Below are 288358 nucleotides of genomic sequence, written 5' to 3'. Positions count from 1 at the left end.
GTTATTTATTGTTCCATTACCTGCTGTTTTCTGCTGAATATGTTATAGACTAATTTAAAAGGACAGAATCCTTGCCTGAGGGGTTAATGATCTAAGACAAATTTATTGATTTGGTTATAAAAAGGACAAATAAATAGGCAAATAAATATTTGAACTATGCCCAAGGACAGAAAAGTAAAAGTGGGATTTGACATGGTAGTCTTTTAAAGCCTCCCAATGGAAAAAATAATCTAAGGCATATGATTAGTGCAAGATTCTTGTTGGATCATAGTAAGGAAGAGTTCAGCTGTGGAAAAAGAGGGATTGAGCTTAAATTCTTGAAGACTTTTCTAACTCACTAATTTTATAAAAATAAATACTTCAAAGTAATGATGCCACTAAATGGTCATAATCATACTGGTTATATTTTATAATGACATTGAAATAATGTAGAAATTGAGTCAGATATAAAACAGTTTTTATGTTATGTTTTATATGCAAATATCAAACCATACATTCATTAGGTTAAACATCCAAAGAACATGGAATCTTTACAAAAGTGTTAGAATTTTACATTAATCATTTCACCCAATATCCTCTATAATTTAATGGTATATATTTACCAGGTGGTAAGCCCAACACATAAAAGTTTGCAGAAATTGAACAGAGTGAAAGTAACAACCACATGAAGGATTAAAACTAATGTTGACTTTGTTAATGAACGATTATCTATGCAACAAACATAACTTACCAATAATACAGCTTAGATGCTAACTAGTTGATGAAAGAAATTACCCCTTACAACAGCAATAACAACGACTTGAATTACAAGCATAAAAATATTTTTTCTCTCATTCAATTGTTTTTAAAGAGAACAAATAGAAAACCTGCTGGTTTTATCTAAGTAAATGCCAAGGTCTAAATACCAAGTTGCCAACTACTTGCCAGATTGAATTCAAGGTAAATATATAGCTAAGGGTATTCTTTTGTTTTTAAAAGAGTGACTAATTTCCACAGACACACAAAGTTTTTAATGCTGCTGGCTTGGTAGATAAATAGCACTTATGTAAACAGGATAATAATTCTGTAGCTGTTCATACTAATTACACGATCTAAGAAGATTTATTCTAACAAAAAAGGTGTATCATCAGCTGTTGAGTTTGAATTAAAGAAAAATGAGGGAAATGGTTACAAGTTACTAAGCTCCAGAAGAAAAAACATCTGGATATAGCTATTGGGAAGGAAGACAGAATTTCAAAGAATATAAATAAGCACATTCAAAGAGGTGTGAATGTGAATGTGTGGGTAAGTTAAATAGTTAGACATGAACCAATCCATCTGTACCATCTTATGTTTGGGGCTTTTTCATTCCTTCTTCTAAAGGCCATAACTCTAATGTCTGAATGAAGAAAACTTTACTTTCATTACCATCAACATGCACATTGATCTTTCAATTAGTCACTAGAGAATGAGCCATTGTACATATCAGCAATGATTCCTGAGAGGTATTGTATTTAGTCTGATCTATACTGTATACTCCCCCCGCCATCCTCAGCACACAGGCACACACAGACATACACACAGACGTACACACACAGACGCACACAGACACAGACACACAGACACACACACACACCACAAAGGTTTTGGCACACTCTTGTCAGACTGAAGTTCAAGGAAAATGAGAAGGTAAGGAATTAGGCAGATCATAGTCTGATTTTTTCAAAAAGTTTATTAAGAACTAAAAGTAAGATTAATCATAAAACACAGTTTGGTGCATGTCAGTGATTATGTTTTCCACTTTAGCAAAATACAATCAAAGTTCAAAATGAGAAAACTTGAAGTCATAATTATCAGTTATATGACATTTATATAGCTCAATTTTTAGGGTTGAAAATTGTTTTGAATACATTATCTTTTCAATCCTTACAGTAACTCTGGGAGGTAATTTCTACAGCAATTATCTCTATTTGACAGATGGGGAAACTGAGGTTGTGAGAGGTTAAGTCTCTTGTCCAGAATCAGACAGCTATGAAATGTCAGGCAATGGGGGCTACATGGGGTTGTCATAACTCATGATTTGTTTAATACAATAACTGATAAGTCTTAAAAATCTTCAGCTTATTGATGGAATTAGAGTAATAGAAATAGATAGTATCAATATAATTAACAGTAATAAGTGAGCTAAAGTGGAAATATTACTGTATTTAGAGGCAGAAGGCTTGATCTAGTTCTGAAACTTATTATTTCTATGATTTTCAACAAATGGCTTGCCTTCTTAGAGTCTCAGTTTGCTTATCTATAAAATGAGCACTGGGCCCAATGAACTCTAAGGTCCTTCCAGTTCTAAATCTATGACCTAAATTGAACATGAAGCATATTGAAAGAAAGAAAGAGAAAAGAAAATGATGAAAGGATTTATTTCTAACTCCTGGTCTCAAAGAATTTTATTTTCTCTTATGCATAAAGCAATATTTCTCAGTTCTTTTATTTTAGCCTGTACCTAACTGGCTCATAACATATATTAGTTAGTGAATGATTAATTTTGAGTTGGGAGTTGCTGTATATTATGTATACTACCTCCTTTGCTATAAGACCAATGGAAGCTGAGTACTAATTTATACTAATTTTTAGGCTCCCCAGGTTTCCTTTTCCAATACTCAAATCCCTTCTTACTAACTAACATATAATTGTAATTTTCAGTCAAAACTATTCATCATTAATTTTTGATCCTAGCCTTAATCAAATTTTCAACAGTTTACTTTATTTAAAACACTAAAGAAAAGGTTAACTAGGAGTGAGTTTGCCTGTGCATACCTTCTGTGAATCTTCATAGTCTACCCAATAGAATTCTAATACTTTAGCTTACTCTTCAAGGACTTTTCTCTTGTATTCCCAACCAACCTTTTGAGTATATGTAAGTCCATATCTCCGATCCTCTATGACTCTGACAAAATGACTTTAGTTGTAGGTATTGAAAATGTTAAGGCAGTTCTGAAACTAGCTACTGGTTAGCTTTTTATTCAGCTTAGATCATACATTCTGGCAAAACTTTTCTTTTACATTAATATTAGTGAGAAAGGCAATGGCATACAGTAGGAGCAAGAGGTGAGAAGTTAGAGGAGCTGGATTCACTGAATTACAAATTCTGATGCTTAACTACCTGGGACATTTTGGCCAAGTCATATAATCTCTCTAGTCCTCAGTCTCTTCTTATGTAGAATTAGGAGGTTGGATCTCAATGGTTCCTTTTAGCTTTCAATACATGATCCCTTGATCATTGAGGAGAGAGCAGTCAGGATGATGAAGGGCTTAAAAATTATGTCAATGTCTACTTAATTGAAAGAACTGAAGATATTAACTTGAATGGGAGAAAATTTAGTAGGACTATTTTAAATATCTGCCAGGGCTGCCTTGTAGAAGAGGGATTAGGTTTGTGCTACTTGACCTTTAAATTCAGAACTAGACAGAGGAGGGGAACTTGCAAAGAGATCCATTTAGGTTTAATATGAAGAACAACTTTCTGGTAATCAGGACTGTATACAACTGGAATGTGCTGTCACCAAGGGGAGAAGTTTTCCCTCTTGCCCTACCTTTTCACACCAGGCCTTGGTTGGTTGGCCATAGTTGGTTGGTTGTAGAAGGATTTCTCATTCGAGTAGGATTAGGTAGTTTTATCGATTCCTTCCACTTTGGATGTTCTGTGCTTCCTAATCAGACTTTCTGCTTCTACTCTCTCCCTTCTCCAATGTATTGTCCATATTTTCCAAAAATAATTTTTCTAAGGCATAGTTCTGTCCATGTCACTTGCCTGCCTCCCAAAACAACCACAAGGATGACACCAACAATAACAGCAACAAAAACAACTTTAGGAATTCCACATTCCCTGGAGGGAAAACACACACACACACACACACACACACACACACACACACACACACACACACCCCTTTGTCTGGCATTTCAGATCCTCTACAAATGAGCTGGAGAAGGAAATGACAAACCACTCCAGTATTTTTGTCAAGAAAACCCCAAATGGGGCTACAAGGTGGACATGACTGAAAAAACAACTGAACAACAAGAACAGAGTCTGTCTTCACCCTCTCTTTCCATACTTATTGCATTTTGTTGTCCTTATTCAATATATGTTACAGACCATGGATTACCTCTTGTTTGACAGATTTAACATTCTATATCCTTCCCATTTGCATTCCTATAAACAGACCCCATGCTGGGAATACAGTCTCTTCACAGCTCTTCCTTTCAAAACTACTATCTGGCTTCTCAACTCAGCATGGAGGACAACACCTTCCCAGAGCTATTTTTGGCTACCACCATATTCATTGTTGAGGATATTTTGTACTTACTTATTTTTGTACGTTATACCTTCATAGTATAATTTAAGCTTCTTGATATAACAAGTACAGATTCATTTTTGTCTTTATATGCCTCAATGTTTAGGACAGTGACTTTCATGCAGAAGATTCTTAGTAAATATTTATTATTGAATTAGTTGAATTATGCCCCCAATCTTTTACCTTATATCTAATTGACTCAATTTTATGCATTTGCCTGCACATCTATATAGATATAATAAATCTTGCTTAAATGACACTTAAAGATTTTTAAAAGTGTTACATAAATTTACATCATTTGATCCTTGTAACAACCTATAATTGATGTCATTATTCCCATTTTACAGATGAAGAAACTGAGGCTAAAAGTAGTTAAGTGACTGGCCCGAGGTGACAGAGCCAGTAAGGGCCTGAGACAAAAATCAAAATCATGTCTTTCTGAGTCTGAATTCAGCACTCTACCATTGCTTGATAGATGCTTGGACCATCTAGGCATTTTGTCTCCCTTAGAGAAGACAAGCTCCTTAGTCACTGATTCATTTTTGTCACTATTTTCAGTGCCAAGTAAACTGCCTGCAACATAATAATGTACTGAAAAAATGCTTCTTGATTGTTGACTGGGTGTTTAATTGATTAATACCTCACCATGTGATCCCACGAGATCCCATGGGTTTATCATCTCTATGCTCCCCAACCATCTCTATGCTCCTCTCAACTGCAATCCTGCATCACCAGCTGCCTTGTGAACCTCTTGAAATGGATATTGTAGTCATTTCAAACTCAGTATGTCTGGAACAGATCTCATTTTCTTTTCTCCAAAACCCATTCCTCTTCCAAATTTCTCTGTAATGGTCAAGTACACCAACATCCCTCCAGTCACCTAGACACTTTGGTGTCATTTCTTAATTCCTCATTCTCACACCACATATCTAACTGGTTGCTAAGTCAAGTCATTTAACTTACCACAACATCTTTTCTATATCTCCCCTTCTCTTCACTTACACAGTCACCACATTTTTTAAACCTTCTCATCTGAGCTCTGTTGGCTTCTAAATTGGTCTTGCCTCAAGTCCCACTCCACTTCAAGCAAGCCTCTATCCAGCCTCTACAAAATGTTTCCTATAGCCTATGTCTGGTCATTTTCCCCTGTTTACTTATTACTTCTAATATATGAATCTAAAGATAAGTCTAAATATAAACAGACATTTCAAGCTCTTCATAACTTGGTCCCTGTCTACCTTTCAAATCTTCTGACACTTACCTTTTTCTACATGGTTCTATCATATTGGCACATTTGCTGCTCTTTTACGCATGCCACCCCATCCCTCATCTCCGTGTCCTTACACTAGATGACATTCATGTTTAGAATTCTGGGCCTCTTCACCTATGCCTAATAGAATCTCTGGCTTCTTTCAAGACCAAACTCAATTTGCTGCCTTCCATTGGAGGCCTTTACAGTAACCCAGCTTCAAATAGTTTTGCCTCTAAAGTCACCTTGTATCTACTCTCTATGTATCGTGTGTGTGCATATTTTTTTGTACATTTTTTCTTTACTTCAGTAGAATATAAGTTGAGGGTAGGGAATTTTTTGTTTATTTTTTATATCCCTAAAACTTAGTGCAGTGCCCAGCAAATAGTAAATGCTGAATAAATTCTTGTTCATTGGTTAATTAAAAACCACACGAGTACTACCATACACTATAATCTCTTCAAATTAAAGAGCAAGCCATTGGTTGAAGAAATGACTAAACAAATTACATCACATAAATGAAATAAAATCTTACAGAGTAATAAGAAAGATATGAACAATTCAGTGAAGCACAAGAGTAGCAACATGAATTATAAAGTCCTTGTAAAGTAAAGGTCTTTGTAAAGTAAACAGGACCAGAAAAACAATATACAAAATTAGTTCAACAGGTAAATAAAAAAGGAAGAAAGGAAGAAAACTAAATATCATGTAATGGTAATGACCAAATAGCTTGACCCTGGAGAAGAGCTGAGAAAATGTACTTCCATCCCCTACTTTTGTTTGTTTTTAAACCAATATGGAAGTGGGGAGTAAGGGTGGAACCTACTGACAAAACCAAACTGATGAGTTCATTTCTTGGTTTTACTGAGATGCTTTATTTTTTTTTTTAATTCTGTCTCCACTGGCTTCAGGTTCAGGTGCCTAGAAGCACTCTTCAAACCATCTTTTGTGGGTGTGGAATACTATGGTATCCATGAAACTTCACTTCAATCATGAAGTATGATGTTGACATCTGTAAGGATTTGTATGGCAATACTGTATTGTCTGGTGATACTATCATCACATACCCATGGATAACTTATAGGATGTAGGAGATGACAGCCCTAGCGCCCAGCACAAAAAAGTCAAGATAATTGCCCTAGCTAAAAGTATAGACAGTTTTCACTTTGTTTAAGTGGACCATTCTATAGACTTCTATTTAAAGTGATTTTATGTAATGCAAATTTGCCTCTACTACCCACTTGACTTAGCCTACACAACAAAAGCATACACAAAATAATACCTTTGAATAAATCATAAAATGCACTACAATGCTGACATTTTAAATACTATACACACAATAATAAACAGAATTATGAAATGAAAGCCAAAGTTAATGATAAAGCATACGCAGTACTATACAGTAAAGTTAACATAAATGCGCAGTATGTTGATCTTTCCCCACCCATTGCACCTAGCCTTTATCATTGGTGGTTGGCTCTGCAACTTTTTTATGAAACTATCAAGAGATGTTTGGACGTTGGCTCTTTTTTTCCCTTGCATATCTGATGATAGCAGGTAATATCAAATTCAACTATTCTCCAAAATTTTAAATGTCCTGAAGTATTTGGATCCATCTTTTCAACATAAGAAAAAAAATTAAATGATGAAATGCTTCTGCCAGCTGCTTTGTTGTGCACTTTTTTGGTTTGAACTAGGCTTCAGAAACTTCCCTTTCCTTGTCTGCAGTTTTTGCCTCTAGAAGTTCAATCAAATCCTCATTCAATAGTTCTCCATGTTAATCAACTTTTCTACACCATTCTTATCCATTTCTAGCTACAATTCTAGCACTAATTTTACAATCCTGTCACTCACTTCTTTATCTTTGTCAAATTCATGAAAACTTGAACTAACTGGGGCCACACTTTTTTCCCAACTCTCCTCATAAATACTTCTGTTACATCTTCCCATGCCGTTCACAATTCTTGAAATAAAGTTGAATTTTCATAATACAAATTTACCCGAAGTGAGATCTATCTATACTCTGGATTGGAGGCTCTGTCCTGGCCTCCTTGGTCTCTTTCAAGCAGATGTGGACTGGCAAAAGAACAACAACATGATGAGTTTAAGGCCTTTGTTGTTCTCCACAAATGCTTTTAAGTGACATATTTTTTGGTCAAAGGATGTGACATGATAGTTGTACCCCCAAAAGATATGAGATTGGCATGGATTTATTTTATTTTATTATTTTTGTACTTTATGATTTTAAAATAAGAATAATGATGATAATGAGAAGACTAAATGTGTAGGGAGGAGTCATATACCCCAAAGTTCCATGGTGCATCTTTAGGACTTTGTACATTTTTTAAAGAATATAGCCATTCCAAATAGAGTAGAGTACATTGCTACAGGGAGTCCCTTCTGTCTATAAAGGATGCCCTGTTCTACATAAAAGAGCTCCTTATATAAATCTAGACAAGAGGTTTGGGAGAAGCAGTAGTATTGTTTGCATGTGAATTATATAATTCTACTTACTTTTTGAATCTTCTCCCTCAATTTGTGCTCCTTTAAAAAAATATCAGAACTAAAATGGTTCTCTCCTTTCTCTCTCTGTCCCTACACTCCGAAAACAGATGTGGATGAAGACATTTGGTGCCAGTATGAGGGGGAGAAGAAAAACTTTACCTGTACATTGACTAAAAACTAGTTCAAATAAAAATGCATATGTTAAAAAACAAACAAAACAAATGTCTCTGGTGGTTCTATACAGACTATAGAATAAATATAAACACATTGAACTGGAATTTATGGCTTTCCATAGGCTATATCTAATCTACCTTTTTAGCCTGTTTTCATAATACTGCCCTTCATGTACTCCATTCTCTAGCCACACAGAACTAATAAGTTTTCTGATCTCATTTTCTCTCTCCTTCCTCCATGTGTTAACATAGGCTTCTTGTCTGACTGATGAAATTCTTCTCTTCCATTAAGAGCATATTCAGATGATGTGGTTTCTATCATATTCGGAGTTCCCAAACTCTAGGTGATCTATCTCTTTTCAAATTTTCATAAAGTACTTTTTTCAGGATCTCTTCTTCACTTCAATCATATGGTACCTTGTATCTTACTTATTTACATATATGTATCAGTATCTTTATTAGATATTAAATACCTTGGGAGCAGGGACTGTGTCATTGTCCACCTTTGAATCCCTAGGGACCAAAATGGTGCCTTCTTACTTCCTTGACTCTTGGATGATTCTTGAATTGAAACAAATTGAATTGAGCTGAACTCAACTGAATTGCACAGTCTCCTTTCAACCTCAGTTCTGCTTTGCCACTTTGCATTACCCATCAAATCATTCAATATCCTATGTATATAAAATTGCATTGGAAAATCATCTTCCAAGTCTGCTGATCCCTTAATGTAGAAATTGCTAAATATTGTGTTATCCTGACTGGAGCTTCACAACATTTAATTTGTTTCTTTCTGGCTCCATGCAATATTTTCTCCTTGACCTGGAAGTTCTGGAATTTGTCTGTAATATTCCTGTGACATTTCATTTTGGGATATCATTCATGAGGTGATTTGGTGGATTCTTTCAATTTCTTTTTAACTCTTCTGGATATAGACTATCAGGGCAATTTTCCTTAGTAATTTCTTGGAAGATGATGTCCAGGCTTTTTTGTTGATCATGATTTTCAGGTAGTCCAATAATTCTTAAATTATCTCTTCTGGATATATTTTCTAGGTCATTTGTTTCTCCAATGAGATATTCCGCATTTATATCTATGTTTCTTCATTCTTTTGATTTTGTTTTATTGTTTCTTGATATTTCATGAAGTCATTAGCGTCCACTAGCCCAATTCTAATTTTCAAACAATTATTTTCTTCAATGAGCTTTTCTACCTCCCTTTCTATTTGGCCAATTCTATTTTCTAAGGAATTTTTCTGTTCGGTGAATTTTTATATATCTTTTTCCATTTTGCCAATTCTGCTTTTTAAGGCTTTCTCCTATTGATTGGATTTTTGTGCCTATTATACAATTTGACTTATTTTGTTGTTTAAGTTGGTATTTTACTTTAGTAATTTTTTCCCTCCTTTACCAAGTTGTAGACTTTTTTCATGATTTTCTTTCATCACTGCCATTTCTTTTCCCAATTTTTATTCTGTGTCTCTCATTTTATTTTTAAAATTCATGTTAAGTTCTTGCAAGAATTATTGTTGTTATTGTTATTAATGTTGTTGTTGTTTATGATGATTCTTGTCATCATCATCATCACCTGTTTTTGTCTTAAGACCAATTCACATTTTTCTTTGAGCCTTTGGATATAACAGTTTTGACTTTGTTGTCTTCTTATTAGTTTGTGTTTTGATATTCCTTTTCACCATATTCATTCTCTATGGTCAAGATCTTTTTTGTTGTTGTTTGCTCATTTTCTAGCTAATTTCTTGACTTTTAACTTTATATTAAATTTGGACACTGGTCCTGGGGTGGAGCGGGAACTGCCTGGAACTTCAGGATTTTTTGTGTGGCTGTTTTCAGACCTATTTCTGGGGGTCTGTCATCTTCCAGTTCTTCCAAAGTTGTATGATCTAAGGAGAGGTGTGTTTATTACTTTCCTGGCCTGTGCTCAGGTGTATGAATGGCCATAAGTACTCTTCTCTGACCTGGAATTGTGACCAGGGTCCCTGCTTCTATGCAGCTACAAGATCCGATATGCTAGTACTTTTTTCTCTCCCTGTGACTGTGACCAAGTACGGATAATGCTATAGAGTTGTGCACTAAATGGCAGCAAAGGGAACCCCCTGTAATCTCCTTCTTATGAGTTTTCTAAACCCTTTATCATCTATATCATCTAGAATATTTTTTCACCCTATCCTTTTGTGAGTCCTGCCACTCCAGAATTTGTTTGGAGGCATTATATAATGAGTCTCTGACTTTTCTGTCATCTTCTATAAATAAATTTATTTTTTAAAATCTGTTTAAGAGAAAATTTGTTCTATTTATTTTTGAAGCAGTGTTACCAAATTCCACTTGATTATATACTTGTCATTTTTATTTATCTTGGAGAGAAAAAGGAGGAATATGAAGACAATACTAAAGATTCTCAGGAGCAAAAAAGTAACAGCCTCTAATTTGGCTGCTGACAATATAATATAGAAAGCGCTAACACCATGAGAAAAAGTATATGTAATAATTCAATGTTAACACTCTTCAAATTTGGTAGCTTTTATAAATGAGTTTGTATTCTAACCAGTCTTACCTTTGGCGTCTCTCTCCAGCTGGCAATTACGTCAGAGGCTTGCTGACTAAGGGCATTTTCTAGGTTATTTAGTTTCACTTCTTATAGTCATTTGCTTAGATTCTGTATAAAATTATTATAATTTGTGTCAATGGCATTTTTGTTGTCCGCCTCCCGTTTTTTTTACTGTTAATTACTTGTTGAAATAATCTTCAGGATTAAACTGTATAATTGGCACCACAACTTTTTCTTCTTATTATTTTTGCTTGCATTTTACTGGTCTTGAACTTACATCTAAGTCAGTGGTCTGCTTCTAAACAGGCAGTTGATGCATAAACAACTCTGACGTCAGTAACAAGTGTTATCTGTCAAAAATACAGTATCTTTCTTACTTTCTTTTTTTGGTGTGGAAAGGGATGTTTTGGTCTACTATATAGGTGGGAAGATATATCATATCACATCAAGGAAGATGACCATTATATTCATATTAGATTGTACCTCTAATAGAGATACCATATTTATATCTTGCATTATATAGAGACCAAAGAAAGTTGGAAAAAATTCCCCTCATGCAATTATAATTTGAGAAGTTATATCTTGAAAAAAGTGATGTCTTATCTCTATTTGATGATTAGAGTATTGAATAAAACTTAACATTTTAGAATACTGGTCAACATTATTAAGGATATTTACTGATTTTTTACTGATGTTTCCTGATTTATCCTAAGAAAATATAACATACATGTCATTTTATGAAAGGATACATCATTTGATATCTTATAACTCATGATTCAAAAACACTGCCTTGTTTGTTATCAAAGTATCACATGCCGGCAACACTACCCTCTCTCTTATTTTAGATTTACCTCAATAATATTTGCATTATTTTTTACTAACAATTATTTTACATGTGCTATTTTACCTGTTACAACCTACTCATGGTTATTCCAGTTTCATCAAGAGGCTTCTGATACCTATATTCTTGTATCTTATTCGCTCAACAAATATTTACTGAGTAACTACTGTGTACAAGATGTTGTGCTAAGTGATATGAAACAAAGAAGAATAAAATGTCATTTCTTTCCTTCTGTATTGTCCCATGTTACAAAAAGATAAGATTTATACAAAAAGCTATGATACAAGTTATACTACAAAAGCATAATAGAAGAAGTGCAAAATGCTATGCTAGTAGAGAAGGAAAGGTTAGTTTTATCTAAAGGGATTGGTGAAAGTAGAGAAGGCATTTGACCTAAGATTTGAAAGTTGAATGGCATTTCTATATAACAAAACACTATCACAGAAGCCAATCCATTCCTCCATTTAATCAATCAAACAACAATGATTTACTTAGATTTTTGTGTTATCTATATGTTAGGTGATGAGGATTAACTTTTTAAAGGCTCCTGCCTTCAAGGAACATTTTTTTTAATCAAGGGAAACAACATATGAATATATAAATACATACAAATAGGAAGGCACCGTTAGCTGAAACATGCTGAAATGTCCAAAGAAGGTAGAGTAATGTTGAGAAGGAAAGAGAGTAAACACTACTTGACATAATGAAATAGAAGTTAAAAAAGTGTTTATGAAGAAATTCCCATTATATTGGTGATTGAGAAATCTATCTATCTACCCACCTATCTACCTATCACCTGTCTCCCTATCTATCATCTATCACTTATGTATCTAGTTATTTATCTAGTTAAAAATTGAGTCTCCCTACCTTACCCAGGTATTTTGAATTGTGGTGCTGGAGAAGTTTATTGAGAATCCCTTGTACAAAAAGCAATCAAGTCAGTCAATACTTAAAGAAATTAATTTAGACTATTCATTGGAAGGACAAATACTCAAGCTGAAGCTTAGATACTTTGTCCACATAATGGGAACATAGGACTTATTGGAAAAGACCCTAATATTTGGAAATATTGAAGGCAAAAAGAGAAGGGGACAGAGAAGGATGAAATAGATAGTGCCATATGAGCAACAAACATGATCTTAGGCAGATTTCAGGAGGGTCCTTGAGTGCTATGGTTCAGGAGATCATGAAGAGGTGGGCAACCTCACCCAGACTCAGTGTGGCTACTCACAGGACCAATCCTACTGCATCTCAGAACTCATGAACTCAGATATTCTACCAGACTATCCAGAAATCGCAGACCTTTATCAAAACACCAAGCATTTAAAAAAATATAATAGAAGTGCTCTCTTTCCTCTTTGTCATTTCCTTTTCTTTTCCTGTTTTATTCTCTTTCCTTTGTCTCTTGCTTTGTCCCTCTATTCTTCTCTTTTCCTCTTTTTTCTCCCCTCTTTTCTCCATCTATTTCCTGCCTTTCTGTGATTCCTTTAAAATTAATATAATGATGGTGATAATAGAAACTAATCTACTGAATTGGTAGGAATAAATATTTTAAGATTTCTGTCCCCTAGATTTTTAAAAAAATTTATTTTGTTCTCCCTTAATAGTTTAGTTTAAGAGAAGTTTTAAATATAATTATCAGTAATGAAATTAGACTCAATTAATTTGAACACATGTATAAGGAGTTAACCAGACTTGATATTTGATTTCATGTGTGTGTGTGTGTGTGCGTGTGTGTGTATGTGTGTGTGTGTGATCCATCAACTACTATTTATAATTTGTCTCTCCTCATGTGTTTGCTGCTAAGAATATGGGCAAAGCATTCTGAGTTGCAGCTTTTCACATGTTGGGGAAAAAAACACCAACAATTTCTAATGTGTAGTTCCAAGAAAAATTCCAAGTGATACTTATTTTTTTTTTAAAAAGTTCTCATGTGTTGTCACAATTTAATGGATCCCAGCTCAAATCATATTCTTTTTCTCATCACCAGGAAATCATCTATGCATGAACTTTCTAAAATTACTGGAAGTTCCCTTCAATTCCAAAATAACTTTTTAATGAGGGTTTATTCAGTGGAGAGCACTGAACTCTAAAAAAATCATGAGTTTCATGCAAGATACAATGTAAATCTGGGCACATTTGGCTTTATCTCTAAAATAACAGGTATAACAGATGTTTCTAAGGCAAAGGACACAAATCGCATAGATAATTTTCTTTTTCATTCAGTTATAGTATGCTCACAGAAATATTTCATACATGTGTCACCTAGTCTCCAAGTTGCTTAGTTCCTTGTTATGAAAATCCAAGTTTCCCATTGTAGAGTTTGCCATACCAGGGAAAATCCAGGTCCAGTCTTTCAGATTTCAAAGGCAACTCTCTAACTATTCTACCATGCTGTCTCTCATGAAGTATTTAATTTAAAATGATCCTTACTCCAACATTTTCTTTGATAAATTTCAATGCTTCTTTTTCTCAATTGTAATAACTCTTAGCACCAGTATGTTATTAACCTATAATTGAGCATAAAACCAAGTGCTTTCTTTTACTTTGTGTTGAGTAGTTACTAAAATAATAATTTAAAATATATTTTTTCAAAAAGAGAAGTAATTATTTTCCCAAGTTAAAATTTTACTTAAAGTCTGATTTCTGAATTTTAGTCTGAGTCCTAATCTCCCAGGGAATTGCCCCACAACTTTTTAATCACGTGTCCATTTGCAAAAGTCTATGTTTCTTTCCACACTTTGAGTCCATCAGTTCTTTATTGGGTTATGGATAATATGATTGATGGGGCATCTGGAGACACTGTTGTTCATTGCTTTGATCAGAGTCCTTAACATTTTTTTTTCTTCACAATGTCATCCTTATATAAATTCTACTGGCTATACTTACTTCCACTAGGTATCAGGTAACACTATTGAAGTATTCACCAAAATGTTTATTTTATAATTTACTTTAAAGTGATAATATTCCATTGCATTCATATAACACATTATATAGCCATTCAAATACTGATGGGAACCTCCTAAATTTTCAGAACTCTTATTTTTTCTACATACTGACACACACACATACACACATGTACATATCTCTATAGACATATGTAAATATGTCTATATAGATATAGATATATATTACTTAAACCTAATGCATATGTGTACACACACAGACACACATATATATATATATACACATACACACAAACACATGCTATATATACATACACACATATATGTGTACATATATGTATATATAGGATGATTTTATATATATATATATATATATATATATGCATACAATTTGGATAATAGTACTTGTAAGACTCAGAGAGCTATTAAATGACCTGCCCTAGACCAAAAAGTGAATATTATCTCTTTGATTTAGTCTTCTTGACCACAAAATGAACCACAGTATATGACTTTTCAGTTCCCTTTTAGTGTATAAAAGTATCCATATGCATCATAACAGTAAAAATGTTGGGGTTGTTTTTCCATGTGGTTTTGGTTTAAAATCAAATAGAAATGCAGAAAGGGACTTTTTTGCTTCATTATCTGAGATATAAATTCAAGAATGAACTTTTATTATGAATTACAGACTTTGAGAAGCTTATGAAAGCAAAATGTAATTTAATATTAAAGATACATTTAGGTGATATACATTATTTAATTTCCCTTCCACTTTGATATGATTTATCCAAGTGAATGGTACCAAAACAAGAAACTTAAAAAAATTGGCTCATTGTGTTTTGTCATATCTGAATTTAAAAAAATTAATATTAACAACTATGATATTAATTTTAGAGATGTATTTTCCCTGCTACAGGGTATCATAATTGTGAAATTCAAATGTTTGAAAAAAGAATATTATATGTCTGTCAGACTATTGAATGGATACTCAAAAGTAAAAGGTGAACTAAATTGAGGTCATAGCAACAGTGCCTTAGCAAAAATCAAGATATAATCCTAACAACTACTAACATGTTTGCTGACAAATTACTGTGCAGCTTTCCTGGGAGGAGGAGGAAGTAGAATCATAAACTTACAAGTGTAATTACTGCAACTAAGTAGGTCACCAGTATGCTGAATAGTAGGTTTCTGTTTTCTGCTCTATGAGCCAGCTTCACTGTCCATTTGGAAAGTCTGCCTGGTGATTCTTTCTGATTGGGCAGATGAAAATGACTTCAGTACCGAAGTGAAATAACCAACATCATTTTCTTTCTATGCCTTTTGTGGAAACCACTTTGGATGACTGTACCATATTTTTTTTTATTAATTTGGGGTACAAACATCAGGCAGTCTTCTACACTCAGAATAGAGGGGTTGATTGGCTTTCATCAAAAATTATATCAGGGACAGGAATAAATATATTCCCATGCACAGTAATAATTAGAATCATTATCATTAACTCAAAAAGTATATTCCTTTTGTAAGCTTGCTCATAGCTCTGAACAACATGTGAAACAAGCTGTATATGTAGAAACATACAGTAAATTATCTTTTTTGATAAAGACATCAAATCAACATTTGGAAAGCTGATTCTAATTCATGTTTGGAGTGAAGAGGTAGTATTTAACTCCCCCCGCCCCCAACCCCATTCCTTTTAAGCTCTTCCTCCCTCCACTCAGAACCAGTATCATTGACCTGTTTATTCCATACAAGGAAGGAAGGAAAGAATTAGATAAGCTCTAAAGAGCTAGGAGAAAAGTAAGGGAGTAGATGAAAGCTTCCTCATTATTTAAAACTGCCTATTTATAATTATTTTACTTGCTTTACCTTCTAAAATTAGCATATATTATAAAGAACTCATGAGGAAGAAGTTGTAGTATCCTTTCAATTAATATTATTCCACATCTCTGCATGTTATATCAACAATAACAACATTTCCTATTTAAGATTTTATGACTAGATTTCAAAAGCTATAACTTTTTTAAAGAACCAATCATTTTTTTCAGGCTAAAAGGATGCATCCAGCTGGATCCATTCTTGTCTATATACTTAGATTTTGTGTTTTCTATGATTTTTTTTTTAATTTTTGAGTTTTTAAGTTCATTTTTAAAAATTTGTTTATTTAATTTATGTAATATTTTTTGTTTTCAGCACTGATTTTCACAAGAGTTTGAATTACAAATTTTCTCCCCATTTCTACCCTCCCCCCACTCCAAGATGGCATATATTCTGGTTGCCCCACTCTCCAGTCAGCCCTCCCTTCTGTCACCCCATTCCTCCACGCCATCTCCTTTTCACTTACTTTCTTGTAGGGCAAGATAAATTTCTATGCCCCATTGCCTGTATATCTTGTTTCCTAGTTGCATGCAAAAACTATTTTTTGAGCATCTGTTTTAAAAACTTTGAGTTCCAAATTCTCTCCCCTCTTCCCTTCCCACCCACCCTCCCTAAGAAGACAAGCAATTCAACATAGGCCACGTGCGTATCATTATGTAAAACCCTGCCACAATACTCATGTTGTGAAAGACTAACTATATTTTGCTCCTTCCTAACCTATCCCCCTTTATTGAATTTTCTCCCTTGATCCTGTCCCTTTTTGAATATGTTTGTTTTTGATTACCTCCTCCCCCTATCTGCCCTCCTTTCTATTGTCCCCACTTTTTATCTTCTTTCTCCTTCTTTCCTGTGGGGTATGTTATTTCCTCCTCAGGTCAAATCCAATGAGAGCAAAATTCACTCATTCCCCCTCACCTGTCCCCTCTTCCTTTCCTACAGAACTGCTTTTTCTTGCCACTTTTATGCGAGGTAATTTACCCCATTCTATCTCTCCCTTTCTCCCTCTCTCAATATATACCTCTCTCATCTCTTAAATTGATTTTATTTATTTAGATATCATCCCTTCATATTCAACTCACCCTGTGCTGTCTGTCTCTCTATATATGTATATTCCCTTCAGCTACCTTAATACTGAGGTATCATGAATTGCACACATCATCTTTCCATGAAGGAATGTAAATAAAACAGTTCAACTTTAGTAAGTCCCTTATGATTTCTCTTTCTTGTTTACCTTTTCATGCTTCTCATGATTCTTGTGTTTGAAAGTCAAATTTTCTATTCAGCTCTGTTCTTTTCACTGAGAAAGCTTGAAAGTCCTCTATTTTATCAAAAATCCATGTTTTGCCTTGGAGCATGATACTCATTTTTGCTGGGTAGGTGATTGTTGGTTTTAATACTAGCTCCATTGACCTCCAGAATATTGTATTCCAAGCCCTTCGATCCCTTAATGTGGAAGCTGCTAGATCTTGTATTATCCTGATTGTGTTTCCACAGTACTCAAATTGTTTCTTTCTAGTTGCTTGCGGTATTTTCTCCTTGATCTGGGAGCTCTGGAATTTGGTGACAATATTTCTAGGAGTTTTATTTTTGGGATCTTTTTCAGGAGGCGATCGGTGGATTCTTTCAATTTCTATTTTACCTTTTGGCTCTAGAATATCAGGGCAGTTGTCCTTGATAATTTCTTGAAAGATGATGTCTAGGCTCTATTTTTGATCATGGCTTTCAAATAGTCTAATAATTTTTAAATTACCTCTCCTGGATCTATTTTCCAGGTCAGCGGTTTTTCTGATGAGGTATTTCACATTGTCTTCCTCTTTTTCAGTCCTTTGGTTCTGTTTTAGAATATCTTGATTTCTCATAAAGTCACTAGCTTGCACTTGCTCCAGTCTAATTTTTAAGGTATGATTTTCTTTTTTTTCCTTTTTTTATTTTTATTTTTTAAATTTATTTAATATATTTAGTTTTCAGCATTGATTTTCACAAAAGTTTGAATTACAAATTTTTTCCCCATTTCTACCCTCTCCCCACTCCAAGATGGTGTATATTCTGGTTGCCCCATTCCCCACTCAGCCCTCCCATCTATCATCCACTCCCCTCCCATCCCCCTTCCCCTTCTTCTCTTGTAGGGCAAGATAAATTTCTCTGCCCCATTGCCTGTGTATCTTATTTCCTAGTTGCATGCAAAAACTTTTTTTTGTTGTTGTTTTTGAATGTCTGTTTTTAAAACTTTGAGTTCCAAATTCTCTCCCCTCTTCCCTCCCCACCCACACTCCCTAAGAAGGCAAGCAATTCAACATAGGCCACATGCGTATCATTATGTAAAACCCTTCCACAATACTCATGTTGTAAAAGATTAACTATGTTTTTCTCCTTCCTAACCTATCCCACTTTATTGAATTTTCTCCCTTGACCCTGTCCCTTTATTGAAAGTGTTTGTTTTTGATTACCTCCTCCCCTCGTCTGCCCTCCTTTCTATCATCCCCCCTTTTTTATCTTCTTCCTCCCTCTTTCCTATGGGGTAAGATGCCCAATTGAGTGTGTATGATATTCCCTCCTCAGGTCAAATCCGATGAGAGCAAGATTTACTCATTCCCCCTCACCTTCCCGCTCTTCCCTTCCTACAGAACCACTTTTTCTTACCACTTTTATGCAAGATAATTTGCCCCATTCTATCTCTCCCTCTCTCCCTCTCTCAATATATTCCACTCTTATCCCTTAAATTGATTTTATTTTTTTAGATATCATCCCTTCATATTCAAGTCACCCTGTGCCCTTTGTGTGTGTGTGTGTGTGTGTGTGTATACATATATACCTACATATACACATGCATAGACACACACATATGTATATATATATATATATATATATATATATATATATATATATATATACACACACACACACACACACACACACACACACATATATATGCGTATTCCTTTCAGCTACTATGATATTGAGGTCTCATGAATCATACACATCATCTTTCTATGTAGGAATGGAAACAAAACAGTTCAACTTTAGTAAGTCCCTTATGATTTCTCTTTCTTGTTTACCTTTTCATGCTTCTCTTGATTCTTGTGTTTGGAAGTCAAATTTTCTATTCAGCACTGTTCTTTTCACTGAGAAAGCTTGAACATCCTCTATTTTATTGAAAGTCTATATTTTGCCTTGGAGCATGATACTCAGTTTTGCTGGGTAGGTGATTCTTGATTTTAATCCTAGTTCCATCGTCCTCCGGAATATCGTATTCCAAGTCCTTCGGTCCCTTAATGTGGAAGATGCCAGATCCTGTGTTATCCTGATTGTTTTTCCACAATATTCAAATTGTTTCTTTCTGGCTGCTTCCAGTATTTTCTCTTGACCTGGGAGCTCTGGAATTTGGTGACAATGTTCCTAGGAGTTTTCTTTTTGGGATCTTTTTGAGGAGGTGATCTGTGGATTCTTTCAATTTCTATTTTACCCTCTGTCTCTAGAATATCAGGGCAGTTATCCTTGATAATTTCTTGAAAGATGCTATCTAGGCTTTTTTTTTTGATCATGGTTTTCAGGTAGTCCAATAATTTTTAAATTATCTCTCCTGGATCTATTTTCTAGGTCAGTGGTTTTTCCAATGAGATATTTGACACTGTATTCCATTTTTTCATTCCTTTGGTTCTGTTTTATCATATCTTGATTTCTCATAAAGTCACTAGCTTCCACTTGCTCCAGTCTAATTTTTAAGGTAGTATTTTCTTCAGTGGTCTTTTGGACCTCCTTTTCCATTTGGCTAATTCTTCTTTTCAAGGCATTCTTCTCCTCATTGGCTTTTTGGAGCTCTTTTGCCATTTGAGGTAGTCTATTTTTTAAAGTGTTGTTTTCTTCAATATTTTTTTCAGTATTTTTTGGGTCTCCCTTAGCAAGTCATTGACTTGTTTTTCATGGTTTTCTCACATCCTTCTCATTTCTCTTCCCAATTTTTCCTCTACTTCTCTAACTTGCTTTCCCAAATCCTTTTTGAGCTCTTCCATGCCTGAGACCAGTTCATGTTTTTCTTGAAGGCTTTTGTTGTAGGCTCTTGGACTTTGTTGAATTCTTCAGGCTGTATGTTTTGGTCTTCTTTGTCACCAAAGAAAGATTACAAAGTCTGAGACTGAATCTGGGTGCGTTTTTGCTGCCTGGCCATGTTCCCAGCCAACTTACTTGACCCTTGAATTTTTTTGTAGGGGTATGACTGCTTGTAGAGCAATGAGTACTTTGTTCCAAGCTTGAGGGGATTCACCATTGATTTCAGAGCTATTTCTATGCAGCCAGCTCTGCCACCCCAGCACCCCTCCTTCCTCAAGAACCACCAACCTGGACCTGACACAAATCTTCAGCAGGCTGTGCACTCCTGCTTTGATCCGCCACTTAATTCCTCCCAGCAGGTGGGCCTGGGGCTGGAAGTATCTGCAGCTGTAGTTCTGTAGCTGAACCTCCCCCGCTGGCCCTGGGGCAGTGGCCGAACCACGAACTCTGTCCCCTGCAGCTTTTCCCACTAACCTACTCTGTTGTCTTTGGTGTTTGTGGGCTGAGAAGTCTGGTAACTGCCACAGCTCACTGATTCAGGGTACTACGGCCTGTTCTGCCTGGCTCCTGGTCTGGCTGGTCTTGCTGCCTCCCACGCTGAGCTCTCCTCCCCTCCACGCTGTGTGTAATAGACCTTCTCCAGTGACCATCCAGGCTGTCCTGGGCTGGATCCCTGCTTCCCGCTGTTATTTTGTGGGTTCTGTAGTTCTAGAATTTGTTGAGAGCCATTTTTATAGGTTTTTGGAGGGATGTGGTGGGGAGCTCATGCAAGTCCCTGCTTTCCAGCCACCTTCTCTGGTAGGATTTTCTTCAGTGGTCTTTTGGACCTCCTTTTTCCCTTTGGCTAATTCTGCCTTTCAAGGCATTCTTCTCATTGGCTTTTTGGAGCTCTTTTGCCATTTGAGTTAGTCTATTTTTTAAGGTGTTATTTTCTTCATTATGGTTTTGGGTCTCCTTTAGCCAGTCATCGACTTGTTTTTCATGGTTTTCTTGCATCACTCTCATTTCTCTTGCCCATTTTTCCTCTACTTCTCTAACTTGCTTTGCCAAATCCTTTTTGAGCTCTTCCATGGCCTGAGACCAGTTCATGTTTTTCTTGGAGGCTTTTTATGTAGGCTCTTTGATTTTGTTGACTTCTTCTGGTTTTATGTTTTGGTCTTCTTTGTCACTAAAGAAAGATTCCAAAGTCTGAGTTTGAACCTGAGTCCATTTTCGCTGCCTGGCCATGTTCCCAGCCAACTTACTTGACCCTTGAGTTTTTTGTCGGGATATGACTGCTTGTAGAGTATAGAGTACTTTGTCCCAAGCTTGAGGGGCTGTGCTGTTGTTTTCAGAGCTATTTCTACACAGCAAGGTCTGCCACACCATGCTACTCCTCCCCCAAGAACCTCCAACCCTGGCTGAACTCAGATCTTGGTGTTTTCAGTTTGGGATCTCTTTCAGGGGGTGATCGGTGAATTCTTTCAATGACTATTTCGCCCTCTGGTTCTAGGACCTCTGGGAAGTTATCTTTGATAATTTCTTTGAAGATTTTGTCAATGCTCTTTGTTTCATCATGGATTTCCAGGAGACCAATAATTCTTAAATTGTCTCTCCTGGATCTATTTTCCACATCAGTTGTTTTTCCAATCAGATATTCCCCATTTTTTTTCTATTTTTTTCATTCTTTACATTTTGTTTTACTACTTCTTGATGCCTCATAGAGTCATTAGCTTCCACTTGCTCAATTCCAATTTTTAATGAGTTGCTCTCTTCATTTTGCTTTTGAGTCTCCTTTTCCAATTGGTTGATTTTACTTCTCAGGGTGTCATTTTCTCTCTTTAGATTCTGAATCTCTGTAGCCATTTTGCCAATCTTATTCTTTAGGGAGTTGAGTTCATCTTCTTTTAGCTCCCTAATTTGGTTTTTAAAATCCTCCTTTAGCTCTTCCAGCAATGCTTTTTGGGCTGGAGACCAGTTCACATTACCTTTTGAGGTATCAGATGTATGTATAGTGTCATTGCTGTCCACTTCCAGATTGTTATGTTGATCATGCCTGTCTCCATAAAAAGAATCAATGGTCCTTGGTTTTTTTTGTGTTCTTCTTCATATTGGTTAGCCTTTTCCTGGCTTTACGACTAATTTCTGCCTTTGGGGCTCAGGGCTCTCTGTCCCAGCTTTCTTATTCTGGGGATTGTGAGTCTAGTTGTTGTGTTTGTGAATTATAGCCTTCAGTTTCCTGAGGTGTGGGGGAGGGGTCTAACTCCCTGATGTCTCTTTCTCTAGGGGTGCTCTCCAGCACTGTTGCTCTTCAGCAATGGTCTCAGTTCTTCGTTGTTTGAGCTGGGTGTCTGGCACTTCCCCCAGGTGAGCAAGATTATGTCTGGGCTCTTGGTGTTGACCCCTGCTAGTTCTGCCCCTCTGGGACTAATGAACTTCTACTATTTGGCTAGTGAATCCCTCTTCTATCTCCCCTGTTCCAGCATTCTTTTTTTTCCTGAGGAATTCTCTGGGTGAGGGGTTGAGGGATTAGAGCCGTTTACCAGACCATTATGTCTCCCAGAAGTTCCATAATCCCCGTTTCATACCTTTGGGCTGCAAGCCACAGGAGTTGATGTTTCATGGCTGGTGGCATTGCGCTACCTCTCATCGCTTCCACAGACTGCCGTCTGTGTTGGGAGGCCTGGGGATCTCTGCTGGTTTTGGGCGCCCAGCTTTCTCCCAGCCTGTCTCCCATGTGGGTTTCCCCACAGGCCGCTTCCGCTTTGGTCTGGAGCAGCTCCGCATGCTGAACACTCTCCAAACCTACAGATTCGTGCCTTTGGCCTTTCAGACTCTCCCAGCTTGGAAATTTGCCTCACTCAGACTGTTCGCAGTTTCTAACTCTCTCAAATCTGCTCAAATTCACTTTTTTATAGGAATCTGAGAGACCTTGTGAGAGAGCTCCGGTAAGAAGATGTTTTCATGAGGCCATCTTGGCTCTGCCCCCCCCTGTCGACCCCAAATTGGTATTTTGATCATGCCTGTCTCCATAAAAAGAATCAATGGTCCTCAGTTTTTTTATGTTCTTCTTTATGTTGGTTAGCCTTTTCCTGGTGTTACAATGAATTTCCGCTTTTGAGACTCAGGGCTCTCTGTCCCAGGTTTCTTATTCTGGGGATTGTGAGTCTAGTTATTGGCATTGTGTAATATAGCCTTCAGTTTCCTGAGGTATGGGGGAGGGGTCTGGCTGCCTGAGGTCTCCTCTTCCCCTGGGTCTGCTCTCCAGTACTGTTGCTCTTCAGCAATGGTCTCAGCTTTTTGTTGTTTGTGCTGGTGTCGCCTCTTCCCCTGGGTGTCTAGGCTCCTGGTGTTGGCCTCTGCTGGCTCTGCCCCTCTGGGACTCAGGAACTCCCATTGCTTGGCCACTGAAGCCCTACTTCCGCCTCCTCTATTCCAGTGTTTTTTCCTGAGGAATTCTCTGGGTTGGGGGGTGGGGTGGGCACGGAGTGGAGGGATTAGAGCTGTTTACCTTGCCATTATGTCTCCCGGAAGTTCAAGAAGACTGCTTTTTATACCTTCGGGCTGCAAGCCTCAGGAGTTGATGTCTCACAGCCAGAGGCATTGAGCTGCTGTCTATCATTGCTTCCACAGACTGCTGTCCTGTGTTGGGAGGCCTGGGGATCTCCACTGGTTTTGGGTGCCCAGCTTTCTCCCAGCCTGTCTTTCACATTGATTTCCGCAGCTGCTTCTGCTTTCGTGCTGTCTGGAGCAGCTCTGCATGCCAAGCACTCTCCCAGCCTACAGATTCGTCCTGTTGGCATTTTGGACACTCCTGGCTTGGAAATTTGCCTCACTTAGACTGCTAGTGATCTTTGATCCCAAGAATATAAATTCTAACACTGCTTCCATTTCTTCTCCCTCTATTTGCCAGGAAGTAATGAGACCAAATAACAAAATCTTAGTTTTTTTTTCCTCCTTTTTCAATGTTAAGCTGCAAGACAGCTTTTATACTCTCCTATTTTACCCTCATCAAAAAGTTTCTTAATTTTTCTTCACTTTCTCTCATTAGGTGGGTATTATCTGCTGTAAAAGCAAGAACTCTAGCATACTCAGGATAGCCTGCAAGCAGAGGTACTTTGTTCTGCTTTTAAAGGAAAAAATGCTTTTAAAGGAGTCAGCAATCTTACTTTAATTAAACATATGTATCATTCACATAGTTTAGGGGAGAGGTCAGCACCATGAATGTAGAGAAAATACAAGCAGAGAAATTACAAGCAGAAATTAGCACAGATCAACAGACAGGCCTTCCAACTGTCTGAGAAATTAATACATACATAGTTACCACATAGTGAAGCACCAACATCTTAGTTTTCAAAGCGAGGGGGCTCCTTAACAGCTACCCAGAGTCTCATTTGGCCGAATCACATGGACATTATTCCATATACATACATACATACATACATGCATACATACGTGTGTGTGTATGTGTGTATATATATATGTGTATACATATATATGTATGGGGTGGTGGGTGGATGTGGGTATGTGTATGCTCTGTGTGTGTGTGTATCCAAAAGGCATCACAACCCTCATGCTTAAGTGCCTAATTACCAAAAGGTGTGAAAGCTTTCCTAAAAGCAAGCCTCCCCCTAAACAAGCCCCTCCCTAAGCAAGTTCCTCCCACAACAGGCTGCATGTGAGTCAGGATGTATCACAGCTGTGAGCTGAATACATTTGGTCACGTTAGCCTATTAATGGACACTGAAGGTCTTCCTATTCCATTAACATTACATCTACATACCTGCAATCATTGATGTTTCTCCCGACAACCTTAAGTTAAATAATGTCACAATATAGAGCCCTGTTGTAATCCCCTTCCAATCTTGAACCAATCATTTATTACATATTTGGTTCAAACTCTTGCTTCTTGACAAGTTCCTCAGGAGACAAACAAGATGATTTTTCCTCCCATCTAGTGAGGACTTCCATCAATTTGTTGTGGTCCATGCCATCAAAGGCTTTAGTGTAGTTGATGAAATAAAAGTAGATTTTTTTAAAAGAAACTCTCTTGCTTTCTCCATAATTAACAAATGTTAATGATTTAGTCTGTACCTCTTCAAAAACAATCCTTCACTTCTGGTAAAACTTGGTTCATATATTGTTAAATCCTTGCTTGCACAATCTTGAGCATAACCTTTCTGGTGTGTGAAATGAGTGCAAGTATTTGGTAACTTGAACATTCTTCAGCATTGTCATTCCCTAGGACTGGGATGTAAACTGACCTTTTCTAATCCAGTGGCCGGTGTTGAATTTTCCCCATTTGCTGGCATATTGAGTGCAACACTTTAACAACATCAGCTTTTAGAAATTTAAATAGCTCAACTGGAATTCTGTCACCTCCACTAGCCTTACAGTTAGCAATGCTTCCTAAGGCTCACTTGACTTCATTCTACAGAATATATGGCTCTAGGTCTGTATCCATCATGGTTATCAGTGATGTTAAGATCATTCCTGTATAGTCTTCTATATATGCTTGCCACTGCTTCTTAATTTCTTCTACTTCTTCTAAGCCCCTAGAATTTTTTTTGTCCTTTCTAGGACTAGAATTAAATTGTATTTATTTATTTTTATATAAAATTATTTTCAGTTTTCAAAATTCACTGCCACGAGATTCTGAATTCCAAATATTCTCCCTATCTCTCCCCTACCCCACCCCATGACAGCACGCATTTTGATTACTCCTTCCTCTAATCTGCCCTCCATTCTATTACTGCTCACCCACTTCTCTTATCCCTTCCCTTCTATTTTCCTGTAGTGAAAGATAGATTTCTATACCCCATTGCCCGTATATCTTAATTCCTAGTAGTATGTAAAAACAATTTTTAACATTCATTTTTAAAGTCTTGAGTTCCACATTCTCTCCCTTCCTCCTTCCACACGCACCCTCATTGAGAAAGCAAGCCATTCGATATAGGTTATACATGTGTAGTCATGCAAAACACTTCCATAACAGTTATGTTGTGAAAGACTAACTCTATTACCCTCTATCCTGTCCCACCCTCCATTTATTCTGTTCTCTCCTTTGACCTATCTCTCCACAAAGGCTTTTCCTTCTGATTGCCCCTTCCCCCAATCAGCCATCCCTTTTATTATCTCCCCTCTCTAATCCTTTCCACCTTGTTTTCCAGTAGGGTAAGATAAATTTCCATACCCAATTGTGTAGGTTATTGCCTCCTTAGGCCAAATCTGATAAGAGTAAGGCTCACTTATTCCCTCTCATCCCCCCTCCCCTCCATTGTAAAAGCTCTTTTATGTGAGATGATTTACTACATTCTACCTCTCCCTTTCTCTTTCTCCCAGTATATTCCTCTCAACATTTAATTTTATTTTTTAGGTATCATGCCTTCATACTCAGCTCAGCCTGTACCCTCTATCTACACACACACACACACACACAACTACATACTATATATGTGCGCATATTTACATATATGTACATACACACACATGGTAAACACACATGTATAGATATGTATGCATACACACATATATACACACATATATATACATATACATCACATGCATACACATGCATACACATACATTCATATACATACATACACATATACATCTCCATCCACATTCATGTGTATATATATACATACATACATACATATACATATACATATAAGGGAATATATATATATATTCCCTTACTACTCTAATACTGAGAAAGGTCTCTTGAGTTGTAAATATCATCTTTCCATGTAGAAATGTACACAGTTCAACTTTAATAAGTCCCTTATGGCTTCTCTTTCCTGTGTACATTTTCATTTTTCTCTTGATTCTTGCATTTGAAAGTCATATTCTATTCATCTCTGGTCATTTCAATAAGAATGCTTAAAAGTCCTGTATTTCGCTGAAATTTCATTTTCCCCTGAAATATTATACACAGTTTTTCTGGGTAGGTGATACTTGGTTTTAATCCTAGCTACTTTGATCTCTGGAATATCATATTCAATATCTTGTGTTATCCTGATTGTTTTTCCACAATACTTGAATTGTTTCTTTATGGACACTCGTAATATTTTCTCCATGACCTGGGATCTCTGGAATTTGGCTACGATATTCCATGGAGTTTTCCTTTTAGGATCTCTTTCAGAAGGTAATAGGTGTGAAGTCTTTCCATTTCTATTTTGCCCTCTGGTTCAAGAATATCAGGGCAGTTTTCCTTGATAATTTCTTGAAAGATGATGTCTAGACTTCTTTTATCATGGTTTTCAGGTAATCAATCATTTTAAAAGTATTTCTCCTGGATCTATTTTCCAGTTCAGTTGTTTTTCCAATGATATATTTCACATTGCCTTCTATTTTTTCATTCTTTTGGTTTGTTTTATAATTTCTTCATTTCTCACAAAGTCATTAGCTTCCATTTGCTCCATTCTAATTTTTAAGGAATTATTTTCTTCAGTGAACTTTTGGACCTCCTTTTCCATTTGGCCAGTTCTGCTTTTCAAGGTATTCTTCTCCTCATCGGCTTTTTGGACCTTTTTTGCCGTTTGGGTTACTCCGTTTTTAAAGGTGTTATTTTCTAAAGCACTTTCTGGGTCTCCTTTAGCAAGCTGTTTACTTGTATTTCATGAGTTTCTTGCATCACTCTCATTTCTCTTCCCAATTTTTCCTCCACTTCTGTTACTTGATTTTCAAAATCCTTTTTGAGCTCTTCCATAGCCTGAGACCATTTCATATTTTTCTTGGAGGCTTTGAATGTAGGGGCCTTGACCTTGTTGTCTTCCTCTGGCTGTATGCCTTGATCTTCCCCATCACTAGGTGTGTTAAAAATGTCTTTTCACCAAGAAAGTGATGTTCTATAGTCTTATTCTTTTTCCTCTGTTTGCTCATTTTCCCAGCCAAATATTTGACTTTTGAACTCTTTATTAAATGGGAGGTGTACTGCCCCAAGTTTCAGGGGTTTTGTGCAGCTGTTTTCAGAATTATCTCTAGGGACCTGTAAAGAGAATCATTTACTCCTCTCCTGGCCTGTACTCTGGTCCATGAGCAACCGCAAGCACTCTTTTCTGCCCTGGAACTATGAAGAGTATTCCCTTTCTACAGCCGCTGCAAGCTCTACCACTCCAGTGCTCCTCCTCAACCCAGAATTGCCACCCAGGACTGCTACCCAGATCAGACTCTTGTTTCTCCCATCATCTGTAGGCCATGAGCTCCAGAAGCAGTGGCTGCCACTGCCATGGGATTGTCACTGGGGCTGGGGGTAGGACTGGGGCTGGGGCTAGAGCTAGATCAAGCTCCCATCTCACCCAGGTGAGAGAGCTTTTCCACTGATCTTTGAAGCTGTCTTTGGTATTTGTGGGTTGAAAAATTCAGGTGAGTATATCTTTCATTTTCTCCTTTATCTTTCACTTTCCATCTTTCAGCTATTTATAAAGCCTCATCAGATATCCATTTTGATTTCTTGCTATTCTTTTTTTAGATGTTTCTTGTGGCTGCTTCCTGTATAATATTTTATATTGCATATACATACACATAGAAATAGTAGTTAAATTCATAAGAGCTACTGAGTGTGTAGAGAAAGTGCAGAGTTTAGAGTGTAGAGGAAAAGAGACTAGAATGCAAGACAATAGCTTAAGAGAAACACATAGAATAAAGGAATCATGAACTGGAACAAGAGACTGAGAAAGGGGGGTACTCAAAGAGGTAGATTGAATACTTGGAGAGAACAGTGTCACAGAATCCACAGAAGAGAGGCTCATCAACAGTTCAATAAAGCAGAGAGGTCAAGTAGGATAAGTATTGAAGTAAGACCAATAGGTCTAGTAATTATGTGATTGTTGGGTTGGAAAACAGATTGTCATTGTACAGAGGAAAGTAAGCTGATGCAGTGAGTGTAGACAATTTCTTTTAAGAGTCTGAGAAATGTAAGAGTGATATAGGATGGCAATTAGATGGGATGGAAAGGTCTAGTGATTTTTTTTAAGTTGGGAGAGGCTTAGGCATTTTTTTTCAAAAGAGTAAGGAAGGGACTATTAGGTGAGGAAAGTTTGAAGGTCAGAGAGAGTGAGGTGAAGATAGAGGGTAGAAATATGCTGGAGAAGACATGAAGGGACAAAATCAAAGGTATCTGTATAGGGTTTGGCCTGGCTATTGAGAAAGGCCACTTCATTATCAGAGACTGTGGACTAAAGAGGGGAGAGTGGAAGACCATTTTTAGATTTGTAGCATATAAAGTGGACTTTGGTGAATTTATGGGAATACATGGGAAAAAGTACACAGGGCAAGCCACAATGAATGGATTATGTGCTATATCATTGAACGGAGTACTCATATTGAAGAGCTCACAGACTCATCAAAGTATTTTTTGAAATATATCTAATCATTTGGACAACATTTAAAAATTTTTCTTTTAAAATATGTTTCATATTTTTGTCTCATGTTATTATCATGAGTCTTGTGAGTTAAGTAGGAAATGAATTAATCATTCATTCATTCTCCAGAAACTGCTGTTGTGATAATCAGGCAAGACCAGATACTAGATATTTGCCCTAAAAATGATGGTAAGCTTTTCTCCACCATTTTTTTTTCAGTTTTTAAATTTGATAACCCAATTAACATTGTCTTTGCTCTTGTAAAAGATTTGACAACCTACTACCTACGGATTCACTAAAAATCACTGTAATTCTGAGTGGTAAGCTGCCTAAGCTTTAGCTCCCTTCCCTGACCATAAATTTTTGGGGTAGCTCTCTGCCACTCTTCCCTATGCATCTAATATGCTTTCTGAAATTGCTTTTTTGCTGTTAAAATTCTCCTTCATATTAAAGGCATACCTTCTCTTAGAAATTATTCAGCACGTGTTTTGCATTTACTCATATGTGCCCATATTGTTTCTTCCCATTATAATGTATATTTCTTTTTGGCCAGGGATTATTTTGCACTGCCAATGTAATTCAAGTACCTAGCACACTTTCTGGCACATAACAGCTACTGAATAAATCCTTTTTTGAATTGAGTTAAATTTATTAAACAATAATTTGTTATAACTCCCCATTTTTAAATGTAAGGCAATAGCAGTCCATGGATTAATATATCTGTCCAGAACTACAGAGTAAATTAGTAGCCACATGAGGATAACTCATGATAGCCGACAGCTTTCCAGTATGCTTGGTAACTTGTCTCCTGCTTTTTCTATTACCTCATGCAGAAAGATCATTTGAGAGGCTGAAAGACTTGTTAAGAGGTAATTTTATTTTTCTTTTGCTCTTTTATCATTTTAAAAATTCCTGTCAATCTAGCCAATAGAAAATATAATAGTAATCCAAACAATCAGCCTCTCCCAGCCTCAATTTCCTCTTCTGTAAAATGAAGGAATTGGATTAGTTGGCCTCATGGGTCCCTTCTAATTCTAAGTCTATGAGCCTGTCATTTATAAGAATATACTTAAACTTCAAAGTTTTTGCAGTAACTTTATATATGAAAAATGCTGAGTTAATACAATAGATCAAGTCCTCAGTCAATCTCCTTTCATTAGCAGATAATTTATCAAAGTAAAACTTTTGGGGGATGGCGCCCAGAGTGTGGAGTAAAAGCAGGGACTTGCTTGAGCTGTCCCTCAAACCTCTCCAAATACCTGTTAAAATGACTCTAAACAAATTCTAGAGCAGGAGAATCTACAAAATAACCAAGTGAAACAAATTTCTAGCCCTAGACAATCTGGAAAGTTAATAGGAAAGGTCTGAGAGAAGAGCACAGTGCAGCATGGGCCCTGCCTGTGCATATGGGCAGAACAGCCCTCAGGGGACTGAATCATTGGCAGCTGTGGTGGTTTCCAGACTTCTCAACCCACAAACACCAAAGAAATTTACAAGGTCAGCAGGAAAGGTCTGTCAGACTTGAGTGAGTAAGGGGCATGGTTGGGCCCCAGCCTCTGGGTGGTGGCAGTGATGGCAGCAGCTGCAGTGGCTGCTTCTAGAGCTCTTGACCCACAGATGGTGGGGGGATTGAGCAGGTAATCAGAGGGAGATTGCAGGGATTTCTTTGCTGGCACTGAGGCAGGATTCTCTTGCTTTTCCCATGCTTGGATCTGGGTTGCAGTCCTGAATGGTGGTCCTAGGGCAAGGAGGAATGCAGGCATGCTGGAACTTGTGGAGGTGGTGGAGAGGGAATCCTTCTCACAGTTCCAGGGCAGAAAAGAGTACTTGTAGTCACTCGCAGACCAGAGCAGAGGCCAGGAGAGGAGTAAACACCTCTCCTTTGATCATATAACCCTGGAAGCAATGAAAATTTACAGGTCCCTAGAAATATCTCTTAAAACACCTGCACAAAATCCCTAAAGCTTGAGACAGTACACCCTCCACACTAGAAGCAGATTCCTACCTTAACAAAGAGCTAAAAAGTCAAGTAAGTGGCTGGGAAAACAAGCAAACAGTGAGGAAAAAAATCAGACTATAGAGTTTTCCTTTTGTGACAAAGAAGATCAAAACATACGACCAGAAGACAAGAAAGTGAAAGCTTCTACATCCAAAGCCTCCAAAAACTATGAATTAGTCTCAGGCCATGGAAGAGCTCAAAAAAGATTTTGAAAATTGAGTAAGAGAAGTAGGGTGAAAATTGAGAAGAGGAATGAGAGTGATGCAAGAAAATCATGAAAAATGAGTCAACAGCTTGCTAAAGGAGACCCCCAAAATGCTGAAGAAAATAACACCTTAAAAATAGACCAGGCTAAATGGTAAAAGAGGTCTAAAAGCCAATGAGTAGGAGAATTCCTTTAAAAATTAGTATGGAGCAAATGGAGGCTAAGGACTTTGTCAGATATCAAGAAATTATAAAACAAAACCAAAAGAATAAAAAATAATTAGAAGACTATGTGAGATATCTCATTGGAAAAACACCTGACCTGGAAAGTACATATAGGAGAGACAATTTAAAAATGATTCGACTTCCTGAAACCCATGATCAGAAAAAGATCCTGAACATCATCTTTCAATATAAATTATCATGGAAAACTGCCCTGATATTATAGAACCAGAGGGGGAAATATAAATAGAAAAGAAATATACTGACCACCTCCCGAAAGAGATACCAAAGGGAAAACTCACAGAAATATTGTAAGTGATTGCTAAAGTCCCCAGGTCAAGGAGAAAATATTGAAAGCAACCAGAAAGAAACAATTCAAGTATTTCAGGATAACACAAGATTTAGCAGCTTCTACATTAAGGGATCAGAGTGCTTGGAAACTGAGTATAACAGCACAGTGGAAAAAATTGACATTCAATGAAATAGAGGACTTTCGAGTATTCTTCATGAAAAGACAAGAGCTGAAGAGAAAATTTGACTGTCAAATACAAGACTCAAGAGAAGTACAAAAAGGTAAACAGGAAAGAAAATCATAAGGGACTTATTAAAGTTGAAGTGTTTGCAGTCCTACATGGAAAGATGATATTTGTAACTCATGAGATTTTTCTCAGTCTTAGGGTACTTGGAGGAAATATCTATCTATCTATCTATCTATCTATCTATCTATCTATCTATCTATCTGTCTATTGCTATAGATATATCTATATATAATGTATATAGGTAAATAAATAGATATAGCTATTTTATATAAATAGATAGATGGATAGATAGACAGACAGACAGACAGACAGATAGATAGATAGATAGATAGATAGATAGATAGATATAGACAGAGGGCACAGGGTGAGTTGGATATGAAGGGATGATACATAAAAATAAAACTTAGGAGTGAGAGAGGAATGTACTGGGAGAAGGAGAAAGATAGAGATGGAATTTGGGTAAATTATCTCACAAAAAAGAGGCAAGAAAAAGCTTTTACAACGGAGAGGAAGAGGGAAGAGGTGAGAGGGAATGAGTGAAACTTACTCTCATCAGATTTGGCTTTAGGGAATAACATACACACTCAATTGGGTACAAAAATCTATCTTGCCTTACAAGAATGTAGGGGGAATGGGGAAAAGAGAGGGCAGGATGATTGAAGGAAGGGCCAGTTGGAGGAGGGGGTAATCAGAAACAAATGTATTTGAAGAGGGACAGGGTCAAATGACAGAATAGAATAAATGGGGGTGGTATAGGATGGAGGTAAATATATTTAGCCCTTCATAACGTGACTGTTATGGAAATGTTCTGCATGACTACACATGCATAACCTTTATAAAATTGCTTGCCTTCTCATTGAGGGTAGGGAGGGAGGAAGGGAGAGAATGTGGAATTCAAAGTTTTAAAAATCAATGTTAAAATTGTTTTTACAGGCAACTGGGAAATAAGATACACAGGCAATGGGGTACAGAAATCTATCTTGCCCTGCAGGAAAACAGAAGGGAAGAGGATAAGAGAAAGAGGGGCGATAGAAGGGAGGGCATATTGGGGGAAGGAGTAATCAGAATGCATGCTGTCTTGGGGTGGGGTGAGGGGAGAGATGGGGAGAAAATTTGGAACTCAAAATCTTATGGAAGTGAATGATAAAAATGAAAAATTAATAATAATAATAATAATAATAATAAAAGTAATACTATCAACCTAATGCAGAACACAAAATCATTGCATTGCCCAGATTTTGGGAGACATAAGAAAATTTCAAATGATAGTTTCCACTATAAACACCTGAGTAGAGCCAGGAAAATAGATTGAGCCATTTGGCCAGTCAGATAGTTTATGGTGATCTTATTGGTGGGAAAAGTAATACAGGATCTCAATGAAAGCAAAGACATCAATCAACAGATTTGAAATGAGAGCAATATAGGAAGCCAGTCTTTATTTCCTAAACTCCTGAAGGACAGTGTAGCAAGAACATACCTAATTATCACTCTGAAATCAAAATGTCCCCTTGTTTTTCCTTGTAATGACTTTTTAAGAAAATAACTCAGCTTCTTTATTAGATGGAAGCTTAACTGTTATAAATTAAAGACTCTGTGGTAGACCAGAAATTACTGATATTCATCAATAACAGCCTTCTTCCAAAGGGCTCATTTGCACATTCAACAGTGAATGTTTGGGGACTGGGAAAGTATTGATGCACACCTGCTGTTGGAAATGCCAACCCAGCCATAGCACTGAGAAGACTTATGCCAAGTGTGAACAGAACACAAAGGAATTTTATTATTTATATGCCTAATCTCTTCAATCATGCAAACAGGATGTGGAAGCTAGTTCAAAAGCAATATGTTTCTCACTTTGTTGAATTTCTGACAATTTGGCTGAATTTATTTTATGAATTTATACCACTCAGTAGTGGATTACTCAGATGCTTTCCTCTGTTGAGTAACTTAGAAGGTGGCAATTTTAATAATATCCCATAACTGTTAAGAGTAGTGTCATCTACTTATTTGTTTTATTAGTAGTAAGAACAAATTTAAAATTAAACCAAAACCTATTTTTAACTTAAATCTATTTTGTCTCCTTCACAAAATATATAGGTAAAAAGGGATAAAACAATATTTTCATTTTGGTATACGAGGAAATATATGAACATTTTTTAAAAGAAATTTTAAAGAAGTGACAAAAATTTTAGCAATCATGCAAATAAAAAAAGTTATTGAATTAATTAACCTGCCATAAAGTGGAAAACTAAATTAATCAGAACAGAATCCCATTTTTTTTCAGAGTTGGAATGGTATACAGGGACCATACAATGCAACCTGATACCGAAATCCACATGCTTATCTTTTCTTTGTCAAATTCCATGTCTTAAACATCATAATATATTTAGGCGTATTTGACAAGCAAAGACATTTTAATTAAATATGCTTATCTTGTACTTTTAAATTAAATAATTATTTTATTTCCCTTCTAACCCCTCCTTAAGAAAAAAAAGGAGAATAAATATATACAAAATAAATTCCTCTACTTATCACATCCTAAAATCTAGGTATCATTTTACATGATGAGTTTGTCAACTCCCTGTCATGATGTGGATCATGCTTCATCATCATGGGACCTCTGAAATTTTCTACTCCGATATTAGATAGTAATGATAAATGTGAATATCTTTACTTCACTCCTGATTTTAATGGAAATGTTTCTAACTTGTCTCCTTTATAGATGTTATCATCCCTCAGTTTTAGATAGGCATTATTATTTTAAAGAAATCTACACTAAATCCTATGCTTTTTACAGTTTCAAGTTTTTAAGCAGGAATGGCTGTTGTATTTTGTCAAAGTTTTTGTACATATATTGAAGTAATTATATTACTATTGTGGTCAATTTTTCTTATACTTTTCCTAATAATAAAGTAGTCTTAGATTCCTGGTATAACTCCACTTGGTCATAATGTATACTTCTTTTGATATATTGCTGAAATCTCCCTTCTAGTAGTTTATTTTTTTGGCATCAATATTCATTAAAGAAATTAGTCTGTTTTATTTTCCTCTCTGTTTTGCTCCTTTCTCGTCTAGGTATCACAAATGTATTTGTGTTATAGAAGGAATTTGGTAGGTTTTCCTCTTTACCTGTCTCTGCCCCTCCCCCTGGTTTATGTATATTAGAATTGATTTTTCTTTTAATGTTTCGTAGAATTGTAAATCCATTTCACCCTTGCTTTTACTTTTTCCTTTGGGAATTCATTTGAACCATGTGCAATTTATTTTTCTAAGTGAATGCTATTTAAGTATTCCATTTCCTAGTCTGTTAATCTGAACAATTTATATATTTGTAAATATTAATCCATTTCATTTAGATGGTCAGTTTTATTGGCACATCATTATGTTGATATCTCTCAATTGCTTTCCCAAAACTTGCTCCTTTCTCCTGATGCAGCTGGAATCCACACTTGCTTATGAGTAGCCTTCTCTGCCCTAGATCAATGACCTATAACTGGTAGTGGTTTACAGAGATGAAAGATTGCACCCACTCCTGGACTCAGTACTAGTCCAGCGAATCTTCTGAGATCTCTTTCTACCCCAGTACTGCCATGGCTCCCTACCTCAGCCCTCTTTCCATATGTGGGTGTTAGAATGCTGCCTGCTACTGCAGCCTGAGCTGGAAAAATGACCCACCGAATTTTTCTTGGGTTTACAAATTCAGATTTGGTCTGGTGCAAATTTTAGGTCAATGGGGAGGAGTAATGCTAGGAGGACTAAGCAAAATATTCCCTCTAACTATACCATCATGACTCTACTTCCCATACGGACTTTCTTTATTGTCAGACTTATGGAAACAGCCAATTTACAAGCAGGGAAATTTATAAACTCTGAAAAAGTGACAAAATTCTATTAGCCCTTATGGATGATTCTCAGAAAGTGTGTGTGTGTGTGTGTGTGTGTGTGTGTGTGCGCGCGCGCGCGCGTGTGTGTGTGTGTGTCTGTTTATTTGGGCCATTTGCATGGATATATCAACTCATTTGTATGCAATGGTATCATTAAGTAACCTCTTTGTAAATGCTATTATGGCTTGGAAAAGGAATTCCCTCTTTGCCAAATTCCCATCTTTCCTAGTGTATGTCTCTGATGGCAACCAGTGTATATAACTCCCATTTACTTAATGGTGCTTGTCACTTGGAATAGCTCTCTGAAAATGAAGTAGAGCTCTCTGCAGCTGCAGAGGAACATGTGAATTTGGCTTTTATTCCAAAAACAGAAGTCGATCTATTTATTCAATTTAGTTTTTGTTTTGTGTACATTTTCTCCATTACTTCCCTTTGTCTTATATCACCTATTCTCCCCAGGTAGGTAAATAATTACTAAGTATATTTTAAATACCAATATATAAACATATGTAAAATATACATATGCTTATTGTGTATATATGTACATATATACTCTTTTGTATACATGCATATTAAGTATGTATATGTGTGAGTACACACACACACATATATATATGTAAGTGTGTGTGTGTGTACATGTGTGTATACACACATTTAGCACCATCCCTTATTCCTGCTAAACATAGTAACCAAAGACATAGGTAATTCTGATGAGTGAGTTGAGTCCTGGACTAAACTGAAATAATAATATTGATGATGATGATGATGATGATGATGATGATGATGATGATGATGAAAAACTAATGAAGGGAATAAGCAATTTTCATCACCTACCATGTCCTAGCCACTGTGTGTGTTTTTTAAAAAGTAAATATTATCTTGATCCTCACAATAACCCTATTGAGGTAAATGCTATAATTTCCCTCATTTTATGGTTCTGTAATGAAATTAAATGACTTAGCTAGGTTTGCACAACTACTAAGTATCTGAGGCTAGGTTTGAATTCAGGCCTGGGCTTTCATCCACTATGTTGCTAACTGCCTAAGAATGGTATAATAATTAATGATAATAAGTGATATTTATATTAGCAATTTAAGTTTCAGAAAGCATTCTATATAGATTATTTCATTTGATTCTTTTTCTATAACTGTGGTATCTGCCATCTGGTGAGAAATTTGAAAGCTAGAGCTCTTCTTTGGGTCATACCCAGGTGTGTGCTGCTAAATGTTTAATGACTGGGCTGAGGGAGAGGGGAGGTATTCACATACACACTTTTTAAGTTTAATATGCATTATTAGCACTATTAATTCTATGCAATTAACAACACAATAATTCAAGCCCTGATTTGTATAGTGTTCCTGGATTTCTGATATTTCAGCACACTGTAAATTTAACATTTTTCTTTCTCAAGTCTAGAATTAGTTCCAGAACATCCATGAACAGTGTTCTTGACTATAGTTAGTACCTTGCTGTCATCAATGCTTATCATTAATGCTTGGAGAATTTTTGTTTCTAGAATTTCTAACAAAATGCATCACAAATTATTAAGTGCTCAATAAAAATTCATTCATTAAATGACTGACTGAAACTGGTGATAGATGCTTCAGACAGCTTAGCAAGGGTGATGTTGATCCATGGTCATCTGCTGTCTCAAATGGAATGGTGCTACCTTAGTGGATAAGTCTTAAGAACTCACAGGACTACATACGATCAGTGCCGGAAAATATGTGGGAAATTATCTAGACCAACTTACTCAGATAATAAATGCAGAAACTGAATCTTTTCCCATGATTACATGCATATAGAACCTACATTTAAATACAGGTCCTCTGACCCCAAATTCAGTGTTTTCCTGTTGGTGGGCTCCATTCAGAGTGAGTTTTTCAGGGCTGACAGGGTCAAATTTATCCTTGACTTTATATACCACAGTCATAGCTGCAAATGATAGCCTTGCTTATGTGTGTCCAATGAAAACCATTCCTAACCAGCATCGTGAAGGTGAGGGGAATAACTTAGTTCTGAGGGTAATCATGACCTTAATTCAGAGGAGGTAGTGTTCAAGTTGAGAGCATAGTAGAAATAATTCAAAAATGAAGCCTGGCCCATTACCAAATGTCTATGGAGCACTGAGACCTAAGGGACTAAAAACAGTGAGTGAATTATTTGCTGATCAGAGAATCAATACCAGAGGAAATCAGCAGTAAATAAGGGATTGAAAGTGCAGGAATGTCAGGGAATTGATTGTTCAACTCAAACCAAGTCTCTTTATTAGGGCATTTTATGTTTTTTCTTAGGCTTGGTAATTTCTCCTTTCATTTGTGTGGGGGCAAAGGAGCAAGAAATTTTCTACCCTTAGTTTCACCCTTACCTTACTCAATTCCCTAAAACATTCTCTAGGCACATTGGACTATTCACCATTTCCTATATGTATATCCACCAATCAAGTAATTATGATTTCATTGGCATGGAAACTTCTCCCTTTTATGCAGATTCCAATATATCTATAACTTAGTAGGTGTGTCTCAGATTGCTTTTGGTTGCTTAGAAAGGTTAATTGATTTGCACATTTCCACATTTGTTAAGTGTCTGAAGTAAGATTTTAAGTCCTTTTTTTCTGATTCTAAGTGCAATGCTCTGTCCACTTAAATATATTGTCTTTTTCTCCCAATACATACACTTCATATATATACAAACACATACAATGTACATTTGTGTATGTAAACACATATTTATGTGTGTAACGTGTACATGCACAGAGTACATCACAGGCTGTGTACACAAATACACAGGTATGTGGTATCTACAGCATGTTCAAAAAGTTTCAGTGAAGTTTTAAGCTATTGAAACATCAAATAGCACTAACATTTTTGGTATACTCTGTATGTATATACACATATGTATATGCACACATATCTTCATACACATATATGTGTACTTGTGTGTATATGTATGTATATATGTATATGCATGTATACCTTTCTCTTCCTCTTTGCTCACACTCTCAACTACATCCAGAATGATTTTCTTCCCACTTCACTCAAACAACATATTTATTAAGCACCTTCTATATATCTTGTATTTCAATAGGCATTGGAGATGCAAGTACCAAAAAAAAAAAAAACAAACAATCCCTATAGGTAATCAATACATATTGTAATGGGGGAGATAACAAGTTCGTTTAGGTAGATAGATAGATTTATCTATATATTGTGCATGCCACTTGCCACTTGTAAAATTTGTACTTATTCTTTAAAGCCCAACTCAAATGCCCCTTCCTCCAGGAAATATTCCATGACATCACTTTCTCCCCAGCCCCCATGCACTGACTTGGAGATGGAAAAGATGTTCCTGCATTTTCATTCATTATTCTGCATTATAGTTATTTGTACATGCTATTTGTAATAATGTGTCTGAACAATTCCATAACCTCCCTGGGTACAGAAACTGGTTCTTAGTTAAGCTTTTTATTTCATATAGCATGAAAGGGCATATAGTATCCTCTGTTCTTCAAAACTTCCAAAGATCCATGATTCCATCAATGGTGGGCATATGCACAATTAAATTAATAACAAAAGCATAGTTTATTGTACTGGTTAAAATATTGGCCTCAGAGTCAAGAAGACCTGGGTTCAAATCTCACCTCTTACATATATAAGCTATAAGACTTCGGGCAAATCACTTAGCTTCTCTGCAATTTTCTAAGATTCTTTGTCAAAATATATATTTTCTAAGATAATATGTATGGTTTTCATTGCTAAAAGGAGTTCCCTCCCTGATAGTGCTTTATACAAATGAAATCACGGATAAAGACAAAGAACACGCCGTATTAATCTTAAAGCAGCTTGCATATTCCCTACAGAAAAGTTCCTCCTACTCACCCCCTGGCAAATGAATCTGTTGCAGTTTGCTTTGGTAGTTGCTAAGAAAACATGGCTATGAAAGTCGGGTACATGAGAAAAATGATAAAATGGAGCTTTTCCAAACATGCTCATAACTTAAAAGACCTTGTTAATCTAACTGATATCTGAATAGGAGATCCTTCCAGAGGACATTGGATCACAGAATTACCACAGTAGCAAATCACCTTAAAAACTATAGCACATGTTGGAACTGGTCCGGATGAGCATCTTAATTGTGCTAAATAAAGAACAAGGCTTTCATGGAGCTTGATTTTTTCATTCTTTATTATTGTAAGTATATCCATGCTAAGGAAGCAAGAAATCCACAGATATTTGTTTTACTCACATACTTTAATAAAATGCATAAGTGATACTTTGGCTCCAAGTCTTCACTGTGGCATGGCTTACCTTACTTTTCCAATTAATTGGATATATGGCATAAGGAAATAGGAGGACATGGGTATGACTCTGAAGTTGTGAACTTAAGTGATAATTTTCTTTCTGTGTTGTTTCTGTAGTACTCCCTCTGGTTTATCTCCCCCATTCAGAACATGCAGGTTTTCTTATGGAATTCTTATGTTATACTTCATTCCTTTGGGCACAGCATGGTGTCATGATGGTTTTTCACCTAGGCTACCATTTTTTAACTGTTATGAGTCTCAGTTGTGCCTCAAACTCTCTGAAATGATAAATTCATAGATAGTTTTATTGGCCTTTAAAGTTATTTTCAATCTTATTTTCAGTTTCATATATATATATATATATATATATATATATATATATATATATATATACACACATATATATGTTGGTTTGCACTATGAGTCAATTAGTTTTTATCTGGAAGTGGATAGTAGTTTTTCATCAAGTCCTTTGGAATTGTGTTGAGCCATTATGGATTTTATTGTCCTTTAAGGAACATCCAGGTTAAGGCCAATCTTTTGCCTAGGCCATGTCTAGGCTATACTTGTCATAAAATCATGGGACTTTTTCATACTTTGTAAAGAGATACTGATATATATGTATATATGTGTATATATATATTGCATTTTATATATATAGAAAATTTATATATATATATATATATAGAAAATTTATATATATATATATATATATAAATTTTCTTGCTTAGGTAACACCTTATTTTCTGCCTCTTAATTTTGGTTATTAAATCTTGGGCTGGGGGATTCACCTAGTACCAACTCCTTTATTCTCTTCTATATTTCTAATAGTTTCCAGAGTAGGATGATTCTTTCAAATTTTGTTCATTTCAAAATAATTGGCTGGAGTCTGCTAGGAGCTATCCATTTTTCTTTCTTCTGATGCCAAATCATCCCCCTCCAAATAATTTACCTAAGGATAATGAAGAAAATAATTTACGGGAATCTGAGGGGTATTCTTCGTATTCCTTCTGCACAGAATTGTAGCTCTCTCCTCTGAAGATGGCCACTTCATTTGTGGCACTCATTTTTTTCCTCTCAATGACTTTCCCATGAGACCCTGGACTATATTACAAGAGTCATCCAAACTTTTTTCTTAATAAATTTTTTCCATAGTAGTCAGCAGTTTTGTAAAGTTTCCTTTTCATAATGATCTCAAGTGAGGGACCTATCTGCTTTTGGAAAAAGTGGTAGACTGCCTAAATATTTTAAAGTTCTGCAAATCATAGGTGTATTGCTCATTTATCCAGGACCAGCTAAAGAGTCACTATCAGGACATGTCAAATGCAAATGATGAAGAGGAAGAGCCGCATGCAATTATAGTAAATTTTTAGCTTCCCGTTGTGGAGGAGTGGGTGGGGAAAGATTGTGCATGCTTGTATGTCAGGGGGAAATAATCTCATTACAGCTCTATTCAACATCACATTCCCCAAACATACGTGCTTTTTTGTTATCAAAGTGTGCTGGGAAGGCAGAATCTTTTCTCATTCAGAAGAACAGGAACTTTGATGAATGCTACAGTTTCATTTTTTGCACACTTACTTTATTCTCAGAAGCTTAATACTAAACAAAATGCGTTTGGAATTTTTCTTTTGCCTCAGGGCAGAAGCCTCCTCTTTAGACTTTTAACAGCTCAACCTTTATTTCTCTTTTTTTGGAAGGAGCACATTTTATTATGGGATGTCAGGAAGACTTTTTATCACCATTCAATTTTCCTCAAATATGAAAGTTCCTGTACCTGTGCTGTCTATAATATTTGTGCAAATATTACTTACCTAAGAAAGTAAAAATAGAATCATTCACTGTTAGACTGGAAAGGGACCTTAGGGACCATTGAGTCTAACCCTCTCATTTGACAAAGGAGTAGACTGAAGAAAGAAAAAAAATTGCTTCATGTGAGAAAATACATTATGTCTATGTTGGATTTATACAAGATTTATAATATATATGACAAAACACAGATCATGTTTGTAAATATATACACATATAACATTTCCTCTGGACTGTTCCTCAAAACTTATACTCCAACTTGTAGAGTCCACGAAGGTAGGTGCCACCCTTCAGTTTTAGGTGTAATCCAGTGAGTGGAAATTCCAGTGTAATTCATAAGTCCTATCCCACCAGCATATTGTTGTTTAGCCATTTCAGTATTGTGTAACTGTTTGTGACTCCATTTGGGTTTTTCTTGGCAAAGATGCTGGAGTGGCTCGTGATCTTCTTCTCCAGTTCATAAACAAGGCACACAATGTTAAGTGACTTCCCCAGGGTCACACAGCTAGTAAGTGTCTGAGGTCTGATTTGAACTCAGGTCTTCCTGGTTTCAGGCCTGGTGCTCTATCCACTGTGCCACCTGAGCCTCTCTCCACCAGTATGCTTCCCAATAACAATCAGCCAGAGGACAATTTTATCAAAAGCATTTAATATGGTGGTATTATAAAAACAGTTGGTATCAAATAATTCTACCCACAAAAATGACTGGGGTTTACTCTTCCCCAAATATAAATACATATGCAAACACACATATGCATGCTTACACATAGACAGACAGATAGATAGATAGATAGATAGATAGAAGACAGGTGGACAGATAGAAAGATAGATTGATATCCATGAGTGGAGTGTTCTCACACTAAGAATACAATTGTATCGAGAGAGAGATGTATGATAAAAAAGCCACTCATACCTTGATACTGTGAAGTTTGAAGGCTGGAACTCCTTTCTCTCCTTGTGGAGTCCTCACACAGTTTTCCTTGGGTTAAGAATCTCCTAGGCAGAATTTTCAGCTGGCTCCCAGGGTTTTCTCCTTTCTTGAGTCAATGGCCTGATTATCTCTTTTTCAAAAGGTAACAATCCTTGAAAATGTTGCCTCCCTCTTTGTCTTCAAATATCATATCTGTCTTCAATTGATTTTCTCTATCCTTGTTTCTCTGGAGTGTGTGATGGCACTCCATTAGTTTCAGTATATAATATTTTCCAATGGTTCAGGCACTCTGATGACATGAAAGAGGGGTGTGAGGAAAGTAGTTAAATTCCTCACTGTACTTCTGCTCCCTCCTTTCCCTCTAGTACAGGCTCTGGAGTCTTCTACCACAACTGGCTTGAACTCTCAAATTTTGCTCCTCAATTGTTCAAATGCTTGGTTTTTTTTTTTTAATAAGAAGCCCAAGTTACGTGCCTAAGAGGTGGAACCAATTAAACTCTACCAAGATGTTGCCCGTGTACTATGAGTTGCTTTTGTTCAATGAATTCCTGTATAATCCTCTCAAAGCAAATAAATAACTGCTTTTCACATCGTAGTGAAATTACAGGAAACTCAATACTACACCACGTTTACAATTTATGATTACATTCTAGGCTCTCTGACATTATAATTGAGGTTTTTGTGCATAGCCTGAGGGAATCTTTCCCTTTCACAAAAAATCAGAGAATTACAGATGGACCCAAGGGGGTCCATCTAGTCCAAACCATTTTTATTTTACATTTTAGAAAACTGAGACCTAGAAAGGTTAAGAGACTTGCCCAAGGTCACATAGGTAGTGAGTGGCAGGGGCTGTATTTGAACCTAGGTCCTCTGCCTCCAATTTCAGTACTTTTCCACTAACCCAACACTACTTCCTTATGTGCTACAGCATTTTATCAGAAATATGCCTAAAGCTATTTTCCTAGGCCTGTGCAAACACTCACTAGTATAAAATACCTATTAGCATACTTAGTGTGTACATTTTCCTCTTTTTAAAAATTTCTCTCACTCTACCTCTTCTCTTGGCTATAAAGAGTTCTGTTCTTTTAGTTAAACATATGCTTTAATAATGTACCAATAAAATTAAATAAATTCCCAGCAATGTTTATTTGCCGTTGTGGTTAAATGAACATTTTTTGAGGGTAGGGATGAAGTGAAAGTCCAGACCTGTGTTTTTAACTCAATTATTTAATCAGTCTGCAAGTATTTTAAGCACCTACTCTGTGCTATATAGTTACCTGCATTCTAAACACTAATGATACAAAGGAAAGGAAAAAAATAAAGAAAATAAAATAATCCCTATCCACAAGGACTCTAATGGAAGAGACAACATGTCAGCAACCACAAAAGAAGATATATGAAAGAGAGATTGGGAATATTCTCGGGGGAAAGCAGTAAGATAAAGGAGGACATCTTGTAGAAGGTGAGACTTTAGTTGAGACTTGAAAGAAGTCAGGAAAGCTGGGAAGTGGAGTTGAGGAGGGAGAGGATTTAAGGCCTATGAGACAGTCATTAAAAATGCTCCAAGTTTAATAAAAATAAGTAATTATTAAATTAATAAAATGCCATCTAAATTGATGCTGTAATTATTTAATATTTGTATGGCAGGAAATTATATATATATATATGTGTATTACATATATATATTTATACACGTATATACATATGTATATGTTAATGACTTCAGTCTCTTTTCTGATTCTCATTTTCTTTCATTCTCCCTCACTCTATATCCCTGAATTTTTTTTTAAATTTTTTGAGCATCTGCTTTTAAAACTTGGAGTTCCAACTTCACTCTCCTCTTCCCTTCCCACCCATCCTCCCTAGGAAGGCAAACAATTCAACAAAGATCACATATGTATCATTATGTAAAACACTTCCACGGTGCTCATGTTGTGAAAGGCTAACTATATTTCTTTCCATCCTTTCCTGTCCCCCTTTATTCAGTTTTCTCCCTTGACCCTGTCCCTTTTCAAAGGTGTTTGCTTTTGCTTACCTCCTCCCCCTATCTGCCCTCCCTTCTATCATCCCCCCCTTTTTTATCCCCTTCCCCTTACTTTCTGTGGAGTAAAATACCCGATTGAGTGTGTATGTTATTGCCTCCTCAAGTTGGATCTGATAAGAGTATGATTCACTCATTCTCCCTCCCCCTCTCACTCTTCCCTTCCAACGGAACTGGTTTTTTTGTCCCTTTTATGTGAGATAATTTACCCCATTCTATCTCTCCCTTTCTCCCTCTCTCAATATATTCCTCTCTCACCCCTTGAATTTATTTCATATTATTATTCATATTATTTCATATTCAACTCATCCTGTGCCCTCTGTCTATATTCCCTTCAACTCCCCTAATACTGAGAAAGGTCTCCTGAATTACACATATCATCTTTCCATTTCATTAACAAAGCTAGAAAATCCTCTGTTTTATTGAAAATCCATATTTTGCCTTGGAGCATTATACTCAGTTTTGCTGGGTAGGTGATTCTTGGTTTTAATCCTAGCTCCTTTGACCTCTGGAATATCATATTCAAAGCCCTTTGATCCCTTAATGTAGGAACTGCTAGATCTTGTGTTATCCTGATTTTGTTTCCACAATATTCAAGAGAACTCTGGAATTTGGTGACAATATTTCTAGGAGTTTTCTTTTTGGGATCTTTTTAAAGAGGAAATTGGTGGATTCTTTCAATTTCTATTTTACCCTCTAGCTCTAGAATATCAGGGCAATTCTCCTTGATAATTTCTTGAAAGATGATATCTAGGCTCTTTTTTTGATCATGGCTTTCAGGTAGTCCAATAATTTTTAAATTATCTCTCCTGTATCTATTTTCCAGGTCAGTGGTTTTTCCAATGAGGTATTTCACATTGTCTTCCATTTTTTCATTCCTTTGGTTCTGTTTTATAATATCTTTATTTCTCATAAAGTCACTAGCTTCCACTTGCTCCAGTCTCATTTTTAAGGTAGTATTTTCTTCAGTGGTCTTTTAGACCTCCTTTTCCATTTGGCTAATTCTTCCTTTCAAGGCATTCTTCTCCTCATTGGCTTTTTGGAGCTCTTCTGCCATTTGGGTTAGTCTATTCTTTACATTGTTATTTTCTTCAGTGTTTTTTTTTTTGGGTCTCCTTTAGCAAGTCATTGACTTTTCATGGTTTTCTTGCATCACTCTCATTTCTCATACCAATTTTTCCTTTACTTCTCTTTCTTGTTTTTCCAAATGCTTTTTGAGCTGTTCCATGGCCTGAGCCCAATTCATATCTTTCCTGGAGGCTTTTGATGTAGGCTCTTTGACTTTGTTGATTTCTTCTGGCTATATGTTTTGATCTTTGTCACCAAAAAAAAGGAATCTAGAGTTTGAGTTAAGTCTGAATTCGTTTTCACTGCCTGTTCACCCTTGATCTTTTTGTCAGGATATGACTGCTTGTAGAGTAGAGAGTACTTTGTCCCAAGCTTTAGGGTCCATGCACTGCTGTCTTCAGAGATAATTCTACTGCACCGTCACGGCAGGCTCTGTCCCAGCAGCACTCCTTCTCCCCCAAAAACTGCCAAGCAGGACTGCAATACAGATCCAAGCAGGGCACAGCAAGGGAATCTGCCTTTGTTCCCACAAAGCACTCCTTGCACTCCTGCTCTGATCTGCTGCTAGATTCCTGCCACAGTGTGATCCAGGTACTTGGTAAGCAGCTGATGCTGGAGTTCTGGAAGCAGCCTCAGGAGCTTCCTGCTACTGCTACCTCCAGTGCTGCACTACCTCCTCCATCCCCAGAGCTGGCAGCTGGACTCCTCAGAACTCGATCCCACAGTTTCCTTCTAACCTGCTCTTTGGCTTTTGTGGGTTGAGAAGTCACATAACTGCCCCAGCTCACTGTTTCGTGGCCCTAAGGCCTTTTTTGACTGGCTGATTCTCGGTCTGTCTGTCCTGGTCCAGCCCACACTCCACTGCTCTCAGCTCCCACACTGTGTGATAGACTCTTCGCAACCATCCAGGCTCTCTGGGGATGGAGACCTGTTTCCCTTTGCTATTTCGTGGGTACTGCAATTCTAGAATTAGTTCAGAGCCATTTTTACAGGTGTTTGGAGGGACTTAGGGGAGAGCTGAAGCAAGTCCCTGCTTTCTAGCCCCCATCTTGGCTCTGCTCCCTCCCTGAATTTTCATATATCTATATTATTGGATTAAAGCTTAGATTTATTTTTTTTATCCTCCTTCCATCCCCTCCTCTTCTGTTCTTATTTCACATGTTTCTTTGTTCTTTCAATGTACTTTTTCTTTGTTTTTTTTTCTCTTTCCCTGTTATAGGCCAGTTGCGATATCATACATTTTAAGGAGGCAGAAAAAAACTTATTAAGTGAATTTGGCAATGTAGAAAATACAATAAATATCCAAACATTATATAAAGTATTTATGAAAAAAGATTATGTAATTGCTTTTTAACTAATAAATCAAGCTTTATGATTAAATAATTTATTTATAATCTCACATATTACTAATCATTTTCAATTTGAATTACAAAATTAGCATCCATAATTCATTTAATGATTTTATAAAAAAATTCTGAGCTATTTTAAAGCTTTATACTACATACTTTGGATAAGTGTTATCATTGTGCAGAATTTATAATCAACATAATCCCAATATCTTTAATATTTTGTAAATTTTTAAAAGGCTCATACTTCTATTTAAGGATGTTTGCATATAAGGATTCAGTCAAACTTTGCTGGAATTAATTTGTAGAGATAGAAAAAAAGATCAAGTTTCAAAGCTAAAAATGTTATTGTTGCTGGCTGATTAGATCAATCATATTTTTTTTCACAGAGGAGGAGGAGTCACAAGGATTGAGACAGCTAAGGTTACTGACAGGTATCCATGACCACAACCCCTGACTATAAAGGAATTCTACCATCTTTTGGGCTTAGGTTGAAGAAATATTCATTAGGATATTCAAAAGTGGCTGGGGTTTGCTTCCCCATTTCTGAAGCACCTAACTCGTTTTGTGTAGCTTAGTTAGGATTTATCCAACATTTCAGCTCCCTACCACATATGAACATGTGAAACCAGTTGTCTGCTTTAAATTCATGGATATAGCCATTTAGTTTCTATTTCATAGGTCACGCCATGGTAGAGAAGTCATATGATAATAAGGTAAGACTGCCTCCTTCTGCCACTCTTGTATGAGTCAATAAGTCCATTAAATTTATTTTAAACTTATCAATAATAGTGTAATTAGATCAACTCAGTGTGATGTTTGCATATGTCTCTTGAAATTTACAAACCAGACTAGCATAGTAACACAGTTTATTCTTAATTTTTTCTTTACAGTGAGATACATAAATAAATGAAAACCTTTAATAATATGCTTAGGGCAAAGTCATTGGAAGAATTGCTAGCAAGAAGCAAGATTGAATGATTCCGAGCATCAAGTGCTTCAAGTATTGCATGGCTACTACTGAAAAGTGAATGACAATAGGCAGACATTGACAGGGTGAACAAAGGGATAGAATAAACCTTGACAAGTATAACCATCCCCCAAATCACCAAAACGTAATGATAAAATGATGGGAATAGTAAAAAAAGTGACTGTCTTTACAATCAAACTTGAGCTATAGTACATCTGATATTATCTAAAAATATTCTAAAATCAAATAAAAATATACCTAGTGACTTCCTTAATTAAAAGCTGAAGGAATAAGATACTTTTCCAAATTGACATTTTGAAAAAAAAAGTGGAGAATAATCTAAATGTTATTCCATCTACCCTTTCAGGTAAAAACATTCAGAGACTTGAAGAAGAAGAAGAAGAAGAAGAAGAGTAGTTAGTTAGAAAAGTGAAGTATTATTTTATACATAGAATGCAAACTCCATGAGAGCAAGCACTATTTTATTTTTCTTCTTGATAATCTCATTGCTAAAATAGTGACACAACTAATTCATAGAAGTAGCATACATAGATTAATGAAAATAATAACTACAAAATAAATATATGATGCTGGATATACAGTGGGCATTTTATGAGTGTTGAATAAATTGATGAATGAATGATACAGATGAAATGACATGAAATTCATTTTACATCCTGTGTTAGATAATCTTTCCTTGGACAAACCAAGAACACAGGTTATCATCAAGCACCTTTATTAGTATTCCTGGAAAAATGCAGATCCATTTTTAATGGTATTTTTCTGCTGTTTACATGAAATTCTAAAAGTTTTACATGTTTAAGGCATTTTTACATTTAAATGATAATTATTTCATGAATAATTATTATTAAACAAAACAGATATAAAAGACTAGCCAAATGGGCAGAAAATTAATTACTTATCCCAAAGAATTTTTAAAAATCAGTAAATTGTAGAAAGTAAATACATGGAACATTAAAAATAATTTAACTATGACCCATAGACATTTAATGTTTATTCTTTTCCATTGGAAAAAACATATTTTCCAACAACAAGAAATAAAGCCAATGAAAATATAAGATTATGTAACTTTACTTAGGATATAATGTCTCATCAAGGGTAACGCATTAGCCGAAATGACTAACAAGGGATTTGATTTTTTTGCATACTTACTTATAGAAATAACTATGAAAATGCTGGTCTTGATTGACCCTGCAAAGAACAGAACTATTCACAATATTTTGAAAGGGTAAAAACAATTTCTCATAGCAGGGCAGGTACATGTTTTGAATTTTAACCCTAACTGCACAGGATTTCAGTTGTAACAAAAATAATAGGTTTTGAGACAACTGAGCATGAAGGAATAAAAAGATAAGGCAGTGAACTACATTGTGGGAACAGCCACTAGTTTTGTGACATTTAAGGGTAGAAAATTACAATGTATTCAGTTTCTGGTAGCTTAGAAACAGCCAGCAGTAAAAGCACCTCAGGAAGAGAACATTTGAAAGAAAATTACAACTGGCTAGGGTCAGCACGCTGTGTAGGCGATGACTCAGGAAATGCCAGTATGCAAAAGAAATTCAATCCTGTCTCACTTGAAGAATGACAATATTATTCTAATGTGACCTTCATTTTGAATTATTGCTATAAATTCGAGAATTTTTTTGGCCTGTTTATGAATTCAGGTAAGCATTTGCTTTTCTGTGATTTAACCTCTGCCCTTTCCCACAAAGTTTTGCCGGTTAGTATTGAAAGAGAAGCAATAGAATATTTAAGCCAAATTAATCTGAATTTAATGAAAAGAGATGAATAAAATCAATCACTTACAGAACTTTGTGGAGCTCTTCCATGTATTGTTATTTATCCTTCATATTTATAGTTATCTCAAGCCCCTCAATTTTAACCTTTTGTCCAAATCTCGCCCAGTTTTCACTTGATTCTCTGTCTAACCTTGATTTAAGGATGTATTGGCAACCAAAAATGGGCTCCTTAGCACTTAGTCAACAAGTGCCCTTGACTAGTTTGGCCTTTTCCCCTGAACTGAATGCTGTTTGTATGTTGGACTGGAGTAAGCTTGTCGGCCCCTTCACCTTGCTTCCCTTGCTTAAGCTGATGGAAAGAACCTGTGCTTTCCCGGTCAACCCCTTCACCTTGCTTAAGCAGATTGAAAGAACCTGTGCTTTCCCCAGCGTACCTTACACCCCCGCAGAAGCCGGATGGTTAAAAGCAGCTCCCGTTGGAGCCAGAGGCTGCTATAGCCACAGCCACAGCCGCAGCCGAAGCAGGAGCTGCCAGTGGCAGAGCTGACCTACGGGAGGAAGCTGAACAAAGACTTCAGGCCAGTGGGTAATCTTTTTACCATAGAGGGGGAAGCATGATTTTGCTTTATGCAATCATGCTTCTCTGTAGCCTCCTGGTTACTCTTTCAAGGCGTACTTGTTGGGCCTGGAAACTTTTCATTAATATGTCAAAATGGGGATGCTGGTTCATGGGTTGGTTACTGTGGAGCCTAAATATATGTTTTGATTCTTCTGCCTTCTACTTTGAGAGTTTCTTATATCCGGAGGTTCTGAACCTTTCAGACATGTTTATGATCCTCTTTGAGATTATAAATTCTGCCCTCCTAGTACAAAGGATCAGCTGGTCTCAATGAAGCTCTCTTCTTGTCCCATGTTTTATATGTTCCTTTCCTAACTACTCCATTTTCTGTAATTCCCATGAAAAGTTTACTCTGATCACCTTCTGAAGCCTCTGAACACTAGTGGGATAATGACACACTCATACTAACCATCCATTACAAATTTGTGCTTTGTAATTCAAACTAGGTTTTCACACATGATTGATACCTCATGCTACACCTCTCTGAGATCATTCTAAGCCTTCTCTACTATCCTCAAATCCCCAATTTCATTCATTCTTAGAGGATTATTTCACCCTTTACACTACTGAGGAAAAAAAAAAAACAAAACAAGAATATCTCATGTAAACCACAGTCAACTCTTTGCCATACCTCTACATCTTTCTGTGCTTTACTCAGCTTTCTTCTTCCCTACTATCTAAAGGGATGAATTGGCCATTAGTTTTGCCCTTATCTTTTCCTCACTTGTCTTTTTACTGTTTAACTAATGTGGATCTCCAATGATTTTATGGCCAAACCCAATAGCCTTTATTTTGGGGGGGGTCTTCTCCATCCTTTACCTTTTTGAAGCATTTTGCATTACTACCTTTTCCTTTTTGACACTCTTCTCTTAACTTCAGTAACACTATACCTGCATAATATTAGTTATATATGTCTATTCTTTATCTGTTGCTGAGTTTTCTTTCTCTTTCATCTTCCTCAATACACATGCCCTTTAATACCTTCTTTGGCTCACTTTTCTCTTTTTAAAATCCCTTCTTGTTAATTTCATCCAATTCAATGCCATCATTCACCCCTATGGAATCTATTTTCAAGTCTATCTCAAGCATTTGCTCCTTATCAGAGATTCAGTCTCTCATCATCACATTCTGGCTGAACATCTCTAGCTGGTTATCCTGCCTACAGTAACTCCAACTCAAAGTATGCAAGACAAATCTTATCATTTCTCCAAAGCTTATCATTTTGCCAACTTCACTGATAGCTTTTTTCCACTAATAATTATTAAATATGTGCATATATGTATATGATACATATACACATAAATGCATAAATGTGCTTGTGTATACATACACATATGTATGTGTACAAATATATGTATGCATATACACATATAGTGTGTGTGTATGTGTATATATATACATACATACATACATACATACATATATATATATATATATATATATATATATTAAGGCTTGCAAAGTGCTGTACATATATAAAGGATGACTTATTCCGCCACCAAAGAATCAGCACTCACATCAAACAGGTTTAATCTCCAGGAGGGCCGGCTGATCACAAGGCGGCCATTATCTCCATTTTATCATTTTTCCCTGTAGAGTAATCTCCAGGAAAATCTTCAAATGTTGCTTTCACATAGTCCATGTCCATATTTCCTCAAATGTATGTAACAGGATCCTCAATTCCTATGTAAATATTCAATGTAATGAATGCACAATGGATAAAATAACCTTCATCTCATTTGCATTTCACCATACAAAGGACTCACAGAGACCATAAACCATCAGAGGCAACGATGCAATCATGGTGTTTACAATATTCTAGTGAGAGTCCCCTTTTAATCTCAAAGACATCCTATGAGGGATTAGACTTCGTTAAAAGAGAAACAAAAGTACTATTTCCCATACCAATTAGGTCTGTACTGTCTAAGTAACTCAGTTTCATAGCAGGGTGGGGGGTGGATTGAGACCTGATCTCTTGCTATCCCAGAACATAATTTCAGTCCTTCAGTTTATGTGTCCATTTAAGTAGTATTCTTCATTTGCCAAGAAGGATGCAGCTCATAAACTATGTAGGTTGTCATTTTCTTTCTCAAGGAAAGGGGTTCTTAACATTTTTATTTTAATCATGGAAATCCTTTGTCTTCTCACAAATTCTATATACACTTTCTCAGAACAATGTTTTTAAATGCACAAAATAAAATATATAGTATTATAATAAAGGAAACCTATTGTATTGAAATACAATTACTGATTTATTTTTTAAATAAATTTAGTGATAACAGGTTAAGAATGCCTACTGAGGAAGGCCTGGTGCTGAAACTCTCCTATTTGGGAAACCAAATTAGAGATTATTCTTGAGGCAACCTCCCAAGCTGGTACTGCGCCAAAAGTCTCCTTTCCCTGACTAGTAAGTTAGATTGCGACGTCATGACTCCTAGGTAAATGAAATCAATCTTTATAATCATCATGATGACCTTCATAGGAAGTAACGTTCATGACAATTTTTTTTAGTCCCTTCTCAATCCACATGGGTAGGCGCTTATCTACTACATACATCTAAAGGAAAAGTACAGTGCTTGACTTCTATCATATTTAAGGCTGAGAAACTTTTTTTGAGAACTAAAGTCTCTGGTTTGTGCTTAGAAAGCCATAAGAGGGAGGAGGTGGATCCAAGTTGGTGGAGTAAAAGCAGGGACTTGCTGGAGCTCAACCCCCAAGCCCTCCAAATACTTCTAAAAATGACTCTAAACAAATTCTGGAGCAGCAGAAGGCACAAAATGACAGTGATCTTTGACCCTGTCCTTCCTCAAAAGTGTTTGCTTCTGATTTCCCCCTCCTCCCATTTTCCTTCTCTTCTATCATCCCCCCTCTCTCATGCCCTCCCCCCTTCTTTCCTGTGGGGTAAGATAGATTTTCATATCCAGTTGAGTGTGTATGTTATTCCCTCCTTAAACCAAATCTGATTAGAGTAAGATTCACTCATTCCCTCTCACCTTCCCCCTCTTTCCCTCCATTGTAAAAGCTTTTTCTTTACTCTTTTATGTGAGATAATTTATTCCATTCTACCTCTCCCTTTCTCCTTCTCCCAGTACATTCCTCTCTCACCCCTTAGTTTTACTTTTTAGATATCATCCGTTCATATTCAACTCACCCTGTGCCCTCTGTGTCTCTCTTTCTCTGTCTCTCTCTGGCTGCCTCTCTCTCTCTCTCTCTCTCTCTCTCTCTCTCTCTCTCTCTCTCTCTCTCTCTCTCCCTCCCTCCCTCTCTCTCTCTCTCTCTCTCTCTCTCTCTCTCTGTCTCTTTCTCTCTCCTCCCCCTCCCCCCCTCTCTCTTCTCCCCTTGGCTCCCACAACAAAATTCCTTCCCCTTGAATCCCAGTCAGGCAACCCAAGCATCTCAAATCAATAGAAACTCATAAGGACTCCAGTTAAAGGATACCAAACAGGAGTCATCAATTCTAAGATCATGTTCATACTATGAGGGGAGCAGGGTAATACAACATTGATCAGGAAGAACCCCCTCTCACATCCATTGTTTTATTTAATCCTCACAACAACCCTATAAAGTAACTATTACAAGTGTTTTTGTTCTCATTTTACAGATAAGAAATGTATCAAAAAAATTAGGTGTCTTATCCATGGTCACACAACTAGTTTAAGAATAAGGATTCAGATACACTTAGTCACTTCCCCAGGCACTTAAGCTTAACTGAGATTTATCTGACTCTTTTCTGCTCTTCATCAAATACTACTGATTTTACTCTCATACTATGCCTCAAACATGGCTCTACTTTGCATCAATAATACTGCCACCCTATTTCAAATCCTTATACCTCTTCATTGAAGAAAGGGTGAATGCAAAGAAGATGACAAAGAAAAGTGTTTGAAGGCATGGTCTGAGGTACAGGGTTGGCTAGGTACAGTGGCCCATTTACATTTTCATTGGGTGACCGACCATTCAGCACAACACAAAGTGTTGTTGGTGGTTGTGGAGGTAAGTAAATTAAATTATCTAGGAGGTTTGCAGGAGGTCCAGAGGGACTAGTTGCAGGATTCTCCATTCTTAACAAGTCTACATAATACTACAGTTATTTCCATGCAGCAAGGGCTTGATGAGAAAACGACTGAAAAACTGAGCCACCCAATGAGTTATTTGTTAGCAAATGTTTAAAAATCAACTCTCTGGACAGAGAAAAATTTATGCACAATGAATTTTCAGTTTAATCTGCATTATTAATATTTTATTTATCACTTCATTTAATCTAGACAATTTATAAAACAATAAATCAAGCCCTGATTCATAGCATTTGCCAATTTTGAGGTACAGATGCTCACACTGAAAATTTAACAATCAGACATCATCAGCAGGTGCAAGCTGGTTCTTGCACGTTCCTGGCACTGAACTACTTGATGAAATTATAGGATTTCAAGGAGAAGTAATATAGTCAATGGTGTATAAGAATGTGCTTTGTTCAGACTTTGAAATGCTCGATTTACCTAGTAAGGAACTTGTCTCTTTTATTGGTAAGTATAAAGGAAATGAAAAGAAGTGTTATGATATTTTTTCTTTCTTACTTACACTTCTACTAACTTTGAAGTCCCTTAATCAACCTGAGAAGATTATAGGGCCTTAGCTGTTGGATATCTGATGTCTCACAACATATCCAGTGATTGACTAAGCAAATGTAATGGTCACTTCCTGGCCAATCTCAGTGCTGATTGGTTCTAAAGAATTAAATTACTCCATTTTTCTTACCTGAGCAGTTTCACTTTTCTTTGGGAAATTTAGCATCCTACCACTGCCATATTATTGCCAGACTTACTGAGGATGCCCAATATGCTCCAACCATTGCAGCTTTTTCTCGTTTTGTTTGGTTTTTCTTCCTGCCCAACTCTTTTTGACCCCATGGACCACAGTAGGCCCTGCTATTGTCCACTATCTCTTAGTTTGTCCAAGCTCATGTTCATTGTTTCCATGACAGCATCTATCCAACTCATTTTCTGTTGTCTCCTTTTCCTTTTGGGTCTTTTCCAATGAATATCATCTCCCTATGTGGCCAAAGTATTTAAGTTTCAGCTTCAGTATTTGAATTTCCAGTGAAAAATCTGAATTAATTTCCTAAAGTATTGACTGATTTCCTTGCTATCCAAGGGACTCTAAAAATCTTCTCTACCACCATAATTTGAAAGTGTCAATTCTGTGGTACTCTGCTTTCCTTATAGTCCAATTCTCACAGAAATACTTTGCTGCTGGAGGAGAAAAAAAGCACAGTTTTGATGATATGGACCTTTTTTTCAAGGTAATGCTTCCCCCAATTCAAGTGACCGCCCAGTCTCAGCTGCCCTCAGTAGCAGGAATAACAGGCTTGAGTCACAATACCTAGCCATCCTACCCATCTTTAGGTATTTTAAGGGTGATAATATGGGAGATTATGCTCACTTTGTTTAACTTACTAGGTTAGTACTAGAAGTAATTGATAGGAATTGCAAGGAAAAAAAATTATATTTTACAGAAGAGAAAACTTCCTCACAACACTATGCAAAAGTGCCATGGGCTTCTCTAAGAGTGAATGAATTTCACTGGAGTTTTTCAAGCAAAGTGGAGATGATAAGAGTTATCAGGTATGTTTTAGAGGGGATTCTTGTTTAGCTACAGGTGACAACAGATAGCCTTTAAGCTCCCTTATAGTTCCTGCCATTCTGTGATTCTTCTGTACCACATAGACTCTGAATTGGGATTATAATTCAAGTTTTCTTCCTCAGGGACCTAGAAACCATTCTCTTCACAGTGACTTTGTTACTGTTAAATCAATCAGTGAATACTCACTATTTGCAAACATATTGGTCTTAGTTTTGAAACTATGTTTATAGTTTCCATGCATCTATTCAGTTAACACTCTAGTTCAACATAAAGGTTTGCTTTGATTCCTTATGTCAGTGATCAACTCTTTTTTTTTATTAAATCAGGGTTTTTTATTTTAGTTTACAAAACTCATTTCCGCATGATTTTGAGTTCCAAATTTTCTTCCTCTCCCTCCCCCGCTCCTCTCCCAGACGGCATGGATTCTGATATATCTTCTCATTAAACTTTTTTACACAGTAGTCAAGTTGTAAAGAAGAATTTTGACCAACTGAATGAATCATGAGAAAGGAGAAACAAAACCAAAAAAAAAAGAAAACCAAAAAAAAAAAAACTAAAACAAAAGAAAAAAAAGAAAAGAGAAAAAAAAGGAGACCAAATAGTTTGCCTCAATCTGCATTCGGACTCCATAGTTCTTTCTCTGCATGTAGATAGCTCTCTCCATCATGAGTCCTTTGGAGTTTTCTTTGACCCATGTGTTGCTGAGACAAGACAAATCTATCGAGGTTAGTCATCACAGAATCAATATATCTGTAGTTGTATATAATGTTTTCCTAGTTCTGCTCCTCTCACTCAGCATTATATAAAGTAGATTTTTCCAGGTTGGCTAGGTACAGTGCTATAAATATTTTTGTACATGTGGTCCTTTTCCCATTTTTATGATCTCTTTGAGATACAGCCCTAGCAGTGGTAGTGATTGTTGATAGTTTTAGGTAGATGCTATTTATAATTTTCAGGAAAACTCTGTTTATTCCTATGTTTTCCAGTGTTTTTAATAGGAATGGGTGTTGTATTTTGTTAAAGGCTGTTTCTGCATCTATTGAGATGATCATATGGTCTCTACTAGTTTTCTTGTTTGTATGATTAATTATGCTGATAGTGTTCCTAATACTGAACCAGCCTTGCATTCCTGGAATAAATCCTACCTGGTCATAGTATATTATTTTCATGACAAGTTGCTGCAATCTTTTTGCCAATACTTTATTTAAAATTTTAGCATCAATATTCATTAGGGAAATTGGTCTATAATTTCCTTTCTCTGTTTTGACTCTTCCTGGTTTGGGTATTAGTACCATATTTGTGTCATAAAAAAATTGGTAGGACTCCTTCTTCACCTATTTTCCTCAATAGTCTATAAAGTATGGGAATCAATTATTCTTTAAGTGTTTAATAGAATTCACATGTAAAACCATCTGGCCCTGGAGATTTTTTCCTAGGGGGTTCATTGATGACTTGCTCAATCTCTTTTTCAGAGATGGGGTGATTTAGGTATTTTATTTCCTCTTCTGGTAACCTGGGCAATTTATATTTTTGTAGATATTCATCCATATCCCTAAGGTAGTCAAATTTGTGGGCATACAATTGGGCAAAATAATTCCTATTTATTGTTTTAATTTCCTCTTCATTGGAGGTGAATTCAACCTTTTTGTTTTTGATAGTGGTTATTTGATTTTCTTCTTTTTTTTTAATCAAATTGACCAAAGGTTTATCAATTTTATTGGTTTTTTCATAAAACCAGGTCTTGGTTTTAATTATTAATTTAATTATTTTCTTGATTTAAATTTTATTAATCTCTCCTTTGATTTTCAGTATTTCTAATTTGGTATATAATTGGGGATTTTCAATTTGTTTTTTTTTCTAGCTTTTTCAGTTGCATGCCCAATTAATTGATCTCCTTTTTGTCTATTTTAATCATGTAAACATTTAGAGATATAAAACTTCCCCTAAGAACTGCTTTTGCTGCATCTCATAAGTTTTGATATGTTATCTCATTATTGTCATTCTTTTGAATGAAGTTATTAATTTTTTCTCTGATTTTTTTGGCCCACTCATTCTTTAGAGTTAGATTATTTAGTTTCCAATTAAAATTTAGCTTATTTTTCCATGTTTCTTTATTACAAATAATTTTTATTGCGTTGTGATCTGAAAAGGATGCTTTGACTACTTCTGCCTTTCTACTCTGGATTGTGAGGTTTTTATGCCCTAGTACATGGTAAGTTTTTGAGTATGTGCCATATTCCACTAAGAAAAAAAGTATATTCCTTTTTATCCCCATTCAGTTTTCTCCAGAGGTCTATCATATCTGCCTTTTCTAAAATGTTATTCACCTCTTTAACTTCTTTCTCATTTATTTTGAGGTTAGATTTATCAAGTTCAGAGAGGGGGAGTTTGAGATCCCCCATTGTTATAGTTTTGCTGTCTATTTCTTCCCGTAACTCCCTTAACCTCTCATCTAAGAATTTGCATGCTATACCACTTGGTGCATATATGTTAAACAATGATATTATTTCATTGTTTATGGTGCTTTTTAGCAGGATATACTATCCTTCCTTATCTCTTCTAATTAGCTCTATCTTTGCTTTTGCTTTATTTGAGATTAGAGTTGCTCCCCCTGCCTTTTTTACTTTAGCTGAAGCACAATATATTCTACTCCAGCCTTTTTTTACCTTTACCCTGTGTGTATCCCCCTGTTTCAAATGTGTTTCTTGTAAACAGCATATTGTAGGATTATGGTTTTTAATCCATTCTGCTATCTGCTTCTGTTTTATGGGAGAGTTCATCCCATTCACATTCATGGTTATGATTGGTATCTGTGTCTTTTTCTCCATCCTACTTCCCCCTGTTTATGCTTTTATTTTGCCCTTTTCCCTTCCACTTCTCAACAGACTTTTGCTTTTGACTGCCACCTTCCTCAGTTTCCCTTCCTCTTCATTCTCCTCCCTTATCTTACCTTTCTCCCTTTGCTGCTTCTTCACTCCCTTCTAACCATCTCCTTGCCTTTTCTTTACCCTTTCCCCTCCTACTGCCTGTAGGACCAGTTCGATTTCTATACTTATCAGGTATATTATTCTCTTCTTGAATCAAATCTGATAAGAGTAAATCTCAAATACTGCTCTTCTCCCTCCTTTCTTTCCCTCTACTATAATATGTTTTTGTGGCTCTTCATGTGATGTAATTCACCCTTTTATACTATCTCCTTACCTCTTCTCCCAGAACCATCCCTTTATATCTCTTAATTTTATTTTTCATCATATCGGTTATTTTATACTGACACCCACTGTCTATGAATATCCCTTTCAATTTTCATAATAACTATACTATTCTCCAAATTGACATATATATATATACATATATATATATATATATATGTATATAAACATATAGAAAACAAAATAATCCTACATAAGGATGTAACTAATTAGCCTTATTGATTAACTAGGGTTTGTTTTCCCCCCATTTTCCTTTTTGTATGTCTCTTGAGTTTTATATTTGGAGATCAAATTTTCCATTGAGCTCTGGCCTTTTCATCAGGAAGGTCTTGAATTCCATTATTTCATTAAATGTCCATTTCCTTGCCTGGAAAATTATGCTCAGTTTTGCTGGGTAGTTGATCCTTGGATGTAGTTCAACCTCTTTTGCCTTTCAGAATATTTTATTCCAATTTCTCCTGTCATTTAATGTAGTAGCTGAAATATCCTGTGTGGTCCTGCCTGTAGTTCCATGATATTTGAATTGTTTCTGTCTAGCTCCTTGCAGTACTTTCTCCTTGACCTGGTAGTTCTGGAATTTGGCTATAATATTTCTTGGAGTTTTCTATTTTGAATCTCTTTCAGGGGGTGATTGGTGGATTCTTTTGATGTCAATTTTACCTTCTGGTTCTATTACCTCTGGGAAATTTTCCTTAAGGATTTCATGGAAGATACTGTCCAGGCTCTTTTTTTCATCATAGCTTTCAGGTAGAATAATAATTCTTAGGTTGTCCCTCCTGGATCTATTTTCTATGTCAGTTGTTTTTCCCATCAGATATTTCACGTTTTCTTCTATTTTTTCACTCTCTAGATTTTTTTTTTGACTGATTCTTCATGTCTCATAGAGCCATTAGCTTCTACTTGCCCCATTCTAATTTTAATGTTTTGTTTTCTTCCTTTATCTTCTCTATCTCCTTTTCCATTTAGTTGATTTTACTTTTCAATAAGTCATTTTCTCCATTTATATTCTGATTCTCCTACCATTTCACCAATTTTACTTTTTAAAGATTTGTTTTCCTCAGTGAATTTTTTTCCATTTTTTTCCATTTTTTTATTTTACCTCCCTAATTTGGTTTTTAAAGTCCTCCTTGAGCTTTTCCAAGAATGCCTTTTGGTCTGGAGACCAGTTCATGTTCCCTTTTGAAGTCTCAGATGTGGGTATAGTGTCCCTGCTGTTCTCTTCTGATTTGGTGTTTTGATCTTCCCTGACTCCATAATACAAATCAATGGTCTTTGGCTTTTTAGAGTATTTTTTTTTTCATGGTGCTTTTTTTCTTTCCTCCTGGCTTCTAAAATGAATCTCTGTTTCTGAGGCTCAGGGTCCTCTTTCCTAAGTTTCTTGTATTGGAATCTGTGGGCCTGATCACCGGCTTTATGTTCTATGGCCTCTGGTTTCATGAGGTGTGGGGGAGAGGTGGTCTGGCTGCTGGGAGTCTCCTCTTCCCCAAGTCTGCTCTGCAGCCTGGTTGGTCTCAGGTATTCTCTGTGCTGGTGTCTGCCACTACCCCTAGCTGTGCAAAGCCAAGGGTGGGGTCCTGGCCTTGATGTTTGTTAGCTCCACCTCCTGGGGCTCAGTTACTCTCATTATTCTGCTGAGGTGAGGGCTGCTGGGACACCTCTCTTTCCGCACTAGTCTCCTTTTGCCACCGCAGGAAAGGCCCTCTCCCCAACTTCTCTCACTACTGAAGCCCCCACTTCTAGCTCCTCTTACTCCTGTGGTAATATTATCTGGGTTTATTCAAGGGAGGGATGAGAGACATTTTACCTGAACATCATGGCTCCTGGACGTTCAAGAAGGTGAGTTTCAAACCTTTAGAGTGTGGGTTGGAGGCCTCCAGGCTAGCTGCTCCCATAGCCACAGGCTCTGCATTGGTGCCTCCCATGGTTCCGACAGACCCCTGTCCTGGGCTGAGAAACCCGGGGATTGATCGTGGCCATAGCCAGTACTTCTGCTCTAGGGCTTTTCCTGCTCCGGCATTTTGCTTACCCGGTGACCTCTGAGACCAGCGTGCTGGCTGGATTCCTCTGCTCTTCCCAGTTGGTTTGGTCTAGTGCCCTTGCATGTGCCCAGCGCTCCTTCCTGTCTCAATCTACTAGTGGTTTCTAACACTCTCAAATCTGCTCAGATTCACTTTTTTAGACATATGTGAAAGAATTTGTGATAGAGCTCCAGTAGGTCTTTCCTTTCACAGTGCCATCTTCAATGATCAACTCTTGATCATTGCATTTATTATAAATTAATTAAAAAGCCCCAAATAAGTCATAAATTTATGTAATCATATTTTTAGGGCTTCCAATGAAAGTTCATGTTATCTTATTAGTGAAATTTCATTTCTTTTTCCATTTTGTTTTGTACGTGATTTTCCACCACTCCTTCCCCTAGGAATACTAAAACTCTTTGTATATTTTGTTCAGGACAGATATCATCTGCCAAATTCATGCAAAATATTTAATGCATATTATATATGACTTACTTTCTCTGCTAATACCTTCTTACTGTTTTGATCAGTGTTTCCACTAAGAGGTGGAATTTCTGATTCTTGTAGGGACGATCTAGATAACAGAGTAATCTAAAATGTTTAACATTTTATTGAGATAATTAAGAAAGGGTTTTTAAAATGCTACATCTTTTCACTACAAATAATTCATTTTTATCAAGCACTTAAAACTGTAAGGCACAGGGTAAGGTACTTCAGGGATAGGGAAAAAATCCAGTCTCTTCTCAGGGAACTTAAGAAAGATCTACTTGGAGAACTTGTGTGTGTGTGTGTGTGTGTGTGTGTGTGTGTGTGTGTGTGTATGTGTGTATGTGTGATTAGATGAGTGCATGAACTTGAGTAAATCACTGGGCCTCTGTTTCCTCACCTATAAAATGAGGTTGCTGAACTAGATGTCTCTGAGGTTCCATTTAGCTCTCTTATCTATGATTCTTTGATACTGTAATATATCAAAAGTACATGTATAGTGAAGAGATGCCCCAAGACATTATGTGAAAATTTGCCAAAAGAACGATATAGATAATAATAACTTGGTAGGGCCAGAGGGAGAAATTCTCTGTTGTCACAAAATGTTTTTTTTTTTTCAGAGAAAGTAGGATTTAAGCAGGATCAAATGATGAGTAGAACTTAGAACAATGGGGGAAAGGAAATACCAGAAAGAGTGGTATGTATTCCATGAGGAAAAAAAAAAAAACGGGGGGTGGAGCCAAGATAGTGGCTGGTAAGCAGGGACTAGAGTGAGCTCCGTACAGGAGTCCCTCCAAAAACCTATAAAAAATGGCTCTGAACCAATTCTAGAATGGCAGAACCCACAGAACAGCAGAAGGAAGCAGGGCTCCAGCCCAGGACAGCCTGGATGGTCTCTGGGTGAGGTCTATTCCACACGGAGCTGGGAGCTGGGAACGGAGTGGAGCAGAGTCCAGCGTGGGCGGTGTGGACCATCCAGACCAGAAGCCGGGCGGAGGGGCCTCTAGCGCCCTGAATATGTGAGCTGCGGCAGTTACCAGACCCCTCGACCCACAACCACCAAAGACTGCGGAGAAGGTTAGTGGGAAAAGCTGCGGGAGTGGAAGGAGTTTGCAGTTCGGCTTCCAGCCCCAGGGGCAGCGGAGGTGGGGCAGCTACAGCTGTTGTTACTTCTGGCTCCAGGCCCACCTGGTGGGAGGAATTAAGTGGCAGATCAGAGCAGGAGTGCAACAGCCTGCTGAAGATCTAAGCCCAGTCTGGACTGGGGGTTCTTGGGGAAGGAGTAGTATGGGTCTGACAGAGCTGGCACCTCCCCCCCCACACGTGGAACATAGAACTCATTAGTCTACAAGCAGTCATACCCCACTGAAAAACTCAAGGGTCAAGTTAGTTGGTTGGGAATATGGCCAGGCAGCGAAAATGCGCCCAGATTCAGTCTCAGACTTTGGATTCTTTCTTTGGTGACAAAGAAGACCAAAACATACAGCCTAAAGAAGACAACAAAGTCATAGAGCCTACAACCAAAGCCTCTAAGAAAAACATGAACTGGCCCCAGGCCATAGAAGAACTCAAAAAGGATTTGGAAAAGCAAGTTAGAGAAGTAGAGGAAAAATTGGGAAGAGAAATGAGAAGGATGCGAGAAAACCATGAAAAACAAGTCAATGACTTGCTAAAGGAGACCCAAAAAAATACTGAAAAATACACTGAAGAAAACAACACCTTAAAAAATAGACTAACTCAAATGGCAAAAGAGCTCCAAAAAGCCAATGAGGAGAAGAATGCCTTGAAAGGCAGAATTAGCCAAATGGAAAAGGAGGTCCAAAAGACCACTGAGGAAAATACCACCTTAACAATTAGATTGGAGCAAGTGGAAGCTAGTGACTTTATGAGAAATCAGGATATTATAAAACAGAACCAAAGGAATGAAAAAATGGAAGACAATGTGAAATATCTCCTTGGAAAAACCACTGACCTGGAAAATAGATCCAGGAGAGATAATTTAAAAACTATTGGACTACCTGAAAGCCATGATCAAAAAAAGAGCCTAGATACCATCTTTCAAAAAATTATCAAGCAGAACTGCCCTGATATTCTAGAGCCACAGGGCAAAATAGAAATTGAAAGAATCCATCGATCGCCTCCTGAAATAGATCCCAAAAAGAAATCTCCTAGGAATATTGTCACCAAATTCCAGAGCTCCCAGATCAAGGAGAAAATACTGCAAGCAGGCAGAAAGAAACAATTTGAGTATTGTGGAAACCCAATCAGAATAACCCAAGATCTGGCAGCTTCTACATTAAGAGATCGAAGGGCTTGGAATGCGATATTCCGGAGCTCGATGGAGCTAGGATTAAAACCTAGAATCACCTACCCAGCAAAACTGAGTATCATGTTCCAAGGCAAAATATGGATTTTCAATAAAATAGAGGACTTTCAAGCTTTCTCAGTGAAAAGACCAGAACTGAATAGAAAATTTGACTTTCAAACACAAGAATTAAGAGAAGCATGAAAAGGTAATCAAGAAACAGAAATTGCAAGGGACTTACTAAAGTTGAACTGTTTTGTTTACATTCCTACATGGAAAGATGATGTGTATGATTCATGAGACCTCAGTATTAGGGTAGTTAAAGGGAATATGCATATATATATATATGCATATATATATATATGACTCAGCTATATAATATATATGTATGTTTATGTATATATATATGTGAATGTGTATGTATGTATATACCTATGTGTATATGTATGTATGTGTATGTATGTGTGTGTGTGTGTGTGTGTGTATATATATATATGTTGGGTATCTTACCCCACAGGAAAGAAGAGGGAGGAAGATAAAAAAAAATAAAAGGGGGGGGATGATGGAGGGGAGGGCAGATGGGGGTGGAGGTAATCAAAACAAACACTTTGGAAAGGGGACAGGGTCAAGGGAGAAAATTCAATAAAGCGGGATGGGTTGAAAAGGAGCAAAATGTAGTTAGCCTTTCACAACATGAGTATTGTGGAAGGGTTATACATAATGATACATGTGTGGCCTAGGTTGAATTGCTCGATTTCTTGGGGAGGGAAGGGAAGAGGGGAGAGAATTTGGAGCTCAAAGTTTTAAAATCAGATGTTCAAAAACAAAAAAGTTTTTGCACGCAACTAAAAAATAAGATACACAGGCAATGGGGCGTAGAAATTTATCTTGCCCTACAAGAAAGGAAGGGAAAAGGGGATGAGAGGGGAGGGGAGGTGATAGAGGGGAGGGCTGACTGGGGAACAGGGCAACCAGAATATAAGCCATCTTGGAGTTGGGGGGAGGGTAGAAATGAGGAGAAAATTTGTAATTCAAACTGTTGTGAAAATCAATGCTGAAAACCAAATATGTTAAATAAATAAATTAATTTAAAAAAAAACCCTTCACTGTGTGAGCAAAAATACATAGGTGAGAAAGTACAAAGCATGTTCTAGATACAGTGAATGTTAATAGTTTGGGTTGGATGCAGAGGCTGGTGAAGGTCAGTAGTGTAAATGAAACATTAGAGCTAGATAAAAGACAGGCTGTACTTGTGGATGGGATTGTATATTTCCTTCTCTGTCACTCTCCACTTTTATTTTACTTTCTTCCCCACCCACCATTTTCCTTAGTAGTTCTGACATCCTGGGACCTCATCAGAAGTTTCTTATTCCCAAGGATAACCAATTCTGTGACTCTTCCAACACTTGTCTAATACACTGCTATCTCAATCTAGCATTAAAAGGAATATTGCTAACAGTAATAATAATTTAAAAATATTTGTTGAAAGTTACCTACTATTATCATCATACAAAGATGTGTGAAACAGGGGCCTTTCCTTCAGAAAACTCATTTTTTTTAGTTATATTATAAGAAGGGAGAGAGTGCCCTAAGTTCAAAAGAAGAATCTTCACAGAAGTGAGACTGTCTTATTTTTGAAGGTTAACAAGTTTTCACTATCATAGATAATGGTAATAATTTACTAGAGAAATATTAACAGAACTATTTTCTTTTTCCCCTCTTCAAATGGTTTTTCTTTCTTAATTTTATATATAGATGCTCATGGGATGATGTGTCTTGCTGACATTTAGTAGTAAGTTTTTATTGCTTCTGCCATTCATTTACAGGTCCTATAGCTCTTACCTATAATATTATAGCAGGTTGCCAATTTGTCTCCCTGCTTCAAGACTTCTTGCTTCAATCCACGCTCCACATTGATGCCAAAGTGATTTTCCTAAAGCATGTCTGACCATGTTGCCCCACTCTCACTTACTCAATAATCTCCAGTGGTCCTTTCTTATTTTAGGAACAAATATAAAACCCTCTCTGGCATTTAAAACATTTCACACCCTAACCCCTTTTTCCTACCTTCCCAGTTTTCTAACACTCATTCTCCTTCACCATCTCTATGATTCATCTAGGCTAATTATTCTTTTTCACACATGGACACCATTTCCTGACTCTGTACACTTGCTCTTCTTACCAGGAATACTCTTGTTTTCTATTTTTTTTTCTTTCCTCACCTCCACCTCCTAGCTTCCCTGATTTCCTTCATGACTCAGCTTAAATTGTACCTTCTATAGAAGGCTTTTTCTAGTCCCCTTCCTACCCTGAAGCTGCTAATCCCCATTCTGTGATATTCCCTTTCTATTTTCTATATCTTGTGTGCATATAGATATTCTCTCCAAAAAAAAGAGAAAAAAGAGAAATACATTTTTGTTAGGGCAGTTAGAAGGGATATACATAGAGAGAGGTATGGATATAAGTTGACTTTGATGTGATAACGTATAAAAAATACTCAATGGGAGATTAAAAAAGAGATTATACTGGGAGAAGAGGGGAAAGGGAGGCAGATTATGATAAATTACATCACATGAAGAGGCACAAAAGACCTATTACAGTAGATGGACAGAAAGGAGGGGTGGAAATCCTTTGAACCTTACTCTCATTGGATTTGGCTCAGAGAAGGAATAACATACACATTCAGTTGGGTATAGAAATCTGTTTTGCCTATAGGAACATAGAAGGAGAAAGGGGAATCAAAAGGGAGAGGGTGGATAGATGGGAGCAAAGACTAAGGAAGAGGGTGGTCAGAAACAAAAAACACTGGTGAGAAGGGAAAGGGGGAAAGGAGAGAAAAAAGTATGAATGGTGGGGTAGAATGGAGAAAAAGACATAATTAGTAATCACAACTGTGAATATGAATGGGATGAATGAAAGTGGATAACAGAGTGGATTAAAACCATAATCCTACATTATGTTGTTTAAAAGAAACACATTTGAAGCAGAGTTGCATAAAGAGTAAAGGGGAAAGGCTGGAACAGAATATGTTATGCTTCAGCTGAAGCAAGCAAACAAACAAAACATGGGTAGCAATTCTGATCTCAGACAAAGCAAAAGCAAAAAATATATCTAAACTTCAACTTGCTAAAAGGTACCACAGATATAGACAATGAAATAATATCAATACTGAACATATATGCACCAAGTGGTATAGCATCCAAATTCTTAGAGAAGTTAAATAAGTTACAGGAAGAATGAGACAGCAAAATTGTATTAGTATGGGAATTCAACCTCTCCCTTTCTGAACTAGATAAATCTAACCATAAAATAAAGAAGAAAGAACTTCAGAAGATGAATAGAATTTTAGAAAGGTTAGATATGACAAACCTCTAGAGAAGACTGAATGAGGATAGAAAGGACAGCAATTTGGAACTATGCCCAAATGGCTATAGAACCCTGCATACCCTTTGACCCCGCAATACTACTACTAGGTCTGTATCCCAAAGAGATCACAAAAATGGAAAAAGGACCCACATGTATGATATTTATAGCAGCTCTTTTTGTGGTGGAAAAGAATTGGAATTTGTGGAGATGTCCATCGTCTGGGGAATGGCTGAACATGTGTTGGCATATGAATGTAATGGAACAGTATTGTGCTGAAAGAAATGGTGAGCAGGTGGATTTCAGAAGAAAAAAAAAACCTGGACTTACATGAACTGATGCTGAGTAAAGTGAATAGAACTAGAATAGCATTCTATACAGTAATAGCAACATTGTGCAATGATCGACTTTGATAGACTTAGCTCTTTTCAGCAATACAATTATCTAACTCTTAGATTCTAAGACAATTCCAAAAGACTCATGATGGAAAATGCTGTCCACATCCAGAGGAAAAACAAAAGAGTCAGAATGCAGATTGAAGCATACTATTTTCTCGTCATTTTTTGTTTGTTTTTTTCTTTCTTGTTCTGATTTTTCTTTTACAACATGACTAATGTGGAAATATGCTTAACATGATTGTATACATATAGCCTATATCAGATTGCTTGCCATCTTGGGGAGAAAGGGAGGGAGAAAAAACATGGAACTCAAAATCTTATGAAAGTGAATGTTGAAAACTTTTCATGTAATTGGAAAAAATGCTATTAAGTGGGGGGAAAAAGTTTACTTTGTGCCAAGCACTGTGCTAAATGCTAGAAAAACAAATAGAAAAAATGTGTACACTTCAATTCTTCAAAATAAAAATAAGTTAAACTCTACTAAGCACTCTCCATTACACAACAAACAGAAAACATATAGAATAACATTTAAATTCAGGAACTGAAATTAACATTTCCAAAGAGATGTCTTAAACTTTTCTAAAGACAAGCTGCCTGCAGATTCATACCTTCTGCTCAGCTAAGCAATTCCCAGACCATGCAGATTCTTAAACATTTTGTTTGCATTCATTTTCAATTATGTTTCCTAGCCCTTCCCTACATCTGTGCTCATCTCAGGGCCCAGCTGTTGACAGTAGAATTGATTTCCACGTACCAGACTAACTAGAAACATGGTGTTTCATCTCTTATGTACTCACTAGCTTAACACATGACTATTTTTGCTATTAAAAAACCTTAATGGAAGGTAATATTAAATGGACTGAAATTACTTCAGTGCACTGACTATGTTTTTTAACTTAGCCTGTGATCACCAGCACAGTGGCATGTTAATAGAAGCAATTTGATTTTTTTTTGTCCAGACCAGTGATTTACCTAATGGAAGTTTCTCTAGAAAGCAAACTCATCACACAAATGCAAATTGACAACATGGTCTTAGAGCATTGCCAGGGAAAGTGAGAGGTTGAAAGTTGTCCACTTGTCTCACAGTCAATGTGTGTCAGAAATGAAACTTGAATCCAGGTTTCCCTGACTCTGAGGTCAGCTCTCTATGCACTACTTAATACTTCCTTTAGGTTATTAGACATAATAGCTATTAGATACTTTTATTGTGTTCATTGTAACAAAGAAAGAAATGAGCAAGGATGTTCCTACATGCTGGTGATGCTTCTTTTTTCTTGAAACATAGTAGGTAAGCCCTTTATAAATAATTGCTAAATGATTGAATGAATGAATGAGCAAATGGATGAATAGGGTGTTTGTCTTTATTTCCATATTCACATCAGTACTTTACCATTTCTTCCATATATATGACATGATGGCTGACATTTGTACATTTTGGGGCTAAAATAGGGTTATATCTTTACATTTTTTAATTAAAAAATGTATTTAATTCCTCCAATGTACATACATAGATTTATGCAACTATCTTTTTATTCATACCCTTTTTCTTCTTATTTTAGTGTTTTGCCTGTTCTAAAAATAAAGTAATATATTAATATTACTTATTAATAATACTAATTAATAATAATAATTAATATATTAATATATATAATAAAGTAATATATAATATATATAAGTAATATAATAAATATAAAGAAAATATATTTGAGAGTATTGGCCTTCATTTCTATTTGGAGGACTAATATTTTTCACCAGGAAGTCATATACCTTGACTATGGTTTTGATTTTTTTTTTCTTGCCACCAATGAGATCCTAGAAACACCCATTTGAAGGCTACTGTTTCTACTTGTCTAACTAAATTAAAGTGATGCTCACTGACTATGGATAACCTTTGGTTTTGTTTGTTTGCTTCTACCTTCCCTTGTATATCCCAGAGTCCTTTGGAAAAACTATGGCTTTATGTTAGGTGTCATAATTAGGAAAATTACACTACACTTTTTTTAATCACTTATTTGAGTCAGTGAAAAAGCTTGAATTAATTTGAATGATGAGAATGGATGTGAAAAACTGAATTCTTTTATTACTACTATAGATGTTGTGAATCAGGAATTATAAGAGAAGTGGTTTGGTATAATGCATTGCATAAGGGAGCAGAAATTAAGAAGACCAGCATTTGTAGCACTCCTCTGACTAATTGTAGGATAGTGGATAAGTAACTTCACCCCTCTCAGGTTCAGTTTCTTCATTTATCAAACCAGGATTATGATATCTTTAGTAACCATCACAGATTTGTCATGTATGTAAATACTATATAAAACCATCTATTAGTATTTTAAGCTAAATTCCAAATAGCTACAATCTATAACTCTCACATCTGTTGTCCACCTTATCTTATATCAATGACAAAGAGGAAAAGGATGTAGATAATTTGAGAACATATTGTAAGGTTGTCTGCCATATTGATATTTCTTGGTTTTCATAATATTGCACTATTTTATTCTCTTATTTGAGATAGTATTTTGATTAGTGGAAACTTTTTACAATATACTTTCTGCCAAGCAAATATTTTAACATATGTACAATGTGTTCAATGAATACCTTCTCTTAATTCTTTACCTACTATGTGCTGGACACATAGGAAATATGTTCTGCTCTCCCATAAAGCATAATTAGAAAATATTGCAATATTTTAAAAAAGCAACACTATTATTCCTGAAGTTCCTAGAAGTGTTTCACAAGTACCTATGCTCTTTCTTCTTTTGCATTTAGAAGTAAAAATAAGTTAGAAACAGCGTCAGGTATGACTTTTAGATCCTTATTCATTTTCTTGTCTTGTCTTTTTTTCTTTAAAATATTTGAATTGTCCTTAAATCACTATACAGTTAAAACTCCTTCCCTCCCTAAATGTTGGTACTAATTTCATGGAACTCCAAAGGAGCCTATAAAAAGCCTTAATTCACCTTTAGGTTGGAGATGGGGCAGGGGAAGGAGAGCCATTACAGCCCTGATTCATAAGGCAAAACATATTAAAATGGAAGACTCATACAAGTTATAACAAAGAACACAAAATTTCTGTGTAAGCAACACTACTACCTCCCCTCCACCCTTAGTTCAGATTTATATAGGCAGCTCCTTTGTGTAGAGCAGGGTAGCCTTCATAGTGGCAAGTAACTCTTTCTTAACAATGCATGATGCAATATTTGGAATGATTAATAAAAACAAACAAAAAACCATACAGGATACTGAAGAAATACTGTAGAACTTTGGATGTTTGCTTTTAGCACTTAGACTGCTCATTACTCTCATCATTCAAGTATTAAAATCCTGAATCAAGAGAAAAAAGGCCGTGCTTATCTCATCTCTCCTTTTGGGGATAATTACTATACCACACCCTTTCACCAAAAAAAAATAAAAAATGCAACAGTCTATTTAGAGGCATTTGTTGAGGGCAAATTTAAGTCTACTTGCCTGTCCTCTGGAAGACATGCTATTCACAGGGAGACCAGAATGGAGACTCCAATCCAGATAGAATCCTTGTGCTCAGATGGGGCAATCGTACTGATTTCCTCTATCAGCTAGAGTTATAATCTCCTTCTTCATCCTGTGAACAATTATTAAGTAGATGGTGAGACAACCAAACAAAATTGTATTGGCATACATATCAATATGGATGTCAATATCACCCTTTATGAGGAAGATGAAAGTAGTGTTGTGGATATACTACAGGATTCCATTCCTAAGAAAAATGGTTGGAAGAAAAATTGGCATCTGAGTCTCTCATTGCCAATAGTGTTAACCTGAAGAGCAGGGAGATGACAGTTCCTTTCCAGAGAAGAGCTGAATGCAGCAATGGCTATTTCCTTCTGGAAGTTGAGGGCAACATAAAACAGCATATCTTGATATTACGTACCTTTCTTCTAACCTATGATAGTGAAAATTCATGAGACAGGTCATTGCCAGCCAATATCCATTTGGAGAATAGAATAGGCAGGAGCATGACCTTTGTAGATGGGAATAGTGTGAGATGAACCATCATTGGAGTCAATCATAATATCTAGTATGACCAGAGGCATATAGAAACAACAGTTTCTGGATGGTTATACACATGACTAAGGTTCAGAAGATCTCAAATATACTCTGTATTATCTTTTATTTGTTGACTTTGTGATTCAGAGTCCCTTTTATGAACAGAAGAGGGTGCCCTTCCTTGGTCATGTGGAGATCATTCTAGAAAGTATGGTATCAGATATTCTTCAGGTTGTCCCAATTGGTAACAAGAACTTATTTTATGGGGTACTTCAGGGTTAGAATGCTTTGCTTGCTCTAAGCATCATCCTCCACCTGCCCCTCTCTCTCTCTCTGGCACATATCTACCATCACACCCTGATGTTTACAGTGCCCAACAATAAAGGGGAAGAGAGCCAGAGAAGTATTATTTACTGCAAAGCCAGCTTGGCACATCCCTGAGCGATTGTCAACAAGAGTAGCAATGTTATCATCCATATGAACTTTGAAGTGTCAAGTTTAAATGAGAGAGAGAGAGAGAGAGAGAGAGAGAGAGAGAGAGAGAGAGAGAGAGAGAGAGAGAGAGAGAGCAGGAGTGAGGGAAGGAGGGAGGGTGTTGCTGCCCCTGGAGGTGGTGGGGAGCAGAGTGTCCCTGAGTAAAAGTGCTCATAGTTCTCCTTGGTCATTTTCAGAAGCTCCTGAATCTTGTCTCATAGCATCTCCATTGTTCTTAGATCTATGCTATATCATATTTGCTCCAACTTTCTGATGAAAAGAAAAGAAAAGAAAGCAACCTTCCAAATTTCACTTAAAATTTGGGAATGCAATGTGATATTCTAATACAGATGAAGTAGAAATGTGTTGTTTTCATTTGGATATTTTACTTCTAGAAAACATACAGAGGAAAAATACCCTTTGACAATCCAAGTTGTTTACAAGACAGCCAGGAAGACTCAGGAAAGAAAAGATTTCAGATAACATAGGTATGGTTCACTGGTCCTACCTTTGGGGAGGATCATAAACATGTTGCATATTTTTGAAGTATTTCAAGTACATTTGAGCAGAAGGAATGTGTACTAAAAAAAAGGAAGGCTCAGGGTAAGAGGCAGGGGTATCTGAAAGCAAAAAAAAGGTAGTGTCAAAAAATAAGGGAGCACTGGACAAGGTGGATATAATTAATGATAATAACATATTTTGAGACTAGACACTTCTATACTTGTTATTTATTCATGTTTAGTTGGATATGGAACAGGAAATAATCATTAATCAATAAATCTACTCACATTTTTACACTCTTGAAATCCTTGCCTTCTGATAGCTTATGGTATGGCAAGGGAAAGACATGTACCAAATATAAGAAAATACTTCACAGGTATGTATGTATTTGTATTTCTATCTCTCCACATATTGTAGACACAAGGTGCTTTTGTGGTGGGGGAAAACAACTATCGCTTAGAAGTCAGTTACACTGTCATATAGGAAGCAGTACTCGAACCTCGTGTCAAGTTTGAAGAAAAATCAATGTTTAAGAGGCTGAGTCCATTCAAGGCATGAGGGAATATCTATAAAAAGCACATGAGGGAGAATGGAGAGGTGGGAGCTGGGATGTAGGAAAAACAGCAAATATGGGAGTTTGGCTGGACCTGTGCTGTATATAAAAGAGAATAATATATAATAAGACTAGAAAAGTAGACTAGAGCCATAATTTGATAGGTTTAAATGTAAAATTGAAGTATTTGTATTTTATTGTAGTAGCAATGTTAAGCAACTGGAGGTTTTTTTGGCAGGATAGTAAATGGTCTCATCTAAGCTTTTGGAATATAATTTTTAGAAATGATCATTTTAGGAATATTCTTTAGAGGAAGATTTGAGTGGAGAGGCAGCAGGCAGAAAGATCAACTGGGAAATTTTGAAATAAGATAAATGGGAGGTGATAAATGCAAGGACTAGAGTCTTGGATCTTTGAGTAGAGAGAAGGGGAGAGTTATGAGGGATATGTTAATTATTATTGCTATCAGTGACAACTTTAATAAACATTATAATAGGGGAATAAGTAGAAGAAACATCTCTCTCTCCACACTTAGTAGTCATCTGACCATATCATTTCTTCATTTGAATTTTAAGAGCCTCCTCATCATCACCCTCATCATCCTCATTTCCTCCTCCTCATCATCAATAAACTATCATACAGTTGTAAAAACAGCAATTTTTAAAATGTTATTTTTATAGAAATGTAAATTATCGCTGTTGTTATTATGGAGAAACATTGCTTTCATTGCTTTAGCTATTGCTAAAAAGCATGATGGGGAAAAAAGGTAGAGATGCATCATCAGAGATGAATTTCAGTTTGATTACCATTTGACATTTTAAATCCGCTGATTAAGCTTCTTTGCATTGTTATTGTGTTGTTTAAAATTTGTCTACTGTAATATAGGTCCCATAATACACAAATAAGTTGATGGCAAAGCATATTGCTATAACTCTTGGTAATGCATCAGGTAAAAATAATAAAAATAAGGGTAAAGACATAAATCTGATTGTTTTTGTTATCATTACTCCCTTTCCCAACTTTAAAGCCATTCCTGAGGGGGGAAATAAATAACTAATATAACTCATGCACACAAACTGTTTTTTCTTCTCTTTTTTTACATCAAGTTGAAATATATATTGACTGCTTTGTACCATCTGATTTGCAGATAGATATCACCTAAGGGAACAGTTGAGTTTGCTGCTCAGGGAATGTGTTTAATTTCATTAAGTTGAAAGTTCACGTTCTTTTGTAACCTTTTTCTTTTTTCTAGCTGAAATAGTCATGAATTGAAACTAGAGTTTCTCACTTCTGGGCTATTTAATAAGTACTTCAAAGCCTCTGCCTATAAAATATGGTGTATAATGCAGTGTAGAAATGGTGATATTAAGCTTTATAATCATATTCAAATTCTGTTCTGTTGTTGAACTCAATCTAATCTTGTCCACTCAAATAATTTAAACGAAAGCAAGGTATTTTTTGCTGTGTGTTTACTAGTTATTTTTTGCCTCTTTGTTCATGTGGTCTTAATTAGAATTTTCAGATTTCTACTTCAATTCAAGAATTATGATTTTGTTTGGCCAGTGGACCTACTGGCATGAGCAAGAGCTGATTGGATCACTTCAATACCTTGCATTTTTCATTTTAAAACTTGGGTATTTGTGATGAACTAAGAACACTTTTGGTTTTTATTTGAAAAGGCTGGTGATTAATAGTTGACCACAGAGATTTGTTATCTCTGGGATGTCTTTCTTTCCAAAACATTCCAGTTTACTGGCCTAAAGAAGATATATAAAAGCACAAATATTTAGTGTATTTTTTCCTAGATATGGTGGAGAAGATGTTGGGCAAAATGAAACCTCAAATCTTCCTTTTTGGTTGGTTTTAATCTTCTCTTCAATACATCTAAAAGGAGAATTTACTCTTACTTTTCCTGGAAGAGATAGTGAAATGAATGATCCCTTCTAGATCTGGCTGGCTATGAAATTTTGAAAGAGAACCTTGAGCCATATATTCACAATAACCTAACTGGAGATTTCACAATTTTTTGTCTTTGCAAATGATTGAGCTCATTCTCAGAAGTTTTTGAAACAAAATGCAATTGAATTAAATATAGGAGAAGATGGAATTCTTTTGTCATTCCTCTAGTCCCTTTAGGATTAAAGGAAGAAAAACAGGAGAGTTATCTAGTAAGAAATTGAAAATAAAGCACAGGATAGACTAGGTATGAGAAGCCCTTTTGAGATGTATCAGCCTCAGTCCCTATTATCATGACTTTGGGACATTCCACAACAAACTCCGCTGGGACTAGCCAGTATCCTGAGTAGCTCTCGAACATTGAGTTTGATCACAGTTGGTATTCAGGAATAGACAAAGGAAGCCAAGGGCATCTTGAAATGAGATCATTTATGTAAGAAAATCTTAGGCATTTTTGGATCTACAAAGAGGAAATAAGGAGAAATAAGAATTAGAAGAAAGAATATAAGGATGTACACACATATTAGTACATTTCTTTTCAAGCTTAATGGTTGCATATTTGGATTCTTTAGTCTTTCTGGTTATTTCTAGCCTTTTCTTTTAGGGGAAGGCCAAAGTTTTTACCATAATATCTCTTTGTTAGTTTTCTTTTGTTCTCTGCTATACCCTTTTACTTCTCACTCCCCCCCCCAAAGGCTACAATTAAGACAGGATATATTTATAGATAGATTTATAGGTACACATATACATATCTACAAATACATACATATATAGACATATACTTTCCCTAATAAATTTTACTTCTGATCATTGTTTTTATGTTTGTGTATATCTTTTATTTTCTATCCCTCATAACTCCTCTATTTTACTTCTACCCACTACCTTTCCCTCCTATTACTTAACGTAACTCCACTCCAAGGATGCCTCCCTTGTCCTCCTGTTCCCATAAATCTGAACACCCCTCTATATACCCCTTTTACCTAACTCCTCACACACTCCCCTCTAGAGATCCTTCATTCATCCTCTCCCCATTCCCTATCCCCTTAGAATTTTACTTCTTTCTGAATTTAGAAGACTTTTATATTCTTCTAGATACGTATGTATTGTTCTATCTTGAACCCATTCCTGGCGAAAGTAGGTTACCAGAACAGCCCTCCTCCCCCATCTAATTCTTCTGTGCCTGTTCTTCCTCTCTCACCTCATTTGTATTAGTCTTTTTAGCTATTCCTAAATGGTTTTACTTTTTAAAGTCATGTCCTACTCAGGTCTAACCTAATCTCTCTTACAAACTACTCAATCAATAATAACAATCTTAAACATACATTTTACATTTTATACACATAAAAGGTAAACAGTCTATCCTTATTGAGTCCCTAATTATTAGTATTTGTTATATAACTTGTATGTCTCTTGGCTCTTGTATGTCAAATCTTCTATTAAGTTCAGTTTTTTTTAAATAAAGTCCTGACAACCTGAAAGTTCACTAAATGTCCATTTTTTTTTATTCAGGGTTATGCTTACCTATCTTTCAGGTGGTGAATAGTGGATGTTTTCAATTTCTACTTTCTCCTCTTGTTCTAATGCTTCATGATAATTTTCTTTAATAATTTCTTGTATTATTGTATAAAGATGCTTTTTATCATAGCTCTCAGGTAGTCTAATTATTCTTATAGTTTCTCTTCTTGATCCATTCTTCAGATCAGTTGTTTTTCTAATGAGATGTTTCATATTCTCTTCTATTTGTTCATTCTCTATATTTTGTTTTATTATTTCTTTATCTTTTAAAACTTTGCTGGCTTCACCTTGCCCAATTCTGATTTTCAAGGAGTCATTTTCTTCCTTAAGATTCTGGATCTCCTTTTCTAATTGGTTGACTTTCTTTTCACAATCTTCTTGTTTTTCTTGGATTGTTCTTACCCCCCCTTTTTTTCTTGAATCTCTCTCATTTGATTTTTAAAGTTGTTTTAAGTTCTTCTATTAATTGTTTTTTTTGAGCAGGTGACCATTTGGCATTAATTTTGGGGCAGAAGAGATTTTCTTTGCTTCAGTATCCTCCTCTGAAGATGAACCCTGGTCTGTTCTCATCCCATACTAACTCTCTGTGACAGGATTCTTTCTCCTTTGCCTGTACTTTTTGTAGTAGTAGTAGTAGCTTAGTTTCTATAGTCTCCTTTAGTACTTGGTTATGGGGGATTGTGCCTCTGCCCTCAGATCCCGCTTCAGTTCTCCCCTCCAATAGAACTATGACCTCCAGCTTCCTGTAAGTGCCAGTGGAGTCCTGGACCCACTGCCTCTGCACTCACTGAGCATGTGCTGGTTCCTTTTTGCCCCATTCTGTCTCCATAGCACAGCTGGGTCTGGCATTTCTTGTCAGCAGAGGTTCTCTCAATCTTCCACAGCTCAGATACCCAACACACCTAAATGTCCTGGAGATAAAAGTTACTGCAGCTGGGCCCAAAGCAGCCTCCCAACCCAGCTAATCCCAGTGCTTGCCATTGATTGTTTAAGAGGACCTAGGGGAGGGAGTCAAGCCAAGATGGTGGAGTGAAAGCACAACTCACCAGAGCTCTCCCATAAACTCTGTCAGGTCCCTCTAAAAAGTGAATTTGAACAAATTTTGAGCAGGCAGAATCCACTGGGAGATAGAGTGTGGCAGATTTCCAGCCCAGGACAGGCAGGGAAGGTCAATGGGAAGGATCTGTTGCAGCTGGGAGATCACAGAGTGCATGGGCTACACCAGCACATTCAGCCATAGTGGAGCAGAATCAGGCTCAACCCTGGTGACCTCAATCACTGGTAGAAGTAACAATCCCCAAATCTCTCAGCTCATGATGGGGGTCTCTCAGAACTGAGTGAGATAGAATCACAGGGCCTGTGGAAGCAGCAGCAGCTACTCTTGGGGATATCAGCCCAAAGATAAGTCACATACTTGAACTTCTCGGAGCCATGATGGCAAAGTAAAGTAAATGCTCTTTTTCCCCCCTTCTTAACCTTGAAAAACCTAGAGAATATTGCCCCAGGAAAAATCCTGGAATAGTGGATCCTAGTGGTATAGTAGTCTTTTAACTCAGGAGGCTAGGGAGATCAAAGGGAAGAGTCCCTCCTTCCATGGCTAAAAGGGTCCAGGGCAGGACCAGAGTCATTCCAGCAAGCCCTACCTCAGCAGATCAGCAGGAAGTCCAGAGCCTTGGGGTGTAAAGGGGGAGCTGGCAGGCACCAACACCAGGACCCCATGTGTGCCTCTGCACAGCCAGGAGAGTCAACAAACACCAGGGAGAGCATCCACCAGTGGCTGAGCCTATCCATCCCTAGGGGAGGAGGTAACTTCCAGTAGCCAGACCACTCCTTCCCCATACCATGTGCTGTGAGCTTCAGTGTAACCCTGGGGAAACACAGAAAGACCTGGTCTTGGCACACACCAGCTAGTTCTAGCTCAGCACCAGGTGAGCAGAAGCATTATATGTAATATATTATACATGTAAATACATGTAATATAATGCTTCTGCTCACTTGGTGCTAAGCTAGAGCTAGCTGACAGAACCAGAAGCTACACAAAGCCAGTAACCAGGACCCTAGCTTCCACCACAAGAGGCATGGGACAGAGCCCCTTCTGCCCCAGAGGCAGAGATCCACTTTAAAAGCCAGGAAAAAGGCAACCACTGTGAATAAGAAGCAGACTGGAAAAGTAAAGGCCATTGAATCTTGCTATGGGGACAGGGAAGATCAAAATACGAATTCAGAAGAGGATAGCATTGACACAATACCCACATCTGAGACCACAAAAGGGAATATGAACTTCTCTCAAACCCAAAAGAATTCTTGTAAGAGCTCAATAAGGTATTTAAAAAGCAAATTAGAGAGATAGAAGAAAAATTGACCAATGATTTTAAAAATACAAGTGACAAAATGAAAAGAAATATTCACTGAAAAGAACAATTTTTTAAAAAGTAAAATTGGTCCAATAGATAAAGAGGTACAGAGCCTATCTGAAGAATATAACTCCTTAAAAGAAAAAATCAACCGAATGGAAAAGGAAGTACAAAAGCTAATTGAAGAGAATAATTCATTAAAAATCAGAATTGGGCAAATAGAAGCTAATGACTCTATGAGGCAGCAAGAATCAGTCAAAAAAATTTAAAGAATGAGAAAAATAGAAGAAAATGTAAAATATCTCATTGGAAAAACAACTGATCTGAAAAATAGATCCAGGAGAGAAAATCTAAGAATTATTGGCCTACCAGAAAGCCATGACAAAAATAACTAACTAACTAACTAACTAAATAAATAAATAAATAAATGAAAGCCCAGACAGTTTCTTCCAAGAAATCATCAAGGAAAATATCTCTGAAGTCCTAGAACCAGAGGACAAAATAGTCATGAAAACAATCCACCTATCACTTCCTGAAAGAGATCCCAAATTGAAGACACCAAGGAATATAGTAGCCAAATTCCAGAATTATCAAGTTAAGGAGACAATACTACAAGCAGCTGAAAAAGGAAACAATTCAAATATTGAAGAACTACAGGCGGGATCACGCAGGATTTTGCAGCTTCTACATTAAAAGATTGGAGGGATTAGAATATGCTATTCTGTAAGGCAAAGTAGCTTGGACTACAACCAAGGATCAACTACCCAGCAAAATTGAGTATAATCTTTCAGGGAAGGAGATGGATATTCAATGAAATAAGGGATTTCCATGCATTACTGATGAAAAGATCAGAGCTCAGTGGAAAATTTGATCTTCAAATACAGGACTCAAGAAGGGCATAAAAAGGTAAACAGGAAAAAAATAGAAAAACAATTCTTGTTGTTCGATAATGCCAAACTGTTTACATTCTTACATGTGAGGATGATACCTGTTAATCTGGAGAACTCCGCCATACTATTTTCCCATTTCCAGTCTTTGGGTTTATCAAACAATAGATTACTATAGTCATTGGCTACTGTGTCTTGTGAATCTAACCTATTCCACTGATCCACCACTTTCTTTCTTAGCCAGTACCAAGTGATTTTGATGATTGCTGCTTTAAACTACAATTTAAGATATGGTATGGTTAGATCATCTTCCTTTGCATTTCTTTTCATTAGTTCCCTTGATATTCTGGACCTTTATATAACCAGATTAATTTTGTTAGTTTTTTTCTAACTGTATAAAATAATTTTTTGATGCTTTGGTACGGCACAAAATAAGTTAATTAATTTAGGTAATATTATCATTTTTATTATATTACCTTGGCCTACCCAGGAGCAACTATTGTTTTTTCCAGTTATTTAGATCTGACTTTATTTGTGTGACAAGTGTTGTGTAATTGTGTTCATATGGTTCTTAGGTTTGTTTTGGCATGTAGTCTTCCAAATATTTCATAATGTCTGTAGTAACTTTAAATGGAATTTCTGTTTCTATCTCTTGCTGTTGGGCTTTATTAGTAATATATAGAAATGCTGATGATTTATGTGGGTTTATTTTATATCCTGCAACATTGTTAAAGTTGTTTATTATTTCAAGTAGTTTTTTACTTGATTCCATAGACTCTCTAAGTATAGTATTGTATCATCTACAAAAGAGTGATAGATGTGTTTCTTCATTGTTTACTCTAATTCCTTCTTCTCTTATGGCTAAAGATAATGTCTCTAGTACCATATTGAATAACAGTGGTGATAACAGACATCCTTGTTTCACCCCCAATCTTACTGGAAATGCTTCTACCTTATCCCCCATTACATATTTTGTTTGCTGATGGTTTTACATTGATGCTACTTATCATCTACTCCTATGCCCTCTAGGGTTTTTAATAGGAATGAGTCTTGTATTTTGTCAAAAATTGTTTCTGCATCTATTGAAACAATCATCTGCTTACTTTTAGTTTTGTTGTTGATATAGTCAATTACGCTGATAGTTCATTGCCAGAATGCTAAGTTTCTTTTTTAAAATTTTTTAATTTTACTTCCTTTTTAAAATTATTTTGTTATTTAATATTTTAGTTTTCAACTTTGATTTCCACAAGATTTTGAGTTATAAATATTTCTCCCCATTTCTACCCTCCCCCCACTCCAAGATGGCATATATTCTGATTGCCCCATTCCCCAGTCAGCCCTTCTTTCTGTCACCCCACTCCCCCCCATCCCTTTTCCCCTTACTTTCTTGTAGGGCAGGTTAGATTTCTCTGCCCCATTCCCTATATATCTTATTTCTCAGTTGCATGCAAAAACAACATTTTCTTTTGAGCTTCTGATTTTAAAACTTTGAGTTCCAAATTCTCTCCCCTCTTCCCTTCCCACCCACCCTCCCTAAGAAGTCGAGCAATTCAACCTAGGCCACATGTGTATCAATATGTATAACCCTTCCATAATACTCATGTTGTGAAAGACTAACTACATTTTGCTCCTTCCCAACCCATCCCGCTTTATTGAATTTTCTCCCTTGACCCTGTCCCCTTTCCAAAGTGTTTGTTTTGATTACCTCCACCCCCATCTGCCCTCCCCTCCATCATCCCCGCCCTTTTATTTTTTTTTATCTTCCTCCCTCTTCTTTCCTGTAGAATAAGATACCCAACTGAGTATGTATGGTATTCCCTTCCCACCTACCCACCTTGAAAAAGCAAGCAATTCAACATAGGCCACACATGTATCATTATGGAAAACACTTCCACGATATTCATGTTGTGGATGACTAACTGTATTACCCTCCACCCTATCCTCTCCCCCTTTATTAAATTTTCTCCCTTGACCGTGTCCCTTTTCAAAAGTGGTTGCTTTTGATTACCACCTCCCCCATCTGCCCTCACTTCTATCATCCCCCCTTTTTATCTCCTTCTCCCTACTTTCCTGTGGGGTAAGATGCCAAATTGAGTGTGAATGTTATTCCCTCCTCAAGTCAAATCTGATGAGAGCAAGATTCATTCATTCCCCCTCACCTGCCCTTTCTTCCCTTCCAACAGAACTGCTTTTTCTTGCCACTTTTATGTGAGATAATTTACCCCATTCTATCTCTCCCTTTCTCCCTCTCACAATATATTCCTCTCTCATCCCTTAATTTAATTGTATTTTTTTTAGATATCATCCTTTCATATTCAACTCATCCTGTGCCCTCTGTCTATATATACGTATATTCCCTTCAACTCCCCTAATACTGAGAAAGGTCTCATAAATTACACACATCATCTTTCCATGTAGGAAAGCAAAACAGTTCAATGTTAGTAAGTCCCCTATGATTTCTCTTACTTTTTCACTTTTTCATGCTTGTCTTGATTCTTGTTTTTGCAAGTCAAATTTTCTACTCAGCTCTGGTCTTTTCACTGAGAAAGCTTGAAAGTCCTCTATTTTATTGAAAATCCATATTTTGCCTTGGAGCATGATACTCAGTTTTGCTGGGTAGGTGATTCTTGGTTTTAATCCTAGCTCCTTTGACCTCTGGAATATTATATTCCAAGCCCTTCAATCTCTCAATGTAGAAGCTTCTAAATCTTGTGTTATCCTGATTGTATTTCCACAATACTCAAACTCTTTTTCTGGCTGCTTGCAGTATTTTCTCCTTGACTTGGGAACTCTGGAATTTAGTGACAATATTCCTAGGAGTTTTCTTTTTGGGATCTTTTTCAAGAGGAGATCAGTGGATTCTTTCAATTTCTATTTTACCCTCTGGCTCTAGAAAACCAGGGCAATTTTCCTTGATAATTTCTTGAAAGATGATATCTAGGCTCTTTTTTGATCATGGCTTTCAGGTAGTCCAATAATTTTTAAATTATCTCTCCTGGATCTATTCTTCAGGTCAGTGGTTTTTCCAGTGAGATATTTCACATTGTCTTCCATTTTTCATTCCTTTGGTTCTGTTTTACAAAATCTCGATTTCTCATAAAGTCACTAGCTTCCACTTGCTCCAATCTAATTGTTAAGGTGGTATTTTCCTCAGTGATCTTTTGGACCTCCTTTTCCATTTGGCTAATTCTGCCTTTCAAGGCATTCTTCTCCTAATTGGCTTTTTTGAGCTCTTTTGCCATTTGGGTTAGTCTATTTTTTGAAGGTCTTATTTTCTTCAGTATTTTTGGGTGTCCTTTAGCAAGTCATTGACTTGTTTTTCATAGTTTTCTTGCATCACTCTCATTTATCTTCCCAATTTTTCCTCTACTTCTCTCATTTGCTTTTCCAAATCCTTTTTGAGTTCTTCCATGGCCTGAGACCAGTTCATATTTTTCTTGGAGGTTTTTGATGTAGGCTCTTTAGCTTTGTTGACTTCTTCTGGCTCTATGTTTTGATCTTCTTTCTTACCAAAAAAGATTCTGGAGTCTGAGCCTGAGTCTGAGTCTGCATCCTTTTTCACAACTTGGCCATGGTCCCAGCCAATATTTGACCTTTGAGCTTTTTGTCAGGGTATGCTAGCTTGTAGAGTAGAGAGTGCTTTATCCCAAGCTTAGGGGCTGCGCTGCCATTTTCAGAGATACTTCAACTCTACTGTCTCTGCCACAGCAGCACTCCTTCTCCCCCAAGAACTGTCAACCAGGATTGCAACCCAGATCCAAGCAGGGCAAAGCAAGTCCAGCATTCCCGCTCTGGTCTGCCACTTGATTCCTCCCACCATGTGAGCCAGGGACTCAGGAAGAGGTGATGCTGGAGTTCTGAAAGCAGTCATAGGATCTTCCTGCTGCTGCTGCCACCACTGCTGCACCACCTTCACCACCCCCAGGGCTGGGGCCAGACTGCTTTCTAACCCTATCTAGGTCTTTGGCATTTGTGGGTTGAGAAGTCTGGTAACTGCCACAGCTCAATGATTCATGGCCCTAAGTCCTGTCCCAGGTGGACTCCCAGTCTGGTCTGTTGCAGCATGGCCCATGCTGGGCTGTGCTTTGCTCCCAGCACTGTGCCATAGACCCTTCCCAGTGACCATTCAGGATGTCCTGGGCTGGAGACCTGCTTCCCTCTGCTATTTCATGGGTTCTGCAGCTCTAGAATTTGTTCAGAGCCATTTTTACAGGTTTTTGGAGGGATTTGGGGGAGAGTTTGAGCAAGTCCCTGCTTTCCAGCAGCCATCTTGGCTGTGCCCCCCTCAATTTATTTTTTTTTAAATGGAGTTAAGTATTTTATCTCCTTTTCTGCTAATCTGAGCAATTTATATTTCTGTAAATATTCATCCATGTCACTAAGATTATCAAATTTATGGGCATACAATTGGACAAAATAATACCTAATTCTTATTTTAGTTTCCTCTTCATTGGTGGTGTATTCTGCCTTTCCATTTTTGATACTGGTAATTTGGTTTTCTCCTTTTTTTATAATCAGATTAACCAAAGGTTTATCTATTTTATTGTCTTTTTCATAAAACCTTAGTTTTATTTATTAGTTCAAAGGCTTTCTTAATTTCAATGTTATTAATTTTTCATTATTTCTAACTTGGCATTTAATTGGGGATTTTTAATTTGTTATTTTTCTAGTTTTTTTTAGTTGTGCACCAATTCACTGATCTCTTCTTTTTCTATTTTAGCATTTAGAGATATAAAATGTCTCCTAAGAACTGCTTTTGCTGCATCCCATAAGTTTTGGTATGTTGTCCCATTATTATCACTGTCTTGGATGAAGTTATTGATTGTTTCTTTAATTTGTTGCTTGACCCGCTCATTGTTTGGGAGTAGATTATTTGGTTTCCAATTAATTTTTACTCTATCTTTTCGTGGCCCTGTATTACATGCAATTTTTATTGCATCATGATCTGAAAAGGATGCATTTAATATTTAAGCCTTTCTGCATTGGGTTGTGAGGTTTTTATGCTTTAATACATGGCCAATTTTTGTGCAGGTGCCATGTACCACTGAGAAAAAGATATATTTCTTTCCACCCCCTTCAGTTTTCTACAAAGGTTTACCATATCCAACTTTCAAAAATTCTAGTCACCTCCTTAACTTATTTATTGTTTATTTTGAGGTTAGATTTATCTAGTTCAGAGACAGGGAGGTTGAGGTCTCCTACTAGAATAGTTTTACTGTCTATTTCTTCCTGTACTTGCCTTAACTTCTCTTCTAAGAACATGGATGCTATACCACTTGGGGCATATATGTTTGGTAATGATATCACTTCATTGTCTATGATACCTTTTAGCAACATGTAGTCTCTTTCCTTATCTATTTTAATTAGATCTATTTTTGCTTTTCTTTGTCTAAGATCAGGATTGCTACCCATGTTTTTTTTTTACTTCAGCAGTAGCATATTATATTCTATGCCCGACTTTTACCCTTACTCTGTTTGTATCCCTCTGTTTCAAATATTGTTCTTGTAAACAAAATATTGTAGGATTATGTTTTATAATCTCTTCTGCTATCTGCTTCTGTTTTATGGGAGAGTTCATTCCATTCACAGTTATGATTACTCTCTGTGTGTTTCTCTCCGTTCTATCCCTCCCATTTTTTTTTTCCTCTCCCTTTCCTTCCTAAATAGGGTTTTGCTTTTCCCCACCACCTCCCTCAATCTACCCTCTCTTCTAAACACCCCACACCACTATCTTTTCTTTCCTCTTTTCCCTTCTACTGCCTAAAGGTCAAGTTAGATCTATTCCTAAGTGAATGTGTTATTCCCTCCTTGAACCATATCCGATGAGAATAGGGTTCAAATAACGCTTATCTTCCTCCTTTCGTTCCCTCTACTGTAATATGTTCTTCTGCCTCCTCATATGATGTGATTTACCCTTTTCTGCCTCCTCCTTTCCTCTACCCCCATTACAATCCCTTTTCACTACTTAATTAGTTTTTTTATCATCACATCAAAGTCAAGTTATAGCCACATCCTCTGTCTATGTATATCCCCTCTAAATGTTGTAATAAATAAACAGTTCTCAAGAGCTACAAGTATCACCATCCCATGTAGAAAAGTAAACAGTTTGCCCTTTTTGAATGACATGCTCTTTTCTTCCTTTCCTGTTTACATTTTTATGCTTCTCTTGAGTCTTGTATTTGAAGATCAGATTTTCCATTGAGCTCTGGTCTTTTCATCAGGAAGGTCTGGAAGACTTCTATTTCCTTGAATATCCATCTCCTCCCCTGAAAGATTATGCTCAATATTGCTAGGTAGTTGATCTTTAGTTGTAATCCAATCTCCTTTGCTTTATAGAATTTCATATTCCAATTCCTCCAATCTTTTAATGTAAAAGCTGCAAGGTCCTGCACTATCCTGACTGTGGTTCCATAATATTTAAATTGTTTCTTTCTGGTTGCTTGCAGTATTTTCTCCTTGACCTGATAATTCTGGAATTTGGCTACAATATTCCTTGTTTTCAATTTTGGGTCTCTTTCAGGAGGTGATGGGTGGATTCTCTTGATGACTATTTTACCCTCTGGTTCTAGGACCTCAGGGTGGTTTTACTTGATGATTTCTTGAGAGATGCTTTCCAGGCTTTTATTTTGATCATGGCTTTCATGACCAATAATTCTTAAATTATCTTTTCTGGATCTATTTTCCAGGTCAATTGTTTTTCCAATGAGGTATTTTACATTTTCTTCTATTTTTTTCATTCTTTTGATTTTGTTTGACTGATTCTTGCTGCCTCATAGAGTCATTAATTTCTACTTGCCCAATTCTAAGTTTTAATGAATTGCTTTCTTCATTTAGCTTTTGTAGCTTCTTTTCCATTTGACCCATTCTACTTTTTAAGGATTTGTTTTCTTCAATGGATTTTCTTTTCAATTTTGGCAATTATATTTTTAAATGAATTGTTATTGTTCTTCTTGAGCTCTTCTAAGAAGGCTTTTGGGGCTTGAGAACAGTTTATATTACCCTTTGGGGTTTTGGATGTGGGTACATTGACAATGTTGTCCTCTCCTGAATTTGTCTTTTGATCAACCCTGTCACCATAATAATTCTTTATGGTCATTGATTTTCTTTGTTGCTTTTTGGTCAAGGTGTTTGCCTTTTTCCTGCCTTTTAAAATTGATCTCTGCTTCTGGGGCCCAGGGGGCACTGTCTCAGGCTTCTTGTGCTGTGGGCTAGGGGCTTGGTTACTAGCTTTGTGTGCTGGGGCCTCATGTGCTGGCAGTTGGAGGCTGTAGGTGCCTGGTTGCTCACCTGGTGCTGAGCTAGAGCTGGCAGTGGTGACTGGTGTGTGCCGAGGCCAGGTAGGGTTTTTCTGTATTTCCCAGGCCTACACTGAATCTTGTGAGGGGTTTGGGGATTTGGGGAGTGGTATGGCTACTGAAAGGCTTCTCCTGACCTGGGGCTGCACTAAAATATGGGTAGGTTCAGCTGCCAGTGGATGCATGTTTGCCAGTGGTCATGGTGATTCTCTGTGCTGATGTCTGCTATTATCTCTGGTTGTGCCAAGGCACGCAGGGGTGGGGTGGGGTGGTGGATTCCTTGTGTTGGCACTTGCCTTCTCCATCACCTTGGGGCTCAGTATCTCCTGCTGGTTTGTCGAGGTGGGGATTGCTGCTGGCTTTCTTGGATGCCTCCATTCCTGCTGTACTGCAGGCACAGCAAGAGGGACCTTTCCCACTAATCTCCCTAGTCTAGTCTCCTGAGTTAAAAGATTGTTGTGCCCTATTTTTCTGCTTGCTCCACTGTTTCAGGTTTTTTCCTGGGGTGTTATTTTCTGGATTTTTCAATGTCAATAATGGAGAGTGAGAGCAACTTAGTGCATACTCCATCTTGGCTCCTGGGAATTTCAAACATTAAGTCGGTGGGCTGAGAGCTCCAGTAACTTCCACTACTATTGCTACTCATCGGGGGTCTTTTTTTCAGATTTCTGATTGTTCCAGAAGGACCCTTGTTCTGCCCCTATATATTTAGTTTTACCACTCATATTCACCCTGAGGTTCTGTTTCATCTTTTTTTTGTGGGGGAAAATCTCGAGAGATTAGAAATTTCTGACAATCCACTATCTTCCCAGAATCCTCTCCAATGACCATAATATCATGTAGGGCATGATCAAGAATGACAACCCTCATAATACCATGTTGAACTAATCATTAACTGCAGACTGATCAAAAATTGAAAAGGTAAAAATTACTCCTTTCTTGATAGTCATAACATCTTTTCACCTTTAGCAACTCTAACATTGCCTATTTTCTTTCTATGCTTCTGTATGCTGTTACTAGTAGCCCATAGAGGAAATTCAGTCTAGATCAAACATTACCTCTAAAAATCAGTCCTGCCTCCAATTGTGACAATGTGCACAGTGGCCTATTAAAATGGACAAATTTGAGTAAAAGACTAAGCTTAGAGAGCATTATGACCTATTTTTTCCCATCTTCCCCTTCTATTTTTTACTGTTTCCTTCTTTCATTACCTCCTACCACAGGCATCCCATCTTTCAGGACTTCTCCTGGTTGATGATGCATGTATGCTCAGGGATTTTATACCTTTCTGATTCTTCAGATGGAAATACATGCTATACATCAACCAAGGGCTAGCTTTTCTGTCTTCTAATGTGATAATCGGTTAAATAATTCAGGGGGGAAAACCTGCTGACAATTAGAGCTAAAGAAGAAAAGGCCGATGTGAGAGATAGTGGACTCCCCCACACTGTTGGTGTGCAAGTGATGACCACTTCTTGGATATGATAAACAAGATATATTTGTTTAAGTGTGAATAGGACTACATGATCTCTGAGGTCCCTTTCTACTCTGAGATTCTTTGTTTAATGTTAATATGCTAATGGTAGAGGAAGGGAAACCATAACTATTTTAGTACTGCTTTTTGGAGCATGTATCACTAATTCTGTTGTCTAAAAATAAGCAAAACAAAATGACTGGCTGCTGGTGGAAAATTCTAGCTGAGTAGAAAAATGAGATGCTATGGAAGATTGGTAGAAAATTATGTTCTAGAATAAGTGATACTTTTAAGCACCCATGATAAAAGACTATGATTGAGGCAGTGCCTATTCCAAAGATATGTAGACCTCTCCTCCTACTACATGTGTGGTTCTGCACCTGATATACCTATGGCCACATTCTATCTTAATCTACATAGAGAGTAATTGTATGGGTCTGGCAATGCAATATAATGGAAGTATGTTCATTTGGTAGAGAACAACAGCATCCTTTTCCTTCATTCTCAAATGTTTACATATTTAAATATACAAACAGATACAAACACACACACACACACACACACACACACACACACTTTTACTATATTTTTGGATGCCATCATATTAGTCTTTACTGTTTGTGCCTGGGGAAAGCCAGATTGAATTTAGCAAAGATGCATGACTGAAAAATTTTCACATTACAATATGGAATAAGATAAAACATTTTACAATCAACTTGAACATACTAGTATTTTCACTATTAATTTAGAAAGGAAGCACTTAAGCTTTGAATAGTTACTCCCTTTAAAAAGACTTCAAATTTAGTATAAAATGAAGTATTATGCTGGTAAATGCTGAGAAATGTTGTTAGGTCCTTATTAAGAAATCTCAGCATTAAATCTGGGCAAACTGAAGCTATGAGGAAGCCAAAGCCATATTATATTTTTACTTGTGTTGGCAAGTGGTTACTTGCCCAGCTTCTACTCTGAAACCAGCCTTTGGTAAAATTGGGTGGAAAGTCCTGCTCCCTAAGATATCAAGGATCTTCCCTCCATTACATGTTGGGCACTGGGTGGTTTCCTAACTACTTTCACTAGAGGTAAATGGATGGTAGTAGGTGTTAGCATGAGTCTTTCGTTACCAGAATTGGGAGCAAAGAATATGAGTAACTGTCGAGGCAGTATAGAAGAATGTGTAGAACTTTTTTTTACATTCCATTTGGTTTCTTGTTTCTTCCCAATCTTCATACTCCCACTCCAAGTCCCTAAAACATATGCTTATTGAAGCTGCCCATGTTGTGGTATCATAGGGCCAGCAGCTTTTCATGATGAGAAAAATGTTCCTTTATTATAAAGAAATGAAAAGAGTGAAGTCTTTTTGGTTTCATTATATGTGCAATTTGTCCCTTCCACCTCAGTCTCTTCCTGTCCCCAAATCTAAATGGTACAGCAGAAAAATAATGAGAATTACTCAGGAACACTAAGTAGAAGTAGGATCCAATGAAATGAAATGTCAGCTTATTTTTCTGCATATTCATGAAGAGACTGTGAAAGGTAGAAAAAAATAGTTACCAGGAGTTGGACTCTCTAGATAAAGGAGATGATTGAATGGCATCTACCTGCCCTCAAGAATTCAGATGTATGGGTCTAGACCAGTAAAAAACCCTGTCAGATATGATTGCTGAGTTAATGTAAATTATCTTTATAAGATCATGGAAAATAGAAGCAGTGTTGAAGATGGGGATAATAACAGCACCTACTTTGCAGGGTTATTATGATGATTAAATGAGATAATATTTGTAAATTACTTGTGAAAATCACAGTACAATTTTTGACACATTGTAGGTGCTTAATAAATGGCTGTTTCCTTCCCCCATTTTTTCCCTACTCTGTCCTTAAAAAAGAGAAAATTTTTGCTATTCTGTAGTCCTTCAGAAGTGCTCCCATTCTCCATAATCTTAAGAAGATAATTGATAGTAACTCAGCAATCATATCTGACAGGGAATGTTACTTAAACTATTAAGATGATTTACATTTTCTGGGGTTCTTAAAGGCTGAGCCTATAAGGACAAAACTGCCACTGCCATGGGAGTCAATACATATGAGGGTTTTATTAGACTTCAAGCTTAATATGCGATAGCAGTGTAATGAGGCAGATGAAAAAGCTGATGTGACCTTGGGCTATATTCATTGGGGTATAGTAACAAGGACTAAGAAGGTAAGAAAATGTTGAGAATGGACATACTGAGCCTTTCCCCAATTATTTAAAGGATAAAAGAGGCATCTAGATGAGCAGTAGGTAGAGCATTGATCCTCATATTAGGAAGTCCTGAGTTCAAATCCAGCTTCAGACACTTGCTGTATGATTCTGGACAAATCATTTAATCTCTGCTTTCCTCTGTTTCCTCAGCCATAAGATGAGGATAATAATAGTGCCTGTGTCTCAGGGTTGTTTTGACAATCAAATTATACATTTGTAAATGCTTAGCACAGTGCCTGGCACACAGTAGGTACTTAATAAATACTCGATTTCCTCATTCTTGGCTGATTGAAGAGAGAACAGATGTTCTGTTTTTAGATCAAGAAGGCAGAATGAAGATGAAGAGAGAGATGACATAGAAGCAAATTTTTGACATGAAGAAAAAGTTTTTGGACAACTACAGTTCTCTGAAAGTTGAATGGGCTGCCTTGGGAAGTAGTAGATTGATTAAATTTAGGTTATATTTGTAAAGCAATTAGTACAGTGCCTAGCATAAAGTAGGTGGTTAACAATGCTTATTGTTTCACACACACACACACACACACACACACACACACACACACACATATCACACACATTCCCCGGTTGGACTTTCTTTGAGTAGAGGTAATCAAGCACAGCTAGATGGATGATTAGTTGCTAAGTATATTGTAGAAGGAATTTTTGGTCATTTAGATGAAATTGTAAAAAAAATTTGTACCAATTCTTAGATTCTGTGATTTTTGACTTGATAGCCTATGAACTGGGGCAATATTTTTTGGACAGGGAAAGGCAGGGCACTTGGGATTATAGTGACTTGCCCAAGGTCACACAGCTAGTAAGTGTGTCAAGTGTCTGAGGCAGGATTTGAACTCAGGTCGTCCTGACTCCAGGGCCAGTGCTCTACTCACTGCACCACCTAGCTGTGGGGCAATATTTTCAAGGTCCAAAACTTGTCAATAAAATCAACGTCTTGGGTCACACCCATTGTTAGAGAAATACTGTTATATTCTTAGGGGTTTTTGTTTGTTTTTGTTTTTGCTTTTCTCCCAAAAAGTCAACAGCAATTTATCAGAAGCAAGGTTAGTTTCTCCCTACTCACACTGTTTTTTTTTTCAATGTCAGAAACCAAAGCTGAAAAGAAGTAAAAGTAGGGAGAACAAAAAAAAACTTCCAAAAACAGTTTAAAAGTGCCTTTCTGTGTAATAGCATGCTACTTCAAGATTTCTAAATCAGTTATCTGAAAGCAGGGATATAGCTGATTGAAGATAAGCTATGCCTGAGGGAAAAACCACAATATGGGAGTAAAATTGATTTTTATGAGACAAGGCCATCTCCTAGGAATATAACCTCTTCCAGTTCTACTAAAGTAGGAACTTGATTTAATTCCATTGATCTAAAAAGTCAACTTTTCCTTTTTCTTTAACACACTCTGGTATTAAAGCTTTCTATGAAGTTGCTCTTGGGCTTACAGAAAGTATTCATACTATGAAACAGATATTTGTAATAGGCTTATGTGGCATTAGGAGACTTTCATCAGATGGGAGGCTTTGGCTCTGTGCCTCGAACATGAAGGATCCAGGGAATGAATTTTAGAGAATAAGAGCTCTAAATTAAGGTTATGAGTCTTAAAAGTAATTGCAAATAGTCAATATCTTCTGCCATTATACAATAAAGGATTTCCTGGAATTATTATGTTATAACTACACTACAATCAAGGTACCATGAAACTAGCTGTGGCATTTTTGGGTGACATGGACATTTGATTTTTCGTATTTCTTGAAATTACTATCATTCCTTTGAAATTCTTTAGAAACTACTATTGTTGAGTGATCAAGTTGGAGAAGACATGGCTTCAAATTAGAATAAGCAATTAAAATTATGGGTTTTTTCTTTAAAACAAAATAATGTATTGGAGATAGTACAGTCTGTATTTCATGTATGGTAATTTAAGCCCCATGATTATTATTATTATTATTATTATTATTATTATTATTATTATTATTTTATATTTTCTATAGCATTATATAGAAAAAGTTGAAAGTGATTCAATTTGTTTTTTAGTTTACTTATAGGTAAATGGACATAGTGAAGTCATTTTTCCTGAAACAAATAGATATCTGTGTTGTACACACTGGAAATAACAGTAGAAATTGTTCAGTTCAAAAAATTCTTTCGTGTATAATACCAGTTGTGTAGATATTTCCTTAAGTGTTGTGATAACCTACCAGGCTATGTTTTATAGACTTGATTACATATTGGTAGTAAAGAGAACTAAGTTAAAGTCTTATATCTGCTACTTCCAAGTATTTCCATCAGCCAAAGTCAGGGATTATTAATCTTTTTTTTAAATTGTAGGACCCTTTGATAGTCTACTAAAACCTATAGATCCATTCTCCAAACATTTTTTAAATAATTGAAGGAAATGTAAATTTAAGATAGAAGCAAGTGAAAATAAAGTATAACAGCCCCTTCTCCCCTGCCACAAAAAAAATCCATGGACTCCTTATAGATCTGTGGATCCCATGGCCCCCTGCCTCAGATGATCTATAAGTTTCCTTCTACCTATGATTCCAAGAAATTCTTTAAAGGATTTATCTGTTTCCTAACTAACCAAAAAGAATTACAACTACAGTTCAAGAAAACTTAAAGAAAATAGATTTTCATCATAGAAAACTTGCAGAAGAAAAAAAAATCAATTCAGAGCCAGATATTAATAAATTCAGTTAAAAGTTTGATTCACGTTGTCATATTCCCCCGAGTAGTTTTCTATTGACACGGAACTACTGATTGATTCTCTTTCTTTTCTTTTCCTTTTAGATTTGATTTTCTAGTACTGGGGATTGGCCTCTCCAGTTTAAAGAAATGAAATGCAAGGGACATATGTCGATCATTTGTCCTCTGTCAAGTCATTTTAGCTCTCAGTGTCCCAGGCAAATTGATAAGATTATAAATTGCACAGCAAGTGCTGATTTTCTTGGGAGATCGAGTTTCTTCATAGTCATCATATATTGCACCAAAGAAATCACAGAAGTAGGCCCAAAACCAAATATAAAACAACATTAAAAAGTTAGAACATCCCCAATTTAGATGCAAGAAAAACTTAAAAAAATATTTCAGGATAGAACCTAAGGCCTACCTGTGGGTGGTATGATATATGTTAATTTTCTTCAACCATTACCAATGTCTTGACATTTTTGACTCATATTTTGTCTATTTAACACATGGCTGCTGTCTTCATTTAAATTTATATGTTGACCCTCAGAAAGAAATTATTTATTCTATGATGGATTTTGAATTTTTTTTTGCTTGAGACAAATTTTTGCTTATTTAGTAATTACTACTTTGTTGTGCCAAGTGTTGGTGATTTGAAAAGTTCAATAAATTCCCCTCCATTAGTCTTACACATGCTTCCTTGGACATGGCAGTGATCATGGATTTCTGCAGGTTATATCAATATATTTTAAGCTTTGGTAGATCCTACTAAACTAGAAAGGCTTCTACCTATGAATTTGATGAGTTTGTCATTCAAGGTTCATCCAACGCTAAATTTAAAGATGCTCACCAAAACTAAGGAAGGGCTTCAATTTATTTATTGAATGTATAGGAGGGCATGGAAAAGGGTTGTCCCAGATAGGCTATAATGCATGGATTGGTATCTACATCATTAAAAAGAGTGTCCCTGTGAATGCGATCACAATTATTTTGGGAATTTAGGACATCCCCCCCTCCCCCAACAGTGCATGAAGACCATTCTACTTGTGCATAGAGGCTGAAATCTCTTTTGGTGGAGGGAATACTCCTAATGATGAAATTATGGCTCTTTTGAGTGGCAAAATGGGTGATGTTTAGACTGCTACAACTATAGGAAAAACAACTTTTGTTCACATCATGGCTCTGACACATACTAGCATAGCAATGTGATTCACTTAATGTCTCTGAGACTCAGGTTTTCCACCCTTAAAATGGATATTCTAATGATTATTAAAAAAAATTTTTAGTCTCAAATGAGATGTAATAATAATAATAAAGTTATTCTCTTTTAAGGCATTGGAATATTGAAGTTCATTAACTATTAATTTAAGTTTAGATGTATAAGTGCAATTTAAGTATTTGCTGAACATTTCCAGACATTACCCTAAATGCATATAAACATAAATCTGCTAACGTAATACTTGGAGATAAATTCTCATTTTTTTGCTTTGACTAACAATAACAACTAATATTTGTGCATAAAAGATTTCACCAGAAGACCATAAAGGAAAATATAAGCAGAAAATTCAAACAGAAGTACCAGTATTCAATCTTTTGTCCTTTTGCCACCTGTTCCTCCTGCATTCTCTAGAGAGTTCAATTGCATATGAGAATTTCCTCTCAGAGGAATAGTCCTATTATTTAACAGGATGTACCTCTAGATTCGGGGCTTTGGGAATAGGAAGGAGACAGGAAAACACTTTGGGCATTCTAAGGCAGAAGCAAACAAGGAATGGGACATGTGATAGGGTGAATCAACCAAGAGACTGCTTTTATTGACCTCAGTTCTCTAAAGATTTTATCTAGGGAGGCCATATTTGATGAAAACCTCACCTTTCCCTTAAAATTCCCTAAAGAAATGCCAGTATCTTCTTTCAGTTCATGATGAGGCAATGTGGTATGGTGTAACGGCTGGTTGTAGTCAGAAAATCCAGGTATACATAATAATTCTGCTGTTTAAAATCAGTGTGACTTGAAGAAAATCATTTTCCATCTCTGGACCTTATTTTCATTATCTATAAGGAGTGGGAATAGATATTTTCTAAGATGATTTCCAACTGTAGAAGCAGCTGGTGGAAAGTAGAGAGAGCACTGTGCCTAAATTTAGGATGATCTGAGTTCAAATCTGTCTCAAACACTAATTAGCTGTGTGACCCCGGGCAAGTCACTTAATCTCAGTTTGACTCAGTTTTCTCTACTATAAAATGGAGTTATAATAGCAGCTACCTCAAGAGGTCATTATGATGATGAAATGAGATGACATTTGTAAAAAGAGCTTAGCACAGTACCTGACACAAAGTAGGATACACACATATATGTATGTGTGTACACACATATGCCTGTATGTATGAATATATGTATGTATATATATATGTATGTATATGCACTTATTCCCTTCTCCTCCAAATTATTTGATCCAATGAATTAGAGTCCTAACTCTGTCATTTACTAGAATGAATAGAATAGAATTCCCCTGAGAATTTCTCTGAATCATAGACTTAGAACTAAAAGTGGTATCTGGTTCAACACTCTAATTTTATTTATTTTAAATGAAATTTTATCAATATTATTTGTTTTTACATTGACTAAATTTCTCCTTAATGTTTCTCCTCACTCCCAGAGAGCAATCCTGTAGAATGCAAAATGTTTTTTAGAGAAAAAAAAGAGAAAAAGGGGGAAAAAAGAAAGAGAAAATACTTGCAATCTAGTCAATACATTGACAAGGTGTGAAAATACATTCAATGTTCGACAACCATAGACCTCCCACTTCTGCACAGGAGGCTGCTTTTCATATCTCTTCTTTGCAATCATGCTTGTTCTTTCTAATTTTGCAACATTCATTTCCAATTAATTTTTGTTTTTGTTCTCTCAATTAAAATTGTTTTAGTTTTTGTATGCGTTTTTTGGCTCTTCATCTTCCTCATCATTGTCATCTAATTCTTATTCTTCTTCCTCTCCCTCTTTCCTCCTTCTTCTTTCCTTCCTCCTCCTCATCCCCCTCCTCCTCAACCTTTTCCCCTTCTTTCCCCTGCTCCTCTTCATTTTCCTATTTCTCCCCTCTTCCCCACTTCTTCCTCCTCCTCTTTTCCCTTTTTAATTATTCGTATGAATCTTTTCAGGATTCTTAATATACAATATCTCATCAAATTCACATTACCCTTGTTTTGTCTTGTTCTGTCATTTAGTCATGTTTGCCTCGTTATGTCCCCAAGCATCATAGCACACTAAGTGTTTCTATCCTCTACTCTCTCTTTCAAAGTCTGCACAAGTTCATGTTCATTGTTTCCATGATATGATCTATCTATCTCTTCCTCTGCTTTCCTTTTTCCCTTTTGTTTTCATTCCTTCCCAACATTAAAGTCTTTTCTAATAAGTCCTCCCTTCCCGTTATATGGGCAAAGTATTTAAACCTCAGCTTTAGTATTTGATCTTACAGTGAATAGCATGAACTAATGTCTTTAAATATTCATTCATTTGAATTCCTTGCTATACAAAGGACTCTAAAAAGTTTTCTCTAGCACCACAACTCAGAAGCATTGATTCTGTGATACTCATCTTTCCTTACAGTCCAAATCTCATGGCCATACATTGGTACTAGAAAAAAGTATAGCTTTGACCATGCAGACCTTTGTTAGCCAGTTGATATCTCTGTGTTTTAGTATACTGTCCAGGTTTGCAATTGATTTCTTTCCAAGGAGCAAGTGTCTTAATTTCCCAATGGCAGTCACTGACTGCAGTGATCTTTGATCCCAAGAATATAAAATCTGACACTGCTTTCACTTTCTTCTCCCTCTATTTGCCAGGAAGTGATAGGACCAGTTACCAAGACTCAATTTTTTATGGTAAACTTAAAGCCAGGTTTTATACTCTCATCTTTCACCCTCATCAAGAGGCTTCGTAATTTCTCTTCACTTTCTACCATCAGAGTGGTATTATCCACATGTCTAAGATTGTTGATATTACTCTCAGCAACCTTAATTCTGGCTTTTGATTCATCCAGCATGGGTTTTGCATGATATATCCTGCATATAAGTTAAATAGATAAGGCAGCAATAATCAGCTTTTTCATACTTATTTCCCAATCTTAAAGCAACCAGTTTCATATTTGGTTCTAATAGATTCTTCAGAAAACAAGTAACATGATTTGTTCCTCCCATCTCTTTGAGGACTTGTCACAGTTTGTTGTGATCCACAGAGTCAAAGGCTTTAGTGTAGTCAGTGAAGCAGAAGTAGATGTTTTTCTGGAACTCCCTTGCTTTCTCCATAATCCAGTCAATATTGGCAATTTGGTTTCTAGTTCCTCTACAACTTCAAAAACCAGTTTTTTTTTTTAATTTTCAGTTTACATATTGCTGAAGATTAACCTGCAGAATATTAAGCATAACCTTGATGGTGTGTGAAATATTGCAATTATTTGGTAATTTGAACATTCCTTGGCATTGCCCTTTTTAAGATTGGGATATAAACTGATCTTTTCCAATCCAGGAACCATAGTTGTTTCCAGTTCTTAGCTATCACAAACTTTGTGTGTGTGCATGTGTACATAAATATATACATACATTTTCATTTCTTTGCTATCACAAGTGTGTGTATGTACATGTGTGAGTATCTACAAATTTTTGTTACTTTGGTTTCATATTTCCAACATTATTTTCAATATAATCTTATCAAAGAACTGAAGCACAGATATATTAGGTGACTTGTCAAAGTTTAGAGAGCAACGTTAGTAGCAAACCAGTAGTGAAAACATGTTTCTGTACCCCTTATCTTGTGTTTTCCCTCATGATTCATTTTTTATTATTATTATTGAAAAGTAAACATGATATACAATAATAAAAACTTAAGAAAAATAATGGGATATTATTTTGTATTATCTTTACTAAAGATAACCATAAATCAATGTAGCTCTGTACAGCCTCACAAAACATTTTTAAATTGTTCGAAAACCAAGATGGTATTTGACATTTATTGATATTTCAAGAGATTCATGATCTCATTTGGGAAGTTGATTCCCTCCACCAATGCAGTTTCCAGCACCTCTATGTCTTTTCATTATGGGAAAATCTTGTTTGCATCTTTCAATAAATGTGTTTAATTTTTGATTTTATTGATTTCTAGACTTCAGAATGTGATATATAAAATGTTAATAATACAGATTAAACTTGAAGTTGTGGCATGTATGTTCAAGAAAGCTGGTTGTTAAGTATTTACCCTGGATCGAGTTCACAAATAAAGAGGGTGATCTTGGAAAAGAAAATGACTGAATCTCAGGGACGCAGTCAGAGAAGGAGAAAAGAGGGGTGAATGTTATTGAAATAACTGAAGCATAGAATTGGGGAGGTGTTCATAAGAGAGTCTCTATTTTCTTACAAAATGAGACAAAACCTTCTACTCACAAGGAGGCGGGGGTTGAAACTATGAGCTACTAAAGGAAAATAAAGAAGTTTTGGAAGAGATGCTTTAGACTAGAGTGTCTAGTAATCAATCTCAAAAGAATAACAATTGCCTTATAGCATATTCCCAGTTGAGAATGGATAATATAAATTAGCAGAGGACTCATTCAGCACATTTTATGGCCTCTCTCAACATTGTTCAGCAGCAAGCAAATGGGAAATGAAAAAAGGAAATCATGGCACTATTGCGAGGTTGGGATTCAGCAGGACATAAACAGCAACAGAACAAGTAGGATGCAAGTTCTTTGAGGGAAGGAACTGTTTTCCTTCTTTGTTTTGTTTTCATATGCCCAGTGCCTGGAACGTAGTAGGACCTTAATACATTCTTATTCAATTGAAATGAATTTTCCATTAATTTTCCTCTGTGATTATTTTTCTGGTGTTAATGTGTGTCTCTGTTTTCCACCTTTTGAGTCTATTGATTCTTATTAATTTTGTGAAAAGGTGAGTGGTCTCACAGTCATACTTGTTATCCATTGTGACAAGAATCACTCACATTTATACAATGTTTCACAATTTACAAGGAGCTTTCTCTGACATAGCCCTATGAGTAAATATTGTAATCCTCCATTTTCAGATGAGGAAACTGATACTTAAAGGAGATAAACAACATATCTGTGGTCACACATCTAGTAAGTATCAGAGCCAGGAGTAGCGCTCAGTTCTGGCTCCAAATAACTTCATTTTCCATAAGGCCATGCTGCATCTATCCATCTTAACACATTAAGACCTTGTAACGATATAAGACTGTCCATTCCAAAATGTTTAAAGTACTTTCAGGGTTTTATACTTTGACTCTAAAATCAAAAGAAGAAAACTCGGTTTCACTTAGATAAGAGCTTTCTATCTTTCCCTTAGACAATGTGGCTTCCAATGAATGCATCAGACATCATATCCAGGCTTATATTTGAAGTGAATTTCAATAGATTTAAATTATTAGCTATAAACATACATGCAACAAAACTGCATTCAAACTCCTTGTACCACATATGATGTTGGTAATTCAAACTCCCATTTCAGGTTCGTGGCACATCTGACACATTCAGAACCCAATTATATTTTACTAAAAACAATTTTAAATTTTCATGGAGAAGAGAGAAGAATGAAATAATGTGTAAAACTAGTCCTGATTACCACCATAAAAAACATGTCCAATGAGGATATTAGAACAGCAAATTATAGAGATGATACATTAGTCTTTTTTAAATAAACAAAATTTTCATGAATTATTATTGATTTCATTAATTATTCATTTTAATTTATATGAAATAATCACAATATTTTAGAGGTTATTTTAATGTGACAGCTTACTCATGTTTTAAATAAGCAATTTTCCTACATGTCTTGACTTGACCTTCCCTATTCTAATTACAGATAATTGGAACTGATTATTTTTGTGTCTTTGCTTTCTGCTCATGTTTCTAGAAAATTACAAAATGCTTGAAAATCTTATTCAAAAAGATCCATATATCAGTTCAAAATGATTTCAAAATTAACTTGGAGTGTTTTAAATTATTGGTATTGTATAAGGTTATAAAGAACTGTATGGACAAGATAGTGAATGGATAGGTTTAGATGGAGATAGATTTAGTCAAAGAAAAATTCTTTATTTTTTCAAAAAAGTACTCTGTCAGTAAAACTGACAGAGGCTGTCAGTTTTGTTATGAGGAAAAGAGAAGGAGAGGGGGAATGAATATTGCACTGGCATCACCAACGCCTGGAATGCATTCCCTCCTCACCTCTGCCTCAAAGAGTCCCTCTCTGCCTTTACAATGCAGTCCAAGCAGCACCTTCTGCATGAAATTTTTGCCCATCCCCCTTAATTGCTAGTACTTTGCCCCTTTAACTAACTTTTATGTAGTCTTTTTTGTATATCTACATATTGATATATAGACACACAGACATACATGTACATATATATAAATGTAATTCATGTGCTTTAGGTTATATATGTCTGTGTATATTAGCAGAGGCACACACATGTATGTATGTATATACGTATATACATACTATACTTCAAAATAATGTACACATATGTGTTTTGTATATGTATCTGTAGACACACATACTTCAAAATACCTCTGACCAAGCAAATACAGCCACGAATATACACTGCCACATTGACACATTCACAAGTACACATTTATATCTTTGTCTTAGACGTATCCTATACTAATAGGCACTCCTACCTTATATGTATATAGTTATAGTAGCTGTATAATTCCCAGAGTCTATTCTAAGTCATGATTTTATTTTGTCCAAACAGTAGCCCTGTGAGATAGGTGGATCAGGTATCACCTAAGTTTTACAGAACCAATGATGGAGTTTTATGGAGGTGAAATGTCCTGTCTGAGGTTATATAACTGGCAACTAGAGGAACTGGAAATCCAGTACGGGCCTTTCTCCTAATTCAGGGAAGGGGGGAAATGTGTTAGGCCAAAAGATATGCAGTAACTTGATTACTGGGCAAAAAATAGGCATCAATATTATTTTGAACAAAAGGACTCTACCTGTGAAATCAGTGACATAAGGAATTCCCAAATAAGTCAACTTGTTCTACCAAGGTTCATATCCTCTTTGTGACTTAAAGTCACAAAGTAAAAGTTTTGTGACTTGCCCAGGATTGCACATCTCACATATATTAGAGGAAAGAATTTAGCATAGGTCCACAGTGAGTAGAGCACCGGCCCTGGAGTCAGGAGGACCTGAGTTCAAATCCGGCCTCAGACACTTGACACATTTACTAGCTGTGTGACCTTGGGCAAGTCACTTAACCCCAATTGCCCTGCCTTCCCCCCTGCAAAAAAAATTTGTATAGGTCAATATTGAACCTCAGACATTTAGGCAGGTCATTTGACCTTGTTTGGCACAGTTTCCTCATCTGTAAAATTAGCTGGAGAAGGAAATAACGAACCACTTTACTATCTTTGCCAAGAAAACCCCCAACAACAAGCACAACAACATTGACCCAATTATTGTTTGTTGTTCAGACATTTTTCAATCATGTCTGACTCTCTGTGACCCCATTTGGGGTTTTCTTGGCAGAGATACAAGAGTAGTAAGTCTATGAAGCCAGATTTAAACTCAGGAAGATGGATCTTCCTGACTTCCCCTTGATATTATTTATTCAGTTTTCTGATGATTCAAAGAAATGTCAATGATTTCAGAAAATTAATTTTCTTTTTCAGCTTAGTTAGAAATAGTTGTAAGATGAATGTGAGTTTTTTTCTTCTTGCTGTATTAAGCAATATCTAATAAAGATGCATAGTCATTTAATGAAAAAGTGAATGCATGGTATACTATATACCATTACAAGGATGTACCACAAACCAAGTAATTTAGAATGTTTTTATTTTATGAATGTTATGTTCTTCCTTCTTCTTTCTTGCTATCTCAGTCATGTTTTCTCTATTTCTCTCTCTCTCTCTTTTTTTTTTCTTTACAGAATGACTCCTGGGGAAAGCAATACTCGTATGCACTCTTCAAAGCTATGAGTCACATGCTATGCATTGGTTATGGAGCCCAAGCTCCAGTCAGCATGTCAGATCTCTGGATCACTATGTTGAGTATGATTGTAGGGGCGACCTGTTATGCCATGTTTGTCGGCCATGCCACTGCATTAATACAATCTCTGGATTCCTCCCGGAGACAATATCAAGAGAAGGTAATTAGTTTTAGATGCTTCTTCCTCACTTAGCTATCATTCTGTTATAAATCTTCACTGAATATGCATAGATGTTTTTAGTATGATTCAGTGAGAACTATTGAATCTTTCTTTGACCTTGCCTTTGATGAAACAGCACAGCACCTATTATCAGAAATGGGCATTGTCAGTTGCAGTATAGCATAGCACACATTTAAGTGTGGCCTCATGTTTTGATATGAAGGCTATTGTTATTTCTTTATGGAGACAGAAATACTAAGTAAAGGCAAGAATTTTCACATTGATTTAAAGTCTTAAGTGTATTGTGTGTGTATGTGTGTGTGTGTGTGTATGTGTGTACATTATTCAGCCATTATTTACTTAGCACACATTTGGCAGCACGTTGGATCTAACAGCTTGTATTCAAATTTTAACAGTATTTGACCAGTAAGAGCATAAGCGCTTTGTCTATTCATCTCAGCAGACCTTCTGATATATCCTGGGATGCTGAAGAATATTAAACTGTGGGTATTGTCCATGAGAACAGACCATGAAATCCAAAATAGTTTTAGAAAGAAATCTGTTAGATCATTTGGTAGAGGAGAACAAGTGGGAAAGGCATGTGCTCCTTCTCTTACAGGCTCTGGATAGTTTAGATTATATAGGATTTAGACAAAGGTACCCATGCACGAACCAAAACATAGTAAGCCAAAATGCATAGTAAGCCAAAACATAAACTTGGGTTGACCCATCTTAATTCTTAGCTGTGGTAACCCCAAACAAAGATGCTTTGGTTGGATCCAGGACCTGGAGGAACCCAAAATACCTTTTGGCCATCTCCAGTATTCTAGAGAGTTACTGGGGACACATAATATTCTGGGAGTGGATAACTTTTAATCACATAAAATTGGAATGAAACAGGGTAATTTTTTGTGAACAATGTAATAAACCATTTTGCCCACAGGACATTATACCCAGCTATGTTCCTTGGTTGAAAGTGGAAATCAGAATGGCACCCATAACTCCTCTGCTTTTGCACATATAGTTAGTCATATGCTTTGTTAAGTTTTTCTTGGAATTGAATTTTGGCCTTTTTTTTAAAAAAAAATTACAACTTGGCAAAAGAAAAAACATGTTTTAATACACATAAAAATAATCATACTATCCATCAAGTGATATTATTACCAAAGTATCTTTTATTATCAAAATAATGAAAAAGCCTTTATCTTATTTTCTAATAAAGCCTTTCATTCCTTAAGTATGATAAGCAGACTAAGAAAGTTGACCAGAGTTGTCAGAATTTTAACTCAATTTTGATTCAAAATTGGTCCAGTTAATTTCATTTTTAAATGAACAACTCACTTTGGAATATTATGTATTTGTTTGTTTTTTCATTCATTCAATGAACCATATTGCTTTTAAAAGATTAGCTGGTGCCAATCAGCTTTCACAGAAATGAATCATTTTCTTACCTGTACTATTCATAATGTAATATCCTAATATCTCCTTCCAAGGCCAACCTACAATTATAGACAAGTAAGGTTTCTGGGACAGCAGATTCATTTTTATCATATTCTTAATAAAATAATTAGGCTCACAATGCAACTTAGTAAAAGATTGTGTCCTTCAGATTTTTTTTTCCATTTTAAAGATGATAAGATGTATATTTACTGGACTTGAAGTTTTGCAAAACATTTTACATGTGTTAATTTTTTTGATTCTTATAATAGCCCTTTGAAGTACAATTTAGTATTGTCTCAATATTACAGATGAGGAAACTAAGACACAAAGCAGTGACTTTCCCAAGGTCATATAGCTAATCAGTATCAAATGTAGGATTTGAACCCAGGTCACTAAATCATGTTTATACATATCTATATCTATCTACAGCACTATAGCTATAGAGATGTACATATATGTTATGTATATATACACACTTGTTTGGTTGTCCTTTGTTCTCTAAGATGACCAAAATGACATCACTATGCTAGAGTCAAGTTTCAATGTGTTCAATTGTGGCCGATCAGACGAATATGAGCTTGGAATGCTCTACCACAGGTTGGGCACAAATAGCTTGTGTGAACATTTGGGGTGGATGTTCTAAATTTACACATCTTGCATTTCCTTTGAGCTGTTTCAATTCTGCTTTGCTCATAGAGCACAGCACCTTCTCTGATGTGGGTATGGAATGCTGAATGGTCTTGTGCCAGTGTCTCCCATGTCACATGATCAATTCTAAAGTTCTTAAGAGAGGGCTTGAGAGTGTCCTTGTATCACTTCTTTATACTACCTTGTGAAGGCTTGCCCTGTGTGAGTTCTCCTTAAAACAGTCTTTTTGGCAAGCAAACGTTTAGCATTTGAACAACGTGACCAGCTCATCAGAGTTGCATTTTCTGAAGCTGAGTTTAAATGCTTGGCAGTTTAGTTTGATCAAGGACCTCAGTGTCCAGTATCTTATCTTACCAGGTAATCTTCAGAATCTTCCTAAGATAATTCAAATATTTAATCAAAAGTAAAGTACATGCAAAGCTTAGAGAGATGCAGGATTCTTGGCTCAGTAAGACAGCAGATGAAATTCAGTTTTATGCTGATAGTAACAATCCAAAATGCTTTTAGGATGCCCTGAAGGCTATTTATGGGCCAAAGACCTATGGTGCATCTCAACTACTCAGTGCTGATGGAGCCACATTGATCAGCGATAGGGATATGATCCTAGAGAGATGGGCTGAACACTTCCATAGTGTTCTCAACAGACTATCCTCAATCAATGCTGAGGCCATTGACCATTTACCTCAGGTTAAAGTCAATCCCTCCCTAGCTGAACCTCCAACTGAAGAAGTTTTGATAGCCATTAGGCTCCTTTCATGTGGGAAGGCACCTGGTGCTAATTCTATTCCAGTTGAGATTTACAAGGTAGGAAGTCCATTGCTCATGCAAAAGCTAACTGAAATTTTCCAGGTCATATGGCAAGTGAAGGTTATCCCCCAGGAGTTCAAAGATGCTTCCACTGTCCATCTCTATAAAGATAAAGGAAATAGATTGCCCTGTGACAGTCACTGGGGAGGTCTTAGTCATTGCTGGCAAGATTCTTGCCCGAGTCCTCCTTAATAGGCTGATCCTTCACTTGGAACATGGTCATCTACCTGAGAGCCAGTGTGGCTTCATAAAGGGCCAAAGAACAATTGATATGGTGCTTGCTGCCCAACAGCTCCAAGAGAAATTGACTTGTTTAGGATGAGGAATAAGGAATCAAATGGCAGGAAGCCTACTGTTGTTAGCTGCTTTCTTTCTTTGTGTTAGGTTGTGATGTTGCTTTCTTTTACTTGAATTATACTTTTAGGTAACATTTTTTTGCATGTGTCTTGAGACCATCTGGCATAGACTTCTAAAAAAACCCTAAAATTGCTGTACTATTTAGGTGTCAAAGCCAATATATTCTAAAACAATTAAAAAGGGATCATTTACTAAAAACTCATGTGGACAATGAAAGCAATTTAAAAATATCACTCCCCATGATATTTTCCCTAGAATATGGGAAAAAAAAGTAATTTGTTTCTAAGCACAAATATCAGAGGATTAAAAATGTTCTCATTAAAATTATCCTTTTAATTTGCTCAAAATAGGACATTGCTTAAACTGAAATGTAAATTTATGAAAATATAACTAATTTAAGTAAACCCTACTAAGCAGAGCCTTAAAAAGCATTGTTTGCAATTTAGGATGTGTGTTTCCATTATCACTGCATAGCACAGTATGAAAATACAGGAAACCCAATGTCCCCAACTCTCCCGTATCTAAAGAAGTTTCTGGTAGCAAGTTGAGCACATAGAGAAGCACATTAGCTCTTTCTGTTCCTCGCACTGCTGCAAGGTAACAAGTACCCAAGTGGTAACAAGTACCCAAGAGGCTCGAAAAAGTTAATACACCTCCCTAAATAACTTGGGGCAATAGGAGAAACTGATCTGATATTATGTGATTCTTCATTTGTTCTGCTGTAAATTCACATTTTCAGGTCTTTGGATGCATCAAGTCCTTAACTTGCATCAACTCCTTCCAGTCACTTGAGCCTCCTTTACAGAGTTAACTGCCCTAGTGGCCTAACGAGTCTATGGAGTAATGAAGAGTTCACTTAGCAGCAAAGAGAAAGGAGACTGTAAGCCCATCACTCTTTCAAGAAAGGATTTTCTGGGAGGCTAAATTGAATTCCCTTTACTATTTACTTATTGGAATCAAATTGTCCCAGTACTTAAAATCTAACCTGTGGTTACATTAGACTTCTATGACAATTAAGTGTAGATCTGATAGACCGACCACTTCTAAGGGTGTGAACACTTTTCTTCATCAAGCACTGATGCCCCAAAAATGCTTGCCCCCTCCAATATTTCATCAAGGTTCATACTATACATATAAATTTAAAAAGTAATTTAATTTATTTTTTATCTGTGTAAAGAGGAATATCAAAATTTTCATTTTGACTTCTCCTAAAATAATATTCAAAGAAGATGCACTTTATCTTCTAAGTATAGGAATAATTTTTTAAAATAGACTTCATTGCATATTATTATCAGAGCTACAGAAAATGTAGGGAGCATAAGTATATGGAGGGACAGTGATAAAAAAGAGAGATGAATAAAGGAAAGAAAAAGAGTTATACAAGGAAAGGGAAAAGTAATTTATCAACTATTATTCCATTTGAAATATTGATCAGATCACCACATGTTTAGAAGAGCTACTATGAACTGATAATAAATTATCTATACTTTTGTTAAAATTTCAGATATTTTATTTTTTAATGAAAGGCATATTCTTTCCATGGAATTTTATTGATTTCACCTTTTTATGAAATAATAGTTCACATTTTAGGCATTTACTTTGGAACCTCAAAAATGTTTATCAATTTAAAATTGCCTGAAAAACCTTTGAAAATTAATAAGCTATCAGTCTGTTAATAAGAATTTCTTATGTAATTATTAAGCAGTTACTATGTGACAGGCACTGTGTTAAACCTTGGGGCAAAGAAGAAAGGCAAAATCACTCCATGCCTTTAAGGAGGCTATATGACACAACATGTAAATAAATGGGTATATACAAGATACATGCAGAGTACTTGGAAGGCCTGAGAAGATCCAGCATCTATGGGGCCTGGGAAAGATATTCCTCCTGCAAAAGGTGACATCTGAACTGAGGCATGAATGCTGCTAGGAATTGTAAGAGATGGAAATGAGTGGGGAGAACTTCCTAGTCTTGGAGGACAACTTGTACAAAGTCACAGAGATGAAAAATGTGTTTTGGTGTGTGTGTGAGGAACAAGTCGATCAGTTTGGCTTGATTATAGAGTGTAGAGGAGAAGGTACCATTGCAGTAACCTGCTGGTTGGTGTCCCTGTAACAAATCTCTCCCCACTGTAATCCATCCTTCACTCAGCTTTCAAACTTATCTTCCTAAAATACAGCCTATGTCATCCCTTCTACTAAAATAACTCCAGCAGCTCCCTGTGACTTCCATGATCAAATATAAAATCCTCCATTTTGCATTTAAAGTCCTTTATAACCTGACCGTAGCACCACCACCACACACACACTTTCCTACCTTCTTACACATTCCTTCCATGTCCCCCCTCTTTCTTCAAATCCCAGCTAAAATCCCTTCTAGAGAATGCCTTTCACAATCATGCTTATTTTAGTTCCTTCTCCCTATTTACTCCAACTTAGCCCACATGTAGCTTCTCTGCATATAGTTGTTTGATGTTGTCTCCCCCATTAGACTATGAGCTGCTTGAACACAGGGACTGTCTTTTCCTTTTCTTTGAATCCCTAGCTCTTAGCACAGTGCCTAGCAAACAATAGGCACTCAATAATTATTCACTGATTGACTGTTTATTGCCTGACTGCCTGAGTAGATTGTAAGAAGCCTGGAAAGACAGGAAGTGATCCCATGATGAAGAGCTTAAAATGATAAACAATTGGAAGCCACTGGATTTAACTGCATATTCAGGTAGTGGTCAGAGCTATGCTTTTAGAATATACCTTTGGCAGCTGTGTGGAGGATGGATGGCAGTGGTGAGATGCTAGAGGCAGGGAGAACAATTAAAAGGCTACTACAATAGACTAGGTGAGAGGCAGGGATGCCCTGAAAAAGGCTGGTGACTGCATGAGTAGATAAAAGGGGAAATGTGAGAGATGCAAAGGAAAAATAACAAAATTTGACATCTTGCCCTTTTTCTAATGTCCTTAGAGATTGTCTGCCTCACTGTACAGTATCTGAATATGACTAGAATATATGAGTATGAGCCTTTTCCATAATAAAAATTACTTTGTTTGAAAGACATTGTTTTTGCCAATTTTGATTCTAATTGCCTTAAATAGGATGGAACATAAAAACACAACTTATTGATAAAACTCTTCAAGGATGAAGGGTTAACCACTTTTAATAGCACTGCTTTTATCAGACCTTTAGAGAATCTGGTTTTAATGAACAGCCACCGGAGCAGTTACTCTTTGGGTTACAGGTACTATTAGTAATGGAAAACACCTTACTTTCATTCAGTAATAGAACACAAAGGCAATATAGAAGATTGACATCTCCTTAGTACAAAAAACTAGCAACTTATTCTACTATTTTGAGAAATGTAAGGTGTTACATTGACATTTAACTTCTAACCGAGATTGAGTAGTCATGGGACTGACTGAATTCATTCAGTACTGTCAAAGAGAAAAGCTTAGTGGTGACTCAAAGTAAAGCTTTGGGTGCCATCTAGTATAGCAGAAACATATTGTCTTAACCTATTTGCTAATCTCAGTGTATAGATGTGAATGTCTGAGGGAGCAGAAGGCATTTATTAAGTATTTACTATGTGTCTGACACCGTGTTAAGCATTTCTCTCTCTTTCTCTCCCTCCCTCCCTCTCTCTCTCTCTCTCTCTCTCATACACATACACACACACACACACACACACACACACACACACACAGAGCCCTCCCAGGACATCACTCCCTATCTGTTTTGTTTTCCCCTTTAGAATGTAAGCTTCTTGAGAGTTCTCTTTGGTCAGGGAAATCACAGGGATGGGTGAATGGACTACAGAGAGATGTAGACAATTAATTGCAATGTATTTTCCAGGAATTGCATTGTTAATTTATAGTTCCAGAGTTAGTGGCGGAAAGAATGGGGACAGAGAGACAGTACAAGCAGGGAGGGGAATGCCATGAGGGTGGCTTGGTAACAGCATGATAGGACTGGGTTGTGCTAGATACAGAATTATTTTGCCCATCAGAAGCCCAGGGTTAGATGGGAGCACCAGGCAGGAGGAGAAGTAGGCTTGGTATCTTGTCACCTGAAGATAAAAGCTTTTGAGACTGGAGTCTTTCTTTTTTAATTTTTTTTTCTACTCTCTTACTCAAATGTGTTTTTTGTATAAGCTCAGTCAGAAATTTAAGATGAACAAACCCATAGCATATGAACACCTCTTAGGACCCTGATAATACAAAAGCAGAGAAACTACAAGCATACAGACTGGTTATTTAATACCATTTGACTTCACAAAAACCTTTTGACCAGGCTCTTCTATGATATTACTCTGTGTTTCATTCAAAGGGTGAGTGGCTTAATCTTTTCTCACTGATTATTATTATAAAAATTTAATCTTTCTACATTGTTATTATATTATTAATAGGACATAAAATAGTGATGAAAAGTGGCTAACACTTAGAATTTACTACTTATAATAATAACACATTTATACAGCACTTAAAGATTAATAAAGTATTTTTTCTTGTAGCCACCCTGTATAAATGTAGCAGATGCTTTACTGTTCTCTATTTTATAGAAGAGGAAATTGAAGCTGAGTGGTTAATTGACTGGCCCAAAGACAGGCTGGTAGTCAGTGTCATTTGAACATGAGTGTCCTGATTTTATTTTTCTTTTTTTTTTTTTAAAAAAAAGTATTTGGTATTTTATTTTCTCCAGTTACATGAAAAAACAAATTTTAATGTTCTTTTTTTTAAACTTTGAGTTCCAAATTTTCTCCCTTCCTCCCTCCCCACCCTCACCCCCAAAGAGTCTCCTGATTTTAGATCCACTGGAACATGTTGTCTGTGATAGGGTTACTCACTTGGTCCTAACTTGTTCCTAAACACACCAGGTATAAATTGGTCACTCTGAAGCCATTTGGAACTTCCTGACCCTCATAGATTCTGTCATATGATGGAAGCTACCCAGAATTCCCTTTTCACATTTCTCTTCTCCAGACCTTTTCTGATTGCCTGGACAAATTCCTCCAATGACTGTTATATCACAAAGGAGCTTTTGAAATCTTTTGCCACTAACCCAGCTTCTTATCAGTTGAGACACTCCCTTCAATACTTCCAACTCAATTCAAATTATGATTTTATTCTTATTCTTAGTTTCTCCAAACTGGTTCTTTTTACCTGCCCACTATCTTGGTCACACATTCAGAGTCAGGCTCCTGATATGCATAATCATTTAGCCCTGCCCAGGCTCCCTACTTTCCTTCCTGCTCAACAATCATCACTTTTGGAAGATCTAAAGCTCCTTTTTACATTGAGTAATTTATTTTAATGTCTTCTTATTGAGTCACAAGACATCTAAGTGGTGCATTGGCCTGGACTCAGGAAGACTCACCTTCATGAGTTCAAATCTGGCCTCAGACACTTATTAGTTGTGTGACCCTGGGCAAGTCACTTAACCCTATTTGCCTCAATTTCCTCATCTCTAAAACGAGCTGGAGAAGGAAATGGCAAAGCACTCCAGTATCCTCACCAAGGAAACCCCAAATGAGGTCGTAAAGAGTGAGGCAGGACAAAAACAACTGAACAATAACAATAAAAATTAAATAACAATATTAGAATAGTATTAACTTTTAAATTTGGGGAAGGAGAAGTTTGCCACTGGGGGAAAAAGATTTTCTGTCCCACATTAATTTTACATAGTAGCAAAACCATATTTCGATCTTATTAAGAAATGACACCCTTTTACATTCTCTGCATGGTAGCTAACCTGGTCTCCTTTCTCTTCCTCATACCTGATACTCTATGTCCTGTTTCAATGCCTTTGTTCCCCACGTCTGGAAGGCATTCCCTCCTCACCATTATCTCATGGAATTTCTACCCTTTAAAAAAATTGTGAACTTATCCTCATATGCATTTTGCATATATTTGTTATCAATTATCTGTGTACAAGTTGTTTTGTATTATGTGTACATATATGTTTACATTATATATGTTTACATATATTTAAATATATTTGTTTATAAATATACATATATATATATATATATATACATATACATATAATATGTACACAAGTTGTTTTTCTAAATGGAATTTAAGTACCTTGAGGGCAGAGATTTTTAATTTTGTCTGTATTGCCAGTGTCCAGCATACCAGCGTAGCATTTTACCCATAGTAGGTGTTTAATGATTTGTTGAAATTATGAAAATGATGTCCCTTCATATATACATCCAAAGATAATTCAAAAAGAAGGAAGCAAATAGCAGGTGAAGAAATAGGTTGCTTTTGAATACTGGAAAAGGGGATGACAAGTCATTACTATTTTTAAACAAATATTAATTATAATCTTGATCATATCAATCCAAATTCTGATGTTTTAGATACCATTTATATCTTGTTTACTAGGTAGTGGTAAATGCTACGTCCTGACCTAGCTTTTACTTTCTTATGCTTGACTCCAATGAGGTATTTCCTTATTGATCATTTCTTAGGCTACTCCATTGATTTTTAAATGTTTTATTAAAAGGAAATCATTGAGCTTCAAGTACAACCAGCTAAACTTGTTATAGTAACTACTGATATTTAAATAATTAATTTTGATGCATAAAATATCAAGTATTTTTCAGTCACTTCCTCTAAGTCCTCATCGAGATTTAACATCTTTTGTCAGAATTTCATGTGTACTACATTCTTCTGGTTCTTAGCACAGGGCCTGCAGGTTACATAGTAGTTGCATAATAAATATGTATTGGCTGGTCCAGCTTTTTGTGTTTTGTACTGTTTTACATAGATCACTCAGTTTTTTTTCTCTGTACCTCAAAACTCATGGTTATAATTGCATTGTGGTATTTATGCCTATTAATTTATTATAAATTATTTAACCATTCCCTTATTGGTGAACATTTAAGTTGCTTTCATTTTTTTTCTTGGAAAAGAAATATAATGGGCCCCATGAAGATCTTTGCACACAAAACTTTAATTCAGGGGGTTTTGATAATAGTTTCAGAGCATATTTTTGAAGATAGAATTAGCTGGTCAAAAGATATGCTATCTTTTATAATTTGTACAAGTCATTATCATTCTCTCCTACTACTAATCATGCTAAGTAAATTTTAGAAAGTTATAGAGGATTAGTTTACCATTTTTGAAAATATCACACCACTATTTACCAATAGGGCAAAAAGGACAAAAAAGTATATTTTAAGTGCCTATATGGTATCGCTCTCTAGAATGATAGGGATGTTAGGAATGGGGTGAGGTTTCAGGGGGAAAGATGATGAGTTATGTATTGGAAATATGGGGATGGGGTGGAAAAGATCATTTATCTCTGATATCCTTGATATGACTAAAGGTTAAGGCTTTTGTTTTAATCTTAGAAATAATTTCTCCATACATGTAAGCAGCCCTGAATGTCTTGAATCAGTTATCTTTTGGACCAAAGTATAGAGTAATGGTGTCAAAAACGTTTCGATCATGCATCGTATACTAAATAACTCATATTATATACTGTGTAGAGTCATAGTATCATAAATTTATAACTATGAAAAATCACCTTAAGTAGTATCAAGCCCAAACCATAATTTTTCCAATAAGATAAATGAAACTCTAGAGGGTAATGAAATTAGCCCAAGGTCACACAGGAAGTAGAAGAGGTAGGATTTGAATTCAATTCTTATGACTCCAAATCCAACATTCTGTCCCTTAAACATCTCAGAGAAATCCCCTCTTAATAGCTCTATGCCATGATAAAAAATCTGTGATAAGGAAAAACTAAGGCACACAGTTTATTAGCAAGGCTAGCAATTGCTGATTTAAAGGATCCAAGACTCCCCAGTAGTCAAGGACCCTTATTACAGGAAGAATCACTCTTTTATACAGTTGGTTATTTAGGGTACCAGTGATGCAAACTAAACTAAGACTGTGATATTGGTCTACCATGAAGATGAATGGTGGGCTTACATTTGGCCTGACTCAGAGAGGAGATGTCTAGGACCCATGGCAACAGGAAAAACACAGAGTTGACCAACATCCTCTTGAAAGTCACGTGTCATGTACCACCTAATGCCAGATTGGCCCAGTACTAGACAAAACACCTCACGACCATATTGGTTCATCTTCCCTTCCCACTCCTCCCTTCCCTGGTTAGCAAAAAGCTCACAGATTTTGAATCACTGTGCTCAGACTTAAGCCAATAGAAATAGGGGATTTAAACTCTTACAAATTTTGCCAGTAAGGTCTATACAATTATGTCTATTATTGATTCCATTTTTAGATACATTCACAATCAATAGTTAATAAATAATACAAAAAGTGGGGTATCAGTTTTCAGTTTTAAATTTCCCCCTTTGATTCAATGGAGATTTGTCTTCATCTATAAACCAAATTGATATAATCAGGCATGATCAGCTTCCATTGCAATTAAATCAATAATGAAGAAATGGGAAGCCATAATGAGAGAGTTCAACATTCAGAGGGCTTTGATAGGTATTTTCAGTACTTTAGTAGTTTAGAAACATCTGCTCTTAACACCTGGTTAGCAAGAGTAACATAAAGTGGAAGCAGGTCATCTAGTCCAAGCCGTTAATTTTGCAGAAAGAGAAAACAGAGCTAGTGAAGGTTCAGGAGCATACCTAAGGACACAGAATAGAGAGAACAAGCTCAAGATTCTGATGCCTAGTTCAATGATTTTTCCATTCCTTAACCTCAATGTCTAACTTTCTGTTTTTACTGGATCTTCACATAAGAACTTCCTTTTGGAATTAAATTACTAATATAAGATTTTGCTAATTTAAAATAAATTAATATGGATAACTTGTTTTTATGTCACCTAAAATTTTCCTTGAAAACCTTTATGTTGCATTCCTATTCATTTGTTAAGGTACAACTCAAATGACAACCTTCAGGAAGTATTCTCAGGTTTCTACTGGTTTGGACCTTACATAGTAATTTATTTGTCTCTTTCTGATACTCTTAACATATATAATGATATTGTACTACATTTATCATTTTCCTCATAAGTATTTAAGCTCCTCAAGGGTAAGAACCCTTTGTATTTTTGTCTTTCTTTATCCTCAGTGCTTACCAGAGTATCTGATGTATAGAAAGCACTTAATAAAGGTATACATGCATATGTATATATATATATATACATCATATTATGCTAATGTTAATTATTTGGGAGTGGCTTTCTTGCCAATTGTTTAAAGAAAGTTCCAAATATCTTACATATCTTTATTACATCTCCAACTAATAAGCATATAAAATACACTAATGCAAAACCATGTGGTTTGTCCAAGATCTTTTATCGTATAGCAGATTAATCAGTTTAATTGAATTCAACAAACATGTATTAAGTTCTTATTTTATGCTAACCACTCTTCTAGCTGCTGCTGAAGATACAAAATTTATAAGGTATGGCCCACATACTTTTAGAGCTTACTGCCTAATAAAAAGGTATTATCTTCACACATATAATCAATCAAATGATTATTAAGCAGTTATATGTATATTCACATATATTTATATACATATATGTGTATATATATACATATGTGTATATACATACATGTAGGTGGGCATTGGCAAACTCTTTGGAGATAATACAAATAGCATAAAAAGAGAACAGTAAAATATTTACAACTTTTTTTCTAATTGAACATAATTAAATATTACATTCCATTATCATTTGGGTGCTAACTTTTTGAATAGTATTTTGGATCATTAGAATAGATACATTTTGGGGTTATTTATAGCAATATCTGAACTTACCTAGAGAATAAGACTTCTGGCTTTCTCGGTACTATTTAATGACCTGAAAACTACTAATAAACCCCCCAAAATATGACTCTATATGACAAAATTTATACTTTAAACATTTTCCCCTTTATTCTATAAGTAAGGCTATAAGTCACATGGAACCAATGACTGAGACTTGAATTATACAAAGCCAATAGACAGTTAGTCATGGGTTAGTGAAAAGAGCTAAGAGGAAGAAAAATAGGATTCCCATTGCATCAAGTATGGGAGGAAATAAGAATTTGACATCAGTTTACATAGTGTGCTAATACATTTGCATTTGTGCTACTGTCAAGGAGCATTTAGATAACACAGTTCAATTCAGTTCAGGTCAAACATTACTTCATTTCTCAGCACCAGGCCAGAAGTAGAAGTCACATGTGGAAGGTGTAGAGAGGAACATTTTGCCTGATGCTCATAAATAATGATAATTACAGTTATCCAGAAAAGAAACGTTTGTGTTTCAAGAGTTAGTGGGTCTCACTAAAGGTCTTCAAGGAAAGACTGGATGATCATTAATCATGTGGTGTATGTTGTAGTGGGGACAATTGTTCAGGCATGGCCCAAGCTAGATGATTTCTAAAGTCCTACTTGGTTATGCGACATATAATTAGCAAATAAAATTAAAATAGTTGTTTTTACAAGGGAAGGAAGTAAAGAAGGAATGAAGGAAAGCAGAAAGAAAGGAAGGGGGAAGAAGGAGTGGAGCAAGAAAGGGAAGGAGGGATGCAGAAAGGAAGGGAAGGAGAAAAGAAGGAAGGGAGGCAGAAAGGAAGAGAGGAAGGAAGGGAGGGAGGAAGGAAGGAAAAGTGCAAGAAAAGGAGGTATAAATCAGGAATGAAATCAAGGAAAGAAGGGAGGAAGAAAGGGAGGAAGGAAGGAAAGAAACAATTATTAAGTACCTACGATGTTTCAGGTACAGGGACAAAAATGATTTGCGAAGTTTAATATATTTATGTCTCTCATTAAATAGAAAAAAGAAATTCTATATTCTCCATTATAAAAGGTTCATCTAAACATCTCTGCATTTCTCAGAACTTTCCATTTGCATTACCAAATGATAATTCATGCTGCTTACAATGTGAAAGCTGCAATATGTGTGATTACCCATTCACTACAGAATGTCAATTATGTTAAATACTGCCTAATTTCTTAGTTTACCTTTAAAATCACAGGGATTTCTGCATATGGTTTCTAACTAGACAATTAGGGCCAAAGCAAAACATGTACTGGGCTATCTGTTATGCACTTTTAAGTATATTGTCAAATATAGGTTTATCTAACAACACTCAGACATGTTTTGTTTTTATTTTCCCCTTTTCATCCAAATGCTTATGGTTATAAAGATACAATCTTAGTCAACAAAAGGTGTTTGTTTCTTTTTTACCATTTTAAAATCTGTTATTGCTGACCACTAGTACCAATGATTCCCCAAGTTTGATTCAAACTCACAAGACATTTTCATGCCCTATACTGTGATTTTCTTCTCACATAACCTGGCACTTTGTATCTTTATAAAGTCAGACATTTAGCACTAGAAAAATGTTAGGAACCATCTAATCCAATTCCCTTATTTTAGAGGCAAAGAAACTGTCACCCAATGTAATGAAATGATTTGTCCAAGATTACAAATCAAGTTAATGACAGAGGTGAAAAGAAATCACATGTCCTAATTCTTAATCTCAATTACACCCACCACTCTTTAACTTCATTGATGTAACATGTCTAAAATAGTTCTAAATATTGAAAAGCAAGATTCATCCTTAAATATTTCAGAAATCATTTTTTTTTGCCCTTTGCCATCAGCACAAAGTAATATACCTTCTTGGTCAAACCAATTTAATCCAGAATGCATTTGTTAAGTACATGCACATGTGCTAGGCTTTGGATTTACGAAGGCAAAAATGAAAAGTAATTCCTATCCTCAAAGAACCATTGGGGATAGGAATGACAGATTGTCAACAATTTGAAAAATCAGGAAAAAGATTCCTGTAGGAAGACATTCAGGCTGATCTTTAAAGGAAGCCAGGAATTTTAACATTCCAAGTATGGAGAATAGCTTGTGGAAATGCATGGACTTGGATGGTGGAATTCTGGATGTGGGGGAGTAGCCAATAGTTGACTAGAATGTAGTATGCATAGAATAGGTCAATCTTCAATAATCCAAAAAAGCATTATGGGAGTGACAATGTGTAGAATTGTAAATGTCTCAACTACGATTCTTTATTTATTAGAGATGATTTTATTTGCAAGCTTTTTGTTTGATTTTTAAATTCACTAAATTCAGCAAAATTTATTAAGTTACTATGGTGTGCAAAAGGGCAAGGCACTGTCTCAGAATGAAGAACAATAAAATAAAAAAAAGTGTCAATATCTTCCTCTCCAAATTTCCAGTCTACTTAGGGAAGTGTTGACAGAGCATGAACACACATATGTAATACACAAGATGGAGTTGGAGCCATGCAAAGGTCTTCAGGAAGATGTTAAAAGAGAAAGAACTCTTCAACTGGGAAGCAGGAAAGCCTTAAAGCAGAAAATGAGACCTGAGCTGAATCTTGAAAGATGATTGTGACATTCAGAGATGAGAATACAGTGAGTTCTAGAGAGTTAATGAATAACTACTAGTTTGATTTGTATGGAACAGAGATTCCATGAAAGGAAGTAATGTGAGATAAGACTAGACAGGCAGATTATCTTGAAATTGTAAAGCACCTTGAATGCCAGGCTAAGGATTCTGTATTTGTGCTAAAGGCAAAAATGAGCCAAATATATTTGTTTGACAATGGAAAGTGACATGATTGAACCTGTATACTAGTAAAAATTATTTTGGCAAATATATGAAGTATGGATTAGAGAAGGTGAAAACCAATGTCAAGACCAATTAATTATAATAAGTACTGAGGGACTGAACTAAATATAGTGTGTCAGGATAGAAGAGACCTATGCTGTGAAGGTAGAATTGACAAGACTTAAAAATTGATTGAACACAGGGATTAAGGAAAGGGGAGAATTAAATATTACTGAGGTGACTGGAAAGAGGATGGGAATAGGAGCAGATTTATATGGGAAGATGATAAGTTCCATATGGGACATGCCAGGTTTAAGGAAGAGAAGGAAGGAGGAAAGGAGAATAGAGAGCAGGACAAATTGACCCTGGATAGAGTCTTGCTAAAAAAAAATTATATATATATATATATATATATATATATATATATATATATATATATATACACACACACACACACACACACACACACATATATATATACACACATATGTATATGTATGTGTTTGATGTATGTGTTTATGTTTATGTATGTATATCTGTATGTGTGCATATGTATCACACAATTCCATTTAAAGAAAACTATATTACTATATTTATTTTTTGCATCACCTACATTTCCCAACGTATCCATGTCCATTTCCTTTTCTGAAGAGCCATCCATTTAAAAAAGGAGAAAAACAGTTGGAAAAATACTTTTACAAAACTTACCAACACATTTAAAAAGTGTCCTTTTTGTAGTATTCCCCACTAATAGTTCCCTACTTCTTTGAAAAAAGGAGGAAGGGACCTTCTCATATCTCCTCTTTGGGACCAATTTTGTTAATTATAATGTTATAGTATTTAGTTTCATTTGTTTTCTTTTTCTTTCCCTTCATATTATTATAGACATTTGTGTTCATATATTTCTGCTTCCTTCGCTTTGAATCTGTTTGTATATTTCTCCCTTTGTTTCTCTGTATAAACTGTATTATTTCCTATCTCAATCAAGCAATACATGTTTATTAAGCATCTACTATATGCCAGACACTGTACCAAGTGAAAAGGATACAATTATGAAAAAAATAAGATTCTCTTTACTCAAGGAGATTAAAACCTAATGAGAGAAGATAACTTAGAAAAGGAAGCTGAAAAGTGGGAAGTCTAGGAGGGAGAGGGACAGGTTCCAAGGTAGTGAGTGCAAGAGGGTGAGAAATGAAATGTCAGAGCTGAGGTCTCTTCTTTAATAGAGATTTAGAGTTCATTTCTCCCCCCACCCCTCTCTATCAGACATGTAGGGGGTAGTGATGAGGTAGAATATCATTGTTGATGAGATCTTACAGGATTATGAAGTTATCCCAATAATGAGCTTCCTGGGACAGGGCAAAGGATTCACTCTGAGAAGTCCTAAGGTAGTACAGCCAGGGAAGAAATGAATAATATCACATTTTATTTATGTGCCTCACTGTATTTAGCTGTTCTCAAATGTATGGGCATATACTTTATTTCCAACTGTATGCTACTCTAAAAAAAATCCCACTATAAATATGTTTCTGGATTTCTAACATTTCTTTTGATCACTGACTCCTGGGAGCATTTGCCTAGTAGTGGGATCTCTGGGTCACCTAACATTTCTGTGCTTCAATTCCCTTGACTATAAAATGATAAGATACATTCTATCCTTTGTGCCTTTAAAGGTGCATTCCAGCTTTAAATCTAATGTGATCCTATCACAGAAATTCCCTTTGTAATAGGTTTGGAGAATTACTGTAAAAATGAATTTCATGATGTCAATAGCTGAAATTTATTTTTCGGTGGTCTTTACATATTTTATTATTTAAGTCTCACAAAAAAAGAAGGATGTAAGATCTTTAGGCAATGTAAGTATTAAACAGATAAAAAATTAGACAAAATTAAATGTGATTAAATCACTTTTAGTTATGTCACTAGTGTCAGAGGTGTGACTTGAGCCTAGGTTTGTCTCAAATCTGCAATGACCAACAAATTTAGGAAATGACTAGTTTCTTTTATCTTTACCATTGAAATCCTTAGCCAATGGAGTCAAATTGATAATCCTATACCAGATACTCATTGACAAAGATCAGTGAGTAAAATGAGATCTTTTAAACTGAACTCATATCAACAAACATTTATTGAGTGCTACAAGGTACTGTTGTAGGCACTAAGTAAACAAAGATGAAAGGAAGTGCAATAAAAGTCAATAAGCATTTATTAATGAGCTAAAGGCTAGAAATATAAAATTGGGAGAAAAAGCGATAGCCCCTGCCCACAAGGGGCTTACATTCTAATGGGAAAAGCCAATAAATAAAAAAAAGAGCTGAACAGGAGGATGCAAAGTATCCTCTTGGGAGCATGGAGGAGGAGTCCTGAGACTTCTCAACAATGCCAATGAAAAAAAAAATGAAAGAGTGATTATGGGGCTGGTATGGGCTTTCCTCAAAATTGACATTAAGGGAGGAACTCCCAATCAAAGGACTGAGCTTCAGGGATTGAGGGATCTTCCAAGGTGAGAAGGCTATTGAGCATGGAGAAGTCTGGAGATGTAGGAGCAGAGCCAGTAGAGCGATAAAGGAGGGAGCATAGAGCTTGCCTGAACACTTCCTCAAGATACAGTCCCTGGATGTTACGAACTTACCTTTTAGTAAGGAAAATAAGCCAATAAAACAATTATAATATGAGGACAGAGATGATTGTTTTCAAATATGCCTCATGAATATTTAGTCCATATTATGTATCTCATAGATTTGCTATACATTTGATCTTGTTTATTATTAAAAATAAATTGTCCCCTTATGTGTATTTTAAATGCAAAAGGTTATGTTCAAAATAATCAGTAGACACTCATCACTGAAGAATGCAGCATAAAATGGTATGTTTCCATGAATGACACACTAATCCATCGTAAGTCATATATATTTTCTCATTATGGAAATATTGCATTTACAAAATTACCATTAAGATAGTTCTACTTTAATAAAGCCTAATTTTGACATGTGAATTGTCACTAAATGCCTTGTGTAAAATTTGAAACATCCATCACTCTCCATATTCCAGAAGTAATATGTTGAAGGCTGGTGGGGTGGTAGCATTCATCTTCATTTGTCACATCAATGTTGTAACAAAAGAATAGACTTTTTTCTTGCCAAATGTACAGTCTCTATCTATGAGGAAAGCCTCATCACCAGATAACAGAGAATATAATTCAGGTAAGAAAGAAGTGACACTGGACAATTCACTTACTTGTTTCCTTGTTTCTGGTGCTCCATTTCAGCGCTTTCAGTAAATTTTCTTTTTAAACCTGTCTTCAGGCTTTTGAAACCAGACTCTTAGTCCACAGATAAAACATTTACAGTAGGCAAGTGCTTGCTATCTGTTGTTGTGCTACATACTTGGGCCCAGGCCAAGCTTTAATTGCTACTGCTTCCTCAGTGACAGATTGGACATCCTCAATCTATGACTTGGCACTGTGATTTACCTATAAATGTTCCCCTGGCTTGTGTTATAGATTAGGCTTCTGCCACTTTGAGGGAATTGGAACATAGCGGAAGCTTAGGCTTCGTGGAGGCATCATTCACACTGTACTACATGCCTCACCCCCCGCCCTGGCAATATTAAATCACCACTAAAAGAATCAAGTTATCCAAGAAACATATTCAAATAATAACTGTGGTCCTTGGTATATGTATGCACTAATCTTATAATTATTATAGTTACTGATAAAGACATCAATTTTAAGAAACTCTGTAAAGAAGACACCTCCCTGAACCTCTAAAGGTACTATGAATTTACCTAACAACTTACCTCCCACTAAATGGGAGATGCTATGTGTTTTACTTTGGCTAAATAAAGCTTCTGATAATTAGCATCCCAGTGCCACAGTGATCTTAAGTCAATTTCCAAGTAAAAAAGAAAATGACATTCAATATTTTTTTTTTCTGATTTGATAGGAAGATATAAAAAATTGCCTTCACTTTGAAGATACAAGAGACTACCTTAGTCTCCTGACTCAAAGAAGTTTCCTAGGTTTTGATTAATTAGAGGCCCACTCTATGCACTTGAAGCCATAACCATCTTCACAGTAGGAACAAGGAGTACAGCTCTGAAAAGAGTACGAAAGGTACATGGGAATAATAGATTTCAGAGCCACTGACCTTCATTTTACCTTTGTATACTGCTTTTGAGCTTCTCTTTGTTTTCATTTGTATAATTCTAGACATCATATAGGTATTAAAGAAGAATGAAATAGTCAAGACAAATTAATTTCTAAATTATTCATGTGGAAGTAGTGGCAGCAGATTGGTAGGCACAAAATGACAGGTACGGGCTCATGAGCTTTTAGTGTATGTGTGTGTATGTGTGCTTTGATAAGCCGCCACTTCAACCCCTCTCAATCTGTTTCCTTCTTGGAACTTGTGATTTTTTTTAGGATAGTTTGTGCATAGCCAACATTTTATTATGCTTCATTTCCAAGAAATCACTACATATCTCTGTATGTAGCTCTGGTGTGGATTCGTAGAATGGCCTTGCTTTTCTCCACATATTTCTTCACCAAAAGATCTCATTAATTTGATAGAAATTTAATGAAGATTTTCTCTTTAATTTTGTTTAGAAAATCAAGTTATAAAGCTATTTTTTTGTTACAAAATGACCATCATATCCTGAAAATAAAACTCTGTTCTCATGAAGAAAATATGCTTTCAAATACTCAGGTATCTTTCATTTCCCCCTATGGGCTAAATGAAATCTACATGTTATCTTTAAGTCTTGGTTTTACCAGTTTTTTTTAAACCTATTTGTAATTTCCTTTTTAACTTTAAGCACAAAATTCACCTTTACTTTTAACAAACATTAAGTGTCTATAATATGCAAGACTCTTTTTGAGTAAATGTTATAAATATAAACTTGTACAAGCATTTCTGAAATATTAAATTATGTAGTTTCTGAGTTTCCAATACAATGCTACCATGTACTGGTGTCACAGAAGACTGGTATCACATGGGACCTCTGTGACCATCTAGTCTACCCCATAATGGGAAGGATCTTAACTTCAACATATGTGGCAAATTGTCATCCAGATCCTGTTTGAAGACCTTTAAAATGGGGAAACACCACATCTTGAGGCAACCCATTTCATTTTTGAACGGCTCCAACTTTTAGGACAGTTATTTGTTAGGTTATTTTCCCCTCCTGATATCAAGCCTTAATTTGCCTCACTGAAATTTCTACTCATTGCTTCTCTAACCAGTATAACTGATTCTCATATGACTGAAACTCAAGTCCATTTACCAAAATGTTCTGGGGAATTTGGTAGCTCTGAGGCTTAGGGTGAATCTGAAGTTTGCCAGCTAAAACAGCGCAGTTGACTTTTAGCTACATCAATAGAGACATAGCTTCTATGAATAAGAAGGTCAAAATTCCATTTTAACTAGGCGTAGTCAGTAGAAAATCATATGAGTTCAATGTGTATGAAGTAAGAACAATAAGTTTGCATTTTAATTATTAAGGGAAATTTAGTTAAACTGGCTTCATTCCTTAAATGACTTTAGAAATAGTTTTATTTGGACTGTAGATAAATACTAATCATAATGGTGTGTAATAGTATGGCATAATCTTGCTGCTAATTCAACTTTAGTTTGCCTCTGAATGACCCGACTCTGCTTTTTTAGTTCCATTTTAACTGAAATTAAAATATAAGACTCCAAAAACATTAGCAATAGAAGGGGCATTTAAGGACATCTACTAGAAATTCCTGATTTTTCAATGAGGAAATTGCTGTTTAGAAAAAAGGTGGGCTGGGCAAATGTCCTACAGCACCAAGAATAGAACTACATTGACACTATCCTCCCACCAAATGCAGAGCTGTAGCTCAACTGTATCTGTTCATTGATGAACAGTGTTAGTCATTAAAAAAATAGATGCATAGATCTCTCAATCTTCTCAAATATCCCAAAATTAATATTTATTATATTTGGAACTAAATTCAGATATTCATAACAGAAATGAATATTAATTGTAGGCTTAAATAAAGAAAAAATAATTTTGTAATATCAGATGAGCAAAAGGATCACACACTCAATTCCATAATGGAATTTTAGGATTCTTTGATGCTTTTCATTTTATTTTAATGCTTCAGGTAGTTGGAGGAATAAGACAGGGAGAATAAAGTAATGAGGAAGAAAGATTGAGAAACAGAAGGAGACACAAACCCTGAGAGAAGATGACAGGCCCAAGGTCAGAGATCATGACCATAGCAGCTACAATTGTAGCATATCACACCTTGTTTAACCAGTTTTCATATTTAGTGCCATGGTTATAACTGAGTGTTGCTTAAAAGCCCAATGTAGACAGTGTGTATATTTGGGCTCTACGTAGGTCTTGGTACAGCTCTTTGGGCATCTTATATTATATTTTAAGGTATTTTTGTCGTTATTGTACAATCACTACTCCTTAGCATTACATGTTTGGGTGTATTGTTTCATGCATCTAAAGGATCTTTAAGAAGGCACTGTGTCTTGGTAGGAATTATAAGGAATTATAAGACCAGATAGACTTTTGGGCTTGGGGTCGGGCAGACCTGTGTTCAAATACTGATTCTAGCTATATAATCCTGTGCCTCAGATAACTCTTTAGTGCCGTTGTTCAATTATTTTAGTCCTGTCTGACTCTCTGTGACCCCATTTAGGGTTTTCTTGGCAAAGATACTAGAGTGAAATGCCATTTTCTTCTCCAGCTTCATTTTATAAATGAGGAAACTGAAGAAAAAAAGCATTAAGAGACTTGCCCAGGGTTACACAGCTAGTAAGTGACTGAGGCCAGATTTGGATTCAGGAAGATGAATCTCCTTGACTCCAGGCCCATCACTCTGTCCACTGTGACATCTAGCTGCCAAGTACTATTTAGTACTTCTCTACTAAATCATAAGAGATGGCCATAGTTTCTCATCAAGTACATCTGCGTGTTGCACTTCATGAGGAAGATGAGGAAGCTGTAGCAGTTCCGAAGGACTTAGGCCAACGTGAAAGGGGGGCGTTGTCATTGGCGGCAGCTCCCGGAGATGGAAAGGCAATATGCAACTCTTTATCCCTATGCATTTCAGTGGCCTCTAAAGGTACTGGGGAGTACTAGAACTATAACAGAACAACAATCTGGGGAAAATCCTGTGGAAGTGACTACTAAGTGAGGCAGCTATTTGGTGCAGTGAATAGAGCTCTGAGTCTGGAGTCAGGATGACCCGAGTTGAGATCTAGCTTCAGACACTTAACTAGCTGTGTTACACTGGGCAAATGATTCAACCCATTTGCCTTAGTTTCACCAACTGTAAAATGGATATAATAAGGCTATCTACTTTTCAAGACTGTTGTGAGGATCAAATGGGATAATATCTGTAAAGCACTTAGCACATTTTCCAGGCACATAGTATGAATTATATAAATGCTTATTCCCCTTTCCTTCTCCCCCTATGCCAGTTCATCTCTATAACTCCTGAGGGTCTGACAATCACATTATAGTAACTGAGATTCACCATGGTGAACCAAGATTAAACAATGCTCAGTATAATTTATTTACTAAGGCAGAGGAAGGTATAATCCATTTTAGAAAGTATTCTAATCATGCTATTTACAACTGTTTGGTGCCTTAGAGCACACCTAGCACAAAGGACAAGAGGAATTTGTGAAGAGAGTTTTTTTTTTTAATTTCCTCCAAGTCTTGCAGCCAGCTTATTTCAGGGAGATATGAGATGAAGTGAAGGAGAATGGGGCTGAGGGAAATCCACGACCAATACGGAGGATAAGATATCACTACTATGTATTTCACCTCTCTGTTGTCAATTACAGCAAAGAATGGAGTTGAAAGGGAAAGCAGACACAGCTAGAGAATGGTACTGCCATTGGGATTAAAATCTACCAGGCATAGCTTCAAGATCTATGGGTATTTCTTACTGTTTGTAGACTCCTGACTTTATCCAATCAATTCATATTTTGAGGATGAGACAACTGAGGCCTAAAGAGATTGAGACATATCCAAGGATACAATATTAACAGTTAAAATTAAAAAGAAATTACGTGCTTAAATTAAGCTTTCGATATCTAGAAAATTCACTTACCCAGAACATTCCAATCCCTGACAGTAACAAAAAAATGAGATGTTACCCTAAACACAAATATATTTGGCTTCAGCTTATGTTGTTAAACCTAATTCATATTTTTTGTGTTCAGAGACTAGAAAATGATTTAGGGTCCCTGGCTATATAGATAAATCAAGAAAATATATCATGCTCTGAAGCAGATGAGTATAGAAATCATTTCTTTTAGTAATCATATTTGTATGAGACCATTTTATAATTACAACCAGGTATATCGTAGTGAATGAAATCAAAGGTTAAAAAAGTACCTATCTTGCATTTAATCATGCTTGCTCTTTGGATTCCTGTCTAGTAAGTCAATTTGTGAAATGCTGTACTTTAATTTACATCTTTCTGAATGGCAGATAGGCAGAATGGCTGTAGTAGATAGAGGACTGGCTTCACTGTCAGGGGGTCTTGGATTCAAGTTCTCACTCTGATATAGACTAGTCTGTCAATTGGCCTGGCATGTTGGTACACCAGTGTAAAGAGGTAGAAACAAATTCTATTATTCTTTTAAACAGTTTTAAAATGGATAGTGTTGCTATGCAATTGAATCAGAGGTTCCAATCCAAACTCTATTACTAATATTCTGTGTTACCTTGGGAAAGTCAGTCACTCCTCCTCTTTAGTTCTAAAAGGTAAAAGGAAAACTAAAGCTAAAATTCCAAATGCAGCATTTTACACAGTGAGTTATGGGGAAATACTTGCAGTTTATGCTATTAACAATCCAAATTATGGTGATTTCATCATTTAAAATGTGTTTCAGGAAAATCCTAAGGTTACCTGTCTACTCATTTTTTTAAATCTTAGTTTCATTTTGTTTTAGAGTGGAGGAGATAAGAGTATGTTATTACACAGCAGAAATTTCAGAACATTGTCAGGTGGAGATGGAGGGAGCAATCTGGGCAATATGTTGGAGATATAGTTAATCTAAACATTATTTTTCCATATTATAAATAAGAAAATTGAGTCTCAGTGTGGCAAAGTGGCTTAGCCATGTGGACTCAACAGGTATATAGTAGAGCTGGGCCTAATTCACAGAAAAAAGTAAGGCCTCACAAAACTTACAATTTTCATGGATGATGTGTTACTTTAACAGTTTGTTAGCAGAAATTAATAAAAATAGAAGACACTGGCATTACTTGAATGAAAAAGTATTGAAAGAAAATGCCTTTGTTGTTTTCATAATGAAGGTTAAGGATAATTATCTCACATAATCAGGGTAGATAGGGGGACATCTACATAAATGAGAAAAAGGAGATGATGGAGGAAGCAGCTAACCCTTGAATGTCACTCTCAACTTGGCAAAGAAGAGAAGAATTTATACAGAATTGAGTATGGAAAGATATTTCATTCAACTGAACCCAAGATAAGATCACCAATCAATATGGAATAGAAGAAGAGAAGGAAACCCTGCACAGAGCCTTAGGGACATATATCTGTCACCCATTGTTAGTTGGCATGACTTTGATGAAGAAACAGCAGAGAAGACTGAGAAGAAGCAGTCAGATAAGCAAGCAGGCAAGAAGAAGACCAGAAGTGTAACTCCCCCACCACCCAAAAAAATAACCCCCTAGAGAAAAAAAAGAATAACTATGTTGAGAGGGTAATGAACACTATCAAAAGATGCAAAGGGGTCAAGAAGGCCCATAGCTCTTTGAAGAAATCAATTTTCATGGAATGGTAAGATTGCACAATCAAAGGAGAGGAAAAGAAGTTGAACTACTGATGGTGGACGACTTTGTCAAAGAGTATAACAAAGAAGGGGAGGAGATAGGTAGGTCCATCACTCCCAGTAATTGTAGGCTCAAGTTTTTTCAATTTTTAATTACTCTATAAGCATTTATTAAGGATCTGCTATGTGTCAAACACTGTGACATGTTCAAGGAATACAATAACAAAAACTAAAAATTCTACGTCGCCGAGGTACTTAAATTGTAATAGATGAAGCAATATGCCCACATATGCATACATCAATATATGTACATAAAACACAAGGCAATCTTGGTGTGTTTGTGGGGAAAGGAAGAGATACTGGAAAGACTTCATGAGGATGGTGGTTCTTGAGGTGAGTTTTGAAGGAAACCAGTGATTTTGAATCAAAGGTGAAAAATGAGTACATTCCAGGCATGGGGAACAGTTTCTGAAAAGGCATAAAAGTGGGAGATGAAGTGCCCTTTGTGAGAAACAGCCAGAAGATAAATTTGACTAATCTGTGGGACTAGACAAGTGAAAATATGTACTAAGGATGAAAAGGAGTTGTACTAAGTTTTGAAGACTCTTAAATGTCAAATAGTAGAGTTGCTATTTGATCCTAGAGGTAGTAGGGAGAACCTGAAATTTATTGGGTAGAGGACTACCATGGTCAGATGTGTGTTTTAGGTAAATTACTTTGGCACCTGTGTAGAAGATGGGTTGAAGAGGAGCTTTAGGTGGGGAGATCAGTTAGGAATATATTCCCAAATATTTTAAATATTCTAGATTAGACTTCATCATTTCAACAGTGCACCTGTCCATTCATTGTAGGAAATGAGAATTATTTCACTTAGCATTGCTTCCCTCACTTCATTCCTCCATGAATGTAGGAATTAAATATGTATTTATTCAGGATCACAATATCTCTTTTATCACTTGTTTAATTTATGAATTAGTTTCAGCCTCGTATATGTTTAATGGTAATTCTGATCCATCTTATGTGTATTTTTTGTGGGGGCAATGAAGGATGTCCTAAGATTTCATTTGCATGAGGAACTCCTAGGAAGAATATTCCTTCCACCAATGCAGATGGTTTTAAATCCTTTAAGTACTTGTTATTGCTGAAATTCTACTTTGTGTTTATTTAAACACAAAGCAACCTATTTTAAAATTTAAAAAACCTAATCATCCCCAAACATGTGCATTCATCGTAACACCACTTGGCCACTATAAGACGGAGAGGGCTTATGGGAAAGGGTTAGAATTAGATTTGAGGAATGATTAAGAGGACTGATATAAGGAGCTTATCCGGAGCAATGAAAGTTAAACATTCAAATTATTTTTGTGAACTTCTGCTGTCAGTGGTTTGGAGGTGAAGCTGAGATAATGGATATTAGCTACAATACCACTACTAATATTAGATGTAATTTACATAGCAATTTAAGGTTTTCAAAATGCTTTACATTCATTTTGTCATTGTCAGTCTCATGGCAAACCCAATGAGCTTACAAGCTCAGAAAACTTACTTGCTCATGGTTACTTAGCTAGTAGGTACTGCCAGCACTTCCTAATATTATACCATATTGGACATTTCTAGCATCCATGTGTTGATGTTGGAATATAGGGCATATATTCATCTAGAATATTCAGAATGCTTTATAGGATATCTAAGAAGCTACAAAAGAAAAGGTGGATGTATTTATCCCAATCTGCTTAATCGTGGATAGAACCTCATGCTAGGAACAGTATTGTGAACTATTTACTTTTATAATCACAATGTAGATTCCATTCAGAAGCCTTTGCAGCTGGCCTGATAATTGCAGTATGTCATAGAGAATGAATATAAAGGCAAGGAAGAAAAGCAAACAGTCTATTTAATTGTAAGCTCATTGAGGGAAGTTCCTGATGTTTTTCACCCTTGTATCCTCTACACAGTGTCACAGTAGTTATTTGATAAATACTTATTAGAATTTTATTTCCTATTTTACTCCTATGTTAGCTTAGACTATGATTTAAAAAAAAATCTAAATTCTAGACCCAAAGGAAACTGTCCAGCATCTGCAAAAAAATACATGACCAAAAAAGGAAAAAAAATACTACAAGAAGAAATGAAGCATGAATCTTAAACACCAAGGGGCCACAGTTGGAATCACATATGATTTTACAGGTGGTACTATAAAAGAGCAGAGAGATTGGAATATATTCCAAAATGCAAAGGACATAGGCTCACAGCAAAGAAAACCTGTGTGTGTTACTTTATTTTTTTTTTATTTTTTTTTTCTGTATAAAAGTTTTACTTGGGAATGGCAGAATAAGAATGACATTAATATAATTAACTTAGATTAAATGAAACAAAAAATTAGTTTACTCAAAGACAAGTCTGGCAGGCATCTTTTGCATTTCTACATCTACATCTTTTTTTTTATTTTATTTTTTTTAATGCAATTTATTTATTTAACATATTTGGTTTTCAGCATTGATTTTCACAACAGTTTGAATTACAAATTTTCTCCCCATTTCTGCCCTCCCCCCCCACTCCAAGATGGCGTATATTCTGGTTGCCCTGTTCCCCAGTCAGCCCTCCCCTCTATCACCCCCCTCCCCTCTCATCCCCTTTTCCCTTCCTTTCTTGTAGGGCAAGATAAATTTCTACGCCCCATTGCCTGTGTATCTTATTTTTTAGTTGCATACAAAAAGTTTTTTTGTTTTTGAACATCTGATTTTAAAACTTTGAGTTCCAAATTCCCTTCCCTCTTCCCTTCCCACCCACCCTCCCTAAGAAGTTGAGCAATTCAACCTAGGCCACACATGTATTATTATGTATAACCCTTCCACGATATTCATGTTGTGAAAGGCTAACTACATTTTGCTCCTTCCCAACCCATCCCGCTTTATTGAATTTTCTTCCTTGACCCTGTCCCCTTTCCAAAGTGTTTGTTTTGATTACCTCCACCCCCATCTGCCCTCCACTCCATCATCCCCCTGCCTTTTATTTTTTTTTTTATCTTCCTCCCTCTTCTTTCCTGTGGGGTAAGATACCCAACTGAGTATGTATGGTATTCCCCCTCAGGCCAAATCTGATGAGAGCAAGGTTCACTCATTCCCCCCTCACCTGCCCACTCCCCTCCTCTCCTAGAACTGCTTCCTCTTGCCACCTTTATGGGAGATAATCTACCCCATTCTATCTCTCCCTATCTCCCTCTCTCAGTAAGTTACTCTCTCATCCCTTAATTTCATTTTATTTCTTTTAGCTATCTTCCCTTCATCCTCAACTCACCCTGTGTCTGCTCTCTTTCTTTTACATATATATATATATATATATATATATATATATACACATACATACATATACACATAGATACATGCATACATACACATTCACTTATATATATACATAAACATATATATATGCATATATATATGCATATTCCCTTCAACTACCCTAATACTGAGGTCTCATGAATCATACTCATCATCTTTCCATGTAGGAATGTACACAAAACAGTTCAACTTTAGTAAGTCCCATGCAGTTTCCGTTTCTTGATTACCTTTTCATGCTTCTCTTGATTCTTGTGTTTGAAAGTCAAATTTTCTATTCAGTTCTGGTCTTTTCACTGAGAAAGCTTGAAAGTCCTCCATTTTATTGAAAGTCCATATTTTGCCTTGGAACCTGATACTCAGTTTTGCTGGGTAGGTGATTCTAGGTTTTAATCCTAGCTCCATTGACCTCCGGAATATCGCATTCCACGCCCTTCGATCTCTTAATGTAGAAGCTGCCAGGTCTTGGGTTATTCTGATTGGGTTTCCACAATATTCAAATTGTTTCTTTCTGGCTGCTTGCAGTATTTTCTCCTTGATCTGGGAGCTCTGGAATTTGGCAACAATATTCCTAGGAGATTTCTTTTTGGGATCTATTTGCGGAGGTGATCGATGGATTCTTTCAATTTCTATTTTGCCCTGTGGCTCTAGAATATCAGGGCAGTTCTCCTTGATGATTTCCTGAAAGATGGTATCTAGGCTCTTTTTTTGATCATGGCTTTCAGGTAGTCCAATAATTTTTAAATTATCTCTCCTGGATCTATTTTCCAGGTCAGTGGTTTTTCCAAGGAGATATTTCACATTGTCTTCCATTTTTTCATTCCTCTGGTTCTGTTTTATAATATCCTGATTTCTCATAAAGTCACTAGCTTCCACTTGCTCCAATCTAATTTTTAAAGTAGTATTTTCTTCAGTGGTCTTTTGGACCTCCTTTTCCATTTGGCTAATTCTGCCTTTCAAGGAATTCTTCTCCTCATTGGCTTTTTGGAGCTCTTTTGCCATTTGAGTTAGTCTATTTTGTAAGGTGTTGTTTTCTTCAGTGTATTTTTCAGTATTTTTTTGGGTCTCCTTTAGCAAGTCATTGACTTGTTTTTCATGGTTTTCTCGCATCCTTCTTATTTCTCTTCCCAATTTTTCCTCTACTTCTCTAACTTGCTTTTCCAAATCCTTTTTGAGTTCTTCTATGGTCTGGGGCCAGTTCATGTTTTTCTTGGAGGCTTTGGTTGTAGGCTCTATGACTTTGCTGTCTTCTTTAGGCTGTATGTTTTGGTCTTCTTTGTCACCAAAGAAAGAATCCAAAGTCTGAGACTGAATCTGGGCGCGTTTTCGCGTCCTGGCCATATTCCCAACCAACTAACTTGACCCTTGAGCTTTTCAGTGGGGTATGACTGCTTGTAGATTACAGAGTTCTATGTTCTACGTTTGGGGGGGAGGTGCCTGCTCTGTCAGAGCCGCACTCCTCCTTCCCCAAGGACCCCCAGTCCAGACTGGGCTCAGATCTTCGGCAGGCTGTGCACCCCTGCTGTGATCCGCCACTTAATTCCCCCCACCAGGTGGGCCTGGAGCCGGAAGTAACAACAGCTGTAGCTGCCCCACCTCCGCTGCCCCTGGGGCTGGAAGCCGAACCGCGAACTCCTTCCACTCCCGCAGCTTTTCCCACTAACCTTCTCCGCAGTCTTTGGTGTTTGTGGGTCGAGGGGTCTGGTAACTGCTCACGTATTCAGGGCGCTAGGGCCCCCTCCGCCCGGCTTCCGGTCTGGATCGTCCACGCCGCTCAGGCTGGGCTCTGCTCCACTCCGTTCCCAGCTCCCAGCTCCCAGCTCCCAGCTCCGTGTGGAATAGAGCTCACCCAGAGACCATCCGGGCTGTCCTGGGCTGGAGCCCTGCTTCCCTCTGCTGTTCTGTGGGTTCTGCCGTTCTAGAATTGGTTCAGAGCCATTTTTATAGGTTTTTGGAGGGACTCGGGTACGGAGCTCACTCTAGTCCGTGCTTACCAGCCGCCATCTTGGCCTGTGTGTGTTACTTTAGGGGGAAAATGCATCCTTAATAAAATAGATGACTTCCAAGCACCCCTATGAAAAGACAATGAGCTGTTTTGAAATATTGAATATCAATATAGGAGTTAAGAAAGAGGATAAAAAAGTAAACTGGAACAAATAATGGTAAAGGAAAATAGATAAGTGGACTGTTTATTGTTTAGTGTGAGGAGACAGTTTGTTTTCTCTGAACCCTTTCATCATTAGGTGTCATAGAGAATATATCTTTCCCAAAATTTGGGAAAGAATATGTTAATGATCTTAAGGGAAAACTAGAAGTAGAGAGGAAAAGGAATGCATTATGGGTGAAGAAAATGAAGGTTAGGGTAACTTTTCTCACACAATCAGGATAGATAAGTAGATTTCTATACGAATTAGAAGAAGGGGGTGATGGAGAGAGCAGATAACCCTTGGACCTCACTCTCATCTTAACTGGGAAAAGAAGAGAAGAATTTTCATAGAATTGAGTATTGAAGATATTTTACTCAAGTGAACCCAAGATAAGATCACCAATCAATATGGAATGGAGGAAGAAGAGAAGGGGACCCAGCACAGAGCCTTAGCGACACCCATAAATATCATCTCTTGTTAGTAGTCGTGGCTTTGAGGAAGAACCTTCAAAGAAGACTGAGAAGAAGCAGTCGAATAGGCAAGCAGCCAAGAAGACCAGAAAAGAAGTGCGACTCTCTCTCCAAAAAAAGAAAACCTAGACAAAAAAATAACTAGGATTATAGGTTAATGAACAGTATTAAAAGATGCAAGGGGGTTGAGAAGAATCGTTGGTAACTTTGAAGACAGCAATTTTGACAAAGTTGCAGAATCAAATGAGAGGAAAAGAAGTTGAACTGCTGATTGTGGATGACTTTGTCAAAGATTTTAACCAAGAAAAACAGTAGATATATAGACCAATTACTACCAAATATGGTAGGTTTGAGAGTTTTCCCCCCTTTGTTTCATTTTGTATAAAAGAGTATGTTTGTACACAGCTAAAATTTCAGAATATTGGGGTGTGAGAGTTGGAGGGAGCAATCTGGACAATCTTCTGGAGATGTAGCTAGGTCTAAACATTATTTCCATTATATAAATGAGGACATTAAGTCTCGGTGTGGTAAAGGGACTTATCTATGGTGACTCAACAAATATATAGCAGAGCTGTATATAGAAGACCCAGGTCTTCTGAATTCCAGACCACTGTTCTTTCCTTTTATTACACTATTAAACCAAAGTGGATCAAACTTCCTTTTCAGTATCTTGTCATTGTATGTTCACCCTGAATTCTACTGTATTAAAAATATAGACTTTTATCACCTCAGAGATCGAAGCAACCTTAAGATCATCAATTCAACTTCTTTACAAATGCCAAAGCCATACATTTCCATTTGCTTCACATACTTAAGGTTATTCACAAATATGAATATATACTTATCTAGTTATGCCATATCACTTCATGAAAATGCTTAAATTTAAGCCAATTTGACATCAAAGCAGACGATTATTATAAGCCATTTTTAAAATAGCAAATAAACCAAGATGTGGATTTTCTTTTTCCTTTCTCTGTTAGCTCTTATTCTTACCTACTTCCAGCTTCAATGATTTTCTTCATTTCAAAGGGAGATCCTGACATCTTACACATTTATCTGGAATTCTGCATCAACTCTGAACATTTCAAGTTTTCTAGATTCTAGGTTTGGGAACTGACTTCTGCATACACACCCCTCCTCCCCAACTTATTTCAGAGAGAATTCCACTGCTCTGCTCACCTTCTTGATTCTCTGCGAGGAAAAACAAAAGACAAATGAGATTCAGAATCACTGTGTTCCTGATATATAAATAACAACCAACTCTATGAAGATCTAGAAAGATTTAGCTACTCCAGATGTGATCTGATGAACATAGAGTAAAGGGCCAATTAACTGTCGATATAATATTTCAGATCTCATTTACTCTTCTCAGGCTAAAAAGGTTTTATTTTGGGGGGAGGAGAAGAGGTATTAGGGTAAATTCATTAACAACCTGCTCTGCCACTTTCAGAAACAAAACAAATTGTACATGTCAAACATTATTAAATAGTTTTTCACTAGTTTTCATTATAAAGCAAGAAAATCTGTGTGGTCACATGAAGTCCTCACGTATACTCATTACACATACTAATGCTGATTGTGATCCAAAATGTAGTCTCTTTTGTGGCCTAGGCATAGGTTTGTAGGGGACATTTCATCTTCAAAACTGTAATTCATCTATCAACATTCACATTGCTCACATCTATATCTTCTGCTTCTATCTCTTATTCATAGACCTCCTGTGCCCTCCCTACACATTTTCACCTCCTTCTATGGAATTACACATCACTAGGATAATAGAATCTGTAAACAATAAATTTAGAATTCCCCAACAAACACACACATTCCCAAAACTCTACAAAAAAGAACGTAAAAGTGGTTCAAGTAGATTAAGTTTTTCATAGGTGTGATTTCCATTAGGCTGTTCCAATTTCATTTAGGCTCTGAATCCGTTGAATAACATTTATCTTCCTAGCTGATACTGGTTTTGTGAGATGAGGGTTAAGGTAATGTGGAAAAAAGAACAGTAAACTGGCATTCTGAAATCTGTCTTATCTCAGATGTGTCACTAATGAGTCTAGTTATGTACTTTTCTCAGGCCTCAACTTCTCTTTCAGTATACTGAATATATGTTACCTGCCCATACATGTTTATAAGAAATTAAGAAAAAAAAACCAGTAGTTGCCAAGGTACTTGGACAATTACCAAATCTTATTCAAGTGTAAAATATTTAACGTCATGCAATGAGTTCTGGCTCTGGAATTGGAGAACCTGGGTTCAAATTCCAACTTTCCCACTTATTACCTTTGTGACCATGGAAATGTCACAACTTTTGGGCCTCATTTTCTTTTTTTTGAAATTTGTAAAATGATGGGCTTAGCCTACATCACCTCTGAGAAGTTCTGTCCAACTCTTAAGCTATGAGCTTTTAAACTATTAACAGGATTGTTTTGAGAAATCAATTTATAATGAAGTAAAACACAGATGTTGAGAAAAATCTGTATAGGTTGAGCTGCTTAACCTTATATTATGCTTCTGGTATTCATCTTTTTTCACTCTAATGTCTTACACATTTAATCCATAAGAGAGGCGCAGAGGTTTCTATGAGATAAGAAGCAGGGTAATGGTATAGTGAACAAAACTTTTTCTGCTCTGTCATATTGACTGTTTTCTAAAGCACTTCAGGACAGTGCCAAGATTAGAAAGACCCAGAAATAAATAAGGTGAATAAGAAAAAGAAAATAGCTAAGCCCTGTGTGTCAACATTTTGATGCCTCCATTTTATTTATCTCTACTTGGGAATCTAATTCTCAGATCAAAACTTTACAAATGTCAAATTTTGGAACTTATCAGATTTGTTTCTGGCTTGGATGGACATGTCTGACATTATTTGTACAATATAAATTCTATTGAGCTAATGTTTGGTTACTGAGCTGTTTCAGGTGATGTGATCTCTATTTGAAGATTTGTTTTTTCCTCCCTCCCCCTCTCTCCATCCCTTTTCTTCTTCCTTTTCTTTCCTTCTTCCTTCTCCCTCTTCTTTTCTTCCTTCCTTCTCTCCTTTGTTTCTCTCCCTCCCTTCTTCCCTCCATTCTTTCCTCCCTCCCTCCCTCCTTCCCTCCCTTCCTTCCTTTCTTCCTTTCCTTCCTACCTTCCCTAACATCTCTCTCTCTGTCTCTCTCTCTCTCTCTCTCTCTCTCTCTTTCTCTCTCTCTCTCTCTCTCTCTCTCTCTGTCTCTCTCTCTCTCTCTCTCTCTCTCTCTCTCTCTCTCTCTCTCTCTCTCTTTCTCTCCCCCCCTCCTGTAGGTATCTTATAGATTATGCTATTTTGGTAAACTATGTTATGATTTCTCAGGTCATGATGTAATGTTGTGGAAAGAAATATGAATCTCGGGCTATTTTCATAATTCCCAAGGGGAAGTATGTTGTGAAACTACCTGAAGTCTGTCTGCTAAAATCTAACTCCTATTTTTTTGTCAAGCTTCTTGAGGATACCACATATTTGCCTAAAGAAGCACACAAATCATGTGAAATATATCTTTACAGAGATTAGCACATCATAGGAATTCCAAATACATTTTAAAAACATACTATTTTCCCCAGCCACATGTAAAAACAATTGCAGCACTTTTTTTTTCAAATTTTGAGGTACAAATTCTTTTCCTTCCCTTCTTCCCAGCCCTCACCCCTTCACTGAAAGGCAAACAATTTGATATAGGTTAAACGTGTGCAGTCTTGCAAAACATTTCCATGTAAGTTTTATTATGAAAGAAAATACAGACAGAACAAAAAAAGCAACAAGAAAAATAAAGTTAAGAAAATGGATGCTGTGATCTGCATCCAGACTCCATCATTTTTTCCCTCTGGAAATGGATAGCATTTTTTGATCATAAATCATTTAGAATTGTATTAGATCGTTGTATTGCTGAGAATAGCTAAGGTATTCAGAGTTGAGCATAATACAATACAATATTGCTGTTACTATATTCAATGTTCTCCTGGTTCTTTTCATTTCACTTTGCATCATTTCATGTGAGTCTTTCCAGGTCTTTCCAAGAATATCCTGCTTGTAATTTCTTGTGGCACAAAAGCATTCTATCAAAATTATATACAACAACTTGTTTAGCTATTCCCTGATTGAAGGACATCTCCTCAATCCTCAATTCTTTGCCAAAACTAAAAGAGCTGCTATAAATATTTTTGTACATATTGGTCTTTAAAAAAAAAAAAGATCCCTTTGTTGGGGCAGCTAGGTGGTGCAGTGAATAGAGCACCAGCCCTGGAGTCAGGAAGACCTGAGTTCAAATCTAGCCTGAGACACTTGACACGTTGTAGTAGCTGTGTGACCTTGGGCAAGTCACTTAACCCCAAATTGCCCTGCCAAAAAAAATCCCTTTGTAATAAAAATCTAGTAGGAGTATTGCCAGGTCAAAGAGTATTCATGCTTTTATAGACCTTTGGGTATAGTTCCAAATTGTTCTCACACTAGTTGAATCAGCATACATTGCATTAGTGTCTTAATTTTCCCACATCCACACTAAACATTTGTCATTTCCCTTTTCTGTCATATTAGACAATCTGATAGGTGTGGTGTGATAACTCAGAGTTGTTTTAATTTGCATTTCTCTAATCAGTGGTGATTTAGAATTTTTTATGTGAATATAGATAGCTTTGATTACTTCATCTGAAAACTGCCTGTTCATATCCTTTGACCATCTATCAATTGAGGAATGGCTCTTACATTCATAATTTTTTTAGAGAAAAAGTCAGAGAAACTTGCTTTACATTTTTTCATACTTATGATGACTATGTATTCCCCTCCATCTTCTTTTCCCTGTTTATCCTACACTCTCTTCTTTTACCGTTAATTCTCAAAAGTGTTTTGCTTCTAACTTGCACCTCTCCTAATCTACCTCCTATCAGATGCCCCCTTCTTTTATCTCCTTCTGCTTTTCTGTATGTCAAGATAGATTTCTGCATCCAAGCGTATATGTTATACTCTCTTTGAACCAATTCCAATGAGAGTAAGGTTCACACATTCTCTACTTCTTCTTCCATCTTCTCCTCCACTGTAAAAAATATTATGCCTCTTTCATATCAGATAATTTACGCCATTCTATTTTCCCTTCCCCTTCTCCCAATTGTAGCACCAATGTGATACCCATAGCAGCTGCAACTGCTATGAATATGCAGTGTAGTTCTGAATCACAAAATATGACAGACTCACTTAATTGAAGGCAAAACCAAAACGTTCATTCAAACACCAGAAAGCCAAACTCCAACACTAGAAACCCAAATCCATCATAGTAACAAAGTAATGTATACACATTAGCAATGCAGGGGGCACTGACATCCCCAAGTCTTCCCTCCATCAGGCCTTCCCACAAAACAAGCTCCCTTAGGCAAAAATGCCCCTCTGTCACCAACACTAACTGCTCTGTTCTCTGACTGCCTCCTCTCTTTCTAACCTGCAACTCCCACCATCTCTCTCCCAGCTCTAACCCGCACCAACTTCCTGCTCCACCCCTTGCTGCTCCACCCACTTGGCAAGCTCCTCCCACCACAGGCTCATGTGACTCAGACTTCCATGTGACTCACACAGGTCACATGGGCCTATTAATGGCTAGGAAAGGTCTTTGCATTGGATTAACATTAAACTACTGCAGTCTTCTTTTTAACCCCTTATTTTTTTAAGACAGCCATCCTATTATATTCAACTCATCTGTATTCCCTCTTTCTATGTATACTCCTTCTAGTTGCCCTAGTAATGAGAAAGTTTTTTAGAAGTTACAGGTATCATTTTCTCCTTACTACTGTTCCCCTTATTCCTCTTACTACTTTTAACTTTACTGAGTGATTTCTCTTTCTTGTTTACCTTTCCATGCTTCCTTTGAGTCTTATATTTGAAAGTCAATTTTTCTATTCAGCTCTGGTCTTTTCATAGGGAGTGCTTGAAAGTCTCTATTTCACTGAATATCCATTTTCTTTTACATTCAGTTTTGCTGGATAGGTGATTCTTAGATGTAATCTGAACTTTTTATGCCATCCAGACTATCATACTCCAAGCCCTCCAATCCTTTAATTTAGAAACTGCTAAATTTTGTGTAATCCCAACTGTAGCTCCATGATATTGGAATTGTTTCTTTTTAACTGCTTACAATATTTTCTTGGATGGTTAGCTCTGGAATTTGGCTATAATATTCCTAGAAGTTTTCATTTTGACATCTCTTTCAGGAATTGATCAGTGGATTCTTTAAATTTCTATCTTACTCCCTAGTTCTTATCAGGGCAGTTTTTCTTGATAATTGAAAGATAATTGAAAAATGATATCTAGGATCTTTTGTTGATCATGGCTTTCAGGTAGTCCAATAATTGTTAAATCATCTCCCCTGGACCTATTTTCCAGGTTAGTTATTTTTTTTTCTGATGAGATAACTCACATTGTCTTTTTTTCCTTTTTAATAAAGTCATAAAGTCATTATCTTCCACTTGCCCACTTTCAATTTTCAAGTATTTTTTTTCCCATTGAGCTTCTGTCTGGCCAATTCTGCTTTTTCATATGTTCTTTTTCTTCAGTGAATTTTTGTGCCTCTTTTTTCATTTGGCCAATTCCACTTTTCAAGATCATCTTCTCTTTATTGGATTTTTGCTCCTTTTATACCATTTGACCTATTGTTTTAAAGGTTTTGTTTTCTTCATTTTTTTTGCCTCTTTTACCAAGCTGTTGAGTCTTTTTTCATGATTTTCTTGTATCACACTCATTTCTCTTCCCAATTGTTCACATATTTCTCTTACTTGATATTTAAAATTGGTTTTGAGCTCTTCTATGACCTGAGGCCAATTCATAATTATCTTTGAGGCTTTGCATGTAGGAGATATTACTTTGTTGTTTTCTTCTGAGTTTGTGTTTTGATCCTCTCTATCATCATAGTAACTTTTTATACTCAGGATCTTTTTATGCTATTTGCTCAATTTTTTCCAGCCTATTTCTTAGTTTTTAACTCTGTGCTTAAAGGGAGGGTCTATTTCTGGAGTGGAAGGGGCACTGTCCCAAGCTTCAAGTTTTTTGTGTAGTTGTTTTCAGAGGTGATTCTGGGGACCTATAAATTTTCAGTTCTTTCAAGGGAGATATGTGTTTAATTCTCTCCTCTTCTGTGCTTTGGTCTGTAAGTGACCATCACTGTTTTCCATCCTGGAACTATGACCAAAGTCATGGTTCCCCTTGTGGCCTCAAACTCTGTTGTACTGGTACTCCTACCCACCCTGGGAATGAGACCCAGGGCCACAACCTAGATCCAAGTATGGCAATGCAACAGAATCATGCCCCTGGTGCCAGCAAAAGGACCCCTTCAATATCCTTCTGACCAGTTGTCTGACCCCCTTACCATCTTTGGGCTGAAATTTGTGGAAACTGCTAATCCTACTATTGATTCAGGTACCCCAAGGCCTATAGCTAGTTGCCTAGGGCTCATTCTGCATTGGACTTTGCTCTACTCTTACCCTGCTGCAACAGTCTGCCAAACTTTTAAGTTTTCTCAGGCTGGAAATTTGTCTCACCCCTTCATTTTGTGGGTTCTGCCACTTCAGAATTTGTTTGGGGCCACTATTTAAAGTTGTTTGGAAGGGTTTGGGAGAGATCTCAGGTGAGTCCCTACATTTTCTCCACCATCTTCCTCCTCCCTTCTATATACATTTTTGTATCTTCTTTATTGCTTGTTTATTCATGAACTCTTTCCTTACCTATAGATATAAAACATGACTTCTTCCTTGCATCTCCAATTTATCACATAGCTTTTTTTCATATTTTTATTATTTATTTAATATTTTTAGTTTTCAGCATTGATTTCCACAAGATTTTGAGTAACAAATATTCTCCCCATTTCTACCACCCCCACTCCAAGATGGCATATTTTCTGATTGCCCCTTTCACCAGTCTGCCCTCCCTTCTGTCACTCCACTCCCCTCCCCCTTATTCCCTTTCCCTTACTTTCTTGTAGGGCAAGATAGATTTCTATACCCCAATGCCTGCATATCTTATTTCCCAAATGCATGTAAAAAAAACCTTTTTGAGCATTTGTTTTTAGAACTTTGAGTTTCAAATTCTTTCCCTTCTTCCCTCCCCACCTACCCTCCTTGAGAGGGCAAGCAATTCAACATTGGCCACACGTGTATCACTGTGCAAAACACTTCCATAATAGTCATGTTGTGAAATACTATATTTCCCTCCATCCTAACCTGTCCCCATTTATTCAATTTTCTCCCTTGACCCTGTCCCGTCTCAAAAGTTTTTGCTTTTGATTACCTCCTCTTCCTATTAAGGCATTCTTCTCCTCATTGGCTTTTTGGAACTCTCTTAACATTTGGGTTAGTCTATTTTTAAGGTGTTCTTTTCTTCAGTATTTTTTGGGTCTCCTTTAGGAAATCATTGATTTGTTTTTCATTATTTTCTTGCATCACTCTCATTTCTCTTCCTAATTTTTCCTCTACTTCTCTAACTTGCATTTTCAAATCCTTTTTGAGCTCTTCCATGGCCTGGGACCAATTCATGTTTTTTTGGAGGCTTTTAATGTAGGATCTTTGACTTTATTGACTTCTTTTGGCTGTACTTTTTGATCTTCTTTGTCATCAAAAAGAGATTCTACAGTCTGAGTTTGAATCTGAGTCCTTTTGTGTTCCTTGCTCATGTTCCCAGTCAACTACTTCACCCTTGAGCTTTTTGGCAGGGTATAAGTGCCTTCAAAGTGGAGAGTACTTTGTCCCAAGCTTTAGGGACATTGCACTGCTGTTTTCAGAGCTATTTATACTCCAGTCACTGCAAGCTCTGTCCCACCAGTTCTCCTCCTCCCCGAAGAACCACCAACCAGCACCAAGACCCAGATCCAAGCAGGGCAAAGCAAGAGAACCCTGCCTCATTGCCAGCAAAGCACTCCCTGCACTCCTGCTATGATCCGCTGTTTGATTCCTCCCACTGGGTAGACCTGGAGCTAGAAGCAGCCTCTGCTGGAGCTCTGGAAGCAGCTTCAGCAATTTTCTGCTGCTGCCACCCACTGCACCTCCACAGCTGTGCCACCTCTGCCTCCCCTGGAGCTAGAGCTGGACTGCATACTTCTCTCACCCAGATCCAGCAGTTTTCCTACTAACCTTCTCAGTTGTCTTTGGTGTTTGTGGGTTGAGAAGTCTGGCAACTGCCACAGCTCAAGTGATTCATGTCCCTAAGGCTTGCTCTGCCTGACTCTCAATCTGGTCAGGCATGGCGCAGCCCACGCTGTTCTGTGCTCCACTCCTAGAATGATACAATAGACCCTTCCCAGTGACCATCCAGGCCGTGTTGGGCAGGAGACTTCTTTCCTTCTGTTATTTCATCGGGTTCTATAGATCTAGAATTTGTTCAGAGCCATTTTTCACAGGTGTTTGGAGGGATTTGGGGGAGAGCTTAAGCAAATCCCTGTTTCTCAGTCACCATCTTGGCTCTGCCTCTATGTAACATTTTTGAATAAATTGATGTTCTTAAGGCTTTTCACATATCATATTCACTTTACTAGAAGGAAAGAATGGAATTTCTGTTAACCTATTACCTGAAATGTTTATTTATATATTGGTCATTCAATTGAAAAATATTTTCCCCCACTGTATATATTGAAAATTGCAGAAAACAATACTAATTGTGTATTCACTTTAAAAATATGTTTAAAATGAATTGATTAACTTTAAAATGAAAGGATCCTTTTGCAACATAACTTTTAAATAGCTTTATCTTGAAAATATGTGACAAAGATTATTTTCACATTAAAATAATTTTATTCATATCTCCTGCTTTTACATCATTTAATTAGCTCTCTCCTCTTCCTAGAGAAGTATCCCTTATAATTAAAAAATAAGAGACAAAGTTCAGCAAAAAAAAAACCAACAAACCCATCCAAATAATCTGGCATTACATTAGTATTCAATATCCATTGTCCCTCAATTCTGGAAATAAGGTATAAAATGGCATCATATCTCTTCTTTGTGACCAAAGTTGGCAGTATAATTTTAAAGCATTCAATTTCAATTGTTGTCATTTATGTTCTTTCCATTTCTAGTGCTGTAGTTCATGTGTATATAGTTTTCTTATTTTGATGACTTTGCTTTGTATTCCCATGTTTTTCTATGATCACTATACTTTTTACTAATGCAATGTAGCAATATTCCATTATATTCATAGAACAGAACTTCTTTAAACATTCTTCAATTAGCAGCTGCCTTTTTTCTAATCTTTTGTTACTACATCAAAAGAAATGGTGCTGTAAATACTTTGATTTTTATGGGGCCTTTTTAAAAAAGTCAGTAACCTTCTTGGGAAATACACCAAGCCGTGGGATTTGTGGGACCTATTGTTTAGATATTTTAGCTACTTTTTAAAAGTAATTTCAAATTACTTTCCAGAATGGCCAAACTAATTCACAGCTCCATCAACAGGGAACTAGTTTGCCTGTCAAAGATACTTTTTCATCTAAAATTGCTTATGTTCTTGAATTTACATGCAGTCTAGGCCCTCAGGTAGGCATGGGAAATGTCAGATGAAATTCTTAGAATATTATAACTAACTTCACTTTCACTATATTAGCAGACCTAGTGTTCAAAGTGGATTAAGAAAAAAGTAGAGGTGACTTTCTAGCTATAATCATTACCTTTCATCATGGCCCTTGCTGGCCTATATCTTCCTTTAGAAATATTCATCATTTGATCCACAACCCTCCTCCTTTTCTATTTCATGTAAGCCACTCTCTTTGCTAGGAGATACATTTTAATTGCTCTTGTGGAAACATTTTTAAAGAACAGGACAGAAATATGTAATTTTCCTTTAACTGATGAAGTAGATTCTGATTTTTGCCGGTTGAACCTTGGCAACGGATTTGTCCTTTTCCCCCTTAAAATTTCTGTGATACTTTTCTAAATTTGACAATCTGGCCTTATTCCTCTTTTATCTATTAAAAGGGTGTAGAAATCATCTAAGTTGCTGAAACTGTAACGGTCAAAAGAATTATAAAATCAACATATGCTATGAGCAAATCCTATATTTTGGTAAAAGCTTCAGAGCCAAAGTAGCTTGACTAATAGATAGCTAGTCATATATAGATGATGTCTGAATTATATAATCAAAACTAAGTCTCTTATTGGTTAATAGATTGATGGTTATGTCAACAAAATATCTCGTATAATGTAATGGTCCTGTTTATTAGAAAGCAGCAAGGCACATCTTCTAAACCAACATATTATGAGATGAGGTTAATTTATACGTTGAGATTCATAGGTCATCTATTCCATTCCATGAATGCTACATATAAGGAAACAGACCAATGGAATTAAATGACTTGTCTAAGATCACTCAGGAAATAAATAAGTTACTGAGCTGGGATTTAAACCCAAGTCCTCTGACTTCATGTTGAGTAACTTGGGGCAGTTTTTGGTACAGGGGAAAGTTTCTGTACCTGGAGCCAGGGAGACCTACGTTTAAGTACGACTTTAGACATTTCCTGGGTTCCCAGCTCTGTAGCCCTGAACAAGTAATTTAAATGGCCTGTGTTAACATGTTTCCTCATCTGCAAAATGTGGATAATAAGAGCAACCACTTCCTAGTTTTGTTGTGAGGATGAAATGAGATAATATTTCTAAAGTCTCTTTCAGTCCTTAAAGCACCACACACACGCACACACACACACACACACACACACACACACACACACACAGAACTACACATGCACCTAGGCCATAATTATTTATTATTATTAACTACCTTTCCACAGCGCAACAATGATTCAATTTTTTGCAAAGGCCTAGATTTTTGCCTCCCACCCATTTCTCCTTTAAAGTCTCTTTCAACTGATTTTATATTTGAAAAAGCTTCATTCCAACCATAACAACACAGTGAATTTTGCATTTTTCCCTTTTCCTAATTTTTTCCCATTTCTCTGCATCAAATGGTCTCTTAGAATAGCATTACCCCACCCTCTAATGTTTATTCATTCTAGGATATGACAGTAATTATACAGTGCAACTCTTCCACTAGATTAATATTGTCATTTAGATTTTTCACAGTATTACTGACATCTGATCAATACCTGGAGACTAAAGAAAGATTTTTGATTGACTGTGTATAACATATGCATGTTCTGCCTAATAGATGCTTAAGAATGAACACCGCAGTAGTATTAATTTTTGTATTGTTTTGTCTCCTGAACTTGAAGAATTAGAACCAGTTTCTTATTTTATTCAATTAGAACAATATCTGATCTTAGCACTTTTCACTTTTGAAAAGGATAATTCCAGGAAAGCACAAGACATAATATGACATTGTTTCTGTTCTGGAATGCCTTTTATATTACTAGTACTTTGTAATTTACTGATGAGACATTATAGACTTTGTCTTCCTCTAATTACCATCTAAATGATATCTCCTTGCAAGAAAAGTCGATAGACTTCAGAAATTATGTTGCTTCATTTTTTTTTGGAAAAATGAAACAGATGACATCATATTAAGCAGAATAAAATAAAATTAATAGCAATAAAAGTTAGCAAGTGCTAACTTTGGTCTCAGAATGATTTTGAACTGAAACAATTAGGTTTTGAATTGGTGATATTTTAACCATGTCTTCAGTTTCAGAGACTTACCACTCTTTCTATTGGTGTGTTGGTGTGTGTGGGAATAAGTAAAGTGTCTAGGACTTTGTATGTGTGAATACCCTCCATCCAAACCATTGGCCTATAACAAAGGAAATTATCTGAGATGCAGAAAGGTTGAGTGCCTTAGACCCATGCCGAGGGTCTAAGAACCAGAAAACCAGACTTGCAACTGACCTCTGTGGCACTCTAGTCCAACCTATACCTGGAAAAGAATCCTTCTTACAATGCCTACAAGGGATCATGGAACTAATGAATGTTCAGACTTGGGGTTGAATATACAGACTCCTGATTCTTAGATCATCACTCTGCTTTATGCTATTTCTCTCTCTCTCTCTCTCTCTCTCTCTCTCTCTCTCTCTCTCTCTCTCTCTCTCTTTCTCTCTCTCTCTCTCTCTCTCTCTCTCTCTCTCTCTCTCTCTCTCTCATCTTCCTCTCTCTCTTTCTCTCTCTCTCTCTCTCTCATACACACACACACACACACACACACACACACACACAAAGCTAGAGCTAGCGATATATACACACACACTTTTGTGGGCAGCTGGGAATGAAAAATAAAATATCCATTTTAACTATTTTGTGATAAATTATATTTATACTGCTTATGCTTAGTGATGTCTTCATAAAAAAGTAAAGTTTAAAAATATGAAAAATGCATTCAATATGCCCACATGCACATTTATAAGAAGTTGATTTATAAGAGAATGAAAATGAAGTCATTTGCAAGAAGATAATCAACATAGGACATGGCTAAAATTCATTGCAACAGGTTCAAAGCAGAGGTACTCTGCTTAATAATGTCAGCACTATATAATCTCTACTGCCCTGTGATTTCAGCAGAGTCCTCCTTTCACCATCATAGTACAGCCCCTCTACATACAGGGTAAATAGAGTGGGATTTGGAGCCAAAGGTATGGATTTCAATCCTCTCTATGTGACTTACTTTCTATGTGATGTTAGACATAAATTCACTTGCCTAAACCTTAGTTCATCACCTGTAAAATGAATGTTTAGTTCTAAATCTATGGTCCCATGATGCTATTACTGTTATATAGGTTTTCAAGTCCTGCCTTAAAAACTTCGTGATCTAGTAGCTACATTTCTACTGACAAGTTTCTCAGAATTTAGTTCCACTCTATTATCCAAGCTACATTCAAAATATTGTTTATACTTGAAGCCTTTGCAGCTACATGGGACCTTTTAGAACTTGTGCTCCATTGGCAAAGCCTTCAAGACTCCTGGGTCACTTCTATGTCATGATGAACCATCAGATCAGGATATTAGTAGAGAAGTGGGGAATATCCTCTCTAGGGTGCGTGTGTGTCTGCGTGTGTGTGTGTGTGTGTATGTGTGTGTTCAATCATTTTCAGTCATGCCTGACTCTTCATGACCTCATTTGGGGTTTTCTTGGCACAGATTGGTTTGCCATTTCCTTCTCCAGCTCATCTTTCAAATGAAAAAACTGAGATTAAGTTATTTTCCAGGGTCATACAACTAGTACCAGATTAAACTGACTCTTCCTGACTCCAGGCCCGGCACTCTGTCCACTATGACACCTAGATGCCCCATGCTCTCTAGATGATGAGTAAATTAAAAAGTTCATCATCACTGTACAAGGACTCTCCCTTTCCTTCCAATTTTATGCCTTTCCCTCCTTCTAATCCAGCACCATTTAGATGTTCTTAGGCTATTAAAATTGTAGCGTTCCCTGTCCTTCAAATCTTTAGAATGATAAGTAATCTTGATTTTATGTGGCTATGTATGTTTACATAGAAAAATCTTATTTCATATACCACCCAGTGTATGTGTGTGTATGTATATATATGTATATAAACAGACATATATGTGTATTATGGAGGTCTATATAGACATGTCAAATGTAAATATACCACTGTCATTTTAATAGAAAGGATTTGGAGCTAGAAGGGACAATGAGATTCATCTTGTCCATCTGCCTCATTTTGCAGAAAAAAAGTAACTGAGTCCTAAGCAGGTGAAATAACTTACCCAAGGTAAGGAAGTGACGACAGAGTGGATTCAATCCAAGTTCTTAAGATTCCACATTCAGATTTATTTTCCCAGCATCCCAGCTTCCCATGACTAGCACTCAGAAAACAGAAAAAAAAGAACTATATTTTCAGACTTGTGTAATTTGATCTGTCTGCTTTATATCCTTCAAATGCTAGTATACTTAGTAAATAAGCTTATTTATTTGTACATACTAAAAAAAGTCCATTAAATATATTAAAGCCAATGAATAGTACAGTACCCAAGATAAGAGCTATTAAGGCTAGAATATATATTTGTTCTATTTATGGCAAATAGATGTATCATATGACTTTTATTTTACTTTCTAACATAAGTAAAATTATTTTAATCTAAAAGCTATAACATGTTTATGTGTCAATGAAATTTTACAGGAATTTCTTATTTTGGCATTTTACTTATTTAATTAAACATTTCATATTCCACTGAAACTACTTTTTCCTTCTAACACCTACAATTATACAACGATTGATTCAGCTGAATAGACTTAAAACTTTAGGGACAAATTAATTATTTTTTTTCTCCTTTCTCACCCAGCAAATCCAGGAAGATACCTATCATTTCTACCTCCACAATTTCTTAAGCATCCAGCATTCCCTCTCTCATTCCCATTTTGACTACTCTAGTTCAGTCCCTTATATTTTTGCCAATAGATTATTGTAATATAATGTAATAGCCTTCTAATTGGGCTACTTCTCTGTGGTCTGCCTTCTCTTCAATAAATACTTCACTCTGCTTCCTAACCAATCCCTCTGCTCACATAGCTATGCAAATCACTAAACAGCTAGAAAAATAGGAAGACAAATGGATGGACATATGTATGTATGGATGGATGGATGGATGGATGGATGGATGGATGGGTGGGTGGGTGGGTGGATGGATGGATGGATGGGTGGGTAGATACACAAATACACAGATAAATAGTGCTGGCCAATTATCAAGTATAAACTGACCCTGGTATTTAAGACCTTCTTCTTTCCTATCTAGACTTATCGCATCCTATTACCTTTTACAAAGTCTATGTACTAGCCCAGATAGATGACTCTTAATTCCTACCACATACATTTCCTTCCTCTCCTGTTATATTGCCTAATATGTTTGGGGTAGATGCTCCTTTTCTTGCTCCATGTATTGAAGTCTCTTCTTAACTTTGAGATCCAACTCAGATTCCACTTCTTTTTTTTAGGGGTGGAGGGAAGACAAGGCAATTGGGGTTAAGTGACTTGCCCAAGGTCACATAACTAGTAAGTATGTCAAATGTCTGAGGCTAGATTTGAATTCATGTCCTCCTGACTCCAGGGCCAGTGCTGTACTCACTGCATCACCTAGCTTCCCCCTAGATCTCATTGCACTATGGAGTGTCATCTGACTCCAACCTCTAGGTGAGAAAGATTTCTCCCCTCTCCTCCCTCAAATTTCTCATATATAAACTGAATCTCTCCTTCATACTTATGTCATTCTTTCTTATAGCTATTTATATACTCCCTCCAGTAGAGTGAAAGCTTCTTGAAAGCAGGAATTTTATCTATCTGTTTTATCTATCTTTGTGGAGAGGATAAATACCAAGAAGCCATGACTCCTTTTACACAAGACACTCCCAGGGTACATTCTTAAGAAAGTATCTGCTTTTATATGAGGAAGTCAATGTGCTGTGGAGAACAGACATGGGTAGAAAGCATCATCATTCAACCCTACAGGCAGAAGAAAGAGGTACAAGAATCAGCGCAATAATGAGATACTGAGCTTTATACAAACTAGAAGAGAGAACTTTAGATGAAGGCTTCTATATCCCTGTGGCACATAACAGAAAGAGTTGGCTTCAAATGGAGATGCCAAGGTAAATATGTATATGTAGAAAGGCTTATACTGTATCCACATGTCTCCTGAGAGGAGCTAGTCCCAGATGCAGATGACATGGACTTAGAAAGAGGTCTGTGAATAAAGGACACTGCCCCCTTTAATGTGAAAACAATTTTAACATTTTTTTCAAATATTGAGTTTCAAATTTTCTCCCTCTCTTCTTCCCCTCCCCCCATTAAAAAGGCAAGCAATAGTTACATGTGTGTAGTCACAAAAAACACTTCCATAACAGTTATGTTGTGGAAGACTAACTATATTACCCTCTTTCCTGTCCCAGCCTCCATTTATTCTATTCCCTCCTTTGATGCGTCCCTCCACAAAAGTGATTGCTTCTGCTTGTCCCTTCCCCCAGCCTGCTATGCTTTCTATTATCTCCCCTCTCTTCCCCTTCCCCGCTGCTTTCCTGTAGGGTAAGACAGATTTCCATACCCAAAATACTCTGTGTGTTATTCCCTCCTTAATCAAAATCTGATAAGAGTAAGGCTCACATTCCATCTCACCTCCCCCCTCTTCCCCTCCATTGTAAAACCTCTTTCTTGCCACTTTTATGTGAGATGATTTACTACATTCTACCTCTCTCTTTCTCTTTTTCCTGGTACATTCCTCTCAAAACTTAATTTTAACTTTTAGGTATCCTCCCTTCATATTCGATTCACCCTGTATCCTCTGTCTACATACACACACACACACACACACACATACACATACATATATACATGTATATATATAGATATATATACACACACACACACACACACACATACATACATACACATGCTCACATATATATTCCCTCTAACTACCCTAATACTGAGAAAGGTCTCTGGAGTTGCAAATATCATGTTTCCATGTAGGAATGTAAACAGTTCAATTTTAATAAGTTCCTTATGGCTTGTCTTTCTTGTTTGCCTTTTCATGTTTCTCTTGATTCTTGTATTTCAAAGTCAAATTTTATATTCAGCTCTGGTCTTTTCAACAAGAATGCTTGGAAGTCCCCTATTTCATTGAAATTCCATTTTCCCCCTGAAATATCATACTCAGTTTTGCTGGGTAGGTGATTCTTGGTTTTAATCCTATCTCCTTTGACCTCTAGAATGTCGTATTTCAAGCCCTCTGATCCCTTAGTGTAGAAGCTGCTAAATCTTGTGTTTTCCTGATTGTATTTCCACAATACTTCAATTATTTCTTTCTGGCCACTTGTAATATTTTCTCCTTGACCAGGGAATTCTGGAATTTGGCTATAATATTCCTAGGAGTTTTCCTTTATGGATCTCATTCAGGAGGTAATTGGTGGATACTTTCCATTTCTATTTTACCCTGTGGTTATAGAATATCAGGACATTTTTCCTTGATAATTTCTTGAAAGATGATGTCTAGGCTCTTGTTTTGATCATGGTTTTCAGATAATCCAGGGCTATTCAATCTTAGGTTTTTATTGAAACAATAGAAAATATAGTTTGATTTTCCATTTTAGTGAGAGCCCTGGGGTAGCTCAGCTTCACTTACTAAAGCATTTATGTAAATTTCTATGCTTGTAGGCAGGTCACATAAATCACAATGCTGGCCACACGAGGCTCATGGGCCACATTTTGGACAGCCCTGAGATAATCAAATAATTTTTTTAATTATCTCTCCTGGATCTATTTTCCAGGTCAGTTGTTTTTCCATGAGTTATTTCACATTGTCTTCTATTTTTTTCATTCTTTTGGTTTTCTTTTATAATTTCTTGATTTCTAATAAAGTCATTACTCTCCATTTACTCCATTCTAATTTTAAAGGAATTATTTTCTTTGGTGAGCTTTTGGACCTCCTTTTCCATTTGGCAAATTTTGCTTTCTCCTCATTGGCTTTTTGGACCTCTTTTGCCATTTGGGTTAGTCTATTTTTAAAGGTGTTATTTTCTTCAACATTTTTGGGGGTCTCCTTTAGCAAGCTGTTGACTCATTTTTCATGATTTTCTTGTACCACTCTCATTTCTCTTCCCAATTTTTCATCCACTTCTCTTACTTGATTTTCAAAATCCTTTTTGAGCTCTTCCATGGCCTGAGACCAATTCATATTTTTCTTCGAGGTTTTTGATGTAGGAGCTTTAACCTTGCTGCATGCCTTGATCTGTCTCATCACTAAGTGTGTGAGAAAACATCTTTTCACCAAGAAAGTAACCTTCTATATTCTTATTCTTTTTTCCTTCTTTCCTCATATCCCAGACAGTTATTTGACTTTTGAGCTCTTTGTAAAATGGAGGGTATACTGCCCCAAGTGTCAGGTGTTTTGTGCAGCTGTTTTCAGAGATATCTCTAGGGACCTGTAAAGTCTTAGTTGCTCCAAAGTGGTATGATCAAAAGAGAGTTGTTTACTCCTCTCCTGGACTCCACGCTGCTCCATGAGCAACTCCAATCACTTGTTTTTGCCCTGGAATTGCTAGGAGGGTTACCTCTCCAGCCCCCCCCCCCCAGTTCTGCTCCTCCTCACCCAAGATTGCCATGCAGGACTGCGACCCAGATCAGTGGCTCGGTTCTCCCACCGTCTGAAGGCAAAGAGATGCAGAAGCAGTGGCTGCCTGTGGCAATGGCTGTAGCCATCCTGGCCCTGTCGCTGGGGCTGTGGCTGGACCATACTCCTCTCTCACCCAGGTGAGAGACCACAGCAGTTGCCAGTGATTCAATGCCCTGAGGCCTGCTCCAGTATCATCTGTGCCAGCACAGGCCAGGCTGGGCTGGGCTCTGCTCCAAGCATGATGTGGTAGACCCTTTCTGTTGGCCTTCCAGATTGTCTTGGGCTGGAAATCCACTTCACTCTGTCATTTTGTGGCTTCTGCTGCTCTAGGATTTGTTTAGAGTCATTTTTAGAGATATTTTGAGAGATTTGGGGGGAGAGCTCAATCAGGTCCCTGCTTCTACTCCACCATCTTGGCTCCACCTGCCATAACAGATAATTCTTACAATCATTGTAATAATGTGGTATGGTCAGGTAAGAATAGTAATAGTGCTAACATTCAGAATAAACTGAGGTTTAATGAGAAAAGTGAAGGAGAACAAAGTAGGCTTTTAAAGCTATATTGAAATAACTAGAATAAAGTCAAATTTAGACTATTGCTCAAGATAGATAGTACAATAAATACTGATAAAAGAGAGTGAAAGTTTCACTTTTCAATTTGTATTTTGCTTTTGATTTCTTTATCAAACAGAATGGTCTTTGAAATGGAAAGGGCAAAATGAACATTATGAAGGGAACTGGTGATCATGATTAGTAAGGAAATTGGAATAAAGTACCTAATTGCTCTTTATGGTTCAATCTGGACAGATTTCAGATACAAACGGACTTTAATAGGTTGATAATTGGGCAGAACATGGTATTTCATGGAGGGAGGATGGCTAGGCAGCAGTTCTAGCAAATATACGTGCGTGTGTGTGTGTGTGGATAGATAGATAGATAGATAGATAGATAGATAGATAGATAGATAGATAGACAGATAGATAGATAGATAAAAACATTGGAAGGTACCATCAAGGCTATCTAGTCCCCACCCCTCATTTTACAGTGGAGGAAACTAAGGCCTGATGGAATTAAGTAACTTCCTCAAAATAAAGCAGAGGGTAAGTGCCAGAAGTGAAATTTGAACCTTGATCCACTGACTTCAGGGAGAATACTCTTTGCACTATACCACATCAGGAATTTAGATGATACTTACAATGATGATGATGATGATTTTAAGAGCATTCATATAGAAATTTGAGGATTCTAAAGTACATACAAATATCTCCTTCCATCTACACCAACCCTAGGAGATAGATACTGTTATAATCTCCATTTTCTAGAAGAGACAACTGTGGCAGACAGAAGTTAACTGACTTGCCCAGTGTCATACAGCTTAGGTCAGTTTTGAATTCTAGTCTTCCCTGACCACCTAGCTCTTCTCAAGATCAACGTGGGTCAACAGTGTACTACAGCAACTAAGAAAGCTAATGAAAGCAGGCTACGTTGTGAAACAAAGTGCTCCGAGACTAGGGAAAGGTGAATACTTCCATTGTACTCTGCCCTGGTCATACCTGATTTGGTATGTAGAGAGGGATATTAATGTCCTTTTAGGAATGACATTAATGATCTGGAGAACATTAGAGACATATGGAGAATTCTCTCTCAGAAGAAGTCTTTAAGCAAAGCTTTGATGTGCACTTTCCTGGTACTTGGGGTGGGGTAGGGGTTCTTGTTCTGATATGAGTTGGACTAGGTGGCCCTTGCCTGCTATGAGATTTTGTGATATAAGCATTTATTATCTGCTATGTGACACGCAATGTGTTGGGTAATAAGAAAACAAATGCAAAGAATAAAACAATCGCTAGTCTCAAAGAACTTACATTCTGATTTGGGAAGATATCAAATAATTATATGAGTATGAAAAGAATAAATGTTAAGAGAATAAGCACAAGTAAATAAAAAGTAGTTAAATGCAATGTTATTTGAGTTGGTGGGACAAGATACTCAAGGTTGGAAGAATGAGGAAAGGTTCCACATAGAAGGTGTTCCTTGAATCTGATGGCAGAGAGATGTTATGAGGCAATGGTGGAAAATTGTTGAATTCTAGAACTGGGGATTGCCCATGCAAAGGTATAGAGATGAGAACTGGATTTTCAAATGTGATAAACATATAAATGGCCAAGTTGGCTGTATCAGTGATTACTTAATAATTGCATTAGGTTTCAGCACGGGTAACAGTTCTTTTTATAGTCAAGGTAGCCTGATTGAAAAGCTATCATTTTTGTTTTATAACATTGATATTGAGTCTTACAAACATTCTCTGGATCAGAAAGATTATGTTTTTGTCCAAATTGGGTAATGTCAGCTTAAAACGATATAAAATTTATTTTTCCAATTGAATCTGTTGATGAGAACATTTTTCATTAAGAGTCAATGTGTGAAATTGCATTGGTTTCATGGCTATGATAGTTTCTATCACTGAAAATGAAAGGTCAGGCAAGCAAGGACAACAGTGAAAAATATCACATCTAAAAGCTAATTTCAAGTACATTTCTTGACTTCTGAAATTGTCCCTTAAAATCATATTTCAGTGTAATTCATGCAAGTCTAGGCAAGCAATATTTGAGGATAAAAATTGAACTTGGGATGCAAATGAGTGACAGTTACCATCAAATAAAAAAGAGGAAAGACTGAATTGTGAACATAGCCAGTCTCTCCTAGAATTATTTGTTTATCGTAAACAGTTTTTAATGGATGAAACCTTTCAAAGACATTTTGTCCTTGGATCCAAGAAAATGATACTATTCCAAAAATGGAAGTTATGAAAAGACTTTATAAAGTTGGAACAAAATCTTGTCACATTATAATAGAAATTTTAAAGAATTTATGAGGGACAGTATAAGATAGTGCATCAAGGGTTGACATTAGGGCTAGAAAGACTGAGTTCAAGTCCATCCTCTGAAACATATTGTTTGTCTGACCCTGGGCAAATTATTAAACTCAAGACAACACTCTAAGATAATCAAGGTGCTGGCCTGCATTGGGAGAGGGAGTTTCTTCATCGAGAAGTTCTCCACGGCACTGAAATTAAAAGCCCACCCTTCATTCCCCTACAGTTGTTAGAAACACTTGTTTCATAAGATACACACACACACACACACACACACACACACACACACACACACAAACACGCTCAATGAATCTACATTCAGTGAATTAAGTCATCCTTGAAGCCTTGGTGTGTTGTGACACTATTGCAGACTGAGGCAAAGAGATGGTGCCCATTCTTTAAAGGAAGAGGTGTCATCATTTTCACAATCATCTTTCTGATTTGAGAGATGAAGTGAAAAGAACACTGAATTTGAGTCATATCGATATTAAAGTCCCATGACTTCTGCAAGTCATGTAACTTTTCAAGGTGCTCAGTTTAATGTCTTTAGTCAAATATTTATGTTTCTTAATTGAAGAATAAAAAAGACAGCCTCAGTACTATAATACTGTCCACAAAATGTTCAAAGTCATACAGGAAGGTCCCTATCCTTGTTGGAAGATTTATGGGAGGATATAGGCAAGAATCACAGAAGGCCGAGAAGACATAGATTAACTGACTGCACTCATGGAAGGATTAATGAGATCATGGACCCAGGGACATATCCAAGTCATTTCTTAACAGGGCTACTTTTAAGCTAAAATGAAATAATGTGTATATCCCATTTTGTACTTGTCAAGCCCTACAAAAAATCAAGGTGTTCCTTCATTCATGCGTCTCTTCCATCCATTGTGAATAAAAAGATATAAAGTTCTCAACAATGAAAGAAATTTCTGGTCTCACTTTGGGAGGATCTGTCATGTCAATAAATCCTGAGGAGCCTCAGTTATTTAAATTTCAAGAATGAGCTTTTTCTTAAATAACATGCTTTTATATTCTCCTTTCCATTATTTGTAAAAAATAAGTTTCAAGATATCTTTAATTTCTTCCTCTGAAAATGCTCGAAATCACTACTTGCTAGAGAAAGGCAAATCAAAATAACTCTTAGGTACCACATCTTTCCTGTCAGATTGTCTAAAATGACAAAACAGGAAAATGATAAGTGCTGGAGAGGATGTGGGAAAATGGGAGCACTGTTACATTGCTGGTGGAGTTGTGAACTGATCCAGCCATTCTGGAGAGCAATTTGGAACTATGCCCAAAGGGCTATAAAAATGTTCATGCCCTTTTACCTAGCAATACCACTTCTGGGGTTGTATCCCAAATTGATCACACAAGTGGGAAAAGGGCCCATATGCACAAAAATACTTATAGGGGCTCTTTTTGTACTAGCAAAGTACTGGAAATCAAGGAGATGCCCATCAATTGGGGAATGGCTGAACAAGTTGTGGCATATGAAGGTAATGGAATACTATTGTGTGATAAGAAATGGGGATGATAGGGACTTCAGAATAACATGGAAAAACCTACACTGTATAATGCTGAGTGAGCGGAGCAGAGCCAGGAGAACATCGTACACAACCACAGATATATGGATTCTGTGATGACTAACCCTGATAGACTTCACTCTTCTCAGCAACACAAGGTGCAAAGACAACTCCAAAGGACTCATGATGGAGAGACCTATCTACATCCAGAGAAAGAACTATGAAGTATGAATGCAGATTGAGGCACACTGTTTGTTCTCCTTTTTTTCCCTTTGTTTCTTTTTCTCTTTTGTTTGTTTTTGGTTTTGGTTTTGTTTCCTCTTTCTCATGATTCATTCCATTGGTCATAATTCTTCTTTACAACTTGACTATTGTGTAAATAAGTTCGGTGCAAAGTTGTACATAGAAGATATATCGGGTTCCATGCCATCTTGGGGAGGGGGTGGGAAGAGGATCTGGAACTCAAAATTATAGGGAACTGAGTATTATAAACTAAAAATAAAAAATCTTAGTTATGAAAAAATAAATAAAATAAAAATGGGAAACAGAAAAAAATAAGTTTAAAGGAAAGTCTATTAATATTTAGAAACTAATGCGAAAAATGTATACATTTTCTAAAACTTTTCTAACAAATAATTTTTGTTTCTTATCTTATTTAATTAATTTATTTTATTGAACATTGATGACAGCATGCTATAGAGTGCAAAGGGCCCAGAAATTGAAATCAGAAATCTGAGGTTCAAGTCTCAGCAATGATTCTCTGTAATCATGTGACTCTAGATAATTCAAAATACATTGTGAAAGTTGTACAGTAATTGTCCCATTTTTTTGTCTAACAGAGTAAGTGCTCTGTCTCAGATAAAACCTCAGAGCTAGTGATCACAAATTCACTAAGGAGGCTATAGATTTATAAAAATGTGTGGCTTAGGAAAAGGACTATAACAAATACCAAGCTATAAGTTCAGGCAGTTAATCATTCAATAAAGAATAACAGACTGCCTTTTGTTTGTGTATTGCTAGGTAACATATTAAGATAAATCTGATGATTACCTAGTTACTTAATTCTTAATTCCTTGTAAATATATGAAAGAAATAAGATTTTTATATGCAAAGTTTAAAGAGTATCATAGTCAGCATTAAGTGGAGAGAAAGCTATCTGAAATCAGGGAGAGAACAGTTCAAGTCCCATCTTTGGAACTTTTCACTAGCCGCATGACCCTTGAAGTCCCAGTGTGCCAGATAACCTCATTGGTAGAGAGGCTTACTCACAGGCATTTCCCTTCACCAATGAAGTTGGTAAAAAAAAATCTCTCTAAAAATTTTAAAACAAATGATTCTATGTCTTTTGCCAACTAAGCACATCTTTACTTGAATAATCTGATTATACTAATAATATGATTATAATAATACTGATTATAATCTATTGAACTACTGCCAATATTGTTATATTGTGTAAAAACAAGTCTAATCAGAGACATATGTAAAAATAAGCTTACCTATTTAATATTGCTCTGGAGTATGGAAATTACCTCCCCTAAATGTTATATCAGGATGGAGAGTTTTGTTGTCAGTGATTTCACTAAGGTCTTCTAATACACAAAATTGAATAATGTCCTTCCTGAAAAAAAATGTTGTTCCTGCCCTAAATTTTTGGTATTTTTAAATGGGTCCTTATTAGCTACAAAGTTTATTTTGTTTTAATCTTACATTGTGGACCTAAATTATAACATTGGCGTGTTATCCTAAGACATATTATATAAACAGATCATAAATAGAATCATGTTCATCCATATGAAAGAGTTGCTAGAAATGATCCAGCCCCAAACTTTCATTTTATGTATAAGAACACTGAGATCCAAGGAAGTTATCTACCTCTGGTCCCACATGTATTAAAGTGGGATTTGAGCTCAGGTGCCATGACTTCAAATTCTATCTTTTCTGTTCTACTTTGTTGTTTTATCATTTCAATCATTTCTGACTCTTCATAATCCCATTTTCAGTTTTCTGGGCAAAGAGTCAGTTGCCATTTTCTTCTCTGGCTCATTTTTCCAGATGAGGAACTGAGGCAAAAAGGGTTAAGTGATTTGCCCAGGGTTACACAGCTACTAGGTGCCTGTGGCCAGATTTGAATGCAGGAAAATGAATCTTCCTGGCTCCAGACTGCCACTCTATTCACCACCCTACCACTACCTCTCTTCTAAAGAATATGACTTTCTGATAGGTATAATTCAGATTAAATGTAAAATCTGAAAAGGTGAGTTGAGATTTAATAGGACATTAGAATTAGAATCAGAGAAGCTGTTTCATTTTTAGCATGTATGCCATCACCAGAAACAGACAACATTGGTTTAGTAGAGTAACTACTGGATATGGAGTCAGGAAGATTTGGATTCAAATCCTAACTCTGCTAACTTACTATTTGTGTGATCCAGGGCCAGTCACTTAATCTCTCTGAGCTTTACTTTCCTCATCTGCAAAATGGACAATTTTACTACTTCTTTCACTGGATTATTGAGAGGTACAAATGAGAAAGGGGAGTTAGTTGGTGCAATGAATAGAACACTAGGCCTGAAGTCAGGAAGACATCTTTGTGGCATCTCGCCTTAGATACTTACTATCTAGTAAGTATGACTCTGGACAAGTTGCTTAACTGTACTTGCCTCAGTTTCCTCATCTGTAAAATGAAAGAAATGGTGAACCACTCCAGTATCTTTGCCAAGAAAACTCCAAAAGGAGTCATGAAAAATCAGACATGACTGAAAAGAACTGAACAACAAATACAAACGAGATGACCTAATTAGAAAGATTTGCAAGCATTTAGCACTGCAGTCATAATATCATCATCACCATCATTGAATAACTTTAGTCATCTTGCTCTTTGTCCAAATCAATCAATCAACATTTCTGAAGAGTGTACTATATGTCAGGCACCGGAGTAAGTGCTGGGCATTCAAAAGGACGTGAAATACAATCTTTACCTTAAAGGAACTCATAATCCAATTGTTTAAAGTTTACTCATCTTTTTCATAGTAAGAACAATTCTTCACTGCTTGTTTGCAGAGAGGAGTGGTATTTTGGGAAGAGAATTATGTGTAGAAAATGTTCAAAAATGTTTTTAAAGCTCCATTATAAATATATTTGTCTTTTGTTATTTTTGTTACTGTATTACTAAGAGGACCTACTTTGCATAGAAGGAAACCTTTATTTTTGTTTGGTACAAAGACTTGTAGAGAAAATTTCATATCAAACATCTACACTTCTTTAACCTCCATAGCCCCTTTTGTTTGTGTAAAAATTTTGACATTTCAATTAGTCTGTCTCGTGCTATTCTCTCTAATGGTTTTTTCCCGACACTGTGAACTCCTTTGAGTTCCAAGAGCTGGTCATAGATGTCCATAACCAACTCTTACGGTACCTAACAAAATGTTGGGCACAAGTCAAAGCCTCAGGAAGTGCTTGATTTCTTGATTTGAAAGTCATGTTACTTGCCCCAAAAGATTCACTTTAATCACAGAGGAGGGACCATCATTTGAAAAGGCATTCAAAAGTGGCAATTATTCAAATATCTTCTTTGCTTAACGTCAAACTCAGTGTTCCTTTCAAATGTTTTGAATAATTTTTCTTCTTTCTTTTGCTACTTGTCATAAATATTGTCACTGTAACAAGCTCTTCTCCCTTTCCCAATCTGTGATTTCCTCCTGCTTGGGCCCATAGTTAGAGATGAGCCAGCTGAATTAAAAATAAGATCCTCTCCAACATGAGATGGAAGAGAAAAAAAGCAGATATATCTAAAATTCACTGATTCTTTGATAATCAGTTAAGTTGAGGTTAACTTCTAACTCGGAGATAACACTACGCTCATGGTACATATGCAATAAATAATTATTGAACTGAACTCAAATTCCATTTACTGGAAACATAGAAAATATTTCCCTCAGTTGAGATGGATATTTTGAAAAGCATCTTTTCCAGGGTGCCCTGCTGCAGTTCAAATCGAATAGAAGCCCCAAAGAACATGGCATCATTAAAGTATTTCTTTGCTGTTCTACAACCAGGTAGTAGTTTGTGACTGAATACTTTAAGTCATTCACTGCTAACTCTTCTTTCACCCTCTTTTCTAATGAATGGATCATTTATACTGTATTATCTCAGCCTGATTCAAACAGCATTATTAAACATTTGTTGGTACTGATTTTTTTTTAATTAAAGAAGTCTATTTTTAACAGACCATTTTAAACATAGTTGTATAGAAGTTATTGAAAAAATACAGTGGTTTCTTCACATAACACAATAAAACATTATTTTCCCTTTCTCCCTTTTCTTTGCAGTACAAGCAAGTAGAACAATACATGTCATTCCACAAGTTACCAGCTGATATGCGCCAGAAAATTCATGACTACTATGAACACAGGTACCAGGGCAAAATCTTCGATGAGGAAAACATCCTTAGTGAGCTTAATGATCCTCTGAGGGAGGTAAGTTCACTCTCACTCATTGTTTAATACAATTTTGTCTTTTCTTGCTGTGGGAGAATTTTATGTTTAGATCATGAATCAGAGGGGGAAATGAACAGTTCATAACAGAACAATTACCAGGGTTTTTTTTCCCCCTGCAATACGCAGAAAGTTCAGGGTATGATTTCTTCTTGTTATTTTTATTCTCTTTAAAAAATGAAATTAGGCAAATGTTATCATCATCCTGATTTCATGTCAGATGAGGCAGTTGCCCCTGGCTAGGCATCCTTGCTTTAAACTTCTACAAGTAAAGTCCTGACAAATCCTGCCTATACTTGAGAGATTAATGTTGTTTTCTTATTGATTTATTCAGGTTTGGATTTATTTTATTTAAAAAAAAGACTTTCAAAGGGAAATGGGATGTATAATATACATTTGTACTTTCTTTTAGGGGTAAAGTTTCAAATGTATCCACTTCCTTTTTCTTTAAAGCAGGAAGCAAACTTTCTAACTAAAAAGATTAAATAAGAAGAAGAAACATTCTACCTTACATCAATGTGTTTATTTCAGTTCAGTACAGATATTTCATTTAGTAGTTGACAGGCCTAGGTTTTGTTTCTGTTGTTTTTTTAAATAGGAGTTGAAAAAAAATCTTCATCTCTGTCCTTTTTTCTAATCTACCACTCTTTTTTGTATAGTGAACAAAAAGAGCTGACCTTGAAGCAGATAAGAACTGGGCTCAATTCTCCCCTCTGGCACATACTGGCTATGTGATCGTGGGCAAACTGTTTAACTTTGCAATGTTCCAAGCAGCTTCTAAAACTAAATTGAAGAATAGTGGCCAACTAGGGTTGCTAAAGGGAGTCCCTTCATTGGGCAGTTCTTAATAAATCAAAGTTATAGTCTATTTCTTTTTTGGATGGGCAGGATGCTGTTAGGAACCTGGGATTTTTCTGTGATGCTAGGTTTGGAAATGTTTTTCAATAATATCTACTATAACTCTACTATAATGTATTATCTTAGAGAGTCATCAGGGTTCCAGAGAGGTTGAGGGACTTGTCCATGGTCACAATGTTAATTTGTGTCAGAGGCAGAAGGTGAACCCCAGAATTTCTGACTCTAAGTCTGGCTTTCTGGGGTGCCTATCACATCATGCCTCTTTACTTTCGAATATTTTAAAATGAAATGAAAAATAAAATCATTAGATGTAAAATTGTGGCCTCAACTAGATAATTTTTTTCCTTTTTCCTCTTCCCCTAATTCTCCAATACCTGCTACTCATCAATGAAAAAAATTACTTCTCTAGGTGGGTTAGTTAAGTCTTTTAGCTTCCTTGAACAATTTTTAATCAATACTACTTGGAAAGCTATTGATTAAGCAGTAGAGTAAAAGCCATTTGTGGTTATCCAGTACAATAAGAATGCTTCAAATATGTGTGTGCGTGTGTGTGTGTGTGTGTGTGTGTGTGTGTGTGTGTGTGTGTAGTATATTTATATACTGGAATATTCAAAAATGTGATATTTATTCTTTTGAGCAAATTTTTCCCAATAAATTATGTCAGCTCCACTGTTTTAAGCGAACATGTTATTTTCAGTTTACAACTTGGATTTCCCACTTTTTTAGGTTTTACTTATAGCAGGAGAATGGGAGTTAGAAAGATGCTTAACAAAACTATTTCATTTATTATAGGAATTGCACAGAAAGGTTTAACTGATATGATCAACAGTTTATAGTTACAAGGGAGCTCACTAACCACCAAATCTAGCTCCCTCATTTTATAGATGAGGAATTTGAGGCCAGTGAAGGTGTCGTGGTATAACAGAAAGAAAAGAGACAAAGAGACGTGTAAGGAATATCCATTGGTTTCTCATAAGCTGTAGTTAATCAAATAATAGTGGTTAGTTGAGATTCTGCTATTTCAGTGATGCCAACCTCCCTGTGTTCATTGAAATAGATGCTGCATCCCCCAGATCTTAGAATTTTTGCTGGATATTACCCATGCCTGGAATGCTCTCCTTCCTCATCTCTTAATGTCTCCAGCTTATTTCAGGTCCCAGATACAATGCTCCTTCCTCCAGAAAGCCTTTCCTGATGTTCCTTAATGCTGATACTTTCTGTCTGTTGAATATTTTCATTTTTTCTTGTATATAGCTTATTTACACATAGTTGCTTACATAGTGGCTCTTCCATTAGATCATGAGCTCCATGAGAGCAAAGACTATTTTTTGCCTTTATTTTTATTCCCAGTACTTGGCACAATGCCTGGCACATAGTAAGTTTATTGACTAATTGATATGTAAAATACTGTTCATCATAATGAGAGAGCTAGAAAGAAGTATAAACCATAGCCCAGACCCTCAGAGAGCTTACATTCCAGCTGGGTAAATAAGCAACATACTACTGAAGAAACAGGATTAATCATTTCTGAGCAAAAATAAGTGTTTCCAACAAATGGCACAGCCATTGAGTGTTATAAAAGTTCTGTGGAGGGAAAAATCATTTCTAATTAGGGAAGACTTCACAGAAATGGTGAGAATTGATCATGATCTTGAAGCATATGTAGGATATGGAGTATCTGTGGTGAGCGTCATTAGCCTGAGAATTGCTGAAATACAAAGTAAATAAAGAGTATATTTAAGGAAACTGGTAAATAGAGAAGTATGGCAGGAGCCAAGAGGTCACATAAGAGTAGTGGGAGATACAGCTGGAAAGATAGGTTACAAACAAATTATAGAAGACTTTGGAGGCCGGGATAAAGAGACCAGATATAATTATTTAGATACTTGGAATTCATTAAAAGTTTTGAGGCAAAGGAGTGATATGATAAAAAAATGAAGTGCTATTTCCAGAATATTAATTTGCTTATAGTTTTTGAAGTACATGGAATGTAAGAAGAGATAAAAAGCAAGAGATGACTTAATAAACTTTTGAAATAATGCAAGGGAGAAGTGATAAGGTGCTGAATTATAGTGACAGTGGGGATGAAAAGAAAGCAACAGACATAAGAGAAATGACAAAAGTAAAATTGATCAGTCTTGGTGACAAACTAAAAATGGGAAAGAAGGGGAAGAATCAATATGTTATTTAACAAGAATTAATTAATCACCTACTTACATGCAAGATATTGGAGGTACAAAAATGAAACAGTTTCTGCCCCCAAAGAGATTACATTTTATCAAGGGAGACTTTGAGTCTGAATGATTGGAAGGATAGTGCATAGTTGATAATGCATTAATGTTACCACTCAAATATTCCTGAATAACACAGTGGATTGTAACAGGGTTTAAATTAATTTGGGAGGCATTGTAGAGAGGAAAGCTTGAGTATTTACTAATTTTGTAAGAGAAAGTGAAAATACAGGATGTACATTTCATATACATTTTATAGCTTTAATATTTATTTTTGTAATGCTGTTTTTAGTTTGGCTTATATCATTGAAGCATTATGAAGTAAAAATAAAATGTTTTTAATTTTAGCTCAAGTGGTTTTATATGAAAATTACTCTAAAATAGATCTTTATCAAAATATGCTCATTGTTTTCTTTGACATATTATTTGCCCTTATTAGCCTGTGATTACTATATGAATCCAATATGCAAAAATTTCATGGCCAAAAGAGAAACAAATCAACTCTTTTAAATTAAATTCCAATAGTGAGAGATATACTTATTATTCTAAAGCCACCATCTCTCTCTCTCTCTCTCTCTCTCTCTCTCTCTCTCTCTCTCTCTCTCTCTCTTTCTCTGTGCTTAGGAGATAGATGTGGATTTCTAATTTCATCAGTAGAGTGAAAAGTAAAAGGGAAAATTCCCTCTACCGACACAGACCTTTTCTGCAAATTGTAGTCTCAGAGGATTGCCTAGGTTATTGAGAGGTTATCACTTATAACATAGTAGCTTTCAGAAGACAAACTTGAATCCATGTCTTCCTAAATCTGAGACCAACTCTTTTTCCATTATCCCAGGCTATTTCTCTGTTGAGAAAACATACCTATACCTAATTCAGCCCGTGCTCTGTTTTGTTGATTTCACACCACAGACTTTCCCCCGTAGTGCTTTTGAATAATTTCAAACATAATCCAAATAATGCAAAAATGAGCCTCTAAAATTGAATTCAGATGACAGATATTTATATGAATTTAAAATTTATTCCAAATGGCTGACCTCATATGCAAATAACTCCATTCAGATGGTGGACATTTTTTAACTGGATGTGTTGGAATGCACTTAATTTCTGTGTCAAAAATTAAATAATTTGCCTTTGCAATATGCTAGAGACAAGTGGTCAAAATTGCCTTACAAAAAAAAAAACTTCTACAAGTGTATATCTAAGTGTTACCTTATTTTATTAGGCAAATCACAATATAGATATATGACTTTTGAGTATCTCAGTGATAACATAGAAAGAATAAAAATGAAATGTGCTTTTATTTCTAAATCTATCTTCTATTTTCTGAATTCATTTTTGTCCTGTTGGTACCCATAAGTTATCAGCGGGACCACCATAAAAATAGGGTTGCTTTGGCTAAGCATGTTTTCTATAGGTTGATTAGTTTCACTTTTTATTCTCTACCTGTCATCAAGGGTCCTTGGTTAAGTTTTGTGGCCAGGAAATAAACCTTTCTGATTTCAGAGTCCCATCATCTTTGACTCAGGAATGCCTGAGAGAAGTCAGAAGGATTCAGCAGGTGTCAGGAATGTAGTTGTTATCTTTATTACACAGAGTAGGAAAGGCTCAGCCCTTTGGTCATCTCATGCCTTATACCTCAGACAGTTTTCAATGTAATGCATAAAGATTCCCTAAGGATAACTACTACATAGACAAATAAACAAAGGCACATAGAGATAGAACTCAAACAATTTCTGAGCTAGAAAGGACCCTAGAAATATTGATTTCTAATATATTTTGGAATCCTCACCTTACAGACAGAAAACCATTCAAGGACTATTTTTTTTCTTTTTCAACCATTCAATCAATAAATATTTACAAGTACCTAAGGGGGGTCATGGATAGATTTTTGGAAAGAGGATTGTGAACTTGGATGGGGAAAATCACACATCTTTATTTTCACTAACCTTTAACTGAAATTTAGTATTTCTTTCAATTATAAATTGTTAAAAAATACTCTGAGAAGGGATCTGTAGACTTCACCAGAAGTCCAAAGTAGCTCCATAGCTTCTCTCTCTCTCTCTCTCTCTCTCTCTCTCTCTCTCTCTCTCTCTCTCTCTCTCTCTCTCTCTCTCTCTGTCTCTCTCTCTCTCTCTCTCTCTCTCTCTCTCTCACACACACACACACACACACACAGAATCTTTATTCTAAAGCCTGTCTTCTTCCTTATCCTCTTCATAGCACACCGATACATTGCTACTTAGTGTTTTCCTGAGTCAATGACATCACAAAAGACAGTAGAATAGAGCTGGAAAAAACTGTAAATACTATTGAATTCAATTCTTTTATTTTATAGATGAGGAAACTGAAGTCCAGAATGAGTAAGTGTCTTGCTATGGTTCACAAAGTTGGTAAACATCTGAGGCAGGATTTGAATCCATTATCCATTTCCACTTCATGACACCATACTGCCTCCCAATTTGACCTCAAATGGCACAATGGTGCCCAATCCAATGTTGTTCAGGCTTTTGTTTTGTCAACTTATTTTTTTCTTGGCCTTCCCTCAAAGGATTACACAATATTTTCATTATTATTATTATTAGTTGGCCTCCCTAATTCTAATTCTCTGCCTGGTGGCACAATTCTCATAACTTTTCTTTTAGAAATCTTCCTATCCCAAAGGCTTAAGTATCAGCCTTGGCCAACAGAGACTTCTATTGGCCCTTGTAGTCAAGGCCTCCTATATTGTTATTCTGAGGGAGATAATGATCATTGTCATTTCCAAAAAGAGGATTTGAATGAAAACTTTAATCATCTCTGGGTTTAGGAAGACTTCTAGGTCAAGTGACCAGAAAGATACATGATTAATCACTTTTTTCCAAGTCATTTCCACCCACTAATCCTAAACCTTGCCCATAGACCAAGAAAAAAAATTGTGTGTCAGATATATAGTATAGCATAGTTATAGAAAAATACACAGCAGAAAGAATAATGACAAGGTAAAATTCTCATGAATGAACCCTGATTAACTTTCATACTTTAAGAACTCATTCAGTGGTCCTCCCCCATCAGCTTCCACACACAAGAATTCAAAGTAATTTCAATGTTCCTATAGGGTCTCATCTAGTGAAGGGAAAGAACACCAGATAGGTCCAGGCTTGTCCCCCTCAGAGATTACTCAGAGAAGGGACTCAAAGAAACAAAGGTAAAATTCCTCCACTAGAAAAGCTGAGAGAGTCTTGCAGGCCTGCATCAAAGGTATATTTGCAAACAAAGGTGAAGGCACATAAAATGAGTGAAAAAAATAAGAGGTAAAACACCACAAGTATCAGCACTGATTAAAGGCTAGCTCAAATGAAATAACTAAATAGATCTTAAAAGCAGAAAGAAGAATGAGTAAAGCTTCAATCAAAATACAAAACTCTCTTAATAGATAATGTAGTGCTAAGAAAGTGAACAAATGCCAGATTTGGAGTTGGGGCGGGGGAAGATTCTTTTGAACAAAGCACAGAAGAATAGGAAGAACTTTTAAAATAACTGAAAAAGGGGAAAAAATCCATAAATGAAGAAACTATGGAAGTATGTTAGGAATAAAAGCTGTCAATGAAGAAGGTAGAAATCCAATTAACAGATTAGAAAATGTTAGACCACTAAGGAAAAATCTCTCTGAAGAAATGAGAGGTGAACAGATTTGGAACACAATAGTATTGAAGTGGAAGAACATTTTCCAGAAAGGAAACAAACAAACAAAATTTAAAAACCAACCAAATTCTATGTCAGCTGAACTGACTGTCTTTGAAGAAAAGTTGTGTAAGAGATTGCTCCTAGAACAACATGAAAAAATTAAAAAGAAAAAATTATCATGTTGCAGTAAGTATGTATATAGTAAATAAAGACAAGAAAATAAAGATCAAGAGAATTTATGGATCAAAGCTACAATGGGGATATGTGAGGGGAAGAAAGGTACAGACAGTAATGACAGTAGTCAAATGTAACTATCTCGATGATAACCAACTTTGGCGGGAAAGGAGAAAGACCTTCAAACACAAAGAGAAGGATATTAAAATAACCAAAGATTATTCCACCAGAATGGCTCTACTCTACCTCACCTCTAAGCTGGAGACCATAACATTTCCTGAGGCCCTAGGATTATATTCAGTTTGCCTGAATCTCAAGAAAACACTCCCTGGAGTTCTACCGGTATAGATCTTTTTTATCTGTTCCACTGGGGATTTTAGTCCTGCTTCTGATAGCCCCTTTCAATTGATCACTCCCTATTTCCCTTCCTGCCTATGCCCACAAGCCTAGGTAACTAAATCCCACTCACCAGAAGAATGAGTTCTGGATACCTCAGTGTTACCATATTCTAGGAGACTGAGCACTGGCTAGCTAACATTTGCCCAATCTTTGTAATCCCTTGCATCAACCCATCTAGTTCAGAGCTTCCTACCCCTGTATGTTACGGACTTCTTTAAAAATGTGGTGAAATCTATAGATCCTTTCTTAGAATAATGTTTTTAACTACATAAAATAAAATACATAGGGTTATAAAGGAAACCTAATATATTTAAACGCATCTTTTCTTATTTTTTGTTTCCTTCTGCATAAGTTGTAAGGTTGCTTTTTAATTTCTCATTGCACCTGCCCCATCTTCCTTTGTCTAAACAAGATATTCCTGCTTATAAGGACAGTTTCTAATCCATGGACTAGGCTAGAAGTGTAGCCATCTCCTGAGTCAATAACTCATCCATCATCAAGTACATTTGAGATGGCAAAACTATCTCCTCCTCAGTCCCCACTGCTATTAACCCAATTGCTTCCTCATGATATTATGTGACCAGGCAGGCATTTAAAAAAAAACATCCATTTGAGAAGATTTGCTAATTAAAGTAAAATTTTTCCCCAACTAAGTTCACAGACCACTTGAAATCTATCTATGGAATCCCTGCTTTATGTGAAGTCTAAATCTAGCTAGCTGTAGATGCCATTGATTCCTCTGACTTCTGCAGTCTAGGGCCAAGATGACTAAGTTTATCTTCTTCTACATTACAGCCCTTCAAATAATTGAAGACAGTTATGTCATCAATAAGTCATCTCTTCTCCAGACTAAGCATCCCTAATTCCTTTAACCAATGGTTATATGGCATGATTTCCAGGACTTTCACAGTTGTCTGGTTGCCCTCTTCTGGGCACATTCTAATTTCCTATGTCCTACCTAAAACCTTTTGTCCAAAATGGAACAAAATTAATGATTTAAGTTACAATTTAATTGTGGAGGGGCTAAATGAGAAACATCTTCCTCTCTTTCCTTATTGCTAACTCAGACATATCCAGTTTCATGAGTCAGTGACTCAAGAACTGAAAATGGAGACCTCCCCTTTTGTTACATAAGAATCTCTTCAAGGCAGCACTGCTGGAGGATATAACATAGGTAGATGCTGTTCATGCCTATACTACAAGCCTTCTTAGCATCATTAGCCCTCTTCGAAACTATTAGAATTCCAACTTTTAGAAAGGTCATTATTCCTAATTCATTTAAAACAGAATAGTAGGTAAAAAACTTGTAAGGGAACAGCTGCATTATTCTAGGGGAAAAAAATCTCAAGGCTTACCTAGAAATCCTGTATTTTAAATTGTAATGACTATTTTATATTGAACTCATTCTCTAGCATTTAAATCCTTTCTTGGTAGCTGTTGCTTTTCCAAGGCAGAATTCTGAAGTCAGCAAAGTTTGTTTTCAGACATTTTAATCTCCCTGCACTTTCCACTCTCTCCCTCTCCATTCTATTCTCCAGCACAAATTGTCTCTTTGGACCACTAACGCTTGTAACAGGTACCCTTCATGGAAAACTAGGTATTAGAGCTTTCTCTCATTGATTTAGTAATGGAATCTTACCATGCCAACTAAAATGGATTTTAATAGAGATATCCTAAAGATGGGGTTTGAGCCCAAAGAGGTACATGGGACTTTAATATAGAATAACAAAGTGTGACTGATATATTGGGGGAAGCAAACCTTTAAGTAATCCTGGCATCAATCACACATAAACATACACACACTCACATTCATCAGATAGTCATAGAACTGCACCCATGGGGAATACCATAAGTTAATTATCTTTGACAAAGTATTTTAAGATTGCAAAAAGCATCACGAAATGTTACCCTTGTGGCCCCTAAAAATACCAGCCTCTCTTTGCATCAAACTTTCTACTGGTGACAGACATGCATTTAGAGAAGTAAAACACACTCTATTAGAGCCCCTACTATCCATTGTGTCCTCCAGGCAAATGCATACGCTTTTAAAATGTCAGAATAACCAGGCAAATAAGACTATATTTACAATAGTTCACATAACTGACATTAGAGCAACATGATGGTTTTCTTTTTAAAAAATAATATTCTGAATTTTTAAATTTATTTCATCTTTTATTTCTGAATCTGTCACCTCCTTCCAACCCAGTGAGCTATGCCTTACAATAATTAAAATATTTTAAATGCTGTATTTTTTAAAAGATCATCTATTTTGATTTTCACCTCTAGACAATTGATTATGCTTAGGACCGTCCAAGACAATCTCTTTAAATATATATTTATCAAATGTTGTAGAGATTAGGAAAAGCTAGTGCAGTGTCTTGTTAGCCAGAGACTCACAGACTGCAAGTACACTATGAAGTTCCATTCTTACTAAGATACTAGCTTATACAGACCATGATTCCAGGAAGAAGACAAACTTGAGCAGTTGAGAAAGAGGTTAATGCCCTTCCTGAGCCAATCATTGAAGTTCAGAACTGTTCTATTTTTAAACCACTCTGTGTGAGAAGCTGCAGGCTGAAAATAGGTACAGATCATGTGTCCCTGCAGAATATAGAACATTGGGATATTTCATTTCCACAGAACACAGGTCAGGCTGAGAGCAGAATCCTGTCTCCTCTGACCTTTTATTTGTCTACTTATGTTGTTATTTCAGAATTGCATGATTTGTATATATATTGACTCTGAATATACTGTGATTCCAGATAGTTTTCCAGGTTATCTGCTTTTGTGAACTTATTTAGCCAAAAATGAATTATTAAAAATCAATTCCAGTTTAATAACTTAAATGTCAATGACATTGAAACAAAATCATTTATAATCATCTAACTGTTTAACTGAACTGAATAGTAGAGATCATCTAGTCCATTTCCATCATGTTAACAAATCAAGAAATGGAGATGCAAAGAGATTTCATGACCTTTTCAAGGTCAAGTAGCTCGTAGAATATAACAGAGGTCTCCTGACTCCAAATTCAATGATCTTTTTACTCTTCCTAATAAACCACAACATCTTCTTCCCACATGCAATTATTTTAATAGGCTATTTGCAAATTGTATAATTCAAAACAACACATGATAATTGAGTGTACGATAATGACAAGGCCCTACCTTAAGTGCTATGAGGAATAGAAAGTTGAATGGTACATTTTCTCTATTGTTAGATTTTAAACTCTAATGGATGACAAGCAGCATAAACAAAAATAACCATAACAATGTCAATAATACACCTTTAAATCATTCTTTCAGTTGTGCAAAGGACTAAACTTTTACATTTGAGCCTCACAACAACCTGGCAAAACAGATACTCAACTGTTGTTCTGCCAATTTTATGGATGAGGAAACTAATTATCAGAGAGATTATCAAGGGATAATCTTGTACACACTGTAATAGTCATGTGACATGCCAAGGAAGCACAGAGGAAGAAGAAATTGCTTCCAGCTTGAAGAAAGAATGGGAAATGGGCAAGAGGGAAGACCATCAAAGAAGCCTTCATGGAGTGTATGAAGTTTGCTTCCAGTTTTGTAATTTGGTTAGTCCTTTGACTTAAGGTCAGAAAGAAGACCTCCAAGGTAGAGAAAGCAGTTTAAGCAAAGGCACAGGCAGATATGGATAGGATGTTTTCAAGGTATGGTGAATAGTCCATTTTGATTGGAATAAATTTCCACTAATATAATTGGTTTTCTTTTTAATCTGGAAATATAAACTCACTGGAACATTTTAACCTCACTTCTGCTATTTTTTGATATGTTTTATGTTATAGATACATAAGAAAATTTTTGTTATACATAAATATATGTGTGTGTATATATATATATATATGTGTGTGTGTGTGTGTGTGTGTGTGTGTGTGTGTGTGTGTGCATTTGTTTCTGTATATATAAACACACGTATATGTCCGCATGTAAAATACTCATGCGAATCTGTGATTTCATCAGTTGGGCATTACTTTCAGTGATAAAGACTGTGCCCCATCAATGCATATTCCTCCCATGTAACTTTTCTCATGTGTTATCGAAGTATGTCATATGAGTTAACCCATATGCTGTCAGCCTTGTTTGTTGCCTCCTGACATCGTGAAAATGCCAGTGGGGTACTCTGGCTACCCATTTGTTGTTCCTCATTCTTGTCATCTGACCAACTCATCTTCTCTTCTTACCATACAGTGACTTGATGATATCTTTTACTCCCATTCTTCTTTAGAACTCCTCATTCTGAAACATTATAGAGCTTTCTGGAAGGGATAAATGATCCCTCAAAGAAGTTTGCCCTGTTCATCCACACAGAGAAGACTAAATAAATAATTAATGTCTATTACCCAGATTTCAACATGTGTTTGGGTAGAGTTAATGCAACAGTTTGTAAATCTGGGACTTATACTTCAGGTGGAAAGCTGATTGGGCCCAGAACAGGAAGAAGAAAGAAGACTAAGGAAATTGTAAATCTCCTATCATCTAATCAAAGCCAAGGCCACTTCTGTTGACACTTGCATTCAAAAAGTATAGCTAAATGGTAAATGGCAGCAAGAAATGGAATAAAGTTTCTTCCAAAGAACTAAAAATAAGTGTTGCGTACAGGGGAATAGTGGGGAACATGGTGCATCTGATCAGGCTGTAATACATCACTAATTTATCATATATATGACATTTTTTGTGAAAAATATTCTCTACTAGCTTATGAGCTCTATGAAAATAGTTGTCTCAATTTTCTTTGATCTCTCCCAGTACTCAGTTAATTCCTTTGCCCTTAATAATAGTATTTAATAAATCTTTGTAGAATAAATTAAGAATGGATAAAGCATTGGATAAGTAGGTAGTGGCAAGAGGAAGGTAATATAATCGACAAGAATTGAGAGGTAACTTAGAAATCATATAGTCTAAAGTATATCTATATTTATATTTTATATATATTTATCTATCGATATCTATAGATCTATATTTATATATCTATATCTATACATCTACATCTATTTCTATATCTACATTCCCTCCAACTACCCTAATACTGAGAAAGCCCAAGCCTCAGAGGTTTTCTGCAGCTCTTTTCAGAGATATTTCTAGGGACCTGTAAATTTTCAGTTCTTCCAAGGTTGTATTATCAAAGGAGAGATGTTTACTCCTCTCCTAGTCTGTGCTCTGGTCTGTGAGTGATCACAAGCACTCTTTTTCACCCTGAAACTGTGAGGAGGATTTCCTTTCCATCACCACCACAAGCTCCACCATGCCAGTGCTCCTCCTCACCCCAGGACTACCACCAAGGACTGTGACCCAGATCCAAGCACTGGCAAAGCAAGAGAATCCTGCCTCAGCACTACCAAAGAGATCCCTGCAATAAACCTCTGATCACTTGCTGGAGCCCCCCACCATTTGTGGGCCAAGAGCCCCAGAAGCAGCTACTGCCTCTGACACCACCACCACCACCACCCTGGAGGTGGGCCTAGTCCCGGAACTTGCTCTTCTCTCACTCAGTTCTGACAGAACTTTCCTACTGACTTTCTAAGTGATTTCTGGCATTTGTGGATTGAGAAGTCTAGAAACCACCACAGCTGCCAGTGATTCAGTCCCCTGAGGCCTACTCCTGCACTGTCTGTGCCTGTCCGTGATGGACTGACCTCTTCTTTCAGACTGGTGCAACAGACCTTTCCTGTTGACCTTCCAAGTTGTCTTGGGCTGGAAATTGCTTTCACTCTTTCATTTTGTGGGGTCTGCTCCTCTAGAATTTGTTTAGTCATTTTTACAGGTATTGGGAGGGGTTTGATGGAGGCCTCAAACTTGCTTGAGCAAGTTCCTGTTTTTATTCCACCATCCTTCCTCCCTCTCTTTCTCACTATTAGGGAGGGAAACATGAAGGGACTCAAGATCAAAAGCCCTGAGACAAGTATGACTAGATCAGACTGGGGTCACTTGTCTTCAGTGGCTATGCTCTTATCGTAGATCATAGGATTTAGAGCCAGAAAAGACAATTAAAATGCACTAACAGCTCTCATATTTGATCGATAAAGAAACTGATTCCCAAAGCAGTTAAATGACTTGTCTAGGATCACATAGACAAGAAGTTGCAGAGGCAAAATTCGAGTCCAGGTACTCACTCTAAATTGAGTTCTTTTTCTATTATACTTCAGTAATCTGGTCAATTCTGATTACACCTCATACTTTCTCCTTCTCACCATGGAATGGTGGCCTCACCATGAATTCTCACACTCCTGGGAATGCTGAAGACAAGACTTCTGTCACTCGGAACACTGCCTAAGGCTCTGAGCCAGAGGGAAATACATATACTCGCAGAGAAGGACAAATTACAATCCACCTCTCTAGGCTATATCAAAGGCAGCATTTCTCTGAATATCATGTCCCAGACTAATGTTGTCTCTATGCAGATCCCCAATTTGGCAACAACTCCCCAGACATACCAGGAAGTAGTTAATGCAAACATGAGAAATGGAAGATGTCCAAGGCTGATGAATAGAGCCTCAGATTTACTACTTTTGGTAGGAGAGGCAACTGATCTAGTCTGTGCTTCCAGTTGAACCATGTGTGAGTTTGATGGCATTTATGTCCCTGTACCCTTGATGCTTGTCTACTTTTGAGTCTTCTCTAAAGATGGCAACTAAACTTCTGACAGAGAAGAAGGAGCCAGTGTAGTGGGAGAGACTAAAGAAACAATGAAGAGAGTTTATGGATCAAGATGCCAAAGGCGATGGAAGAATATGAGAAGGGTGTAGGCAAGAAGGGCACCCTCGGAAATGAAAAAGGATGGATCATACATTTAAGAATATCCTAGGGAAAAAATGAAAGGCAGTAGATGGCATTACACAACCAACATATCATATCTGAAAGAAGTGAATCTTTACATGTTTATAGCCAGCAGGAAGAGATGAAGCTAGTCAGATTTCATGTGTGACATTTTCATTGAATATGAAAAGCATCAAACATTTTATTGCATTTATGCCTTGTCTATTTCCAATTCCTAAAGAGTTATGTAATCCTTAGTCCTCATTCATGACACTCCTGAGCTTTCCTACTTACCATGCCTCCAGGATACACACACACACACACACACACACACACACACACACACACACACATATATATATATATATATATATGTAAAGGCTGACAGATAAGGTCCAAGTGTTTATTTTTTTAATTTTTTTGGTCGTTTGTTCTCCCATATACCCAGTATTTTTTTTAGTAGCGATATACCTGAAAGGCATGCTGAATTATCTGAAACTTTGTTTATTACATTTGTGCAAATTAAATTATCCAAGCTATAGATGAGTTCTACCATACAATGACATCCTAAAAAGATCCATGTTCATGAAGCAGAGAATGTAATCTTTCTATGATCAGTAGAACCCCCATGAGTTGACAGCTTTGGTGGAAGTAGACAGAAAATCTCTACTAAATGATAAATATCCTTCTGCATGTAGCAGAAAGCTACTTGATGCAAAGGACGGGTAAACAAAGATTAAATTCCAAGTGGATATCACTATAGGTCTGCTCTAGAAAGAGTACCTGGGTTTTGGGAGCTAGTTCCTTTCTATATATATTGAAATACATCCTAAAAATTATAGTGAAAGGGACTCAGGAGAAAAACTTATTTTACTCAAATTTGTTTAGATGCACGTTTTTGTAAATGCATTTTTTGTGGTCAGGTCTGCCTATAAGTTTTGGCCTTTGGATGATTTCACTTAATTCCTTGCATCCTTCTTGTATGCAGCTAGAACTGAGTAAGAAAACCTACTCTGGCAAAGAAGAGTATATCAAAATCTAACTTAAGCTTTATTTGGAGACATTATGAAAAGCTAGACTAATTTGGTGAACCCTAATGATTTCCTTCTTCTTGAAGGAAATACTAGTCTACCCAGAAAATAAAATTAAAAAAAAAAGATTCCTGAATTGATCCAGTTTTCTAGAGTCTCTCCGAATTATCAAAGTCAGAGCATAACTGTACCTGACTTCTTACAGTGGCCCTCGATTAACATAATCTTCTTCAAGCCTGCCCCAGTTTAGTTAGGATTTCTAGAAAAGCCTAGACTCTAGTGCAAGGGTTAGTTTTGGTTTTTAACCTCTTAACCTGGGGGCCATGAACTTTTGTGTGTGCGTGTGTGCGTGTGTGTGTGTAATTATATCTCAATTCAGTTGGTTTTCTTTTTAATCCTATTTTTATTCATTTAAAAGCATTATTCTGAGAAGGGATCCATAAACTTCAACAGAAGGCCAATCGGTTTCATTTCACACACACACACACACACACACACACACACACACACACACTAAGAATTTCTGCTCTAGTGTGCTAAGTACTTTAAAACTTGACACATACTATAGTGTAGTCCATACTGACCAACATATCATCCTTATTATCTTAGATCAGGAATTGGCAATCTTTGGCCTATGTATATTTTTTTCTTCATGTAGGCCACCTGTTGTCACTTAACCTCCATGTACCTGAGCTTCCTGCTACTGCTACAACACTACATAAGTCTTTACGTGTTAGGGATGACATAGATAGGATTCATTATTTGGGTGGTAGCTATACTGGAAGACTTCTGAGTGTCCTTCCAACTCTGAGGTTCTAGGACACCACCCCACTCTCAAAAGAGTTGCTGTTATATCATCGGAAGAAGTGAGGCTTGTTGTTTGGCCACCATCACTACAGCCACTTCCCTCTCTCCTCTACCCTTCCAAAGATGGAAAGTGGACAGGTATGCAAACATGGTAGATTGCATTAGAAATTTTGCCAGTACTTTTTTAGAAGCTCATTTGAATGTTCTGGCATATTCTGATAGTTTCTGAGAGATATTGGAATGTTATCAAACCAATTCTCATCTACCCTTTCCTGCTGTTTTGTATATCATTAGCCTGAGGACAGGAGCATCTGACTCTGGCCAAAGCAAGTTCTCAGTTTTAGTTAGATTTGTCTACCATGTCCTATAAAGTTTTTCTATACTATCTACAATAATCCTACTGTGGATATCTCCTATACCACTTACTTTTAGCAAGTGTTTGCCCTTTGTGAGCAGAAGCAAAAGAAGAAGCAACAGAAGAGAATATGTAGCCTTGAAGTATTCAAAGGATTGAAAAACGTAGAATTGACATATGCATGGAAACAGACACACTATCTTATAAAAATTGACTGACACAGGTACATCATTTCTTTTGTTTTCAACATATCTAACAATTATAGTCATAGAGAATTGTTTGGAACAATGAGAGGTTAAATGACTTTCCCATGTTCCTGTGGCTAGTGTATTTCAGGGGTAGGATTTGAATCTTTGTCTTTCTGACTCTAAAATTAGTCTTTCATCTACTCGCACATACTACATGTAGTCTGTACCTTTCCAGGTTGTGCTAAAAATACTACCTTCTGTCTTTCCTGAAATGTGTCATTGTGAACGTATGGCAACTCCATACCTGGCTGTAATAAACATTGCATTTCCAAAAAAAACTGAACCAAATATTGAGATAAAGAATAGGACATAATTATTCTACTTCTAAACCCAACTGCTCGTGTGTGTGTGTGTGTGTGTGTTTGTTTGTGTGCACATGCACTCGTGCTCATAAGCATGCACATGTACTTATCTTTTCATTTTTTGTGTATGCAAGTTAGTATGCATGGATTAATCAGTTATCTCTACTAGAGAGATATTAATGGTCAATAGCATTTATATGCTCTCTGAAATCTTTAATGTGACTTCTAAACATGGATTTGCAACCAAATTCCTTTAATCATCTTCAACTGGTAACTTTCTCCTTTCAATTCTCTATGAACACTTTCTACTTGTCTTCATCATTGGAATGCAATTGTTTTCACATTGGCATCGCCCTTGGAGTCTGTTTGTTGTATTTGAGAGTTAGAATCTTCCCCCTTCCTCTGATGCTCAGTAGAGCTACCTCTTTTTCATGAATCACTATTGTGCTTTGCTCTAGGCAGCACTACTTTCTTGTGTACTGTGTTCTAAAATGAAACCATATTGATTTTGCTATGCCTATCGTGGTATATGAGACACAGTCTAACGATGGGCTATCAATGTAAATATTCAGTTTTTTACTGTGTGTGTGTGTGTGTGTGTGTTTGTGTGTCTGTGTGTGTGTGTGAGAGAGAGAGTTTTCCTATTTCTACATTGAGGTCTTTATTGCCCCTAATTGTATCCCTAATTGAATTGAACAATGTCTACTCTCACCCTACATCAAACTTAATAGTGTGATATATTTATGTTTATCAGGATAGCAAAGAACTAAGACTAAATTAATTGCAGACTTCATTTGTATTCATAATTTAAAGTTGAAATTTGATTGAATGTGGAGAAATTAAATTAAATGCAAAACAAAATGTAGCCACAAGAAAGGCTAAACAAAATTTTAATGTGTATATTTCAAAGCTCAGTAGCTTTGATTAGATTTTGTTTAAGTCACTTAGTTATATTATGCCATTTTTAGCACTGAGACACATTAGGCCAATTGTTGGGTTTTTTTTAACTCAGAATAGAAAAAGTCTTCTAACATACTAATGATATAGCTGGGTTTCTTAACCAGTACTCTTTAGAGAATTTTTAAGATATTAGTCTTTGCCTACAACCCCCATCTCTCAAATCTTCAAGCCCTAAACCTTTCTCTTTCCTGGACAAAGACTTACAGAAACATTTCTAAATCAAAACCAAAAACCTCTCTCTTCTATTTTTAATTTTTATTTAGCATCAAATCCAATCTTGAAAATGTCTGCTTTAAATTTATTCCTTTGAACTTTGTATTATTTCATAGCAAGATGTAGAGAATGTGGTTTGGTGGCAGAATCTATGATATATACATAGGCAGCAGGGTTCAGTGAAAAGAATACTAAACTTGGAACCACAGGACTGAAGTAAGAATCCTGTTGAGCCACTTGTTACTTTTGATAATTTAGCCAAAGCTTTTAGTATTTTTTGTTGTTGTTTGTGTTTGTCCTTCGTTCTCGAAGAGGACCATGATGTCATTTTTGTCACGTCTGACTTTTTGTGCCCCCACTCTTTTGGAGTTTTCCTGGCAAAGATAATGAAATGGCTTGCCATTTCCTTCTCCAACTCATGTTACAGATGAGGAAATTGAGGCAAACAGTACAAAATGAATTGTGTAGGGTCATACAGCTAGTAGTTATCAGAAGACCAGATTTGAACTCCAAAAGAGGAGTTTTTCTGATTCAGGACAGATACTCTATCCACTGTTCCACATAGCTCCCTTCTTAACATCTTAGGGCTTCAATTTCCTCATTAGAAAAAGAGAGGAGTGGACTAGATGACTATCAGGTCCATTTCAACTCTAGTTCTCTGTTCCTTTGGTAACAAAAAAAAGTTTTTTTAAAAATAAAATCAGAAAAAAACAAAATTTCTCCAAATGCCTTGGTGCCTGGCATCTAAAACATCCTTATTGAGAGAGAAGTCAGATGGGAAGAGAAAAATCAAAATAATGTTTGGGATTTAGAGGATGTAAACTGTGTCTTTTGTTTACATTGTCACTTAGGGCTGTATAACATAGTGCAAGTGGGAATGCCCCTGAAGACAAAAATCTAACTGAAGAAAAAGATTCCAGTTTGAGGTAGGAGCCATGAAAGAAGAGGCATCAACAGGGGAAGGGACTGTGTATATGCTTCCTACCAATAGGGAAAAAAGTAAAAATCAAACACCCAATTATCAGTAGCTTTAAGAGAGTTTACTTTCTCTTTATGGTATTAAAGATCCTCACACTTATTCTATCTATTAACTCAGGAAAAAAATAATCAAATGTTGTTCATTGAGGAACTAAATAAACAATTACGTAGTTGAGTGAATAACCCATTTCAACAAAGACTGACTCTAACAGTGTCAAAACTTATAGAAATATGCTCAACAAGGAGGTAATATTGATTTTAGAGTTTATATGAATCTATGATCAGTGGTTGTGATAGGTTTTCTATTTTGACCATAGTAGATATCACAATAGAAGCATTGAGAATCGTCCATTTTATAGATCATCTAGGATGATGCTTAAGATTCTTGAAGCTAGGCTTCAGCAATATGTGAACTCAGAATTAGCAGAAGAGCAGGCTGGTTTTTGAAGAAGAGGAGGAACTAAAGACCAAATTGCCAACATTTGCTGGATTATAGAGAAAGCAAGGGAGTTCCAGAAAAAAATGAAAAAACATAAAAAACCTCATCTACCTGTTCCCCATTGACTACACTAAAACCTTTGACTGTGTGGATCACAACAAAATGTTGCAACTCCGTAAAGAGATGGGAGTACCGGATCATCTTATTTGTTTCTTGCCTCTACATGGATCAAGAAACAACAGTTAGAACTGAACATGGAACAGCTGGTTTAAGATTGGGAAAAGAGTATGACACGGGTGTATATTGTCATCTTAATTAACTTATATGCAGAGTACATCAAGTGAAATTCCAGGTTGGATGAATCAAAAGCCAGAATTAAGATTGCTGAGAGAAATATCAACAATCTCATATATGCAGCTGATAGCACTCTGATGGCAGAAAGTGAAGAGGAATTAAGAAGCCTCTTAATGAGGGTAAAAGAGAAAAGTGTAAAAGATGGGTTGAAGCTTAACATTAAAAACAAACAAAAAATTAGGATCTTGGCAACTGATCCCATCACTTTTTGGCAAGTAGAGGGAGAAGAATTGGAAACAATGTCAGATTTTATATTCTTAGTTTCAAATATTACTTCAGACCATAACGGCAACCATGAAATTAAGACATTTGCTCCTTGGAAGGAAAGCTACAGCATATATAGACATTATATCAAAAAGCAGAGACATCACTTTGCTGACAAAGGTACATATGGTCAAAGCTTTGATTTTTTTCCGGTAACAATGAGAGTTGGCTTGTAAGGAAAGATGAACATGAAATTGAAGCTTTTGAATTCTGGTGCTGGAGAAGACTTTTGAAAGTCACTTGGAGATCAAGAAGATCAAAACAGTCAAAACTTAAAGAAATTAACTGTAACTGTTCACTGGAAGTACAAATACTAAAGCTGAAGCATAAATACTTTGTCCACATAATGAGAAGATGGGACTCATTGGAAAAGACTTTGACACTGGAAAAGATTGAAGGCAAAATGAAAAAGGGGACAGAAAAGGATAAGGTGGATAGATACTATCACAGAAACAATGCATATGAAGTTGGACAGACTCTGAGAGACGTGGAGGGTGTGCTATGATCCACGGGGTCAAGATCAGGTGGACATGACTGAATGACTGAACAGCAACAGTGACAAAAAGCATCGAGATACCTGATCAGTCAGCATGTGTTTATAAAGTACTTTCTATTTGTTAGGTACTGTGGTAAATCCTAACGATACAAAAAAAATGCAGAAATCTGGCCCTTGCCCTCAAGGAGTTCAAATTCTAATTTGGGAGACAACATGTAATTACCTAGGGATATATAAGACATATACAGAGCATGTGAAAGGTAATCTCAGAAGGATGAACGAACCCCAGCCAAGAAAGGGAAGAGCACCGGGGAAGCCTTGCTATATAAAATAGGATTAAAGCTGATTGTCATAGGAAGCCTAGGAGGCTAAGTGGAGAAGGGAAATGAGATTGTTAACTTTTTCCTTTAGATATTTTAGCATTCTTCCCTTGCCACCCTTATCATTGAGAACGCACCAATTAGAGTCGTTATAGCCATGCCATTAATAGAATCTTTCTCATCAGAACATTTGCCTACCAAATGTACTTTAAATCTTTTTTGGTTTGTTTATTTGTTAAAAACTGTAGCTTACTGATAAACCTCTAATGACCTCTCCTATTCAGTAGAATGACCAATGACTGATCTAGTCAAAGAATTCTTGGATACAGTATAGGGAAAGTACATTTTATTTATTGGAACAAATAAATAAATATGGCACATTTAAAGCTGTGAAAATCAAACTAGCCTAGTGTGAAATGGAAATACTGACAATTTATCTAGATTTTCAACTCAGATTTTAATTATTTTTATAGCAGATGGAGTTTCCATGGTAACCATTGCACGAAATATAATAAAAATAATGTAAACTCTTATGACTTTTTACCAAAACTACACGAACTTGAAAATTCAACCAAGCAACAAATGAAATGCCATTAAATAATATGCACTTGAAGCTGGCACATGACCACAAACTTTGAGTTTAATTTTGCTAAAAATTTAAATGATCTCAGGAGATATTTCCAGTTTTCCTTTAAGCAAAATCATTAAGCAACCAAATGGTAATCTAACATGAGTTAAGTACTAGAAAAGATTCAATAAAACATCTCAAGATTCAATAAAATTTTCATCTGGCCTGTTAGGAGAGTAGCTAAAAATTCCTTTTAATTGAAGGCTAAGTGTTCTCTTTCCTAAAATATGAAATCGAATAAAAAGGCACTGATTCTTATATATGAAGTGATATTTTCCCCTCTAAAGTCCAAAGAGGAAAAAATCTGGGCAGATAGGTAGGCAGTACAGTGGACAGAGGACTGAAGACTCAAACTCAGGAAGACCTAAGTTAGAATCAAGCCTTAGATACTATGAGCTGTGTGACCTTGGACAAGTCATTTAAGCCTTTTTTTCACCTCAGTTTTCTCAACTGCAAAATAGCACCCACTTCCCAAGGTAGGTATGAAGATCAAATTATTACTTGAAGAGTACTAAACATCAGGCCAGGCATATGAGAGGAGCTATATAAATGCTAACTGTAATGATTATTACTTGACCTATATACATTAGAAAATCTAGGTACAAGTGCTGAGTTGGATAACTGCTATCTATCTTGCGATGGGCATGTATCTCATATTCTCTAAACTTCATATTTCTCACCTAGAAAAAAGGGAATAACTATTTACAGCAGATATTTCATAGTTCTATGTGAGGAAAATATTTGTAAACTTTAAAATGTGTTATTTTTTTCTTATTTGTTGTTAAAACCCTTCCATTGGACCAGGCTTATAAGGTCCAGTAGAGAAGAATCTTGCTTTGTGATTTTCCTTCCAAATGCTAAACACTTGCTCACCTTTTGTCTTATTCTTTCTGTTCTATCCTCTGAAGTAAAATAGTCTCTTTTTATATGAAGGCCTTTAATAGGCTAATCTTCATCTCAGAGGATTTAAATGGAAATTTCAGGCAGTGTGATAGACCTAAAGATAATGCTTTTTCTTCTCTTTTTTTAAACCATAACTCACAGGTATACAGGTATGAATAGAATCAGCCCAGTCCTTCAGCAATTCCCAAGCAAAATAATACAATGTACTTCTCTAGATTTTTAGAGAAAATTTGCATCAAGATTCTGTGTCCTAAAGCATTCTAATCTTAAGAGTCAAATGGCACCTTTACCATAATCAATGTGTACAGAATCTGAATATCTGTCTCTGTCGGTGTAAATTTTGTGGTTTTATGTCTTTTTGTAAATTATTAAATAAAATGGATTTTGTGCCTGACAGTGTCGTTTAAAAGTGTGAACCTGTGAAATGCTCTTAATGATGATGATGAAGGTGGATGGGAAGGGGAGGAGAAGGGGACAGGGAAGAAATTAACTATAGTATCTGTGATCAGCGACAGTAACTGCAGCAGGAAGAGCTAAGGCCTGAAACAAATCTCGGTATTTACTATTGGTAAATATTGTTTGCAGAGGCTCTTTGGGATTCAATTGACTTTGGGATTTAATTTGCTTATTGTAATATTTGTGGAATAATAGTTTCATCTAAAATATATATTTAATATAAAATTATAATGTTTTAACATTCTCAAAATACTAAAAAAAGATAATAATAATAATAATAGCTAATATTTATGTAGAGCTCACTGTGTGCCAGGCACTATGCTAAATATTTTAGAATTTTATTCTCATTTGATCTTTATAATAACCCTGGGAGGTAGGTGCTACTGTTATCCCCATTTTACAGGTGAGGAAACTGAGGCAAAGAAAGATTAAGTAACTTGTCTAGAGTAACACAGCTAGTAAGTATCTGAGACTGGATTTGAAGTCAGGAATTTCTCATTTCAAGTCCAGCAATCTCTCCACTGTGCCACTGAGCTAGCATACATACATAAATACACAAATACATACATATGTGCATACATATATACATACATACATATATATGTACATATATGCACACATATAAACATGTGTATATACATATATGCTTATAAAAGGTATATTTTCTCTAGAGAACATAAATTATGTATACTTCTAATTTCTATGTTATTATTATGCATATATGAGATATTTGGGCAGCTAGGCTATACAGTGGACAGAGTGCCATGCCTGGAGTCAGGAAGACTCATCTGCCTACATTCAAATTTGGCCTCAGACACTTACTAGCTGTGTGGCCCTGGACAAGTCACTTAACTCTATTCTTGTCACTTTCCCCATCTGTAAAATGAGCTGGAGAAGAAAATGGCAGACCATTTCAATATCTTTGGGTCCTGAAGACTTAGAAACAACTGAAAATGACTGAAAATAACAAGAGATTTCCAGTTTTTAAATGCTTTATTATAGTCAAAATTATTTGATAAAATTTGATAACCCTCCTGGGTTAGAAATAATCAGTCAAATTCAAAATATTTCAAGGGAACAAGGAAAGAAAACGTTTTACTTAAATGATTAATTCTGAAACCCATTTTTCTCAACTGCTGGGCAGTCATAAGTTTGGCAACTGAATGTAAATCTCTAAAGCATATTTTATTATTGCCATAATATTCCTGCATTGGCTTCTTGCTGGCACTTTTCTATGTTCTTTCCCTTATTTTTTGTTTGTTTTGTACAACAGCCAAAAACATGCTCTAAATGCAGTAATGATATGTGTCGCATTGTTACTCTGGACAGGAAAAAGTATTTATAGGAGCTAAGTATGTTGATAGCAACAATAATAATATTCACACACATTAAAAGAGTAGGCATGTGAAGATAGGTCAGTCAGTCAATCAATACCCACTTACTGAGGACCTACTGCAGGCACTATATACTATGGGCCGAGAGTACAAATACAAGCAGAAAAATGTACCTTCCCTCAAAGAGATTATATTTTAATGGGGGAAGACAACATATAAAAGGGAACTGAAAATAAGATGGGAGAAAGCCCTATGGAGATGAATCAGGAGTGCAGCCTAGAGAAGAATTAAGAAATGATTAGGCATGGGTCTCTTCCTTAAAATGGAGGTTCTGGGAGGGACCAGTCAGTCAGAGGGAGAGGCCACAGGAGCAGACTGTGGAGCAAGGATGAAGAGATTTCTGCGGTGTGGTAGAGAAAACCTTGCCTTTGTTGAAACATATATCAACACCCCTTTGCCTTAACAGATGATACTCATGAGTTTCTCTGGTTGAAAAAAATCCTTTATGTCATGGCCAACCTTCAGGTGACAAATCTGTACTTGGTACTTAGCTAAACTGTATTTATACAATCATTGGAAGGGCACATTCTCAGAGCCTTTCTAGACTTCTAGTAACTCCCAGATCTTATGTTCTGCTAGGATATACTCTGAGATCCCCAAAATCAGAATCTATTTCATAATGAGGCATCAGAGGAGGACTCTAGAAGAGGAAATCTCCCCTTACAATGAGATTAAAAAAAGAAAATCACATGCTCTGCTGATCTTGTGGGAGGTCAGTAGTATTCACTATGCATATGAAGGACAGTCCATGCATGAAAATATATGCCTATTTTATAAATGAGACATTAAAATACTAAGAGATGTATAAATACCAAGAGATTTGCCCAGGGGTCATGAAGCAGTTCAGTGGAAGGATCACTTTGCATCTTTAGTTAACAGTGATGCTAACAGGGATAATTATACAACAACTAAATTATGCCTTTGAAGAGCTTACAGGATTATTAACTTCTCCAAGTATATGTTCCCCAAGGATTTCCACCTTCTTGTGCTCTTCGGGAATGTGACATTTAGGGGAAAAAATATATATATGTGTGTGTATATACGTACATACATACATATATATATATATATATATATATACACACACACATACATATACACACATACATACATACACACCCATATATACGTATATATGTGTGTATATGTGTATGTGTGTATACATACATACATACATATGTATGTATGTATATATGTATATACACGTTTTAGTTCACTCTCAGATTTACCAAAATGCTTCTTTACTTAACTTTTAGGTCCCCAATATAGGCAAATGAAGTCTCCAGTGGAAACAAGAGAAGCCATTAAGATCTCTTAAGGGGGCATTTAGATTCAAAAAAAGCCTCATTCTGATTCCATCTGTTTCCTCCTCACATATTTGCTAGCTTTGTGCAGCTTAAATTAGAAGGTGTTCATGTAGAAATTTTAAAAAATACAGAGAAATAAGATGAGAGAATTCATCTTAATAACAAAAAATGTGATCATGGGAGTACCAATGACAAAGCTGACTTTATTCAATAAGTATGTATTATGTGACTGTTGTAATCGTTTAAGCTTTGTCCAACTCATTGCGACCCCATCTTTGGGTTTTCTTCTCAAACTTATTGAAGTAGTTTGCCATTTCCTACTCCAGCTCATTTTATAGGTGAGGAAACTTGAGCAAACAAGGTTAAACGACTTGCCCAGGCTCACACAATTAGTAAGTGACTGAGGCCAGCATTTAACTCAGGAGGATGAGTCTTCCTGCTCTAAGGCCCATACCCTATCCATTATACCACCTAGCTGCCGCATTAAGTGCCTACTGTGTGTCATGTACTGACTCTGGGCTGGTCACACACACACACACACACACACACACACACACACACACACATCCCTGGCCCCAACAAACTTTCACTCTAAAGGAGGAGACTACATGAAAATAAATAGATCACTATAAGATACATAAAGAGAAATGGTAGGTAACTTTAGAGGGCAGCTGGGAGAACAGAAAAGGCTTCCTGCTGAAACTGGAATTTACACTGGCTATCGAAAGAAGCTAGGGACTCTCAGAGGTAGAAGTGAGGAGGGAGAATATTCCAGGAATCAGACAGCCAATGAAAAGGCCCAGATGGAGTATCTTGTGAGAGAGAATGCAAGTAGGCCAGTATAGCCAGGTTGTAGAGTGAACAGAGGGAAGTAAAATATAAGGAGAAGGAGAAAATTGTGGGATGCCAGATGGAGAAGAACTTTAAGTGTCAAACAAAGGACTTTTTATTTCATTCTGGAATCAATGGGGAGCCATTGGAGTTATTGAGGAGGGAAGAAATCATTTTAGCTTCATGGAGAATGTGTTGTAGTGGTTAAAGACTAGAGTCAGGAGGACCAAAGAGAAGGCTATTGCCATAATCTAGATGAGAAGTGATGAGGGCCTGATGGGAGCCTTTAGAGAAAATATTTATTCAAATACATACAGGGAAATTGAAAAGGCCATTAAAATATATCAAATTATTTTCTACTACAGCAAGATGAGAGAACAGGGATAAAGAACGTAGAATGGAAGCAAAAATCGTCTCTACTGCATATTAAATAAAGATTAGATCACAGATCTTCAAATGGCTAGGTGGCACAAGGACAGAGCTCCAGGTCTGGAATCAAGAAGACTAATCTCTGAGTTCAAATCTGGCCTTAGACACTGACTAGCTGAGTGAACCTGGGCAAATCATTTAATCCTGTTTGCCTGTTTCTTCATCTGTAAAATGAGCTGGAGAAGGAAACGTCAAACGACTCCAGTACCTTTCCAAGGAATCCCCAAATGAGGTCATGAAGAATCAGACATGACTGAAAATGATTGAACAGCAAAGATCATAGATCTAGAACTGGAAGGGTGCTAAGACACTGTCTAGTTCAACTTTGTCATTTTATAAACGAGGAAACTGAGGCCCAGAGGGGTTAAGTGATTTTTTTAAGGTCATATAGGTAGTAAGCGAGATACAGAATTTGTACCCATGTCCTGTGACTCCAAAGTCAGTTTTCATTCCCCGATACCACAAATAATATCATCTACCTTTTTATAGGACTTTAAGGTTTAAAGATTGTTTTTATCACAAAACCCCAAGAGGTAGTAATGAAAGTATTATTATCTCCATTTAAAAATGAGAAAATAGTCTCAAAGGGTCTTACACATGGCCAAACAGGTAACAAGTGCCTGATGAAGCATCTGAACCTGTGTTAAATATAGCTCTTCATAGAGTCCATAGAGAGGACTACACATTCTCCACATCCATTGAAAACCTAAAACCAAAACCCTAAACCTCACCTTTACTTCTCTTTTCTTTGGTATCTTAGACAAATGGGTGCAGATCCATATGTCCTGGTCGGGAGAATTCCTGGTTAAGTTTTGCTTGGCCTTAGACCCATAGAATAGAAAGAGAACAACAGAATTAACAAGCCTGAGGCACAAACTACAGACCCTCTCAGAGGTCATGTCAGGACATGTGTGGGAGGAAATAGCTATTTTTCCTAGTGTTGCCCATTTCATGCCAACCAGAGGAGAACCAAAATCCATTCTAAAGAATGGTGGTTTTTTTTCCTTTCAGTTGTTGTGAACAGTGGGATCTAGCTATACCATTATTTTTGTTCCCAGAAATCAGAGTATCACTTTTGTGACCCAGCTATCCATGGTCACTGATGCTAGGTGGAGAGTTTTGATTAAAAATAACAATAATAGTAATCCTTTTGCCTCTCAGCTGGGTATGTCTCAGTATTAATAATGTGTGTACAAGGAAGGACAATTAAATTATACTAAAGAAAAGCATGTATGGTGCATTTTATAATGCTGCATTTAGCAGGAAATGATTAGACTTTTTTCTTCCCTGAAAAGGTTATAAAAATGACTAGAATTTCTGACATTTTCTAAAGTCTAAAGCCTGAAATGCTAAAAATCTGGCAGAGTTATCAAAAATATGTGCTATACTGGGACTCCTGAGTTTATATTTCTAATTTTTCAATGTGATTTCAATGACCCATTCCATTTTTAAATATATGCTTGCTTGGATATCTCACCTCCACCTTAATAATTTTTTTTCCCTTTTTCCTCTCACCTTTTAGGAGATAGTCAACTTCAACTGTAGGAAGTTGGTGGCCACCATGCCACTTTTTGCTAACGCCGATCCCAATTTCGTGACAGCCATGCTGAGCAAACTAAGGTTTGAGGTATTCCAGCCTGGAGATTATATCATTCGAGAAGGAGCTGTGGGTAAAAAAATGTACTTCATCCAGCATGGTGTGGCTGGTGTCATCACAAAATCCAGTAAAGAAATGAAGCTGACGGATGGCTCTTACTTTGGAGGTTAGTGAAAAGGAAATCCAACTAAGGTAGAAAGAAGAAATTTGAGTTATATTCTGACTATGAAGGGTACCTGAGTTTTTTAATGTTATTGTTGAGTGTGGATTCCTGCTTGGATTTTGATAAGGGGATTGTTGCATAACATGTTTTCGTAATACAGAAGCTGTGTTTTTTTATTTCATTTTGTTTTGAAAGTACGGGAGATTTCCTTTTGAGGAAGCTGTTTTCTAATGAGCCTAGTATCATAGAACTTTAGTGATGGAGTGATGGTTAGAGAATGAGTCACTTTACTTTCATTTCTTTTAAATATTCCTTTGGTGCTTTTTTTGGTATGTTTAATGTCATTTGTTTGATCTATACCATCAATAGAACCTCTGTTTTGTAACCAAGTTGTTGATGTTGTTGAGTCATTCCAGTCATGTCTGACACTTCATGAACCCATTGGGGGTTTTCTTGGCAAAGATGCTGGAGTGCTTTGCTCTTTCCTTCTCTAACTCAATTTATAAATGAGGAAACTGAGGCAAACAGGATTAAGTGACTTGCCCAGGGTCTCACAGCTAGTACCTGAGGCCAGATTCAAATAAGATGAATATTCCTAATTCCAAGCCCAGCACTCTATTCACTGTGCAACCTAGTTGCTCCCACCCAAAAAGTAGAGTTAAGCAGAATAAATTGACATATTGGTCACATCTGGTAGCATATGTATCTTTTCAGCCATGTGGCATAGTGAAGGTACAGATCACTGAATTTCAAGTCAGGAAGACTTGCGTTAGAAACCAACCTCAGACACTTGCTGTGTGACTCTGGGCAAGTCACCTAAATTCTCTAAATATTAGCTTCTTTATTGGTAAATTGAAGTCATTAGATTTAATGATGCCCAAGGTCCCTTCCAGCTCTAAATCTATGATTGTTTTTTACATATTGTCTGCTACCTCTCAATTAAAAAGACGATTAGTCATGATTAGTCCTTTAGAATCTTTCTTGTTTTACAGGTGAGGAAACCAAGATGCAGATACATTAAATAGCATGCCCAAGGTAATACAGCTAGTTAGTGGCAAAGAAAGGATCGCTGGAACTTGGTCTTTTTACGTGACACCAAAACGTCTCTCTAGTATTAGGAAGATAGATTCACTTTGAAAAATTTCAACAATATTCAAGTAGGCTTTATAATGCTTTTATCCCAAAACAGTGATTTCAGAGAAAGAGGAGAAAAAGTGCCTGAGTAGGAAACAAGTAAGCACTGTCTGAGCCACATAGGAAAGTTACAAAGGCAATATTCCTTATAGAAGTAAATGATTAAAGGCATTGTGCAGGAGGAACGGGGACTGCAGTCATAAAGATGAATTAGTATGAGAATACAAAGTGAATTTGATGAATAAATAAGGAAAAGGAGATTTTAAGAGGGGCATAATAGGAAAGAATTTTTTAAATATGTATTTTTGAACAGCAGGAGGAGAGAAAAGTGAAAAGGAAGAAGCTAAGAAGAAAATAAAACAGATAAGTCACAGGGATAGGATAAAATGTAGAGCTTAGAAAATAAGAGTATCTAGCTATCACAATTTAGGAAAAGACTAGCTGTCAGGTATGTACAGGAAAGTATAAAACATTCACCAGGCTTGCAAGATTGTGTGGTGGAGTTGACAGAAATTATTCCCAAGGGAGAGATAAAAGATTTAAGAAAAGAGATAAGGTGGTCACCCTTTTTCATAAACTTTAGTTAGAAGCAAGATATCCAGAAGGAGATGAGAAAGCAGTAGAGTAGATACAATGTGTAAAAAAGAAATGTTGACAAAGCTAAAGCTATAGATATAGGACAGTGATGATGTCTTGAGGACATGGGATAGAAAAGGTCCCCATGTAGCTGACAGAAAAGAAATAGTAAATATATAGAACAGAAAATAGAAGAAAACTCTGTTTAATAATAATGGAAAATAGTAAAAGTGAAAGAAGAACCTTTACAGGAGATTCTGAATGTTACAAAGGGAAAATGAGTGTCAGTGTAAACCATGGATGAGTCAAAAGCTTTTAAACAGTTTTCTAGAAATAAAACAACAGATCCACAGAGAGACATAAGCATTTTTAAGTACTTCTTATGTGCCAAGCACTGTGATATCTGTCATTTACAGAAATCTCATTTGGTTCTCACAAAAACCTGTGAGGTAGATGCTATTATGATCTCTTTTATAATTGTCCAGGTTCACAGAGGTAGAAAGTGTCTGAAGCTATGTTTGAACGCAAGTCTTCCTGACTCCAGGTCCAGCAATCTATCTACTTCACCATCTAGCTGCCTGAGGAGTATTGACCAATAAAAAAGGACATACATAATAAGCCAGGAAAACCAGGAAGCAGAGATGTAGAGGAAATGCATTGCAGGCATGAAGGACAGCCAGAAAAAGTTCCCTAAGCCTTTCTAAAAAATGGTGTGATTTATTGAACAACTAGGTGACTGTTGTCACTGGATTGAAGAGTATCTGGCAGGGATTAACATGTGAAAGGTCAAAAAGGTAGGAGAAATCTAGATTATGAATGACTTTGAATGCCAAACGGAGGACTTTGTATTTGTTTCATCCAGGAAGTGATATGGAGTGATTGAGTGACCTCAACAGTAAGAGAGAAGTTTGACAACTGATCACAAGGAGATTATAGGACATGCTCTTTGCTGGCACTGGGGGAAAGACTCTGTTGCTTTGCCCACATTCAGATCTGGGTTGCAACTGAGTGACTGTCCCAGGGTGAGGAGGAATACCAATATACCAGAGCTTGTGGCTTCAGTAGAACAGGGACTCTCATCACAGTTCCAGGGCAGAAAAATAATGCTTGTGGTCACTCATAGACCAGAGAACAGGCCAGGAGAGGAGTAAACAGCTCTTCTTGGATTATACCACCATGCAAGAACTGAAACATTAGAGGTCCCTAGAAGTATCTCTAAAAATAGCTGACCAAAATCTCTGAATCTTGGGACAGTGCACCCTCTACCCTGGAATCAGAGCCCTACTTTAACAAAGAGTTAAAAGGTCAAGAAATAGGCTGGGGAAATGAGCAAGCGAAAGAAAAGTTACTAGGTTGACAAGGAAGATCAAAACACACACTCAGAAGAAAATCACAAAGTCAAAGCTCCTACATCCAAAGCCTCCAAGAAGAATATGAATTGGTCTCAGGCCATGGAAGGGCTTAAAAAGGATTTTGAAAATCAGGAAAGGTAAAGGGAAAACTGGAAAGAGAAATGACAGTGATGATAGAAAATCATGAAAATCAGTCAACAGCTTGATAAAGGAGATACAAAAAAACTGAAGAAAATGACACCTTAAAAAACAGTAGATAAAATGGTAAAAGAGGTACAAAAAACCAGTGAGGAGAAAAATGCATTGAAAAGCAGAATTGGCCAAATGGATAAAGAGACACAAAAATTCACTAAAAATACTCCATAAAAGTTAGAATTGAGCAAATAGAAGCTAATGACTTTATGAGAAATCAAGAAACAATAAAACAAAATCAAAATAATGAAAAAAGAAAGAAGACAGTATTAGATATTTTATTAAAAATAACTGACCTGGAAAATAAATCCAGGAGAGATAATTTTAAAATTATTGGACTACCTAAAAGACACGATCAAAAAAAGACTCTAGACATCATCTTTCAAGACCATATCAAGGAAAATTGTCCTGATATTCTAGAACCAGAGGATAATGTAGAAATTGAAAGAATCCACTGATCACTTCCTGAAAGAAATCCCAAAATGAAAACTACCTAGAATATTATAGCCAAATTCCACAACTCCTAGGTCAAGGAGAAAATATTGCAAGCAGCCAGAAAGAAACAATTAAAGTATCCTTGGGACACAGCCAGGATAACACAAGATTTAGCAGCTTCTACATTAAAGGATCAGAGGATTTGGAATATGATATCCTGAAAGGCAAAGGAGCTAGTATAACAACCAGGAGTCACCTACCCAGCAAAACTGAGTATAATATTTCAGGGAGGAAAAAATGGGTATTCAATGAAATGGAGGAGTTTTGAGCGTTCTTGAGAAAAAGACCAGAGCTGAATAAAAATATGATTTTCAAATATAAGGCTCAAGAGAAGCTTAAAAAGGTAAATGGGAAAGATAAATCATAAGGGACTTAATAAAGCTAAACTGTTTACATTCCTACATTAGAAGATGATACTTGTAACTCATAAGAACTTTATCACTATTAGACAGGAGTATATATACATATATACACACACATGCATACATACACACACACACACACACACACACACACACACACATATCAACAGACATATAGGAATTATTTTCTTCGGTGAGCTTTTGGACCTTCTTTTACATTTTTCCCAGTTCTGCTTTTTACAGCATTCTTCTCCTCATTGGCTTTTTGGAGCTCTTTTGCCATTTAGATTATGGCTTTTCCTCTGGGCTCTTTTTTTCTGGTACTTTTCTCCTTTGTCTCAGTCTGTGACCAGCTCCCACAAGTTCAAATATCCTAACTATGACTTCTTTTTTTAAAATTTTTGAAAAATATATATATGTAGGAAATCTAATATGTATATATATATATGTATATGTATATGTATATATATATATGTATATGTATATGTATATATATCTAATTGGAAAATGGTTCAGGAATAAGTACTGAGAAAATCTAAAATTTTATAGAATACATAAATGAATGTCTTACTATTTCATGGAAATTTTCTTTGGAAATATAATATGTAGGCACTAGGAGTGGGGAGCATTGAATGGTATTACAAAAGAAAAAATGTTTTAAGAGACTAGAAGGATTCATTGTAGATATGGATGCGATTCCTGAAGTAGTTGTCCATTTATAGTTAAAACATTTGACTTGTTAGGGATAAGATGAAATTATATATATATATATATATATATATATGTAACAATAATAATAATAACCATGAGAAAAATGTATAGCATATGGTTGAAACACTTTTATCCTGACCTATTTAAAGACGTTACTGATAATGAAAGATTGGTAATGTATAACAGAAAGAGCATTAATACCTGTTATAATAAATTCATATAAAAGCTGTGTACATAGACCTATGTACATAAACTTATGTACATAAAGCAGAGACCAAAAAAGCCTTAATACCTTAGACAGGAAACACTTAAATTACTTGTCAGGTTGAGAGAGATGACAACTAAAACAACCCATGTTTGTAATATAAATGTGTTTTTATATTCTTATGAATAAATGTAATGGAAGATCATTAATTGTTATTAATCTTCCATTATGAGACTATTGCCTTATAAAATAAAGTATAGAGGGTAAAATCATTTTAAAGAATTCTTGGCAAGAGACCCAACTAAGTGAAGTCATCATGAGGATAAAAATACAAGAAGGGAAACAAACAAAAGGAACATGGAAAAGATATTCAAATCATTCTTTAAGAAATTACTTCCATTCAAGGACAGTAGAACCACACACTGCCAAGCAGTTCCATAGTAAGTGATAAATTATTGACTGGTATAAGGTTAACAGAAGGTTCTTCCCTGCCCAGTAATAAGCCTCAGGTGGAGCTCATTAAGTGAAGCTTGATTAAGGGAGGCTTGTTTGTAGGAAAGCTCACACCTTTTGCTAATTTCTAATTAGGCACTGAGTCATGAGAATTATGATTCCCTCTGGCTCTGAGAAGGGTAAATATACTCTAAGGTGAGGTTTTGCATTGGGGGCTCACTCATTGGAAGAATGTTTGTATGATTTGGCCAGACAAAACTCTGGATAGCCATTAAGGAGCCCCAACCCCGAGCTTTGAAAACCCAGATGGTGTTGCTTCTCTCACTCTGGCAACTATGTATGTATTGCCTTGGTCAGACAGTTGGATCTGTCTGTTGATCTGTGATAATTTCTCAGACAGAAGCCCTGTCTGTTGATCTGTCACATTTTTTCTGCTCATAATTTCTGCTTGTAATCTCTGTGATTTCTCTGAAGTTCAGGTTGCTTACTTTTCTGCTGAACTAAGTGAAATATAGATAGATAGATACATATGTTTAACTAAAGTAAGATTGTTGACCCCTTTAAAGTTGCTTTCCTTTAGAAAAGAAGGTCAAAGAAACCACGGTAGCAGGCATCCTGACTGTAACAACTGGCTATACCTAGCCTCTATTATCCTAGTCATAAATGTCTTTTTAGAGTTTATTGAGAAGGTACTAAGAGCACTAAAGTGATTAAAGATGGTAAAAGTCACCAGATTAGCCTAAGTTGTTATATACAGATGAATGCATCATTGTATGCAATGTAGTTGTGAGGGTATTTCACTAGATATCTTGTGTTTTCTAATTTTCAAGGATTTTGTGAATAGTTAATGAGATCTTATATGGAGAGTGCTATATAATTGTAGATTGCAAAGATTAACTATATATGCAAGTATATGCAGATTTTCTAATTTTAACATTGTTTTGAAATGGGTGATTAGATACTATATCCTATCTAGATTGAGTGCATTAGATCAGTGGTGTCAAATTCAAATAGAAATGGGGTCCACTAAACCATACATAAGGGTCTCTGTAGGTTACATGTCGACTTTGTTTTTTAAAATGCCAAATTATCTAAGTTTTATTCTATTTTTTACTTACTTTGTTAAATATTTCTCAATTACATTTTTATCTGGTCTGGGTCAGATATTATAAATGTTGTGGACCATATTTGGCCTGAAAACCATATATTTTATGTCTTTGCCTTAAATGACCCCTCATTCTCTACCAGTCCTAGAAGATATGAGTGAATGAATCCAGTATTACATTATGAAAGTCAACAGTCTAGAAATAATGTTCTCTTCTGTCTGCTGTGGGAGGCCAGGTCTTGGGAGGAGAGAAAGAAAATGCAAAAAGAACCAATACGAAAATCTTGCATTTACCATATTTTAATTTGACCTTTCATAGGTAATACATTATATTAGATAGATATGCCAGACAGGCATTCGGGGTGTTCAACCCACACAACTTTCAGTTCCTAGTAGCTTAAGACTTTAAAGCTAATATGAAAGAAAAGATGCTACCATAAATTACATTGATGCTATGGTTAAAAGCAATATACCTCTGGAAAATATAAATTATTATAAATCATTCACTCAAAAGGTATTATATCTAATATATTCGAACATTCCTCATCTCTCCTAGTCTATACCTCAGGAACCCTCTACGTATTCACATTTACTCTCTGCTTCTACTGGCACTAGTCTCTAAGGAAGAGTTGATTCTTTTCTTTGCCAAATCCCAAACCTCTATTTGTGTCCACCCTCATCCCCAGGGAGCTTGCTTGTCACCTCAATCATTCTTTCTCTCTTACCTTCAGTGTCTCCTTATCTATTGGCTCTTCTATCATTGCTCAAATATGCTTGTTTACTGTCCTAAAAACAAACAAAACAAAATCTTTCACTTGACCTTGGCATTTTCAATAGTTATCATCTTCTATCTTACTTTTCTTTTACTGGCAAATATCAACGATAACATGTCCTCACTTCCCACTCAACCCAAAGTTGTATGGCATCCAACTTGAGCTCTTAGCTGAAACTAGGCTCTCCAATATTATCAACAATTTAAAAACTCCTAAAAAATGACCTTTTGCAGTCTTCATTCTCTTTAATCCCTCTAAAATTGTTGATAATGTGCTTACAGGTGCTGCAGGGTGCAAAAGTTTAGAGACATTTCTACTTCAAATGTTCATATGGATTATTTATGCCTGACCTATGATAGAGCCTTCCAAGATCATATTTGTCTGATTGGCCATAGTCAGACACGCTCTAACTTGACCCTGACAGAGTGATATCATTTTAGTCCTCCTGGAGCATGAAGGACAACAAACACCTGCAATCCCCCCTATCTGATCACTGTTTTCCCAGATCATGATATGAAATGGCTTTTCCTCTGGGCTCTTTTTTTCTGGTACTTTTCTCCTTTTCTTTGTCTCAGTCTGTGACCAGCTCCCACAAGTTCAAATATCCTAACTATGACTTCTTTTTTTAAAATTTTTGAAAAATTATTTATTTTTAGTTCACAATATTGGTTTCCACAAGCTTTTGAGTTTTAAATTTTCTCGCCCTTCCTCCTCTCCCCCCTCCTCCTGGTTGGCATGCAATCTGATGTAGTATCTACATATACCCATTAAATTTGTATAAATTTTATTCATTTCCTTTTAGTTTACAACATTAAGTTCCACAAGCTTTTGAGTTCCAAATTTTTGCCGCTCCCTCCCCTCACCCTCCCCCTTCCCAAGACTGCATGCAACTCAATATAGTCTCTACATATACATTCACATTAAACGTATTTTCACATTATTTATGTTGCAAAGAATTATAACCAATGGAATGAACTACAAGAAAGAAGAAACAAAACAAAAAAGAGAACAAATAACATACTTTGAACTGCATTCAAGCTCTTTAATTCTTTCTCTGGATATGGATACCATTTTCCATCATGAGCCTTTTGGAGTTGTCTTGGAAGCTTATGTTGCTGAGAAAAGTCAAGTCTAACAAAGTTAGTCATAGCACAGTGTGGCTGGTTCTTCTCCGTTCACTCAGAATCAGCTCAATTAAGTCTGTCCAGGTTTTTCTGAAGTCTGCCTGATCATCCTCTCTTACAGCTCAATAGTATTCCATTACATTCATATACCACAACCTGTTTGGCCATTCCCCAGCTGATGGGCATCCCCTCAAATTCCAATTCTTTGCCCCCACAAAAAGAGCTGTTATAAATATTTTTGTGCTTATGGGTCCTTTTTTTCCATTTTATGATCTCTTTTGGATAAAGCCCTAGAAGTAGTATTGCTGGCTCAAATGGTATGCTCATTTTCATAGCCCTTTGGGCACAGTTACAAAATGTTTTCCAGAATGGTTGGATCAGCTCACAACACCAACAATCATTCGTGTTCCGATTTTCCCACATCTTCTCCAGCATTTATCATCTTCCTATTTTGTCATGTTAGACAATCTGACAGGTGTGATATGGTACCTAAAAGACGTTTTGATTTGCATTTCTCTAATCAATAGTGATTTAGAGCATTTTTTCATATGACTATAGATGCCTTTAATTTCTTCCTCTGAAAACTGCCTCTTCATATCCTTTGACCATTTGTCAATTGGAGAATGACTTTTATTCTTCTAAATTTGACTCAGTTCTCTTATATTTTAGAAATAAGGCCTTTATCAAAGACACTGATTGTAAAAATTCTTTCCCAGCTTTCTGCTTCCCTCCTAATCTTGGTTGTATTGGCTTTCCTTGTACCAAAACTTTTCAATTTAATGTAATCAAAATTATCCATTTTTCATTTCATAATGTTCTCTGTCTCATGTTTAGTCACAAATTCTTCCATTTTCCATAAATCTGACAGGTAAACTATTCCTTGCTCTCCTAATTTGCTTATAGTATCAACCTTTAAATCTAAATTTTATACCCATTTTGACTTTATTTTGGTATATAGTGTAAGATATTGGTCTATGCCCAGTTTCTGCCATACTATTTTCTAGTTTTCCCAGAAGTTTTTCTCAAATAGTGAGTTCTTATCCCAGAAGCTGGAGTCTTTGGGTTTATCAAAAAGTACATTACTATAGATATTGACTACTGTAACTTGTGTACCTAACCTATTCCACTGACCTACCACTCTATTTCTTAGCCAGTACCAAGTAATTTTGTTGATTGATGCTTTATAATACAACTTAAGATCTGATATGGCTAGACCACGTCCCATGCATTTTTCATTAATTCCCTTGATATTCTGGATCTTTTTTTCTTCCAGATGTATTTTGTTACAATTTCTTTCTAGCTCTAAAAAATAAGTTGTTGGTAGTTTGGTACAGTAAGTATGACTTCTAAATCTATATACCCAAACCAAATCTTCCTCCGAATAACAGTAGTGTGTTATTAATTGCCTGCTAGAGAGCTCCTCCAGGTTGTCCTATTAGCATATCCAAATAGGCAATGATTATTATTACCTCTAAAAATCTACCTTCAGATTTCCCTATTAAAATACTTTTTAATGATAAATTTTGATTTTAATTTACCTATTTTTCCTATGTTCCTCCTTTTCCCCCTCCAAGAGGTCATTCCTTATAAAAAATATTTTGTAGTTGTTGTTAAAGAAAAAAGGAAGAAGAGAAAAAATCAATAAAACTGATCAATGCATTGAAAGCATCTGACAGTATTCTCAAAGATCCACACCTTAAGCCCTTCCCTCTCCAAAGTAATCTTCTCATAATTTTTCTTTGGAGCTAAGCTTGTTCTTTTTAATTTTGTTACTTTTATGTATTGTGGGGGGGATGGGCATCGGTGTTCTTTCTACTTACCTTATTGTAGTCTTTGTCTATGTTGTTGTAATGTTTCCTTGACTCTGCTGGGTTCACTCTGCATCATATAAATGCTTCCATGCTTCTCTCTATTCATCACAATCTCCATTTCTTACAGCATAATAATATTTAAATTCATGAAAACCTTTCATTTTATTGTCATGCAAAATTCCCTATTTCTATTGAAGATCTCATGATCTTCCAGGTTACCCAGTTTTATGACCTTGGAGTAATTCTAGAATTCTTTCTACATCACTCACAGTCCTATCATTTGCCAGATGTCTTGTCACCTCTACTTCCACCACTATGTCCCTTTCTATTCATTTACACAGCTCTTCCCAGAGTTTAGCCTCTCATCAACTCTTATCTAAATTACTATTGGTAGCCTTTAAATTAGTCTCCCTGCTTCCAGTCTTCTCCTCTCAAAATATTTACCAAAATAATCTTCCTGAAGCACAAGGCTAATTATGTCACTACTCTACATAAAAATCTTCAGCTGGTTCCCATTATCTTGACTCTATGTCATATGACTCTTGCCTACCTTTCAGATTTTATTTCATACTACTCATGTTAATAAGCTTAATATTTCATCTAAATGACACTAGTATTTCTGGAACTTGAAACTCCATTTACTACCTCCATGCAGTACCCAACATCCAACATCCAAAATGCACTCCCTCCTCCTCTCTTATGTCTCATCAACTTTATCCTCTTACAAGGCTTAGCCTAGGTTCATCTACTTGATGAAGACTCTCCATATTCTCCCAACTATTAGTATTTTCTCCTTCTTTAATTTTTTCAACCTCAGATCACACCCTTAGTGGGCCACTAAGTGGCACAGTATATGGAGTACTGGGCCTGGAATCAGGAAAACTCATCCTCCTGAGTTGAAATCTGGCCTTAAATATTTCCTAGCTGTGTGACCCTGGGCAAGTCACTCAACCCTATTTGCCTCCATTTCTTCATCTTCAAAAATTAGTCAAAGAAGGAAATGGCAAACTCTTCCTGTATTTTTGCCAAGAAAACCCCAAATGGGATCACAAAAGTTGGACACAACTGAAAACAAGTGAATAACAAAAACATTTATTTGTGTAAATGTTGCAACAGTCCCAGTGTTATGTAGTTTCTTTGAGAGAAGAGACTGTTTTGTTTCTACCTCTGTATGATCAGTACCTAGCCTTCTACCTTATCATATAATAAGCACTTAATAAATGTTTGCTAAATTGAATTGACCTGGATTTTGTAGCATCATGCTAAGGGATTTGGGAAATACGAAGTTAAAATATATGGTCTCACAACTCAACAAATTTATTCTCCAGGAGAAGCAAAACCAATACTATATATGGTTTAATAAAAAACACTTAGCACAGTGCCTGGCCCATAGTAGGCACTTAATATATGTTTATTTATAGGTTGATTGAATAATATAAACAGTGATCACAGTATAATAAATTAATTAAGTGTAATAAGTTAATAAATATTAACATTTTGGTGAAAGAAAATTATTGTGAGTCTTTGGTGATTATGCTGTTCCATTTTTGCTGCCACCCATGGGTTATTTAGATGACCAGAGACAGATTAATGAATAGCCAAAACATATTTTAGATGCTTGACTTAATAAAGGAAACAATAAAGAACTTTTCGTTGTGTTGTCATTGTTGCTGTTCTGGTTAGCATGGCAGCCTCACTGTCACTCAGCTGAAGCTTCTATTTATTTTCTGTGTGACTTTACACATGACACCCTGCCTCCTTGGATTTTAGTTTCCTCATGTGTAAAAATGAGGGGGGTGGTAAAGATGGTCTCTAAGGTCTCTTTCAACTCTAAGTTTATGATCCTTGGAAAAGCATCTTAAATTAACTAGCCCTGTTTATCCACTGGGTTATAGAAAGAGCGAAACATACCGTTGTTACTGGAACAAAGACTTTTTAAGGCTCTTAAAATCACCAACTTTCCTCTTTTCCCACTGTAGACAGTCACCCTAACCTATTCCAGACAGATCAGTGTTTCTCCTGATCTGGAGAAAAAAAAAGGCTGATGAGACAGTTCTACATTTAGTTTTACATTTCCTGCTGTTATTTGAAGCCCATTTCCTTTTGCTCTTTCCTCAATGGATCCATGGCACAGCTGGCCACCATCCTTTACTGAACAACATTGTCATCACTCAGACTTTTATTCTCCTAACTGAATACTATCCACTCATTCAACTTTTCTTCATAGATTGTATTTTCAGCTCATAATTTTGGCTGTGCTCCTATGAGTCCTCTGAATCTTCTTGAAGTCCTTTTTCAGTATGGATTTGAAAAACCTGATAATATGTTCTGGCAAAAACTTCATTAGTGCAGAGCATTATGGAACTATTTCTCTCTGGTTCTATCCTCTGAATCCCAACATTATGCTTGCTTTATCAGCACAGCACTCTGCAGAGCTGGCAGAACTCAGGAAATACCAAGTCCTTCTTTGCTCCATGTTACAGATATAGTCATTCTCCATCTCTCGATAAAGGGATTGATGAACAAACATCGCTAAAGCACTTGAAAGTGAAAAATGATAGATGGACATATTATTTTTCGTTTCTTTAGGTTTTTTTTGACATACTATTTTTCTATTGTGACACATTCTCTAAAGACATAGGAAAGTTCTTCCCTGTACTTGCAGCCTCTGAGATAGACAATGGTTGGGGGTAGGGTGGGGGAAGGGATGTTTCCTTAAAGTGTATACATGCTCTCTCCACAAAGTACAACATTTGCATGTAAAGGTCTGTTGTGACTACAGAACCTCTTCAATCTAAACACAAGTTAATATCCACTAGCACATAAAGTTGTGACTTTTTATTCCCTCAGAATAAATGAAGGTTCACACAACTTGTAAGTATCTGAGGTCAGTTTTGAACTCACAAAGATTAGTCTTCCTGACTCTAGGCCCAGCACTATCTGCTTTACTGCCTAGTTACCAGGGGAGTTCCCTAGGCACATTAAACACCCTGTATATCAGGTATTTTCATTGTAACTATGTTGCCTGAACCCCAAATGGGCATTCTTGATCTGAAGGATTTTTTTTTTTGCAGTTTAATAGGCACTTTAAAAAATGGGACTATCCTAGGGAAATATAGGAAGTGTGGCCACTTCGCGATTAAATATATACTTAACTTAGCGAGTTTCATGTCATCTTATTGTCACAGAACTGACTAAGCAAGTTGGAAGAAACCTCAGTGGCAATCTAATAATAATTGCTAACATTTATATAATGCTTTAAAGATTGCTAAGTGGTACACACACACACACACACACACACACATATATGTATATATATATATATATGATTGTTAAGTGATATATATATATATATATGATTGCTAGGTGCTATATATATATACATATATATATATAATCTTATTTGATCTCCGTAACAATCCTGGCAGGTAGGTGCAATTATCCTAACCATTTTACAGATGAGGACACTGGAGCTGAGCTAGGCCAACTGACTTGACCCAGGCACACGCAGCCAAGTGTCTAAGGCTGGATTTAAAAATCAGACTTGACTCCAATTCCAGCACATCCACGGCCACACAGGAATCCCTAGTACAGAACTATTGAACGTTGGCATCTCCATGAGAAGACTTACATGTAGTGATGCCTCTGAAAATGGCTTAGTCCGTATGGAGCAACTAATTTTTAGAATTTTGCTTTCTATTGTTCTCATATTGAGTTACAATCTACCTCTGCCTCTTCTGCTTTAGTGTTGTTAATTTGCTTTGATTAGCCAGCCAACCCTCTCTCTTTACTTTAGCAGTACTGTTAATAAGAAAAGCAAGAAATCTTACAGATTCCTTATTAAAACAGATACATTTGGGAGGCAGCTCAGCATCCTGTGGTTATTCTGTGTGCTTTGTTGCTGGTGGACAGATGGTTGATCTCTCACTGTGTCCTCATTCCAACTGTATCTCTCTAGCTGGCTCCCTTTCCACATGGCCTTCCACCTGTGTTAATCATTGAGACTTTTATTTCCTTCCCCAAAACACCTCCTTTTCAAATTCAGAGCCTTTTCCCATCATATATCAAGGACCTGTAGGCTCCTAGTAGTGTTGAACTATCTGCAGTTGTATTCCCTAGTCATTAGACCTGGATTTTTCTGAATTCACCATTTTAGAGACCGCAAGTACAAACATTTTGTTGTTTCGTGTAAATTGTAAATTATGAAATTAACAAATTAACAAACACTACTATGTGGATCCAAATTATATTATGCCCATGAATCTAAAAGATGACCTACTTTTAAAAAGATTTCTTTTTCCCCCTAGAAAATTAGCAGTCCAAATTCTTCCAATTTCTGAGAAATGAGGGTAATCTACAAGTTGTTTTTGGAAATAGACCCAGTTCTGGAGACTCTACTTTTCATTTGTATTAATGTTGCTGACTGCTTTAGAGCTAACATTTCACTTATGGTGAAAGAAATGGGGAAGATAATATCAGGAGCTGGGGACAGTTTTCTGCTGGGGCAGCAGTTCATTAATAGTGTTCCAAGGACAGGGAAAAATAGAAAATGCCAGGGACTCTGTTCATTGTTTGAATGGACATCTATAGTGCTCCAGCACTAGAGAATGTGGTAGGAGATTTTCAGAGTCATTCGCAGAGTCAAGTATTGTCATAACCCCATAACAGTGGCATGGAGGTTTTTCTATATTTACACAATGAAATTTCTCAAGACAAGCACCAGTGGAGGTGCTTTTAAAACAAAAGTTCTTAACCTTTTTATGTATGTCATGGATCATTTTGCCAGTCTATGAAACCCATGGGCCTCTTCTTCAAATAATGTTTTTTTTTAATTCATAAAAGAAAATTTATAAAATTACAAAAGCAAAACAACTATACTACAAAAAAAGATTAAATTTTCCTCCATCTGACTTTATGGAAAACCTGAAATAAAAGGGTCTATGTATGCAAAGTTAAGAATCCATGTTCTAACTGGTAACTTTAGGCAGTGTGAGAACTCAGAAATTATTACTTTGCTAACTTTTCCAAGTAGACATCCTATCTGATAGCAGAACAATAGTTATAAAACAACAATATTAATAATCTGCCTCAGACACTCACTAGGTTTGCAACTCTGTTCAAGACAGTTGACTTTTGGGACTCAATTTTTTCATTTATAAACTAAGAATATTAGACTTGACCACTAAGCTCCTTTGCAGCTTCAAAACTATAGTCACTTAGCTAGTAAATATCACAAGTGAGATTTTAACACAGGTCTCCTTGATTTTGAGTTTAGTAATCAATGTACTACATCATAGTGCCTAAAGGTGTGTGGATTACAAAGACAAGTATTTAATAGACTCTGACCTCAAGGATGGGGGCAGCTAGGTGAGGCAGATAGCACACTAGGCCTGGAGTCAGGAAGACTCGTTTTCCTGAGTTAAAATCTGACCTCAGACACTTATAAGCTGTGTGACCCTGGGCAAGTCACTTAACCCTGTTTGCCTCAGTTTCCTCATCTATAAAATGAGCTGAAGAAGGAAATGACCAACCACTCCATTATCTCTGCCAAGAAAACCCCAAATTGGTTGGAACATGTCTGAAACAACGGAACAACAACATCCTCAAGGAATTTAAATTTTACTAGAGGGCAATATTTTGCTAGAGGATATAACACGTACAGAAATAAATCAAATACTAAGAAAACTGAGAAGGGAGAGAACATGGAAATTGGAAGTAAATTGTAGAAGTTATCATGCAAGGAATGTCATCTGACCAGAGGTTGGAAACAAATCAGTGTTATGGAGAGACAGAGATGAGGTGACAGTGCATTCCCAACATAAGCAATAGCTTGTGTGGATAAACAGGAAAGGGAGATGAAATATTGGTGTCACAAAATAGCCCATAGTCCAGTTTTGCTAGATTACAGAGTTCTTGAAGTAATGTAGATGAAATAAGGGTGAAGAACTAGGACAAAATCAGATATTAAATCTTAAACTCCAAATTACAGTCTGTTAAAATTTATATATCTTAACAAAATAATAATAGTAAGATTCTATGTTTTTTTTGTATGTAGTATCAGATTTTTTGCATCCAATTAAATTTCATTCAATTCAATAAACATTTATGAATTACTTGCTATTTGCTAGGCATTGTGCCAAGGACTGGGGATACTGAAGACAAAAACTAGAGTTCTTGCCCTCAAAGGGCTTACCTGCATGGAGGAAAAACAAGTAACATAGATAAGTAAATACAAATTAAATTCAAAACACTGTGTGTGTGTGTGTGTGTGTGTGTGTGTGTGTGTGTGTGTGTGAGGGTGAAAGCACTAATTAATTAAGGCAATCAGGAGACCTGTCTTGCAGGGGGTGATGATGCTCTAGTTGCGTTATGAAGGGCAGTAGATTTCCAAGAGTTAGAGGACTTGAGGGAGTGTGTCCATTCCAGCAGTGGTAATAATGAGACATGGGATGTCAATTATGGGCAACAGTGAGTAGGCCAGGTTGGCTGGAAGAGACTTTGTGAAGGCAACAAATGTGGCACTATTCTGAAAATTTATCTGCAGTTTGTTAAAGGGTCTGAGAGCCAATAGAGGAGATTCTATTTCATCCTAGAAGTTATAGAGATCCTCTGAAGCTTCTTAAATGAGGAAGAACTCTGTTTGGGTTATCAGTTTAGTAGCTGCAAGGAAAGACTAGATGTAGAGAGACCTATTGCAATAAGAACTGAGAGGTGAAAAAGGTCTGAATCAGTCTGATAGTGCTTTAAATGGACAGAAATGGTTACATGTGACAATTAGGTTGCACAGTGACTAGATTGCTGGACCTAAAGGAAGACTTGAGTTCAAATCCAACCAGATATTTACTGTCTACATGATCAAGGACAAACCTTCTGTCTGCCTCAGGTTCCTTATTAGTAAAATGGGGATAATAATAGAACCTACCTTCCAAAGTTATGTTGAATATAAGATGAGATGATATTAATAAAGTACTTTACAAAGCTTAAAGCACTATGTAAATGATAGATATTGTTATTATTGTTAAGGAGTTAATAGTTGAATTAACTTCTTGAATTTAATAGCATTGTCTGTGGTAGTGTATCCCTGTAACCCCAGCTACCTGAGTGGCTGAGACTGGCAGATCTCTTGAGCTCAGGAGTCCTGAGCTGCAAAGGGCTGGGCTGATTGGTGTTTGCACTATGGTCAGCATCAGTATGGTGAGCCCTCAGCAGGAGGGAGTCATCAGGTTGCCTAAAGAAGAGTAAACCAGTCCAGCTCAGAAACAGAGCAGGTCAAAGGTCCAGTTTAAATCAGTAGTATAAGGCCTGTGAATGGCCCCTTAATTTCCTGTCTGGGTGAGATAGGGATACTCAGTCTTTAAAAATAATAATGATAATAATACTTTAACATAAATAATAGAAATAATTTAAATATTGTAATATAATAATATAATATAATAATAAAATAATATGAAAATTACTTTCTGAATTAAGCATGGTACTTTTTAGTACTATGTGTATCTGTTTTTATGAAACTTTCCAATTTATATTCCAAAGGAATTTTAAACTCTATAATTAATTTTCCCCTATAAACTGAATTGTTCAGAGGTATATTTTTGAAGTATTTCATAAACATTGAATTTTAAACCAAGAAAGGAACTCAGAAATACAGGTGATTTCTAGGACAACTCCCACATGTTATATTTGAAGAAATTGGGGAGAGTAAGGTGTTTGCCTTAGGTCATCTAGCTTGTTAGTGACTAAGATGAAATTAGAATTCTCTTGTCCTGCCCTATTTCTACTAAACCTCACTGCTTCCTCTCCAAGTTACATATGGTGCTGTTTTTACACCTTTAAGAATAAAATTTATTTTTACTTAGTTTGAGTTATGAAATGCATCATAGAAATAAATACAGACCTTTTGTCCTTGAATGTCAAATAATCTGTATTTGCTTCTGCCTTATGCAGACCAATTAAGCACAACTATTTTGATTTATCAATTATTTATGGACTACTTCCTTGTAGTTGAATTTACTTGAAAACAAAATGCAACAATTTCTCAGAAGTCAAGGAAAGATAATGAACTGGAAAATGTAAAATCACTTTGTATTTATATTGTCTTTTCTTTTCAGGGGCAAATGATTTGAGGTACTGCAATTTTTGAGAAATTTGTAAAAAGTCAGGGACAAGACTAAAATGTCAGTTAGCATTACAGAAAGATTCATTGATGCAGAAGATCATTTTAAAATATATATATACGTATATATATATATATATATATACGTATATGTGTGTGTATATATATATATATATATATATATATATATATATATATATATATATATTGTGTACCATTTATTACAAGTGAAGTATACCTCAACAATTCATATACCGGGTACAGAAAGAAGAAATTAAATGGACAAAGAGGATTCACCAAACCAATGTTTATTGAGTTCCTACTATGAAGGGAGTCCAATGCTTGGTACTGGGGAAAGCAATGAAAAGAAATAATAAATGTAGATAGCATTTACATAGCATTTGCTATGTACCAAGAACTGTTCTAAGTGCTTTAGAAATATTTTCTCATTCGATCCTCACAACAACCCTGGGAGGTAGGAGCTACTAATTTCCGTTTTACAGTTTAGGAAACTAAATGGCAGTGTCTGTTCTCGTTGAGTTTATACCCTGCATCCTCACTGTAGGAAGGCAGGCATTTCATTCCTCCCTGATTCCCTGTCTTTCTTTCCAACAAAGCTCTTCCAGACCTTCTCTTCCTACCTCAGGCAACTATATCTACTCCTCCCCCCTCTCTCTCAGCTGAGACCCTTTGCTTCTTATTTTGCTATATTTCTCTTTTCCCATTCTTTTCATCTCAAGCCCTTCTGCATCATCTCCCATTCTCCCTTCCTTTCCTCAAGTCTCTGACAAGAGCTGTCCCTTCTCCTTGTCCAGGTCAACCCTCCTTATCTATATGTACTTGATCCCCTATTCTCCCATTTTCTCCAGTAGATTGCATCATCTATCATTCTCCCTCCCTCAAAACTTCAACTTTTCCCTATCAGTTACCTCTTTCTCTTCTTTTTAAAATCTTTTCAGTTCTTTCTTTATTGTCTGCAAATATGCTGATCTCCCTAACAACAGCAACAAAAATCCATAGACCCTATGTCCCCTTAAGCTATATATTGTTGTATATCTTAGTTTATTTGTCATCCAAATTCCTTGGAATTTTCTATATTTATCACTTCCATTTATAATCCTTAATTACTCAACCTTGGCGACTAGGGAGATAGTACAATGGATAGAGTGCAGGGCCTGAAGCCAGAAAGACTCAATCTCCATTTACACTATCTTTATGCTATGCCACCTCTCTACTCAGACAGCCACCACCTAAATTCAGGTCTTTATCATTTCTCACCTGAAGTATTGAAATAATTTCCTAATTGTTCTCCGTCTCTCCTCACTCTACTCCATTCTCTATATAACTGACAAAATTATTTTCCTAAGCTCACTTCTCTACTTAATAAGCCCCATCATCTCCCTATTGACTCTAGGTTCAAATATTATTTTACCTTTAACTTGTTCCTTTTTAATTAATATTTTTGCATAAGATTTATAATGTCCATAACCATAAACAAAATAGTACATATGTATGTACTATAATTATAAATTATAAATATAAATTATATTATATATATATTATTATATATATAATAATATATATAATATTATATATAATATATATAATATAATATATATTATATATATTATATTATATATAAATATAAATTATAAATATAAATATAAATTATAATTTATAATTTATGGATAAGTAACACATTTCAGGATGTATGTCTATTTTTTTAACTTATGGAGATATGTTATTTAAAGTATTTGGAGACCATTGACATAGGGATCAATTCCTATATGGGAAAACTCCCTCTACCAATGCAAGGGGCAAGTATTATGAAATTCACTGACTCCATAGGTTGCCTGGAAGACTTCTCTCTCCTGTAGGCAGCCTCTCATATGTCAATTATAAATCTGGAAATATGAGTGAACAGTTTGGAAGTGGGTAGGGCTTTTTGAAAATTAGTGTGTTAAACCTATTTTCATTCAATCAAATACTTAATAATTTAATTTTGAAAGACTTTTTAAAAAATCTGTATTTTGTGAATAAGGAAACAGAACTATGGAGTATCATTCTTTACCTCTTAGCACTACCCTGTCTATGAATAAGCCTAGATTAGAATTCCATGTTCTTATTTCAAATACTGGGTCTCACCATGCCCTCATCTAATCAGGAAAGAAGTGACATAGAGGGAACTGGATTTCTAATTTTTTTTTAAAAAAACTTTCAGTTGATGAATTTGTCTTGTGTTTGGTACTTTTTTGAGACACTGATGCCTGCAGGACTGAAACTTTCAGGTGACATGTACACAGAACAAAGTGAGATTGGAGAATTGATGGTTGTATAAAAAATGTTTTCATTCTGGATTTTGAATTTTGAATTATAATTGCTTTAGTCAAATCAGATGCATAATTGATTTGCATTATCTTTATATCATGTGGATGGGACTTCCTAAGACATTGTATTACATATGGAGATTAATTTGCATCCTTATGCAGTGCCTTGGAGACTTCAGGTACTTCCTAGTTAGCGGTGTGGCCCTGGCAAGTCATTTAACCTCTATTTCCCTCAGTTTCCTAATCTATAAAATGGGGATCATAATAGTACTACCTCCCAGGATTATTGTGAGGAAAAAAAATGATATATGTAATCTGTTTTGCAAACCTTAAATTGCTTTGTATACTCTACTTTTTATTATACTTATTAAAATAAAATTATTAGAGGATAATGAAGTAGGAATAAAGAAGATAATGAAGAGAAGAGTTTTGAGTATTTTAAGGCTTTCAAAATACTTCAACTCTAGGCTGATTGCCTTCCAAGGAAAATTTCATGGCCACTGGATTGGAGAAAAACTTCTATACCTTTGGTAAGCCATGCTGAAAGTACCATTTTGCATGAGCTCTTAGGAAGTATGCCCATCTTGTAGTTCTGAAGCTCAAATCATTATGTCTGACTGACTTCAAACAAGAAAACGGATAACTACAAATTTACAATTTAATCACAGGTTTGAAAGAATGTTACTTAGAAAGAAAAAATATAGTATTCACCATCCACATGTTGCAATAAAGCTGCAGAAAGAATGAGTGTCTTGTTCATGGAACAGCCAGAAGGCCATTGTCAGTGGATTGAAGAATACATGTCAGGGAGTAAGGTATAAGACATGGAAGATACGAAGGGGCTAGATTATGAAAGCCTTTGAATATCAGAGTATTTGATCCTCGAGGCAATAGGAAGTTGCTGGAATTTTTATTGACTTCAAAAGGCCTTTACCTCTATCTTCTTTCACTCCCTCAATCCTCTTACTTCCCTTTTCCTAAATATATGTGAATCTCTGACACCCTGACATAAGTAGTGGTTAATTGTAAGAGTTTCCAGCTCAAAAGGTCTACCCAGATATCCAGCAGATTCACGAGCCTCTGAAATTTTCGAGATTACACTGGCTATTGAAGAAAAGATGTTCCACTTCCTCACCTTTCTTTCATATCTCCTTTTTGCCTATTCTATTATGCTGGAGATGAACCTTTTGACTTGGCAGTGAGTTACAGTTTCTCCTCCCCTCTCAAGCACTCTAGCTTTGAAAGAAGCTTGCACATGGCTCTGAATATTAGCCAAGTGCAGCTGGCCATCCCTGATCTAGTTAATCTGTTAACTCAGAACATCAAAGAACTGCTGGATCCCACGAGGGATGATAAGGCTATTCATGCCTCTTTCTAATATGTGCAAGTCCGCTGCTGTGCCCACCATAATCACCACTTTGACCATCATCAGAGTGTTCTTTTAAATGTGGACTAATATCCTGGAATTTCACTGGAGCTTAAATACTGTTTTAGAAGGAGAAAATTCCAATTTCTCTGCCAACATTTTCTGAAACAATCATCAGCTCTGGGCAGAGAACACATAGTGTGTCCTTTTGTCACTAAAACTGTGAAGAGAATGAAAACTAATACTGATTTGTCTTGGCTACATTTTTCAGATAACACTCTGGTGATTATCTCAGGTACTATAAGAATAAATAGGATAGGAGACAATCCCAGAATACACACAGTTTTTCTTGCCAAAACCAGACAAATTTTTGTAAAATTAAAAACAAAAATGCTAAAGCAAAATGCCCCTCAAAAAGAAACTTAGCATTTTAAAAGTTTTTGTTTCCATGTTGTCTTAGAAAAGGCTGAGGGGAAAAAAATTCCCACTGGCTTCTGAGCAAGAAGGAAAATAAGAAAAAAATGTTACAGACTTGAGAATGAGACAAACAAAGAGCCCCAGGAGTGTGAAATTTCATTTCCAGAACTGACAATAATGTTTTAGGGAAACTTTAGTACTGAATATCCTATCCTATGTCTACTGAAACTGCACAAACAGTACCACTACTTAACACTGGCCTACTTTGCAGTGAATAAAATGCTCTGAGCCCAGTGACTTGCTTAAGGATGGAGTATATGTATGTAGTGGGGTGAGGAAAGAAGTGGGAAAATGGTCACATTTGGGGAAAACAAAACTACTATTTAAAAAAGAGTTTTATAGTTGTCTGTTGTTTTCGTATGTAAAACATTTCTGAAAAGAGGAGCACTTCCCAGCCCTTCCATGCACACACATATACATTCTTCTCTACCATTCCAGACACTGGACCTTCCCTTGAAATGAGGAATCAATTAATCAACATTTATTAAGTGCTTTTTATGTGCAAGGTGGCAGCTAGGTGGTGAAGAGGATAAAGTACCGGGCCTAGGGTCAAGAATATTCCTTTTCCTGAGTTCAAATCTAGCTTCAAACACTAGTTATGTAATCTTGGGAAAGTTAATCAACCCTGTTCGCCTTAGTTTCCTCATCTGTAAAATGAAATTGAGAAGAAAATGACAAACCACTCCAGTATCTTTGTCAAGAAAACCCCAAATGGGCGCAAGAAGAATCAGACATGACTGAAACTACTGAACAACAAGAACATGTGCAAGTCACTACAGTAGGTATGAAGGATACATGTTTTTAAAAAAGAGAGAAAGATTCCCTGCTCTCAGGGAGAATATTCTACTAATAGGATGTAAACATATTTGTAGATAAATAAACTTCACCTGATTTATATTCCCCCTAAAATAGGAGTGATGCTAGCAGTGAGGGGAAGCAGGAAATATATTTTGTAAAATGTGGCACTTGATTGAAGGGACTAGGGGTTCCAAGAGGGTAAAGAGATGAGGAGGGAAGACATCACAGGCATGGAGAAGTCTGTGTACTGGTATAGAGACAAGAGAGAGAATGTTGTATACAGGAAACGGCAAGCCGGACAGTCTGGCTCAACTACACAATACCCGTGGCAGAGTAATGTGTAATCATCCTGGAGAAATAGGTAGAAGCCTGATTGTTAAGGCCTTTAAATGCCAAACAGAGGAATTTGTGTTTTAACCTAAAAGCAACAAGGAACTTCCAAAACTTCTTGAGAAAAAGATTGATGTAATTAGACACTTGCCTGGAGAATAATAATTTGGACTCTATATGGATAACTCATTGGAGGAGGAAGATACTGTGTGCCTAGAGTCCTACTCTGAGGCACTTGCAATAGTATAACCTAGACTGATCTAGGGTGACTGTATTGTGAGTAGAGAGAAGGAGATAGATGTAAGAGATAGCAAAATGGGTTCAACAAGACTTGACAATTGACAAAATACCTGATTTGGGGGTTTTGACAATGTATACAATATTCTACCTCTGTAATCCTCAGCTCTCAGCAGAAAGAAACTTGTAGCTTTCTTTAATCTGTTACCTTGGATAATTGTGGGGTTTTTGCTATCCAAACATGAGCTACTTTTTTGATGATATTTTATTTACATTTTTGTAGTTCTTGCATATTTACGTTTTTATTATGTTACTCTATCATTTCATAAAAATCTCCTCATGTTCTTCTAGTTTTCATATATTCATGATTTCATATTTTTGAAATCATTACATTATTGTTTTTGTTATTATTATATTACACTTGTGATTTCAGTGGTGTAGAGAATTCCCAGTGAGGAAACTCCCACTACCAATGAAGATGAGCAACTTATCTAGAGTTTGTATACTTAGAGTTGTCTGACAAGTTAAGAGAACTGTATGTGCCAAAAGGAGTATTCAAACCCAGGTCTTCCTAACTCTGAGATTGGATCTCTAATACACTATTCTTCCTTTTTAGTATTTATATCATTTATATTTTGTTTTGGATTTTTTTCCCATACTGTAATTGATGGGGTTCTGCTTTGTTTCCAGTTCTTTGTTATAACACAACCCAATTTTTCTATTAATATTTTAGCATATATTTAACCATGGCTTCTGTCTTTTACCTCCTTTGAGATCCATAACCAGTTATGAAATTGCTGAATCAAAGAGTTTGAAACATTTAGTCACTTTTTTGTGTAGTTCCAAATTGATTTAAAAAATTATCAGACCACTTTGAAGCTCTTCCAATAGTATATTGAGAGCACCATGGCTTTTGATGTTGCCTTTGCTTCTGTTCCTAACATCATCCTCACTTTATAAAACACATATGTCAGGGCTGTATATGACAGAAAACCAGCCCATGGGAAGGGGATGGGAGCCCAGGAGCAAGGCGACAGGAAAGCATCCACTCAGTAGATACATAATATGTGAGAAGCAGAAGCAAAGAGCAGTAGAGCTACAGCAGTAGATGGAGAAAGTAGGACTATATAGCAGTAACAGGCTTGAACTTAAAGGAGTGCAGGCTACAAGATTTGAGGGAAATAATGAGTGGGGGCAGAGAATTCCACTTTAGAATAACTTAGGCAGAGGAGGTAGGGAGGGGAAGGAAGAAGGGTAAGAAAAAGGAGGAAGGAAGGAAGGGAGGGAGGGAGGAGGAAAGGAAAGAAGGAAGGAGGGAAGAAAGGGGGAAGGAAGGAAGAGAGGGAGGGAGGGAGTGAAGGAGGGAAGGAAGAAAGAAGGAAGGAAGAAAGGAAGAGTTTATTCCCCCCATGAAGTGAGCACTTATTATTGTACTAAGTAGCTCCTAAATATACAAGTTCCAAAAATGTGATTAAATCATGAGAAATCGTTGACATATTTACACACAGCTCAAGGCACTTTCCATGGGTAATCTCTATTCCTAGTGTATTGAATGTCACATAATGCAAACTCTTGGGGCTGGCATCACCAGACTCCAGATTTACAACTAGCATATGTAACAAAAGAACAAATCAAGAGGAAAAGAACAGTTTTAGAATGATTGGTTCAATTCAAATTATGGGTAGAGAATAACTACCCAGGGATTCATTGTGACTCTGCTGACAGTACCCAGGAGTGAGTGCTGAATATAAGAGGCAGTAATCATTCCACTCTTGGGAATTCCCAAGAATAGGAAAGTACTTGAAGGTGTTCAAGTATATGTGAAGAACAGTAACATCAGGGCCTCTGTAGCATAATAACTGATATCATGATGATGATAGTAATTTAGGAACAGAAATTGAGCAAACATTTATTAAGCAGCTGTGGATAAAACAATGTACTATGCTTAGGGACACAAGGAAAATGGAACAGCCCCTGCCTTCAAGAATCTTCCAATTTAATCAGGAAGTGAGGCATGTATATATACAAATATAATACCAAGTTAGAATAAGAAAAAAATTCAAAAGGGAAAAAATCAATCACAATAATTTATCAGGCTCTTACTGGGTACCAGGCCCTGTTGGGTTATGAGGATATAATGACAAAAACACTTAAAATTTCTGTTACGTTGAATTGTAGAGTAACATGGTGAGATAAGGGCACAAGGAAAACCACTTTGGCAGCTGTGCAGGAGGGGAAACTGAGAAGGCATGATTCAAGAAAACTAGGATGCTATTGCAATAATATGGGGAAAGATGATGAAAGAGTGAACTAAGGGAATCACTGTGTGTATTGAGAAAAGGGGGCAGATGTGAGAGATCTTTTAGAGGCAAGAAGCAGGAATTGTCCATTGATTGACTATATCAGGCGCGTGAGAGGGAGACTTAAAGATAACACCGAGATCACTAACCTAAGAACTTGAAAGAATGGTGGTATCCTTCACAGGAATAACATTTTTGGTAGAGGTGAGGGTTTGGGGGAAAATATAATGAATTCTGTCTTGGACAGGTTGAGTCAGAGAAGCCTTTGAAACTTTTAGTTTGAAATGTCTAATAGGCAGTTGATGATGCGGTCCTTCAGCTCAGGAAAGAGCTTGTATATATACATATATACAATGTACTATGTATATATTGCTGAGCACCATCTGAAGAATGGTGAACATTGATAAGATCAGCAAGTAAGAGAGTACAGAAAGAAGAGGAACATGGAAAAAAGTGCTCTTTAGCTGTGAAAATCAGGGAAGCTTTCATGGAAGAAGTGGCACCTGGGCACCACATAATTGACATTTAAATTGCGCACAAGTCCTATGTAGTAGATGTGCTTATTATTATTACTATTATTATTATTATTACAACTCATTTAAGGAGCAGAAAAATGAAACACAGAGGATCTAGTAACTAGTCCACAAAGTCCTTAAAAATGAAGTTGTGTGGGCTAACTCTGGTTTTAAGTCTCATGCCTATTCTCACTTATTGACATAAGGGGAGAGCTATGATTTACTAGGCACTATTTGCTCTATAGTCTGAGTGAGTTATACTGTATCTCCCTGGATAAACACAATTAAAAGTGTACCCTTGCAAGTGCTTAGTGATTGATTCATAATATTTCAGAATTGAATGATCCTTTTACAGAACATTATTCTATGATGACCTTTGTAAAATTTCAAGTTTGAAGAATCTCTAGACCAGATAGGTGGCACAGTAGATAGACCACTGGACCTGGCATCAGGGAAACACAAGTTCAAATGTGACCTCGGACACTTACTAGCCATGTGATCCTCAGCAAATCATTTAACCCTGTTTGATTCAGTTTGATCCAGTTTAAATTCAGTTGATTCATCTGTAAAATGAACTGGAGAAGGAAATGGCAAACACTGCAGTATCTTTGCCAAGAAAACCTTACATGGATCCATGAAGAGTGGAACACAACTGAACAAAAACAACAAGGAATTTCTGCTTATTTTTATTAGTGATTTTTTTTTGCAACATCCTTAAAATTCATGGTCTTATTAGTATTTATATCAATGTTAAATTATAATTTGGTGCCAAATCATTCTCCCCCTCATCCCCACTCATCTACATGGTAGCTGACAAAGCTGGAATCTCATTATTGCATTACTCAATATTAATGAACTCTGCTCGAAAACTGAGCAAAATGTATTCTAACAGAAAAGATTTGGGCTTAGGTGACATATAATCAATTGTAGAAATATTCTTACTGTCCATTTTCTTGATCTTTTATAAAACTCTTTTACAAATTTGATATTTGCAGACAAATATCTTGGCTTTATTATTGGCCTCCAAAATGGTTTTGATACAACCAAAGAATTGAAGAAAAAGTTCACATATTTTCACGTAGTTTGCAAAGCACACAGAAGATCTATATAGTGAATATTCAATTAATCAACATTGATGACTAAAGGATTTAATGGATCACCAGCCTTCATTTCAAAGACAAGTGAAAATTTCAATGACAAAAACCTGAATACCATTCCAGAATTCTCCCTCTTGGAAGTATTTATGTTACCTTAGAGTCAAACAAATCAAGACTATATGCAATGAAAAAAATCTAACCCAAGATAAAATAATTGGAGCTATTAAAAAGAAAAAAAAATTGCCTAAGGAAATTATTAAGAGCACATATGAAATGATGTCACACACATGGATGTGTATGTATATATATATATATATATATATATATATATATATATATGTATACATATACATTTAATCTCGCCCTTAAAAATTAAGCTCCTTCAGACCATGCTCCCCTTGGGGAAGATGGATATCTGAGTAGGCTGCATGGTCCTGGCTTACATCTCTTCTCCCCTGAGAATAGAGGAGGAAAGGCACTGGTAGAGGAGAGAGCAACAATGGAAAGTCCCATTTATAATGCAGGTTAGGGGTGATAGAACCCAGAAGTGTGGTAAATTAACTAGAAAGGAATGGAGGCAGAAACCAGTGACAGAGCAATAGAAGATTCCCAATAATATCCAAGAAGGGATAAAGAAGTACAGGGTCTTGGTTTTCAAGCCCAGAAATGCCAATAATAGGAGGCAAAGACATTGAATTATACAAGAAACAGAAATGTTGACTTTTGCACTCAAGACTACATGAACAGCTGCCAATTTTAAGCAAGCTATTAGCTGGATACGTTTGCTTAAGCCCCTGTTATCTGGGAAAGTCCTTGTGCTGTAATTGCCCTCAATATCTTCCAGTGAAAATATAGACAGGAGTAGTGGGCCCCTGTCACCAGCAAAGTTCTCCAGCAATTCCCTTCCTCACTCTTATTTAATTTTCATGGAATCTGATTTGGCCAGAGGACATCCAGGGTGCTCTTTTATTCCCCTCTCATGTGTTTCCCCCCTCTAATTCTTCTTCTACAGAGCTAAGTGATTTCCCTAAAGTATGAGTCTGGGCATGATACTCCCTGAATGAACAAATCTCAATGGCTGCCTATTGTCTCTATGATTAAATATTAACTCTTCTTTTCAGCTTTTAAAACCCTTCACAACCTGTCCTCAAACTACCATTCAAGGTAAATTTACGTTATTCCCCTTCTTACATTCTATAGTTTAGAGTTCTTACTATTTCACACAATGGCCATTTCCCTACTCCACACTTTTATAGACTGTAGCTCATGTCTGGAATTCACTCCTACACCACCTTTGATTCTTAAAATGCTCTAATTCCTTCAAAACTCTGTTCAAGCAAACTTCTACAAGAAATTTTTCCTGATTTCCTCAACTACTGGTCTCCTCCCCCAACAAAATTCCTTTATATATGATTTATGTTTACAAATATTTTCAGTAATATCCACTGTGTTTTCCCCATACCAGAAAAAAAAAAAAAACTCTTGCCCCACACTTACTTGATGTCCCTTAAATCACATTACATTGCAAGTGCCCCAAGGGCAGGGGCTGCCTTTTTTTGTTGATTTTTTTGTTTGTTTACTTTTTTAATCCCAAAGCTGAGAATGGTGTCTAGCACGTAATAGGTGCTTAATAAATATTGATTGTTTGTCTCTACCTAGTAAATGTGAGTTCCTTGCAGACAGGTGCTATTTATTTTTCGTTTGTTCACTTTGCATAGGCTAGGTATTTAAAAACTTATTGAATGGAATAAAATTCTAGGCATAGTTATCAAAAAACATAAAACTACTTGAGTCAAGTAGTTTGAACACTAGATTTCCCTTGAATCTTTTCACTTTACAAATTTATCAGTCTTTCACAGCAGAATAATTTTATTGCCAAGTAGCATGAATTAGTTCACTCATGCATTTCAGATATTCAATATGAGCAAACAACAGAACCAAAATAGCATTCTTTCTTCAAACCCATAGCTGTTCATCCAGAAAAAAGGTTATTGGCTGATCAAGATATTGGGTAAGCAAATCTATTATCAAGGACTGAATATCCATAGGACACTGAAATTTAGACAGTGCTGAAAATGTTTATACGTCATCAGCAAGTTGAAATATCTGAGTTCAGCAGCTTATTATCAAGAATGATGGGTTAAAATAATAAGCTATCAGGTATCACTTCTATTCCCTCTCTAAGTGTGCTCCTCCTTAGTCTATATATCCTCATCCCACTTCCTCTAGAGTCATTCAACAAAACATGATATTGTAATATTCCAGTGTCTTTTAGTTTCCACTCACTCCCCCCTCCCCATAGAGAGACAGCTATCTTTGCTAGTTTTTTTGAGGAGGGGAAGGTAAGGCAATTGGGGTTAAGTGACTTGCCCAAGGTCACACAACTGGTAAATGTGTCAAGTGTCTGAGGCAAAATTTGAGCTCAGGTCCTCCTGACTCCAGGTCCGGTGCTCTACTCACTGTGCCACCTACCTGCCCCAGAGGCATCTATCTTTATAAGAATCTCTATCTCCTCTTCTCCCTCTAATTTTTTAAGACAGATTTTAAAATTCATCTTTGAAAGTTGTGCTACTTTTTCTATTAGTGATGGCTATGAAAAGCAATAGCCCTTTAAATGGAATCAACAGTGTGATACTTGAAATTAAGATTGCAGTTTAGATCTGTAATAAAGAACCTTGTTTTAGGACAGTTGCTGACCCCTCCCTGCATTATAGCACACATCTGTGTACCAAGAAGAAAGTGCCTTGCCACACATTCCTGTAATTCCCCAAGGAACCCCCACCCTCTTGCTTCAACCTAAATTAGCACAAGACCCTGTCTCATGACTATGGCCTAAGGAACAAGGAACTGACCCACACCCAAAGTGAACAAATAAGTCCTGTTATGGGTATGTCCCTCAAGGTCCCTGCCCCCAAACAGTGAAATAATAAGGCAGCATGAATGCAGTTAGGCCTCCAGGGGCTCCTTGAGGCCTATTCCTGTCAGCTAAAAAGGATAAGGTTATGCAAAGATGGGCATTTGCTAACATCCCTGTTCCTTGACCCTTTTGTCCAACCCTTGTGCAACGACCCATACAGTTAAAGGAAATATCTAACCACTGAACCTTGGGTTCTGTACCCTTTTGCTTGCTCAACCATTAATAGTTCGGTATAAAAGTCTCCACTGAGCTCTGTTCGGGGCCGCTCTGATTTGGGTTGCTTGTGCCCTGGACAGCCACCAGCTAATAAATTCTCCGATTAAAACTTATACTCTGGGACGTGTCTTGCTCACTGCGCAGTTTGGTATAACGATAGTTTACAAAGGAATAGACCATTAGAATGCAGACCTGCTTGCTACTTCCCCTTCTCTTACATAAACCCAGTCCCAAGAAGTCCTAGTCTGTGGCCTCGGATCATGGAATTCCTTTTGCCTAAAGTATTTTTCTGAACCTTGTTTTGTTGTTTTTCAGTTGTTTCAGTCATATCCAAATCTTTGTGACCCCATTTGGAATTTTCTTGAAAAAGATACTGAAGTGGTTTGCCATTTCCTTCTCCAGCCATTTTTACAGATAAGGAAACTGAGGTAAACAGGGTTAAGTTACTTGCCCAGGGTCACATAGCTAGTAGGCAGCTGAGGCAAGATTTAAACTCAATTCTTCCTGACTCAAGTCCTGGCACTCTATCCACCATACCATGTAACTGCCTTTTCTGACCCTAGCTGCCAGTTTTTGGCAAAGTGATGCTGAGGTAATAATCTTTTCTCTAGAGTGGGGTGAGGATGGGGAATAGAGACTTAAAAGGGAGGGAGACCAGGAAGCTCTATTGCTGGTTTTTATATGAATTAATGAAGGAATGAAAGAATAAATAGATGAGTAAAATTGATACAAAAGCACTTTAACACTTACTATATGCCAAGCCCCATTCTACCTACTGAGAATACATACAGAAAAAAGGATATAGTCCCTGACCTCAAGAAGCTTACATTTTAATAATGAGAGATAACACATATAAGGAAATGGTGGCCAGGGAAGAGTTTCAGTCTGGTGAGTCATAGGGATAACAAGTTGAACAATAATAGGACAGTTCATTGACATGCCCCTTTCAGAGGCAATGGTAGTATTTATTTAATTGTAATTCTTACCGGAAGAGATGAAAAGGCTAGAGTATGGTTTATGTGGGGGCAGGGCAGAAAATGGCTAGCAGGAAGATTATGACACATGGTCCTAGAGAGTACAGAACTGAGTGATTTCACTCTGGACACACGTGATCTCTGGAAGTCTGGTTATCAGTAACTGAACATAAAATGACCAGGCATTTTCAGGAACAGGAAGCACAGTCACAGGGAGTCTTGTGCTGAGTACAGAGTTAAAATGAAGTTCCATTTGTTTCTACTGTAAATATCCTTGTCCTTTTTTGGGCAGGAGGAAAGAGGTAAGGAAACACAAATCTCCTTGCTGAGTCACCTAACAAATGAATGTGAAATCACATGACCATGCATTTTGATTTGGCGGCTTCTCTTCTTCAGCAGAGCAAAGAAGCCATATGGCCCACATTATGGCCTTCCCATTTACACAACAATTTAATATGCCTGGTTCATGATGAAATACCAGCTCCCAGCTGGGAAATTAAAGCAGCATTCAGCTCTTCTCAGCAGGAAAGCCACAATTGGATATATTCTGTAAGCTGGATTCTGCAACAGCCAAGGGAATGGCTTGGCATAGCTAGGGAGCCCAGTTGGACTTGTTAAAACAAATGTTTCAGTGCATAGATACTCAGCTTCTTTAGGATTCTGTACAGGATAACTGTTCTGGGTGATGTTTGATGCTGAGAAATATTGCTATCAACTAAACATAGTCTCATATAATCTTGATAAAGTGAATTTGAGGTGATGACTCCTTTAAATTGTGAGAGGGACATGAAGTCCCATTCCTGGTTTACAGAAGGAGGGCAGGGAAAAATGGAGGAAGGGAAGAGATCAGAAGGAAGGAAGAAAGGAAGGAAAAAGGAAGGAAGAAAAAAAAGCAAGGAAAAAACAATTTAGTCCCTTCTCTGTTCCAAGCACTGTTCTAAATACAAATAAAAGTGAGATGTATCTTCCCTTGAGAAGCTTAAATGCTAATAGGGGAAGACAATACATATAGGGAAATGATGGCCAGTTAATCCTGCCTCACACACTTACTAGTTGTGTCACTCTGAGCAAATCGCTTGCCTCTTTCAACCTAAGTTTCTTCAACTATAAAATGAGAGTCATAATACCTAACTTACAAGTTTGTTGCAAGAACCAAATGAGATAATGCGTAAAGTCCTATGCAAACCTTAAAGCACTATTCAGAAAAAAATTCTATTTTTTTATAACTTTAGCTCCATTTAATTTTCTTCTCTCCAGAAAATTGAATGGTGCTTCTAGTGCTTCAAGGATAGACTAGAATTTGGGTGTTTTGAGAAATCTTGCAATATTCTCCTTTTCTACTGTAGTCACTCTTATGTTTGATGTTCCTGTAACATGGAGACAGGTCATGTCTAAGAATATTTCTCTTGGTTTGAACATCCACCTAGGAAACATGTACAAGACCATGCCACTGGACAAACCAGTGGGATGCCACTTGTCACTTACGTGTCCTTCGGCTTCATTGTGTCACAAGGAAATTTGGTGAAAGAAAAACAATTAAAGTACAAAAGAAATCACGGTAACTTTAAGCATTCATGTCTTCAATAAGGTAATGTAGATGGAGCACAGGATATCAGAGTTAAAGAAACTTGAGTTCAAATACTAGTCCTGCCACTTATTACCCATGGGACCTTGTACCAGGGATTTCACCTTCCTTTCTTGGTCTTAGTTCTTGTTTCTTATTCTTAGTTTTCTCCTGTAGAAAGATGGGATTGGACTAAGTGGTCTCTCAGGTCCTACCCAGTTTGAAATCTTTCAATCCCAGGTGCTTCTTGGTATTAATAGTTGTTATATTAAGGATATCTTTATATCAGGCTACTTTATCACCCTTTTCTAATGTGGTCACAAAGCTAGATTGGACTGCTCACTCTCTTCTGATAATCTACTCCCACTACTGTATATTATGGCTCAGTGAGTCTCCTATATTTGTGTGATTATATATTCTATTGGCAAGGTGAGGTAATCTATATTCTGCTGGTAGAATGGCCTCTTTCCTGGTGCCTGATCTCCATATCATTTGTTATCATCCATAGGGTTCTCTGAGTTTCAGCAGAAGCCTATGAGTTCTCTTGATTTAAACTTTTATAACTGCTCTTTCATCAGAATGCATTACTTTCTTTTTTTCCCCATACTTTATTATTTGATATTTTTAGTTTTCAGCATTCATTTCGACAAGATTTTGAGTTACAAATTTTCTCCCCATTTCTACCCTCCCTCCTACTCCAAGATGGCATATATTCTGATTGCTCCATTCCCCAGTCAGCCCTCACTTCTGTCACCCCACTCACTCCCCACCCCCATCCCTTTTCCCCTTATTTTCTTGTAGGGCAGGATAGATTTCTATACCCCATTGCCTGTATATCTTATTTCCCAGTTGCATGCAAAAAAACCTTTTTTTTGAGCATCTTCTTTTAAAACTTTGAGTTCCAAATTCTCTCCCCTCTTCCCTCCCCACCCACCTTCCCTAAGAAGTCAAGCAATTCAGCACAGGCCACACATGTATCATTATGTAAAACACTTCCACAATACTCGTGTTGTGAAAAGCTAACTATATTTCCTTCCATCCTATCCTGTCTCCCTTTATACAGTTTTCTCCCTTGACCATGTCGCTTTTTGAAAGTGTTTGCTTTTGATTACCTCCTCCCCCATCTGCCCTCCCTTCTATCATCCCCCCTTTTTTATCCCCTTCTCTTTACATTCCTGTGGAGTAAGATAAGATTCACTCATTCCCCCTCACCTGCCCCCTCTTCCCTTCCAACAGAACTGCTTTTTCTTGCCACTTTTATGTGAGATAATTTACCCCATTCTATCTCTCCCTTTCTCCCTCTCTCAATATATTCCTCTCTCATTCCGTAATTTTATATTATTTTTTTTAGATATCATCCCTTCAAATTCAACTCATCCTATGCCCTCTGTATATATATATATATATATATATATATGTGTGTGTGTGTGTGTGTGTGTGTGTGTGTGTGTGTGTGTGTATTCCCTTCAACTTCCCTAATACTGAGAAGGGACTCATGAATTATACACATCATCTTTCCATCTAGGAAAGTAAACAAAACAGTTCCACTTTAGTAAGTCCCATATGGTTTCTCTTTCTAGTTTACCTTTTCATGCTTCTCTTGATTCTTGTGTTTGAAAGTCAAATTTTCTATTCAACTCTGATATTTTCACTGAGAAAGCTTAAAAGTCCTCTATTTTATTGAAAATCCACATTTTACCTTGGAGTAATATACTCAGTTTCTCTGGGTAGGTGATTCTTGGTTTTAATCCTAACTTCTTTGACTTCCAGAATATCATACTCCAAGCCCTTCATTCCCTTAATGTAGAAGCTGCTAGATCTTGTGTTATCCTAATTGTGTTTCCACAATACTCAAATTGTTTCTTTCTGGCTGCTTGCAGTATTTTCTTTTTGACCTGGGAACTCTGGAATTTGACGATAACGTTTCTAGGAGTTTTCTTTTTGGAATCTTTTTTCAAGAAGAGATCAGGGGATTCTTTCAATTTCTATTTTATCCTCTGGATCTAGAATACCAGGGCAGTTTTCCTTGATAACTTTTTGAAAGATGATGTCTAGGCTCTTTTTTTGATCATGGCTTTCAGGTAGTTCAATAATTTTTAAATTCTCTCTCCTGGATCTGTTTTCCAGGTCAGTGATTTTTCCAATGAGATATTTCACATTGTCTTCCATTTTTTCATTCCTTTGGTTCTGTTTTATAATATCTTGATTCTCATAAGGTCACTAGCTTCCACTTGCTCCAATCTAATTTTTAAGGTAGTATTTTCTTCAGGGGTCTTTTGGCCCTCCTTTTCCATTTGGCTAATTCTGCCTTTTAAGGCATTCTTCTCCTCATTGGCTTTTTGGAGCTCTTTTGCCATTTGAGTTAGTCTGTTTTTTAAGGTGTTGTTTTCTTCAATATTTTTTTCAGTATTTTTTTTTGGGTCTCCTTTAGCAGTTCATTGACTTTTTCATGGTTTTCTCACATCATTCTCATTTCTCTTCCCAATTTTTCCTCTACTTCTCTAACTTGCTTTCCCAAATCTTTTTTGAGCTCTTCCATGGCCTGAGACAAGTTCATGTTTTTCTTGGAGGCTTTTGATATAGGCTCTTTGACTGTGTTGACTTCTTCTGGCTGTATGTTTTGATCTTCTTTGTCACCAAAATAGAGATTCTAAAGTCCGAGTCTGAATCTGTGTCTGTTTTCACTGCCCATTCATGTTCCCAGCCAACTACTCGACCCTTGAGCTTTTTATCAGCATATGACTGCTTGTAGAATAGAGAGTACTTTGTCCCAAGCTTTAGGGGCTGCACTGCTGTTTTCAGAACTACTTCTACACAGCAAACTCTGCCACACCAGTGCTCCTCTTCTCCCAAGAACTGCCAACCAGGACCATGACCCAGATCCAAGCAGGCTCTGCACTCCCGCTCTGATCCACCCCTTAATTCCTCCCACAGAGTGGTCCTGGGGCTGGAAGCAACCGCAGCTGGAGCTCTGGAAGCAGCCCCAGAGCTGCACCAATTCCACAGCCAACCACTGGGGAGAGCCACTCACTCCTTTCACTCTAATCTAGTTTTTTCACTAACCTGCTCTGTTGTCTTTGATGTTTGTGGGTTGAGAAGTCTGGTAACTGCCACAGCTCAATTATTTAGGGCCCCACTGCCTGTTCCACCTGGCTCCCAGTCTGGTTGGTCCTGGCGTGGCCCACACTGGGCTCTGCTCCACTCTGCTCCCAGCTCCATGTGATAGACCCTTCCCAGCAACCATCCAGGCTTTCCTGTGTGGGAGCCCTGCTTCCCTCTGATATTTCATGGGTTCTGCAGCTCTAGAGTTTGTTCAGAGCCATTTTTACAGGTGTTTGGAGTAACCTGGGGGAGAGCTGAAGCAAGTCCCTGCTTACCAGCAGGGACGTCTTGGCTGCCATCTTGGCTCTGCCTGCAGAATGCATTACTTTCTAGGCAGACCTGTGACAAATCAAGGGATTTTCCTCTTGAAATTTTCTTATCATTTATAAAGAATTGTAGATTTAGAACTGGAAAGGACCACAAACCTGGGTAACAAGAAAGAGGTCATCTTGACTAAAGCCAATGTTATGTACTGTGGAATGGTGGGATATGAAGTTAATTAGGCATCAGACACTCAGGGGAGAGTAGAAATTAATTTTTTAGAGGAAAAATTCACAGCTTTCCACAGACAAAAGAAAGACACAAAGAAAAAGAGGTCCAAAGTCTGCGTGTATGTATGGAAGATGTTTCTGCATTTTTTGAAATGAGAAAATCTCTTGCTTTTCTTAAAATATTGCTTTAAAATGCTCCTTTTTTTGGGCCAAGCTATATCCCCATTGTTGGAAATTTTCACAGCCCACTTTGCTTGCCTCACCTTTGCTTCCAGTGCTAGCTGTGATGCATTAGTTTTTCACCAGGTTGTTGCTTCAAGGCATACAGTTACAGCTATCTTTCCAGTTTATTTCCAATCTTCAATCAAATGTTAATATGACATTGCAATTATATAACATGACAAGATATCTTTGATGACATTGGGTTAGCAAATGGTGCAAGAGTCTTCATAGATTCTTCAGCACTGACTTAGACTTTATTTTTTTTTCCTCTGTAAATTGATTCCTTTGTTTTTCAAGCTGTGGTTCCTTTTGCTAAGAACTTTTAGGACATATATAGACTCAGAGCATTAAGAATACTTATGGAATTAATTTTAGAGCATCTTTCTAGTCATTATGATATGCCAGATAACCAGTGGTAATAGCATAGGGAATAGGTGACCATATTGTCACCTCTAAATCAATCTAAGGAAGCAAATATTTCACTGCTATTTTGAAAAATTGCCACCTTCTTTGTTCCCTGGATGTGCCTTTTCTCTGTGGCAGTCTATACATAAGCAATTTTTTATGTTCTTGATCTTTTCTTCAGGAATAACTATTCTATTTCTTCATTTAAAATATGCAAGCAAAATTTTCTTCTGGCCCCTGCCAAATTAATTCATATATTAAAATTAAAACAATCAGTTGATGGCTTTAAAAATTAGTGAGTCTTTCTTTGACCTTGTATGACCTTGACCAAGTTACTTTAGTCCCCTGGGCATTCTGTTTCCTCATCTGTAAAATGATGGGGTTGGACTTAATGGCTTATAAGTTCTTTATTTCATCTCAACTTCTACCATAATCTTATGAATATTTGACCATGGTAAATGTGCCACTGTCAGAGAATGTAACTCCAATGAAATCCTAGGCCCATGAATCATCATGGCATGGAGGTGACCCTGGGGCCTCAATAATTTAGCCAGAAGAGCTAATACTTGAGTGAGCCTAAGGATGTCCTGTAATGGAAGACCCAGCCTTTCCATGCTTGGAAAGGCCCATCATTAGGCTGATATTTTGAGATGTAGCTCTTAAAAAACATCTACTATGTAGTAGCAGGGCTATGTTCTTTGTCAGAGGAGAGTACTTACATGGACAGAATCCTGAGTCCTTGAAGAATTTAAGTTACTTAGCAGAGGCTAAGTTTTGACAATTTGGAAAGAAACTACTTTGACCTTTATGATGACACCAATACAATGATGATTTTGCAAAAGATGATGCTTAACTGGGTTTCCTGAAGAACTTTGTTTAATATAGAATATAAAGGCCTAAGCTTATAAAAAGCAAGTATGGAGAATGCTAGCTCTGGCCTGTTTCATTTAGTGGACTAAGATTCATAGAAAAAGGTTTAAGACTATTTCTTTCTTTTTTTTTTGACTCAATCCTTTTCTATATTCCCTAAGCATATTTACAATAACTTCAAGCTACAGAGTTTTTTCTTAAAGTCATATTTGATTATTGGCTAAATTGGAAGCCAGATTTGATAGTAATTAAAAAAAGCTCATTCAGTTCTAGTTCACATCTGTAGGATTCAGTGAGACATGCAGGATTTAAGCTTATCATTAGAGCTCTTTTTTCCCCCAAAAAATTGGTGACCCAAGTGGTCAAGGAAGGAGTCATCTTTCTCAGTCTTAAAAGTAAATACATTACCAAATATTGTGGAACTTAACAATTTAAAAATGTACCTAGCATAAAGTAGGTGCTTATAACTTTCTTAAATTGAGTTGAGTACCTTTCCTCCTTCAAAATTCCTAACGCCCTTCTAGGCTGACTCAGGTGCTCCCTCCTATACTAAGACAAACCTATCCAGATCCACCCAGCCATTTGCTCTCTCCCTGCTGCAATTACTTTGCAAATAAGTTTGCATTACATATTCATGTCTCTATCTCTATACCTATCTACATATCTACCTATCTATACATCCTGTAGGTATGTATGAATACTTACACATGCATACATATACATATATGTATGTGTGTTATTTAAGGTGTACAATAGAGGCTCCTTGAGGGCAAGTACTAATTTATTTTTCTTTCATGTAACAGGCACCTAAATGTTTGTTTGCTCAACCACTTCCCTGTGACTTGGAGGCTTTTTACATCTTCTGAGGCAAATCCAGCATTCTGAAGCAGAGCTTTCTGCATTATATGAGTATTCAATAAGCATTAGACTTACTTTTAATAGTAGCCAAGTTTGAGCTTGAGCTTGTCAAGCTCTCACGCCCAGGATGCCTTTTATGTGATTGGAAGAATCAGCAGAAAGATGTCAAGAGCAGCATCAGCCACATCAGTGCAAAACCTTTATTAAGTGTCATGGGTAGATACAAAGAGAATGGGAAGGAGTGTGGGAACTTGAAACTGACAGTCTAACTGAGTCTAACAAGCAACAGACTTTGCTGCTTACTGTGTGATTTTGGACAAATGGTTTAGCCTCCTCAGGTATTCTTGGTATGGAGGAAGATACAAAAGAAATGTACCTAAGGAATCAAGAAAAGTGCTTCAGGGTTGTGATTCATATCTTAGTCTTACTGGTTGGCCATTCACAGTACATTTAGTGATGGAGTCCCTGACAATTTGGAAGAGATTTAAGAGTAATTTGACACTTTTAAATTGCAGGTGGCAAATTTATTGACAGAGATAGAAGAGGTTCAATTCAGACCAACTAATTTTACTCCATATTTTTGAAACATGAAAAAGACGTATGGATGTGCCCTAGCTGCAAAACACCATAAGATATTTAGGATTGGATTGTAGAAAAAGAAGATTCTGCCAGAAATGTAGTTATTTGAACATTTTCAGTTCTTAAAATATTAAAAAGCATCAGAATGGACAAGATTTGGCTTAGAGCTAGAAGATATGCAGACCATTTTATGGGTCTCTGGGCAATTATTTTAGCTGTACTGTGCAGAATGAGGGCTCCATCTCTCAAATTCATGCAACCCTGAATATTCTGAACATTCATTGAGCTGTTCAACATATTCTCATTTCCAAAGATTAGATAATTGAAAATAATTGAAAGTGATCATTGCTACCTTCTTGGAACTTGTAACTCAGGAAGCAAGCAATGAGTAGTAGTCTTATATTAGATTTAGTAGAAGTATATTGAGACCTAAAGAGACTAATCAATGTGTTGAAAGTCATATAACAAGTAGCAATTACTCAGTAATTGAGTGACAATGCAAATAACATATGATTTAAAATGTTCAGTCAAGGGGAAAAGTCAACATGTATTTGACTCTCCATGACTATTCTACTTATTGGAATTGAATCCTAGAATGGAAGTTTTGAAGGGAGGGGACTGAAACACCAGATATTATAGATGAGAAAACCAAAGCCTAGGGTAGGGGTGGGGATCCTGCTGTCTGGAGGCCATATGTGGCCCTCTAGTTCCTTAAGTGTGGCCCTTTGAATCCAAACTTTACAGAAGAAGTCCTTTTATTAAGGATTATTTAAATAAAAGGATATTTAATAAAAGGATTTGTTCTATGAAGTTTTGACTCAGTCAAAGGGCTTCACTTAAGGATCTAGAAGGGCACATGTGGCCTTGAGGCCACAGGTTCCCCACCCCTGGCCTAGGGAGTTGAGGTGACCTGCTCAAGGTATGCATATCTAGGTTTATTTAATCGTTTCTTTAAAATATTTTTTTCCAGTTACATATAAAGACAATTTTTAACATTCATTTTTTCAAAATATTTGAGTTCCAAATTATCTCCCTCCCTCCCTTACTACCCCCTGAGTCTAGTATTAATCTCACTAGACTAACATTTTAAGATGACTGGGGTCAAGTTCACAGGACCTAGAGGGCCCAGCCAGCCATATGGCTAGCTCTTTCACCATGAGCAAGATGACCACCTCCTTGCTCTTCTGAGATGGAAGAAAGTAAGGAACTAAGCATTTATTAAATGCCTACTATGTTCCAGGCACTGTCGTAAGTACTTTTAAAAATATTATCCCTTTTGATCCTCACAACAACACTGAAAGGTAGATTCTATTATTGTCCCAATTTTACAGTTGAGGCAACTGAGGCAGGCAGGCACGAAAGGACTCCTTGCTCAGGGTCACGCAGCCTGAACATAGGTCTTCCTGATTCCAGACTCAGCACTTTATCTAATGCATCATCTAGCTGCCTTTTCAGAAGTAGATTATGCTCTGTTTAGCATGGAAATAATACAATATCCATCATTACATGCCCTTTTTCTCACTTTTATACAGTGATAGCCACAGAAGTACATACTTCATAGCTAGCTAGTCTAGGTGAAATGTGGCTCTCTTTGGCTCCCCAACATAGGTCTCTTCTGTTTGCCAGGGGTTACAGCTCATCTTCCTTCTTCCTGGTCTCTATAGTTTCACACTGATGTATGACTGCATATGTGTGAACAGAGTCAGTGTGGGTTTAGTCCATTTTTCTACTTATATTTCTGAACTTCACTCCTATATCACCAAGCTGTGCTTTACAGAATTTCAATCAGTGGAGAGAGTGTTCTTCTATCTTTTGTTACTTCTTTTGGAGTAACTTTTTTTTTTACTTTGAGATTTACTTTGAGGTCTCTTGATCTTCTTTGATTATAGACATATTTATAGAATAGTCCCTCTTTTTCTGGCTGGAATCATGGCAGGTGTAGAACAAAAGAAGAACCTACCACCCATTTCAGAATCGCTACTGAAAAAGCGAAAGGTTTTTGCAATGCTGAAGGCCAAATACTTGAAGAAGAAGATGGCTATAAAAAAGCTCCATAAAATACAGAGAAAATTTATCTATGAAAAAGCTGAAGCCTACCATAAGAAATAAAGACAGATGTACAGAAGTGAAATCCAGCTCTCTAGAATGGCATGCAAAGCTGCCAACTACTATGTACCTTCTGGACCCAAGTTAGCTTTTGTGATCAGAATCAAAGGTATCCGTGGAGTTAGCCCAAAGGTCCAAAAAGTATTGCAGCATCTTCATCTTCACAAAATCTTCAATGGCACTTTTGTTAAGCTTGACAAAGCTTTGATTCACATGCTGAGGATTGTGGAACCATACACTGCATGGGGTTACCCAAACCTGAAGTCTGTGAATGACTTGATTTCCAAATGTGGCTATGGCAATATCAAAAAATGGAGAATTGCCCTGACAGATAGTGCCCTTATTGCAAAATCTCTTGGTAAATATGGAATTATCTGCATGGAGGACTTGATCCATGAGATCTACAATGTTGGCAAGCACTTCAAAGCTGCCAACAAATTCATGCAACCCTCCAAATTATATTTTCCACGAGGAGGAATGAAGAAAAAGAATAAACATTTTGTGGAAGGTGGAGATGCTCATAACAAGGAAGACCAGAACAATAGTCTTATTTGAAGAATGAACTAAAGGTCTCTACCGTGATTATTTTTCTAATAATCTGTTAATAAAAATGCCTGTGACAAAAAAAAGAGTGGTCCCTCGGCATATAGTGCTCTCTCTCTCTCTCTCTTCCCTCCCATATCTTTATCTCTCTCCCTTTTCCTTCTTCTTTCTCTCTCTTTCTCCATTCTTCCATTTCTCTCTTTTTTTTTGTGGAGGGGGTTGAAGAAGAGGGGAGATTAGTGCGCATATCCCAAATAAGGATTTTGCAAATGAATCACATATAGCAAAATTGTCTTAAATTGCTGGACAGAAAACTGTGTGTGTGTGTGTGTGTGTGTATGCTTGTGTGTATAGTTTTTTTAAAATAAAAATCCTAAAGGGGTTTCTTGCCTGTATTATGTAGGAGAGTTACTCAAACTTCCCATGGTTCACGCCAGTCAAACAATTGCCTTGAGAGATTTATTAAGCCACAATAGCACAACTGACTCAGAAATCAACCATTTAGCAAAAAAGTATTTATTAGGCACCTATAATGTGCTAAGTATTATGCTAGTTGCTGGAGATTAAAAAAAACTAATACAGTTCTTACATTCAGGAACTACATTTCACATGCATCAATAAGTTCTTCATGTCTTCTTCAATTTGTTTATAATTGATAGGAATGAGTAACTCTTCCAGAGTAGCCCTGTTGTATTTACTGAAAAATTGCTTTGCTAAAATATATATTTCATTTCTATGTAGCTACAGAGTACTTCATTTGATTTCAGAATTTTTTCATTATCCCACCTAAATCTCTTTACAATTCAATTTTAATTTCTGTTAATAGTTATTAATATGTATATACTTTGGATTTTCCATTGATATGTATCTTTTGGTTAAAAAAAGAATTCTTCAGCTTGTCCTATTTAATAAAGCTCTTTAGTAAATTGTTATTATATGAAAGTTGGATTGAAGAGATCAATATCTTTATGAGCACATGTATGTGTATACACAGGCATGTATGAGTGTACAGTTTTTCAAATATGTTCATATAGCCTTCTTTCACTTGGAAAGTGAATAGTATTCTCCTTAGACTATTTTGAATCACTTCGAAGAAGCTGCCTAATTAAAATAAAACCACCAAGAGTTTATTACAGATCTGCTGTCATCTAATACTTATTCTTTAACCATTTGTTGTAAAGACCCTCAAAGTTGAACACAGGCATGGATGAGGCTCATTTCGCTATTTTGAATTTTTATAAATTGTAAAGGAGGATGAATGATATGGCTTATACTTCTTTCATCTTAGTGGTCCTTGCTTAGTGGTCCTTATACTCATACTGACATCATTGTTCAGTTTCCCATGCTAGATCTCATTCCAGACCTCAGCTGTCATTTGTTACTTCAGGAGGTTGTGTGTTGGATTTCCTTAAGCAATGGACATCAGCTAAAAAGTAACATATTGAAGTAGGAGTAATTGAAATAGCATTGAAAAACAGACTTTGAGATAAAATATTCTACCCTTATTATTTAGGGAGGCATACAAGTGAGCAATTTTTCTGTGGGTTACAATTATATAGAGTTGTCCAAGCATACTGAGAGGTGCAATTTGACATCTTAAAAAGTTGCCTGCAGACACAACCTTAGCTATGTGGATTGAGCTTGGTCACATCACCACTTGGCTAAACTGGCCTTCTCCCTGTTCCTCACATATTGTACTCAATTTCTCATCTCCCTGCCTTCACAGTGGCTACCACCCATGCCTGCAGTGCATTTGCTTTTACCTCCGCCTTCTAGGATCCCCCTCTTCCTTGAAGACAAATCAAACAACTTTAGTGGCAAGCCTTTTCTGACACCCCTTCCCCAATTGCTAGTGACCTCCTTCCTAAATTATCTTTATTTAGCAACTTTGTGTATATTTGTATTTGTCCATTTTTCTATTTATGCTGTATTTATTTGTGCATATATTTCTCATTAAAAGGTAAATGTCTTGTAATTTAGGAATTTTTTTCTTTATACTTACATCCATTGCATGTAGTACACTTTTGGCACATAGTAGGGTATCAGTCATTACTTGTTGATAGATTGATTAAACCCAGGTCATCCCAATTCTAGGGTTGGCTCTTTATCTACCAGATCATGCTGCCACTCTAGTGCACATTTGGTTCTATTTCTGAATATGGTTTTTGCATGAATCTATATTTAATTCAATTCAATTTAACAAGTACTTATTTGGCAACTACTATATTTCAACTACTGGACTAGGTTCTGAAGATACAAAGACCAGACTGAAAAGAGCTTCTGCCCTTAACAAGCTTACATTCTAGTGAAGGGAGAAAGCAACCTGCACACTGAGAAGTAAATATAAAATGTACAAAATAAAAACAAAATTATTTCAGGCATGGGAGAATCTTTAAGAACTAGAGAATCAGGAAAGACCTTGTGTAAGCGGTGGCCCTTGAGAGGAACTATGAGTGGAGATAAGGCTTCCCAACAATGCAGGTGGAGAGCAAGATATTATAGTCATAGGGGGATAGTCTATACAAAGACACAAAGGACAGGCATGAGATTCTGTGTGAGGGACAGTAAGGAAATGCTTGGGACTGGAAATGTATGGAAAGTGACACTGTCCTAGAAGTGGATGATCCTGCCTTGCAATTTTTCATTCAATTCTTTTGTCTGTGTATACATCTCTCCTGCTGTACTTGCTTATAAACTTATGAAGAGATCAAAGACACAGGATTGTCAAGTTTCATCTCTGTATCTTCAAGGCCTCAAACGTAGGAGGCACACTTATGAAAGTCTTTGGGAAGTGAATTTTGCTGGAGAGGAAATAAAAGAGTACCAAGTACAATGAGGAGTCACTCAGTAGTGACACTATGCCATTTCAATAATGAGCAACAGATTGAAAAGAAAGATGAGAGGAGAGAAGATGGAGTATTAAAACCAGATCATTCACTGCCCCGAATCGTTTCAAGATGGGATGTTATGTAATGTTATATAAAGCAGGAAAGAGAATTTGGAGCCAGATTGTGAAGGATTGTAAATGTAAAACTGAATATTTTATATCGTCTTCTATAGGTAACAGGGGGTCATCGGCACTTGTTTTCAGGTCTGAGGAAGATATATCTTTTTTTCTCATTGATGTTGACATTTGTATCAAATGGTTTGGTTAATTAGATCCAGGCTGTACCAAGTCTGTTGTTGGAGGTTTTTAAAGAAAATACTTTTTTTCGTCCTCTTTGTCTCATCCTAAAAGTTTCTCAGTCTCTTGCCTTCTGTCTAACATTTTTTTCACCACTTCTCTTATCTTGCCCTTCCAAGTTTTCCTGCCTCTCCTAGAATCTTTACTTACCCTTAGTTTCTATCAATTTGTAAAAGAGCAAAACTACAAGAGGGAAAAGTGGCATATTAACTATACTTTAAAAGAAAACACTTCATGATGCTTAGTGTCTTCACTCCACCCATTCAACACATCAGTTCTAAAGGGAGATTTGGGTTATTTTTCTATGGCTCATACGTTTGATAAATTAATTTTAAAATGTATGTAAAATGTTCTAAAATACCATCTGATATTTCATTTGACCTACATGAATCCGTAAAAATAAATATTTTCTTTAATATAACTCAGGTATGTCTTTATTTGTTACCATTGTTTTCCATTTTAATTATATATATATATACATATATATATACATATATATATATAATATATTTTATGGAAGTCCTATAATAAATTTAAGGTAAAATTATTTAAACCAACTATTTTTAGGAATTCCTACTTTATTCACCGCAATTTTCTCATCAAATGGGAAATCTAACCATAACCCAATCCATTATGTAAATATCCTTTTTCTTAAATATTTTCATATCTTCTTATGCATTACTTTAATCTCTACCCCCACTACGTGCTCATTTTATATATAGTCTTCATCAAAGATAAGTACAATTGATTTAAAATACTTTAAAATTTTTTTAATATCTTTTCTTTTTTAAAGTTACTCTGATTCTCTTGAAACTCACCAGATACCTTTCTAAAAACATTGCATCTTATTAAAGCATGCTGTATATCGTGCTTCATCTCTAAGGAGTTGTTTTTAGATAAAAAACTTTATTCTGAAAACACTTTATTCTTTTGACTAGTGTCTGTAATGTTCTTTTATCTTCCTGCCTCTGTACTATCTATATTGGCTAAGAAGTAAAATGTCTAATTAAATCTAGGATTCGTTGAGATAGTACCAAAGAGCACAACTGGCACTGAAATATTCCATCTCTATTGAACTTTTCCTTCCTTTGGGCATTTAAAAATAGGTAGATATGTTCGGCGAGTTGGTAATTACAAGCAATGTTACACAACACTCTTTATAGACTTCCAACTCTTCCTTCTTTTCTGTGAATCCATTGACCTTATTTTTTCCTGGGTTTTAGAGGTTGCAAGATATATATTAATTCCTTTAAGATGGATAAGTACCAAAGAGAATGTCTTTCTGTTTTTCCTAACACTTTAGTTTTTGAGACATTTTCAGCTTTTCCTGAGCTACTACTCATTTACCAATTGTTAGTTCCTAACAGGTTTCTAGTTATTTATGCACTTGCATTAACAATGATTTTATGAGACTATCAAATTCCAATTCAGTACTTTTAAAAACCCTATAACCTATAACAAAATGTTCTTACCAATACATTATGATTAGTTTGGATTTTATTTCCAGTTACTTATGTTTTAACCAGAAAATAATTTTTATTTGCAACCTGATCCACATTACTACACTCCAATTGAAATTTGTTCAACATTTATTAAATATCTACCATAAAAGGCCTATTCTAGCGCTGAGGATATAAATAAAAGAAGAAATATGCATGCCCTCAAGGAGCTTACATGATGCTGCAGCGAATGTGAAGGACACAATCTCTCAAGTAAATACAAAGTATCCAACAAAATAATACTCTAATTTCAAGAATGATTAATAATTAATGGGATTCAATGAAGGCCTTGATAATGTAATTTGATCTTTCTGTGATGATTCTGTTTCTTTCTGGGCCTCATATCATTATTCTATAATAGTACCGTAGAGGTACAATAGACTGCAGAGAAAAATGGGCTGGTTTTGTTTGAACTTCAGGATGCAACATGCAAATTCCTTTTTTATATCTTTTTTTTGAGGGGGTGGGGAAGGCAGGGAAGTTGAAGTTAAGTGACTTGCCCAAGGTCACACAGCTAGGAAGTATGTCATGTGTCTGAGGCTGGATTTGAACTCAGGTCCTCCTGACTCTGGGGCTGGTACTCTACTCACTTTGCCACCTAGCTGTCCCAAATTCCTTCTTTAAAAAAATTCAACAAATTGTGTTTTAGTTGGCTTTTAAATCTTCCTCATATAAAGTAAATAAAGAGCTCTCTCTCTCTGTGTGTGTGTCACACACACACACACACACACACACACACACACACCACAAACACAAAATCCAGTTCATCAAAAGATCCTGTTAATCAAGACTTATTGTAAAGTATTTTAAAAGAATTCAGTGATCTATTACTTAGGTGGGGGTTGGGGAGGGAGGAGTGGACTATAAAAGCTGTTCTTTTCTTTTTTTATTATTTAATTTATTTAATATATTTAGTTTTCAGCATTGATTTTCACAAAAGTTTGAATTACAAATTTTCTCCCCATTTCTACCCTCCTGCCCACTCCAAGATGGCATATATTCTGGTTGCACCATTCCCCAGTCTGCCCTCCCATCTGTCACCCCACTCCCCTCCGATCCCCCTTTCTCTTCTTCTCTTGTAGGGCAAGATAAATTTCTATGCCCCATTTCCTGTGTATCTTATTTCCTAGTTGCATGCAAAAACTTTTTTCTTTGTTGTTATTTTTGAACATCTGTTTTAAAAACTTTGAGTTCCAAATTCTCTCCCCTCTTCCCTCCCCACCCATCCTCCCTAAGAAGTCAAGCAATTCAACATAGGCCACATGCGTATCATTATGTAAAATCCTTCTACTATACTCATGTTGTGAAAGATTAACTATGTTTTGCTCCTTCCTAACCTATCCCACTTTATTGAATTTTCTCCCTTGACCCTGTCCCTTTTCTAAAGTGTTTGTTTTTGATTACCTTCTCCCCCCATCTGCCTCCCTTCTATCATGCCCCCTTTTTATCTTCTTCCTCCTTCTTTCCTGTGGGGTAAGATACCCAATTGAGTGTGTATGGTATTCCCTCTTCAGGTCAAATCCGATGAGAGCAAGATTTACTCATTCCTCCTCACCTGCCCTCCCTTCCCTTCCTAGAGAACTGCTTTTTCTTGACACTTTTATGCGAGATTATTTACCCCATTCAATCTCTCCCATTCTCCTTCTCTCAATATATTCCTCCCTTATCCCTTAAATTTAGATATCATTTCTTCATATTCAACTCAGCCTGTGCCGTGTGTGTGTGTGTGTGTGTGTATACATACACACACACACACACACACACACATATATATATATATATATATATATATATATATATATATATATACACACACCTAAATATGCATATTCCTTTCAGCTACTACGATATTGAGGTCTCATGAATCATACAGATCATCTTTCCATGTAGGAATGTAAACAAAACAGTTCAACTTTAGTAAGTCCCTTATGATTTCTCTTTCTTGTTTACCTTTCCATGCTTCTCTTGATTCTTGTGTTTGAAAGTCAAATTTTCTATTCAGTTCTGGTCTTTTCACTGAGAAAGCTTGAAAGTCCTCTATTTTATTAAAAATCCATATTTTGCCTTGGAGCATGATACTCAGTTTTGCTGGGTAGGTGATTCTAGGTTTTAATCCTAGCTCCGTTGACCTGCGGAATATCGTATTCCAAGCCCTTCAGTCTCTTAATGTAGAAGCTGCCAGATCTTGAGTTATTCTGATTGTTTCCACAATACTCAAATTGTTTATTTCTGGCTGCTAGCAGTATTTTCTCCTTGATCTGGGAACTCTGGAATTTGGCGACAATATTCCTAGGAGATTTCTTTTTGGGATCTATTTGAGGAGGTGATTGATGGATTCTTTCAATTTCTATTTTACCCTGTGGCTCTAGAATATCAGGGCAGTTCTCCTTGATAATTTCTTGAAAGATGATATCTAGGCTCTTTTTTTGATCATGGCTTTCAGGTAGTCCAATAATTTTTAAATTATCTCTCCTGGATCTATTTTCCAGGTCAGTGGTTTTTCCAAGGAGATATTTCACATTGTCTTCCATTTTTTCATTCCTTTGGTTCTGTTTTATAATATCTTGATTCCTCATGAAGTCACTAGCTTCCACTTGCTCCAATCTAATTTTTAAAGTAGTATTTTCTTCAGTGGTCTTTTGGACCTCCTTTTCCATTTGGCTAATTCTGCCTTTCAAGGCCTTCTTCTCCTCATTAGCTTTTTGGAGCTCTTTTGCCATTTGAGTTAGTCTGTTTTTTAAGGTGTTGTTTTCTTCAGTATATTTTTCAGTATTTTTTTGGGTCTCCTTTAGCAAGTCATTGACTTGTTTTTCATGGTTTTCTCGCATCCTTCTTATTTCTCTTCCCAATTTTTCCTCTACTTCTCTAACTTGCTTTTCCAAATCCTTTTTGAGTTCTTCTATGGCCTGGGGCCAGTTCATGTTTTTCTCGGAGGCTTTGGTTGTAGGCTCTATGACTTTGTTGTCTTCTTTAGGCTGTATGTTTTGGTCTTCTTTGTCACCAAAGAAAGAATCCAAAGTATGAGACTGAATCTGGGCGCGTTTTCGCTGCCTGGCCATATTCCCAACCCACTAACTTGACCCTTGAGTTTTTCAGTGGGGTATGACTGCTTGTAAACTAAAGAGTTCTATGTTCCACGTTTGGGGGGGATGTGCCAGCTCTGCCGCAGCAACACTGCTCCTTCCCCAAACCAGTCCCCAACCAGGACTGGGCTTAGATCTTCAGCAGGCTCTGCACTCCTGCTCTGATCCGCCACTTAATTCCTCCCACCAGGTGGGCCTGGGGCCAGAAGCAACTACAGCTGTAGCTGCCCCACCTCCGCTGCCCCCGGGACTGGAAGCCAAACCACGAACTCCTTCCACTCCTGCAGCTTTTCCCACTATACTTCTCTGCTGTCTTTGGTGTTTGTGGGTTGAGAAGTCTGGTAACTGCCACAGCTCACTGATTCAGGGCGCTAGGGCCCGCTCCTCCCGGCTCCTGGTCTGGTTGGTTTGCGCCGCTCAGGCTGGGCTCTGCTCCACTCCGTTCCCAGCTCCCAGCTCCCAGCTCCGTGTGGGATAGACCTCACCCAGAGACCATCCAGGCTGTCCTGGGCTGGAGCCCTGCTTCCCTCTGCTGTTTTGTGGGTTCTGCAGTTCTAGAATTGGTTCCGAGCCATTTTTTATAGGTTTTTGGAGGGACTCGGCAGGGAGGTCATGCTAGTCCCTGCTTTCCAGCTGCCGTCTTGGCTCCACCCCCCCCAATCTCATTTTAATGGTAGTATTTTCTTCAGTGGTCTTTTGGACCTCCTTTTCGATTTAGCTAATTCTGCCTTTCAAGGCATCCTTCTCCTCATTGGCTTTTTGGAGCTCTTTTGCCATTTGAGTTAGTCTATTTTTTAAAGTGTTGTTTTTTTCAATATTTTTTTCAGTATTTTTTTGGGTCTCCTTTAGCAAGTCATTGACTTGTTTTTCATGGTTTTCTTGCATCATTCTCATTTCTCTTCCCGATTTTTCCTCTACTTCTCTAACTTGCTTTTCCAAATCCTTTTTGAGCTCTTCCATGGCCTGAGACCAGTTCATGTTTTTATTGGAGGCTTTTGGTGTAGGCTCTTTGACTTTGTTGACTTCTTTAGGCTGTATGTTTTGGTCTTCTTTGTCACCAAAGAAAGATTCCAAAGTCTGACACTGAATCTGAGTGCGTTTGTGCTGCCTGGCCATGTTCCCAGCCAACTTACTTGACCCTTGAGTTTTTCGTTGGGGTATGACTGCTTGTAGAGGAAAGAGTACTTTGTCCCAAGCTTGAGGGGATTTCCTGTTGATTTCAGAGCTATTTCTATATAGCCAGGTCTGCCACACCAGCACTCCGCCTTCCTCAAGAACCAACTACCCAGACCTGATGCAAATCTTAAGCAGGCTCTGCACTCCTGCTCTGATCCACCACTTTATTCCTCCCACCAGGTGGGCCTGGGGCTGGAAGTAACTGCAGCTGTACTTCTGTAGCTGCACCTCCCCCACTGCCCCTGGGGCAGTGGCCAAACCTCAAACTCTGTGCCCCGCAGCTTTTCCCACTAACCTACTCTGTTGTCTTTGGTGTTTGTGTGTTAAGAAGTCTGGTAACTGCCACAGATCACTGATTCAGGGCACTAGGGCCTGTTCCAGCCCGCTGCTTGTCTGGGCCCACACGGAGCTCCACTCCCCTCGGCTCCATGTGCGATAGACCTCATCCAGTGACCATCCAGGCTGTCCTGGGCTAGATCCCTGCTTCCCTCTGCTATTTTGTGAGCTCAGCAGTTCTAGAATTTTTTTCAGAGCCATTTTTAAAATTTTTTTGGAGGGACCTGGTACGGAGCTCATGCAAGTCCCTGCTTTTCAGCCGTCCAAAAGCTGTTCTTTTCTACATCACTAGGAGAAATATTCTGTGAGCCTCCATGGGATGGGGCTCCTTATTGACCAACTAGGTCAAAACCCAAGAAAAATTTTTTTTTCTTTAGTACAAATTAATTTTCCTTAATTCTCAGGATATTTGACCCAACTTTTCACTTTACCTAGATTCACAAGCCCAAGTAAAGATCAGCTCAGAAACTCTATCCCCACCCCCACCTCCCAAAAATGCTTGTCTAAAATTATTCGGTTATATAGTTAAATTAATTTACTTCAGATAGAAATTTGCTACTAAGGGCTTTTTTTAAAATCATAGAGTATGGGAAAAATAGTCAACTTTATCCTTCACCCTAAAACCTATCTTCTCCAATCACATAGAGCTTCCTATCTTTAATTCTGTTTTCAAATCAGATTCACTTTATTATTAAGAAGAACCTGTGTAATATATTCTTTTAAGACTTTACTTCCTCATACAATCAGCGGGTGAATCGAATTCACATTTGCTCTTGCTACATGTATCCTCCAAATTGCATATAGCACTTAAATAAATGCTGATTGATATGTTTTTTTTTCCTTTTTTTCTATCAGTGATGCACATGAGGGGAATTGTAGGACAAAGTTGATATGTTAGGACATCAAGGAACCCAGATCACTCACAAGCATCCCAGTAGAGCTTTAAAAATGCAACAGAAGAAAAATAATAAAGAAAACTAAAGCAAGTCAATATAAACTCCTCCATTTAGTCCAGGACTAGACAGAAATGACACCTGTTATTCTGTGCAAGAGTACAACAGAAACAAATTGCAGTAGGTATGAAGCCAACTGTAAAACAGCCAAATCTCATACAGAGCCAGAGAGCAGTGCCTATTGCAGAGCAGTTTGTGAGAGCTAGAGTCAGGAGATGACAAGACCAGGGAAGGATCTAAGCAGCCATTTCTGGACACATAATCTAGGCAGCCTAAAACTGAAACCTAACAGGAGACAAAATCAGAGAATTCCTACAGAAGGAAGGTAGATGGGGGAAAAAAAGCAAAACAAAATCTTATGGTCTTGAGGTCAGAGTGGCAAAGCAGGGGAAAAGTCGTCTTCTTTTGTGTGATAACCATTTATAAAAAAAAATGTCATTTCCTGATATTTATTCATGTAATAGTACCAAGGGCTTTTGGGGCAAGAACTTTCTTTTCTGGGTTTTCCATAGCTGTAATTACAGGGAAGGCAAGTGCTATAGTGCTCATAGAAACAACTGACACCTTGCAGCTATCTAAGGTTAGAATGTGATGAAAAGATAGTGGGACAGAGATGTTTGGAGCAAATATCATGATCTCTTGAATATGTTTGCTTCCATAGATTTGCTTCCTATGGGTCTGGTAAATATGCATTACACAGAGAATGTGATTTCTGACTAAAACATTTTTCAGGAGACTATTAAACCATAGAGAAGGACAACTGCTATCAAGTCAACATTTAAAAAATGTGTGTGTTTCCCAAGAGCCAAAAAGTGATCGATTTTTAGAAGGCCAAAGCTTTTTAAGGACATTTATAATTTAAAATATTTGACTAACTTTTAAAAGGCAAGTTGTAGATAGATTTAGAATTGAAAGGAGAAACTTGTATTTGATAAAGCACCATCTGTGAAAAGTGATCTAATGGGTTTTTTAAAATGTCCAAAAGTTAAGGAAGTTGGGATTTTATTTTGTATTGCTGTGTTTCGGAAAGTTACACAGTATACGTAATTTAATCTTTTTTTTTTAATTTAAATTTATTTATTTATTTAACATATTTGGTTTTCAGCATTGATTTTCACAACAGTTTGAATTACAAATTTTCTCCCCATTTCCACCCTCCCCCCCACTCCAAGATGGCATATATTCTGGTTGCCCTGTTCCCCAGTCAGCTCTCCCCTCTATCACCCCCCTCCCCTCTCATCCCCTTTTCCCTTCCTTTCTTGTAGGGCAAGATAAATTTCTACGCCCCATTGCCTGTGTATCTTATTTTTCAGTTGCATGCAAAAACTTTTTTTTTGTTATTTTTGAACATGTGTTTTTAAAACTTTGAGTTCCAAATTCTCTCCCCTCTTCCCTTCCCACCCACCCTCCCCAAGAAGTCGAGCAATTCAACCTAGGCCACACGTGTATCATTATGTATAACCCTTCCACAATACTCATGCTGTGAAAGGCTAACTATATGCTCCCTCCCAAGCTATCCCACTTTATTGAATTTTCTCCCTTGACCCTGTCCCCCTTCCAAAGTGTTTGTTTTGATTACCTCCACCCCCATCTGCCCTCCCCTCCATCATCCCCCCCCTTTTATTTTTTTTTTATCTTCCTCCCTCTTCTTTCCTGTGGGGTAAGACACCCAACTGAGTATATATGGTATTCCCTCCTCAGGCCAAATCCGATGAGAGCAAAGTTCACTCATTCCCCCCTCACCTGCCCTCTCCCCCTCTCCCACAGAACTGCTTCCTCTTGCCACCTTTATGTGAGATAATCCACCCCATTCTATCTCTCCCTATCTCCCTCTCTCAGTATGTTGCTCTCTCATCACTTAATTTCATTTTATTTCTTTTAGATATCTTCCCTTCATCTTCAACTCACCCTGTGTCTGCTCTCTCTTTTACATATATATATATATATATATGTAAATAAATACACACACACATATATATATATACATACATACACATACATACATATACACATAGATATATAAATACATACACATTCACTTATATATATACATAAACATGTATATATGCATATTCCCTTCAACTACCCTAATACTGAGGTCTCATGAACCATACACATCATCTTTCCATGTAGGAATATCAACAAAACAGTTCAACTTTAGTAAGTCCCTTGCAATTTCCGTTTCTTGATTACCTTTTCATGCTTCTCTTGATTCTTGTGTTTGAAAGTCAAATTTTCTATTCAGTTCTGGTCTTTTCACTGAGAAAGCTTGAAAGTCCTCTATTTTATTGAAAATCCATATTTTGCCTTCGAACATGATACTCAGTTTTGCTGGGTAGGTGATTCTAGGTAGGTGAATCCTAGCTCCATTGACCTCTGGAATATCGCATTCCAAGCCCTTCGATCTCTTAATGTAGAAGCTGCCAGATCTTGGGTTATTCTGATTGGGTTTCCACAATACTCAAATTGTTTCCTTCTGGCTGCTTGCAGTATTTTCTCCTTGATCTGGGAGCTCTGGAATTTGGTGACAATATTCCTAGGAGATTTCTTTTTGGGATCTATTTGACGAGGCGATCGATGGATTCTTTCAATTTCTATTTGCCCTGTGGCTCTAGAATATCAGGGCAGTTCTCCTTGATAATTTCTTGAAAGATGATATCTAGGCTCTTTTTTGATCATGGCTTTCAGGTAGTCCAATAATTTTTAAATTATCTCTCCTGGATCTATTTTCCAGGTCAGTGGTTTTTCCAAGGAGATATTTCACATTGTCTTCCATTTTTTCATTCCTTTGGTTCTGTTTTATAATATCCTGATGTCTCATCTAGTCACTAGCTTCCACTTGCTCCAATCTAATTTTTAAAGTAGTATTTTCTTCAGTGGTCTTTTGGACCTCCTTTTCCATTTGGCTAATTCTGCCTTTCAAGGCCTTCTTCTCCTCATTGGCTTTTGGGAGCTCTTTTGCCATTTGAGTTAGTCTGTTTTTTAAGGTGTTGTTTTCTTCAGTGTATTTTTCAGTATTTTTTTGGGTCTCCTTTAGCAAGTCATTGACTTGTTTTTCATGGTTTTCTTGCATCCTTCTCATTTCTCTTCCCAATTTTTCCTCTACTTCTCTAACTTGCTTTTCCAAATCCTTTTTGAGTTCTTCTCTGGCCTGGGGCCAGTTCATGTTTTTCTTGAAGGCTTTTGTTGTAGGCTCTATGACTTTGTTGTCTTCTTTAGGCTGTATGTTTTGGTCTTCTTTGTCACCAAAGAAAGAATCCAAAGTATGAGACTGAATCTGGGCGCGTTTTCGCTGCCTGGCCATATTCCCAACCAACTAACTTGACCCTTGAGTTTTTCAGTGGGGTATGACTGCTTGTAGACTAAAGAGTTCTATGTTCCACGTTTGGGGGGGATGTGCCAGCTCTGCCACACCAGCACTACTCCTTCCCCAAGAACCCCCAGCCCGGGCAGGGCTTTGATCTTCAGCAGGCTGTGCACTCCTGCTCTGATCCACCACTTAATTCCTCCCACCAAGTGGGCCTGGGGCCAGAAGCAGCAGCAACTGCAGCTGCCCCACCTCCACTGCCCCGGGACTGGAAGCCGAACCGCGGACTCCTTCCACTCCCACAGCTTTTCCTACTAACCTTCTCCGCAGTCTTTGGTGTTTGTGGGTTGAGAAGTCTGGTAACTGCCACAGCTCACTGATTCAGGGCGCTAGGGCCCGCTCCGCCCGGCTCCTGGTCTGGTTGTTCCACGCCGCTCAGGCTGGGCTCTGCTCCATTCTGTTCCCAGCTCCCAGCTCCCAGCTCCCAGCTCCGTGCGGAATAGACCTTACCTAGAGACCATCCAGGCTGTCCTGGGCTGGAGCCCTGCTTCCCTCTGCTGTTCTGTGGGTTCTGCTGTTCTAGAATTGGTTCAGAGCCATTTTTATAGGTTTTTGGAGGGACTCGGTTTCGGAGCTCACTCTAGTTCCTGCTTACCCGCCGCCCTCTTGGCTCCGCCAATTTAATCTTTTATATGTACACCTGGGATAATAATACTTGTTCTTTCTATATCCAACAGATCTTTTAAAAATTGGTGAGATCATTTTAGAATTACTAAGATAAAGGGGTTTAACAATGACTTTGAGCTTCTTGAAGAAAGATACTATATAAATATGACAGCAGTCAGTCCACAAAGAGATGTTTAGCATTATTTTGATGTAGAGAATTATAAAATTCATTCAAAATTCAATATTCCAAATTCTTAATGTTCATACTATGTGGTTCCTATTTCCCTCACATGTGATTTTATGTCTTTTCTTTAGAGTTTGCCTTATCTATTTACCATAGTAGGATTAATGTTTTGTAGCTATCAGTCTTACATAAGAACTAGGAAAACATTCCTATGCATGAGTGGAAAACAATGAGAAGAATAGGTAGATAATAGGAAATGTCCAAAGGCGACCAATCAAGGTGAAATAATTGTCATTTACTTATGTTTTTACTCTGGCTTCCACAATAGTGTGTGGTAACACACTGTAGAGGAAGATAAGATATACACAGATAAATATTATACAAAATAGAATATGAGTATCATTTTATGGAGAAATTACTTTCAGGTGAGTAGTTGAGGGAAGGTTTTGTGGAGAAGGAAGTATTTTATCTGAATCATAAAGTATGAGCAGGATGTTAACAGGCAGAAATGTAAATCTTGGCTTTCCAATCATTAGAAATAATTGTGAGCAAATGTCAAAATGAAACATAGATACGAAGGAATTTAATTCCAATTCCATTCAACAAATATTCAGCAAATACCTAAAGTGTATAAAGCAGTTATTTGTTTTTAAAGCTAGAAAATGACACAACCTGTAACCTTAAGGCACTTACAACTTAAAAAAGGGTAAAGGCTGAACAGGACAAACTATGATGAAAAGACAGAAGATTGCCTTTGAAAGAAACCAAAATATATTCATGACCAATTAGAACTAGGAACACGTTAATTTTATTCTATGAATCTTTCAATGGAATAGATAAAACGTGAGCAGTATGCTTAAGTAGGAACAGGATGAAAAAGAGAGCAAAGACATAAAGAAAAGCTTCAACATAGGAGCAGACAGACCATGTGTATGAGGTTACAAATGAATTTGATTTACTAGACAAGAGAGAGCCAACCAAAAATGCAACAAAAGAGCAAGTCATTGGGAAATGTTAGAAATAGAACGAGAGGCACTCTGGAGCTTGCAATCAAGAATGATCATCTATTTTGAAGTAACTGAGATACTTAGAGTTTGACTTCAAGCTTATCATGTTGGATTCTGCACGTGAAGTCTTTCAGACTGTCTCTACTGATGACTTCAGTCTCAAATAGATCTGATCTGACTCTTAAATTGCAATCAGTAAAATTTTCAGGGTGTCTGCTTCTGTAAAATATATTATATTGGGCACTGGGAATGCAAAGAGGATTATTAAAAAAAATCCCTGCCCTCAATGAGCTCATAACCCTGCTTGGGAGACACACACACACACACACACACACACACACACACACACACACACACACACCCCATTCCACCATTCGATCCAACTACATGCACCTCACTATGCTTGGTGCTATAAATACAAAGTCAAAAATGAAGTGTTCCCTGCCTCTTCTATAGTTTACATTCTCTTGATAATCAAAACTGACTTTGCAAAGAACTTTGAATAGAGGACCTCCCTTAATCCTATCAATAGCCATATGAGGTAAATGTACAGATGTTCCACATTTTAGAGACAAAGAAACAGAAGCTTAGAAAGTTTGAGCAACTTTCCCCAAATCTCTTAGATTGCGTTTATCAATGGCATGTCATTATTTTTTTGTATGTGAATAATTTATTTATTTTTAGTTTTTAACATTCACTTCTATAAGATTTTGAATTTTAAATTTTCTCCCCTTCCCTCTCCCCCCTCTCCCCAAGATGGCATGCAATCTAATATAGGCCCTACTTATACATTCGTATTAAACATATTTTCACAGCAGTCATGATTTAAAGAAGAATTAGAACTAATGGGACGAATCATGAAAAAGGAGAAACAAAACAACAAAAGAAAAGGAAAGCAAATAGTATGCTTCCATCTGCATTCAGATTCCAAACTTCTTTCACTAGATGTGGTTAGCATTTTCCATCATGAGTCTTTTGTTTACTGAGAAGAGCCAAGCCTATCAAAGTCAGTCATTGCACAATGTGGCTGTTACTGTGTGCAATATTCTCTTGGTTCTCAGCGTCAGTTCATAAAAGTCTTTCCAGGTTTTTCTGAAGTCTGCCTGCTCATCATTTCATATAGCACAATAGTATTCTAGTACATCCGTATACCACAATTTGTTCAGTCATCCCCCAACTGATGGACATCCCCCTCAATTTCCAATTCTTTGCCACCACAAAAAGAGCTGCATTAAATATTTTTTTTTGTTTTGCTTCCTGTTTTTATGATCTATACATACTGAAAAGTGGCATTGCTGTGTCAAAGGGTATATTCATTTTTATAGCCCTTTGGGCATAGTTCCAAATTGCTCTGCAGAATTGTTGGATCAATTCACAACCCCACCAACAATGCATTAGTGTTCCAATTTTACCACATCTTCTCCAACATTTATCATTTTTATTTTCTGTCATGTTAGCCAATCTGATAGGTGTGATGTGGTACCTTCAGAGTTGTTTGATTTACATTTCTCTAATCACAGTGATTTTAAGCATGTTTTCATATGACACCAGATAGCTTTAATTTCTTCCTCTGAAAACTGCCTGTTCATATCCTTTGACCATTTATCAATTGGGGAACGACTTGTATTCTTAAAAATTTGACTCAGTTCTCTATATATTTAAGAAATGAGGCCTTTATCAGAGACACTGGCTGCAAAAAAACAAATGTTTCCCAGTTTTCTGCTTCCTTTCTAATCTTGTTTGCATTGGCTGTGTGCAAAAACTTTTCAATTTAATATAATCTGTTCCTTATCTCTTGTTTGATTATAAATTCTTCCCTTCTCCATAGATCTGATAGGTAAACTATTTCTTTCTCTCCTTGTTTGCTTATAGTATCAGAAAGGCTGGTCATTCTTGACTCCTAAGTGCAACACTCTAAAAAAATCTAAAAAACCACTATACTGTCTTGCTCTGTCTCCTTGGTATCCAATGACTTGCTTGAGAGGATGGCCAAGTTGAACTGTTAATGCAATATAGTCAGAGGAGTGCTGGAGTCAGCTCGCTATCCTGAAAGAGCCAATTCTTAAATTTTCAGTTTGAGCAATTATTCTTCAGAAAAAACAAAAATTACAAATCTGAGCTTGATTTATTATTTGTATTGTCTAAGTATAAGAAAGTAGGGGAAATGTTAGTGAAGATTAAACTTAAAATCATGTTCATAACCCCTCCCCTCGCCCAAGAACCAGGTTGTTAAACACTTACCACAACCCTGGTATGATTTTAGGAGACAATAAAACTAATTGATCCATACAAAGATTTGTCAATGGCCTAGTCTTCATTGGGATTTTGCTCTAATTGATAAGCCAGAGATTGAAAAGGGTTAATGTCAAAATGATCATTCTGAAAGAAGGTTCTTCCTATTATTCATGAGCAATATTAGAGTTGAAAAGACCAGAGCTAATGTGAAGAAATGATTCATTTGTTTCTCTATCAAAATGATTCAACACTGTGGCTTGGCTCAGACTGTATTCATGGATTTCCGATGTCTATAGGGAAAAAAGTGGGAAGAGGGGAAGGAAGTCATAGAATACATAATTAAAACTGGAAAAGTCCTTAGAGATCATTTGGCCCAGACTATGAAACCCGAGAGCCAGAAAAATCTAAGTGACTTCTCCAACGTTAGGCAATTGATAAGCTACACAACAGGGGCTCTTTGAACCCAATGTGAATCCAAGTCATGAGACTGCAAATCCCATGCTTTGTCCTTTCCACAATGCCATTAGTGGTACTCTGGCCTGATTGATCATATTTTGTTTTTTCTGGTCAAAAATATTTTAAAAGGATTAAAGTTAGTAAGAGATAAGAAATAGACTTATGATTCCATCAATATAAGGGACTTCCAAAGGAGTGAATTTCCTTTACCAATATTTACAAGTAAATTCTCTCACATAAATATTTTTATGTAGTTGACTAGTACATTGAAAGAATCATGGTCTTGTCCAAGGGCCACGCATCAAGTACGTGTCCTGGATGGAACTGAACCCAGTCTTCCTAAGGCTGGCTCTCTATCTAAAACACTTTATTACCTCCCAATACAGTCAGTAGACCTCTTAAGATGTGTTAATAACAAAGTGTGATCTGCTCAAACCAGTGTACAGTGGCATATCACAGAATCAGGAGTTTGGATGATGAGTTCAAATCCAGCCTTTAAATCACAGATTGTTTTTAATCTGAACCAGTGGCATCAGTTTCCACATAAAAAACTCAGCATGGTGACAAAATCAAAGTTCCTTCAGATAGTCATATTCTAACAGAAGACAGAGGAACATGCTAGCTGTCTTCAAATATTTGAAGGATTGGTGTACAGAATGTTATCTTAGAATACTAATACATGGGCGTATCTAATAAGGATGTCATTCATGAATTAAAAATATTAAAAGGGAACAGGCATTTTCCTAAATGAACCTCTTCAAGGACCATATCTTGGCTATATGAGTCACTGAAAAGTACAGGAGAAAACAAGACTCAGCTGCATTTATTATTCTTGAATATTAAAAAAAGAAACACAAAACACAGTTGACTTGGTATAGATAAAATAGAACCTTAAAGCATCTCTCTCTATCAAGGAGACTTATCCATAAACTCACAGAAAATTCCCATATAAACACAACCACAGAGTTTTCAAGGATCTACTAATTATAAACAATGAACACCAATTGAGGCATGGAATAGGAAGCTGTTGGCTTTCAAATATGTTTGCCATATCATAGGGGATGTTTCTGGGCTGAGTCCAAAGAGAAAAAGACTTTGCCTCTAGATCATGAGATCATCTATGTAATTCTGTCTGTGGATGTTACTTCAATAGTTTCATGAAAGCCCACAACTTTACAAGACAGGCTCAGAGAAATTCATATTCAATCCATGAATCACTTAATAAATCTTTATTAAGTTCCTGCTATGTGCCAAGCACTGTGCTAGACCCTGGAAATACAAAGACAGAAATAAAAAAGAGCCTGTCCTCCAGGAACTTGCATGTTATTGAGGGAGCAACTTGTACATCTGAAAGTATATACAGAATCCATTCAAGATACATTCAAGTTACTTTGTTCGAGTAGAACGCTAGCACCTAGGGCATCTAGATAGACTATATGTAGAAGATATTGAACTGAATCATGTTGTATGCAACAAATGCTATGAAATGAGGAGGGAGCAAATTCTGCACTTCAGATACAGTCCATGAAAAGGTACAGAGACGGGAGACATGTAAGGAAGACCAAGAGTGCCAATTTGGATTAACTGTGTTGTGTTCGAAGGGAAGTAAAGTGTGATCAGACTGGAAAGATAAATTTGGGCCAGATTATGAAGGGTTTTAAATTTTAAACAGATGAGTTTATTTTTTTATCCTAAAAGCAAGAGAGCCATTAGAATTTATGGATTATGGGTGTTGACAAGTCAGATATGCACTTAAGAAAAATTGCATATTATTCAAGAGAAAATTTATGCATGAAGAAGTAAATAAATGAAAAAAAATTCATTCTTAGACTATGGCACTCAGTTGCATGATGGGTACATTGAGTTGGGGGTAGGAGTCACCAGAACCTAGAACCAATTGTTAAAATTTCAGTAGGAAGCTTAGAATTGGTAATCAACAATAGCTACAAATAAAGGCTTTATTTATTAATTTTGATTGTGTTGATTGTTTAGACTTGAGAAAGTGTTAATATTATTGATATCAATGTGTACAATGATCCCTTGATCTGTTCTATGTGCTCTGCATTATGAGTCAATTCATGTATCTTGCTATGCTGTTTTTTTTTCCTGAAAGTATCCCCTTCATCAGTTCTTATAGCATGATAGATTACATGACAATCATAATTACAGCTTGTTCAGTCATTCTCCATTGATCGGAATCCCTTATTTTCTAATTCTTTGCCCTCACAAAAAGAGCTGCTATAAATATTTTTGTCTTACATATCCTTTTCCGTTTTCTTTGATCTTTTGGGAAACAGATCTAGTAGTGGTAATGCTAGGTCAAAAGTATGTACTTTTGTCGACCCCTTTGGCATAGTTCTAAGATGGGTCACCAGAAATGTTGGACTAGTTCATAACCACACCACGGGAATTGGTATTCTAATTTGTCCACATCTAGCATTTGTCATTTTCCCGTTCTGTCATGATAGCCAATATCAAAGGTGTGACATAGTATCTCAAACTTGGTTTAATTTGTATTTCTCTAATGATGATTTAGAGCAGTTTTCATGTGATTATAACTTCATTTGTTTTTCTGAAAACTATGATTCATAACCTTGATCATTTATCAACTGGCAATGGCTCTTAATTTTATAAATTTGACTCAGTTGTCCTATGTATTTAAGAAATAAAGCCTTTACCATAGAAACGTGCCAAAAAATTCTTTTCTTACGTCCATTCCTACTTTAAGTCTAATTTTGGCTTCATTGGCTTGGTTTGTGCAAAAGATTTTAATTTCATGTATCAAAATTATCCATTTACTTCCAATGATCCTCTCTATATTTATTTTGTCATAAATTATTTTCTTACACACACATCTATCTATCTATCTATCCATCTATATCTATATATTTTCATGTTCCTCTAATTTAATTATCATGGACAGCTATGTGGTGCAGTGGATAGAGCACAGGCTTGGTATCAAGAAGGACTCATCTTTATGAGCTCAAATATGGCCTCAGAACACTTATGAACTTGATAAAAAAAATGGTAAACCACTCCAGTATCTTTGCCAAGAAAACCTCAATGGGATCGTGAAGAGTCAGACATGACTAATGCAACCAATCAATAACAAATTTACTTATCATATTTGATGTCTAAGCCATGTGTCCATTTTAGCCTTATTTTGGTATGCAGTATGAGATATTGGTCTATGCCTCATTTCTACCAAACTGTTTTCCAGTTTTCCCAGAAAATTTTGGTCAAATCTGAGTTCTTGCCTCCCAAAATTTGGATCTTTGGCTTATCAAAGACATGTGTTTGTCATCTACTAATGTCAATGTGTACCTAATCTATTCCAGCGATCCACTATTCTGTTTCCTATCCAGTACCAGATAGTTTTGGTTCATATGACTTTGTATTATAATTGAAATTTGGTACTAATGGGCTGTTTTCCTTCACTTTTTTTTTCATTGACTTCCTTGATATCCTTGACCTTTTATTCTTCTAGATGAATTTTGTTATTTTTCTAGATCTAAATAACTTTGGCACTAATAAATTAATTTAGGAAGAATTGTAAGTTCTTTATATCAGTTAGCCTATTTGTGAGTAATTAATAGTTGTTTAGATCTGTCTTATATGTGTGGAAAGTGTTTTGTAATTATGTTCATATAGTAATTGGGTTTATCTTGGCAGGTATTTATATTGTCTGCAGTTAAACTAAATGGAATTTCTCTCTCTCTCTTCCTGCTGGATTTGTTGGGAATATGTTGAAATGCTGATGATTTATGTCGGTTTATTTTATATCCCTGCAACTTTGCTAGAGTTTCATTGTTCAACTAGTTTTTAGTTGCTTCTTTAGGGTTCTCTAAGACCACCATATGGTCTGCAAATAGTAATAGTTTAGTTTCCTTATTGATTCTTATTCCTTGATTTCTTTTTTCTTGTCTCATTGCTGTAGCTAGCATTTCTTGTACAATATTGAATAAAGTTGGTCATAATGGACATCCTTACTTCATCCTTGATCTTATTAGGAAGGCTTCTAGTTTATCCCTCTTAGAAATGATGCTTGCCTTTGGCTTTAGATAGTTGCAACTTATTCCTATCTTTCTAGTCTTTTTAAAAGGAATGGATGTCGTACTTTGCCAAAAGCCTTTTCGGCATCTATTGTATAATCCTATATATCTTAATTACATTGTCAATTATGAAAACTATTTCAATTATTTTAATCTATGTTTCCATAGCCCTTTACCACATATAATTTTGTGGCATTGTGATCTGAAAAGAATGCACTTAATATTTCTGTTTCTCTGCATTTGTTTATGAGACTTTTAATGGCCTAATACATGGTCAATTTTTGGGAAGATTCCATGTTCAACAAGAAAAAATGTATACTCCTTTCTGTTCCCATTCAATTTTTTGCAGAGGTGAATCATATCTAAATTTTAAAAGATTCTATTCATCTTAAGTTCTTATTAATGGTTAGATAAATCTATTCTGAGAGGGGAAAGTTGAGGCCCCCCAGTAGTATAGCTCATTAACTTTTCTTTAAAAGTTTGGGTGCTATGGCATTTAGTGTGTATGTATTTAATATTGATGTTAATTATGTATCTATAGTACCATTTACCAATTATAGTTTCCCTTAAATCATGATTGCTCCTCCTATCTTTGTTTTTTTGTACCTCAGCTAAAACATAACAGATTCTCCTCCAGTTTCTTATTTTAATTTGTATATGTTTTTCTGTTTCAAGTAGGTTTCTTGTAAATGGCATATTTTTGAATTCTGATTTATAATGCATTTTGCTATCTGCTTTCATTTTAGGGGTGAGTTCATCCCATTGACCTTCATGGTTATGATTGCTATTCGAATATTTTCTTTCACTCTTTTTTTCTTCTCTTTGTCTTTTTTTTCCTTTTTACCCCATCCCTCTTCAAAAGTGTGGTTTTGCTCCTAACTACAGCTTCCTCTCATCTGCCCTCTGTTTATTATCCTTCTCTTTCTCTTATCCGTTTACTTCTTTCTGTGTTTGGTAAGATAGATTGCTATACCCACCTGAACGTGTATATTTATTCTTCATTCTTTCAACCAGTTCAGATGAGGGAGAGGTCCAAGTATGCCTACCTCCATTCCCATTTCCCACTCCAGTGTATAAGCTCTTCCTTGTATACCTCATTAATTTCCCCATTCTTCCTCTTCCTTTCCCCTTCTCCCAGCACATTTTTCTCATACAATTTTTAGATCATCCCAACATAACTGACTCACACTGTGCACTCTGTCCATGTAGACACCTAACTGTCCTAATGATAAAAGTTATTATGTATGTATCATTGTATTATGTATTATGTGTCTCTTCCTATAAAGGAAGATAAAAGAGTACCTTGTGATTTCTCTCTTATTGTTATCTTTTTTATGCTTCTCTTTGTCTCACTGTTTGGGTGTCAAATTTGCTTTTCAGTTCTGATCTTTTCATCAGGAATACTTAGAAATCATTTATTAAGTATCCATTTTCCCCCTGAAGGATTATACACACTTTTGCTATGTAGGTTATTCTTCATTGTAATCCAAGCTACTTTACATTCTGGAAAATCGTATCCTAAGCCCTTTGTTCCTTTAACATGGAGCCAATAAATCTTGCATTATGCTGACCTTGTGCCATGATATTTTAATTGTTTCTTTCTGGATGTTTGAAATATTTTCTCCTTGACCTGGGAGCTCAGAAATTTGGCTATGTTATTCCTGGGAGTTTTCATTTGGGATCTCTCAATGAGGTGATTGGTGGATTTTTTCAATTTATATTTACCCTCTGCATTCTAAGATATCAGGGTAGTTTTCCTTGATAATTTCTTGAAATATGATGTCTAGACTCTTTTTTAGATGGTAATTTCCAAGTATTCTAATAATTACTAAATTATCACTTCTTGATCTATCTTCCAGGTCAGATTTTTTTGTTCCTGATGAGATATTTCACATTTTCTTCTTCTTTTGATTTTATTGTTTCTTAATGTGGCCATTGAATCATTGGCTTCCACTGCCCAATTCTAATTTTTAAGGGAATATTTTCTTCAATGAGATTTTTGTACCTCTTCTCCATTTGGTCAGTTCTGCTCCTTAAGGAGCTCGTTTCTTCAGTGAATTTTTGTACCCCTTTTTACCATTTGGCTAATTCTGTTTTTTTAAGGTGTTTTTTCTTCAGTATATTTGTACCTCTTTTACTGAGTTTTATTTGTCTTTTCATAATTTTCTTCCATCACTTTCCTTTCTTTTCTCATTTCTTTCCTCTATCACTCTTATCTCTTTCTTTAGCTCTTCAGGATCATGTCCGACTTGCAATTTTATTTGAGGATTTGCTTATAGCTTTTTTTCATATTGTTGTCTTCTTGTGAGTTGTGTTTTGATCTTTCCTGTCAACACAGTAGTTTTTAATGGCCAGGCTCTTTCCCCCTTATTTTTCTTTCTGCTTATTGATTTTAAACTTTATGTTAAGTTCATTTGGGTATGGTGAGGCCCTATCCCAGGCTTCAAGTTTTTTTTATCTCCTGTTATTTCAGATCTAGTTCTAGGGATTTGCAAGTTTTTAGTGCTTCCAAGGTGATGTGATCCAGGGAGGATGTGAACATTACTCTTGTGGTCTATGCTCTGACATACCCCAGGAAGGTTTCCTACTCTCCTTAAGGCACAATTTTAGATCTCCGCTCTGCCTTTGAACTGTGACCAGATCCCTGTTCCCTTGTAGCAACAAATGCTAATGATCCTTTGCCCTGGAACTGTGACCCAGAACTGCAGTGGAGTTGACAAAAAGCCCTGAATCTAGTGCCAGCACAGTGGCCCTTATAATCCCTTTGACCAGCTTTGCAATCCCTTCGGCTTTTCCAGGTTAAGATCTCTTGAAATTGTTGTTGCTGATCCTGTCACAGTTTCCTCCAAGACTCACTGCTAGTGCTTCCAGTGTATGCACTCCAAGCAGTCTGCTACTCTAGTATCAGAGACATCTTCCAATCTCCTAAGTTTTCTTGGGCTAGAAAAATATCTCACTGGACATTTTATTGCCTATGCAGTTCCAGAATTCAATGTGGTAGAATAATTTAAAGTTATTCATAGGGGAATGTTGTGTTGGTAGAGTTTGGCTACATTGCTGTTTCTACCCCCATACTCTTTGCTATGCTTTTAGTAAGCACCTATCACGTGTCAAACACTTTGGCAAGCACTTTACTAATACCTTATTTAATCATCACAAAAAGCCTGGGAAATAATTCCTATATTTATAGTTAAGGAAACTGAGGCAGACAGAGGCTAAGTGACTTGCTCAGGGTCCCACAACTAGTGTCTGAAGCCAGTTTTGAATTTAGATCTTCTGACTTGAAGCCTAACACTCTATGACTCTGTATCACCTAGCTTTCCCTATATTTTATTCGGGCAGACACTGCAGAAAGACCCAGAATTAAACAGAAGGAAGAAAGCATCTTGAATTTCATTTCAAACAGTATGTGTTGGAATTAAGATCTCACCTTTGATTCTTGTTTTCCATATGGCCATGTACAGGTCATTTAATGCTCTTGAGCCTAAGAGACTTATCTGCTAACTTAAGATGGATTTCGTTGCATTAATGGAGGAAGGTCTTACACTTACAGTGTTATAGATTCATCATATATAAGTATATCTCAGATAGTTCCAGAGGGCAGAATTAGGACCAGGGAGTAGAAGTTATAGAAGTCATATTTTGGTTCAACATAGAGGAAATAATATTGCTAATAACTAACCACATCTATTCAGAAGTGTAATGATTTGTCTTATTGCATTGAGTTCTCTACTATTAAAAGTATTCAACCAGATGCAATGTTAAGTGGGATGTTATAATCTAAGCTCCTCGAGGGCACGGCCTGTTTTGCTTTTGCTTTTGTATTCCTGTTACCCAGCAGACAGACAGATTCTCTAGTGCCAAGTAAAGCATAGCAAGGGAAATCGTACAGATTCCCATTCATAGGAAGGACCAGTCCTCATCACTAGAGTATGACAAAGAATTTACTTCCAGATGGTATAGAACTATTACCAAATTAATTTGCCTTTGTGGTTAGGTGACTGTTGCTGCATAATTAGAAAAGTTCCCATAGAATCCTTATGCAATTTTTCTTTGGATATTGTACCCTATTTTACATGAGTTATTCCTACGTTTGCGATATAGCCCTACAAAATTCTGAAGTTCTGTGACAGCAAGGATTAGGTCTTCTTTAAACTCTCTCTTCCCCAGCTTCTAGCACAGTACTCTTGAACTCATAGTATTCATTCATTTAATGGATGTTTCTTGAATTGAGTCTAGTACAAAAGCATAACATATGCAGTCATTTGCCTTGCACAGTTAGACACTTAATAAATGCCTGTTGAATTGAATAGTAGCTGCCCAAGGGATCTTGGAAAACTACTTTTGGCCTATTCTAGCCTAAAAGATGCATGCAAATTTGCCTCTGCCTTTTTCTACTAAACAACCACTTGGAAATTCATTCCCTTCCCCACCTCCCTCCCAGACCACCAGAGCTTCCAGAAGCAATTTAATTATCCACTCTGGTAGTAAGGACATCATAGGGAACTTTGCCAAATCCTCCAGATATTTTTTTTTTTGCATTATATACATGGCCCATAAAACTCACAGATGTGTTATGAGGCTTAATGAAAGAATGTTTATAAAGTGCTTGGCAGGTTCTGGCACATTGGGGAGATACCCAGCAGGGTAACAGGGCATAGTATTATCTGTGAAGTTGAAAATAGGCCTCTAAGTAGGTTTTGGGTTCTATCCTAGAATACAGAGTTAGAACTATTGGAGATGGAAGAAGCTTGGGGATAATCTCCTGTAAGTCCCTCAATTTGCAGATAAAGAAAGACCCAAGCAGATCAAGTGATCTATCCAGTGCCACATGTCTAGTAAATGGTAAAGATGGACCTTGGAGCCAGTTTTGGGCACTGTCCCTCATATATTGCTGCCTCCCATTGAAATATTGCTAACCTTTTAAAAGTACACAAAGCATTCATATAGTAGGCACTATGAAAGATATAAGAGGTAGAAGTTCAGCAGCACTCAACCACTAAAAAGCTCACAATTTTGAAAGGGGGAAAAGATAGACAAAAAACGAAAAATATAATGAAACGAAAAATATTTTAAATATAACATTAAACATATAAAATAGTTTAATTAAACATAAACAGTACACATGAGGGGAAAGGGAATAAATGCATGGGTTATTTGATAATTGAATTTACCCTTAAAACTTTGCAACCAAAAACAGTGACATGCCTCCTAGAACTATCCAATAAATGGTCTTCTTGGTGCTGATGGTTTTGAAGTGATAATAACAACAGCAATAATAATATTTCACATTCATGTGAAATTGGGACAGTATGCCCTCCATACTGGAAGCAGAGCCCTACCTTAACAAGGAGTAAAAACATCAAGAAATAGTCTGGGAAAATGAGCAAGCAACAACAAAGAAAACATACCTGTGCTGGTGTGGCCTGCGCTGAACTGTGTTTCTGTCTCAGCCTGGTGCAACAGACCTTTTCTGTTGACCTTCCAGGTTGTCTTGGGATGGAGATGTGTTTTTCGGAGTTCTGCTGCTCTACAATTTGTTTAAAGTCATTTTTACAGGTGTTTTGAGGGGTTTGTGGGAGAGCTCTGGTGAGTCTCTACTTTTACTCTGCTGTCTTGGCTCTGCCCCTTGAAAGTATTTTCACCTTAGTCATTTTGTAAAGAATAAGTAGAACCAATGGGAGGAACCATGAGAAACGAGAAAAAAAAATACACAAAAAAGAGAGCCAAAAGTATGCTTCAATCTGTGTTCAGACTCCATATTTCTTCCTCTGGATGTGGATGGCATTTTCTATAATAAGTTTTTTGGAGTTGTTTTAGATCCTTGCATGTTGAGACTACCAAAGTCTATCAAGGTTAATCATCACACAGCATGGCTGTTACTAAGTACGGTGTTCTACTGGTTCTGCTCACTTCACTCAGCATCAAATAATTAAAGTCTTTCCAGGTTTTTCTGAAGTCTGCCTGGTCATCGTTTCTTTTAAAACAATAGCATTTCATCAAATTCAAATACAACATTGTTTAGCCATTCTCCAATTGATGGAAATCCCTTCAATTTTCAATTCTTGGACACCAGAAAAAGAGCAGCTATAAATATTTGTGTACATGTTGTTCCTTTTTTCCATTTGTATGATCTTTTTGGGATACAGCCCTAGGAGTGGTATTGCTGAGTATGTTCAGTTTTATAAACTTTGTGCATAGTTCCAAATTGCTCACCAGAATGCTGGGATCACCAGAATGCTCCACCAGCAATGCATTAGTGTTCCAATTTTCCAACATCTTCTTCAACATTTATTACTTTTCTGTTTTGTAATGTTAGCCAATAGGTGTAATGTGGTACCTCAGAGTTGTTTTGATTTGCATTTCTCTAATCAATAGTGATTTAGAGCATTTTTTTATATCAGTATACATATCTTTAATTTCTTCCTCTGAAAACTGTCTGTTTATATCTTTTGATCATTTATCAGTTGGGGGATGACTTTTATTCCTATAAATTTGCCACATTTCTCTATGTATTTTAGAAATGAGGCCTTTATCAGTGATACTGGTGGTAAAAATTGTTTCCCAACTTTCTGCTTCCCTTCCCAACCTAATATTGGTTGCATTGACTTTGTACAAAAATTTTTCAATTCAATGTAATCAAAATCATCCATTTTGTATTCTATAATGTTCTTCATCTCTTGTTTGGTCATAAATTCTTCCCTTTTCCATAATTCTGATAGGTAAACTATTCCTTGCTCTCTTAGTTTGCTTATGTTATCAGCATTTATATTTGATTCTTATAACCATTTTGACTTTATCTTGGTATAGGGTATAAAATGTTGGTCTATGCCTAGTTTCTGCCATACTATGTTCCAGTTTTCCCAGTAGTTTTTTGTCAAATAGTGAGATCTTATCCCAGAAGCTGCAGTCATTGGGTTTATCAAACAGTAGATTACCTATGGCCATTGACTGTTGTATCTTATGTACCTAACCTATTCCCCTGGACACTCTATTTCTTAGCCAGTGCCAAGTAGTTTTGTTGATTGATGCTTTATAATACAATTTAAGATCTGTTACAGTTGGCTAACTTCCATTGCATTTCTGTCCATTAATTCCCTTGATTTTCTGGACCTTTTGTTCTTCCAGATGAATTTTGTTATTATTTAGCTCTACAATATATTTTAGTGGTTTGATTGATATGGCACTGAATAAGTAAATTAATTGAGGTATAATTGTCATTTTTAATATATTAGCTTAGCCTAACCATGAGCAACTTATATTTTTCCAATTATTTAGCTCTGCCTTTATTTGTGTGAAAAGCATTTTATAATTATATTCATATAGTTTCCTGGTTGTTTTGTTGAGTAAAGTCCCAAATATTTTATGTTTACAATAGCCTTAAAAGGAATTTCCCTTTCTATCTCTTCCTGTTGGTTTTGTTAGTAAAATACAGTAAAGTTAATGATACATATGTGTTTATTTTATCCTGCAACATAGCTAATTTTTTTATTATTTCAAGCAGTTTTCATATCATCTGCAAAGAGTGATAACTTTATTTCTTCATTGACTATTATAATTCCATTAATTTGTTTTTCCCCTGTGTATACTTTTCTTTCTCCTTTTACCCTTTCCCTCCTCACTAGTGTTTTTCTTTTGACCACAGCCTCCCACAATCTACCCTTACTTGTATCAGCCCCCTTCCCTCTTCTCCCACATTTTCCCTATTACTTCTTCCCTCCCTTCTGTCCTCCTTACTATACACCTCCTTCCTTTTCTTTCACCTCTTTTCTTTCTACTTCCCTACAGAGTAAGATAGATTTATATAACCAACTGTGTATGTTATTCCCTCTTTGAGCCAAATCCAGTGAGAATTGGGTTTAACAGTTCTCACCCTTCCTTCCCTCTATTGTAATAGGTCTTTGTGCCTCTTCATGTGATGTAATGTCCCCTATTCTGCCTCTTCCTTTCCTCTTCTCCCTGCACAGTCTTTTTTTCACCTCATAATTAATTAGTTTTTCATCAAATCAAAGTCAACTTATACTCACACCCTCTGTCTATGTATACCCCTTCTATATGCTGTGATAAAAATACAGTTCTCAAGAGTTACAAGTATCATCTTCCTGTGTAGGAATGTAAACAATTTAATCTTATTGAATGTTTATTCTTTTCCTTTCCTGTTTGCCTTTTTCTGATCCTCTTGATTCTTGTATTTTTTTCAGCTTTGTTGTTTTTTCCATCAGGAATGATTGAAAGTCCCCCATTTCACTGAATGCTTAACTTTGCTGAGTAGTTGATTCTTGGTTGTAATCCAAATGCTTTCCCTTCTAGAAAATCATATTCCAAGAGCTCCAATATTTTAACGTAGAAGCTGTTGAGTCCTTCGTAATCCTGACTGTGGTTCCATGATATTTAAATTGTTTCTTTCTGGCTGCTTGCAGTATTTTCTTCTTGACCTGGGAACTGTGGAATTAGGCTACAGTATTCCTAGGAGTTTTTCTTTTGGGATCTCTTTCAGGAGTTGATGGGTGGATTCTTTCCATTTCTATTTTATCCTCTGTTTCTACAGTATCAGAGCAGTTTTCTTTGATAATTTCTTGAAAGATTATGTGTAGGCTCTTTTGTTGATCATGGCTTTCAGGTAGTCAAATAATTTTAAACATTCCCTCTTCTGGATCTATTTTCCAGGTCAATGGTTTTTGCAATGAGATATTTTACATTGTCTTCTATTTTTTATTCTTTCGGTTTTGTTTTATGATTTCTTGATTTATCATAATGGCATTAGCTTCCATTTGCTCCATTCTAATTTTTAAGGAATTATGTTCTTCAATGAGCTTTTGGACCTCCTTTTCCATTTGGCCAATTCTGTTTTTAAGGCATTCTTCTCATTGGCTTTTTGTACCTCTTTTGCCATATGGGTTTGTCCATTTTTAAGGTGCTATTTTCTTCTACATTTTTTATCTCCTTTAGGAAGCTGTTGACTCATTTTTCATGATTTTCTTGCATCACTCTCATGTCTCTTCTCAATTTTTCTTCTTCTCTTCCTTGATTTTCAAAATCCTTTTTTAACTCTTCCACGGCCTGAGACCAATTCCTATCTTTCTTGGTGGCTTTGGATGTAGGAGCTTTGACTTTGTTCAGTCTTCTAGTTATATGTTTTGATATCCTTTGTCACCAAAGTAAGATTCTTTGTCTGATTTTTCCCACTGTTTCCTCATTTTCCCAGCCAATTACTTGACTTTTTAGCTTTTTGTTAAGGTAGGACTCTGCTTTCAGTGTCAAGGGTGTACTGTCTCAAGCTTCAGGAATTTTGTGCAGCTGTTTTCAGAGATATTTCTAGGGACCTCTCGATTTTCAGTTCTTCCAAGGTTGTATGATCAAAGGAAAGGTGTTTATTCTTCTGGTCTGTGCTCTGTTCTATGAGTGACCACAAGCACTCTTTTCTGCTTTGGAATTCTGAGGAGGATTCCCTTTCCACCCCCATGACAAGCTCTACCATGCCAGTGTTCCTCCTTGTCCAAGGACTACCACCCAGGACTGCAACCCAGATCCAAGGAAGAGGCAAAGCAAGAGAATCCTGCCTCAGAATCAACAAAGAGATCCTTGCAACCCTGCTCCAATCAGCTGTTCAATCCTCCCACTGTCTGTGGGCTGAGAGCTTTGGAAACAGTCACTGCCCCTGCTGCCTCCACTGCTGCCCTGGGACTAGGGCAGGACTACACTCCTCTCAACCAAGTGTGACGAACCTTCCTACTGACCTTCTAGATTGCCTTTGGGGTTTGTGGGTTGAGAAGTCTGGAAACCACCACAGTATGAGTATTTCATTCCCCTGAGGATTGCTCCAGTTTTTGTAGGTCCTCGTATATGCCAGTATGGTCCATGTTCTTCTTTCAGACTGTTGCAACAGATATTTCCTGTTGACCTTCCATGTTGTCTTGGGCTGGAAATTTCTTTTACTCTGTCATTTTATGAGTTCTGCAGCTCTAGAATTTGTTTAGAGTCATTTTACAGGTATTTGGAGGAGCTTTGAGCCCAATTGTATTTTTAAGAAATTGTTTTCTTCAGTCAATTTTGTCCTTCCTTTTCCAAGCTGTTGATTCTCTTTGGCATACTCTCATTTCTTTTCCTATTTTTTTTTTTTAACCTCTCTTATTTGACTTTAAAATCCTTCTTGAGCTCTTCCAAGAAGGCTTTTTGGGGCTTGAGACCAATTCATATTCCCCTTTGAGGTTTTGTATGTAGTATATTGACAATGTTATCCTCTTCTGAGATTGTGTTTTGATCTTCCCTGTCATCATGGTAACTTTGTACGGTCAATGTTCATTTTGCTTCTTGATCATCTTTTTTTGCCTATTACTTGTCTTTTAAAGTTGAGCTTTCCTGCTGGAGCATAGCTGGCACCATCCAGCCTTCTTGTGCTGGGGGCCAGGGACCTGGTCACTGGCTTTGTGCAATGGGCCCGAAGGTGCTGGTAGCTGGAGGCTGTAGGGTTCTGGCAGCTCACCTGGTGATGAGCTGGGGTCCTAGTGGTGGTATCTGGTATTTGCTTAAGAAAGGAGGGGTTTTTCTGCCTTTCCCCAAGGCTACACTGAAGAACATAGGGGTCTGACAACTGGAAGATACATGCCTGCAGGAGATACACTGAAGCATGTGGAGGTGTAGAGACACTGGAGGATGCCTGAGTGCATTGGGGGCTAGGCTGAAGCACATGGGGGTACTCTGAGTTGGAGTCTGCTGGTTCCCATGGCTATGCTAAAGCATTTAGGGGTCCTGGGGTTGGCATTTGCCTGTTCCACCCCAGTGGGACTCAGGGTCTCCCACTGGTTTGCTGAGGTGACGCTTCCTGCTGGCTTGCTGGGATGCTTCTTGTCCTGGAATGCACTCCCCTTTCACCCCACTAAGATGGAACTTTCCTGCCAGCCTCCAAGTTTCCTGGGTGAAAAGACTGCCCCCTCCCATCTTTCGGCTGGCTCCTCTCTTCCAGAATTTTTCTGTGTTGCTATTTTATGGTTGTTCAGAATGAATGTGGAGAGTTGACAGTGATTTACAGCTCCTCCACAACTTGGCTCTGAAAGTCCATATGTATAGTTTTAGAGGAGATCATGTGACACCATAGCCAGTCCTCTTTCTACTGTACCATAGAAACTTAAAAATGTGTTACCAGTACTGTTGGTAGGAGTATAACATTATCATCATCAGTCATCATCATAGCTGACAGTGATATCATGCTTTAAGACTGAAAAAACCATTTAAAATGATCATATTGTTCAGAATAATTTACTAATTTAATGTAACAGTCTCCAGAATTGTGGATCTGCTTCCAATTACTGTCATTTGGCTGTGTGACATTTTGCTCTGGATCCCAAGGTCCATGTCTGCAAAAATTATGAGCACAATGCCATTCTTTGGCCATGTTCAACATTGTCCATTTTCTCACCACAATTAGCTAAGGATTCAGAATTCAGATTTCTGGAATGAAAAGATCAGTGTTTTCATAATTCTGTTACTACTCATCAGGTTTGAAAGTTTGGGACATGAACTGGATTTTCATTTTCATGCACTTTGCAAGAAAGAAAGGCTCTTTCAGGTCTTTCGATTTAGTAAATTAGACACAGGTGCTTCCTTTTCAATAAACATATATGGAAACCTAGATTTTTTTTTAAAAAAGTCAAATAGTTGGGTCATGATTCCCCTAAAACAAAAGATTTGTTGATTTTACCAAAGAAATTGCCATAGGGGCCTGGTCCATACCAGGGCATTTAGAATGAGAATGCACTTTGGGAATACATTAGCCATATATGTCAGCTATGGCCAGGAATGAACTCGTTAGAACTCTCTTCCAGTTGAGCCTGAATCACAGGAAATATCAAGCTTGTTATTTTTTCACAGCCCCAGCATCTATTTAAAGGAAATGAATCTGATGACCATATTTTCAGAAACTCTAGAGAAATTATAGCATAAGGTATATGATGATTCTTTTATGTTTTAAAAAATGTACTTAATAACCACAAATGTATGAAACTACTAAGCTGATGATAAGACTAATTGAAGCCAAACTAATGACATTTATCTCTGCAGGCAATATTATAAGCTCCTTGAGATCAGGATCCATGTTGTGTATGGTTTTGTATCTATCACAATGCCAGACTTAGATTGTTTATATATTTGCCTATATATTCTATATATTTGTTGAATTAAATTGATTTTGTAGAGCCCAAGGAAAACAGAATTTTAGAACACTGCAGATCTTCCAGTAGAGAAGAAAAAGCAAAATCTTTCTTTCTGATTACTTTGGGTTAGCAATCTAGGTACATAAATTCATGTTTTACTGTATGATATAATATAGGAGGCAGCTAGATAGCTCCCATGGACAGAATGCTGGGCCTAGAATCAGGAAGATCTGAATTCAGATCAAGCTTCAAGCATTTAATAGCTGTGTGCCCCTGGAAAAGTACTTGGCCTTTGTTTGCCTTAATCCATTGCAGAAGAAAATGACAAATCACTCTATCATCCTTGCCAAAAATTCCATGGACAATATTGGTGTGCCATGGTCCACATGGTCAGAAACAGACCTGAATAAACAGTTGAACAACAGTGAATAATTCTATAGGTATTCATTTGAAAGACCTTTATTGAGTGCCTACCTTGAGCAAGGACTTATGCTAAAAGCTGGAAAGGGAACACAGACACACCATCAGTCCTCAAAAACTTATAGGATCCTAGACTGAGAACAAAAAAGGAGCACTGGAGATACCATCTAGTCCACCATTTGACCAATCATTAAAGAGGCCCTGGGAAGTTAGGCAACATATCCAAGATCATACCGAAGAGAGTAAATGTTAAAATTACTTACTCAGGACCTCTGCCTCCAAACAAAACCTTTAGGTCGTTGTCTTTCTGAACTAGTAAGGGAGAAAGGAATGGCTTACTACAACACAGGGTAAAAAGTAATGAATTTTCAAGAAACAAAATACTTTAAGTGTCTGGGAGTAGGGATAAATTACTCCTGGATGTATATAGATCAAGGGGGAAAAAAACAGAGGTTCAATCTGAGCTGAGCCTTGAAAGAACATTTACGGCATTTGTAATATTTTTCTCTTTCAAGCTTCTGAAGATATCATTTTTGCTGTCTCTATTCAAAGCACAAGAAACTGTTTTGAAAACAGTGGATATTTGGCCATTTAATATCTAGAACTTATCATCTCCCCGGAACCTTAATGTGTAAGCTTCTTGAGGGAAGGTATTTTTTTTCCCTTTCTTCAAATCTGTATTTAGCACAGTGCTGGGCACGTATGCTTAACAAATGTCTATTCAAAGATGATGGGAATCCTCAAAAGGAATCCTGCAATTAAATAGTAACTCTACCTCTGGGCTGAGTTGCTTGGCTGGTGAATACTTCTAGTAAAAATATTTTTGGAATTTCTTAGGGCCTTAATTGACTTTTTTGCTTATTTAACATTCATTTCTTTTGCTTCAACAGAAATTTGCCTTTTAACAAAAGGCCGCCGCACAGCCAGTGTCCGAGCTGATACTTACTGCCGCCTCTATTCACTGTCTGTGGACAATTTCAATGAGGTCTTGGAAGAGTACCCCATGATGAGGAGAGCCTTCGAAACAGTAGCAATTGACCGACTAGATCGGATAGGTATTCTTTTTTATTGCATTCTTGCTCACCAAGGCAATTTCATTTTTGTTTAGTGGACTTGAAGTATCCATGTGCTTGAGTATAGGTCAGAGTTGGTGTATTAGCTAGTATACGGAAAATAACAATTTTCTGATGACTATCACACAATTTCTCAAACCATGCTTGACATTCTGCTCTGCATGCTATAGGTTTAATTTTCTTTTATTTTGCTAGCTATGCAATCTGCTTTCCACAGCGATACCAACACTGTGTGACTGTTCAGGTAACTAAAATAATAAATAAATAAAGTTGTATGTAGTAATTGAAATAGAACTAAAATGTTCAATAGACTTAAGCCTGAATCTACACTACAGACAAAACTGGGTATTCGGGGGCTTGAACCAATGTGTTTTTCAGAGATATTTGCCTCTACCTTAAAAAGTTCAAAAATGAGCACATAACCTCAGTGGGGAATGTGGAAATGACTGTAGTGTAGACACAGGTGGGATTAGCCTATTTAGAGATACCCAACATTGATATTTTTCCCTAGCTTATTAATATCTCCTTAAGTTTCCTCTGCTATTAGAACGTTTAGCTATAGTGCTGTCAAAACTTTAATCACTTGAATACTCCAGTGGGTCTGAGATCTCTTCAGTGTGAGTATTGCTTCCACTGGTGCAGATCACAACCCATCTGTGCCTTCTTGTCCTACACTATTTTTGTCCACGTCTCATGTCTGTCTTTCTGTAGATTCTGTGAGTGGGGATTGGGATCTGCTGGAGCACACTTTGGTTCTTTTTATTCAATTTTTTAAAGAGATAAAGACTGGACTTTTGATTTTATTGGTATAGGCAACTCCCTTTACCAATGCAGATCAGTACCATCTCTGCAATTTATAGTCTTGAAGGGGTTGCCTAGATTAGAGCATTGAGAAATTAAATGACATACCTAGAGTCACAGCCAATTTATGTCAGAAACAAAACTTTGAACCCAAGTCTTGGTGGCTCTAAGCCTAGCTCTCTATCCACTATGCAAAGGTATCTCTCAATCTCTTAAAAGAAGATTTAAATAATCTTTATTTTTAATTTTGTTTCAAGTCAAAACTCCCTACCTATCCAAGTTACTTTGAGAGGAGAATTTAGGGTGGCAGCATCCCTTGAAGCTGAGGGAATGAGGGTCACTAAGAGGGGAGCAGGAGCTTTACTCCTAAGCTCAGTAGTGTATACAACTTTATTTCCTCCTTTTCCTTGTGCTACCAGAATCCCAGCTTGCATAATAGTCTGAAATCTAGAAAGGATGACGTTAAGGTACTATGTGGGCATGCTATTTTATTCAACCCCTCTGCCATACATTGGGGATTCTTGTGTCTTTGATAATAAGGGAAAGTAATGCAGGAGGACTGAATGTCAGTAAATGATGAAGTGAGTTATGCCTGGAAGCATGCTTGTTTATGAGCAAGTATGCTTGGGGTGGAAGTTGTCTCTTATCCCCAGTTGTATTGGAATTAGTCGAGGGAGACAGAATCTCACAATATCTGGCTGCTCCTTGCTTATGTAGCTAAGCAACTCTGCAAACAGCATTAACTTTTCAAGGAAAGAATATACTGCAGTTTAAAAAGAACCAAAGTTTGTAACTAACCAGTATATATTGCTGGCTGATTATACATGTTTTTACAAGCAGAAATATTCAACCACAGATTGGCATAAAGTAAGCCAGGCAATTTAATGGTGCCTAAGCATCAAGCTCCTCAGCACCTTTCCTCTTTCAAAACTGTGAAATAATATCAACAGAGAAGCAGTGAGAAATAGCACATAGTGAGCCTACCTCAGAGTCAGGATAACCTGGATTCAAGTCTCACCTCTGACACATACCTGCTATATGATGACCTACACAACTATCTAGGATGCTTACTTACAGAACAGCCACCCATCTTCATTGTCAAGGAGAGTTTCCTCACTAGGAGCTTACTATGCTAAAGAAATCAGGTAAAATAACAGCTCCCAGCCTTCCTCAGTTTCCAGAGGCTTGTCAGCAGGGACCACCTGGTGATGATTTCTGGCCCAACAACTAATGAAGGTTTATCTAGGTGCTGAGGGGTGATGGACCAGAGACGTTATGGACACGTAGAGTATTAAAATAAAACAATGTAAGACAAAGGGGAAGTTGAAAAGAGAAAGAAGGAAATATGTATTTATGTAGCACCTATTATGTACCAGATACTATACAAATATTCTTATTTGATGCAAATTAATGAATACTCCTTTCATTCTTATTTGACTGTCAGAAGCCTTAAGTTCTCAGATGAGGAAATGATGAAATTAGTGCCAAGCAACCAGATGTGACACAAATATAGAGCCTTTGTATAACATTCACAGAAGCATCACTCCTCCTGTTCTGGTGGTCACTGTTTACAAATATCTAATTAGTTTCAGGAAGTATGCTAGGCAAGCATTTGTATTTATTACTTCTATCAGAGTTCAGCACTCAGGAAATTAGAAAAGCTTGATAAGTAGACAGGTAGCATTTTGATTTGGACATTAAAATTGTTCAGTAAATTCCAACACAATATCCTACCATTTTAATGAGATGTCCCATTTACATTTAGACTAACATTTTATTTAGAGTGGAGATTCTTACCTAGCATTGTGAACAGTACATATATGTATACATGTACATTCATGCATATATACATATATGTACTATTTAGAGATATTCTAGAATCTCAGCCATATTCCAGATACTAGAATATTAAGGGTATTACTAAATTAATTTTATTAATGACGCATTTGAAAAATACCATTTTTTTTTGCCTATATTCAAGGCACTGTTTCTGCTGTATCTGTCATTTCACACTGTGGTAAATACAATTTCTAGAGAAGTAGTGGTAGTAGTACTGATGATGATGATGTTAAAATATAATATAATAATAAATATTAAATGTAAAAGTGATAGCAGAATAGTAATTTGTCTCAGGGTCATTTCTCTCTGGACTCTATTGAAAATGAGATAAAAGGTCAGTAATAAGAATATTGATAACATAAGAGGCATAAGTCCTGCCCCTAACACATGCTAGCTGTGTGACCATAGAAATCTTCCTAATGCTCCAGGTAGCTCTCTAAGACTTGTTTACAGATGTATTGCCACTCTGCATTGGCAGATGGAGTTCCCACACCAAAAATTTCCTACATTAATGTAGAACACCACTTTATCTTGCCTTTCCCCAAAACAAATTACAGATCACATCTATAGTACTTTAAAGTTCATGAAAAACTTTCCTTATGACAACTACAAAGTAAGAAAATACACAAATTATTATCCCCATTTCACAGAAACAAATGAGAAAACTAAGTCTTAGGAAGCTTCAGTGAGGTTTAAAGGAATAATGTTAATAATAGTCCCAGCCTTAGGTTATCGGGAGCATCCTCAATCTGGCTTGTCATTCTTTGCTTGGAGGTTTTCTAAACTTGCTCCTTCTTCTGCTGACAGGAAAGAAGAATTCTATTCTTCTGCAAAAGTTCCAGAAGGATCTGAATACTGGTGTTTTCAACAATCAGGAGAATGAGATCCTGAAACAGATCGTAAAGCATGACAGGGAAATGGTGCAGGCCATTGCTCCGATGAATTTCCCCCAAATGCCAACCCTGAATTCCAGCACTTCAACTACTACTCCTTTCCCGAATGAGGACACAATCTCCTCCCGTTTACACAGCAACCAGCCTGTCTCATAGCAACCTGCATTCCCCAAGTCCCAGCACCCAGACCCCACAACAAGCTGTCATCCTGTCACCTTGCTCCTACACCACAGCAGTCTGCAGCCCTCCAGTGCAGAGCCCTTTGGCAGCTCGAACTTTTCAATATGCTTCTCCAACTGCTTCCCAGCTGTCACTGATGCAGCAGCAACCACCTCCACCACAGCCACCCCAGCAGACACCACCCCAGCAGCCCAGCCACCACCTCAGCCTCTGCAACAGCAGCAGCAACCGCAAACACCCACGATCTCCTCCCAGAAAAATGAGGTGCACAGGAGTACCCAGGCTCTTCACAACACCAACCTGACCCGAGAGGTCAGACCCCTATCAGCCTCTCAGCCTTCGCTGCCTCATGAGATCTCCACTCTGATTTCCAGACCTCATCCCACAGTAGGAGAGTCTCTAGCTTCAATCCCACAGCCTGTCTCTGCTGTCCATGGCACAGGCATTCAGGCAGGGGCCAGGGGCAGCGTCCCTCAGAGAGTCACTCTCTTCCGACAGATGTCTTCGGGAGCAATCCCTCCCCACAGAGGAGCTGTCCCAGCCCCCCCACCAGCAGCAGCTACACTACAGAGAGATTCCTCCACAGTCTTAAGTACAGACCCAGAAGGAGACAAACCACGATTTGCTTCAAATTTATGATCCCTGCTGATCATAAAAGCAGAAAGTACTGTTATAAACTGAGACTTTCCCCCAGAAACTATTTTAATCTATGTCCTGAATAGGTCCCTGTAGTTCTGAAGAAATATTTTAGACAGCTCTACCCTACATACAAAATGTAATATATATACATATATACATATTATACATATATATTTAAAGATCCCCAAAGAAATTTAAAGACCTGTTTAGCATTCAGTGTTATGTCTTCATTTCTTTAAATCATTAAAGGAGTCTAAATTTTGTTGTAAGATTATTTATTTTTAACCTTCATTGACTCAAAAATTCTTTGATATATGATTTCTCTACTTGATGAAGAATTCCTAGATTGAATGAAAAATCAAATCACCATAACCTCCATAGGTGAAAAGACATTGTTAACTCTAAGAACTTTACTTTTAAGAAGGTACTTCGAATGACCTAGTGAACAGCAACTAACAAAAATTTCTTTTTTTAACTTCCATTATTACACACCTCCAAATTGTGAACAATCTTAGCAGTATATTCATTGGCAGGTCCTATTTTATAGATCATACTATGTTTTGGTGCTTTCCATTCTGAATTAGGTTGAAGAACACCATCGGATCAAAGCATCTCCAGTAGGACTATCACAATCACTGCTCTGGATAGTTCCAACTGCAAACCTGGTTATTGATCTTGTTTCTGAAAGCCGAGTGAACTACTGTCTATGCACTGTGATGCCAGACATTTATGAAGAAAGACCTAATGCTCAATTAATGTCAGTTTTAAATAACTTTTCTGACCCAAACAAAAAAAATAACTGCAGTGTGGTATGCTACAGCAAAGTCATTGTTTTGGAATTCAGTGTCATCTCTTCACTTCAAAACTTAGTTGAAAATTTTACCAAACCTAACTGTGACAAGCATTCAAATGTAACCCAACAGCTTGAAACATACACTGTTACTTTTACTTACAATGTTTTTTATGCAAAATTATATGCTTGATCCTGCAAATTACTTGTATTTCACTAAAACCATCACTTTTCTTCTTCCTTGCCATAAGCAAGTGTCTGAAAATATTCCCTGCATGCTTTTTGGAAAAAAAAATAGGTTCGATCAGTCATTGTAGGGGGAAAAAAGCTTACAGTATTTCTTGGCTTTATAAAACTAAAAATTCATAAATTGTGTCTACCTTTAAATTCCTATAATGCTGGTTTGGAATCTCTAACTTAAGTCTAGAAATGAGATTTTATTTTTCTTATTATTTAAAGGGTCATTTGTAAGCACAGCTTGATTTAGAATTTCAAGTGCATTCTATGTCTTCACTGTAGCTGGTAGTTAACTGTGGTGTTAATTTAAAAGAAATAAATATAATATAGCATCAAGTCTGTTTGGGAATGCACGGCTTGCTCTGTGTATAGTGTAACTAAGTGGATAGTCAATCTTAAGGCATGTAATGTCCTACATAATCCATAGATAGAAGGTTTATTTTTAAGTGTCTACAGTAATCAGAAAAAGTGACAGAAAGCAGGATTAAAGCTTTACTGTTGTATGAATGTTTCTTTCCTTTGCTCAGATCTTCCCATGATTTTGTAAACTGGTCCTTGTTCAGTTTCTTCACAAAAGACTTTCCTAAGTAATCATTTGTGCCTACTTTCTCACAGAAAATAGTGGATAACTGGAACACACTCTGAAGAGTCCTGGTAATCAACTATTGCAAATACCAAACACATGTCCCAACCAATCCACCTTAAGGAAATGTTCTAAAGGGAAGGTCTGAAGTTTCTTTAATGCAGATATAACCTCTGAATGTAGGAGTTACACACAACCATATACTACACATGAAGATGTGTTATTGAAAACAGAAAAAATGCCAGAGTGGACAGAGTTTAGACCTATGAGGCCCGTTATGCCTTTTACTGAAATAGTATGCAGAGAATAAAAAAAAGAGTTGTTATTTTATTTTCTAAGAAATTCCCACTCATGTGGAAATAACTACCAATGGTAATCAATGTAATTTTAACCTTAATGTGCTGCTGATATTTGATGGCATAGGAATAGTACATAAGAAAGGAATTGTGTAGGCTATAAATATATAGTGTATGTTCATACACATATAGGATACGCTGTAAGACCACGTACTTAACAGAACCAAATTTTTTATTTTATTATGAAATTGAAAAATATATTTGAATTATTAAGATTTTGGTCCTTTAAACTATTTACAATTTACATTTGATAGGAATGAGGTTTAGTAGTGAAATATTTTTATATATAATTTTTTTTAATTTTGATCACTATGGAGAAATAAGTAAAATTTATTTGCATGGTCTTTCAGTGAAATGATAAACTTTTTAATGACTTTGTAATCGAATGGACAAAATCTAGGGTTTGAATGTTAAACCCCCCAAAATGGTACAGGGTATAAATCATATACATATTATATATATTTATATGTATGAATGTATATATACACTTAAGTTAGGGGAAAAATGGACCCACATTCCTGTAATATAAAGGTTCATCCGTTGCAAGTTGAAGAAGTGACCTATTTCTCTGTACATAGATAAGCTCATATGTATGAAATTTTCCATCTGTACAGAATTTAATGTGTTAATGGAAAGGTTGAATCTCCTGCTGCTGGGAAGACAATAGAACTATTGATTCTTACAATGACTGTATGATCAGGGACAAGTTAGATTTTTCTTTTGTCTTTGCTCAAAGCCATAAATATATATATATATATATGAAGATTATTAATAAATTGAAGAGAAAATAAGATAAGATCATGAATTTTTTATTTGACCAATTCAATATACCCAAACATTGTACTTTGCTAATGAGCTGGGCATTGTCTTTTATCTTGATATCTGATGACTGCTAAGTGAGCTTTGGTTTGTATGCAACATTAAATTTTAATTGTTTATATGTAATAGCAGCAGGGCATTCATTTGACTCAGCATTGAATTGAAAGGCTAATTTGATTCTTGAGTGTAATCTCTTCTCTGTGGCACCTCTGCTTGTGGTTGCTGTCCAATTTTAAAATTTAGGCTGCCCTAATTCTATTGCAATCCACTTATGTAGACTTATTCTGTTTCAACTTAGGGCTTCCCGAAGGATTTGCATATTGATGGGACATCTCTACTACACAAATGGATTTTGAATCAGATACAAAAGTATAAAAGGTAGTAGAATCCAGGGAGATTTCATTACAGATGGAAAAGCACTTAGAGGAATGCAGAAGGGACAGTAGTAGGGCTAAATACAGATCCTATTGACCAAGGCCTCAGCAGCCCACATGTAATTGAATAATTCTCTGAACTGCAAGGCTCCACTGAAACCAACTGGGTCCTTTTGCAGTCTATATATCTTTACATCAAGATTGTATTGACTATATATATAGTATATATATGTATAATATATACACATATATATTAAATCAAATGATTTAACTTGTGTGACTATCGCCCATGTTTTATTTTGTTTACCATTGAGGATTTTTTCAGGGGGATCTAAGTTGTTTGTATATGGAATTGCAACTACTTCATATGTGTTTTTTTCCAAATAATTACTAGGCAAAGCTTACTCCATCACCTTTAAATGTGTTGCCTTCCTAATGTCATTATAATGCCAGTAACTTCTCTAAGCCTTACTTTCTTCATTTGAAAAATGGATAATTGAACTAAATGACTACAAAGGCCCTTTCTCAACCTAAAATGCATTTTGCTATGAAATATGTACTATATGTGTATGTTCATTTTATATGTCACTTGCAAAGCTAGAAAAGTTCCTAATTCTTTCCTTCTTTTCTTTATTTAATTTCACCTTTAATTATGTTGCCCCACTTAAGCACCTTGGTCTTCATTGGATGGATTGGTGCTGAACATACATTACTATTTTCAGTCCTTGAGAGAAGTGCACAGGAGCTGAAGGCCACAGTGAATGCTGGCTCATGCAGAGCTGCCAGCTTCAGTCTATAGCCTTTCCTCAGTGCATGCACCCTTCCCCAGGGGAGACATGGTGGAACAAAAGGGAAAGCATTGTCATGAGGAAGGGATAATTATACCTATTGCTATTAGGCTGAAAACTTGACTTTCTAGAGAAATTTTGCTATTTTTAAAAAGAAGTTATTCCATGAGGTCAGTCAAGAAGAGACGCTTTGCTTTTAAAGGTGAGAGAAACAGGGCGAAACAAGTTCAAATGCATTCTCAAAAATCATAAGGCTTCATGGGAAGAAATATGGAAAGAAAACTTACACACTTCTGGTGACTGCTCTGGGTCTCTAGCCCTCAGAGCACGAGGCTTTCCAGTTGATAAAAATGAATTAAAATCTGCATCATTATTAATGATTTGATTCACCCTAAGTACCATCATGGTACTGGGGACCATACAACAACACAAGCATCTTTGAATGATTGAATAAGATGAGAGAGCTGGGTATCTTGGGCTTCCAAATGTCTAACCAGTTTAAAAGCCTTCCTCATTTCAAGAACATTGACTTAAAAACTTGCTAATGATTTTGCCACAGACAAATCACATGGCAGTTCTGCCTTACGGCGTACAAAACACCATTTTTTTTATTAGAGAAAAGTAACTCCTCCCTTTCTTTCCTTACTCTTCCCACCCTCAACCCAGAAAAAAATTTGAGATTTTCCCTCCCTTCAAAATTATGTCATAATAAAGTTTCCTAATACAATTAAAATCACCAAAGTTATACATGTAGTCTTTAAAGCTGGCACACAAGGATAAAGAGTAAGGAACCCACACGCTAACCACAAGCATTTGCCAACCTTTGACCTACGCACACAATAGAAAAAGGCTCAGGAGAGGTTGTCAAGTAGTCAGCTCTTGCTGACCTTTTTACATAGATTTAGCATGTCAAACATTTGGTGTACTCTGGCCCAAGACCTTAGGCATCTCCCAGCAAGAGTGGCACACATGACAAGGGTACCAAGCAGGTCAAAGAAATATGGAAATCCATGGAAATGTGGAGTCACAGGAAAAAAGCTAACTAGGGCAATCCCCCTATAGCTATGCTGTTCAAGACAAATAGCTTGGCAACAATATTTAAGTACTCTAGGCTGATAAACACTAACCCAGAAATTGTTTCTCCCTATTTTTAGTCTGCTGACTATAGGCAGTCTTGAAATGTGCAGTCTTCAAGACTAATGCCTTCAGTTTCTAACTTAGTTTTCTTATTGTAGTAACAGTAAATTGGGCACAAAAGCAGAACTCAAAAAAAAGAAAAACACTGTAAAACAAACGAATAACCACAATAATATTGTGTCTCAGCATCCCAACCCATATCCCTTACCCCTGCATTACATAATAGTTTCTGAATTTCTCTCTCAGACTTCTTTAACAGAAAGATGACTATTACATCAGGCACTGGTACTGCTGTTGCCAGCACAAAGCTTCCAATATTATTTTCTTTAGTGTAGGCTTATCATCAAGTTTTAAAAGTCTGCAAGCATAGGGCTAGCTAGGTGGTGCAATGGATAGAGAACTAGTCTGAGAGTAAGGAAGAACTGAGTTCAAATCCACCCTCGGACACTTACTAGCTGTGTGACCCTGAGTAAAATATTTAATTAACACCCATTGCCTCAAAAAAATAGGAAAAGTCTGCAGGGCCACAGTGGCTTTACGTAGAGGAATTATACAAAAAGCCTGATATGACCCAAAATTTGTGTAAAAGAATTTTGCTTATAGAAAACGATTTGCTTCCAGTGTGGAAGACACTGTATTTTATAAAGATTTTCTTCAGTAGAACCGGACTATTCCATATTGTCAAGAATTGTCCAGAATGTACAAGGAACTAGAGAATTTTTTTAAAAATCTATAAAGTTGTTGATGGTAGTGCATTCCCCAAATTGCATTGCCTTGTAGAGACCTTTCCAAACCTCATTATAGCTTAAAGTGTGAGAGATAGACAATTTTCATTAACAGCATCTGGCCAAAGTCCCAACAAACTGCCCCTTATTTTAATCTGTCTTACATCTAAATTGACTTGTTTTCTGTCTTCCCTTTAAGATGTTAAATGAATGAAATTTTTAAGTATTTCTGTGTATATTGTTATTTTGTGTATACAAGTACAGAAGTAAGAATTTTGACCAATTGTCATTAGATAGTTAACTAAAAAAGAGCTACTCTTTGATGTCAAATAACTTTATTGTATGTGGCTTTTTGTTTTTTGAGGGTAAGGACTTTTTCCAATGACCATTTAGGTCATGGATTATGTATATAGTACACCAAAGCATTTGTAATACATGCAAACTGAAGTTATAACTTGCCAATGGATACACAACATTGCCTTTCTCTTCCTGATATTGAGCCAAAATCCATGGCCCTATTGCTTTTATCATGTGATACTAATCCTACCTTCTATAAAACTATCAATAAAACGGCTGTTCTAGATGAGAGCCCTTGAAGTATTTAAAAATAATAGATAATACTTACATGAGTTTTAAGGTTCCCAAAATGCTATGCAGATATTATCTTATTTGATCCTCACCTAAATTCAAGTCTTGCCTTAGATACTTTCTAATTCTGTGTCCTTGGGAAAGTCAATTAACTTCTGTCTGCCTCAGCTTCTTAACTATAAATGGGACAATGATAACAATTATCTTCCATGGATGTTATGATGATCAAATGGAATAAGATTTATAAAGTATTTAGCACAATGCCTGGCACATAGTAGGCACTATATAAATGCCAACTATGATTAAAATTATTAGTATTAGTAAAGCCTAGAGACCTGAGTGTTCTCATTATGTTTTGATCATTCCATTGAATTGGAAGATTTCTATGTCCAGAAGTCAAGAAAAAATATTACTATGACAAATATTGTGACAGCCCTTCCTCCCCATCAAATATTAGCCCACATAAAGCTTCCATTCAATTAAAACTTTAAGTCTCTTCCATATCACCTGTACTTCTAATTTTTTTAACCCAAATGAAAAAAAGAAGAAACGCCTTATGGAAAGCACACCAGTCTGGCAGTAAGAAGTCAGTCAAAAAGCATTTATTAAGTGGTTATTGACCACCAGACACCGTGCTCACCTCGACTTTTCCTGACTATCTGCATGACTTTTGGCAACTGATCTAACCTGTGTGAGATTCATTTTCTCTTACTGAAAATAGCATAATATATATTATATATTAAAATAGTATATTTGTACTATATAACTTTCAGCCTTATAATGAGCGAACATTTGGTAAAGGCATTACTACGACATCTGGCACCTTCACTGCTATCTTCCAAGATCCTGTGGCTATGTGTGGTAAAAGAAAAAAAAAAAACTTGCACTTAAAAGCAGGTGATCTGGGGCTCAAAACCCATCTCCAGATTTTTAGCTATGTGACTCATTTCAAGTTATATAAATTGCTCTAACCTCTACTTCTTCATGTGTGAAATAATGATTAATATTTATAATGCCAGCCTCACAGGATTGACTTGATAAAATCACTTTGTAAACTTTAAAGTGTTAGCACACACTCATTATTATCATTGCTACTACTCCTTTACCCTTTGGAAGCTTAAATTCCTTCTTATTATATTTATTTAACCCTTTAATACTTTGAAAACTATTCTTCTTCTTGAGCTAACACAGAACCAATTGATTTAAATCTTGCCCAGATATTTACTATGAGATTGTTGACATTAAGGTTCTCTGAATCTCAATTTCTTCATCAATAGAATGAAAATGATAATGATAGCGTCTGTCACACAGGGTTGTTGTGAGCATCAAATGAGATGTTTGCAAATACTAAAATACTAAAATAATTATTAGAGAAGAGGTTTCTAACCTGGGGTCTGTGAATATTTATATATACATGTATGGAGATAGATAGATAGATAGATAGATAGATAGACAGATAGAAAGATAGATAAACTATTTGAACAAAGTTGATTTCCTTTGTAATCCTATATGTTTTATTTTATGCTATTAAAAACATTATTCTAAGAAGGGGAACCATAGACATTGCTAGACCACCAAAGCAACTATGACATTAAAATTTTTATGGATTCCTAAACTAGAAGAAGGCCTCCAGTGCCCTGGGAAGTTATAGAAAGACATAGAGAGGATTCACATGGAATGAGATTAACATAGGTTGTGATACAAGCCATTGCGGAATGGAGGAATTTATACATACATACATACATACATACATACATACATACATACATACATGCATGCATTATACACAAATATGTGTATATATACATACATATCACAGATCAATTGAAATATTGAAGAGAGTTTTGTGCTGATACTCTTTCCATTGGTCTACAAACATATAGGCCATTATATTTCTGATCCTTCCTTCCTGTGAATTCGTGATTATATTCTCTACTGTTATTCTTCCTTCTATATCACCTTTGTTATTTTCCATGCTATCTAGGTGACCATTTTCTATAGGTACTTCAGAGCATCATAGCCTTAGAACTGGAAGGGAACTTGTAGGTCGTCTAGTCCAGTCCAACTCTTTCATTTTACAGATAGAAAACTGAGGCCCAAAATGTTAAGTGTCTTGCTCAACATCACACAGGGCACAAATGACAGAGTCAGGGTTCAAAGCCTGTGAAATGTCAAATGTCAAATCCGGGGCTTTGTTTTTTTTTTTCTGATGCCATCGTTTATCCTTATTTGCTTAAACAGAGTTGAGTGCTATTTAGTGCTTTTATTAAATTAGAGCAGACTCAATCCCAACTCAGATACATACTTTAGGAAGACAGTATTCCTCCTATTGATTGCGTCAAAGGGTTGATCTATACCCTTCAGCTAGGAGCCAGTGACTACCGTGATGTGTCTATTCTTACTGAAGCAATAAATTTTCTTGCACCTTTGGATTCTTGTGTATCCTCTTTGTTGTTCTACGAGCACTAGAATTCTATTTCTTCCAAAGACTCAGAAGCGCATTCTGTGAGTGTAAGTCTCAAAACTGCTACATACCTCCTGGGTTCTAAGCTTCCACTTCTTTTTGCTTTTCCATGGCCTAATTTGCCTCTACCTCGTGTCCTTTTCCTACATTCTTTATGGGTTTTCCCACAATTCTTAAATTCTTTTTCCCCCATTTATTAAAAAATCCTTCCTCAAGGCAATTCTTCCCATCCATTTTTTTTGATAGCTCAGAATCCACATAGCTGTAATGCGAATGACTGACAGGAAGTAAAGAAGTACATGAATATTCAGCAAAGGGTACTGGTAGAGGGAGTTTTCATGATCAATGAAATCATGGATCCATCAAAACATTAAAATAGCCCACTTCCAATAGTCTGTACAGTGGCACAAAATATAGGAAACCATTATTATTCCCAGCCTTCTACCTAGATCTTTTCTCTTGTACATGACCAGATTAAATCGCTGAACTGAATGCACTATAAATCAGAAACAATAGGAAGTTGGCTGTCAAATGAAGAGAAGAAGAGTGAACATGAGGGTGCAGGTGCTGGAATAATCACTTAGATCATGTCACTGCCCCCATTGGAGGCAATTAGCCTCAACTTAGAAAAGCCAACATAGGAGATGGCACAGATACTGATCACTTGTCTCAGACTGGTTGAGGATATTACAGAGAAAAATTCTGTTTGATTTTGCAGATAAGGTTTATTGCAGGATTGTGGGAACTAGGGAGTTTCCTCCTTTTAGTATTTAGGGATTCCCCTGCCCATTCATATGTTGTGTGGGTTTGTGTATCACCCTCCAGAGGGTGGCATTGGCATTGACCTTTGGGTGGGTTTCCAGGAAAACTAGGACCGCTGTGTGGGGGCCTGTTGCTTTACATCTGTGGTGTGTGTGAAGAAACCAGAAAAAACTGTACTGAGCTGGGCCCATGGCTAGAGGTAGCATTTGTGCGTGAAAGCTGGTTCCAAACCAGGTGAACTAGCTCCTTTTTTGAGAATGTCTCTGCAGGTGCCTCTCAACTGAGGTTGGGGGGTGGGGTGCAAGGTTTTGCCTTCATACTCCTTAGAACTATCCCATAATGTCTAGTAAGAGGAGACAGAGTCAGATAGGGACAGAGACAAAGGGCTATTTCTAGAAGCCTTTTACTTTTTCAAGAAGAGAACTTTACTTTTTTGATACTTAGCCATCATGTATAAATTACTGCCACAAAAAGAAAAATGTATACATACATGTGTGTATGTGTGCATATGTGCATTCATGTGTATGTGTGTATAATCACCCACATACACAATATACCTCTCTCTTTGTATACACACACACACACATGCACACACATCTCTAATACTCAGTGGAACTATTTCCTAACTTTCCATATGCCACTGATCTTAAGCGATGCTATAATCCTAACACTACCTTTCTATTAAACACAGGTGCTTGAAAGGTTTCTGGGCTATTACTTCCAAGGTATCCCTTAGGTGAGCTGCTTCAAGGAGACCAATCCCATAACTTTTCTGATCTCTGTCAAACATGAATAATCTGCTAAACCAGAAACAAGTCGTATTACTTTGTTAATTTTCTCAGTTAAGCTTCTACCAAGTCCCTTAAAGAGTCATTAGATAGAATTAGGAAAAAAGTAGTTCCTACAGAGAATATTTATTCTTATTTCTTATTCCCTACTTCTTACCATATAGTAGTTTTAGCTTTGAGAACCAAGAGGCAGGAGCTACTAAGAAAATCTTCAATAAGGATACTAACCTCCTACCCAGTCAGAGGCTATCTATTGCTAGCCTACAGAAACAAAGAAAGCACAAATCTGGAGTCTGGAAGGAAAGAAATTATCATTAACTACTCACCTATTATGTGCCCAGCACTGTGGTAAGAATTTTGCAATAGTATCTCATCTAATTCTCACAACTAGTCTGAGAGCTAGGTGCTATTATTATCTCCACTTTACAGTTGAGGAAACTAAGTGACTTACCAAGCTTCCCAAAGCTAGTAAGTGTTTGAAGTTTTGAACTCATGTCTTTCTGACCTCAGGCCGCGGGCTCTATATACTGGTGACCTAGTTTATTCCAAGAAGCTTATTAATAAATACAATACAGATACAAATATATACAACTATAATGTATACTCATCTTTCTAATCAGGTTATTTCTTTTACTTATCTGTTTCCAATAAGGTTATTTATCTCATTAAAATGATCCTTGTTTCATTCACTGTTTAGGGTAATAATCTCTATAATGTAGAATTTCCTACTTTATAGAAAAAGAAAAAAATCTCAAAATATTTTAAATGTTTCCAAGTAATTTTGTGTGATGTCACTTTATTATTTATTCATCCCTTTTAATGCAGTAGCACTGGGTCTTGTTTTCCTTATATGTAACATAAAGCAAGTAGAACTAGATTATCTTGAATGCCTTTTTCCATTAATAATATGCTATAATTCATTTAGAAATATGCTTGAAGTACTCAGATGATAATATCCCAAGTCCTGAACCTTAATGAAGCATGCCTTAGGCCTAAGTATTAATAGCATTTAATAAGTTAAAAGCAATAGAGGGTAAAACAAAAAGGTCGAGATATTTCTATTGTACGGTTAAATAATCAAATGTCATACACTCTGCACCAGAGGGAATTTCTCTATGAAGATCATATTTGTATTAAATCTCAGACAAAGCCATGAAGTAATGACAAACCATGATTATGAGAATTTTTGAAACTAAGCATATTAGACGTCATACGCAAGAAGGCTTGTTCTCTTCCAAGGAATCTTCTTACAAGACAATCCTTCATTTACTCTAATCATATCATAGCTCAAAACATTTTTGGAATGACTGCCTTGTAATTATCCTCAGGACTTCTGACATATTGTTTTGAAAATCCTTAGTAATTTGACAACAGCAAATGTTTGCCCTTTGAAGGCAATTCTGGTGTATTTTTGTTTGTTCTTTTGTAGACAATGGAAGGAATGAATATGGTGAATGAGGTGAGAGATCAATTGGGAAATACAGCTTTGTCAACTTATTCAACAAATATATATTTATCAACAAGATATTCTTTATGTATGTAGAAGACAAGAGACAGAGTTTCTCATGTGGCTGATAAAATGGTGTTGAAAGTAATATTTGAGCCATGTCAGTATCATGGAAGGACTATGTGCACTTTCTGAGTGACAACTTTGGCAGGACTGCTTTCATTTGACTGTGAAATTTTTGGTATATTCATTAAATATCTGTTTCAGTACTTTTTAGTGACATTCTTTGGGTCTAAAAACCAAAAAGGGATAAATTTGTAACACGAAGAATGGTTAGCAATCAATCAGTTGCTAAATTTGTATAATCAGGGGATATTTCAAAGGTGATTTTTTAAAACAAAATATTTTGTCTTCATTGAAAACTATTAATGTCTATGTTCATTTTGCTCCTTGGATTCTGCCTCTGGGCTAGAGAGCTCTGATAGGTGAAATTTAACTCTATCATTTCTAGAATCAGCCCTCCATAGCACTTCTTCTTGGCCATTTCCAAACTGTGTCTCCGGAACTTGGCTCTCCTCTTCAACCTCTTCATCATCCCCTCCCCACATACACCCACCCACATACTTTCTAGCTCCCTTATGCTGTCTCTACTACATTAGATATAAATGTCTTATAAACTGCCTTGCATATATATATATATACATATGCATATACATACATATAACATATACATACACGTGTGCATATACATATATACACATAATAGACATGTATATGTGCATATACACCATATACATATATACATTATATATACAAACACATACATATACAAATATACACATACCACAACACGTATATATATATGGTGTATATATATGGTATATATATATGGTATATATATATATATATATATATATATATATATACGTGTGTGTGTTTGTGTGTGTGTGTGTGTGTGTGTGTGTGTATGTATATCTGTAGTGGTATAGTACCCAGCACAGAGTAAGCACTTAATGAACTATTTAAACTTCACTCATTCATAATGATTTTGACTTCCCATAAATCTTTCTCTTCAGAGAACTTTGAGTAAAAGTTTCTGAGCAATAATAGTAACAATATCATTGAATAACATACTAAATAGATTGCTTTGAAGGACACTAATTTGGCTCTATAAGTTCCAGTATATCATATTTGTTAAGGCATCAGGCTCACAATTTTATAGTCACAATATGCCTAATTAACTATCATATAAAAACAGAGGAAGACACTAGCAATGGTACTGTGTCACTTTCTCTTGGAGACATTCACCAACCATATTTGTGTTACATGTTAAGTTACTTTCTCTGCATGGGGAAGGAAAAGACATTTATGAATTTATCTCTGTGTTCCAGCTTATTAGAAGCCTTCTTGTACTAGTTCCTAGAATTTAAGAGTAAAGTCTTTATGAAGCTATTAAATAATCTTCTACATTAAAATTTTAAATTAAATTAAATTAAAGCTATTAAATAATCATCTACA

The 288358-nt window shown here is 36.5% G+C and overlaps 1 protein-coding gene and 1 pseudogene across 1 annotated transcript; both read left to right on the top strand.

Annotated features, from left to right (window-relative positions):
- The first annotated feature begins 103858 nt into the window (after positions 1-103858).
- Positions 103859-274555, top strand: LOC118834261 (potassium/sodium hyperpolarization-activated cyclic nucleotide-gated channel 1). Its single transcript, XM_036741726.1, has 5 exons — positions 103859-104068; positions 163398-163544; positions 191913-192153; positions 270448-270612; positions 274078-274555. Exons 1-5 carry the CDS (start codon positions 103895-103897, stop codon positions 274317-274319), a joined length of 969 nt encoding a protein of 322 aa, XP_036597621.1. The 5' UTR covers positions 103859-103894; the 3' UTR covers positions 274320-274555.
- Positions 234107-234874, top strand: LOC118834262 (annotated as a pseudogene).
- Positions 274556-288358: the final 13803 nt, after the last annotated feature.

Source organism: Trichosurus vulpecula, chromosome 1 (genome assembly GCF_011100635.1).
Source record: "Trichosurus vulpecula isolate mTriVul1 chromosome 1, mTriVul1.pri, whole genome shotgun sequence".
NCBI classification, from domain to species: Eukaryota; Metazoa; Chordata; class Mammalia; order Diprotodontia; family Phalangeridae; genus Trichosurus; species Trichosurus vulpecula.
Note: the sequence above shows the minus strand (reverse complement) of the source record. Positions and strands in the feature narration are given on the sequence as shown.

Coding starts and splice junctions, on each gene's coding strand:
- LOC118834261 (XM_036741726.1), top strand. CDS start 103,895: ATGAGTCACATGCTATGCATTGGTTATGGAGCCCAAGCTCCAGTCAGC. Junction 163,545..191,912: donor TTAATGATCCTCTGAGGGAG/GTAAGTTCACTC, acceptor CTCACCTTTTAG/GAGATAGTCAACTTCAACTG. Junction 192,154..270,447: donor GGATGGCTCTTACTTTGGAG/GTTAGTGAAAAG, acceptor TTGCTTCAACAG/AAATTTGCCTTTTAACAAAA.